Genomic DNA, 288,358 nt, shown 5'->3' on the forward strand with positions numbered 1-288,358 from the left:
TGCTGTATGCTGTGACGGAAGCATTGTCATAGAATGCAATGTGTTGTATGCTGTGATGGAAGCATTGCCATAGAATACAATGTGTTGTATGCTGTGATGGAAGCATTGTCATAGAATGCAATGTGCTTTACGCTGTAATGGAAGCATTGGCATAGAATACAATGTGTTGTATGCTGTGATGGAAGCATTGCCATAGAATACAATGTGCTGTATGATGTAATGGAAGCATTGTCATAGAATGCAATGTGTTGTATGCTGTGATGGAAGCATTGCCATTGAATACAATGTGCTGTATGCTGTGATGGAAGCATTGTCATAGAATGCAATGTGTTGTATGCTGTGATGGAAGCATTGCCATAGAATACAATGTGCTGTATGCTGTGATGGAAGCATTGTCATAGAATGCAATGTATTGTATGCTGTGATGGAAGCATTGCCATAGAATACAATGTGCTGTACGCTGTGATGGAAGCATTGCCATAGAATACAATATGGTGTATGCTGTGATGAAAGCATTGCCATAGAATACAATGTGCTGTATGCTGTGATGGAAGCATTGCCATAGAATACAATGTGCTGTACGCTGTGTTGGAAGCATTGCCATAGAATACAATGTGCTGTACGCTGTGATGGAAGCATTGCCATAGAATACAATGTGCTTTACGCTGTGATGGAAGCATTGCCATAGAATGCAATGTGTTGTATGCTGTGATGGAAGCATTGCCATAGAATGCAATGTGCTTTACGCTGTGATGGAAGCATTGCCATAGAATACAATGTGCTTTACGCTGTGATGGAAGCATTGCCATAGAATACAATGTGCTGTACGCTGTGATGGAAGCATTGCCATAGAATACAATGTGCTGTATGCTGTGATGGAAGCATTGCCATAGAATACAATGTGCTGTACACTGTGATGGAAGCATTGCCATAGAATACAATGTGCTGTACGCTGTGATGGAAGCATTGCCATAGAATACAATGTGCTTTACGCTGTGATGGAAGCATTGCCATAGAATACAATGTGCTTTACGCTGTGATGGAAGCATTGCCATAGAATACAATGTGCTTTACGCTGTGATGGAAGCATTGCCATAGAATACAATGTGTTGTATGCTGTGATGGAAGCATTGCCATAGAATACAATGTGCTGTAGGCTGTGATGGAAGCATTGCCATAGAATACAATGTGTTGTATGCTGTAATGGAAGCATTGCCATAGAATACAATGTGCTGTACGCTGTGATGGAAGCATTGCCATAGAATACAATGTGCTTTACGCTGTGATGGAAGCATTGCCATAGAATACAATGTGCTTTACGCTGTGATGGAAGCATTGCCATAGAATACAATGTGTTGTATGCTGTGATGGAAGCATTGCCATAGAATACAATGTGCTTTACGCTGTGATGGAAGCATTGCCATAGAATACAATGTGTTGTATGCTTTGATGGAAGCATTGCCATAGAATACAATGTGCTGTAGGCTGTGATGGAAGCATTGCCATAGAATACAATGTGTTGTATGCTGTGATGGAAGCATTGCCATAGAATACAATGTGCTTTACGCTGTGATGGAAGCATTGCCATAGAATACAATGTGCTTTACGCTGTGATGGAAGCATTGCCATAGAATACAATGTGTTGTATGCTGTGATGGAAGCATTGCCATAGAATACAATGTGCTGTATGCTGTGATGGAAGCATTGCCATAGAATACAATGTGCTGTATGCTGTAATGGAAGCATTGCCATTGAATACAATGTGTTGTATGCTGTGATGGAAGCATTGCCATAGAATACAATGTGTTGTATGCTGTGATGGAAGCATTGCCATAGAATATAATGTGCTGTATGGGGTAATGGAAGCATTGTCATGGAATGCAATGTGTTGTATGCTGTAATGGAAGCATTGTCATAGAATACAATGTGTTGTATGCTGTAATGGAAGCATTGCCATAGAATACAATGTGTTGTATGCTGTGATGGAAGCATTGCCATAGAATACAATGTGCTGTATGCTGTAATGGAAGCATTGTCATAGAATGCAATGTGTTGTATGCTGTGATGAAAGCATTGCCATAGAATACAATGTGCTGTATGCTGTGACGGAAGCATTGTCATAGAATGCAATGTGTTGTATGCTGTGATGGAAGCATTGCCATAGAATACAATGTGTTGTATGCTGTGATGGAAGCATTGTCATAGAATGCAATGTGCTTTACGCTGTAATGGAAGCATTGGCATAGAATACAATGTGTTGTATGCTGTGATGGAAGCATTGCCATAGAATACAATGTGCTGTATGCTGTAATGGAAGCATTGTCATAGAATGCAATGTGTTGTATGCTGTGATGGAAGCATTGCCATTGAATACAATGTGCTGTATGCTGTGATGGAAGCATTGTCATAGAATGCAATGTGTTGTATGCTGTGATGGAAGCATTGCCATAGAATACAATGTGCTGTATGCTGTGATGGAAGCATTGTCATAGAATGCAATGTATTGTATGCTGTGATGGAAGCATTGCCATAGAATACAATGTGCTGTACGCTGTGATGGAAGCATTGCCATAGAATACAATATGGTGTATGCTGTGATGAAAGCATTGCCATAGAATACAATGTGCTGTATGCTGTGATGGAAGCATTGCCATAGAATACAATGTGCTGTACGCTGTGTTGGAAGCATTGCCATAGAATACAATGTGCTGTACGCTGTGATGGAAGCATTGCCATAGAATACAATGTGCTTTACGCTGTGATGGAAGCATTGCCATAGAATGCAATGTGTTGTATGCTGTGATGGAAGCATTGCCATAGAATGCAATGTGCTTTACGCTGTGATGGAAGCATTGCCATAGAATACAATGTGCTTTACGCTGTGATGGAAGCATTGCCATAGAATACAATGTGCTGTACGCTGTGATGGAAGCATTGCCATAGAATACAATGTGCTGTATGCTGTGATGGAAGCATTGCCATAGAATACAATGTGCTGTACACTGTGATGGAAGCATTGCCATAGAATACAATGTGCTGTACGCTGTGATGGAAGCATTGCCATAGAATACAATGTGCTTTACGCTGTGATGGAAGCATTGCCATAGAATACAATGTGCTTTACGCTGTGATGGAAGCATTGCCATAGAATACAATGTGCTTTACGCTGTGATGGAAGCATTGCCATAGAATACAATGTGTTGTATGCTGTGATGGAAGCATTGCCATAGAATACAATGTGCTGTAGGCTGTGATGGAAGCATTGCCATAGAATACAATGTGTTGTATGCTGTAATGGAAGCATTGCCATAGAATACAATGTGCTGTACGCTGTGATGGAAGCATTGCCATAGAATACAATGTGCTTTACGCTGTGATGGAAGCATTGCCATAGAATACAATGTGCTTTACGCTGTGATGGAAGCATTGCCATAGAATACAATGTGTTGTATGCTGTGATGGAAGCATTGCCATAGAATACAATGTGCTTTACGCTGTGATGGAAGCATTGCCATAGAATACAATGTGTTGTATGCTGTGATGGAAGCATTGCCATAGAATACAATGTGCTGTAGGCTGTGATGGGAGCATTGCCATAGAATACAATGTGTTGTATGCTGTAATGGAAGCATTGCCATAGAATACAATGTGCTGTACGCTGTGATGGAAGCATTGCCATAGAATACAATGTGCTTTACGCTGTGATGGAAGCATTGCCATAGAATACAATGTGCTTTACGCTGTGATGGAAGCATTGCCATAGAATACAATGTGTTGTATGCTGTGATGGAAGCATTGCCATAGAATACAATGTGCTGTATGCTGTGATGGAAGCATTGCCATTGAATACAATGTGTTGTATGCTGTGATGGAAGCATTGCCATAGAATACAATGTGTTGTATGCTGTGATGGAAGCATTGCCATAGAATATAATGTGTTGTACGCTGTGATGGAAGCATTGCCATAGAATACAATGTGTTGTATGCTGTGATGGAAGCATTGCCATAGAATACAATGTGCTGTACGCTGTGATGGAAGCATTGCCATTGAATACAATGTGTTGTACGCTGTGATGGAAGCATTGCCATAGAATACAATGTGCTGTATGCTGCGATGGAAGCATTGTCATAGAATACAATGTGCTGTACGCTGTGATGGAAGCATTGCCATTGAATACAATCTCTTGTGATTTGTATTGCTAGTGTTGCCATAGCATACAATGTCTAGTACATGTGGTATATTTTGTGTCACATTGTGTACCTAATTAGATTCTGTTGCAGGTTAATTGAATATTCATAGTCTGCACATGAGTATTTGTATTACCCCACCCTGCTCATATTTGACCATATTTAATTGAATCATTATACAAAACCATGTATGGTGGGATGCGTGATATATGTGTCATGTAATCGGTCCATGCTCTGACTCAAACGCAGGCGCAGTTCTGAAACCAATATCTCAAATTTCTACAAAACCTTATTGACTTTCAGCTAACTGTTGAACTTTGTAACTAATTTTTCGACTTTCGATTCTACTTTTTGGATTTTACAATCCAGGCTATGTCTGAAAGATAGCATTGTCAATTTCAAACTCCCCAGAAATGAGGGCGCTCTATACCTATCTTTAACCAAAGTATTTTGACGAGTAATTTTCATATCACTGGGCACTTACAACTATCGCGTTTCAACGATAGACTTTGTAAAGAGGAATAAACAACTCAACAACAATAGAAATCAGGTTTGCTGTGCCACCTAGGTTTAATCCATGTAATATAGAATTGGATTACCTTGGATTTAAAGCGTGGTGAGTGGTCACCTGTGCATGCGTCAGATTGCCATAGCGTGTCATTGTTTACAAACAAGCGTCTATACATGGGCCTTTGCGTTTTTAGCGTGTGTTGTTATCGTCGCTTGAGACTCAATTCCCGCGCGTGCGCAGGTGACGACACTCCCGCTTTAAAGGGCGGTAGTCACCGCGCTGCGCATGTGTGTCATTTGTGTTGGTAAACATTGATTTTCCCATAATTCAATGCACTCTTCTAATGGAAATCACAAGTATGAGGTTTGACTTGCACAAATTACCGCCGGTGACTCCTTCGATAATTTCCAATCACCTAAAAGAATACATAATTAAAGCTTGGTAACGTCTCAGTTTGTACTCTGTCGCCATCTTTGTTAATATGAGACCATATATCTCGCGCTTATATGGCGCGACGACTATCGCCCTTTAACAAAAAGTCGTCATGTGAATGTGCTAGCACAGAGGCTGTGACAATAAGATCCAATTCTGACATAGGTTAAAAAACAATGGTGGTAAAATACTACTTATCTATCCAAACCCTTCATTACCAGTGTTATTGGCGTAATTATTGAGGGACAAAATAGATTTTTAGAGGGAAAACAAATAAAAAATGTGTGAATTTTGGTGAAACAGCAATTTATGACACGGGAAACGAAAGAATCACCAACCTTCGCATTTTATATGGTGTCTAGCAGTAATCTATGATCTATGTAAGTAACAGTGTTTTTATAATAAATAATGAACGTACAGTTCTTTTCAATACCAAAGACATTGGCATTTTTTGTTGATGTGAGTAACATTTTTAATATAACAGAAGATAAGTGTGTTTCTAAGATAATTGACAGTATATACTAAGGGAATATAAGCAACATTACATCAAATAAAATGCCTCGGTTTCTTATGCAGCGTTACTACAAACAAATGTTAATAATATGTCTATTTTAATTCACAAAGAAAATAATTGTTGTTTTTGTTTTTCGGGGTTGATTTGTAAACAAAGATAAATAAATAAAAAACAGAAATGCCAGTGAATCACCAAACTATGAAATGTTTTTGATACCGAAGTCAGTCGTCTCCCAACTCAGGAGAAAATCAGCGACCGTCTTACAATTAGATGACGATTTCTGTTCAATGAACCATGGAAAGTGTTCCTTGTGGAATTAGATGTTCATATGTAACGGATTTTTCCCACACTAAAACGACGTATTCGGCCGAATTTTTTTAGCGACTGGCTCAATGTTGCCCAAGCGGATCGCTTAGCTAGGAAAGTTTGGTGTTTTCCCTGATTTATAAGGAAACTGAAAACCCGTTTCTCAACTTGTCTCTTTATTTAATTTAAAGTCATATTCAAGATAGCTGCCCCAACATGGTAAATGTCGGCAGATTAATCCCAATTGCACAGTGTCCCGACTGTCAATGGGCGGGTGGGTGCTGCTAAGAAATGGATGACAAGTTTGCACATACATGCCTATTTATATAACCTTATCATTGTAACCACACAGTAAATAGGAAAGAAAACAAAATGAATATATTAACAAATGAACACATCTGATAGGACCAGAACTGTAGGGTCAACTACGCATGAGCAAATTCTTCGAGCCGCAAATTAAAAGTAAATGTGTACTTCGATTTTCAAATGACAACTCTGTGTGATGTAATTTGGATAGGTCGTTTACAAACTAGTCATTTTTGCTGTTTTAACAAACTCCTCAATTTCTGTCATTGTGTAGGGAAAGGTTCGGGTCGTGGAGTAGGGGAGACAAAGACGAGGTGTGCCTAGTTAGAACACAAAGTAGCAACTGATTTAATCGTTAAAACCATTGTTAGAGGGTCTATGTTAAAACTAAGCATCTATATACTGTTACATGTCAACATTTGTGCAAACAGAAATTGTAGGGTAACAGGATGTTGCATAATACTTAAGTCGTAGAGACGACATATGGTTAGGCATCTGTTCTCTTTACCTATGCCGCCAAAGACATAACCCATTTTCCGACACTCGGGGCCGGCCGGTTGAGCAGATAGATAATCGTAAGTAATAAGGTTATAAACAGAAATATAAAATGTATTGATACAATATCAATTAACGAAAAATGTGACGCGGCGCGAACACTCTAATTAAACGAATAGCACAACTTGAACGAATTACAATTTCACAGACGTGTGTAGAGTGTGGCCCTTTGCAGTAGGCGCACTTGAAGGATCTCGTGGGTTTAGCGACCGTAGATTTCGAAGATTTGTACCCAACATGAAAGGATGTTATAGAGGGTAGACACCTTTCACTGGAGAAATTATCATTGAAGTACTCTATGGGGGTACCTGCTTGTCTGGCTTGAATTTCCTCGTTGACCGCTTCCTTCAACTCGTGTAGTGACCACGCTGTGTTACCATGCTCGCGGGAAATCTGGGTTTGCCGGTAATTTATCAAAATGTAGTTTTCATTTCTCCATCGACATCGAGGGGATGGATTATATACATTATAATGAATCGGAAGGCCATACATTGGTGATTTAGTCCATAACAAATATTTCACACAAATTCAAAATTTCACATCATGTATTTTTCCATAGAAAGTACAAGTCAGAACGCACTTAATAAAAGTGGAATTTCAAAAACATCTTCATCCATAGTCGGCGTCTTCTCAGTGTATATATTTGTACATTTATTCCTTATGTCTTGTACCACTCCTAATTTAAAATGGAATAAAATCAAATTAAGTTTATACAAGAGGCTAAATTATCAAGTATTGTTCCATTTTGTTGGATCTGTACGTTCCTTGTAATGAACATGCCTTTGGTTACAGTGTATTATATTCATAACATAATTCGCGTAATGGGCGATGCATTATTCGTTATGCATCCAGTCACAAATATTATATCATCCACAAAAATTCACATTATGTCGACCATGACGTCATCGTCGAATTTCTTTTGCAATGTAAATACCAATCAAAATAGACCGGCATATAATCAGTTGAAACCAGGAGTTCAAACTGTGTTTTCTTGTACGTACCATTAAAGGGAATATCTTCATCAACACTACATTCTATATATTGTACATCGTCATTCTTAACAGGATCATCAGTGTTACATACCAATCCTGTATACCATTCCTGGCAATGAAACAGAACTGGAAACCGCATGCGCAGTTGGACTTACTTGGCAGGGGCCATGTTAAATTTTTGTCAGCGCAAGCGGGGCTTGGGCGTACTTTTTCGCGATCTGGGCGATAGTTGTGGTATCCATTGTATGGGGTTTGATCTAGTTAGCCACCATAGTGCACACTTACCTTTGTATCTGGAACAATGCTTTTAATGAATACTTACCTGGGTACTTACCCGAATAATTGATGCAGAAAACCGTGCTGTAAATATTAAAGTTTAAGTGTCAAGGTTAAAATATGATGTAAAGTGTACACAATACCACAAAAATCTTTCGTATAGTTATCCATCGTCCCAATCCAATACCAATTGTTATTGAATCCGCCGGCTAACCAGTCATCACAAGTCGGTTTTATCAATCCTGTCGAGTGAAGAGTAAGTCAAGTTACCAATGATATAACATATGATGAGAAAAACGTTTCGCTATCATAGTTGATGAAAGAGATACTTACCATCCAAGCATCCATACAGTTCCACGGCAAGGCATATGCTGTTCTCCCATTCCGTAGGATATATCTTGACAAATCTAGCCATTATAGGACTCAACAGTTCGTATTTATGAATATGCATCGGGTAGGCATTAGCATAAATCTCCTGCAAAGAGTTGTAAAATGTTATTCTGTACATGGAATAAGGTTATTGTCGAATGATGTATATTCCAATGAACACATAAATCGTGTGAGTATGCATTGTTTTTTATATACATGTAGCATACAGACGATGTTCTCGTTAAGGTCTCGTATTTAATTAAGTAGTTATACTAGTAGTTATAGTAGTTGTAAAAATGTATTGATGTACCTTTTCTTGTCCCATTTCCTTATAGTATTCATAAACTTCATCGTCTGTGCTGTAACCCAGCTTATATTTGATAACACGATCGACTATGCCTCCAAATGTTTCCACCTTACAAACAAACGTAGTGTATTATGTAAGTGTATAATACCATGCTAGTGTATATAAATGCAGTGTTCCAGTTACGTGTGAATGGTATGTGCATTTATCTGTAAAGTCTATGTGAATGGATGTGGATTTATGTGTAAAGTCTATGTGAATGGATGCTGATTTATGTGTAATGCCTATGTGAGTGGATGTGGATTTATGTGTAAAGTCTATGTGAATGGATGCTGATTTATGTGTAATGCCTATGTGAGTGGAAGTAGATTTATGTGTAATGCCTATGTGAGTGGAAGTAGATTTATGTGTAATGCCTATGTGAGTGGAAGTAGATTTATGTGTAAAGTCTATGTAAATGGATGCTGATTTATGTGTAATGCCTATGTGAGTGGATGTGGATTTATGTGTAAAGTCTATGTAAATGGATGCTGATTTATGTGTAATGCCTATGTGAGTGGAAGTAGATTTATGTGTAATGCCTATGTGAGTGGAAGTAGATTTATCTGTAAAGTCTATGTGAGTGGAAGTAGATTTATGTGTAACGCCTATGTGAGTGGAAGTAGATTTATGTGTAATGCCTATGTGAGTGGAAGTAGATTTATGTGTAACGCCTATGTGAGTGGAAGTAGATTTATGTGTAACGCCTATGTGAGTGGAAGTAGATTTATGTGTAACGCCTATGTGAGTGGAAGTAGATTTATGTGTAATGCCTATGTGAGTGGAAGTAGATTTATGTGTAACGCCTATGTGAGTGGAAGTAGATTTATGTGTAACGCCTATGTGAGTGGAAGTAGATTTATGTGTAACGCCTATGTGAGTGGAAGTAGATTTATGTGTAACGCCTATGTGAGTGGAAGTAGATTTATGTGTGACGTCTATGTGAGTGGAAGTAGATTTATGTGTAATGCCTATGTGAGTGGAAGTAGATTTATGTGTAACGCCTATGTGAGTGGAAGTAGATTTATGTGTAATGCCTATGTGAGTGGAAGTAGATTTATGTGTAACGCCTATGTGAGTGGAAGTAGATTTATGTGTAACGCCTATGTGAGTGGAAGTAGATTTATGTGTAATGCCTATGTGAGTGGAAGTAGATTTATGTGTAATGCCTATGTGAGTGGAAGTAGATTTATGTGTAACGCCTATGTGAGTGGAAGTAGATTTATGTGTAACGCCTATGTGAGTGGAAGTAGATTTATGTGTAATGCCTATGTGAGTGGAAGTAGATTTATGTGTAACGCCTATGTGAGTGGAAGTAGATTTATGTGTAACGCCTATGTGAGTGGAAGTAGATTTATGTGTAACGCCTATGTGAGTGGAAGTAGATTTATGTGTAACGCCTATGTGAGTGGAAGTAGATTTATGTGTAATGCCTATGTGAGTGGAAGTAGATTTATGTGTAATGCCTATGTGAGTGGAAGTAGATTTATGTGTAACGCCTATGTGAGTGGAAGTAGATTTATGTGTAACGCCTATGTGAGTGGAAGTAGATTTATGTGTAATGCCTATGTGAGTGGAAGTAGATTTATGTGTAACGCCTATGTGAGTGGAAGTAGATTTATGTGTAACGCCTATGTGAGTTGAAGTAGATTTATGTGTAACGCCTATGTGAGTGGAAGTAGATTTATGTGTAACGCCTATGTGAGTGGAAGTAGATTTATGTGTAATGCCTATGTGAGTGGAAGTAGATTTACGTGTAATGCCTATGTGAGTGGAAGTAGATTTATGTGTAATGCCTATGTGAGTGGAAGTAGATTTATGTGTAATGCCTATGTGAGTGGAAGTAGATTTATGTGTACGCCTATGTGAATGGTATATAGAAGATAATATTTGGTAATCGTACGATTACCAAATATTATCTTCTATATATCATATTTATCAGTCCGAGCAGCGTTTATTTATTTATAAACTACTATGTGAATGGTATGTGCATTTATGTGTGACGTCTATGTGAATGGATGTGGATTCATGTGTAATGCCTATGTGAATGGCATGTGGATTTATGTGTAAAGTCTATGTGAATGGATGTGGATTTATGTGTAACGTCTATGTGAATGGACATGGTTTTATGTGTAACGTCTATGTGAATGGATATGGATTTAGGTGTAACTGTTATCACGAAATGGCACTCTAATATGGTGAAAAATACGATGTGACGATGGAATTATGCGATTGTATATGTTCACCCAGAGAAAAGTGAAAAAACCCAGTGGTTACTCACATGTGTGACAAACGTCACAGCTGGTAATTCGATCTTTAACCATGGATCTGGGTCGCTTGTGGAGTTCATATTTGGTTTCCAGCATTCTATAAGAGTGAAAAGATGTAAGAGAAAATGCATGTACATTTAAACTGAGTAAAACTTGTGATGGGAGCCTGAGAGGTATGAATTCAATTACAAAAGCGTTTAAGTTCGTGATAACATTAACAATATGTCACCTGCAATGCAATTGTGATAAAAAATATACCATACATACTAGTTTATTTGTCTGAATATCTTACCATTTCCAGGCTGATCGAGACATAGTATGAAATCCATTACACCGGAACCAAAATTTCTATAGCCGAAATAAACAGGGTCGGATGGATTCAGTAGCGGATTGGAGTCCTCATACTGTAGAATAGCTGGTTCGCCACACCGTCCAGTCTCAATATAGAAAATATCATCTGTAACCCTGTAGTTTATCCAGAAAGTACTAAACTGGTCCTTTTTCAAAAAATCGGACTTTTCGGTTTGCTCATAAATTTCTCTCATCTCGTCTTTTTCGTTATAAAACTGTTTTTTATGTTTAATTCGTTCACCGGCTTGGTATCTAAGCATATACCACTCAGCATAATCAGTGTACCTTGAATATGTCATAAAAGCATTGTTGTCACCTTTGACACTCACATAGGCAACCGATGTTACTAAAGGATTCGGTAGAAACTGCACTAAAGATTCGTTTGTACCATTCAATTCTTTGCAATCTGAAAATCAAAAACTGTCTCTTAATAATAATAATGAGAGTAACAATGTACTGTATAACATCACTTAGCAACAGACCTTTAGTGCATGTGCATCGGGCCGGTTTCATGATGAATGTGTTTGGACAATTATGCATAAATGAGCATATACATGTATTCTGTTTAGAGTTCATGTTACAATTACCTACCAACAAGGTGTGTAACCTTTCTATAATAATATAAGTTTAAATGGCGATGATCGTTGCGCTACGCATGCGCCAGATATGGGTCTCGTATAAACAAAGATGGCGATTTTGACTGTTGTGCACACCAACGAGTACAAACTGAGAGGTTACCAATCTTTATTAATTAGTACTGGTGCCCAGGAAACAAATCGTACTTGAGATTTCATTAGAAAATTGCATTGGATTGTAGGCAAATCAATGTTTATCAACACAAATGTCGCACATGCGCAGCGCCACGACTACCGCTATTTAACATTTCAAGTGATGTTTCGCATATCATGTATTGAATGCATATGTTTAATATGTCAGTGAATTACTGGTTGGGTTTTACTAATATTCCACTCACAAATATAGGGATTAATTTTTCTTGTGCCAGTTTTAATGAAACAGTTTGGAATACAAGCATGTATTTTTTTTTTGTATAACAGAGTATTACATTCACAGCTTCGTAAAATAAGAGAACACATGAAAGATGGGACACGGGGTAAAACATGCAGAACTTGCTGATACATCCTCCTCCTATAATTCCAATTTTAGCTTCCATAGAAATACTTAATATGTCCGCCCAACCTGACACCGGGTTATAAGAATACACGTATGGGTTGTTAGATTGGTTTGTTTGTTATGTTGAGAGCGAATGGGTAGGTGGGTATGTAGCTAGCTAGCTAGGCAAAGAGACGTTGGTGTGAACTCTGCGGTGAACTATAATGCACATGTAATTTAGAGCTTCATTTTTGTTGGAATGAATATATACTTACATCCACGATTACGTGCCATGTCAGGAGAATGAGCTTCATCGTTATAACTTGAAGAACTCAGTGTTGTCACGTTTTGGTCATATACCCCTAACGACATCGTGGACGCTGTGAAAGAAAGTCTTTTACTATTCATTTAGCCAGAAACTCAACGAATACAAATGGCGAACAATATAGCGAGTATGGGACGTGTGTACGTTATATTAGGCAACTTACTACAACATAATTTGTATTCTGTCTCGCCCGATCCATCAATGCGATAGTAAACATTATCCCCGACGTACCAGTTAGGATCTTCTCTCCAATCCTTACACGAGTGTGCAGCTAATGAGAATTTACGTAATAAAAGAGTGATACGTACTTTCTATAAACGGAATATTACTATAATTATGGTCAACAGAAATGATATGATATTGCTATTTTCATGGAAACTAAAATATAAAGTTGCAACATAACAATGTGTAACAGTAACCCACAGCATGTTTAAGTGAATGTACATGTGTAGTTCTGGGGAAAAAAACTATTGTACGATCACACACATATGACATGGGATAATTTAAGACATTTTGAAGCACAAGCTCACCATGGACAAGAAGTATGTGTCTGAAAAATGATTGTTGCTCGATCGAATATCAAGTAGTCAGTTGTGAAGCCATAAACTCTTATAAATGTAGTAGTCAGAGGACAGGTCACTTTTATATTACAAATTCTGCATGATTTGTTTTCCTTATAAAATTATCACAACATCATACCATATTGTAAACACACTATGGCATCTCATATAGTAACATATTATCGAAAATAGGTAAATGTGTTGACAGGAAAAATAGACTTGTTGATACGTACATTTTCGACATCCATATAGCTTGATTTGCATACACGGTCTGTCCTCGTACTCATTAGATTCTAGTCGTAAAAATCTCGTGTAAATATGTAATGGAAGGTACCCAGATATCAAAGTACTGTGAAACACATTCCCAGGAAAGACCTACGAAAATTGAAACCATAATATTACCGACAGAGAGCCACGTATATGACGTAGTTTATAATGTAGTAAAACAAAGTACCCAGTACACCAGTAGGCCCGTCGCGTGCGTGGCGTTGAAATAAAATGAATGGAAGAAAGTATGATTGGTTACGTCGGACATTATTTATAATATAATAGTTTTTTTTTTCAAGTAAATGATGTATTGGACGACTGCAGAACACAACAATTACGACTACAATTACGGCCTTTCATATTTTCCTTTACCTATCACGGTCACAGAAGCGCTTCGTCAATAGAGTGGGACTTATTATGCGTTGCGGGTATTTTCTTGTACATGCACGTTGTTAGAGTAAACATGCGTGTAGGTATATTGTTGTAAAATTATCAGCTTGGTATAAAAGTATGACGGGATAGATTCTGTGTAACTAACCATGTCTTGACCTCGGTCGTCCAGCACCCGGGTGAAATTGACCCCGTCCATACTATGTGATACAAAGAACGAAGTTATTCTTCCTTCCGTCCCTTTAAATATTAAAACCTAAACAGATACATACAATTTGGCAGTGAAAAAATATATTCGAATATTGCATATGACAGATTTTATAAGATCAACAGACAAGGTATGATTAATTATGCTAACCTGACTAACGAATGTTGGAGCTTTGAAGTCCACCTGAATCCATGACGGGGAATCGATGTCACCACACCAACCTCCCTGACCTTTTTAATGATAAAACATTCTTGTATTAATAATACACAATTAATATGAACGCTCTTCTCCAGTCTCATGGCGTGGCAGATTATTGTTCACGAGGAATTTTACTTACCATAACGGACTTTCTGAATATCATCTGTATTTGTTGAAGCATCTAGTTGACTGTCTTCGATGTCTCCATTTTGCATTCCAAGATCGTCGTTACATGACCAAGCTTAAATTAAAAAGCCCTGTATATTATGTGTGTGCGTTTAATACGAGAGGATCTTTCTGGACAGAGTGAATATCGCGTCACAGGACGAAGTACATTAGTTAGCCTCAAGGTTTTCCTACTAAACTGTTAATAGGTTAAGAATTGAATTATTTTATTTCCCAGGTTTCGCCGTATAAGCATATTATATAATTATACTCAAGAATAGAAATGGAAATATTTTGACGACTATTGGCTTGACCACATTTTAACAACAACCCGTGTTGTTTCGTCACAATTGATACACCTGTGAATAGCGAATTGAGAGAGAACACTCAGTGGCAGTTGAATAATAATAAAAAAATTGCGGTGGAAATCATACGTATGTAACTTTTATACTTAACAATGCTTATACTTTAATAGTATACGAATGACGCAGAGGTTCTGAATATTCAAAATCTGTAGACACCATGAACATGTCGATCTACCCTCCTTCAAGAAAGAGTGTGTTACCTTTATTTTCAAGAGGAAGCAAATCAATTTCACATATGCTTATCTGGGACGAAATATCCCAAATAACTAGGTGCATATAGGTTGCAAGTCTTGGTTGATCGCAATGTACATACAAAGCCTCTGGGGAATCCAGCATCGATTCAGTGATCTGGGACATACATATGTCATCGTCAACTGGTGTCTCTGATTGTCCAAGGTATATTTTACTGTACGTGTATTTGAAACCTGTTGTGAAATTAGCAGAAAATCCATGAATGGAATATTATGTTTTCTTACAAAAGGGTAGAGCTGCAGTTATTGTATTTCCTTTTCAACTCAATTTGGGATATCGAATTTAAATCCCAGAAAGTAACGTCCGATCGAATTGCCAGTAGAACACGCAAGTACGAGTGGCTGAATCGAATACTTTAATCGTTGATTAAGCGTGGAATAAAGAATTGAGTTAGATATTTACACCACAGATAAATAAAACAAAAATACAAATTCTGACGTGACTAAAAATAAGTAAATATTTTATAAAATTTAATATCTTAATCAGTTTTGTTGTATGCGATTGGTTATCGACATAAATGTTATTGATTTGAACGAAACGGAACTGGAAATATGTGAAAAACGCGTGTATAAAAGTGGACTTGCTTACAGTCTCTTGTTGTGGGAATTGTTAAGAAGAATTGGTTCAAGTTCAAGAATGGCAGACTAAACCGCGTAAGGACTGCAATAGATGACTTTATTGAACGGAAGAACTATGAAGGAAGAACGAACAAAACGAACGAACTGAAGAAGGACTGAAGAAGAGACGTTTCGTCTCCTATTTATATGCTCAAAATAAATATTGTAATAATGGTTACAATGAATATGGCCTTGCACATGATTAGCGAAAAGATTGTTTGAAATTAAAATAATCTCATTGGGTGGCTAAATCTCAGTCAGAATCCTAAATTGTAATCAAGCTCAATTTTCCGACACTTGTTTTTGTTTTTTTCAATATAATAAAATAAGGTAGTGTATAAATGGCAAAATCCTGGTTAACGGGAAATAAATGTTTATAAGTATGGGTAGCAAAAGGAACAGCTTCCGGAAGTCAAAGTTAGAATACCATTTTGTTATTGGCTACTGACATACACCAGAGGTGGTGGCACGACATTTTGCATGGGGGGGGGATCTGCTCACCATCCTTCGCGCCCGATGTGCGACCTTAATAGAAAAAAAATTGAAATCTAGACCCTCTGAAACGCTATTTCCTGTATTTTGAGGGGCAAGACATTCCCCTTCAACTGTGTTGCATCGACACAAATACACTATACGTTTTATGGGCACACCGTTCCTGTACGCCATTCATTTTAGTAACAGAGTGCTCATGTGAATGGGTGTGAGGGAAGACAAACATCGCAGCGTAGGTCAGATTTTAGAGATGCGCTTCGTTGGTGGAGGGCACAACGAATAAAACTATGCATTCCTTGAATCAATAAAAAATGTTCTCATGTGGCATCAATTAGCGTACCAGTCTCTGTTGCTAGGATACTTACGACATGCTGTGGCCAAATCACATGCCTGCAAACAATCGTCATTGTATTGTGGGTAAATTATCATATCCTGAATTTCATGTGGTTCGAACTCTAAGGTAAGCCATGGGGACTCTTCTTTTTTCGTTATAGCGCATGTTGTGATCTGTCCGTCCACTGCATTCAGTGCCGTTGTAGTATCAGATAAGTCATCACTCTGAGTAGCCTCAACGAACGAACTTATTTTTGAATTTGATTTCCCTGAAATAAACAGAAACGTAGGTATGATTAAGCAGTTTCCCTGGAGAACTTCGCTTTGCAAGTGATTAAATACCATAACATTTGCTTAATAAGATATGATGTGACTGTCACTGGCTTACCCCTTTCAAAGATGCAGTAATAACTATCGATATCGAGTTTGTTGTCCGTGTATGACCAATACCATGCAGGTTGTGTGTAGCCACTCTCAAACCAAACTTGACATGACTCTTTAACTGAAATGAGTTAATTGCCGTAATTCGTGATTTTTTAAAACCCAAGTATTATATCGGTTAACAACTATGCAGTCAGATAATACTCTGGAATAGGTAGGACAACATAATATATATATATATATTTTATGTTTAATTAGAGGTGTTGGACATGTTCAATCAACACTTACCAACAGGGCATCCGTATATCTCTACCCGTAGAGCAGGGGCCAGGGTCCAGGTAAGAGGAACAAATCGTACAGCAGATGCCAGTATGTTGGGGTCCAGATTAATATACTGTGTGACGAATTTGTCCACATTTCCTGTAAATGTCTAACAATATTTCATGACATAAGTTACATCTCTTTCTCTCAATAATACCGTCGAACACACTCATTATTTAAAGCGGAGGGGTGGTCACCTACGCATGTGCGGGAATTGAGTCCCAAGCGACGATAACAACGCACGCTGAAAACACAAAGGCTCATGGGTAGACGCCTGTTTGTAAACATCGATCCGTTATGGTTGTTTGCCGCATGCGTAGGTGACGACACCCCCGCTTTAAACGGTTCACTTACCACCGGTTGTCCATCATTGTCATTGTAGTTAACATAGTCTATGCGAGCAACGCTGTACTGTAACTTGAATGTTAATATTCTCCAATCAGTCATAACGTTATCACCATCTACAACAGTATATCCCTGAACTGCAATCTGTTTGAACAATCATACATGTACTATGCGTATTATGAGGGAGAATACACGAGATAACTAGCGATAAGGTGATACTGTGACGTCAGAATTACGTACGCAGATGGAATCAATGTCGTTTAAATGCTAGCAGTGTTTGGTGGTGTTGTCGGTCATCGTTTAGAATTAGTATATCTCACAAAACCACTATTTGTTTTTGATGGATGACAATAAAATTATTGACCCATTAACGTCGCATTGTCGATAGAGGGTGTGATTTATAAAGAATGAAATACAACTGAGGAAATAAAACTTATTATTAGACCTCATGGCCCTATCAACAAATCAAATTCGCACATTTGGCGGTCGATATATTCGAGCATTGACTTCTCAGAGGTTAAAGAGGTAATATTCGGCTTTTTCGCGTGCGCAGACCTAACGATCGATCTAATAAATGCTGATTCGCCGTTGAGGTTAGTTCTGAATACAGTCATGTGTATAAACATAGCGGCTTCCGAAATGTAGCTAGTTGATACCTAGACATCTCTTAAACGTGACAGACATTTCGGAAGGGATTATGGAATATAAATAAATACGAACCATTGAAGTGTGATAAAACAGCTACTTATGAATGGAGAATATTCTGAATATACGATATACAGGTTTGTTGTTTCGCAGAGCGCATTGTTGACCGAGGCGAATGGACCTCGGCCCGGGTGAATATTTCTATAATATCATATGAATGTAAACAGGTCGAGTTCATCGACTGAGAAGGCGCTGAAATAGTTACATTATAAATAATGATGCGATGAACGATAATATTTACCCTTTTAATAGTGTTTAATCCATTCCAGAAAACTTCTAAGAACGGTTCCACATCATCATCAGATGGACTCCACGTAGCTACAAAAACAAAATACAAAGTGATTTGCCAACCGGACTATAATGGTGTTATAATGTAAGCATTTGCGGAGGACAGGAATATAACAAGAAACTAAACTATATATTCCTCACGCGTTGACACCCACATATAAAACCATATTTTATTTCAACTGCTGAGTGAACTGTTTTCTATAGCCAACACCATCAACCAGTTTTCCTTTATCCACCTCTGCTTCGAGGCAAATATGGTAAGGTTTGCTTATCGACGAATATACTAAATATGTCCCTAGGGCTGGAGATGTACAATCAAAGTCATAACACATCAAGAACAAGTTACCTGGTTTCCACAGTTCGACACACCATCATTCCGAATTGTGTATAATTATAGATTTGACTAAAACGTGGTAACATCCCGTTATTAAAAAATCCAGATTTATTTCTATTAATACTGTTTCCCGCTTTTAGCAAGCATGACAATGCGTCTGTATGAGTTAATACTGTGCGTAGAATAATTTAATCTACTTCATCAACCTCAGAATCTACATAATTCAATATTATTTATTTTTCCATTAAATTATAAACTTTGAATTATAAACCATATCACCAAGGGAAAAAGGATTATGAATATGTTTGTATATGTATGTTTAGAATTTTAATGATTTACAAACGATGATTACTTACTAGAATCAGATCATTTAAAAAAAAGAAGGAATACTTTACATAATAATAATAAACTTTATTTAACGAAGGTGACATAGTTTTCACTTATCTTGTCTATGGCCCTCGTCTATGTACATCTATAAGACGTTCGAATTCTAGGTTAATATAGTTGCAGTTACAGTCACACAATACAATATGCACTTTCTATTATAGAGCCATAATGTGAAAGTAAGCCAAGCCCAGTGTCTATCGAATGTGTGTGCTATAATTAAAGATATAGTCAGAAAGCTGGGTATGGCAGCTTATTCATGAAATGGGTTAAATTTGTAAATGATATTTCTTAAAAGCCATGAAAAATAAATTATCTAAGAATAAATTATACTTTTTTTTATCCGGTATAATTTGCTTACTTGGTTTATTGTTAAATTATATTTTCACAATGAGAAAAGGGTGTCGAGTCGAGTGTAAAGTTTTATATTGGCCGTCGTTTAGAAATAACAACGAATCAAAATATTTCAATAAATTCCATTTTCATTTATGTTCATTCATACTGTTCCAAATGTCCAGCCTAATTTGCATTCCTTGTTTAAATATATCATGTCAATTAATTACTCATGCTTATATGCAAATAAAGGCCTAAAAAGTATTTTCGTTATTTTAGTATATTTCACTTAAAAAGACAGGTTGTTGCAGTTGATGAAGTAGCGGGATTATGTCCTGTCAATCGGCAATCATCGAAAATAGTTGTAGAAAATCTATTTATGCCTACTAGAAATAGTTTAATATAAGTAACTATTGCATATAGATGATACCATGATATATAAATGTATCTCAGAGAACAAACGTCACTGGTTAGATCATTCTCATTATGATATACTAGGCTTTATATGTATGCAGAAATATATTCTGCGTGTTTTACGTCAGAGATTCGAAATACGCATGTCCTTCTAGTCACTGCATGTGCATGTCCATGTGCATTACAGGATCTTTGGAGCATTGTTTGCTTGCGTAGGATTGGGGGTTACTGTGGTTCAATGAGGTGCGTGTCTACGTAACGTTTAAAGGCGCTTTGAGTGACGTAACTGTGGCATATTTCGTAAACCGGCATTGTCTTGGCGACGTAACTGTGGCATATTTTGTAAACCGGCATTGTCTTGGCGACGTAACTGTGGCATATTTTGTAAACCGGCATTGTCTTGGCGACGTAACTGTGGCATATTTTGAAAACCGGCTTGTTTTGGCGACGTAACTGTGGCATATTTTGTAAACCGGCATTGTCTTGGCGACGTAACTGTGGCATATTTTGTAAACCGGCATTGTCTTGGCGACGTAACTGTGGCATATTTTGTAAACCGACATTGTCTTGGCGACGTAACTGTGGCATATTTTGTAAACCGGCATTGTCTTGGCGACGTAACTGTGGCATATTTTGTAAACCGGCATTGTCTTGGCGACGTAACTGTGGCATATTTTGTAAACCGGCATTGTCTTGGCGACGTAACTGTGGCATATTTTGAAAACCGGCATTGTCTTGGCGACGTAACTGTGGCATATTTTGTAAACCGGCATTGTCTTGGCGACGTAACTGTGGCATATTTTGTAAACCGACATTGTCTTGGCGACGTAACTGTGGCATATTTTGTAAACCGGCATTGTCTTGGCGACGTAACTGTGGCATAATTTGTAAACCGGCATTGTCTTGGCGACGAATAATTTACCGTGGTTCAATGAGGTGCGCGTCTGCTTAAAGAGTCAAGGCGCTTTGCCGTGGTCGTGACGCGTGTTTATATGTTCGTATATAATATTTTCTATCACACTTACCGCCAGGAAAATTCAGTGCACCTTGGTGGGGCAAGAAACCATCTTTGGCGCTGCTTGCAACAATAAACATAATTTTATCATCCAAACTCATGTGTTCCACCCCTAAAGAATCCATACAATCCTCTTCAAGAGCATGGGCCTCACTGTCGAAGTACTCTACAATGAATAATCAGGATAATAACAAGATTATTTTAATGGTATAAACTTTTGATGCGTAAATATATCTCAGTATATAGATATGGGCATTTACACCACTTTTGGTGATTGGCCCATTGTCGTGGCCGTAAGTTTATTTTAGTAAATCCACAAATTTCTTTAATTGTAAACCGACCACAATTGTATTCACATGCTAAGTGTAATTGCTACAATTAACCGGGCATATTTTGTAAACCTGCATTGTCTTGGCGACGTAACTGTGGCATATTTTGTAAACCTGCATTGTCTTGGCGACGTAACTGTGGCATATTTTGTAAACCTGCATTGTCTTGGCGACGTAACTGTGGCATATTTTGTAAACCTGCATTGTCTTGGCGACGTAACTGTGGCATATTTTGTAAACCTGCATTGTCTTGGCGACGCAACTGTGTCATATTTTGTAAACCTGCATTGTCTTGGCGACGCAACTGTGGCATATTTTGTAAACCTGCATTGTCTTGGCGACGCAACTGTGGCATATTTTGTAAACCTGCATTGTCTTAGCGACGTAACCGCGACATATTTTGTAAACCTGCATTGTCTTGGCGACGTAACTGTGGCATATTTTGTAAACCGGCATTGTCTTAGCTACGTAACTGTGGCATATTTTGTAAACGGACATTGTCTTGGCGACGTAACTGTGACATATTTTGTAAACCGGCATTGTCTTGGCGACGTAACAGTGGCATATTTTGTTAACCGGCATTGTCTTGGCGACGTAACTGTGGCATATTTTGTAAACCGGCATTGTCTTAGCTACGTAACTGTGGCATATTTTGTAAACCGGTATTGTCTTTGCGACGTAACTGTGGCATATTTCGTAAACCGGCATTGTCTTGGCGACGTAACTGTGGCATATCTTGTAAATGGGCATTGTCTTGGCGACGTAACTGTGTCATATTTTGTAAATGGGAATTGTTTTGGAGACGTAACTGAGGCATATTTTGTAAACCGGCATTGTCTTGGCGACGTAACTGTGGCATATTTTGTAAACCAGCATTGTCTTGGCGACGTAACTGTGGCATATTTTGTAAATCTGCATTGTCTTGGCGACGTAACTGTGGCATATTTTGTAAACCGGCATTGTCTTGAAGACGTAACTGTGACATATTTTGTAAACCGGTATTGTCTTGGCGACGTAACTGTGGCATATTTTGTAAACCAGCATTGTCTTGGCGACGTAACTGTGGCATATTTTGTAAATCTGCATTGTCTTGGCGACGTAACTGTGGCATATTTTGTAAACCGACATTGTCTTGGCGACGTAACTGTGACATATTTTGTAAACCGGCATTGTCTTGGCGACGTAACTGTGGCATATTTTGTAAACCGGCATTGTCTTGGCGACGTAACTGTGGCATATTTTGTAAACCGGCATTGTCTTGGCGACGTAACTGTGGCATATTTTGTAAAGGGGCATTGTCTTGGTGACGTAACTGTGGCATATTTTGTAAAGGGGCATTGTCTTGGTGACGTAACTGTGGAATATTTTGTAAACCGGCATTGTTTTGGCGACGTAACTGTGGTATATTTCGACAATAAACTTACTTTTCTGAATCCAAACCACGACACCAACCACATCCGTTAGAGCCTCTAACGATCGAGTTATTGAATTTGAGTTTGTGCCCTCGTACAATTTACAAGACTTTGACCAAAACAGTGGTTTTGTATCGCACGCTGTTACACTAAACCTGCGTCTATATACAAATCATGTTCATTCTTTGGTTGACTTCTTGGTAGTGTATTTGTTTATTAAATTTATTGTTATAGTTCACCAATATGTTTTGCTAATTTTCAAATGTCAGCGCTTGGAATTAGTATTGTAATTAGCTTGTAATTCATTAACTAAGTATATGGAACACTTCAAAGGTTTAATTTTTTCTGCTAAGACAGACAATATAATGCACACATCAATCTATATTGAAAAAGCGCTGTTTCTGAACTATAAAAATTAAAACGTGCATCACGAGAATGCCACACAGTATATACGAAGGCATATTGCGAGTGACGCCTCGTGAACATCGTTCAAGGGCGATCGTTTGCTTCCACAAAATATAGAAAAACTTCCTAACGCAGGAATTAGTGTAAATACGTTTTGAAATACTGACAGATGATTGTGCATTTTTGTTATTGATGGATCACCTTCCGAAAGTACGACATGCTACACGTTGAATTAGAATGACGTATAACTTTATGCATTATTGATTATAAAACGCTCAGTCAATAGAGGGCGCGAGAGTTGTAGGAGAACTGTATAATACATACCAAACGCATACATCTCACACAAACATAATCTATGCTTCTCGCGAGGGTCATTTATTGCAGTAGCTACTGTGCTTCCATTGATGTATTCGTTTCCATTATCCGAGCACATAAAATATCCTATTTCACCAGCATCCAAGGATTCAATCATATCCCCACAGTTTGTATTTTCAGCCCACTGTTTTTCCACCCCAACAGTGGCTTGTAGTTTAACACTTTCTTCCGCTGAATATTGAAAGAATAGAATTTAAACATTCATAGGTAGGACCTCAATTTGTGAATGAATGGAATTGTGCGTATATAATTCATTTGCTTCAGCGTTAGTTTCTCGTTCATGAAATCCAACATAGTAAATGTTAGAGGAACCAAATATGCTTGTTTGATACGAAACCACATGGAAAATTACACGACAAAATATTGATAAGAAATACGCACAGACATGTGGTAAAGAACAAAAGGTACAGAAACGTCATTCTGGAGAAATCTCTAGCATAAGACTGAACGACGAAATAAAACGATTTTCTGCCAAAAATTTTTTTGATGATCTGGAAAACCACATCACTATCATAAACGACTACGACACATGAGTGGTATTGTAATATACATGGCACTGAGAAGAGAAACACAGTTGGGGTATACTCACGGAAATCATCATTGTTGACAATACTAACACTCATGAAGTTTTTGACTTCTGGCATATCTACTCTGATATAACTTTTCACCTCTGGTGTTTTTGTGTCAGTACAGTTACCTGGGTAAGGATTTCCATCAATAATTTTGCGTTTAGGAACCGGTGAGCTAAGTTTATGCAAGGTATGAATGTATGAACCTTCAACAAATTCCAAGTAGTCTTCATTCAAGTCTGTGAAATAAAAATTATTGTCATTTGTGTGGACTTTATTTCTGTATTCCTTCCATCTATTCCTTCCCCACTACAACAGTATTTTCACCGTCTCCTAGACATACGATATTTTTTTTATTTAACTATACAACTGTAGTATATAAAAGAACTATAAAGTAACAAGACGTTCTTACATGGATGGTCTAGGTACTGTCCGTATAATTCCATTCGTAATGCAACAGTGTTTTCCCAACATAGTGGATATATTTTGATGTATCGTATCATACGCAAAGGATACAGCAACTCATTTCTAACAATAGTAAATTCATCTGTATTTGCCTGGAATTCCTAGAGTACAAAACCAGAAGAAACTTGAACTTTCAAAAGTCATTCACACACCCACACATAATGTAGAGTTTTTAACTTGCCAAAATATAGTGAACACAAGAGGGTATTAGGGATATTTCCGACACATGGCAATCATGGCGTCGTCCATCATAGCAACCACATAAGTTCATAACCAAGATAAGTCATGCAGTGCATTATCGAATCTTATGTTTCCTGTATAGTATCCAGCCCGAAACATTTGCTGGTCAATTAATATAGCTCAATTTGAACATACATTAACTATATTAATTGATTGTATGTTTAAGCTGTTCTTTATATGTTAATGTTGGCATATGAGCTGAAACGTAATGATTGCTAGCTATTGTCAAGAATGTGAAATATTTTCTAAAACTGATAAATCGACTGATTTTAAATATTTAATATTTCTTAGTGAGATATAAATTTGTAAAAGGCTAGTCGATACAAAAATCAATAAAAAATAATTGATATTCGATATAATAGTTTTTACGTCAAAAGTCACATTCGCGAACAGAATGGCATATCTTGATACTTGGTAATAGCAATAGTTTATGTGTATTTCAAAACCTCCGGCCCATACACAAAATATAACACTAAATATGCCTGAAATAAATATTTACAAAAATTAAATTGTTATTAAAACACGGGTACGGGTTAACGTTTTGAATGACGCGCCTTGTGTTTGCCATTGTTTTCCCTATTGTTTAATCGTATTCAATTCTTTCCTGTGTACATTCAACTCTCAACAACTCTCCAATTACGCACGTTTTCTAAGGAAACTCTACAGTCACTTGCTACTATAAGAAAACTGTGCATATCGTGACCCTATAAAGTATTTGCGATGTATTTAATAGTTTCTGTCCAAATTTACATGAAAGTTTACATTTTGCAATCCTATATGGTTTACATGACTGATATTTGAAAAACATGAAACTTGAAAGAAGAATAACAATGTGCTTCTCTTAAACCAATACACCAATCATGTATATAGGACACACTACTTGGGCATACACTGTGCACTCAGTATCTCTAGTGAGAATAATGTACCAATGTTTTTATGATAAGTGAATGCAACGGCATATGTGTATCAAAAGTGTATTAACTTAAAAAGCAAACAAACAAACAAACATACCTTTCTAAATCCATGTTCTTTATATTCATTCAACGGGGATTGATCAACTCCGTAACTGAAATAGAAGCTTTTCACCCACGCAGTTCCCTGTCCCTGTGTAGCGATCATTCGTAATATGGTTCGGTATATTAGATTTATGCCTATAAATGAGCTACTTTCTGTTTGAGGCATCCATGCAGGCGGCGGATCATAGCTGCTGTCGGCATAATTAAGTCGTGCAGCATCTGCAGTGTATTTCTCACTTGTAGAGCTACTCTCAGATAACTGTCCACTGCGTATATTGCCTGACATCATGCCTAACGGATACACCTCTCCGTCTGTGGAATTTATATAAAGATTACGATAATGACAAATGCACTATTAAAATAGTGATTTAACGTTGTTCGGCTACGTTTACTTTTATTATGTTTGGATATTTAAAACAAATAACATAGTACAAGAAAATAAAACTTACGGCATATCTTTCTCCTCGCTGGTTCAGTACCAAATCTGTCGACGTCCACCCAATAAGTGAGACCGCCTTTATAGCCTGCCCTCAACCATTCAACACAAGAGGTTTTATCTACGAGACACACACATATTGTCAATGAAAACATGTAACATATCAGTAATTTCAACATCAGTATATAGCATATTTGAATAACAGAATGAGTTCGAATATAACACAACTAAACTATTTCTGCATTATATATTTTTACAAGAAACATTGATGGTAATTCGTTCTTCCACTATTTTGAACGTTTCAGTCTAGAACTGGACTGTTTTAATGCGATAAAAAATGACCATTACAAAGGAATACAATTCGTCAGTTGAGAGGTCTTCCACTTCGCTTTAAACGATGTTAGATAGACAATGGGATCGGAAGTATGATGTGCATATTAAAGATCGGCCAAATTAATAACACAACTTGTTAGTTCGTTCCATATAGTTTTATTTTATATCAGAAATTGTTATAGTATTCCCGGCACACTGTATAAAATACTATAAATAATACTGTAATAATGTGGGCTCACTTTTCGTATAGCTAGCATGTAACCAAAAGCAACAAAGAAGCTACCACGCCACGTGATATTAATCAGCCAATCACCGGATCGCTGCGAAAAATTTCTTTATACAATTCCTTAGCAAATAGGCTAAAGCAGGTTGAACCAGTACGGGAGAAAATGAGATTAAAAATGTCCCATATCGTGCTACTGTGAAAGGTAGCGTTTAAATGACACTTATCGTTCTGTGCGTCCTGTGTCATGTTTTTAATACATAGTTACACACAAGTAACTGCTAATTCATCAACACCGAAAGACTTAATTAGTTATGTGAATTCATGCAATACCTGTTCTATAACCGTACAATTCCAAGCGAATACCAACGTTTCCATTTATCTTAAATGGTAAGATTGCAATGCTTCTTGCAAACAGGGCGACGTCAAAATGAATCACAGATACTTCCTCATTGTTATTGGCAGTTACAGTAAAATTCTGTAAGAAACATTATACATTGCATGGTTGTGAATTGTGTGCATGATATATTCAGCTAAAATTGATTCAAAATAAGTAAATGATACAGCCGCACAATGCGGAGTTGTTTGAGCCAATTCAACAAACAAACAAACTAACTTAATTATGTCACATTCACGATATGCGCGATGGTTGAATGACATATTAAGACACAATAATTTGACGTCATTACAGGCAGTTCGCTGTTCAATTAAACATATCAAGTTTGATGGACTTAATAAATGTTGAGTTATTGACGCTTACCTGGGTATTTCCGTTGTTGCCTGTATATTCAGTATCAGGAATGCCTGTCTCACCGTACATAATAATAAAGGCATCAGGAGATGAATCCGCTATATCACTGCAACCTTGAACCGCTATCTACAGAGTTGAGTGCAAATAAGTATATCCTGGTTATATTACAAATATTACACATATAATATAGAGTTATATAATTTGGTGACACCATGCGTTAAGATTTATCTACATAGTTGCAAAACAACTTCTCCATACATTTGCTGACATTACAACATTATTTAAACATAATAACTATTGTTGATTGGTCTGTTTGTAAATTGATGATAATCCGCGTAATCATTTCATGTAGAAATAATTGTCCAAATCAAACTGTTATTAAAACTGAAAACTTGTCTAAAACGGTCATCATTTTCCCTTCCCATGTTCATATGTTTTAGAGCATCAATATGTACCCAACAGTTTCGTTCGTGTAACTATGAGTTGCCCCAGTTTGTATGACTTGACCACACATACTTGTATATTATTCTTATATGTTAACTTACCGCACGAATTAGCGTCATTGCTAAAAGGTCAATAGTCAGTTTATCGCCATTGTGTTTCGGCATCCAACACCCAGATCCTTTAAAAGATATTGAGAAAATATCAATGTAATATTTTTTTTAAATAAATCATTCATACTCATACGTATATGTCATATAGTTTGTAATGCTTACCTAGAGTGTTTTTTAGTCGGGCATGCAGCGCACCGTACATTATTACGTCATCATTGTAAACAGAGTCAACCATTATGTTGTCATCACTTATGTCCTTGGTTTCCATTCCCAACGGTTCTGTGGATGACATCATCAAAATAAACCAATATGTGTTATAAAACACGAGAGTTTATAAAGTGTAATTAAAGTATCCGAGCCAGGGTGATGATTTTTTTAGATCTTATATACATTGCTTCTTACGTCAACGTTGATGATGTACTTTAAATACACCGTCCAAAACGAGGACTATTATTTAGTCCGTCTGTTCGGAGACATATCTCAGACACTCATTGACCTATCTCACTCAAACTTCACACAAAAACAGTACGTCTTACAGACGCGTTGTTTTATTTGAAGATCGGAACAAAAATGGCCGACTAGTGGTCATTTTGGACATATAATTTGCTATTTTTGATTCTCAAACGTGTCAGCAGCTGTTTCGTGGAAATGACTACGACGATTTGGATCAAAGGTGGTATGATGATCATACATTTTAGGTCACATTTTCGTGATTCGAACAAATTTCGCCGACTGGTGGCCATTTTGTTACATAATCCCCCTTTTTTCTCACATACATTTTTACAGATTTATTTAACTTAGTACATGGATAGTATGAATGAAGACACATAAGCACCATTTTTTTACGATTCAATTCAACGGTCAATGTTGATGAAAAAAATGCTAAATCATCATTGTTAGGTATCAGAAGCTGTTTTCATAGTTCAATGAAACTTGGTGCGTTTATTGTTTCGGAATTCATAAAAGCTGCGTCTTGTGCCAAATGCTTTTCTAAACAAAGTGCCACAATGGGCCATTATTACTAACTGGTTTCAACTACATATACATTTAACGCGCCCAGTCATTACACAATAACATTGTTATTACTCGATTTTAATTCAGAATGAACTATTCCAACAAAACAAGTGAAACATCCAGCATCAAAGTTTCTTGCATGTTGTACTGTAATCAAGATTACAAATAATTGGTAGTCGTGTTGGTTTTATTTTCATATGTCCCTTGAACATGCTTGAGCAGTATGGGTAACGAAGACGACATAATATGACTTAAGCTAACAGGGATATCAAAGGAAATTACCTTGATGCACTGTCTCTATATGCTAAAAGCCATTTTATAAATTTTATCCTCAGAAGATGGGTGCAGCTTATTTACAATGTAAGGTTCTGCAATAGTATACATGTACATTTTTTTTATTTTTATCTCTGACAAACTGCAATATTTAATTATGATCTACGTCTGTCGTTGTTTTTTAATTGACACAGTAATTAAAAATTGGACGGGGACTATTGACAATGACTTGAGTTGATATTTCTTAGTTACGATTTACTACAGATTTTATTACATGGCTAATGCTATGCTTGATTTCTCACAATTCAAAGCAAAGTGCTGTACAGTTTAGCCGTTGTCGCTACAATAAATAACAACAATTCAGCGCACCAAATATGTATACTAACAATATTGTACTTTCAATGTCTTGGTGATTAAAATTATTGCAAATTTATAATATACATTTTCTAAAATATTTCTTCCTGATAGTACATCAGTGAAGAAGTGCATGTTGAATAAAATGCTTATTCACCTACAGACTGATTTTTGTTTTCAAGGGAAGTAGTATATAGGTATACTAGCAGATGAGTTCCTTTGGAAGTACTTTGAACGAAATAACTCATAAAACAACCACATATTGCAGTTTAATCATCATACCTTTCTACAAAGTGTCGTTGAAACATGTCAAAACATGTCTGCGTAATTCATAACCAATAGTCAAAGTAGTATGTGTAGTACAAAGTCGGGACTTCCTTTTTGTTTTACAAACAAAAATATAAGTATGTCAGTGCGCATGCTCGCAACAGGTGTGCCACGTTAGCTCGTCGCTGCGAACTCTCTGTTCTACAATATTTTCAATGAACTAACTTTATAGCTTGTAACTTAGTGCTTTACCTAACAGTACGCAGAAATGGGGGACCGTCCGCGTCGTGATAAAAAGAAGGGCAAATCTGCTACAAACAACGAAACAACGTCATGCTATTTTCAAGATGTTCATGGCGACAATGACATTCTGCCCGATACACCTGGAACAGGGGATGAACATGAAACTGTGAGTAATCTTTCTCTTGCCAATATGAAGTCCCTAATGAAGTCATGTCTATGTGAATTGGAGAAAGAAGTTTCTGGTATTACTGCCACCACGTCATCTATTTTAAAGGAACAAAAAAAATTTCAGAACGAGTGGCCGTTGTTGAAAACAGGTGTACAGATTTTGAGAATTCATTACAGTTCACATGCCAGGACGTGGACAACGTAAAAAGTGCTGTCCAAAGTCTTCAGTCACAGGTATCTAGTTTACAGTCAGCTTTGGCGTCAACCACTAAGCGATTAGTAATTACGGAGACGGCATCTATCAATTTGGAGCGGTATACACGGGGATATAATCTTAGATTTGGTGGAATCGCAGAAAACGAAAAAGAAGACTGTGCAACTATTATAACTAACATTTTAACAGAGAAATTTGGAATGTCTAATGTATTAATTGACAACGCCCATCGCGTTCCAATACGTGACAATAGGAAGGAAAAAAGTGTACCACGACATATATTGGTTAAATTTCCCGTACGGCTTCAGCGTAGCGATATCCTTGCTAAGAAACGTTCCTGTTTAGGTGATACGGGAATATTTGTAACTGTAGATCTCTGTAAATCAGATTTGGATGCCAAACGTGCTTTGAAGGATGTTATGAACTCTGCTTATAAGAATGGTAAAAAAGTACGTTTCACAAATGGTAAACTATTTATCGATGGTCAGTTACATAATAGTCTTAGTAATATATAGTAATGTAGATTATTGTGTAATGTAACAATATAACATTTATCAGACCCATTACTGCATTTTATGTCGTCGTGCTACAAGGGAGTCCTTATATAAGTTCAAACTTATTTGTTTTGGTATTTAGAATGAATATACTATACGGCCAAAAGTTTCAACCTCCATTTTAAGTGGAAATAATTAAAATAACCAAAATGAGTCAATTGTATATGTTTGACCTCCTGCACTGTTTTCAAATAATGTGATACATGTCTACCAAGCTTTGTCGTTATGGTCATCTACATGTGGCTCAAATTATATAAAATAGTTGTTATCACTTTTGCTTCTTTTTTCTTGAGTCGGTGGATGGTAACGCTAGTCGAATTTAATTTTTTTTTATTGTTAATACTGGTATAATGCATTTAAAAATACACATTCTAGAATTCAAATTTGGTCAATTCCAAAAATTGATTGTATCTATTAGATTTGTCACTTTTATTCTCTTGAATACCAAACTATTTTTTTTTCTCTACTAAAAGGCCTATACCTACCTCTTAATAGCTATATATAACAATCAATTTAGAACAGAGAGCTTGCCATGCCGAGCATCTCTCGAGCTTTTTATTTTCTTCTGGCATTTTGCCCTTTTTTGGTATACAATGTCATGGCTTTTTGCCTCTTTGTTTTTTTGCCCTTGTGTGTTTTGGGGCACTTGTGTGTTTTTTGTGGACATAGTTATAGATGGCTGCTGTTTTTTTGTCGTTGTTTTTCTTGTATTTTGGAGACTGAAACCATTACCTGTAACTTACCCGATTGATACTAGATGCATTTATGTAGACACAATTTACTGTAATTCCTGTAATGTTGAGTCAATTTAATATAATTTCTTTAAATGTAAAGGGGTTTAGGGAACCAAAAGAAAAGAAAGTCTGTCTTTGACTGGCTAAAAAATAACAAATCTCAGATCATTTTTCTTCAGGAAACGCACACAGTCGAGAAAGACGAGCAGGTTTGGACAGATCAATTATCTGGTCACTGCATATTTTCTCACGGAAATTCATTAAGTAGAGGCACGGCCATCATCTTTCGTAATCTGCAGGATTATACAATACATTCAGTCACAACAGATTCCATGGGAAGAGTCATTATTATCGCAGTGGATATTATGGGTAAGCCCTACACTCTTCTTAATTCATATGCACCTAACAATGAAACCGATCATGTTCTCTTTTTGGAATCCATTATTTCGTTGCTTAATTCTATTACTATTCAACCAGACAGTGAATTTCTTTGGGGAGGGGACCATAATTTTACCCCAGATATTCTTCAAGATAGAATGGGAGGTAACCCGACACTTTGGCGTAAGTCACTTTCAAAATTTGAGGATATATGCTCCGAACTTGATTTGATCGACATCTGGCGGCTGCGTAATCCCAGCACTAAGCGTTTTACTTGGCGGCGCCTAAGACCTAGGCTTATACAGAGCAGTTTAGATTATTTTTTAGTTAGTAGCTCGATTCAATTAGCAGTGAGTGCCACAGACATTGTTCCCTGTGTGCTTTCGGACCATTCTGCTATAACTTTAACCATTGGTGATAACCGTTGTAGACTTGGAACATCATATTGGAAATTCAATAATAGCTTTTTAGAAGATACAAAATTTATTAATCTAATTCAGGATAAATTTTTAACGTGGGTTGACGAGTTTGGACAAAATAATAATATACTCTTGTGGGAATTTCTTAAATACAAAATCAAAAAATGTACAATGAAGTATAGCAAATCAAAAGCGGTTGCCAGGAAAGATAAAATACGTGATTTGGAAAATAAACTATCGGAATTGGATATATTGATGTCAACCCGTCCAACTATCGATATTCAAAATTAGCTCGAAAACGCACAAAAACAATTACAGGGGGAATATGCGTACATTACAAACGGAGCAATAATCCGTTCCCGTACAAGCTGGTACGAACAGGGTGAAAAAAATACAAAATTTTTCTTGGGTCTTGAGCGCCATAATGCAAAAAAATCACAAATTTCTATGCTGATTGACAGTAACAACAGATCTCTACATAATGCAAATGATGTTCAAGCAGAAATTAAACATTTTTATTTTAATTTATACCGCAGTAGACGGATAAATCAATTAAATATGGACAATATATTTACAACCCACTCCAAATTAAATTCTAAAGAAAGAGATTCGTGTGAAGGCCCTATCACAATGAACGAGGCGTTTGAAGCGCTAAAGTGTTTACCAAGCAATAAAGCCCCAGGTAATGATGGATTAAGTCCAGAATTTTACCGCACATTTTGGCCTCAAATTGGAGAAATTGTCGTAAATTCCCTAAATACTGCATATATGCACGGTAAACTTAGCAACAGTCAACAACAGGGGGTTATCACACTCATCGAAAAAAAGGGGAAAGATAAAAGATTTATCAAAAACTGGAGACCAATAACCTTCATACTGATTACAAAATTGCATCAAAATGCATTGCACGAAGACTTGATGAAATTCTTCCTAAAATTGTTAACGAAACTCAGTCAGCCTTTATTAAGGGTAGATCAATTGGAGACTGTGTACGCCTTATTTAATCAATTATGCATTACACCAAAGATACTAATCAACCAGGAATACTTATAGCCATTGATTTTCAAAAGGCGTTTGATAGCTTGGAATGGGATTTTATTTTCCACTCCCTTAACAGTTATAATTTTGGCCCTTCCCTTATTAACTGGATCAAATTATTTTACAATAACCCCCTCCAGCTGTGTGATGAACCGAGGTCTAAGCACTGGTTATTTTGATATAAGAAGGGGAGTTAGACAGGGTGACCCGGTTTCGCCCGCCCTCTTTATTTTGTCACTTGAATTAGCTTTGAATTCACTGCGATGTGATGACTCTATTCATGGAATTCATATCCAGGGCAAGGGGGTTAAGTATTCTGCATTTGCTGACGATCTAACCTGCTTTCTCTCGGACAAACTTTCCTGCATTAATTTGTTCTCCCTTCTTAACAAATTTCAGACATATTCAGGGTTACACGTAAATTATGACAAAACAGAGGCAATGTGGCTTGGGTGCTGGAGGTCTCGTACGGATAAACCATTTGGGGTTCTCTGGCCATCAACTCCAATCAAAATTGTTGGTATATATTTTTCTTACAGGTACGAGAGTGCCTATCTACTAAATATGGAAGCTCCAATTGACTCTCTTAATAAATGTTTGTATCTTTGGTCCTCGCGTAGTCTGAGTCTTATTGGCAAAATTCAAATTATTAAATCACTGGTTATTCCAAAATTTCTCTATATATTTAATTTATTTTTATAATAATTATAAAATTGAGCTATTACCTGTTACTCTACCCCCTTTCTATCACAGTCTATTGTGCAGTTGGTGGAAATTACAATGCCAGCAACCAGTTCAAACAGTTGCTAACAATATAATTTGGAATAACGCCAACATTCTCATTGATAACAAGAGTGTGTGTGTTATATAGATTTCATTTTAAAGGGCATTGTCTATATCTCGGACCTTTATATTTCAAATGGAAAAATAAAAAAATGGACACAACTACAAGAAATTGGGTTTACTCCTAGACAATATCTCCTTTGGCACGGCATAATTTCCGCTATACCACCAGAATGGAGAGGCTGTACTCCTTTTTTTGTTAGACCAGAATTGCCTATTGGTTTGTACATTAACAACATATTCTGTCCATTGAATATGGTAACATGTAAAGTAATACGGAATGCTCTTTCATCTCTTTATTTTATTCCACCAAAATGTAAAACTTATTTTCAGCAGTTGTTTCAATTAAATGAAATTAAGTGGGAAATTATTTTCAAGTTACCATTTAGAGTTACCATTGAAACAAAACTCCAAGAATTCCAGTGGAAACTAAATCATAATGTTTTATTTACGAATACTATGCTTCACCGTATGAGACCTCCTCTCGTCACCTCTAGCCTTTGTTCTTTTTGTCATAATAGCGATGAAACTCTAACACATTTATTCGTTACATGCAAGTATGTTACTGTCCTTTGGACATCAATATGTAATAGATGGGGTGAATTTTTAAATACCCCAGACACCTTCACAGATATTCAAATTTTACTGGGCGATGATCAGTTCTCAAGTTTATTGAACCATATCATTTTTATAACTAAACAAATTATTTATTCCTGTAAATTAAATGGCACTTCACTTTCATTTCGTCTGGTAGAAAAAAAAGTAATGGAAACAAAAGAAATGGAATATTGTATATGTAGTAAAAATAGCACTATCGAATTGTTTCAGGTGAAGTGGGGTAATTTTTGGTTTGTGCATCTTTCAATTTTCAATCCACAATTTTTTTCAATACAATTGGAGTTACATGGTAATCTGTCTTCATTATTTGTTGGTTTTGTTTTGTTTTCCTATTTGTTTTGTTTATTACTGTATTTACTGTATTTATTAAAGTCCTGTAATTTTTTTTGTTATGGGTAATAAAAAATATTTATCAAAAAAAAAAAAAAAAAAAATATATATATCTAATTCTCAATTTGGCCTTTTTAACGTGATCGCGAAAACTAACGTGACTGCAAAAGGATTTCTTTAGCGGTCTGTTAGTTTTCACGATCACGCTAAAATGACTAAAAGAACAATGAATTATTTCTTTTTGTAAAACAAAAAAGAAGTCCCGACTTCGCCAGTCTATATGTGTAGTAGTACTTTATTCACAAAATTATGCACACAAGAATGAATCTATTCCCATATATTCGCTGTATAAGTGTCAGGGTTTTGGTCATCACCAAGGTATCTATATCATATTTCACCGGGAATTACACGTTGTCTTGGCTTTTATAATTGATAAGAATTTGTACATCGAATTATTTCATTTTACTTTCCCTGTAGCATTGTGTGAACAATGACGTAAAATCTTACCAACTTTATTTGAACGAATGCAGGGGTAAAGGGTAAAGACAAATACAATTAATTTGAATATATACTTTGGTTAATTTTACAAAGCTCGTAGTTACAATATCTCAATCTGAAATATTAAAACTCAAGTTTGCTTGTTTTATGTATTACATACTTACCATTAACCAGTACCTCGACGCGCAAATTACATGCCCATTCACAAGTCACTGTAACAAACCGGATGTACTTGGCTTTGACCATGTTGTAGAATTGATTAATTATGGGAGTGTCTTTGTTCAGTTGGTTGTGACCATTGAAGATCTATGAAAAGAATATTTAAAAAATTACAATCTCTCATTGACAAAGTTCATCGACGTGATTATGAATAGTTGATAAACAAATTCAAACATTTAAATACAGTTGGTAAATAGAAATATCATTGATACTTGCTGAATTCAAAACACTACTATAGGTTAACTTAATCTGATTACGATGTAAGCCGAGGCTCCAGTCGATTTCGCCGGTGAACATCATGTCTAAATTCATTTGATCATCCACCTATGCAAATCGTATTCAGATCTCGCAAGAACTGCATCCAATCATAACCCAATCCAATCATAACCCGCTTTCTGGTAAGACGCGTTCTAATTGGTTGGCAAAACCCGTCAGGGGATAGTTGCTTGAACGCGATTTGCATATGTCAGATATAGTTGTAATTATGTTAGATGTAAACTTCTATCGCATTTCCATCAGATCGGAGTCACGTGACAACCATGTACCGGACACTACTATAAGTATGTATCTAACATCTATCGAGTCCAATATCAGTCAAAATTAAATTAAACTAATGATTCATTCATGCACACATGTTGTACTTGTACAAACATTCCATTTTTTCTTCGTTTTGCTAAATAAGTATTCCTACATAATAACTGATACGCTTTAGGCGTAAACGTACCGTGGTTTCATTCATAGAGATCGCGCTGTTCCATACGACTCCATCGACACTGTATATTACCATGAATGACGTCACCCATTTATTTTTTGTCGCATCACCCTGCGTCACCACCCCCGCAGCCAAATAAACACTATGCATGTTTATCTGCAACCAATTACCAGTTTGCCCACTGCCTGGAGACCACCCTGACGACCCTGCTTCCAGTATTCTGGCATATTTTGTCGTTTCTGGGCTCACATCAGATGTAATCCACGAATTCGCAATTTGAAATTTAGTTTCAACACCTCGGGGACCTCCCACCATTGCAGCATTTGGATAGGCAGATGGGACAACTAGCAAAACAATTGAAAAATGTATACAATATTCAAGTCAGATTAAATAAATATTACAAATTGTTCAAATTAAAAGATTGTTGTGAAGAGAGTCTTGTAAAGCATTTCGAAATTTAGCAATTTCATGAACATACACTGAACATACAAATATTCGGGCACAGGGTGTGTATAGGTATGCGAGACACAAGGCAAATATTTCTTCAAGTAATTCAAAACCTTACATATTAAAATCTTTGAAATGAAATTTGAGACTTTCGTAATCTATTTATATTTATTCGGGTACAACAAGAACACTGTCATTTATATAGGCGTCATTGTAAAGTAAAGTAGTGTCTAGATTAGTGCGTGAGATGTTAATAAGAATAATTAAACCATCACGTATTTGGGACAATTTTTTTGCATTTAGTTTTGTCAACGTATAATAATTTCTATAAATTTGCCAGTTTTCAGTTATAAATGGCCTGCACCCCTTCAGGACACTATAATGCGAAATTGACGTTCATAATTAAATCATTAAATTTTCTGGCAGACGTTCGATCCGAGTCTTTCAGGAATTACGCGAGATCTCGCGTTATTTTAGTATAAATAAACATATCAAAATTCATAATCTTGGGAGGAACGTATGACATACAAATTTGGCGAGGCTCCTTGGAAGATACAGCGCACTGACGTCTATTTAAAAGCCACGTCACCGCGTCGTTGATGTTTCTTAAATTATAAAGAATACAAACGAAATACAGGGAACGATTGTTAATGAATCTCTGTCTACCCTAATACTATTAATATTAATAATATAAAAGTACAAGTTAAGAGCTTTATAAACATATATAGATTGTATAGTTTCTTGTAAATTTTATTCCGATTATAGATGTTTACATTTGTCATGCCAATAAACTATCCTGCTACCTCAAGGCACCTCTTCAAGAAATAAATATGTAATTGTTAACGATTCCCCCAAAATGCAATTCTATTTTTCATTTTCAAAGCGTTTAACCTTCCAGTTTTAAAATATTCTATATTCTATATCTAATATCTGTAGACAAAAATGGATAACTCATGAATAAATACCTTTTTCGTAGACAGACATTCGATGAACTCCACCACAAGTTTGACTACTGTTCCCCGGACAGCCTGTGTCACACTCATCGTCAGATCTTGGACCATGCTTCATATAATTTATACCACAGAAACACCTATCTCCTTCTTCATTCGCCGCAAATATTTGACCTATTCCGTAACAGTAGTCTGCGCAGAACTCGTTTGTCATCAGATCGTCTGTTATTGGTGTACCCATGGCTGGATCACTGTCACTGTTTTTGTAACAGCCAAGATACCTATAAAAAACTAAGAAATACAATTGCCATCAGGTTTAATAGTCTATGATACAAATATGGAATCAATGTAATTGACAAATTGAGAAGTTAGTTTCAATAGCACTGTACTGAACGTGTGCGCAGGTATATGCACTGTGAAATCTTTTTCGAAACTTACAACTGATTTAGTTCAGGGATTTGATGGAGTATCCTCCATTTCTTCAATTGAATATCTGAATGTAAATGATCACGTCAAGTATTGAGAAGTACTTCTATATACCGATTATCGACACGTTCAAATATATGAGCATAATCATGAATATGAGTTTGGCAGTAGTTGCATTATTCAAGCAGAAACAACTTCACAGATTCGAACTTATGAGTGAAAACGTGATAATGAAAAGGCTTACCATTTTCAGTACAGCCTGTGGCAACAATGATGGCAAGTATGAAAACTGCCTTATACGACATCCTTTAAAAGAAAGAGAACATTTAACTTTTTAACAATAATCGTCAACTAATTTCATACAATCGTTAATCGTTATTTGACTCCAGAGAACCATTTCGTCGACGTTCTATCTACATAGCACTTCAATAAGTTGACGCAAACATTACTGATCTATTAACGTGCATATAATTATGTACACATTATAATACCCCACCACACAATTCCTAATTAAGATTGGCTAAGAAGTCATCAATACATTTTGTAGTCACGGATTAAAAACAAACCCAATGCGAAATTTGAAATATATATCTGGCATACCTATGTTTAGCGTTTGTATTTGGTTTGTATTAGATCGAATAACTGATCGAATAATAGTATGTGTGTATACCTCAATATATATATACACTGCCTAACTACTTTTCGCTACTCATTTTAAAATGAAAATCTCTGGAATCCTGTATAATTGTCACGCTGTATGCTGAATATCGACCTTCTGTTTGTGGAATTCTTATTATTAATAAACTACATGTATTTCACCTTTGCCATTTCCCTTTATGGTTTGGCCATATGTACCAACTAAATGTAGATAGAAAGACACCACGTATATATCAGATGTATATAACAGTGCTATCACATAGACCGGCAGTATTATTCTGCTTATTAACAAGTGAAGACGACAGCGGGGTGGTACCAAATACCTCGGTTCACAGCTTCGTTCAGTACATTATTTTAACGAATAACGCCATGCTTGTTGGTTGCAGAAATTACATTTTAAACACTGTAATTTACAGCGTTGATACATCTAGAATTCACTTGTTAACATCATATTTCACAAACATTTACGTTGACGATTAGTTAAATAAAAGTAGTTAGATGAAATTTATAAACGTTTAAAGTTGATTATTATAATGAACTAATAACATACTGCTAAAACTCTCACCTGTTTCCCCTCTCGTCGCATGTAGTATGCGCACATGAATTGTACTGCTAATCTGACAAAACGTCCCACGTATAGTGATAATATAGTAATACTAAATGACGTCAGTGCACGTGATAGTCTGTAATTGATATGTGCTATTTCCAGATGTAAAAAAATGATTAGTTGTCACAATCGATAGATGTAAGAAAGATCGATACCTTAATTGATTGATCTACTCTTAGCCATTGAGATGTGTGATCAATAACTGGAAACAAACTGACAAAGACGTTTTAAAAAAAAGTTTGGGAGAATTAATATCCACAATTCTCTCACTGCCTATCAACTTAAAATAAGCTTGTGTTCAAATATCCCTGCAATAAATTAATTTAATTTCTATATTAATAATTAGTACAAATTTTAATCATGACGGCATACTGTAGTCATCTTGTATTTTCGACGTGCAAATGTTAAACTTTTCTGACATTACTTTAAAGTGAAATATTGAGCCATGTCATTCGACCGTTTATACAATATTGACCAAATGGTCGTGTTAAATACACGAGCGATCGACTGACAAACACACACATTGTTGGCAAATTACAATTTATAACTAGAAACGAAGATATTGTCATTTGCCTATTAGTTGGTTGATTAGTTTTTCTTTTGCTGCATCTCCACTGGCAATCCGCAATGTATCTGTCTCATTATTCAGCTATTCAGTACAATTTGTCACAAACGAACAGAAGATATAAGTTAATTTTGAAGCTGCTTGAATGGAACAGTTCCCATGCACCCCAAAAATGCAAAATAGACTTCTTATCGAATACATGTTCGCCACTTATGTCTATGCTCTGATGTACGTGTTCAAATAAATATACACTCACAGAAAGGCATACGCTAGGATTGTGTGGGATTTCTAACATGTTCAAATCACACATTAATATTTTGAAAAATTATATATAAATAAGGTATTACACTACAGTAGTGTTGCACATACTTAAACAATGTAATCCATTTACTGGTGGTGTTTGCAAAGTTTGTTAAGTATTGGAAACACCACGAGACAGATGGGTGTTGTGAGGGTGTACCCCCCATGTCCATTGGTGCTAGCTACTTATACTCCGGCTACTTTATTTTTCAAGTCCATTTAGATTTTAATTTCCACCATCCCCTCAGAAGTCAGAGCAACGCCTGCTTTACGACATTATTACTTGCAATAACTCCACTCACTCAACAGTACACTAAAACTTTCAGGCCATCTGATTTGAAGTTTGCAGTGGAGAAATATAGCGAGTAACCTCTCTCTCATGAATTAACAACTTATCAGCTTCAACGCAGTCGTTGACTGGCTTTTCGCACTTTCAATCACTTGGCCGGTGTTTAAATGTTAAAAGCCGACCAAAAGTGATATAATAGCAATACTTTCTACCCAACGTTTTAAACCGAATTCACGACAACAAACAATTTCACATTATTGATTAAGCTCACAAGATAGAAAAGAAAATATGTACTCACTTAGCTGTATTGAGTAAAATAAAAATCAATATGTAACATAAATTTGTGTTATTGTAAGAATAATTATTTTCAAAATAACAGTGTTTCATCTATATCTCGTTTGTAGAACATAGAACGTGACATCAATCGATATCAAAATCAATAGGTTTATTGTGAAGCAAAGTCCTACACGGTGAACTGGTAAATCGATAAAATTAGAACATCTGTATTTCACAAGTGAACATTCACACACTTAAACTATTTTATTCACAACTAATTTAAGTTCACAATTCACAGTGGTTATGTCGACACTCAATTGTTTTCTAACTGCGAAAACTGTCAATCCTCAGCAGGGTGTGGTGCATAGCTCATTCAATTGCGTAACTGGTAATTATCGTACTGTATCGTACTTTATTTTTACTTGGAATTAATTTTCGCTATTTTCACTGAAGGAATGATTCAGTGAAAATAAAATCAAGTGAATATACCCCTTTTCCCAAATTTTACATTCAACTTGTCAGATATCAGTGAAAATAAATTCCATACAAAACACCCAATAAGTGTTTTCAGCGAAAATGAATTCCAGCTAAAATGAAGTATTTTACAGTATTACATAACGGCTACTTTGGGGGCGAGGTCTGGTTCGCCCTGGAGACTTATGACTGGCCGACGCTTGGAAAATAGTCATTACTTATAATGGAGCACGATAACGAGTGTTTTTGCATCCTCGTAACCTAACTCCTTTTGTATAGAAGACAATGTGCATTTTTAGCAGCAATGATCTTGACATAAACCAACAAATCTCAGATTGATGAGCTGTGTTATTGTATGCTCATTCTACGGAAATAACAAAGCACGTAATTCGTTATGAAATGCGACAAGTGGTAACAATCTTTTAATTGGTTAATATGTTTAACAACACCAACAACAACTTAAATCTGAGTCACTTATTCTAATTTCTAAAACTTGATTTTGTGAAAATTGGTCATATATTTCATGACAATGTTCATTGGTTTATTATGTTAAATCATGAAGCTATTGTCTCATGGCAACATAAATAACATTAGTGATGTATTTTGAGAAAATTGTAATATAAAATATTAAATTATATTTTAAATTTTGTTATAACAATTCCATAAACACAATTTGCTTTTTATGATTTTTTTTGGAAAAAAATAATCCAGGACAACAAAAGTGGCCCATCATCAACAATATATAATTGTTTTTAACCTATGTCACAAACCTACAATTTGAGATATGGCATAATATCTCTGCCACGGTAAAGACGTCATAATAAGTAAGTAAATAAGTAGACAGACAGTTTGCACAGAGGAAGATTTCAAGATATAATGATTTTTGATTTACGGATAAGTAAAACGAAATTACATTAACGGATGTGACTGATAACAGGCAGGCCAGTCACACTGGTTTTCACTACAAGACGTTGCGATCCCCTCCTGCCAAATGCTAAGGAAAACGGAAACATATATATACATATTTACATGAAATATTGTCCACCTATGCGGATCTGTTTGTGCAGGAATTTTACGACCGTATGCTTTTACTGACGTCAACCAAACTTGTTATGTGGGACGTTGGCACCCAAGGCTTACAGGTAATACACCTTGCCCAAGGGTGACCTGGGGGTAGTTGTGGCAAAGGGTAACCTCATTCTCCCAAGTCCAAAAACTCCACAACCGGATGTAGTTTAAAATTTTACCAAGGACAAATATATACATATTTAAATAAACGTAAACGTTGCCTTTATCAGGTAATACCTCACATGTGAGGTTGAGTTGGTGCAAGGTTTGTATGACCGTATGCCCTTAGTGACGTCAACCAAACTTATTATGTGGGAAGTTGGCACCCAAGGCTTACAGGTACTACACCTTGCGCAAAGGTGACCTGGAGGTAGTTGTGGCAAAGGGTAACCTCATTCTCCCAAGTACAAAAACTCCACAACCGGATGCAGTTTTAACGTCATGCCCAGGACTTTGACAAGTTGACAAACAGATGTGTGAAAACAACTTCTGAACCATAACAGTTTTCACAAATGGATTTGTAATTTTCCATTTTCCAAGGAACAAAGTGCGTCATTAGTGGTCCAAATGTATTGGAACTTGTCCTCCTATTTCACAAGTTTGAAGTACTGGTACTTATCTTTAATTCTGCTAGTGATGCGAGTTTTGCGAATTTCCAACGGATCCACAAAAGCACTTCCCTCAGTGATATGTATAAAAAGGAAAATACGTGAGTGGAGAGGTGGAAAAATAACAAACCGTTTTCTATGGGCAAATACAAAGTTTCCGCCTGCACCAAATGGCGGCCTTGCCATAAAAAGCTTACAAACGATCTTTGGAGTGAGGAGATAATATCAGGGGGAGGGGACAAACTATACAAGCGATAGAATAATTGCAATAAAAGCAAATGGTTGATAACAAGTGTACGCCCTCTGTACAGAGCAAAATGCGCCTAAAACTCCATTTTGTTTTCAACTTTTTGCATTATTTCAGTCCAGTTTTTGTCTATGAATGTCTTGGTGTTCCTCAAATACACACCAAACAGTTTTAAGCCCGTGCTGGTCCACTTCATACCGAAGGGCGAGCTGCTAGTATTTCACCAACTGCCAACCCACAGTCCCTCGGACTTTTGAAAGTTGATTTTGGAATTTGATGCGCTCTCATATGTTTCCAACCATTGTGCAAGTTTATTAAAGTCTTGTTGGCGTGTAATGAATATTTCTATGTTGTCAGCATATGCTGTCAGTTTGCTGTTTAGTCCGTTACTCTGGGGGATCTCAATACTTGTGATGTCTTTATCCTGCCTGAATTTATGGAGTAACGGTTCTATGGCAACGACATATAAAAGTTTGGACAGAGAGCATCTTTGACGAAGTAGGAAATGAGATTATCTGAGATTTCCAATATATTGAGAGATGTTATATATAACATAATAAACTACAGTTGTACATAGTTAAAAATGAATTAATTTTACTGGTGTTTTCATATGCCGTTTGTAAGTGATATAATAGTACATGTAATAGCTTTCCTACTCAACATTTTAAACTGAATTCGCTACATCACAAAATTCAAATTATTGATATAACACACAGAATTAAGTAACTACTGTTATTAGCTGTATTGAATGAAATAAAGATCAATATATGTCACCGGTAGCATTGAGTATAAAAGGTTTTTGTTAAGTATTTACTTCTTTATATCTTTTATGGTTATTGTTATCATTGTAAAAAAATATGTTTCACAATAATAGCTGTCTCAACTTATAACGTAAAACGAATCACTATAACAATCAACATACATATTGTGTTGCATAGTTCGTAATGATATACGAGTAAATCGATTTAAATAGAACATCTGTAGTCCATCCCACAAACAGTTTTGTACTCGCTGCATTCGCTTTGCTTACTGTGCAAATGTTGATACTTGATAATGTTCTAGCCAAATTGCGCCTAGTGCGCAAATGTGTCTCCATTCATTGAAACATGACATTTTGGGTTGGCGTCTGGTAAAAGTCGCGAACGACGAGAAATCTTTCCTGGCCGACGTTTGAACTTCTGTTAACTTATGACCTGAAGTACTATGACGAGTTGGAGAGTTTTTGAGTGTTTCTCGTAGTCCCGTGTTACGTAGACCTTTTGTATGGAAGAGCAATAAGTTAATGACCTGTCGATATGACGCCTGACACGTTTATAAATCATAGTAAACGATATGTTTCATATCATCACAGAACACTCACATAGCTCTTTCAATATAGTAGCCATGGATACGCACAGCTTGTTAATCTAGACATCTTACTCTCTAATTGGATCATATGGGAACAGCCTCGTTCTGAAAGTCGAGTCTGCTTATTTGTAAATATGAACATTTTCCATAACAAAAAGTATTCTCTGGCAAAGACACATGAATAAATCAAAAAATATCTGTATTCTCAACTCGAATACATTCTCACGCTTAACATTTATATTTGTCAGTATTACTTGTAATGTCGCCGAATAACTTAAAAGCAAACAAAAAAGTGCAAATATGGCTAATAATGAAAGTAATTTATACGAGTTATTGACAAAAACACAGATGACAAAAACACAGCCGCGCTACATTTAAATACTATAGTATACCGGCCGAACATTGGTTTATCATCATTACGTACATTGGCAATAATGGAACTAGTTTCAGTTAAATAAGTACGATGGCTTTGGTGATTACATTCGTGGCCTTGAGTGCATAGGGCGTTCAGTGTCGCGTAATAAAATGCGCGTCTGTCTATACTGGCTATGCTCTTCAACCGTAAAATCAACAACAAACTGCTTACAAAGTAGTGAAAAGCGATTGTAAAGTTGAATTCGGGATTGTTACCTGTGATATCATATTAACAAGTCCCATAGTTGAACATTCCAAAATGTGAATAAATATTTCGTAAATTGCTGTTAAATTACCGCAGTGTTACTCCAAGTATGTAGATGTCGTAGGTCAATCTAGAAGGTACTTGTGCAAGCGATATATATTTAAAATATCCACAAACATGAAATAGCCGCCAATTCGGTTTAATTTCAAATAATCCATGCAGCTGTGTGTTTAGGTGCCCGACAAATGTTTAAAGTAAAGCACAATAGGGCGTGGTTAGTACTTGCATGGGAGACTCCCTGAATAAAATACCTGTTGATTTTTTTTGTTTCATCACAGACATGGAAAAGAGATAGGACAGCGTTCCTGCATTTTTTCTCAATGTGATGTCAATCATTTATAGTGGAAAATCGTGGCATTTTTGTAACTTTTTTAATTAATGGAAAGTTTTCAAATTCCTTCTAATTTTCACGAACACGTTGTGGATGCTGTCGGCACGTAGTGGGTTTTACGCTGTTAACGCACCGTGCAAAGTTGTTCAAAGTGATTGCAAAGTTGTGCAAAGTTATTGCAAAGTGGATAGATGTATTTTTATATATGACCCAAGTTGTTGGCGTATATAAACGCGCAGTTGTAAAGTCGAGAAATTTAATAAAAGCCAGTTGAAAGCAGCCTATAGATGTTCACATGAGCTGACTGTAACATGTTAGAAAACAACGTGCAAAGTTGGAAAAAAAACGAAGGGAATGTTGGCGGAGTTGCTTGTATATTTAACCTAAGTCATTGTCATGACAACCCCGTAGTTAAATTTCGAAAACATTAAGTAATTGTATCGAGAATGCCTCACATATAAGCAGATTATCACAACAGCCAACAGAAAAAATCACAACAAACTGCTTACAAAGTTGTGAAAAGCGATTGCAAAGTAGGTAGTTTCATTCGGGATTGTTACCTGTGATATCATATTAACAAGCACCATAGTTAAAAGTTCGAAAATGTGAATAAAAAATTCTTAAATGGCCGTTAAATAACCGTAGTGTTACTCAGAGTATGTAGAGGTCATAGGTCATTTCAGCGGCGTCGATATGACAATGACTTAGGTCAAATATATATGCCAACCCACCCACTTTTCAATAGCTTTTTATATCTTTTCATTTTAGACTGTTTTTGCACATATTACGGTCAGCTCATATGACTGTCCGCTAATATAGGAGTTTTCACTTGCATTTTATTCATTTTTCTACTGTATAACGTCACGGTTCGATATGACAACTTACTTCAAATATATACACAAATCTACCAACTTTGCAATCGCTTTGCACAACTTTGCACGCTGTTTTAACAGCTCAGGCCATCGTGCGGCGACTGCAAATACTAGTTGTTCATTGAAAATTCATACAAGTTTTATTTTTTTATGATTTGTATTGTTGTATATGAGGCAGGCAGGGGACTTGTCTTTAAATAAAAGAAAAAAGGTGGTCAGTCTTTTATAATGGGAAGAAATCTCGTCTTGTCCGGGTTTCTCCAACACGTGTCATGGGGGAATTTCGTCTGTCTCTATATCTCGTTCTACTTGAGGTACTGGACCGGGAAAGTCACTTAAGCTTTACAGTCAAATGTCTATACGAAATACGTTTCAATAGCTAGTCTTTAGCCACATCGAGAACGCCTCGAGGCAAACTGCATGGTCAGAGACTCAGCCCAGGACTGACCAAGACTCTCTCGCCTCGTGGAGCTCTCTCTGGGACCAAGGACTTAGACCGTTTATTACGTATCAAAACTTAACCAATTACAAAGAAGTTTAAAGACATAGGGCGTAACCTTCACACATTCAAATTGCGCATAGCAAATCAAACTAAGTACTGGACACGTCATATCTGTAACTGAATTGGGACAATTTACCTTTTTTGTGTGCAAAATTTATTTATAAACAACATTATGAAAAAAAATCAAGTGAAAAATGTACATAAATTAAATAAACGATCAATAATAATGTTCTGGATAAGGAAACATCCACGTCCAATTTCTTGGCCGACTCAGAACGAGGCTTCAGCTAGAGAACCTAATTAGCATACAAGGGTGATTTGTGACGTCACGGGGGGAACTTGTCATCGTTTCACAATGGCCGCTATACGCATGCAGTGCTCAGAAAGCGACACGGAATCTATCTTTATCATCGTCTGACGAGAGTTGTGAGATCGAGGAATATGATGACAACGAGAGATGTCACGATTTTGTTTTAGAGTACCAGGGACAAAAAGTATGCGATGTGGGTGACCGTGTACCTCCCCAAAATGACCATGACGATTCAGGCACCCGGTTCAGGCACATGTTTGAACCACAGTCAGCTGGCGCACACGTGATAATAAAATAAATACGATATTTACTATATGGGGCCGCCATCTTGAATGACGCATAAAACTAAATAAGAGACAAGTTGTGAAACGCGTTTTTCAGATTCCTACAAATCAAGACAAAAATACCAATCTTTCACAAAAATATGGTCTGTTTGAGTTATATTAAGCGAACCGATAACAAAATTCGGCCGAATTCGTCATTTTTGTGTGGAAAAATCCCTTGCATACGAACACCTAATTACGCCAAGAACCTAGAACACTAAGCCGGGGTATTTGAAACCGAAATTGTCATCTAAGCGTTAGGCCGTCGCTGATTGGCTGCTGAGCTGGAATGCCAATTTTTAGTTTTAAATACCCCGGCTTTGGTTCAGTGATGTCGTAAATTCATATTATTTTGCATATATTTGGTATATATTTGTTCGTAAATATCTAGAAAAATCTCGTCTTTCGTTGATAATTTCATTTGTTTGAAAGGTCCACCGACTGTGTCCCAATAATTTGTTTGGAATATCGATTCCCGTTGGTTTCTCCAAACGGTCCCGACGTCCGTCATTCAACACAATCAGCATTTATTTATAGCAATTCACCGGGATCATGTCCCGTAATTTGCGGGCTGTAAAACCAAATAATGTACTATTTATTATATATTTGTTTTACCTCGCGAAACTACAACAGTGCGTAGAGTTATCGCGGTGGAACAGTCGCCTTGAAATCGATGGAATTTCAACTATCCATTTCTCACTTTGAAATAAAAAATAAATCGAAGAGCATCGGGGGATATATTATTTACCAGTCTTACCAATCGCTAGCTTTATTTTATTCGAATCTATAAAATTCACGAGTTTTTCAACATTTGTTGGCAACTTCCGCGCTAAAAAGGAATGAAAATGTGGGTGTGGTTCTCTCGCAAAGTTCTGGTTCTGCAACCCAGATCGTGCCCCGATCAGGTGACTCTCAGCCAATCAATGATGTTGTAACAAAGCATATTTGATGCAAATTGAAGGGTCGCCGTACCATCCGTCGATTAACTTAGTTTTTTGTGCTGTGACAGGCTTCACAATTATTCACTGAAAAAAATCGGCATATTTTGACCTCAGTTCAAAAAAAAAGAAAAAAAACAGGGCTGAGATACAAATCAGTTTTGCAAGTTGGTAAATAAGGTAAACCAGACTGAGGTCGACGATTTTCAGTATCGAAGGACTTCCGTGTGAATCATGATTTTCAAATTGTTCATCGGCTGGTCACCAAATATTTACGGCTACAACTAAATGGACACGTTTTTTTCTGAAGACCAATAAATTATTTCTGCATGTCAAGCGCTATTCGATTTTTTACAGGGCATGTGGTTTTTATTTGAAAATATTTTTTGTGAGAATACTTTTAAAGTACGTATAGATCGAGCTCAGGTCACTGATCGTGACTTAATTTTGAAAATTGGATGTCAAATTTTACCAGACCGACGCCATCACAACCATCCAATCATAGTTGGAAATGTACGCACTTGTTTTGGAACTTTGTATCAAGATGACTGGCGACAACGCCGACGCACCAGGCGGCGTACGTGTATTGTGCATGTATTAGTAGTCCGACCATGGGATCGGTTCTCTTACCAGAAAATAAAATGAGCGAAAAAAGGTAATTTTATAACAAGAACAGTTTCATTTCGTATATAGCAAATTTTGTTGTATCCGAACGACGATTTCATCGTGTGATTTAAATTTATCACAATTTTCCTTGCAACTCGTCACCTTGCCGATTGTTATGTACTCCACAAAGTTGTTGGTGCCTAATACTCGTAACACTAAAATAATTCAACAAGATATCTTTTTAGTAAAATGTCATTTTACTCATGTCACAATACTTTGAAGCTGATGCCATGAGACTGCGAATCTGAGGCCACGATGATGCCACAAAATACGCGAGGCGAGCACAGCTTCAATTTTCAGTGACGTGGAGCTGATGCCACAATCACAGTCAGCTGGCGCACACGTGATAATAAAATAAATACGATATTTTCTATATGGGGGCCGCCATCTTGAAAGACGCATAAAACTAAATAATTTAGTTTTATGCGTCATTCAAGATGGCGGCCCCCATATATTAAATATCGTATTTATTTTATTATCACGTGTGCGCCAGCTGACTGTGGCCACAATGATGCGATGCTGAGGCGACAATGAAGACGTGCGTAGGCGACAATGATGCCACAAAAGCCAAAGCTTTCGCGAGAACTGTACTGTATGCTGGTTTACTAAACGCTTGCGTATGGAAAATGGTAAACAATCTTGTCTGCTAGCAATATCCTGCTTTATGGTCCCGTTGGTGGCGCCATTTCGGCAACACTCGTAATGCCGAAAAAACTCGAAGGTGACGGGAAAGGGGGCGTGGCCCGGTTTTGGAATATCATTGACTGTTTACCCAATTTATATACCCTTTTCACTTGATTTTTTTTCATAATGTTGTTCATAAATAAATTTTGCACACAAAAAAGTCAATTGGCCCAATTCAGTTACACTTTAATCGTCCGCTATATTAATAACTGCAAGTACCAAACTGTGAGGAATAGTAGTCCGGATGGCGACGGTTATATCGTAATTACCGTAGTTCTAAATCACTGAGTCGAGTTTTGTCCAGGACTTCGCATGAGCCTAAACGATGACAGATATAACACAACCATTCACTAGTAACCAGCTAAATAAGTCGGTCAACAGATACGCGAAAACTAATTCGTGACACTTTCTTGACAGGCTGCATCGATCGTGTCAAGTATTTGCATAGGAACCAAATCAAACAAACCCTTTTGTGAAAATATTTTTTTCGTTAAAGTTTGTTACACACAAGGCACGGGTATTCGCAATTGTGATGTCGGTAATGTTTTACTAAAAGTCGTGAAAATGGTCTCCAATGTTGACAGAAACGTTTGGCTCCTCTGGTCATCTACAGGTGGCCGAAGTCAGTTAAAACTGCGTACAACGTTGTGAAAGGCGACTGAGAGGTTGGTAGATTCGCTTGGATATTTGATCTGAGTTAATTAAAAGTTAAAGCTCGTTATATAGTTACAGACTGTCATGTCGTGATACGACCACCAAGTGTTATGTTAAAAAAACAGCGTGCAAAGTAGTGAATAGCGACTGCCATATGAGAGTAAACATGTGGTTGACCGTTCTTAAAAGTTTGTAATTGCATTTAGACTTGCATTTGTTGACATTAGTGTGTCTGTTTGTACAGAAGGTGAAGATTTTCTGCTGTTCCCCTGAAATCTCAAGTGCCACCCAACATGCATATTTGTTCTACAATACTCAATGGAACTGATTCGTTTCGTTGTGAAATTCACACATATTAAATACATAATTTGCATAAATTACTCCATCTTGGTTGTTTCACAGATATATACCAGAACACATTTCGTTTAAACTTGGTACATATTTGCTTGGGGGATAGTCTACAGACTTTAATGCAAATTTATGATTTTTAACTATCTAGTTTGCTTAAATAGAATTAGCAAATTAGAATTAGATGTTCTGGGTTTAATTAGTTGGCTGAAGTACATAATTTGCATAATAATTAGTAAATTTATGATTTTCCTTTGGTATCTTAAGAATCAGTAAATCTTTCTGTTACTACATTAATTAATTTTCTACTTATTACAGCAAAACTATTTCGACAGATACAAAAATATCAAACAATTTTCTAGCTTTCCTTCCCATAGTCCCAATAATAGCCATGTGAACAAATAATATGCAACATTCTACTAAAATATAAGGGAATAACGATTTGCATTGCCCGATATTTTTAATGTTATGTGAATATCACAAAATATTATGCAAATTTTCCACTTGTACAATAATTTTCTGTCAATAGGCTTGGAACCCAATCACAGATGTGGCAGCTCATACATACACAAGAGAAACTACATCTTTCACTTTTACTTATAAGACCAGTACAGGAAACTTCCAAACCACATTCTCCCAAATATATGAATGCTGCAAGTGGGCATGATGTACAATTTTGCCACAGCCGAATGTGACAAAGCTGACAAAGGAAGTCAAACATTTGAACTCCCTTATGTTAGGTGGACATGCATACTTGCATACAGTGACAGGAACACTGGAATTTCATTGTAAAACCCATCTCAGATTTATGTTCCTATCAACAAGGCCAAGTAGGGTTGGGATTAACCATCTTTTCCTTCTTGTCGTCACAATTTACAATTTAGCAAGGTTAAAATTGTCAGATAATAGCATTTTCAGGTCAGAGTCTCTACATTGCATCAACACTGACCAATTTTAGTTATGAAAAAAGCAATGCCCCCCAAATCGTTTTTAAAATTAGACATTAGACGCATTTGATCAAGCAGCAGGATAACATCTGCAATAGACATGCAGCAGAACTATCTAGAAAAAACACACAACATGACCATTTCGAGATTAGCCATGCAGCAGGTATACTTTTACAACAGACATGAGGGAGGATTACCTTTAAAAACAGCCACACAGCAGGAGAAGCCTGAGAACAGCCATGCAACAGTCATTGAATGCCTTTGAAACAAGCCATGCATGGCACAGTCCCCATTAGTTATCAAATTTATTTAAGATATATATAGTTTTGTTTATAGTAATATAGTTTGAACATAAACATGTCAGAAGTATGGATCCAGAAGATGATGCTTGATTATGATGATTTTTTAAAATTAAAATGATTGACATCTTGTATCTGAGCATCAAATGAGTATTTATTGAGAAATATTGCTCTGGAACAGCATTAATTAAAACAAAATGGCCACCAGTTGGCTATTTTGAATACATCTATATATCTATAACATAATGTAGAACGAATATATATATAGTCAGTCAAAGCATATCAGAGATATGGCTCTAGAAGCGCATTGACTTAAACAAAATGGCCGTCAGTCATCCATTTTGAATGTGATCTGAAAAATAAAATGACCTGCATCAGGAACCCATGTCTAATGTATGTACCAAGTTTGAACAAAATCCATCCATAAACGCCAAGATCCAGTTCTGGAATGCCTGAAATGCTTGATTTGTTAGCACAAACATGGCTGCCATTTGAATCAGATAGTCAAACCAATATACCTATGTCATGATGTACAATGAATATATAAAATTTGAAGATTTTCAAAGCACGGCAGAGATATTGCACTAGAACTGCATTCATTAAAACAAAATGGCCGCCAGTCGGCCATTTTAAATGTGATGTGAAAAATAAAATGACGTGCATTAAGGTTCCATAATGTCCAACGTATATACAAGTTTAAACAAAATCCATCCATAAATGCTCGATTTTGATGATTTTTTAGCCCAAAAATGGCCACCATTCGGCCATCTTGAATCAGATCGTGAAACAAATGTGCATATGTATAATATCATGTATGATGCATGTGTGGAGTTTGATTGTGATTGGTCCAGGCATTTCTAAGATACAGGTCCGGACGCAGGGATGGACACACAAAGGTCAAAACACAAGTCCTGTTTTCAGACTGCGTCCGAACAGGGACTAATAATAGACAGATTCACTGAAAATATATGTTAAATGTTGGTTTATTTGTATTTATTTTCGCTACACTCTAAACATACTCTGAGAAAATAAACCAACAAAGCCTGTATTTGGGAAATAGCATTTTATTATTCATGAGTGAATATCCTCATGCAAATGACCAATCATCATGCATTTTAGATGGACATCACATACTGCCCTGCTTCAATAAGTAATGGAAGGGAGGTTTCACTGACTGGTGCATTTTCAAGATACTAAGACACATCTTACAATTATAGTTTTCTTGCAGTAACCATCTATTGCTGCAAAGAGGCAGGGTTTTACAACAATGGTTCAAGAACGCGCAAAATTTAAGTTGAATAATATCCACTACCTTCCAATATGGATTATGGTATAAATTTTTCTGACTGAATCACATCTATAAAAAAAAAAAATATATGCTATATTGGACATGCTTTCAGAAAAATGGTGAGGAGCTCTATTAGTTCAGGTCTTCCAATTTTCTATGCTGCACATTTACACAATATATACAATACATTAGTAAGGTATTAGTAATTCTAGTAATAATTCCAGACAAACAAAGGAAAGAAATTCATATGACAATAGTCTACGTGGAAAAATATAAATCGAAAAAAAAAATTTCATTAAAATATTGAGTTAGTCACACTTCTTGTATGTATGTACTGATGAGCATGAACCTATCAAGCATTGCTATTGGACTTCATGATAATACAGATTATCATTATATTATTATTACTGAAACCTTAAAATAACAAAGACGTCATGAATCTGGTGGTATTCTGGGAATTACTGGCAGTATTAAATTTCCAAATGATGAGTCTTGTGTGATGAAAAAAGCTGCAGAATTGGCGTGGGCATGCTGTCGGGAAAAAAAGAAAAATCACATTGAGATCTACAGAACATGCAAAGAATAGATTTATTATTTATAGCAATCTTAACCATTGAGCCCTAAAATCAGCTTCAGGCACCATTCACAAAATAGTTCCATTTATCGTCTGCTCTTTTCCACATCAAATCAAATTTTTTGGATTGAAAACTAGAAGCAATGTCACATTTTATTTCTTTGCTCCAAAATTAAATTATAATTCAGTGAAAATTACAAAAAAATGTGAACAAATTCACGCCAATTTGCGCAGGAAAACAATTTTGCACTCATAGGGTATATGTAATTGCACAAAATCTATTTCACTAATTTAGTTTAAATTTGGACCTAGTAATCAAAATTACATCACCATAGACATAAATCGTTCCCTGTTAGTTTTCAAATCTAAGTATTAGGAGATAATGCTGGGAACAGCATTAATTAGAACCGCAATCATTAAAACAAAATGGCTGCCAGTTGGTCATTTTGAATCTGATTTGAAAACAAAATGTTGTGCATCAGTGACATATACTGTCTTATGGATGTACCAAATCTGAACAAAATCCATCTGTAAACAGCCGTGAAATGCTTGATTTTGATGATTTTTCAGTACAAAAATGGCCATCGGTCAGCCAATTTGAATCGGATCATCAAACCAATACATTTGTATATCTATCTATGACATATAATGAATATATACAATTTGAACATCAGTAAAGCATGCCAAAGAAATGGCTCTTGAACCGCAATCATTAAAACAAAATGGCTGCCAGTTGGTCATTTTGAATCTGATTTTGAAAACAAAATGTTGTGCCTAAGTGACCTATACTGTCTTATGTATGTACCAAGTCTGAACAAAATCCATCTGTAAACAGCCGTGAAATGCTTGATTTTGATGATTTTTCAGTACATAAATAGTCGCCATTCAACCAGCTTGAATCAAATTGCTAAACAAATTAATGTGCATATGTATAATGCTATGCATGGTGTATGTGTGAAGTTTGAGTGTAATTGGTCTAGGTATGTCCAAGATATAGGTCTGGGCGCACAGACACACGAACATACACATGGAGGTCAATCCATAATAAGCAGATTTAAATTTAATGTTATGGCAGCAACACGCCCCTCCAGACCTATGAAGCGATGATGATGACATTAACATTAAATTTTCCAACTGTTGATACATCAGCAATGATTCAGTTTCTCGGATCCGTAATTGTAATGGCAGACCTCATTTAATAATAAATTTAGTTCTGATGTATTAAAACTACAAGTAAGTATAATGTGAAATGTTCAATATTAGCCACTGTAATTCATGACACAAAGATTTGCGTTATTATACCTCACCTGTAAGGCAGTTCTTTGGGACATCGCTAAATGATGTGCCTCAGTTGGATCTCTTAAAACCTATAGAATAATAACAATATACCATTATAATAAAATACAACCATCTTTTCTACTCAAATATTACAATATTTATTACTGGTTGTTTGTGTCTAAAAATATTGCCTGTATGGAGGAAGAGCAGCATTCTGAACAGAGCTGTCATATTAGAGACGAATTTTTTTTGCAACAAGCCTCTCAGCTGGAATGAATATAAAGCATTAACAAAATCTGGCAGACACCACAACTATGGCTGCTTAGCAATGGTCTAAAAAATCCAGTTGGACAACAGTATTCCCAGGATACTCCAGCTCTAAATTATGTATTTGGGCAACAGGAAAGTGATAAAGAAAGAAATTATAATCATTTATCATGATTGTATAGTCTACATTGTACATATGTCACTGCATACTGCTAAGAGTGGATAATTCAGTTCCCACATTAGTGTAATTACCACTATATGACAGTTGAGTTGAAGCATATATACAAGGCAGAATTTCATGCATCAAAAAAAACTTAACAAGCTGATCTCTGATTGGTCTGACTGTTAGGTATTATGGTTGGACAGCCAATCAGGCACAACCTTTAAAGTAGCTTTGGATTGACTTCTACACATGAACCATAGAAACATGTCCAGAGTCATTAGATCAGCATGGCATACTCTGAATATAGTTAATTTACTGTAAATATTTTTATTTTTACTGATATCATTTTTTACAATTTGAGATTTTATGAAAACCACAATGACTCGCCGTTTTACAGTCACTATGAGAATTATTAGTATAGACAGTTGGCAAGAAGGCTTGCAACTTTGCAGAACACTATGGTTTCTGTCCAATCTTGACGGCATGTCTCACTGACTTTGAATAACGCACACAGTTTTGATCAATTAATTTTTGCTAGCTGAATGTACGATTATAAAAATCATAGATACAGGAAATTTGTGAGCATTAGCCTCTCACAAAATGAATATGGTTCACAATCAGAGTTATAACAACAAAATATCTTTGGTCTAACTACTAGTATGTAATGTTGCAGCAAGTCTCGGAAGTATTGCAGCAGCACTGATATTACAGCAACATATTGTACATGTATGTGGCACACTATCGAACATCTGTTTAAACAGACACGCAGTGGTATGCAAAAGAATATGCTACATCACACAGAGGTGTGTTTCTAAGGTGGGGGGGGGGGTTATACCAATAGAAAATATTTCAAATAATAATGCAACTGAATTGTCTACATATTTGACATGAAGACCTCTGACAATTCCCAGTAGTCGCAGTACATACCGGTAAGACTGGTTCTTTTACTGGCACTGGTCTTTGTATTGTCTGATTGCCTGGAACAACACTACTGGTACTGGACATACTGGAGTATTGGACAAAATAAAATGTTAAACACAGATCATAAATAGCATCACAAAATACATATTTTACATATACACATACAAAACACAATTATTAACAAATTTATCCTGTCATTTGTGAAGCATAATTTGTCAAATGTCTGTTTGTTCATCCATCAATAAGGAATTTGGGACTAGACCTTCATGAGACTGAAAATGTTGAGATATGCATTGTATCAAGGATTTATAAGAAAAGGGTATGCAACGAAAAGTGAACTCTCATGAAATCTCATCCCGCCCAACGCATTCCTTACCAACAGTGTCACAGAATGCAGTGTATGCTTGGAAATGTTCAAGTGCATAAACAGTATTGAGTATTGCAGCATTTGAAAACACAATGACACACATATGAATCATACAATTCACAAATAAGCACCAACACTATCAAGAACAGTTTTGTGATGAATACAAATTAGTTACAACTCACATTTTAATTAAAATTTCTTGAAATGTAGGTATATCATGTGATCTTTATTGCACATCTCACACTTGCATACCCAGATCTAATAAATACTTGGTTGTATCTGTCATGATCATAATATGACAGTCATCTCTATTTTAAGTTTTGAGTTAATTTTCAACTTCTGCCTTAAAAGTTTAGCAATATGCACTCAACAGTGTTCTCGACATGTAGGGTTACCGCCTCCCAACAATTTGGAAACTACCTGCATCAGAATGAACCTTTTTTTTCATGAAGTCGTCAAATATTTATGTTCTCACTGTAGCTTAAAGGTAGTCGTGTGCGAGATATACGAGTCTCATATAAACAAAGATGGCGACTTTGACTGTTGTGCAGATCAACAAGTACGAACTGACACGTTTTCAAGCTTTAATTAGGAAATTTTCATGTGATTGGAAGATATCAAAGGAGTCAGCGGCGGTAATCAGTTCAAGTCGCGCTCAGGTCAAACCTCATACTTGTGATTTCCATTTGAAAAGCGCTTTGGATTGTGGGTAAATCAATGTTTATCAACACAAATGTCGAACATGCGCAGCGCGACGACTACCACGCTTTAAGCACGGTGAACAGGATGACTAGACCAATCAGCACACATGGAAATATTAAAGTTGTAAGTCATTACCTGTTTGTCTGCCCCTGTCCTTGCATCATACGCAGTCTCTTCTTTTCTTGTTGTAGATCTTCTAATATTTTACGGTTTTGCTTTTCTATGGAATGAGAAAAAAAACTTCAAAAACTTTGAAGACAAATAATTCAAATTTAGTTTGAAGACTAAATATTATGTCACGTAAGTATCATTTACATTAACCCTTTAAGCGCCATTGTCCACTATTGGTACTGCCTACAAAATGATTGTTTTACAGTCTGGTCTTTCCCACATGAAATATTTCCACTTAATTATGGGTGGGAAAAATAACTAGCACTCAATGAGTTAAAAGAATGCCGGTTGTCAAGGGCAGTGGTTTTTGCGATCACATGCATTCAAATATTGCAAAAATAAAACCACTCATATGATGCTGTGCTTCTTTCTGGCTAGTATAAAAAATATAGTTTTTATGCATAGATTTTTTACAAAATATAAATTTGTTATTTTAGATATTTATGTTGCCTTTAGGCTGGTTAATACCTATTATTATGTGGATTCTTCAGCTCTCTGAATAACAGCCTAGAAATGTTGCCTTGATTTTGCTAATTAACCATGTAAATTTCTTGAAAAATGGGGGCATTCATACTTTTGTCATTGTGGTAATTATAAGTGGATACAATCAGTGCTTAAGAATATCTACAACTGTCATCCATTGTCTGAAAAATTAGCATATCCAAATTTGCTGTATTAACTAGGCAGGCAATCACCATCTGAGTCATCTACTGACTGGGAAGCCAAAATCTGACAACATTTCAAGACTGTTATGAAGGACCTATGAAATAACAGAAGTTAACCATTCTGCAATGCCTCTAAATGTTTATAAATCATTTAAAAAATATAGGAATCTCATTTTTTATATTTATACACGGATGTGTATAGACAAGTGTGGTATACAACATTTGTATAAACATGATATCATTCTTCGACATTTGAGGGACAACTAAATATATCTAGCATGAAATTTTCTAATATATACGACTGTCACAATATCTACGCTGAAACATAACTGAGTAACAAGTAGCTTTACATTTTCACACTATAATGGAAACCTCTATTCGCAAGTAAACTTATTTCTATACTGAAAGCCCCCAAATTTAAATTCTGATCTGATGGTGGTGATTTATAATAATGGAACACCTATATTGTCATATTGGATTCAGAGAAGGGTCGAGATGTGATGCGTTTGGGTTTGCCTCAAACATTATCTTGCCATACACCAATCTCTTTATTTAATAATATGGTGCTCTTTATTATTGTTTACCTTTTCACCGTCAGACTTTTTCTCCAATATTTTTCTGCACTTTTTTTTTTCTTATATTTCTGGAGATGAACCCTAATTTTGAAGCTAACATCTGAATTTGAGTCAATTTCTAGTTTTTATTCAAAAAAATTGGTTATTTTTGCTCCAATTTTCTAAAGAAAAGTGCTGACTATAAACAGGACTATTTTTCAAACTTATGATGAAAAGAGGGAATTGGTTGTGAAAAGGTTAAATAATAATGTGATTCACGTGATGTAGAATGAAGTCAAATTGTCTGGCACAAGTAAGCAGTTTTTTTTTTTTTCTTTAACAATCTTTAACGAATTATTTCATCACAGAAGCCATGACGAAGGAGGTTCAATGAATGAATGTTTCTAGTTGTCTGCAAACTCTAACACTCCTAAAAACAGTTTGTTATGTGTAGCTTAGGAGGCGCTGGTGTAGAACAGGGTTGCAGAGTTTCATATATATCAGCATTTTGTGACTATTAGATAATTACTATTATTTTAACAGTATTTCAAATGACAAACCTAACTTACCACAACCCTAACCTCTCCTAAGAACTGAAATATTGCACTCGTCTGATGAAAGTATAATGTTGTTGCTACACATAACCTATTCCACATCGATGTTTCTTACTAATTACAGGGTTATTAGAATCATCTTGTGTTGTTCTGTACATGTATGGCATACTGATATGTCATCCAGAAAGAGGGAAAACATGCAATGTCCTGCAGATCCACAGGTAACATCAAATGTTATAAAACATCTAGGGTGCGGAGATTCACATAAACACAAGCGTATTACTATTATCACATCTATACAAATTAGTATCCATTTAACTATTGCATTAATGTGTTAGCTAACTATACTATACACTCAGTTAGTGATTAGTACGGTGAGTACATCGATCAAAATAAATCAATCTTGACTATTACGGGAAAATAAAAAAAAAATGTACAGAACACAATACCGAAAATACTAGACTTAAAACGTTTGCTTTCAAGCCAGAATGGATTACCTTGGCCAACATTAATTGCCGGGCTAGTGCCCGCAGCTGTAGTCATCCTGTAATTTTAATGTTTTGTCTCAAACACTCACAGTTCTTAAAATAATGTCCGAAAGTGAAATTCAAACAAAAAAGCCCAGAAACAAACTCTGTCCTATTTCATCACCCCATTACTGTTCGAGTTAAGAACGAACAGAACAGTAAAATAACAGAATTACTCAGAACAAAGATGTGATGACGACGTAGTTGTATTCTCCACGAGACATGGAATCTCCTTCACATCATCTTTGAAGTCTTGAGAATTAGATCAAATAAACGTCGATTTTTTGCCCTTTTTTTCTTCGTATGGACGCCCTCAGCGGCTGAACGAATAGATTGTTCTATTTTTTCAAAGAGGATATTTTATTATTATATTGTTGAAATCGTTTTTTCCGCCTGTAAATGGTTGTTATCATACATCAATTATACTATATAGTTGTAATAAAATGACTAGTAGATATGAGAGTACTACATGATGCAAGTTGCCGTAATGTTACCCACAGACTTACCCAAACACTACCCCGAAAGCGTAATGGAATTGTCTTGACTAGTGTTTGATATGCGCACAGAAGATGCGCATTGATTATATCGCCAACATGGCGGAAGTAGAAGAAGTGAGGACGCAGGTTGGAAAACGGAAGGGGGAGGCTCCTACGATTCTGCCTACCGACCCTATACAAGACCCGTTATCAAGTGCGCTTATGTCCAATGATGAGGAATTTGAGGTGAGAGTAGCAGCTCTACTAGTTTTGTAGTTTTAAAAAAAATCATTGTTTTTTAATAATAATTCAAAAAAAATTGTGAAAACAATAACTATACATGTATTTTGATTTGCAAATGTTGACATGATTTTATTTATGTGATATTGTATGAAGGCCAGTCGTGATTTTGTTTTGTTTTAACTCAATAACACACATGTAATAAATTGTCAGCAGAGCTACATTCAATAACGAATCTGTGAACCATGAATGAAAGTACCCACATCACAGTTAATGTCATAATAGAATAAGAAATTGCCATCATGAAGAAAATTTGTTTGTAACCAATAAACCTTAAAACACTACAAAATAATAGTATATTAGATGAGTTATTAACTTAAAGCGTGGTAGTTGTTGCGCTGCGCATGTGCGACATTTGTGTTGATAAATATTGATTTTCCCACAATCCAATGCACTCATCAAATGTAAATCACAAGTATGAGGTTTGACCTTGGCGCGACATGCACTGATTGCTGTCGGTGACTCCTTCGATTTCTTCCAATAACATAAAAATTACTTAATTAAAGCTTGGAAACGCCTGAGTTCGTACTCGTTGATCTGCGTAACGACTACCACGCTTTAAAATGAAATTCTTGTATTACCATGTGTAGAATTATCTCTGAATTCCGTATGGCACTGGAATGATGTATTATATTTGCATAACAATAGTAATAATTATTCAGAGTTCTGGACTGCAACTAATTTACATAAAGTTGCATTGTGTTAAAGCGCGGTGATCATCGCACCGTGCATGTACACCATTTGTGTTGATCTTTTAATAAAATCACAAGTATGAGTTTTGACCTTGGTGCGACTTGCACTACCGGGGTAATTACCGCCAGTAACTCCTTTGATACCTTTCAGTCACCTAAAAAATACCCAATTAAAGCTTGGTAACATTTCAGTTTGTACTTGTTGGCCTGCGCAACAGTCAAAACCGCCATCTTTGTTTATTATGAGAGCCATATCTTGCTGTGCGTGGCGCGACAACCATTGCCCTTCAATCAACTCTGTTATCCAAAATCACAGAGGTGGGGAAGGGGGATCTTCTCTTTATTGCTCTCAGGAGATCCCTGATAATAATTATTTTATTCAACATTTAGAAAATACCCCAGATAAAAACAATCAGATGAAAAAATACTGTTTGATTGAGTTTTTGGCAGTCAACAAATGTAAAGTTCACGTTATAGAATTTTGGCATGTGCCAAATTTTTTAATCCTATGTGTTTGCTGAAAGATTACAGCAGTTGCGTTCTCGTTAGTGTGGACCCACTTGGGTCCCTATCGGCTTGTGCCAAAATCACACCCTCATTCGTCAATCTGTTATTGAACCCAAACATGGAAAACAATATGCATATGATGATAATAATAATTGCTATATTGAAATTATATTCATTTGCTGCCATGGGATTTATTACGAATTGTCATGCATATGAACGGCAAATTAATTCACATCGATGTAGCATTGCAAGAAAAAAATCAGTTGAAGCAGCCCATAAATATGCATTGCTGACAACGGTTTGCATTCTTTTTATTCATTAATACAGCATCCATATTTGCACTTCAGTATACATGTATGTTCTCTTAAATTCACCATTGAGGGCTTCCATTCAGACAGCAAATCTTGGCATGTCTCTGGACTGAGATAAATTTTGTTTGGCATGTGTCGACTTGGTCCTGATCATTCACACAGGCATTTCAGAAAAATGTAACGTTTTAGAATCACACATCATTTCCACCTAGTTTGTAACATTCTTTCCTATTTTAGCAAGAAGAATTGATACGATCGCCTGGTGCGGAAAGCAATATGTCCAATGCCTCACAGACTGCCTTAGCTGGATCAATTAAACTTGAAGAACATGAAGAGGAAGAAGAAGATGAGGATCCTGATATCGAAACAAGAGATCTTTTTGTTACAGTTGATGATCCAGAAAAACATACAGGATCAATGGGATCATCCTATGTAACTTATCGTATTATAGTTAAGGTACTGAACTCTGCTGGAGGTAACTGCCTTATTAGAAGGTGGAATTCACTGAATATATTTCATTATTTTTATGTTACACAGCTGTATGTGTCCCTTGAAATTAATTAATCACTGTGTTTTAATTTTTGCTGATAAGTAAAATCCACTAAATTAATCCATGTAAATATGTAAAATAATAATAAGACTTATTGTTTCTTTGATCATGCTCAAAACATCAAAATAGTGAAATTAAACGTCAGTGAAAAATATATGGTTTTACAGTACACAACAAACAACTACCGGTAATTTCAGAAAATCTACCAATTGTAAATTTTATTTGAGGCAAAAAATACATTTTACCAATTTATATTTTATGATACAAGTGGCTATATAAGCTTGTTAGGTCCTTCATTGTACTCTGAAAGTCACCCTTATTCCCACATCTTGGGGGGGGGGAGACTAACAGTTTCAGTCCTGCCCTAAATCTAAGCATTTTGTCTTGAGAGTTTTTCGTGTTGGAAACTAAAAATTATTTGCATTCATATTTGGCCCAGTACATGTCTGAAATATCCAGACAGATTCCAAATCATTTTAAGTCCTTATTCATACAAACTGTAGATCGATGGGGGATGTCTGTTTTTCTTCAAATGTTTAGATAAACAGTTGAACTTACATTGTTTGTACAACAGCAATCGTGTGCTTGTAATTTCTCCAGACAACAAGAAGTTCATTTGATGATTCTGAATACCTGGTTCGTAGAAGATATCAAGATTTCTTATGGCTTAGAAATAGACTAGAAGACACTCAACCAACTCATCTTATACCAGTAAGTGGTCTGTCTTTCCATTTAACAATCACCTTATTAGTCTCCATCAGACAAAGTTGAAAGTGGGCTATTTTTTGGGTTCCATCCGTCTGTGTGTCTGTCCATCCATCCATTGTCATGTCTCAGAACATGTCATGGCCAATTTTGTTCATTGGTGGTACTAAGACAAGTTATGGTGCAAGACATATGCATATTCATCAGTTTTTTTATTTTGTTTACCTTTGACCAACTGGTGGCCATTTTTGTCCCAAAAATCAACATTTGAACATGTCACCAATTCTCATGCGTCTTGCACCAATTTTATTGTAACTTATTATTGACATATCTCATGGTGGGTTACTAATGCACGTCACTTTGTTTCAGGATTTGATTTTAAATGGCCAACTGGTGGCCATTTTGTTTACAAGTTTTCTGCTCCTTTTTCAGACAGATTTTACAGATTTGACTTAAATTTAGTACAAAGGCAAGAAACAATAGGTTGAATGTTATCTTTGCCATTTGAAGTAAAACATTGAATACTCTCCACTCATTTAATTATATCTACATCTTTCATTTATTTCATTTTCATTGTTTAATCTTTATCTTTCACAGTCACTAAAAACTGTCATTGACAATGAACTTTTTTACATACAGGAATATTGATTTTTTCCCTGACGTTGTTATTTATTGTGCAGTATGTTGTACAGTGTGTATTTATTGTGTGTACAAGTTTGTCTGTCTGTGAAAATCCAAAACAGTAAAGTTTCTTTTATGTTGCAATTAAATGTTTTGCATCTTTTTATCCCTTCAGACTTTTGTTTCTAAAACATTTTCCCACTGTTACCGAAGTGAATGTCCTAATTAAAGCCGCACCAAGACACGCATCTGAAGTCACCCATTAAAAAATTTAATTTTAATTAAAACCGCAGCCTAAATTACGATTTTTACGGTACAGTGATTTTTGGAAAGCATGATATAAATTACTTTTCTTATAACTGACTGTAAAATACTTTATTTTCGCTTGGAATTCATTTTCGCTATGTTCACTGAAGGGATGGATGTTTTACATTCAACTTATCAAACATAGTGTGAAAATGAATTACATACAAAGCACCTGAAAAGTCTTTTAAGTGAAAATTAATTCCAGTTAAAATATTTTACTTTTGATTTTGCTCGTATTGTCTTTGCCTTTTATGTGTCCTGTTCCTTGTTCAGCATCAAGTACACCACACGCTTGAAATTTAAGTCTAGACTTTATTACTGACCAGAAATTTTTTCTTTTCATTTCATTCGCAGCCGTTACCAGAAAAACACAGTCTAAGAAGATTTGATCATTTTAGTCCAGAATTCCTAAAAACCAGACAGAAAGCATTAAATAAATTCCTGACAAGGATCGCAGACCACCCCGTTCTTTCATTCAACAGTAATTTCCAAATATTCCTGACTGCAAAGGCATGGGTAATTCATCAGTTATTGCTTGCTAGATGGTTGTCATAGTAACCATAGTGGTGGTAGTGGTTGTCGAATAGTAATATGTAGAGTATTAATTAAATTCATGATTAAACCATTCCCTTATCATGCTTAACCTCATATACTCATACAAATGCCAATCCCAAACTAAAATGATTTGCAACAAGATAAATAAATGTGAAGCGCCCTCTAGTTCATGGTGCTGCTAACTTGTCCAAATGTAGACTTACTGTAACATTTCACAGGAGACAAATTTTTGCAATCCTGGAAAAATCACAAAATTTGATAGTAACCATGAGGATGTGAACTCAGTCAAGTTAGTATATCCTGTGCCTACTGATTCAGCCTTATAAAGCTCTTGTGTCTGTGATAAGAGATTCAATTCTTGCATGTGTTAGTGCCCTTTGCCACTAGACTTGGTCATACTGTAAATGTAGGTGCATATTTGTTAAATTAGCATGTGGACTTTTTAAAAGGGAAAAAGGACCAAATACAAGTCCACCAGTCCTCCAAATCAAGTTTAATTTAAGTCCACTAGTCTTTCAAATCTCTAATGTCATGCATAAAAGTAAACTATAATTCCACTATTATTCCCATGCATTAAATTGTAGTTTAGTTTAATAGCGTAAATACAGAGTAATGTAATGGGTTAGAGTATATATGGCTGATCGCTTGAGAAATATCTAAATAAGAACTGTTGAAACTTGCATTTTGTCTCTGAATGTTTATACTCGATAGTAGTTTAGAATTTGCCCAGCTAATTGATGTACAAATTAATTTTGTATAAATATAAAACCACATTTCCTTTACTTGATGCTCAACTACACTGAAGCACGCATTTGTCAAATAAATAATTTATTTTGACTGCATCAGTATTGTCAATGGTATGAATATTTGTAGTGAATTTGTCTGAATTCTGATTTTATACAGAAACTACTCCAAAAAGAAAACAAGAAATATCATGCAGCATAAATTCTATTCATAGGATTTCCAATTAAAATTCACCCCTTTCATTGAAATTGACAACTATGATTTGAAGGTCTTGGTTTGATGAAGAGCAATTGTTTACAACATAAATTTTTTTGAAAAAAATGTCAAGAATTTTGTTTGCTGAATTGAAATGCAGTACAGTCTGGGCATAACTTAACTTCCAAGTGTCAGCTGGCTTTGCCTAAAAACGTTTCATATTTGCCGTAAAGTGAGTATCATCTTTGTGGTGTTTACAAATGTTACTAATATGAGACATGTTTTGAGTAGATTACTCTGCACAATTCAGATATGTGGCAGTTCTGAAAGTATGCTAAGGTAGCTTTAAGCCAACCTTACTGTAATTTCTGAAATGAAGCTATGAGTAGGTTCACAAAGCTTCTATCCCATGTACCATTATACTTTCCATCCTCACTCATACATGTAAAGAATTGCCATCAATTTTGGTTTTATTCTAATTTAGGAGTTAACGGCTCGTAAAAAGCAAGGTCCTGGTATCTTGAGTCGGATGGGAGATTCTGTGAGGAATGTTGCAGCTACGTACATGCTGAAAAGCCGAAGTCCTGAGTACACAATGATGGGGGAGTATATACAGACGTTTGGTGAAAAAATGGGAACAATAAATAGGGTTGCGGAGAGGCTTGCCAAAGAAAAACAAGGTTGGGGCATATTCAATCTATATTGTCTCTGTGCTTTAACTTGGTTGACTATCTTTAAGTGCACATTAATTTACACTAGCTTTCAATCGGAATACGTTTTAACATGGAAATCATTAAATTAGCCAATTGCAGTCGTATATTATCGGGGCAGACATCTTGGCATTTTCACTGTATAGCAACAATCACAGTGTAAAGAAAGGCTAAAGACTCTCAGAAAACTATATTTTGGGATAGTTCTTGAGACTCTCCTGAACAGTGTAGCAAATAATATGTGCTGTTTCCTTTGACCGTCATTTCACTGCAGCTTGTGCAGAGTCCATAGAAATACATGGTACAGTGCAATATACACAGTTCTGTGATGTAGCTTCGCTCTCAAGAATACCGGTAGTATTTTTCAGGTGCATATGGTAGAATTCCATAATTAAATGGTCAATATATATGTATATATCAACATAGAAGTTAGTTTTACAGCAAAATGTATCTACACAGGAAAAACATAAATTTGCTTAGTGAGGGAATCTCATGGAAAAGGTGTAATATCATTGAATCATGTCTAATAATTTTCTTCTTCCTTAATCCTACAGATTACCATGCTGAATTAGGAGAATACAGTCCTGTGTTTAGTTTGTGGTCCAATTCAGAGACAGAATTAGCTGACACAATGACCAGCTTAGCTACGTGTATTGAAAAATGCCAAGATGCAACACAAGAACTGGTATGTTGTTGCATACCATAAACTAAGCATTCTCTTGTAAGCCAGGCTAAACTCGAATCAGATTAGAGGTCAATACACTTCTAGTGTGATTCATACGTACTAGTTGTCACTGTTGTGGTTATTTCCTAGGTTGGCTGTGAAATATACCATATTTACACTATCCGTTGTGCATAAAATGACAAGTGTGTCTATGGTCGAATTAATTATGTAATAAATGCAATATTATTGATGCACTGCTAATAGAGAAACTACAGTATTTAAAATTTACAAAAAAGTTACAAAATTTAGTTTTACTGAATCATTTTGATACATATAATGATTTTCATGCATTATGACTGCTTAGCAAACATTATGTTCTGTGTAATTATCAGGATAACAGAACTCGTTTTTATATTTTTTCCTTCTTCAGATTGATGAGCAAGAACAGCTTTTCCTTCCCACCATCAAAGAATATTTACTATATGCTGATTCAGTCAAGGTAGTGACTTTTTCACAGCTGTATTGGTCTTGAAATTGATGTCTGTTTGTCACAGTCATTTTAACACGTTGTGTTTGATCCCATGGGTCCCATGCTACATATACAACATGTGTAAACATTGTTTACATGCTGCATGAGGACCGTGGTACTTTAGCAGCTGTTTAGTATATAGCGGATAATTCAATTCAATGCAATACTGTCAATTACTTTTAAATGGAATTAATTTTCACTGAAATTTTTGGTCTATTTGCTGGATTTTATTTTCACTTTTAGAATATAATATACCTCACTCCACTAATGCCTAGAATATATGTGGTATTTCACTCCTACCTCACTCCACTAATGTCTAGAATATATGTGGTATTTCACTCCTACCTCACTCTACTAATGCCTAGAATATATGTGGTATTTCACTCCAACCTCACTCTACTAATGCCTAGAATATATGTGGTATTTCACTCCTATCTCACTCCACTAATGCCTAGAATACATGTGCTATTTCACTCCTACCTCACGCCACTAATGCCTAGAATACATGTGCTATTTCACTCCTATCTCACTCCACTAATGCCTAGAATACATGTGCTATTTCACTCCTACCTCACTCTACTAATGCCTAGAATATATGTGGTATTTCACTCCTACCTCACTCTACTAATGCCTAGAATATATGTGCTATTTCACTCCTATCTCACTCCACTAATGCCTAGAATACATGTGCTATTTCACTCCTATCTCACTCCACTAATGCCTAGAATACATGTGCTATTTCACTCCTACCTCACGCCACTAATGCCTAGAATACATGTGCTATTTCACTCCTACCTCACGCCACTAATGCCTAGAATACATGTGGTATTTCACTCCTACCTCACGCCACTAATGCCTAGAATATATGTGGTATTTCACTCCTACCTCACGCCACTAATGCCTAGAATACATGTGGTATTTCACTCCTACCTCACGCCACTAATGCCTAGAATACATGTGCTATTTCACTCCTACCTCACGCCACTAATGCCTAGAATATATGTGGTATTTCACTCCTACCTCACGCCACTAATGCCTAGAATATATGTGCTATTTCACTCCTACCTCACGCCACTAATGCCTAGAATATATGTGGTATTTCACTCCTACCTCACGCCACTAATGCCTAGAATACATGTGCTATTTCACTCCTACCTCACGCCACTAATGCCTAGAATATATGTGCTATTTCACTCCTATCTCACGCCACTAATGCCTAGAATACATGTGCTATTTCACTCCTACCTCACGCCACTAATGCCTAGAATATATGTGCTATTTCACTCCTACCTCACGCCACTAATGCCTAGAATATATGTGCTATTTCACTCCTACCTCACGCCACTAATGCCTAGAATATATGTGCTATTTCACTCCTACCTCACGCCACTAATGCCTAGAATATATGTGCTATTTCACTCCTACCTCACGCCACTAATGCCTAGAATACATGTGCTATTTCACTCCTACCTCACGCCACTAATGCCTAGAATACATGTGCTATTTCACTCCTACCTCACTCTACTAATGCCTAGAATATATGTGCTATTTCACTCCTACCTCACGCCACTAATGCCTAGAATATATGTGCTATTTCACTCCTATCTCACGCCACTAATGCCTAGAATATATGTGGTATTTCACTCCTACCTCACTCCACTAATGCCTAGAATATATGTGCTATTTCACTCCTACCTCACGCCACTAATGCCTAGAATATATGTGGTATTTCACTCCTACCTCACGCCACTAATGCCTAGAATATATGTGCTATTTCACTCCTACCTCACGCCACTAATGCCTAGATTATATGTGGTATTTCACTCCTACCTCACGCCACTAATGCCTAGAATATATGTGCTATTTCACTCCTACCTCACGCCACTAATGCCTAGAATATATGTGCTATTTCACTCCTACCTCACGCCACTAATGCCTAGAATATATGTGCTATTTCACTCCTACCTCACGCCACTAATGCCTAGAATACATGTGCTATTTCACTCCTACCTCACGCCACTAATGCCTAGAATACATGTGCTATTTCACTCCTACCTCACTCTACTAATGCCTAGAATATATGTGCTATTTCACTCCTACCTCACGCCACTAATGCCTAGAATATATGTGCTATTTCACTCCTACCTCACGCCACTAATGCCTAGAATACATGTGCTATTTCACTCCTACCTCACTCTACTAATGCCTAGAATATATGTGCTATTTCACTCCTACCTCACGCCACTAATGCCTAGAATATATGTGCTATTTCACTCCTATCTCACGCCACTAATGCCTAGAATATATGTGGTATTTCACTCCTACCTCACTCCACTAATGCCTAGAATACATGTGCTATTTCACTCCTACCTCACTCCACTAATGCCTAGAATATATGTGCTATTTCACTCCTACCTCACTCTACTAATGCCTAGAATATATGTGGTATTTCACTCCTATCTCACTCCACTAATGCCTAGAATATATGTGCTATTTCACTCCTACCTCACTCTACTAATGCCTAGAATATATGTGGTATTTCACTCCTACCTCACGCCACTAATGCCTAGAATATATGTGCTATTTCACTCCTACCTCACGCCACTAATGCCTAGATTATATGTGGTATTTCACTCCTACCTCACGCCACTAATGCCTAGAATATATGTGCTATTTCACTCCTACCTCACGCCACTAATGCCTAGAATATATGTGCTATTTCACTCCTACCTCACGCCACTAATGCCTAGAATACATGTGCTATTTCACTCCTACCTCACTCTACTAATGCCTAGAATATATGTGCTATTTCACTCCTACCTCACTCTACTAATGCCTAGAATATATGTGCTATTTCACTCCTACCTCACTCTACTAATGCCTAGAATATATGTGCTATTTCACTCCTACCTCACGCCACTAATGCCTAGAATATATGTGGTATTTCACTCCTACCTCACGCCACTAATGCCTAGAATATATGTGCTATTTCACTCCTACCTCACGCCACTAATGCCTAGAATATATGTGGTATTTCACTCCTACCTCACGCCACTAATGCCTAGAATACATGTGCTATTTCACTCCTATCTCACGCCACTAATGCCTAGAATACATGTGGTATTTCACTCCTACCTCACGCCACTAATGCCTAGAATACATGTGGTATTTCACTCCTACCTCACGCCACTAATGCCTAGAATACATGTGCTATTTCACTCCTACCTCACGCCACTAATGCCTAGAATATATGTGCTATTTCACTCCTACCTCACGCCACTAATGCCTAGAATATATGTGCTATTTCACTCCTACCTCACGCCACTAATGCCTAGAATATATGTGCTATTTCACTTTTAAGTGGTGCAGAGAATTTATAAAATTTCCACTGCATAATTGCCATATGCTCATGTCACATCCATGTACAAATGTACTGCCAAGAACATACCAAGACACATCAGGTTTAATAATAAATCCTTCATAACATTTCTCTCTGTTCTACTTTTATTATCAGTGGTAATAGTTACCCCATGTTATGATTTTAATCCTTTATTTTGTCGTTTTATAGTCGGTGCTGAAGAAGAGAGACAGTATACAAGTAGAATATGAACTAACACAAGAAGACTCTATAAAAAAGAAGAACGAGAGGGAACAGGTAGCCACTGTAACTGAATCTCATTAGCATATTCAGTATAATTTGAAGCAATGATTTAATAATCTAGTAATCATGTGTTCATCTCATTAGCATATTCAGACTGATTTGTGGCAATGATTTAATAATCTAGTAATTATATCTGCACATCTCATTAGCATATTCAGTATAATTTGAAGCAATGATTTAATAATCTAGTAATCATGTGTTCATCTCATAAGCATATTCAGACTGATTTGTGGCAATGATTTAATATTCTAGTAATCATGTGTTCATCTCATTAGCATATTCAGACTGATTTGTGGCAATGATTTAATAATCTAGTAATTATATATGCACATCTCATTAGCATATTCAGTATAATTTGAAGCAATGATTTAATAATCTATTAATCATGTGTTCATCTCATAAGCATATTCAGACTGATTTGTGGCAATGATTTAATATTCTAGTAATCATGTGTTCATCTTATTAGCATATTCAGACTAATTTGTGGCAATGATTTAATAATCTACTAATTATATCTGTACATCTCATTAGCATATTTAGTATAATTTGAATCACTGATTTAATATTCTAGTAATTATGTGTTCATCTTATTAGCATATTCAGACTGATTTGTGGCAATGATTTAATAATCTACTAATTATATCTGTGCATCTCATTAGCATATTTAGTATAATTTGAAGCACTGATTTAATAATCTAGTAATTATGTGTTCATCTCATTAGCATATTCAGACTGATTTGTGGCAATAATTTAATAATCTAGTAATTATATATGCACATCTCATTAGCATATTCAGTATAATTTGAAGCACTGATATAATCTAGTAATTATGTGTTCATCTCATTAGCATATTCAGACTGATTTATGACAATGATATTATAATCTGCTAATTATATCTGTACATCTCATTAGCATATTCAGAATAATTTGAAGCAATAATTGAATCTAGTAATTATATAATTACATCTCATTAGCTTATAAAATGTACATGAGCTTACTGATAGAGCAAATGTGGTACATGTCTATCATTACATTTCATTATCATATTTATGTTATACATGCAAAGTATTCCACTATGGGACTGTTAAAATGTTGTTGATCTGTTTATTGTTTGATGAATAGTATTTGTTGCTGCTTGCTTGATTATTCAAAGCTAATTACAAAATACTATTCTTGCATGTGTATTAACACCTTCCAATGCACCAAGTGACTGGCGATTCTTTTTTTTTTTGCCGCTAACAAACACATTTTCTTTATCTGTACATTGTGGGAGGAGGGGAGAGGGGTTCTTATTGTTAGCAGTGCTAAGAGAGCCCACTATAAAAAAAATTCATAATTTGCATCAATAATTACATATTTAAATTTTCATTCATTTTTGTATGATTTCTCATTTACATAATTCTGTGTCTCTGATAATTTACACAACCATCATTACTTGTTTATTAATTATTATCCATTATTAATCCCTGATTTCATTTCCCTAGTCTTACTTTAATTCATTGAGTCAAAAATTCTGTTTGAAATGTGAATCAGGAAAATGATGAAAATAACACAAACAAGCTGTTACAGTTGGTTACCTACATAGTGACACTATAATATAAATGATTAAATCTCATTAAAATGTGCCTAAGCTACTGGTAGAAATCCCTAATTGACCATCTACCTTATATGTGAGTAGTGTTCGGATCTCATACTAATAGCAGATCTTGTGTTACAGCCCAATTTCTAGTAAGGCAGTTAGAAGCAATGTACACAGGCAACCAGAATTAAAACTGACTAGAGCTACTACGTATCTCAAATTTTTTATCAGATTTAATTTACATAATCTGTAACTAAGTAGGTAAAGTTAAATTGACACACAGTAAAAATCATAGGTCATCTTTAACTCTATTACTATCGTTACCCTAGCAATGTTGTTACATGTGACTGCTATATTAGTGTACCGGTACTGATTCTAGCAACTCTAGCATAAAATGCAGCGATTCGATTGATTGATCGAATTATTAACGAGTTGTGGCTCAACCATATGTGCAGGCATTTGAAATTGGCTGTAAACAAAACCACACTCAACGATGATTGAATTTGAATGGTTTAAGAACATGGTAGCAGTGTTTGATCGAATTATTAACGAGTTGTGGGTCAACCATATGTGCAGGCATTTGAAATTGGCTGTAAACAAAACCACACTCAACGACGATTGAATTTGAATGGTTTAAGAACATGGTAGCAGTGTTAGGTTTTGTCTGCATATTTACTAAATATAGAAGTTGATATGATCATCTTGTAATTAAATGTATATAGTCTGAGACAGCTGGATGGAATTACCAAAAGAGAAACACAATATTAAAAAACATATTTCTTGCACAGTCAACAAATTTATTCAGTTGCTTAAACATGCAAATCAGTGGGGGTTTGTGATTGGCTGTCATTTGCAGTGTAAAAGTCATACAAATTCATATATGTTCGAGGGCAAAATAAATTCTTTTTTAGCAGATTGACTAGACTGGCCTAGCCATGGCAATTAAATAATTTTTTTTTCTTGAATCATAGCCAGATGTGAAATTACCACGACTGGTCGATTCTACAGCATATCCACTGTTATTACTTATTCATGATATGCAGTAACCTTATGAAACCCTGAGTGGAACACTTCCAAAAGAGGAAAGTAGGCGTGTACTTGCACTAAAGATTCTACGGGTCAGGCCACACATGCATTATAGTTGAGTAAATAGGTCAGACCAAAATCTGCCTTTGTTATTGGTTGGCAGTTTACATGTTGCGCAACTCGTCATATTTATCACCAGGAAAACGTGGTGACAACTATAGAGGGTGCGGCAGAACAGACCATTCGTGGTAATTTCACATCAACACAGAAGATTCTACAAACATGGTCTAAATGAATTATCAGATAAATTTTTATTGCCATGATTGGGCCAGTCTACAGAGTGACTAGTCACTATTATTAGCTAATATCTCACTTGTGATGAAAGTTCTGGTGTACGCATCTATATACATTCCATATAAATTGTTTATAACCAGGTCAAGATATCAGACCAAAGTTATTCCATCGGTTCCATGATGGGAAAGACTCCAGACGAGGTCAAAGAACAGAAGACTCTTAAACTTGAAAAAACAATTGATGAGGTAGTATAGTCTGATTACCCATACATCCCTCCCACTTCCTCTCAAGCTATTTCAACAATCCTATTTGCAGCTCTCCTGCCATCTTGAATTCCTCGATATCCCATGAGCCTTTGCTTGCACTGAAGAATATTGGTTTTGGAGTTTTTTGTTCAGGGATAGTTAATTAAGATCATAATCACATGTGTTAAATATCAGAAGCTGTTCATGTTAAACCTCATCAGCATCTATCAAGATATTCAAGATGGCAACCAAACTGTAGATAGGTATTTTATTCATGAGTGCTTACAAGAAAAAGCTCTTGCATTATTTTTTATCTGAAGACCACTTCATCTTCATTCTCAGCATGTCTGCCTGGTTTTTGAGAAACCAATATCTTGCCATTAATATGCAATCACTGTTTTAAAATGTCTTCTTTTTTGTACAGTTATGGCACACATGAGTCCACTTTGTATTTATTGATCATTGCATGTTACTAGATGTATTGATGTGATCTGCATGTCCTTCTTATAGGTCACTGCTTTAATCTGGTTTTTAGGAAAAGGGGCTTTATTTAAATTTTCAACAAATCATAGATACTTCTTGTGAAAGTATTCATCTATCACACCATTTGCATCTGTTTTCATAATTTGTGTATCACTAAAAATACCACTCATCCATGAAATGTTGTTTTGCTTTTGATGATGTATTGCTTGCTGTTATAGGATTTTTAAGGTTGTGGTGTGGGAGGTGGATGGAGTTGGGTAGTTATTGGTTGGAGAAATGGTTTTGGGTGGAGTGGGGTAGTTAGTGGTGAGTAGGTAGGTGGTTTGGGTTGTTGTGGGATAGTTAATGATAGTAGAAATAGTAGTAGTGGTGGTGGGTGGAGTGGGGTAGTTAGTGGTGGGAGAAATGGGTGTGGGTGGAGTTGGGGTAGTTAGTTGTGGGAGAAATGATTGTGGTGGGTGGAGTTAGGGTAGTTAGTGGTGGGAGAAATGGTTGTGGTTGTGGGTGGAGTTCGATAGTGGTTGCAGAAGTAGGAGTGGTGGGTGGAGTTAGGTTAGTTAGTTGTGGGAGAAATGATTGTGGTGGGTGGAGTTAGGGTAGTTAGTGGTGGGAGAAATGGTTTTGGGTGTGGGTGGAGTTTGGTAGTTAGTGGTGGGAGAAGTGGGTGTGGTGGGTGGAGTTGGGTAGTTAGTGGTGGGAGAAATGGGTGTGGGTGGAGTTGGGGTAGTTAGTGGTGGGAGAAATGGTTGTGGGTGTGGCTGGAGTTGGGGTAGTAGTGGTGGAAAAAATGGTTGTTGTGGTGGTGGGTGTAGTTAGGGTAGGTAGTGGTGGGAGAAATTGTTGTTGTGGTGGGTGGAGTTGGGTAGCTAGTGGTCAGAGAAATGGTGTGCTGTAGCAGGTGGAAGGTATAATTCTGGTATAATGCATGATACATGCATGGTCCAAAAAATAATGTACTATGTGTATAAAAAGATTGGAAGATACAACTATTTTTAATAGATTTGAGTTTCTCAAAATTGAATCTTAATTTTTCTTGGCAAGCATTTTTCTACAATATTTCGGTAATTTTTGACCAAATATTTTAGAGCAAATATGGTACTTATATTTTTTTCCTTCAGTACAATCGCCTAAACACTGGAGCTAACAAAACTGTGTAGTAAGTAACATGATTTTGGTTTGAGTGAAATTACCACATAGTCTTCCATTACAGCTAGATAAACAGGTCGAATTTCTACATGATAAGACAGAGTGTGCTAACGAAGACCTCAAGGCCGACTTGGACAGATGGCATAAAAACAAAAGAAAAGATTTTAAAGAACTCTTCATTGGTCTTGCAGACAGAGAAATACAATTTTATCATAATGTGAGTGAATATTTTTTCTACTGTAAAATCTGTATTAGAAGCCATGGTTTCTATTAAAATGGTACAATGCAACAGAGGGGATGCTGCTTCTATTAGAGCATCTACACATATGAGAAATGGTGACTTTTTGGTTCTCAATTGTTCATAAAGAATGTGTGCGGCTTCTATCAGGGATGCGGTTTCTAATACAGATTCTACTGTAATTGATGTTGCAACATTTTTCTGTGATGGTTGTTGTTAAATCACATAATTCAGCACTGCTTAAAGGACCTGACCTAAATTTAGTAAAACTCGTAAAAGAAATGTTTGGTGAAAACTGGCAAAAATATTGTATAAAAATGTCTCGCCGGTTTTGTCGTGTTCTACAACATTAGCTTTTCTTGTAGTTGAGAGTTGATCATTTAAAAATAGAGGGGGAGAATTTGAAAAAAAAATATCAGAATATCCTAAGGATAAATCTTTATTAATAAAACACAGATTTGATATAGAAGAACAAACAATGTTACAGTAATATCATGCAGAAAGAGAAAACATTGTCTACCTTTTTTCCCTGCAGTGCTTCTCATGGTACCTCTTAGAACTAGTAAAATCTTAACCAAGATTCATTTGAAAGTGTCTTCATGGTTACCAATTGATCTCTGACATTTGGCTAAAAAAAATTGTTTTGTTGCCCTCAGCGACCGACCGAAAAATATGAAATATTGGGTCACGTTTTTTTTTTGTTTTGTTTTTTAATAGGCCAAAATAATTAAAAACTTTAAGCAGTAAAAAAGTGTTTTCTCTAAAAATTAACGATCTCGTACTGTTGTTTGGTCCCCGGGGGATAAGTGGCGACGTTGAACCTTGGGTTGATCTGTATATCTCTGGAAAAAAAATCCGACCGACCAACCCAATTTTCCGACTTGAGCACAACATAAGTTTTTTTTTTGGCCTTACATAGACTTTACTTTGTGTGATGAAATATACTTTTATGACATAAGAGTAATATTCAAACTTAATAAAACTATCAAAGACCTGTCCATGCTTTTTCTCGTTTTCACTTTCTTCTAATAGTTCAAACTTAGATAACTCTCAATCAACTTAAAATATCAGCAAAACATGACCAATCGACTCATTAACACATTAATTGTTATTCTTTCATATTAACATACTTCATTATTAACTGATGTTCTTACAGTGAGACAATCGTTTTTTCTTCTCAGACACTCTCAGCATGGGAAGAGGTGATTCAATTCCTCCAGAAACAGAATTCCGAGGGTAGTCCACTGGAACCGCCATCTAATCCCATTGAAACCATCCAACCTGAGTTGAGAGCTGTGGAAGACAGCGAAGGTGAATAAATAATCTGTGCTTGGATAAGTTCACTATTCTTTGCTCTCTATCAACTGTATTTTAACTGGATGGAGAAAACAACCCTTCTCAAACTCTGAAATAGATACAATTAATACATGAATTCCAGTTTACGTCCTGCTTTTTAAACTTCTGTAGCATGGCATCAATATGGAGAATGTGGTTCAAAGTTGTGAATGGGTGAAACAGTTAGAAACTGCTGCATATCGAAATAAGTATTCACATTCCTGAACTTTTATTCATATTCCTTTTATAATTCACTCTCTGTATATTTATGTGTCTGTCCCACATCTTCCACCCAAAGCCACACATATTGAAGATTTCATCAGAATTTCATTTTTTGTTTTCATTCTTTTCTTGGCATGTGTTTTGTGTTATAGAGCTACCTGTGTTGTTGTATATTTTCATGGGATGACACAGTTTACATATCTACAATTAACATTATAATTATATTATTTACATATTCATATATGTATAGATTCCTTGCGTCCTTCTTAACACAAAAATTGTGAAAATGTACATAGATACTTCATTTCAAAGCTTAGGCGCATTAAAGTTGGTTGTATGGAAATCTATATCAGCACTTCCAATGTGTACAGGTTATAGGAGTTTCTTTTTAGTTTAGTTCACTTTTCTTTTAGTGTTCTCTTCTAGAATTTTTTATCAGCAAGTTTTAGTTTGTGTGATTATATAAATACCTTGCCAGTAATGTATATAATAAATTGAAAGTTTACCTTCAAGAGAGTTACTGGTGTATTTTAGTGATAGATCTATATCTTTGTTATCGAGATGTGTAGGTGAGATGTGACATCCGTCTTCTGCAATATAGATTCTGTTTTTACACTCTGTACTTATAACAAACATATTGTGATATCTGGGAAACTGAATTTACTCTAGGCTGTGGAAAGCTTAATAATGAAATGAAACAAATTATTCTTAAAAAAAATGAGCATATTTAAGTGGTTTATTAGCGTAGATTGATAGGTGCCAAATGTAATAAAAGTGAAATTAAAAAGTTATGGTTGATCTATTTGCAGAATTCTGACATACTGCAACATTGTTTAAAAATAGATTGAACGAGTTTAATGGTGCGCAAAATTTCTGCCATATAATTTACAAGTTGACATTGTGTAATCAGAATTATTTAATGATTGACTGTTAAATTGGAATATTACAGATGTGGCCAGGTAAAAACTAATTTTTGTCACACTAGCACTTTTATGGTTTTTAATCAAGTATTAGAATGTACATCTCTTGGAGAAATTATTGTTACAGATAAGAGATAGACATACATTTTTCAGAGGTTGTATACTGATACATGTCTGCGTTTCCACCATTGTAATTGTAATTTATTGTATCAGAACCTTAAAGATTAAATGAAGTATATGGAATAAAAAAAGCAATATTTGTATTGTATATTCTAGTCTCCGAATTGTTATTTCTGTATGCGAAGTATTTGTAGGTTTCACACCACATTTACAGTCTGTATCATTGTGCAGATCCGTATGAGTACCTACAAATGTTATTCTTTCTATTTTGGAAAAAAAAAAAAAAAAACTTTTTGCAAGAGATGGCATGCATGCATTTTAGTTTATTTTTACCGGAAAAACTAAGCCTTATATTTTTTAGTGAAATTTTAGCCAAAACTATTAAACTAGTTTTAAATGGTAAACTGTCAATTTTGATGTATTACGTTACTTAATTTTTTCCAATCTTGCCAGTACCAGTGTGACTGATTCAGATTCATTTTTGGGATTTACAACTTCTGTGAAGGTATGGTTCATTATTTGATTTGGAAACTATACAAATTATTCTTTAAATTGTGGACACCTAACTTGTCTGATCTGCATTGTAAAATACTTCTTTGAATAAAGTACTGTGAAATAAAGTAATTTACAGTAGCCATGCTTCTTGTGTTTATAAATTGTCATTTTTGGCAGTTTAATTTTTACTTTATTGTTCAATATGTCACTGATATCTGAAGTACTAAAATAAAAAGTTGATTTACTTGTAAAACTAGTTTAGAAGTGACAAAGATGAGGTGTTCACTGAACCATAACTGACTCCATACTCTATTTACCAGTGTATGTGGGCCTCTATCAGATTTATTCATTTCATGACAATATCCTCAGATCACTATTTTTGTCATTTATAGTAAAACATGTTGTGAACTTAAGATGACTTACACGTTGTGCATCTTATAAAGTAGAGATTTATGTTCTCTTCTGTTCAATTGAATATGGTACTATATTTAATTGTGTTATAAATATCTCCTACATCAAATCCATGCCTTCCAATTCTCTCTTCACACACAAATTATTTCATGTACTGTGGTACTGATTGCTTACGAAATGTGCATAACCAACTTCCGGCTGCTTGTTTGTTTTTTGCTAAAACATACAACACCACACAAATTTTGCAGTGGCCATTAAAATAAGTGAAACAAAAATTTGGTGTGCACTTATTTGATGGTACACAATAAATATATTTGAATTTTCTGACTAAGGAGTGGACCATTTGATATCCTGGGGGGCAGGAAGATTGCAATGAAGCCTACTTTTTTTCCCCCATCTGATATGGAATTTTTTTTTCAGCAGACCTTGTCTCTAATTTTTTTTTTTTTTTTTTTGCACTCAACAGTTGTTTTTATTTTTTTCAGTATTTTAAACAGTGGAGTCATCACCTGCACATGCGCCAGATAGCCATAGCGTGTCATTGTTTACAAACAAACGTCTACCCATGAGCCTTTGCGTTTTAGCATGTGTTGGGACTCAATTTCCGCCAATGCGCAGGTGACGACCCTCCCGCTTTAAGTAAAGCGATAATAGCCCTCTTTAACATCATGAAAGGGTTTTGCTATCAGTCCACCTCCTGAATGTATTATCTCTTTCAAACCACGATCGTCCAAACCAGGCTTCTAAACAGTACACTAAACTACTTGACATTTATTTACCGACCCACCTGAAAAAATTCCAGACCATTCTGGTAAAGGAGAAGAAAGCGTATCAAACGCCTGGCTGGAGAGGAACATCAAGCTCTGGCTGTTGAAAAACTAAGGCAATTCCTCAAACAATCGTGGAAAATGGTGCAGCCCCCCCCCCGCCCCGAATGGCAGGAAACGCAATTCTAGCCTCAAATAAGCCAGTGCTTTGGCACACAAACCAAACGGTCTTTTTCAGGGCCACCACATCCTCCCAAAAGAGTACTACTGTTATTACAGTAACTATGGACCATACAATCAATAACACAAAACGTAATAGACACTTCTCACGTAAGAAACACATTGCAAGATGCAAACGAATAAAGAAATGCAATGCAAAACTGGCTAGAAAATAAACAGTTGGCTGATCAAGTTCAGTTGATCTCAAATTTTATTCGGAATTTTTCGACAGAGAAAATATCAGAATTGATTGACCACTATTTAATTCCAATCGTTAAAAGGCAACATACATACATCAAATATACGACTGATTTTATTAACAAAATCGAAAAAATACAAGTATCTGAAAATAACGTCCTAGTAACCATGGATGTCGTATCGATGTTTACTAATACTGTTCACGAAGAAGCGATGCGAGCAGCCGCTAATGCAATGCAATGCAATCGAATTACTATCACAATGATAGTCCTTTGAAAACACTACCTTTGGAATATATAATTAAACTCCTTAAAATCATTCTGAAAAGAAATGCATTCGAGTTTAATAATGAATCAGGTGCAGCCAACGGCCAAATTTTCCAAAACCGTCATTATTAATAATTGTCCATCATGTACATACTTTTTATCGATATTTGACACGTTTTTAAATTTGGAGGGGAGGGGTTAAGCTGTTCGTAATTCCCCTCCCACTAACGTCAAAAAAAATGCCCTCCCACTGCATCTAGGTTCCCGCTGCCTTCTCCCCACCCATCACCCCCTCTCACTACCTCCCCTCCCACTAGTGCCTGCAAAAAAATGCCCTCCCACTGGGTAGTGGTCTTCAGAGCCCTCTCGCCACCTGTTCTTACACATCTTCGAAATTCATTGTACAAGAGCTCAACCTACTTAAATCCTACATGCAGTTAATTCTTCAACTTGATGTTTTATGTGTAGATTCAAACCATACTCGAGCATACCTCAGCCATGACTCAGCATATTTCATTAAACCTCAAGTAGTGTGCGGGCTTTGTTTTGTTTTTGCTAATTATTATTTTGAATTTAAATACTTTTTGTCAACATCTAATCATAATGTTGTCAAATTGGCGTGCTCACACCCACGTGTTTCCTATATAAGGGCAGACGTTGTTTTATCAACAAAAGAAACTAATATCAACAAACATAAAACTCGATTGATCACTGATGGACGAATGATATCCTGTCGGCTTCTTCGTCGCACTGAACTCTTCGCTGTTTGGTGGCGTTCATCATATCAAAGACACAACTGACCTCGCTTGACCCAATCTGGCAACCTGACGATTCATCTGTATTCTACGGGTATTATCTCTATATTCTCCCTCCCGATATTGTAACCACAAGTTCTTCTTTACCCACTGATAGTTATCATTTTCTGCCCACCATATGTTAACAATTCTGCCTTCCCACTTCCAAAAATGCATTACCCACACCCACTCCCCACAATATTAAGTCATATTATTCTCCCTCCCACTGATTAAATTAAATTTTGCCTGCCCACAGAAAAACGTTCGCGAACACCTTTTTGCACGAACAGCTTCGTTGACTGCACCTGATGAATATTATACCCAAACATGTGGAGTTAGCATGGGATCACCATCTTCACTTGATATTGCTGACATTACATTCCACCTACTGGAAAATAGAATTTTACTACGTGGTGCTCGATATATTAAAATTTGTTATCGTTTTCTTGATGACATCTGCATGGTATTCAAAGGTACCGTACCTGAATTACACAAATTTGTTCAGGAAGCTAATATGCTTCATAACAAATACCGGCTCACATTTGAATACTCCATGATATGAATATAGTAGACGTGAACACGCACACCAACTTGAAACGTAATGATATCGAAAAGATACTCTTCAATTTATATAATAATGAACATGACAATCGTATCTCACATTTACGTGAATCAATGCCTAATAATGAAGGGCAAACAATATTCACAACTACACTCAACCATTATACACAAGGGTCTATGCTCAAAAGAGCCCTTTTAAAAAAACTGGAATGATCAGTTACTCAGTAACATTTTTCCGAATCCTCTCCTTATTGCATTTCGTACTACTAACTTGAAAGATAAATTTACAAGTTCTATTCTACTCTTCTTTATTCTACGTACTAACAAAACGACGAAGAATTACTTTCCATTTTAACTAAATTGTGTAATGAAAGTACGTCGAATATTCTGAAAGCTAAATAAATCGAACGATTTGGTCAAGTATTATTCCGACTGATGAAGGGTTCAACATAGAACCCAAAACAGCACCATCACACTAATGAATAATCCAATTACGGATAAATTTGAGTGCTGCATCGACATAGGCTTTCTTCGTCTGTTGCGATTCCGATGAAAAATTCTTGAAAAATAAATATAAATTGCGTAAACGAGGGGTGAACGCGAAATGAGCAAGCAAGTCTAATCTGTTACGTATTTAGTTAGCTAATGCAATACTGCCCTCAGTCGGTGAGGTATTCGTCAATCCACCACCCCCATCGATAATAAATGCATTGTTAGAAACAGTTTATACAGAAATACAGCAGAAAGCCATTGTGAAAGATCTGTTAAACAACATAGTTGATGAAATTGTTGAGGGAAAGGATCAATAAAAATCATTCTTTAAACATTTTATTTTTTGTCCTGCCTTGTCTTGATTTTTTTCCAGGGGGTCTGAAAGTTTCAGATTTTTTTGTACATGCATATAGTGTAGGATTTTTTTTCAAGCATTGTCATAGAATTTTGTTTCCGCAAAATCTTCCTGGCCCCCAGGATATCAAATGGTCCGCCCCTAAGGCAAATGGTTGGTGCATGCCCAGGGTATTGGGTACATGCAACATTGGACAAATTCTGCCTGCATGTCAATGTTAATGATTTTCAACATTTGTACTACTAGTACTCAGGCGGAATATATTACTCCAGTCTTCAATTTTAATAGAAACCAATAAATTATAAACAATATAAATCCACCAAGTTCTCCATGTGTTTGAAAACAAATTGTAACCTCTGAACTTGCGCAGTACTGATTTGGCGCGTTTGCTTGTGCGCACAATATGGCGCCGTCCATGGCAGAGCAAGGTTTTTGACATTCGAACGATTCACACATTTTATTGAAGTTATTGTTTATATTGCTATTGGGATCGGCGACAAGTTCAATTCCAAGGTAAAGTAGGAGTATATTCGAACAGCTTCTTTGGTTTGAGTGTAATGTTGATGCTGTGTTATCATCCTGCGAACTTCCGGTTCAAGGGATCCACGAGAAGTTACAGCGAGCGCAATATAATTTACATACATCTAACTCCCGCACCCGGTAGGTAATTACCGAGGGACTTTGCAACATCAGTGACCGTTGTAAACGCAATAAAGTTACATACACGCCTACTTGATAGTTAATCAAAACAACGGGCAGGGTTTCAGATGGGTTCAACTATTACAACGTGTAAGCGTCCAGTCAAACATTCATCAAACAATCATGTTTTTCTCATTGTTGATATCGGACACTTTATTATTTCATGCATACATATGCGAATTCATTTAATAAATTCTATTTTGAATGTTTCGCGAAAATAATAAACCTAGTTGATACAAATATTTAAAAACGCCCCTAACATATAATGAAATTGTGAGAACAGTTTAGTTATGAATGCAGTTTCTGATTTTAAACAATTATTGCTATTATGTCAAAGCTTATTGTTAACTTATTGTTTTTGTTTAGAAATCGTTTTATCTACATGATAATAGCCGCTTATTTACACAAGAAAACACGAGTAGAACTGACAAAAATAAATTCTGTTTAATCATCGTCTATAAAATTGAATGCGCAAACCATAAATAAAAGAATTGTACATGTGCAATGACCTTTATCGGATCACAAAGGTCATTTCACACTTGTAGATGCCGGAAATGTGTACCAAGGTGTGTGCTTACTTCTTTTCTGATATTTTTCGTCGCAATAGTCGTCCAACTTTGGACATTGATTGAAAAAATCCCGCAAATTTCCGCAGTGAAATTTAAAGATACATGATAAGATTATAACAAGATGTTTTGACGAGTCATTTTTCATTGGTGTGCAGAACTGTGCAGATGTTGAAAATCGTGCCTTTTGTTGTAATAGATTTTGGGCGTTGAGTACACTCAGCGTACGTCTTTCGCTGCATTTTGTATTATTGTTATCTGTTTGGGCATGCGCAGTGCGTTGAGAATCTTCGTGAAGCTTCCGAATACAGCCGAAACACGTAAGCCGATTAACTGTGACATTGTACAGCGTGTTTGCAAACTAATTACAACGTGTACTGAGTTGGACTAGCGAGGGCAGAGGTTCAAGGGATTGTGTGGCATTTCTGTCGCATTGGTTGGATGGATTGGTTGCTGGCAATGTTTGGGGGATTTTGACCAGTTTGTGACGTAGACTTGGCTTAGAGAATTCAGGCAAACTAGCAATGGTACCAGCTATTATGCGAAAAATTGAACGGAACACTCAAGGCTCACAACGCTAATATTATTAATATAAATCCATTGACAACATCCCAACAAACTACCAATCAAGAATTTACATTTATCATTTCTTAATATTCATTCCCAGTTTTATGTTCATATTATATTTCTCCCAAGTGTTACACAGCAATGATTTTTGTACTTACAAAACAATAGAATATTCCAACTACCCCCTTGTTTCTTGTGGCCACACATCAAAGGCATACAGCGTCCTGTGTTTCGATTAACTGTCACGCAAGCGGGTATGTAACTTTATTGCGTCTACGACGATCATTGGAGTGTCTAGGAAAGTGTCTGGGGATGTTGCAAAGTCCCTCAGTAATTACCTACCGTGTACAGGAGTTAGGTGTATGTAAATATCTTGTGCCTGCTGTAATAAGACTGTGGTGTAAATGATAATTACTAGTATATAGTAAAACATACGAAACCCAAATTTACATAACCCAACACCCCTATCCCAACCAATGTCTCTGCGTTATTGACCCCGGTTAGGATACAGATACGATCTCTATGTTGTATCTTGTACGTAGAACAAAATATTTGACCAAAAATAATTAAAAAAATTATAACCAAAAAAACATTCACTGTTACAGACAACAATAATAAATAAAACAAGAAACATTTAACAAATAACTTAAATTACTAAGTTTTCAACAGTTCCTTAAACATGATCTGTTTAGACAAAATCTCAAATTCTTCATTTTACATTAAGATTGCTCTCATAAATTGAAATAAATTTGCAAAATTACTAGTAGTTGCTTCCTCATTGATATCAACAACATGTTTACAATGAAGAAACAGAAAAGATAAAAAAAAATATGCACATTTTATTACAATAATAATCATGTACCATCAAAGTTTATGATGTGGAAAAGTTATTAGGGTCTGTGGGCATTATCATTATCTTTGTTGTCGATTGTGTTTGATCTACCAAGGTAACTAGAACCATAATCATGTGCAAACTCTCATTTCAAAGACATTTCCGCCATGATGTTTTCTTGCACGACTTTAAAGTATGCTTTGCCTGCCCTGTAGGCGATCACATATCATCCTATCAGTGTGGCATTACCGTAAAAATCATATTTGAGGCCGCAGCTTTAATAGAAGCCACACCCCTAACTTGAGACATTGTTTCATGTTGAAATTGACAAGTTTTGATCCCAGGAATTTTCACAACAATTCAACAAATTTTTATTTTTTTACGTTATTGTAATCACTACTGAGTAATAATCAGCAATTGTAACACTTCGAAAACAAGCAAGTTATTCACTTGAGTGAAACGCAGCATGACCGTTACCGTGATCATTTGCTACTAAGAATGCATTCGTTTTTGTTTTTACTTCTTTTAGAATATACTTTTCGTTATCAAAAAAAAAATGAGAAAATAAATATATATTACATTAAATAATATACTGAGTATTTTTTTTGTTATCATGAGAACATTTTTTTTGATTGACTTTTTTTATTTTAATTTCCCCGATGTCTAAATTAAACATGGAATGTACAGTCACTCTGCCGGAAGTTGAACATGCCAGTAGTCGAACGCAATCGACTGTGTCAGACTGCTGTCTCTCAGTTGTGACCTATACCAGTGCTAACGAATTAGTCTCTATTCAAGAGATTGTAGTATACAGTACTGTAATCTGCAAATGCATACAAATCTATTTGTAGATATTATTTATTGTGCAGTATGTTATACAGTGCGAAATTTCGTTTGTGTACAACTTTGTCTGTGTGTAAAAATCCGAGAGTGCGCTTATAATTGCAACAAAGTTGCAATCGAGTGTCGTGCATCTCATTAGCATATCATTATCCCTTCTGGCCTTTGTTTTTTGAAAAAATTTCCCACTGTTACCGAAGTGAATGCTCTAATTAAAGCCGCACCAAGACTTTACGCATCTGAATTCGTCCACCGTAAAAATGAATTTTAATTAAAGCCGCGGCCTCAATTAGGAATTTTACGATAATTCTTGAATATGAGAGATGACTAAGAGCTGTGAACAGTTCCATTATTTTATTATCTGGTGTGAATGACTGTTTCTTTCTTAGCAGTTGCTGCATATGCACAAAACATGAACAAGTGCAGCAACCTATATAGGATTCACTTGTCCATGATGACATCACACTTGTTGGAATACCGGATGATTGTACATGTACATAATTGTCCCTTTAATCATCCAAAGCTATTTAACATTACACACAGTAATACCAACCCTCTAGCAATCAACAGTTAATTCACAATTATATGATTCTTGAATTTCTAGATGATGACGACTATGGCGAATACGCAGGAGGTATTAGAAAATGCCGCAAGGCAGGTTGATATTCACCTACAACAAGACAAGGCTTATCCAGAGTTCTCTGAACTACTCAAAGTTGTACATCATGGTAAGTAAACTTTTTTTGTCCTAAGCATTGAAAGTATTGTTTTACTGGAAATTGCAGATCTGTAGTTCTCTGTTCCTTTGTACCGAAGTGTTTGTTTGTAATTTTCTGTGAGGTAATTTTGTTTGGGGATGAAAGCATAGACCAGTTACCATACTGGGCCAAACTAAAAATGATTTTACCTGATGAATGTTGGTCAATCAGGTCAGCTACAATTAGTGTTTCAACGTTCCTTTTGACAAATGACAGGTTCCAAAACTAATTTGGACAGACATGTACATTATTTATTGGGAAGAATCGAAAACTGTGAAAAAATTTAATGACTAGATCACCAAAAGTGTTTAATGCTTCTTCAATACTGTTTTTTTTTTTAAATGCTATTTTTCGCCAAATAAATGCCAAAATTATGTATGCAAATGATTAATTAATAAATTTGACAAACCAAAGAATTGATTTTTTGCATGGTATTATAAACATGACTGATAATAATTAATGTTTGTAACACCTCAAATACAAGTTATTTGCCAGTAAAATAGTATGACTGAATTACCGAATTTGGTATTTGTTTGTCACATGCAACGTAATATTACCGTAATTGGTATAGTACAGGTGTGATGGTTCAAATACCAAAATGACAACAGTAACAGAAAGACTTCCCTGGCGGCAATGATAAAATACAAATACGGAGCCAACAGATGAGGTTTCAACTGGTACTGGTATTAGTATACTCTGCAAACATCAAGTACAATAACGCGGTAAAACTCCACTACTCCAATAACTTGATACTTAAACTCCAATACAATTCAACGAGATCTCCGATCTGATCTCAGTGCTGAACAACTCCCCTATATATACCCGCACTGTCTATAAATAGACCATTACATCAGCATACATAATGAGTCTTGAACTTACTACAAATTTCTAGAATGTTCCATTACCTTCCATTGCCTCCTACAGTGTTCTATTACCTATTCAACCAGTTTCTAAAAAAAATATAGAATATTCCACCCAGACACAGTACGGTTCTAGAACATTCTCAGTGACACAGAAGTGGTAAATAAGTCGTATGCGACATTGTTTTTCTTTGAAACTTGATCTATTTTTATAACCAACATAATTAGTCAATGCACATTACATTAAAATGAGTATTTTTTGTTATCACATTGGAATACAGACAATTTTGTTTTGTAAACTTTTCTTTTGTTCATTATGCGTATTTTAAATCAAATCAAGGCTTTTCACTCCCGTTTGCTGCCTAAATTTTAATACTTCCTGTAACTACAGTGAAATCCAGAGCTACTTGTACATTACTGCTTGCTGCAATTAGTTTTATTTCATAACTTTTTTTTCACTGCAGGGCATGCCTCGACCAGTGGTACCAGTGAGTTGGATTACCCAGCACTCACTTCACCAGCAATAGGTCTTGGGCAGCTGCCATTGATCAGTCAAGTTAAAAAAGTTCCATTGCCTAATGAACTTGTGGAACAGTTTGGTCGTATCCTTTCAGTGCTGGCTTTTAGACTGAATTTTTAAAGTAGAAAATTGATACACATGAGATAAGATTTAGTTAATTGCATACATTTGATGGTATACTAGTATGTAGTATTAGTTTATCATGGAATGAAGTACCAGTATTTGAAACTAAGACAAACCCTGGGTCCGCAGCTTAAAACTCACACTATAGCTGTTAAGTATAAGAGCGTGCTGGCCCTGCACCTTGGGTTTTTGATTACTGTAAGAATATTCATGGCTACAAATTTCTCTGTGGGGTCATTAAGACTACATATACCTCAGAGTGCATTTTTCCATTTTTATTTTGTGATCATATATTTTGCTTTTAAGCCAGTAATGCTCGAGCAGGTTCAACATCTTTTCAACTTGCAGACCATGTAAAGCCATCAATATTTTGACATTAGTGGCAAACACTGGTTGTTGTTGCTGTAGTTATTTTTACAGTATTCTCTCCTGGTATTGGCTTAGAAATTAAGTAACAGTACAATAACATACCAATAAATTTTTTTTTCTAAAAAAATCATTTTGATGGGGAAGTGTGATTAAAAGTGCAGGTGTAAGGAATTTGAACTGCTGTTACTTTGTAGAATCCATGAAATGTTTATTAAGTGATTTACCATATTTATGAACTTGGCATTTGTGATGCTGGTAACCAAGGAGATAGTGCAGCTGGTAACCAGGGAGATTGTGCAGCTTGTAACCAAGAAGATAGTACTCTTATTGTTCAAATACTCTAGGGATATTATGCTTTCAAATTTTCTGTAAACAAACAAACATTAAATATTTTCGCCAAACACATGTATACCATTAAAACTTATTATTAAATATACCAGGGGGATATCTTTATAATTCACGATGTTCAAAAAAAATGTTATCCTTTAAATTAATTAACACTCTAAGTTTTGTTCACAAAACATTGTCAATTCTTTTTTCATTTTCTCATCCTGACTCTCTTCTTGATAATGATGATGCAATCTCTGCCTGTGTTCATTGTTAGTGTACATGACATCATTTTAATGAAATAGTTTTAGTAGTTTTATTTCCTTCATAGACATTTACAGATATGCAGTGTAACTGTATGATGGGTATATTTTCTGATATCAGACGTGCATGGTTAACTATTGATAGTGATATATTTGTCTGGAGTTATGAGGATGGGTATGTTATCTTTTCATTGTATGTGTACATTACATCAAATTGTTTTTCAATTTTGGTGTGAACATTTTTATTGTTATTGTTTGAAACTAAAATTCCATTAACAGTTGATTTGAGTGGTTGTTCATTAGCCATTCTCAGTATATTGAATACAAACATATTTTTATGCTGATTTATGCATTGCTTCATGGGTAAAAAAGACAAACAAAACATTTGCATAAATCAAAAACTGCCAGCAGGTAATTTTGCATCATTTGTTTCGTAAATTATTAGCTGGAATCCAATGCAATGAATGTTTAAATATGAATATTGAGTATTTAACTCCTGATGTTTTGATCTTGGATTTTTCTGAAGTTATCACACTATCAAACTGAACAGACCCATTGTACTGCGATTTGTGAAAGTGTGTGATGCTGGTTGAGAAAACTAAATACACACTTACTCACAGAATATTATATCTTCTTTATTTTTACAGAAGCGACTTGGCCTACTTTGATGGATTAAACGAGACTGTCCTTAGCGTTGGCTTAGTCAAACCTAAACCTGGGATATTTCAAAGCCATATTAGATATTTATTATGTTTAACAACGCCAGTGGATATAGTTTTACTTGGTGTCAGTTTCAGCAAACCACAACATGGTGAGTTGTCCTCTTCCAAACATAAACACAAAAAATTGATTTACATTGTTTATCAAATTAAACCTTTCTGTTCACTTTCCCAGGAAAGGACATCTGTTAGCAAAAGAATTGTATTCAAGTAAAAGTTCCTGTGCTATGCCCACGGTTGACTGTTTTCAGCTATCCAACTGTTCTTGTAAATTTATTTTTTACAAATATGAATCATGCCTTTTTTAGTGAATATTTAGAGTATATTTAACCCTTTGAATTCCAAATTTTCTTTTGCTTAGATTCAGGTGTATTTGTTAGCTTTTGCTGGTATTTCTCTGAATTCAATTTTAATTTTAGACCAAACAGACAAAATGTAACACTGCTTTTAGTTTTTGATAGAAAAATTTGAAAATTTTGCAATTTTGAAATTGACTTTGGCGATCAAAAGGTTTTTCAAAGGCGTCAAAGGGTTAAGATTGATTCAATAAACAATAGTTTCTGTTATTTAAATAATGATTTTGTTTTGATCTGTGATACAAAATTATCAACCAAATCCAATTTAAGAATAAAATTGATAAACGGTAAATGAGTAGTGTTGTTTTTCTGAAAGATTATAATATAATTATAATACAATCATGTATCTAAACTTGCAATGTCAATAAACTATGTAATCTTACACACTAAATGTGACATCACTGTATTGTGTATTGGACGTTACTATAATGTCAGGTTTCACATGTGGCATACATTTCTTGGGGTATGACATGTCAATTTCCCTAGTTTACATGATACTGTTTTACAATGATAAAGTAAGTCAAACATAAGTAGAAGGTTGACATGCAACTGGTTAATCTATCAGTTCTTACTAAAAATCTATAAATTCCTACTTTGATACTGCTACTTAAATCCTGTTTTCTTTGATAGGTACAATGGATGAGTACAGTCTTGGTGAAATGCATCTATTACCAGAACCACTGTTTTCAATACCAACTGATAACGTCTTCATGTTGGAGGTTGTTGGTACTGAGAAAGGAAGAATATTTATGGCGGGCAAAGATGGCTGCCTTTATGAACTATTGTACCAGGTGAGGGAATGTATGCTTATTTGAACTCAGGTCCTGAAACACAACAAATAGTGAAATAGTAACAAACTTGGGAAAAATTATATGACAGTGGATGTTTCGCTGTTTTTACAAGTCAAAAAGTATATCTTATGAGGTGTTCCATAACTAAAAGATCTCAAAAAAGTTGTATTAAAATTGTCCTATTACTATATATAGAATGATTGTGTTATTGAATGTATCCCAGAATTCATCAGAGTTATAAAAAAAACAGGTACAGTGTACCATATTTTTTCTAATTGATGTGCACATTATTTTTGTCTTTTCTCTTCAGGCTGAAGATGGTTGGTTCAGCCGAAAATGTAGAAAAATAAATCATTCAACGAGTAAATTGTCATTTCTTGTGCCATCATTTCTCAATTTTACTTTTTCTGAAGACGGTAAGTTGTCTATATTTTGGTTTATATTTGACAATCAACACTAGTAAATATTATATGAATGCCAGCGCTCATGATTGCAAAAATAGGAGCTAGTCGACAGCAACATTAGGCAATAATCATTCGCTATATCCCTGTTCGTCTTCTTTGAGCGTATCTGTTTCTCAAGGAGAGTTTATTCTGCATAGACGTTATCTGACATGCAACATGCTATGTAAAGAAACAACAAACACCTCGGCACAACACCAAAATTGTTTGCAGCCATGTTGTTTTCATGCTAAGTAATTAAAGGTGCCGTTCCATTCTGAACTGGTTTGAACTCTGCCCAAACAGTACATTGGAAATAATCTCCTGGTAATTGGTGAGAGGAACTGTAGTTCGGCTTCGATAGAATGCTGTTGTGTAAACATAGAAGATATATACAAACATAATAATAAATTTAAAGATGTTCATTATTTCTGTAATTATTTTCAGATCCAGTAGTGCAGATATCTGTTGATAATACACGTAATATACTATACACTAGATCAGAGAAAGGAACAATACAAGTGTATGATTTAGGTACTGATGGTATGGGTATGGGTAGAGTAGCGGCAGTCACACAGAGTACAACTGTACATAATGCAGCACTTACTGCTAGGTATGTACGGTATACTTGTGTACGGCAGAACAGACAATTTTTCTGCACTTTTTTCTTATATTTTTCAATATTTCCGGAAATGAACATTAATTTTGGAACCAATAAACGAAATTCGGAGAGATGCTGAATTGTTGGAGTTATGGACATCAAGTTATGAAAACATTGAGTTACAAAAATGACCACGCTCATGTCTAAGAAACCATGCACACATTTGAGAAGCCACGCCCAAATTGAAACTCAATGTTCAATTAACAGTTAACAGAACTTCGGGCAATATACAATTTTTTTTTGGGCATGGTTTTTAAAATAGGGGTGTGACCATTATTGTAACTGGATGTTTTCGTACCTTGATGTTCATAACTCATTGTTCGTAACTCGAACAACTCAGCATCTCAATTTGAGGCAATTTTTAAAAAAAATTTGGCTATTTTTGTCCCAATCTTCTGAAGAAAAGTGCAGACCATGAATTGGATTATTTTGTGATGAAAAGAGGGAACAGGTGGTGAAAAGGATAAAAGGTGCGAAAACTGTTACCATATGCATATTTGTTCCAGGGGTTGTTCTAGAAAAAACTGCAAAAAGGAGCACTGCAATTCAGCGGCGCCACCAAGTGGGGGAGATAGGGTTCTCCCTACAAGGGTGTGGTAGTTAAAATGGAGCATTCTATGGCTTCCTTGGGGCCAAAATTACTATCAGACAGGTCACAGTTGAAGACTGTGGCCACATGTGATCCCTGGTCAATCAGAATTTTATGGTTGCCAGAGGATCTGCTTTCCAGGGTAAGGGGGCGCATGGCCATGGCATGAGGGCGTTGCACCCCTGTTCCCTTGTTTAAAAAAATCCCTGTGTTCTATTAGAAATGCATCTACAATAAAATCCAGTTGCTATGTACCACAGCCACACTAGTGTACATAAGTGTATATGCTACCCGTAGAGCACATACGGTATATGGCACTTGGAATTAATAAAAAAATTACTCATCTACCGGTAATAAGTTGTATATTTGAGTTTTGATACTGTATTTGCTCTGTCAGTTGTGTATCTGGTCAAAATAATAGAGCAAATACAGGATACATGTATTCACCATGTACCTTCATCATTAATCCTGACAGCTTAGAAATACTGTACATTTCTAGCGTTGAATCGTGTGGGCACAGTTTGGGAGGCTTATGGATTGAGTTCTGCTTGGCCCATCATTTTTCTTTTTGTCCATCACATTTTCTCATGTTCATGAATATATATATTTTTTTTTCTAAACTTTGTACTTATTTGATAAATGATGAATATATGCTTTCGATTTGTTTTCCTAATGAGATTTGAAATGTCCGGCTGGTGACCATATTTGACCACAGCATAGCCTCCTATAATTGTATGTGTTATCTCCAAGTTGCTTACCAATATATCTCGAATTCATAGTCTTTTGCATCCATACTTGATACACAGACAATTTTGTTTTAGTACATCATGTGGGTCATTGAAAGATGATCAGTCTTGCGATCCAATCCATGCTTTTATTGGTTTCCGTTCGAACGCAGTCTGAAACCGGAGACTTATGGATTGACCTCTGTGTGTCCAAGTGTCTATGTGTGTGTGTTCAGACCTATACCTTAGACATACCTAGGCTGATTACATTCAAACTACACACATACATCATATATATTATTAATACATATGCACATCAACTTGTTTGATTCAAGATGGCCGAATGGTGGCCAATTTTGTGCTGAAAAATCATCAAAAGTATTTATTGATAGATTTTGTCCAAACTTGTTGGTCATTATGGGACCTTGATGCATATCATTTTGTTTTTCAGATCAGATTTAAAATGGCCGACTGGCGGCGTTTTGTTTTAATGAATGGGCTTCGAGAGGCATATTTCATATTTCCATGCTTTGACTGATTATGTTCAAATTTTATATATTCCTTATAGATCATGTCATAGATATACAGATTCATTGGTTTGATGATCCTATTCAAAGTGGTGGAATGGTGGCCATTTTGTTTTAATGAATGGGCTTCTTGAGCCATATCTCTGCCATGCTTTGACTGATTATATTCAAATTGTTTATATTCATTATTGATCATGTCATAGATATAAAGATTTATTTGTTTGACTATCTGATGCAAAATGGCCAAGCGATGGCCATTTTTTTGCTAAAAAATCATCAAAAATCAAACATTTCTGGCATTCTGGTCGTTTATGGTTGGATTTTGTTCAAACTTGGTACATACATATAACATTATGGGTCCCTGATGCAAGTCATTTTTTTTTTCAAATCTGATTCAAAATGGCTGACTGGTGGCCATTTTGTTTTAATGAATGCGGTTCTAGAGCTATATCTCTGAGACGATTTGAACTATATTACAATAAACAAAACTATATATCTTAAGTTTTATAACTAACAGGGACTGTGCCATGCTTGGTTTGTTTACTATGTATCTTGCAGTCCAAAATATTGAGTTCACAGTGTAGAACTAAAAAGAAATATATAAATATTGACCATTCATTTGTTTTATAAATACTACGAAAGAAGAGATGGGACTGACACTCTTGTAATTGTTTTTTTTTAGAACAATAGAGAGATCTAATTTTAAACCTATTGTACATATATCAGCCATACCAACCACAGAGTCTTACAATGTACATCTTGTAGCAGTGACACAGTCTGGTAAGTTCCATCTATCATCATCCTAGTATCTGCAGGTTAAAAATAAAGAGCATTTTGCAAAGGAATTATTCAAAATAGAGTATGCCGTTACCAACCGTATATTGAATATTAGAACTTGTCAGTTTGACATGATGTTACTTTTTTTTTTTATATATATTCTTCCCCACAGTTCAAAAACTGAGACTTATTGATCAACCACTCTGAGTCTGTACGTATGTGCATGTGTGTTCGGATCTATGTCTTAGACATGCCTGACCGATTTATTCAAACTTTCAATTATTGTTGTTTCCTGGTTATTTCTTTTGATTTTCATGTAACAAATTCTATTCCTAAACTAAATTGTAACTAATTTCCCCTGAAATTCTAAATATATCCAGAGCCGAAATCGACAAAGGTCTAAAAGCTGCAGGAGTTCTGAATCAGCTTTTGTTCCAAGTCTTATTCTAAGATGACTTAGGGAAGAGTAGGAAATCAAACTCGCGGTTTACCGCGGTCATTACCGCGGTGGTGGTGGGTGCTCGCCGGTCGACCGCATTTTATGCAAATTTATGCAAAGATTCCATGACCCCGGTTTACCGCGGTCGTGTGCGGTAGGCTAGCATGGCAATTTACACCCTATTGTTAAGACTATGAATGGATACAATAGACTGGGAAACTAAAGGTTACTTGCCGCCAAGTTCAAATAATAAAATCGAGTGGTACCAGAAGATTGGAAAAATCGTCTCTATTAGTTCGCAGAAGAACACTTATTTTCACGAGTCTTGGTATAACATCGCAAAGCAATCCAGAATAATGTAGACCCCACATAATGTAAAATAATATCACATTATTTTGAATTTACATCATGTATACATGTAGTCTCAGGATTTATTTTAAAAGATTAATGTTTCGCGTATACCAATATAATCGGGCAAAGTATAAATTCCAAGTGTAAAACACTCGATGAGAGGCCGCAGTTTACGTTACCTCGAGACCATGCACTAAGTAGGAAAAGCAAGCCGAAGTCGAAGAGGCAGTGTCACACACTTGGTGCTACAATATATACTACAACAACTGGGTGACCAGCGAAAAAAATAGCGCACTTCTTGGCGAAACTGACTAATCTAATAAACCTTAACCCCAAGTCACGCGCTGAACAAGTGGGTTGTTACCTTGGTGACCATTCGCGCTCCGCGCGTTGACCTTTTTATTATACACATCCCATTACGCAAATTTTTACTGGCTCTGCGTTGCCTACGTACAAATTGTTACCATTCTGGTTGTGAATATTTCACCATTGCCGACGTGATAATGCGTTGCCTTCGTAATAATTACGCAAACTTATTTTCCATTGTTTACATACTGGCTGTGAATATTTCAACTTTGCCGACATGATAATGCGTTGGCTTCGTAATAGTTGCGCAAACTTGTTTTTCATTGTTTACGTACTGGCTGTGAATATTTCAACTTTGCCGACTTGATAATGCGTTGCCTTTGCAATAATTACGCAAACTTATTTTTTATACCCCTGTCGACACCTCGAGTCAGGCTGCTATCACCCTTTCTATTTCAGTAATTGACGGTCTGTAGGTGTTAAGTTGTCACCTCCAACTGATTGAGCGGGCAATTAAATATGCGATAATACCAGACTTAGTTTTTCTACTTTAAAACTGACGGCAAAACACAATACAATCGTCCGGAGCCATCGAACTACGCGACTTAGTCGAATCCGCGACTTACTGCCTCAGAGACGGGGCCACTGAATAACTGTTGTTGATAATGATATTGTAAACAAACGCGCACACACAAAACATTAAAGCCAGAAAAGTCAAGTCAAGAAACAACATTTCAAATAATAATAATTATGGTTTGACATCTATATCATTTTGAAATATACTAAATTTCATGTAAATAAAATCCATGCGTTACAATTTACTGTAATTTCAAAATCGGGGCAGCGTACTTTGAACGCAGAGTATTGCTTACATTTCCAGTGAAAAAAAAAACAAAACAACGTCAGGTGCTTTTGAACTACGTGTTGTTGCCACAGTAACGGGCAATGACCTCAGCAGTTCACATGCAATGAAATTCTAATTGAGCCAGCTAGTGTTATCGTACGGTATCATAAACTCAATAATTATTCATTCAAAATGCCTTTCACACTCACGAGTACCATGGAACATGAACATGTAACAGAAAAATAATGTCTTTTGTTTAAAAAATATTCTGTCAACCAAGAATACATGCGCAAGGCAAGATTTATGAAATGAAACAGAAAGTAATCATGTCATTGTCAGTGCAATGCAGACAGCCTGACCTGTTTTGATTAGTTCGCCCATTTCTCGTTTGCTGGCCATTTTTTCTGGAGTGTGACACAATACTGACAAATCAATCAAGAACCAGGATACGGCTTGGATACGCTGAAACTTTGTAAATCGTCCTCTTTTCAATTGTAAACTTTATTCCAGTGTAATAAAGGTATACCTATACATGTACCATGAAAAATTGTTTCGCATCACTTTGGAAATTTACGCTAAATACATGTACTAAATACTAAACAAGCGCACATATCGTATTCATTTACAGCATCGGATTTTAAAACAATGACTTGTGGAATCACAAAGAAACTGTTAAGTACGTATTTCACACATTACCGAGGACCGCGGTAGAGACCGGTACAGCGGTAGAGACCCCTTATTATAAGCAGTCCGCGGCTCTCCCCGGCGTTCTGCGGTACACCGCGGTAATGACCGCGGTGCACCGCCCGTTTGATTTCCTACTCTTCCCTTATTCTATTTTGACAGTTTGTTGCCTAGCCTAGCCTAGCCTAGGTTGTGGGTGGGTGAGAGTGAGTAATGATACAGTGTTTTAATGTTACACTTGGGGAAAACAACCTCAAAGGGAGCAATGTGATTTTTGTCGCTGTGTAATGTTCAAAATATATACTTAATGTAGAATACATGCATGTACAATTAATTTTACTTTTCTTGTTGTCGTTGCAGGTGTACGTTTATATTTTTCGACTGCTCCTTTTAATAACTTGCATGCTCGGCCGTCAATGCTGGCGTTAGTACATGTTAGACTTCCGCCTGGATTCACAGCAACAGCAGCACCACAAAGACCATCTAATGTACACAAAGCCTACTACAAGCAAGGTAATTCAACACTATGTACTGCTTTATGAGAAAGGCATACACATATGTAATCACAAGTTTATGTACTTTAAATTCCAACCAAACATAATCCTTTGGAGATGCACTTCTAATAAAGCAAATATGCGTTATATATTCTACACTTGATAATGCATACATACTGACTTAATACACATTATGTTAATGTATTGCTAGAAACAATCTCTACAATGTCCCAAATTATAAAATTACCTAATTGCATATCATTTTTATAATCATGGTAAAAATGTGTATGATTCTAATACAAGACAGTACAATCACTTGGCAGTTACCACCTAGCATTTCCTGCCAGGAGACCCAGGGAGGATTTTTCAATTTTTACAAATATAATTAACAAGACTTTTTGGTTTGAATTATTAAACAGTATTGACTTGTGGATACATGGCACCATGCAAGTTTCATTTGCCAGACACTGTTCTATTTTCCTAGGTACCCTATTACTGTGTTGTGGACAGAGTGAAGACATGGACTCAGTCTGGTGCATAAACCCAGATTCATTTCCATTTCAAAGACCTCTCATGGAAACACAGGTTTGTAGAGACATGTTTACCACATGTTTTACTCTTTGTTGGGTAGACTGTGAAACAGGGTTATACCCGGGAAATAGAAAGTTCCCTGTCTAATAACTTTATTAGTCCCCGTTCAGGCGCAGCCTGAAAAGGGGACTGTATAATTCAGGTTATGTCCATTTTTCCGTTTCCAACATTTTCTCAGAAATTCTACAGCAGATATCAGTGAAACTTGGCAGGTTGATGAACATGTCCCCTCCAAGTATGCACGTAATTTTTTTTCCAGATCTGAAAATCCCAAGTGGGTTTTTTTCACGATTTTTATCAAAAATTACCTCTCCCGGCAACATTGACAGAACGTCTGCGCATGCTCAGAATAAATTAATTACTGTAAAATACTTAATTTTTGCTTGCAACATTTTTTTGCTATTTTCGCTGAAGGAATGTTTCAGTTAAAATAAAATCCAGCGAATATACCCTTTTCTTATATTTTACAGTCAACTTGTCAAAAATCAATGAAAATAAATTCAATACAAAACACCCAGAAAAAGTCTTTTCAGCGAATGGTAATTCCAGCTGAAATAAAATATTTTACAGTAGATTAGATCTGTGAGTAACGCTGCTGTTTTTACGGCACGTGATTTCTCCATTGCGTGCAATTTATTATAGTACTGTTTATACATGTATTCTGTTCGGCTCAGTGGTCTCATTGACTAGTTGCTAGAAGAACTACAGTCAAACCTGTGTTAACGACCACCTGTGCAGAGCGGCCACCTGCTCATAGCGACCACCTTAGTACAGTCCCTTCGCAATTTACATGTTAAAGACACTGGATATAGTGACCACCTGTCCAACGCGACCAGCGACCACCCTATTGTAGACCTATTCATACTTTAACCTTTGTATAACGACCACCTACATTTCCGTCAGACGGTATCAGCAAAAAGACAATACCTACTTGCGAATCGCTAACAGGAAAGTGGCCATGTGTTAGGTTCAGATTACCGAGTACGCAATCTTTAGGGCTAAGAGACAGGGGTGACCATCGCAACTTGGTTTGTAAAGTTGCGAAAAAGTAAAAACAAAAAGTTGAATATCATCTGAATGTAACGTCTGGAGACTGGAAAATTTTAACAACAAATTAAAACAGTTTCATTTAAAGTTTGAAATGATAAACTAGCTTGTTTCCAATTGGTACTTTTCTATCGATCCCCAGCCGGCCAGTGGCACTTCTATGGACTGTCTCGCACATGAAGAGCAAATTCCTCCCGTCTCAAAAACAAAATAAACAAATGAACCAGTTTTATTAAATGAGAGATGTTTTATTTACCTTGTCGACATGAAATATCCAAACAAAATTATAAAACATTCGTTTATTTCGTTTTCATCGCGGATTGCAAAATCCAACCTATTTTGGCTGCCATGTTGTTTGTTGTTGATCGTTATAAATTATGCTAATGAAGCTAGTGCATGGGCAAAACGTATTGTTATTAAGGTAGAAGCCTAGTCATATTTTTTGACAAAATTGGTCATAAATCGCATGACAATGTTCATTAGTTTATTATGTACAATGATGAAGCTAATGTCCCATGGTATAATGAAATAGCATTATTTTGTGTGTTACAGTTATGCTTTTTGAGAAACGTGTCCCAATATTACTTAAAAATTGCTATTTTTAGAACAATTCCATAGAACATAATGTTAAAAGAAAATTGCATTTTTTGACACTTTTTAAAACCCAAATTTTTTTAATAATTCAGAACAACAAAAGGTACCCCATCATTAACAATATATGACCAGGCTAGATTGTGAGATATTGCATAATATCTCTGCCATAGGAACTTATGGTAAAAGTGTTATAATAGTGTCAAAATGGCGACTTTCCACTAAAATTACAACCACTCGTTTCTCGAAAAAGAGGCTGGTGACCGCCAACTTTTTTAAAATAAATTCTGGGTTTTTTAATTTATGAGTAGGCTTCTACCTTAAGGGGTCATCTCAGGGTTATTCTCAACGAAAGATGTTTTCTATTTTGATCCTCTTTTTTTTTTTTATAAAAGATAATATCAATAATTCACAATCGAGAAAATTCATTTCATTTGGGCAGTTTTGACACGTCGATGCTTGCAACAAATAACTGTAAAATTGCGTGTACGATCATCGTGTTTCATTTCCGGTTCGTTTGATTTTCTGATTCAACACCGACAGTTGGAGCAATCGTTATGAGTTTGGTAAATTTTGTTTATTACCAATGCTTCTTCATTTTTAATGCTTGTTTGTTTTTTCAAACATGGCAACTTTGCCTGTGCATTTTGTCACAGTGTACAATCGACAATACTAACGATGGGACTGATTACCGCCTGTGATGGAATATGTGTAAGAGACGAGGGAATAAGACTGCATGGCGAGGGTGTGAAAGACCGTGCTGAAACGCCAATGCGGCCGATCGTTGACAATCGTTCTTATGCATTAAATACACGAATGAATCCATGGGCAGAATCACTTGGTTCCAGTGAATTTACATGATATAATTTGTAGCTGTGTAATTATCCAGATGAAAATGAGTGACTTTTATTAAAAAAGACCTGTTCATTGTACAATGTGTAGGTTTGCTTTTGTGTTTTACTTATGATCTCCCTTAAAATTCCCGCCCTAATTAATATTCATGATTGAATGAATAAATTAGGCCACCTCTATATAAAGACCACCTGTCTATAAAGGACAGTTTGGCTCAGTCCACTGACTGTCCTTTATAGACAGGTTTGACTGTAGTAACTTTATTTGATTTCAAGAACTTCAAGAAGGCGGCATAAGAGACGTGTTTGCAAAGGTAAGTTCTCCAGTTTCAGCAAAATTGAATGTTTATTGGGGTACGATTGGTGTACATTCCGTGACGTACAGACGTCAATATTATGATGATTGCCAGCTTTATATTCTTGTGAAAAGCCAAAAAAGCAAACAATTGTCTCCAATCTACGAAACTAGTTCGTAAACTGTCAAATTATTGTACATGGGGACATAGCTTTCAACTAAATCGATATCGGGTCTTTTGCTTGTGTCGTGTTTTCCGAAATATCCACAACTCGGGGGGGGGGGGGGTCCCTGTATCGATCAATTTATTCATTATATAATAGTAGGTTGCCTATGATTATATTCGTATTTTTTATGTTGTGAGCATTGAACTGTTAGTTGTAATGAAGATTTTGGCGATCTTGTGCGATTCAACATGGCGGATGTACAGTGACAACACGTGTATGGACGGTCGGTTGAGTCTGCAACGGACCATGAAATCGCCCGGCGTTTTTTCGGCAGTTTTCTTTTTAATATTTTGTATATTTCATTCACTCCTGACGTCTAAAAAAGTCTAATTTATATTTTACCGTAGTCATCGACACCTATTCAAGAGTATGATGTTTATTGTGAATAGCCTGAATGCGTAAGCTTCGTTTCGACAATGAGCTGTGTTATTTCTGTGAACAATGTTTAATTATTCTTTGAATGCTCAGTTTTTTTTTAAATAACTAATTTTTGGATTAAAAAAAAATTATGACGTTTTCCCAGTCAAAATAGCATAAAGATCTTGCTACAACATCGGTGAATCTCTACAGTACCGCGTTGCGTTCACCACGAGGTCACTGAACCGTATTAACATATTTAAATGAGCCCACATGTAAATGGAAACATGGCGGATACTGAATCTTATCGAGCATTTACATTCGACCGAAATCGTTCGTTTACGATGAAATTAAGTTGAATATTACTTCAAATTCATAAAAATTCAACGAATTAATTTTTTGTGCATTATTATAATCATTACTGAATAATAATCAACAATTGCAATACTTCGAAAACAAGTATTAAGTTCAAGTAAGTTATTCACTTGCGAAACACAGAATGACCAGATTGTGCTACCGTAATCATTTGCTACCGGTACTAACCACTAAGCAATGTATTCGTGTTTGTATTATTCGAAACTTCTTTTAGAACATACTTTACTTTTCGTTATCAACAAAATTATAAAAAAATAATGCATATTACATTATGTGATTTGGGTGGATGGGGGGGGGGGGGGTTCAATTCCAACATTTCGCGGTGCCTATGAACCAAAGGTCTTTCACTCTTTGAGTGTGACACCTAAACCAGAGGTTTTATGGTGTATAAACTGGCACTAAATGAAAAGGCCGTTGAACCTTATTCAAATTTATAAATACGTGTTATTGTGTATTTCATTATGAAAACTGACTAAATTAAATGTGATCTTATTTTTAATTGTTTGAACAGAATGATTTATATTGGTAATGATGTTTTCATCCGATATTAATTGTGCAATTGTTAAAATGCCTACCTACACATTTATTGTTTTTGTTTCTGAAATAGACATTTGTAAAAAAAAAATTAAAAATCATGCTTGACTAAAATTCAAAAAAAAAAAAGATGTAGCCATGTAGCCCCTTTCTGTTATCTGTTTCCAACTTCTTCCAAAGTAAAACTGGTAAAGGCATGTAATTGCCATACAATCATCAACTGTGGGAAAACTTGTATGTTATTGAAAATCTTTATTTTGTTGTCTGTGATCAACATATTCTCAAACAATCTGTCTTCTGGTGGCACTACACTGCGCATTTATGCACAGTCAGTATTCCATTGCGCGATCTCAGCTTACTAAGTGATGATGGTGGTTGAAATGGAAAACTGAATACAAAAATCCAGGAACATCTCAAACGAATTTCCGTCTGCTGTGAATGCATGTTTCGTTGCATCAAATAAATAACTCAATTTTATGACAGAAGCTTGCGATCTTGTGCCATACAGGGTCAAGTGATTGAGCAATAAAAAATGTGGTTTTATGTATCAGGTTATTGAATGTATCCAAAAACATGGTACCAATGATCTGAAATTTCAGGAGTGCTCGCTGAAGGTTTATCAATCTTGCGTATTGTTTTGTTCTTTTTCAATCCTGCATTTCAGTTACTAGAATTTATACTAAAAAAAATAGTTTCTGTTTTTCTTCTAATAACTCGGCCACTTTCAAAAACAAATATTTTTCCATGGTCGAAATGCAAGAAGAATACAAAACTACTGTGATTGCATAGCGATACCTGTAGGGCCATTGTCAATTAGTTCGCCTGATCAACACAGCGTTATACATAGGGCTGATATTAAATCACGGAGAGTAAAATCTTGTGATACTAATCTCTAGAACCACTCAGATTGGTTTATATGTCTTATGAACCCACATGTGTATATCTTAGACAATACTCATTTTAAACTTTTTTTTTTTTTTTTTTACAGTGGTGCTGTGAACTGCTTCAATTTCTCAAGGCAATTTTTTCTGGGTTCCTACAACATGGAGTGTCAGGGACTTTATTGAAATGTTGTACACAAATTTCATAAAATCCTGAATATATCTAGAAGTGAAAATTAAATGGTTTACAGTATTTTATACCCATTAATGATTGAAATGCAATAATATCACTGCACTAAAAAGACTTCGAACAATTATTGTTACTTCTCCATTGAAGGTTATGAGCAGACCAACCTTTATCACTACTGGCTTTCTTAATTATTACATGTACTTGCTCTGAAAACATAGCTTTTACAATTGTTTAAATTAACAGATGTTGTTCTATGTACAATGAATACATTTTAAATAATAAACCTTACTGTGCTAACAAATTGTATTTGACAACATGAGAATGAATCTGATGCCCAGTGGTGATGTTGAAACAAACCCAGGGTCCTGGTAATATACTAAGACCTGATTAACAAACAAGTCATGTACATCAAGGTTCACTCAGATTTATGAATGCAGTTTCTTGAGCAAGTATACATGTATGACAAATACAGTGTAGTTTTGTTGCACTTGTGTACTCTGAGATTCTGAACATGGGTCAGTGGAAGTTTTTAGTTGTCAGTACAAAACTAGATTATGGGAAATCACTTGATGATGAGTTGTACCCACAAAGAGTACATATTTATTCACTTGTTTGCAGATGTTCCTTGTACTACCTGTATTTTATAATCAAATAACGGGGACTGTGACATTTCATGTCTTGTTGAAATTAAAAATAACAATTACTAGTAATTATTTATGATTAATTTGTAATTTACAGGGAATTTAGAGGGAGATAGAAATTTTGCCTGTCTAAAATGTGTAGTGCCTGTCTAAAATAACATGTAGACAGATGGCTGGCTAAAATAACAGGTAGACAGATGGCTGGCTTGTCGCCTTCTGTGAAATTATTTCCTTGGTTCAAATATTTTTGGTGTTAGCAGACTTGAAACTTGAATGTTTATTTAATGTCGTAACACAAATCTATAAATCTTTAAAACTATCCAGGTTCTTTTTTTTAGTCGATGTCTGTATAATAACATCATTTGTGAATCTGGTTGAAAGCAATGTAGAACTAGTGAAAATAATGAAAATGTTCTCTCAGTTAAAATAAAAAATAGTCACAACATTGACATTTTGAGAGATCACAAATCAGTTGTTGTGATTTAAACACTTTATCTGATCACATGTTTTATCTGTTGATAATTGCTAGGTAACCAGCACAGTAGATGGTCGAACTTGGGCATTGGATGAGGTGCCCTATTTCTTGCCACAAAACATTGTGAAGCAGCAAAGACTGCCAAATCAACCCTTACAGCCAGACCCACCTGCAGTTGTTCTACAACACATGTTGCCATTCAGGAAGTTTGTTTTACTGAGTTCACAGGTACTGGAAAACCATTTATTTTCACTAATATTTAATTTCACTATTTTGATTTTTTGAGCATATTCACAATCATGCTATGTTTCACAGGTCACAAGAGTGGTTCATATTGTATTCACATGTGTGATGTCATACACTGTAGTGATTGTGTTGTCTTTGTAATGAACGAAAATGTGAACAAAATAAGTAGGAATAATACAAAATGTCAAATAAAAAAAATATACAAGAAAAATATTAATTTTGTGTCATTACTGTCAAAAATACAGAATGGGAAGATCAGATGCATGTGAAAACAGATCCAAAGATTTTGTATTAAAACTATGGTTGCTACTAATTATTGCTACTAGATATGTTAATAAATAGTGTCATTGTGGTTGAAAAAAATTAGTACATATACCATGACTTGTTATATAAACTAAGTTTTCTTCTTTGCTTCTCCAGGGAAGTCATATATTTAGTGTTCTCAGTCCGGCTGAACAACTTCGTCAACTTTTGCTTCAGCATGGTGGTCCAGAAAATCCTGATGTAGAAGCGTTCTTCAGACTTCATAAGGTTTGTTTTGTTGGGTTAATAAAATATGATCTCTGCATTCCACATACTGTATTGAGAGAAAACTGACTTCCTATATTTGGGCATTTTTAGTCCCCGTTCGGACGAGGTTGAAACAAGGACTTATAATTTCGTCTCCGTGCTTACATGCGTCCGTCCGGAGTCGTATCTCAGAATCCCTTAGACCGATCCCGTTCATTCTTTGCATGTGCCTAGTACATTATGTGGGACATGTGCACATGTAGTGGTTTAGCGATTCAATTCAAAATGGCCGACTGGCAGCCATCTTGTTTTTTGAAAATGTTGTATTTTGGACATGCTTTGTCAGTTTTCATTCAAATTTAGTACATAGATCATACATGTTAAGATACATGTCCCCGACCGTCCGTGAGTTCCTGAGTCTGTCCGTGCGTCAGTCTGTCCAGAGTCATATTTCAGAATCCTGTGGACCGATTCTGTTCATTCTTTGCATGTGCCTGGTACCTTATGTGGGACAATTGCACATGCAGTGGTTTAGCGATTCGATTCAAAATGATTGACTGGCAGCCATCTTGTTTTTTGAAAATGTTGTATTTTGGACATACTTTTTCAGTTGTCATTCAAACTTGGTACATAAATTATACATGTTAGGATACATGTCCATGACGATTTATTTTGCAATTGGATCAAGGATGGTCAACTGGCAGGCATCTTGTTTTTTTTTTTATGCGGTATCTTGGACGTGCTCTGTCAGTTTTCATTCAAATTTGGCACATACTAGTATATGTTAGAATACATGTTAGAATGTATGTTCATGACAATTTGTTTCAAAATCTGGTCAAGGATGGCCGATTGACAGCCATCTGACTTTTTGGTCTTACTAGTATATTTCCACAATTTATGTACCATTTTCATTCGTATTTGGCACATACATCATACATATCAGTGTGTTTCATAATCAGATCAAAGATGGCCGAATAACGGCTGTTTTTGTTTTTGGCCATATTACTACGACACGGAACACATGTTTTGATGTAAATAAACAATCTGTTGTATACACCACTTGGAACTCAAGTTTCAAGGACACGCTCACGTCAACCCCTCCGCTTCAATATGACGAGCACAAAGAGAACTTTCAAAAATTTAACTGGGACTGTGTCATTTTCAATGACTTGTATATCAGGCTTTTTCAAACTCATTTACATACTATAGTACATATGTATCATTTCTCAAACCTAATGTCTGAATTTAAAAAGAACAGATGCAGATTATTGAGTGTCTGCCAATCAACAGATTTTGTTTTAAGAATATGATGCGATGCCAGATACCTAACAGAATCTCTTGGTTGTAGAAAACATATTAAGTGTATCTTGTTTTGCAGGAGGATCATGCCTGTGCAACCTGTCTTGTTTTGGTGTGCAGTAAGCCAACACGGGACCCACAAATTGTAGAGTGGGCCACAAGAGCATTTATTAGGTTTGGTGGTGAGCCACAACATGTGTCTGAAGTAACATCATTGAATGCGTCTGTAATGGCGTCCCCATTTGGTAAGTTTCGTACAGTATCTGACAGTTGTAAAGTGTTGTGTGATGTGTTACATCATAGAATAGTGTATTCACTGTTCACATATAATCTACTGTAAAGTACTTGTTATTTTCAGAGAAGGGAGGATTCAGTGAAAATAAAATACAGCGAATATACCTTTTTGTTTTTATTTCACATTCAACTCATCAAAAATCAGTGAAATACAATAGATTCCATACAAAACACCCATAAGTGAAAATTTTCAGTGAAAATTAATTCCAACTAAAATAAAGTATTTTACAGTACGCGTCTTAGTCTTAGTGTTATTTGTGGACATGCTTCATTTTTGTGGCCTCAGCACATGTGCTTTTACACGTACATTATTTATATGGACAACATGTGGAGGTCTTGGCATGCATTTTCAAGAAGGAAAATATATTCAACAATCGTAGCTGTGAAATCAAAACTTAAATTGTTTAAATTTAATCGTGTCTTGTATTTCAGCGCCACAGTCCCATATGGTGACCAGCCCAGGTGGTAATTTTGCTCCACCAGTGGCAGGTAAGATATCTATATCAATAATTGACTGGTCAGAGAGAATCTCAAAATTAGAACATTTAAAAATGAATGTAGTATGAAAAGTATTGCTAAAGCAGAAAATTTTATTTTAATCATACGAAATTGTCTCAGATCAAGTCGAAATATGTGACTTTGTAGAAATGACATCGCAACATGCAAATACATGACCTTCAGCAAAACACTTATGTGTTTAACAAGGCCTTACCAGAATGCTTCTGATTCACTTCAACATTTCTCTCATGAAATGTCTGTTTTGTTTCCACTCAGCCTCCACTCCTGCTGTAAATCCAGTACACTCCACATTTGATGTCTCCACACCACATCCACAACAACCCTTATTCGCACCAGGAGCAGAAGTGGATGTGATATATTCCGGTAGATACCGTGGATTATGTCTGTATCTTTCCAGGATACTCAGGTAGGACAGCCAATGTCATCTAATCTCTCTCGGAAGTTTTCAAAACACCTGAATCACTTATTACCATATTCCTTGATGTCTGGATAACTGTACTGTATTAATATGCAAATTACATTACACGCCATTGGATGTTGATGACATCATTTTGTTTTACAGACTCTTAATTGCAGATACATACATTTTTAATAGTGCTGTTCAGGCTATACATCTCTGACATACCTTGATCAATTTCCTTACACTTTGTGCACACATAGCACATCACTATCCACATGTACACATGTGTTCTATTGTGATGCAGTGTAAACTTTGGCTAAATATTTGTTCTGTATTTCAGACCTGTGTGGGATAATACACTAGTAAAATATGTACCTATTGCCACTTCATTAGGTCAACAGAATTTTGTAAGTAAACAAGTATTTCCCGATGCTTTCCCAAACAAAATGTAATACGTATTTGTTACTTACTGTAAAAACTAAATTATCAACCACTTAAGATAGCAGAATAGTCTTTTTTGTGTGTTTTTTTCTTCAAAAATTAGATAAAAGAATATTTTTTGCATTTGCTTTATGTAAAGTAATATATATTTTGTGGCAAAAAAAAATTTGTTTTTTTCCCTATGAAAAAAGCATGTTATCTCCTTTTTTGTTTACTCATGGTACACTGTGTAAGTACTGCTTTATTGTCATTCATGGATATCAGACACAAGTACAAGTTCAAGTAGATTTGATGGAAGATTAGCTTTGATATTTTTCAATCAAAAACACCATTAGATAAGATAGAAATAATGGAAGTTTGTCTTAATCTCACTGAACATTGCGTGAACCGATTAATACTAACATGTGATTTATTATTTCAGCTTGAGAGCAGATACCAAGGTGAGGATCTAGCATGGTTTTCATCTCTCTTGGAATCATTGAGAGATTTCATGGAACGAAACTCTCAGTTTACAGCCCTGGCTGAAAGGTGAGACATGCTATCTAGTCTAATTATCACCCCTGTTTCTTTTAAATTTTATTCTGCATGTCTCTTTTATATTTTCTTTTACTATTAAACTGAAGCAAACAACATCTAATATTTAGTTTCTTGATTGGATTAGCAGCCTGTCTGTTAATTATTAAAGGGGAACCGCTCAATCCCATGGATTGCACCAAAGAATCATGGGACACTATTGTTTATGTTGTTTACAATGTTAATCTATCTTTTGTTATCCATTGTTATTTTAATCCAGAATTTGTTGTAAAATTAATCTTAACTGGAAGGTGCCCCTTTAAGTTATGGCTCATGTTTTTGTTTCTTTCAGTCTTGCTACACACAGCTTTGGTATGATAAAACAGGAGCCCATTGTGCCAGGACGAATTAACAAACAAACACAACAGAAACACAGAGGTGAGTACAATAAGTACTATTTAAATAGTAGTCACTGTCAGATGAAGTTTCTCAGACCTACCTTGATCAAATTTTGTTTGAAGTTGGTACAAGGTCATAAAGTTTTATGTATGCATGTTTTTTTTTTTTCAGTTATCCTTTGCTGACTGACAGCAATTTTTGTTGCAAACTATTTCTCAGGCATGACTTGGCCAATGCTATTCTAACCTTGGTATAAACAACACATGTAATCAGGGTCTTACACAGAAAATGATAAGTGCCTGTCTAAAATCTATGTTGAAATGCAAAATAATAGTTGCTAGTCTGTACCCATGTAGATTTATAGTCTATTTTTGACTCCCATGTGCGAAGCACAAAATGGGAGTCTTTGCAGTTAGTGTGTCTGTATGTGTGTATGTGTGTATGTGTGTATGTGTGTGTGTATGTGTGTATGTGTGTCCGACTGTTCCACTGCTATCTCAAGAACCATACATCGGTTTTTGATGAAACTTGGTGCATAGATGCTCTGGGCCAATGCTCAGATTTGATTAGGTTTTGGTAAAAATCCATGCTCGTTAATTACCTAATTTGCATGATAATTAGCTAATTTTTAGCTGTTCTATGACTGTTCCACTGATATCTAAAGAACCACTCATTGGATTTTGATGAAACTTGGTACATAGATGCTCTGAACATATGCGCAGATTTGATTAATTTTTGGTAAAAATCCGTGCATATTAATTACCTAATTTGCATGATAATTAGCTATTTTTTAGTGGTTCCATGACTGTTCCACTGATATCTAAACAACCACTCATTGGATTTTGATGAAACTTGGTACATAGATGCTCTGAACTAATGCTAGGTTTTGATTAGTTTTTGGTAATAATCCGTGGATACTAATTACCTAATTTGCATAATGATTAGTCAATTTTCGGTTTTTCCACTGATATCTCAAGTACTAATCATCACATTTCAATGAAACTTGGTACATAGATGTCATACGACACTGCACAGACCTGATAGTTTTTATGGTAATATCAGTACATATTAATTACCTAATTTGCATAATTAATTAATTTTCAGCATTTGATATAAGTAGTTAGCATTACATTTCAATGAAACTTGGTACTAACATACTCAAGGACTATGCAGAGATTGATTGTTTTCGATAAATATTTGTGCATATTAATCACCTAATTTGCATAATTAGTTAATTTTCAGCTTTTCCATGGGTATCTCAAGTACTAATCATCGCATTTCAATGAAACTTGGTACATAGATCCTTTAGGACTATGCAGAGACCTGATTAGTTTTAGGGTAAATAATTGTGCATATTAATTACCTAATTTGCATAATTAATTTTCAGCTTTTCTACTGATATCTAAAGTACTAATCATATTTCAATGAATCTAGAATTATGCAGACCCAATTAGTTTCCGGTAAATATTTGTGCATATTAATCACCTAATTTGCATAATTAACCAACTTTCACACTGATATCTCAGGTACTATACATCACATATCAATGAATGTACATGGATGCTGTAGGACAATAGACAGACCTGAATAATTGTGGGTTAAAATCTGTACATATTAATTACCTAATTTGCATAATTAACCAATTTTAATCTTTCACACTGATATCTAAAGTACCGTAAAAACTCCAAAATTTCGACTGGTTTTAAATAATTTGTGTTAGAAATGTGACGTGTTTTTAGAGTCAAAATTAAGGTGCATTTTCGGACGGTCGAATTTTTCAAAATAGAAATCAGCAAAAAAAAATGGGGATGATAGACAGTGTGCTTCATTAGTTTTTAAAAAATGCAATGTCCGTCAATTGACGTAAACTTCCTCATGTTTCACGGTAAAAGCAAAGGTCGTGGCCGAGTTGTAACTCAAAATCTAAACAAAGTCATCAATCAGTGAGTATTATGACAAGCAAAACAAAACATCAAGACGCGGAGAAGAGGTCAGCACAAAACTAATAGGTCAAAAGACAAAGCTGTCTCGCACTACCTAGGAAAACTTGCGAATGTTCGAAGTACAGGTACCCATTGGACAAAAGATACATGGAAGTTTAGCAAACGATCTCCCCGACCCAGTGCAATGTATCCGGTTAGAATCAAAGCTCACGTGTCCCTTATTTGAGCACCGTACCGGTGATTTGAGGGACCAAATTCTGCCGTAAATTCGCCCTTGGATTAAAAAATATAATGGGATTTAAGAAAATAAAATGGGACTTTTAAGGTGTATTTTGGCGTCATTTTTCGGACATTTCAATCAATCCTGCCGGCTAAAATAGAGTCTAAGTTTTACCGTAGTCATTGACGTCTGTCTATTCAAGAGTACACGTGTATGATTTTTATCGTGACTAGCGTGAGCGGGTAAGCTTCCTTTCGAGAATGAGCTGTTATCACTGTGAACAATGTTAAATTATTCTTCAGATGACCAGTTTATTTTTTAAAAACAACTAATTTTTTTATTTAAAAAAAATCATGCCGTTTTCGCATCATCCAGCTTTTTGATTGGTTAATTAGCGATTTGACCTATTTGACCTAAGAGAACATGGCGGATATCCTACAGCATCAAACGTTTATACGAGACCGGAATCATTCGCTTACGATGAAACTAAGTTGACTTTTATTTGTATTTCATAACCATTCAACAAATTTATTTTGTGTACATTATTATAATCACTACTGAGTACAGTAATAATCAACAATTCAGAAACGCAGCATGCCGAGATTTTTGTGTTCGTTTTTATTTGAAACTTCGTTTATTTAGAATATATTTTCGTTACCAATAAAATAAAAATCTCTCAGTCAATCAGAAACCCGGATTCATGCCTTTGAGGAAGGTCCCGTTTGAACGCTCACATCGGTTTTTTTTTCGTTTGGGGGAAAACTAAAACTGGTCGCAATTTTCGAATAAGAATGAGTCGGCAATTTTTAGTGGAGTCGAAAATTTGGAGGTAAATAAAACACCGAAACCCGGCAAATAAATAGGCGTTCAAATTTTTAGAGGGGTCGAAATTTTGGAGTTTTCATGGTGCTAATTATTCCATTTCAATGAAACTTAGTACAAAGATGCTCTAGGACAATGTACAAACCTAATTAGTTTGGGGTAAAAATCTGTTCATATTAATTCCCTAATAAGCATAATAATTCATAATTTTTTGGTTCTAATCACATTTCAATTAAACTTGGAGACATAGATTTTCTGTTACATTGCGCAGACCTCATTAGTTTTACACTCAAATCTGGTCATATTAATTTTCTGATTTGCATAATTAGTTTTCAGCTAAGTAATTTCGAATTATATTTAATGTGTCTCCAATACTCTCAGCACATGGGAGTTCTTTCTAAGCTTTCTTTGATTTGTTGATTATTTACTTATAGCTATTTTGTAAAAACTGAAAATCAAAAATAAACAGGTTTGTAGAAATTTATTTTTGTGATTTGATTCAAAATGGCTACCTGGTGGCCATTTTGTTTTTATTTTGCTTCTATCCATTTGTAGGATATGCTTTGACTGATTTAATTCAATTTCGTTACAAAGCCAAGACACAATTTTGTGTTCTCCAATGTAAATTCAGCCAAATACAAACATGGACATTGTCATTGATAAGGACTCAAGTACTATTTAGCATTACTGCGTTGATGACATGTCCACCAATCTATATAGAATTCAAATTTGTTTGCTTAATAATCTCTTTCTATGTGATTATTTATCAAACTAATTGTACTACTACTCAATTCATTTATCCAATAACAAATTAATTCACTAATTAATCAATTATTTTCTAAATTGTTTGTTCTCTACATCTAGCTGAAGCTGAAGCAGCAGAGAAAGCAGCTTTGATAAATTTCCAATTTTTAGTTCAGTACGCCTGCCAAGTATTGGCTTTATGGAAAATAATATGTGATCATCAATTCCATGTTATAGCGATGCAGTTACACAAGGTAATTATACTATCCACCTCCACCATCTGTTGATCTGTATTAATATTCTAAAACCATGGCCCGGAAAATCTGGCTGGCAACTAAAGATAATTTTACTTGTAAATAACGTGTAATTCCTAGACAACATTATGTTCATGCACACTTCCAGACACAGTGTCATAAACTAGTCACTGAAATGCGCAAAAATAACCATATTTTTGTTGTCAAAACATTCTAGTTTTATAAGCATTCTAAATAAGGGAGCAAGATGATAGTCACACTTTTTACATATGTACATCACAATGTCGTAGATTTTCAACTCTCAAACAAAGTATTTGGCAGGTTTCTTGGTATACCGTAAAAACTCGATTAATTCGCGGTCTCTATTAGTTCGCGCACCCATTTTATTTTCGAACGCTAATTTTTAAATGTATCCTTTTAATTCGTGGCGTTCAAAAACATGTTTAAAATTGTATCCTATTAATTCGCGCGTCAGAATAAAGTGGATAACTCAGAATATATTGCATGAACATTAAAAATATACATATAATGTTATGTTATCAGTATTTGGTGTCGCCGCAATCGCAGATGATCTCCGTCATCACCGCCTTTCAGTTAGCAAGCAGTTTAAGTTCGGTAAAGATTTGACGTGAAAAAAATCATTCCCCCACGACACTACAGATGTTGGGCAAGATTATTACTTAGTCGATAAATATCCATCGGTCAGCACATCGATTACGAATTTCCGTGATGGAAAGCTTGGTACATGGCTTTTTCGTCGCTGGTCCACAGGGTTGCATCCCGGGGTTGCATCGACCATGTGTCCGCCATTATTCTATTACGTCATTTAAGTGAACCGCCCTATGGTGCGTAAATTGACATTTTTGATTGGTCGGGCGATTGACCTCGTATCACATTTCATTATACCGGATTTGGTAAAAAACACAGAGTTAAGCGGTCATGTACCTTCTATATATCTAACCTTGCACAAATAATCTTGTACTGACGTGTTTTTTGTCCAAGAAAGACGTTCCCTTTCATTTAACTCCCAGTTAACTCTTCGCGTCCATAGTATTTGTGAGAGTTGAAAGATTCTTTGAACAAATGAACTATATATTGATTTGTGTCAAGCTGGGTGGCCCGAATTTAAATATCAGTGCATGAACTCTGGATGTCATTGCCCAATGCTGCACATAATTCAAACACGTGGTTATTAGAGTTCAGTCGAAATGTACGTGAATAATGCGATCGAAGTCCACTACCCAGAGTTTATTATATTATAGTAAAATTTAATTTGACGTATGGTATGTTTATGTTTGCGTAATTATTACGAATGCAACGCATTATCAAGTCGGTGATATTGAAATATTCACAGACCTAATACCCCGGGTCAGTGCCCTAACAATAGTTAAAAAAAACTAATTCCTAATTTTCGAGTTGTTAATTTTCTATGGAATTCCGCTAGAGGGCGCATCCAAAATACCCGGATGACGAGCCTGAGTGGGGTTGTTTTTATTGAAGTTCTGTATTCTTACATGCGTAAATCAATAGATTGGAAAAGCAAAAAAGTCCCAGAACTCCACAAATTTCTTCAGGATCGTGGTATAACTTGCAGCAATGTTCGTAAAGCTAAACTGTTTGAACTTGTTGAGTTAGAAAACGAGTTAAATGTTCGCCAAGAGTCAAACAATCGTCGTCGTACTGTAAAACACGAGTCGACGATAACTCTGGTAGATCCGTGTAACGTAAAAACTTGGCAAAAAAACTTCATACTTTGCCTTTGTGTTAAATAGCTGATATGTTCGCATATTTGTTGCATCGAAGTGACTGGACAACAGCCAGACTGAAAGAATATCGACTTATTATTGGTTACTTACTTCATAATTTCCGTAAAGCTTCATCATGTGCAGAATACAGAATTTAATTTCATTATGGCAGAGTGTATTCGGCAATGATCCATGAAGGAAAATCCTTACAAGCCATGGTTTATTATTAAATCAAACTCTAAAATAGTTTCTGGTGTTTGTAACTGTGTAGTGTAAGTTTGATTTAATATTTTATTCACCAGGCGATCAGCAGATGCAGTTATCATAAATGGACACACGTTTTTTTCCTTCCGTAGTTATTTTAACTTCAACTTCGCAAAAAATGCCATCATAAGGATTCTGAACAAGAAGATCGATGTGGGAATCGGCAACGAGCGAATTTTTCATCATATCCGGCTCAATGTTTTCGTTTGCACTCGTCTCGGGAAGCTGACAGAGTCTTCGTTTTTCAATCGATGTATAACTGCGGTTGAAAGACGGCTGTCTCCAGTTATTGAACTAAAAAAATACTGGCGCAGGATGGAAAATGCCGTGAACAAACCCGGGAATATAGTTTGGCGTCCACTCAGATTCCCGACGACACATTCGAATCCACTGGCGTTGAAGTGTTGATTTCTTGGACGAAAGAAAAGTATGAAAAGTTACGCCTTTCATCTCAGGATAGTTCGCTGTTTTTTCTTTTTAATCGAACCCAAAGAATAGTCTGGGGCATTACAATGCCAGTTAACCATTTTGACCAATTCTTGCAAAACGTTTGTAAAAAATAAGACTTCGGCAACAGTAACTACTAGTATATTGCTTACAAGCAGACGCCGCTCAAATTTCAACCCCACCACGAACGTTGAACGGACTGTCATTCGGGTACTTTGAGAACGCCCTCTATCGAATTTCGTGAGAAAAATAGTAACTCGGAAATTAACTTGAGTTTGCGTAATTATCATGAAAGCAATACATTACGAAGTTGAAATATTCAGAGCTGGTACAATATTGTAAACAAATTTGCGTAATTAGAAAAGCAGTGCACTAAGTAAACGACGTTGATATATTCAAGCCAGTACAGAGTTGCATACAAGTTGCTTAATTACAGTACCTTCGGATATAATTAATAACAATTTTACTAGTTTGACGCGCGGGGCACGAAAGAAAAAGGTTGCTAAGGTAACGCGCCAGTTCAGTGCGTGACTTGGGGTCAAACTTCGGTCAACACACACTTGATGTCAGCATCGCCGCGCAACAAGTTTCGCTAAAGTACATGAAGTTCAATTGCGTCCCAAAATGATGTCGCTGATCACTCAGTTGTCGTAGCGTGTGTTGTGTCATGTCCATGATGCACCCCGTTTTGACTTTGGCCTGCTTTTCCTTCTTGTTCACGTAAAATGCGACCTCTCACCAATGTATTAAAACACTTTGAATTTATACTTTGCATGATTATATTTGGTCAACGCGAAACATTATTTTTTCTAAACATTTTCTGAGACCGATTTATTTTTGCAGACAAGATGGGCTTCGTAATATCTGCCATAACATCGCCCGGGCGATGCCTAGAAAAATAAAAAAAGGCAATGCAGCCAGACGGCTACTTTGTAGCCATGTGTTCATTGTTTGTTTGTGTACAGAGTGACCTTTGCCATTTTTCACTGTTTCATTTCAAGTGTAACATGGTGCGTGGTCCTTGACGCAGTGCGTGTTCTCTGTCCGACTATACGCCATGAATGTCGGTAGCCATGAGTCTCAGAGGCACTAAAAAAACGTCCCGTAATCGTGTTCATTGGAAAACAAAACAAATCACTAATAAATTTATGAAAACAGTTCCTTTTTGAATCGATCTAAAAGTACTCGTTTAATTCGCGCACCAAAAACCAATAATTTCCGTTTTGACGCTATTAATTCGTGCACTTGAATAAATAATTATTTTTACTACCGCGAATTAATCGAGTTTTTACGGTAAGCTGAAAAACAAATAGAATAGTGAAACCCCAAATTACTGTAGAATCTGTATTAGGAACCACAGCTTCAATAATAATGGTTGCACATCCATTTTTTCGCTGGTTTAACTAAAGGTGGATTATGTAACATCCTGCAGAATGAAAACAAGCAGCCTATCGGCTGAGATAGCTCCGCTGTTAGCAATGCACATTTCAATTAAAGAACTAAAGACATCATTAGAAAATGAACAATATGAATAGTATCAAAGCAATCGGACTTGCAGTTTTTAACAAGAAGTCGAAAATATCACTTTTTACCAAAAATTACAAAAATATTCACCAAAATAAATTAATTAGAGAATTGAAGATATCATCACAAAATGAACAAATCTGAGAGAGGTCCACATGTAGTACCTATATATGTAATATCAAAGCAATCGGACTTACAGTTTTCAACAAGAAGTCGAAAATATCACTTTTTACCAAAAATGACAAAAATATTCACCAAAATTAGAGAATTGAAGATATCATCACAAAATGAACAAATCTGAGAGAGGTCCACATGTAGTACCTACATATGTAATATCAAAGCAATCGGACTTGCGGTTTTTAACAAGAAGTCAAAAATATCACTTTTTACCAAAAATGACAAAAATATTCACCAAAATTAGAGAATTGAAGATATCATCACGAAATGAACAAATCTGAGAGAGGTCCACATGTAGTACCTATATATGTAGTATCAAAGCAATTGGACTTGCGGTTTTTAACAAGAAGTCGAAAATATCACTTTTCACCAAAAAATGACAAAAATATTCACCAAAATTAGAGAATTAAAGATATCATTACAAAATGAACAAATCTGAGAGAGGTCCACATGTAGTACCTATATATGTAATATCAAAGCATTTGCACTTGCGTTTTTTAACAAGAAGTCGAAAATATCAGTTTTTACCAAAAATGACAAAAATATTCACCAAAATTAGAGAATTAAAGATATCATTACAAAATGAACAAATCTGAGAGAGGTCCACATGTAGTACCTATATATGTAATATCAAAGCAATTGCACTTGCGGTTTTTAACAAGAAGTCGAAAATATCAGTTTTTACCAAAAATGACAAAAATATTCACCAAAATTAGAGAATTGAAGATATCATCACGAAATGAACAAATCTGAGAGAGGTCCACATGTAGTACCTATATATGTAGTATCAAAGCAATTGCACTTGCGGTTTTTAACAAGAAGTCGAAAATATCATTTTTTACCAAAAATGACAAAAATATTCACCAAAATTAGAGAATTAAAGATATCAACATGAAATGAACAAACCTAAGAGAGGTCTACCCAAGGTACATATACACCAAGTATCAAAGCATTTAGGCTTGTAGTTTTCAAGAAGAAGTCGAAAAAGTAAAACATTGACACGGACGACGACGGACGACGACGGACGACGACGGACAATCACTCATATGATAAGCTCCGCTCGACAAAGTCGACAGCGGAGCTAAAAAGAGAGCCTTTCAATTATGCTATATTATATCATGTTGAAGTATTTGTAATTTTCTTTATTACAGGATGTTCAAAACCAATTACGACAGATGAAGTTTTCTGATTTAGTTACATCAGGGAGGGAGGTATGTAATCATTTAATTTTGTCAGAATACAAATATTTAACTACTTAATTTCTCTGTTCTACACACATTTGAATAAACAGAGTTGACTACATGTTACCACAATGGTGGGTATATGTTAACATCAAATGTTGTTTTCAAGAAAAGTGTTTAGTGTTTAAGTGTTTTTTCTTCATTACCGGTAAATCATTAGTTTGATTTTAAAAATCTGGCATATCTGCACTTACATACATGTAGCTGATCATCTGTTGTTGTTTTTATACATGGAACCAACCAATACGAGAAAATCTGCAACAGATATTCTTTTTGTCAGTGTATCATTTTCAACTCACAAAAAAAAAATGGTTGCCATTTTCTCTGATGTTCTTAAACTCAATTTGTTGTCATTTATAGATTTGTGGTACCCTGATTACTGCCCTTATCAACTGTTACCTTGGCGACAATGCTTCCATTGATGCAATCAGTTCTCGCTTAAGAGAAATCTGCCCATTACTATATAGCACAGAGGACGCTATCATATCCAAGGCCAATGAACTTTTACAAACTGCCAAGCAAGCCAGTAATAAATTTGACAAGGAGAAGATGCTGCGGGAATCTCTTGAGGTATGGGTGAAAACTAGACTTGAAAATGAAGATTCCAGTTTCTAATGACTACAGTAGCATTGATTTTAATTATTCATATCATTATCACTTTATACATATGTATGAGGTCATTATCAATTTCTGAATATGCATAAATCGTTATCACTTCATGAATATGCATGAGGTCATTTGATTTGGGCAAACGAATCAGTAACACACACTGGAGACACATTTATTTAATGCAATGCAATGTTTCTGTAAACTTCCCTAGAATTTATAGCAAAGATGTCAGCCACAACTGTGTTACTTCATCCAAGCTTTTGACAGGTTTGTTGTAAATCTCAGAAAGAAGACCTTGAAAAACAATTTGAATAGCACATCAACTCTATGTTTTTGTTTTTTTATTTGTTTGTCTGAATTGAACAAGTTCATGAGTAATTAGTCAAATTTTGATGCAGAACGACCTCATGCTTGAATGTTTTAAAACAAAAAAGGCATGAACAACTGCAATGTAAAGAATATACTGCATGTGTTAAGTTTGATTCATTTATTGTTTTTTCTCAGAGATTCAGTGAAGTGAGCCATCAGTTGAATTTGACAGCCATTTTTTCTGAATATCAAGCAGGTAATCTTTCCTCGATTAAATTTGAAATGTCACAAAATTTCCCGCTTTAAAGAGCGATGGTCGTTGTACCACACTTGGAACATTTGTGTTGATGAACATTTATTTCCCCACAATCCAATGTGCTCTTCCAATGACAAGTACAAGATTTGACCTTTGCACGATATGCACTAATTAAATTAATTACATGTAGAAATTGCATACATGTAGTTAAAGCTTGGTAACATCTCAGTTTGTACTCATTGGTCTGTGTAACAGTCAAAGTTGCCATTTTTGTTTATATAAACCCATATATAGCGCATGCAGAGCGCAATGACCACTGCCCTCTAAAAACACCATTTATGTCTCTTATAAAAATTAATCAAAACCGTAAAAGAAATTAATCAAAACAGTAAAAGAACTTCATTCTATTTGGTTATCAGCTGGTTTTTATGATGGCATAGTTGAGTTAAGTTTAACAGCAGCACACAGGAGAGATCCACAAGGGTTGGCATTACATTATTATAAAAGTGGTAAGCCACCGGAAGATACACAAGGAATGCAGGCATTTGTAACAAGGTAACTACCCACTACTTATATTTAAAAATCACTTTACTAAGATTTGTCTCATTTTTCATAACAGCATCATTCATGCTATAAAACTACTTTTTTTCTCTCCTGTTTATCCAACATCATCTAGTAAATAGTTCACACAAAAAAATGTAGCTTTTTTAGCAAGTGATTTTCCATTTTCCTTGTCCAAACAACACCTTCAATAATATGAATCACAGTACATCAAACTACAGTTATGTATAGATTCTGTGTTTATTTTTGTAAATTAAGAAGAGACACTCAGTCCCTGTGTAGCATTTGGTCAAAAGTTGCAAGATTTAGGGGATTTTATTTTTCAAACCGTCAACAATAAAAGTTTGTTGTAAATGTGAAATCTCTGTTTAAAAATGCATTCTGCATTCCAATTTTTTCAAGAAATAGTTCAAATAATTGTAACCTAAAATAGACAGTTTTCTGTAAACAGAAAAACTTGAAACAAAGTTGTTCTAGTGTGAAGTTTGGTTAAGATGAAACAGTTAAAACCAGTCATTTGTATAATTTCATTCCTTGCAGATTGGAATGCTACGAATGTGTCCATGATACATTGGGTAACTTGGTTCACCTCAGTCAGTCCTACCCACAATCCCCTGGGATTCCAAAACGACCCGGCCCACCACCGACAACGAGTGAAGACAGCAGATTGAGTGCGCAGGAAGCAGCACACCATGTAAGTCTTGGGCATCTATTGTCAGACATACATGTACAGCAAACTTAATATTCTTAATGTTATCGTCCAACAAATGCACTTTACTTTTACTTTCATGAGTATGTTTTGTTGTCACAGTCCTGTGACGTCTCACACGTCTTCCTAACCAGAAATGATCAGCTTTAAATGATTGTAGATTTATGCAATTTTGGGCCGCTTCCATTTATAATATTTGGTAAAGAATCACTGAAACAAATTATTACATCCGTAAAAATATGACTGATGATTGACTTTGAAACATTCAAAGTTTCAAACAAACTCCAGGCACTCCATGCGCGATATCAGATCCATGTGGAGAGGACGCTGACCTGCAACGTCAGTGGGCATAAATCAGTACAGTGCATACAGTCTCAGACACCAAAATATGGCTGCTAAAACTGGGTGCACATTTATATTCTAATGCAAAAACGTCATTTGTAGTTGAATGAACTTTGTAATGAGCATGATGTAGATAAAAAACAGAATATCATGCCAGTTATAACAGCAGTTTATGTAACTAGATGTTTTGTTGTGATATTTGTGCATGTTTAATTACCTAATTTGCATAACAATTCTCTCACAAAGAACTGAGTGGTGGTTCAAAACTAACATTAAACAAAATTGATTCACTGAAATGACTTGTAGCTGTCTTTTATTTTGTGTTGAATAATGTTGTTGATTGCTATTGAGTGTAGCGACTTCTATTGACGACAGTACCGGTACTCATTTTCAGATGGATCAGATGATGAAAATTGGTTTGAAGTCAAATGATGAATTATACCATGTCTCACTATATGATTGGTTGGTTACCATGGGACTCACAGATAAACTACTAGAGGTTAGTACGTTGAGAATTTCCTGCTTATTGTTCATTAATATTGTCTGTTCCAAAATATTTCAGAGTAGTTATCATAAAATTGCTAGGAAAGTATGGAATTTCCAACAATCATTTTTTTGTTACTTGCTCAAGTTGCAGAAGATATACCACATACATTTCCAAACAGGAACAGATGGTAGTTTGGGATAAAATCCTTGTTGACGTATTGGTTATTTCATCAAGAAATTGAAAAAAAATTTCAACTCAAAATCTGATTACCAGTATCTCCATATGTATGATGAAGAGCTTACGTTTGTCTCTTTTACTTCAGATTACCTTACCATTTGTAGAGGCCTATCTGAAGCGAGCCGCTGCCTACCAACCTGACAACCTTACCATGCTGGATCTCTTGTGGAAGTACTATGAGAAAATACAGAATTTCTCAGCAGCAGCAAAAATATTATCCAAACTGGGTGATAGGCATGGGTATGTTGATAGCAACTTTTGTTTTAATGTTAATAATTATTTGAATCACAATTATAATTAAGAAAGCAATGATGCACTTTTATATTAGATGTACAAGGAGTGTTAATGTAAATAATTGCTATGCTTGACCTACCAATTGAGTAATGTGTGTAGAAATACACAGAGTCCTCAGTCTGCCACTGACCATCGTAATACACCTTTGTGCTGCCTAGCAATATGTCAAAATGATGTAGATTGGTGTAACAATGTTGCTCAAATAGACAAGTGTGTTTGGATGTTTTGTTGTTTATCTTTTAGAACACAAAACTGATGACCAGTGATGAAAATATAGGTTTTGACACTGAGTACCACCCATTGCTGAAATATTTGTCATGCCATTCTTTTTGTGAAATTTTTACCTTTTTTGGTATTTTCTGGCAAATTGACAAAATGATGGGTGTAAGTGGGCATATGACTAGATCACAGAAACACTAGAGGTTGTAATCCTGGCAAACTTGACATCATAATAAACTGTATTTTGGGATCTATTTTATTTTTGCAATGAACCACAATATGTTAGGTACAAGTCTGGTCAAGTCTGACATATGTCGAATAATGCTGATTTTTTCATCATGATGATCAAGGTTATTTTGATGGGAATCCATGACATGACTGCCTGTCTCAATTTTGAGCAAATCTTAGAAGTATTGGGGCAGCAAAATTGGCTTAAACTGCTTGGGTTTTGACTAAACAGTTGGTTTTTGAATCTCAACCTGTGGTTTTGTCCACTCTGGGCAAGTCAATATTGCAGTAAAGGACATAGAATGCTTTTGTGGCCTGGTATCTGTCTGAATAAGTGAATTCCTCATTTCAAAGGTGATTTGGTGTGATTAATGTAAATGTAGTTTACAATTACCAAATTAGTAAGCAAGTATGAGTAATTTACAAAAATATCTGCTCACCCAAGTCCTATCATATAATTGAACGTTCTGTCATAATCGTGGCTTTCCTAAGCCTTTCCCTGGTCAGAACCACAGTCAGCTAGCATACAAGTGATAATATGATAAATGCGATTAATTCACCATGTGTGTGCAGCCATCTTGAACAAGGCTTGAAACTAAGTAAAGAGGGAAGTTGAGAAACAGGTTTTCAGTTTCCAACAAATCAGGGAAAAATACTAAACTTTCATAGCCTAATGAGGGGTACTATTAACCTCCAATAAATGTTAACCACATTTGTCGTTTTTGTGTCGCTGATTAGCTCCTGAACGTCTGTCTACTATAATATAGATTTACCCAGAGTAGCGTGACAACAAGACTGCGTCAGCGAAATCCAAAAGCCAATTGTTTAGTCAAAACCCAAGCAGTTAGCCAATTCGCTAGTGAGTTTGCAAATTGGCTGCCCCAATACTTCTGAGATTTGCTATACAAGGCTTGGACCTGAATGTTGGCACATTGATTAATTGATTAATCAGTAAGCAGTATAAATAAGATGACTAAAAGTACAGTCTGCCATGCTCTCTAACTCCTGATATTAGGTTTGGGAGATTGGTTTGTACACATGCACTATGCATCAAATAGCATCAAAGTCAATGAGAAAATTTCAGGGGAAATAGCAGTGACTTCAGTGGCTAAAAATGTTGCCTGGCATAAATTATCGAAAAAAAACTTCAATCTTTTCACTACAAGACTTTCTCACCCAAATGTTTCTGTACTATTTTTTTATATTCTTCAATATTTCTGGATATGAACTCTAATTTTGAAGCCAACAGACAAAATTTGAGCCAATTTTCTGTTGTCCCAATTTTCTAAAGGAATTTGTGATGAAAAGAGGGAAGTGGAGAGGTTAAAGTATTGATACCAAGTTTATATTTTGTTTACAGTACTGATGTGAACCTGACTCAGCGAATTGAGTACATATCGCGTGCTATTATGAGTGCAAAGAGTAGTAACCTACGTACTAGTTCAGCCAGCGATGGAGAATTTTTACATCAATTAGAAGAAAAAATGGAGGTATGTATTCTATTGAACATGTAACATGTATATGTAGTGTTCTGTCCAAAGCTTTTCAAGTATAGTGGCCATGTTTGGATTTTATGGAAACATATGAATACATCAACAAAGACAAATGAATCAATTAACACCCTTGCATAAGTAAATTATTTTCTTTGAGAGATTGTACACTGGAAAAAGTGATGAAGAAATGCATAATGTCATCTGGAGTCAATTCTTGAAGTTGCATTTCCAAATTTGTGAGGTGACATCCCCTGACCATCAATTGTTGAGATTGTAGATGGGTAATGGTAAAATAACATAATATGTATTTCAGATGACCTCTTAAATCAAGCTGAATTTATAAAAATTGAGTTAGGAGACTTTGTTCTCAAAAGTCAGTTACATTGTAGAAATTTCTGTCTAAGGGTTAAAACCCTCCAGTCATCTCAAAATAGGAAGGAAAGTTAGGGCGGAATATCCACTTTTTCTTATTATTTGCAAAGTGGTAATGCCAGTTTAAAATAGCCCACTTTTATTATAGCATCAACAGATGGTTGCTTTTGCTAAAGGCAAACTGTTTCTGTGGTTTTGTTGGGGTCCTAAATATCCCAGCTATTATCACCACCAGAAACTAAAAACAACATTGTACTGAAAACCTGAATCACTGATTACCCCTGGTAGGTAATATTGCATGACAGATAAACTGTAGTCAAAATAAACAACATTTTAGTCTAAAAATATAATGTATGCACAAGCTGTCATGCAGTAATTGAATACACATCATACATGTACAACATCATACATGTCTCTCCTTCTCCTAGGTTGCTCGTATTCAACTCAAGGTATTTGAAGCTATCAGCAATTTTAACTCGTCTCTCCCCGAAGTACAGGAAGCCTTATCTCAGCTCAATGCTGAACTGTTAGATATTACCAGGGTAAGATTATACTGTGTTCTATTAGTAATAGTACATGTGCTTACATCAATGACAGAGATGTGTCTATTGTGAACAATGATCCAGCATACAATAAATGCAATTTTGGTGTTTGTATACTTCTAATAGAGCAAATATGTTATATGCAAATTACAATGTTGTTGACCCAAAGTATAGTTACGTGTATGTATAGAAGTGCTTGTCATGTATAATCACTTGGAAAATGTAAAATCTACCTATATGTATTCATGCAACATATGTACCAAAAAAGCCATATTGTTTACTGTGTAAGCTTCTTACTGAGAATATACGTTTTTTCTCAAAACGTTTATGTAACATTTCTATTCCATTCCCCATATTTGGACATATTGTTACGTCATTTCTGTACATTATCAGACGATAGAGTATTAAGTTTATTGCATCAGTCCTGAATCTGTATAACATTTCTATTCCATTCCCCATATTTGGACATATTGTTACGTCATTTCTATACATTATCAAACGATAGAGTATTAAGTTTGTTGCATCAGTCCTGAATCTGTATAACATTTCTATTCCATTCCCCATATTTGGACATATTGTTACGTCATTTCTATACATTATCAGACGATAGAGTATTAAGTTTATTTATCAGTCCTGAATCTGTATAACATTTCTATTCCATTCCCCATATTTGGACATATTGTTACGTCATTTCTATACATTATCAGACGATAGAGTATTAAGTTTATTTATCAGTCCTGAATCTGTATAACATTTTGATGCTGAAGTTGGTGCAAATAATTTGTTGTGAGGTTTGTGAAGTAGAAATGAAATATTAACGCAAATGAACCCAAACAAGACAGGAAGCTTTAAACATCAACTTCAAACGTTCTTTTGCCATCTGTATGTTTCAGTGTAGTGAAACATTCATGTTCTGGGGCCCCATGTTCTAAGTTACATACCAGTACAAAAGCACAAGTCAGGTTTGGGGCATAAAAGATGCGATATCACTGCTGATTAAACACCTTACATGCTAATGGTATTAATAATATTTATTATGTGTCACCATAACGTCATAAGTTACAGCATGCCGTACTTTTGCGGTATTTTACGGGGTATTTTCATCCTACAATATTAGGAAATGTGAATTCCAAATATGAAATGATTACACACATAAGCGTCCTCTAATAACAAAAACAAACATGGCTGCCACCAGGGTTTGACCAAACCCCACACAAAGAAGTTTGCTGATTCTGTTCTAAACATTTTGGATTTCGGCATTCCCATGATGTATCATTGGGAGGAAAAGATGTATGACAATAACTTAAAGGTTATTACAAGAATACTCAGACAGTATGCCATCGCATCAACCTCCGCTGCACATCGGTGCTTTGAGGTATCCTCGTAATAACCTCATATTATATAATGAATGAGCTACAGTGATGTGAAATATTGAATTACTGTAGATCAGAATAATAACAATGCTGTGAAAACCAATTCGTGTTGTGGAAGTGATTCATCACTATAGCATACTACATGTTTTTGAAAATGTATAATGAAAATATTGTTTTCATTTCAGCTGTATGAGGGTTTTGCTGAACCGTTCCAACTCTGGGAATGCCAACTTGCTATCATTCACTGTGCTGGACATTATGATCCGCTATTGGTGGAATCTTTCTGGACAAATATTATTAAAAAAGGTAAGGTTATTCAGTTAAAAATATTAATAGGAACTAATCTTTATAATAATATGGGCTTTGTACAGTATTGATCCTTGATTTGGTTCATTTTTTTAGTACAGTACCCTCAACATGGTCTCAAAATTCAAATTAGGTATGATTAGAGGTACATTACTTGGGATTTGCAATGCGCATAGTACTGTATGGTGACATCATGTCAAGATCCCATTCAAGTCTCTTCTCATAGATAGCGAGACTGAGGCTATGACCTTCTGACATGACATATATCAATGTTCAAGGTTTGTAAAAATAAAATAAAACATGTCTTGCTACTGTCATAGTGAAAAAATGTAATACATAGAAAATGTACAGAAAATATAGTTATTGTAATCCGTCATATCTTGGGCAGCTATTTTTATCCACCTGGACCACACAGTAATCTAGTTAGTTGTTCTGAGCAGGAAACGCTTATGCGAGAGAGAGATTGATCTCGACCTTGGTATCATGTCACCGTAGTTGCAAACCCCAAGTAATGTACCTCTGATATGATGTAGTTAAAATATGAATTCTAATGAGATATTGTGTTTTTTCAGAGTTAGATAATTCAGTTGGTAAATCAGTGCCTTCTAGAATGGCTTGTCTTAGTGATAAAGTAACAGCATTAGGAAGTATATACATGACATCTGACAGATATTTCCCTCTAGGTAAGTGCTCTCTTTGTTCACACTCGTCATGTGAATTGTTTCCCACTCAGACGTGCCAGAGCAGATTTGTTTTATGTAGTTGGTTGGTAACATGTTCACACCTCAATGTTTTCATGGTTTCAATAGCCAAGTTGATGATTACCCAGATAACACAGTGCTCATCATTATGTTCTCCTTCTGATGCTAATCTTCAAACATTAAATGTCCACTGCATGATGAAAATCGCACTCTTTACTCTTGGAAGTATGTCTTTCTTTCTATTGAAATCTTATTTGTATTTAAAGACGTGTTTCAGTTCAAAAATCAATATACATGTATTAAAAATTAACTCGGAATCTGCAGCGACTATATGAATGGGCAAAGTTGGTTTCTTACTTGTGCTACTTTAAATCCAGTTTCATTTGCCTATTATTGAGCCCATGCCTTCATATTAATGCTTGTATCATATCCAGCTATGTCTGGATATTGTCTTTGGTGAAACAGGTGTTAACATTGTAGGCTGAACTTGGAATGTTTCGGAAGTAGCCAATATTTTGTAAATTTTGCAGAAAAACATGTTGAAATCCACTTTTTAGTTGGTGATTTCGATAGAGATGCAATTGTCTATAGGTATTCACGCCTAGCTAGCTATAACAACTCATGTTTGGTATTGTCAATAGATCTCAAAATTCTGCTAACTAAGGTACTCAGTACTCAACACTGAATCAATTAATTTCCGTCTTCCAGTTGTTGTTATGGTTACCCTGCCTGTCTTTTATTTTACATTGCATTTTGGTTTCTCCTTTGTGTTTAGATTTTCTTGTGAAACATTTGGAGAAGGTGACATGTAAACTAGATTGGGATAAAACTTGTGTGTTCATAACATTTTTGAAGATCGGTATACCGTTTACAACGTTGCATCAAGTGTATGATTGTATATTCAAAGCCAAGGTAAGTTTAGCATTGCTTCCATCATCATGTGTATTCAGTTTAGATGAGCAACTTTTCTAGCAATGGATTTTTTATTTCAGTTGCAGCAACTTTCAATGAATACTCAAATTGCAAATATTTCTAGCAATGAAACAAAATTTTGCAAGGCCTTTAATGTTTCATCTTCTTGCTTTATGCTCTACAAATAATATCCAACAAAGCGTCTTCAGTTTCTATTTGTGTCTGTCTTACAGGATAGTCATTGGCAATCTGTTGGTAAACCATTACATATTTTAGATGCTATATATTTACTACTTACACTGTTTGCTGATAAACCTTCCCACGTACCCAGCTATGAAAAGTAGGTATTTACTCATTATCTAAATATCTGCATGTGTTCAATCAAGAATAAAATAGGTCACAATGTCCCATATTTGTGTTTCTAGTCTCCATCATAAGACTTATAATTTATCACAACTTTTTTGCTGTTTTGTCCTAAGTTTTGAAAAAATGAAAGAACAATGTACCATACTCGACCGCGTTAGTGCCCAGGGGCCTCAACTCAGAAAATCATGATTTTTTAGGGGTGGGCGCCCCTAAACCCCCCCCCCCCCCCCCCCCCCGGTAAAGAATGAAAATTGAGGGGGATATTACATGTTTGAGGGAAAATCAAATTACGAAATTAGTTGCGTCGTCATTCATTTTTACATTGAAGAAACAGAAATGATCACAAAAAATATGCACGTTTATTACAATATTAATTACGTACCACCGTAATTTACGAAATTAAAAATGTAAGAGTCAAAGTCAAAATTCTCATCATTATCTCCACTGACGAATGTGTAGGATCGTTTGCAAACTCCCGATGAAAATCTCCTTCCGCCATGATGCATTTGCATAATTTGACGTGCAAGCAACAGCGTCCTTTGACCTAATTGGTCACGTTTGTTATTAACCAATGCTGTGTCTACTTATTTCTTCGGAAATTCTCAAAGACTTTCTGGTAACGCAATGCGGAAGTGAATTATTGATGTCGAAGTACGATCTGTTGGAATTGATTTCAGCGAATAAACAACATGTTTTTTCAAAAAAAAATGGTAACTAGTCATTTATGGGGAGGTAAACTGAATATGGCATGAAATATTTACCGCATTTTGTCGAAGCTTAGTTTACGCATGGTTACCATGGTCTACGCATTCACAACATATTCACGGCAGCAATATCCACGTTGTATCATATAAAAATAATTACCACGATTTGTTAGGCAATTATCAAAGACCAAGTTTTAAATTAGTTGCATTTTGAAGGGGTGGGCGCTTAGCCGAATAATCCCGAATATAAAAATTGCGCAAAAGTGGGGGGTGGGCGCTTGACCGGGCATGGGCGCTCACGCGGTCGAGTACGGTAGTTTTCATGAAAAGTCATACCGGTAATTTTATAAACTAAACTAAAAAGCCGCTGGCACATGTTGATTTTAGAAAACAAATTGACCAGAATCAGGTTTCCTTCAATTGGCTGGTTGAACATGCATTCAACAGTTGAAATGAAATATCCTGATTCAGTTTTATTTTAATCAAATTAACAAAATACATGTTTATAGTATTCAGTACGACCCTTATTAACATGTTGTTTACAACGTAGTTGGGGTTCAGTGGTATCGGATTTTAGACCTTCCATGATTGTTCACCACCCTTTACTGCCGACATTGGTATACAGCATCAGAATGGTATTTAATTTGAAGTTTCAATTTCATATCATTTCAAAATTGTTAAAAAAAAGTATAAAAATGATAATAAAAATGTTTAAATTTGTCCTTCAGGAAAGCTTTCACCAGTCGATGTCTGGATGCCATTGCCAGTTACAACGTAGAGTTAGAAGCCATGGGACTACAACCACACGTACAGAACACTTTATCCAAGTTTAAAGAACTCCAGGCTAAGTTAGATAGACTTCACTACCAGACTGCTATGCACACATGATTGCCATCATTTCTTGATCCACAGAAAAATACACTATTGATAAATTGTATTTTTGACAATTGTACGTGTGGTCACTTAATTGAATTAAGATATGTGTGATATGTCTCAGAATAAATTATTTAGGTTCAATTAATGTAATGCCCAATAAAACATTTATGTTTTAAAACTCATTTGTCTTGTTTATTCAGTGAAAAATGTTGAAATGCTGCTTAAGGTATTTTTGTTCTTATACTTGTCTCACAGTACTATGGCTACCCACTGCTGTGCTTGACACTTAACCATTCAGATATTGTTTGATCATTTTTACCAAACTGTCTCTATTGGGGAGTAAATGTGACAAATATTGTTGTACCTAAATTTTAAGGGAGAAAAGAGATGAAGATAATAGTTGTCATGGTTATATATATGGTGTATCCCGCAATCATAATGAATTCTGATCATACATGTATAGTGTCAATATTTACTCTATACTGGTACTCTTAAATCTATGGTAGTGACTTTTGGTTGTGCACCCAATGTATTAGTTGGGACGGATTTTTCTAGAAATAATATTTCCATAAAAGACAAGCTCACACTGGTGATAAGAGGAATAAACTATTGTAGAAATGGATGACGGAAGGTGCATGAACAAATAATCTAGAACTATGATTACGGTAAATTAATTTGCATTTATTTCAGGATTTCATTTGTATCCATGTTTTGATGTACAGGACCAGGCGGTCTATACAACACTACTTTCATGCAGTGTGATGAGGTCATCATAAAATATAACTGATATATTGCACTGCTGTGCTCGATATAAACTAACAGAAAGTTTTTTCACAAGATTTATGTATTTTTTTTACTGTGCTCAAAAACATCTGTAATAAAATAAGCTCTTGTACTTTTCTTATTGTTTTTCTTTTGACACCAAACACCACTTGAGATTAATTCACACATACATGTAGCAATAGAATGCAGATGTCTAAAACTAATGACAGAATTTGTTGTACAAGTACTCTCATAGAGGGTGCTATGTGCAGTCATGCATGTGCATCACTAAATTACTAGTTTCTTATATGTACTGCTTATGGGAACAACTTGCATGCCGAGAGTAGTGCAATGTCAACCAAATTTACCCTGATACTGTGCAACAAATCTTTGTTCCTTCCAAGTGGTTTCAACTCGTCACAAAGCTGTTTACAAAACTTTAGTACCCAAGATATTTGTTCCCTTTGCCAAAAACTAATAGATATAGATCAGTTGTTTTTGTGGCGTGGTGGTTGAAAACAATGCAAAGGTTTGCTCAATGTCCTATTGGGTAAATTCAGTCCGTCCAGGATGTCTTTCCTGAAGCGAGTAGTCAATGGTCCTGGGCCCAGTTCTAATCTGCATTACGCTTGTGGTACCACACAGAGTATTTAATGGTAGGGGGTGTAGTTCTATTTGCTATTCAAGCTCAAAAATTAATCAAAAATTCATTTCAGCACTTATGCACCTGAACCTGTTTCAAGCTCTAGCAATAAGGACCCGAATTTGCCAGGAAACTTATCAGATTAATTTGCATTTATTTAAAATAAATAAAACAGAAAATCTTCTGTAACCATTCCTGATGTGTTGCTAAGACTGATTTTGTTTTTCTGTTGCAAGTAGCTGGCTACCCAAATCAATTTTGTCTTAAATTTCCTTCATAAACTTGAAATTGGAAAAAGAATTTAATATGCTGATATCTATGTATAATTAGGTTTCATGTTTTTTCTTGAGTGGGACACTCCCACCAGTGGATTGCACCATATTCTGACTCCAGTTTTTAAAAAAATTATAGACCTTTTGCAGGCAATGTATAGACCAGTTTAGAAATTTTATACAAACTACCAGGTGATTGAAAAACATCAGTTTGCCATGTAACAAGAGTATTTGCTGCATCAAGTGTACATGCCTGATACCATATAACTGTTAATAAGAAGTCACTAGTGTCAGATGATTGAAATGGGTAGGGTCAGTGGGACTAACAATATTGAAACAATGCTTATAGTGGTAGTTTTTATCAGACTGGAGCATACAACTGAAAGAAACTTGTATTATTAATTTATTAAACTAACCATTATGAGAGTAAGGGACGACGTCAAAAGATCGATGTCTGATAAAAAACTTATTTCCTTTAGTTTGGGGGTGGGGGGTTTTGACCTCAAAAAGTTTCCATCCTACAAAAACGATTTTATTTTTTAATGAAATCAACAAAATCTTGGAGTATTTGTAGTTCTATCCAATCATGGACAGAAATAACCGAAAAGAGAAAAAATAACAGAAAAATGGTTTGGTTCGAGTTTAAATCTGTGCGTCAAATGAGGTGCATTTGTAAACTCTCTTTACACCCACCCGACAACCAACTGCTATGCAATACTACTGTCCGATTATCAATTTGTATTTAATGGTGAATGTAGTCTGACGCCATGACCAATATTTATCAATTAAGTTTCAGTGGGGGTTTGGAAAAAAACTAGAGGAATTAAATTTTTTATCCGACATCGATCTTTTGACGTCGTCCCTAATTTAGCTTCTATTTCATGTCTGGTATTCTCTAAGTATTTTATTTTGGCATATCTGGTACACACTGTGTCGAGAAACTATTTGTTTTGCACATTATTCAATTACAATATCACTCACTGACCAAGACAAATTTTTGAAAGGCCACAATACAAATGTTTTATAAAATCAAGCGTTCATCTGTTTAATAATTTCATATAGTTGTTAGCAAAGTCTCGTCTTGCATTGCAGATTTTATTTTGGAACTTCACATTAAATGACTTTTTACTTAAGGTCATGGCAATATTCTGTTCTTCAGCTTTTGCTTGCAGGTATACTAGAAATAGAAGAGAGGATTGCAGAATCAATTTATTTGTAACATGCATCTTAATTCAAAGTCAATTTAGAATTTACAAAATAATGCATGAAAAAATAAAAGTGATATTTACTATGAATGCCATCCTATATATGCCAGTCTTTCATAGTGCATAAAACAAATTTATACAATTTCAATCATTTGGTCATATGAGCAATTATTCTGGCTGGATGTTTATTTCTGTAAATCTACATATTTTTTTTTGTTTTTATGCTAATTGTAAACTATTCATATGCAGAATGTAATTACAACTAACAGTTATATTATAAATACCATGAGAAAGTGTGGGTTTACAGACATAAAACACCCAAGTGTTGATGAGTCAAGTATATTGAACAAGGGAAATTACAAGATAAAAATTGTGGAATTATATAATGTAAAGGAAGTAATGTTACTGTACTCGTCCAACATAGCGCCCAGTGTACTTGGCTATAAAAGCATGTGCTTTGGGGGTGCTCAGTCAAGCATCTCGATAATTTTTCCCAGATTGAGGGGAATGTTTCATCTCTTTGAGGAAAATAGAACTGCGAAATTAGTTGCGTCGTTATTAATTCTCACAGCACTTTTACAATGAAGAAACAGAAATGGTCAAATATGCACATTTTATTACAATATTAAATACAGTATTGTAAACAACTAAAGTTGATCATATCTGCAATAGGCCTGTGCTATGTAGAAGCACATCTGACTAACAGCTCAGACATACGAATATGGATTCAGGTCTGCAGAGTAATGCTCTGTTAGGTCTGCTATATCAGACATGCAGCAACATGCCTGTCGATTTTTGATGTGTACCATCAGAATTTACGAAATTATAAATTATTAGAAGCTGTTGGAACAGTCAAAATCAAAATGTCCAATATTGTTGAATGATTGTGTGCAAACTCGATACAAAGCAATTTCCCACATGTTCTGTCGTTCAACAACATCCTTTGACATGATAGGTCAAGTTTTTCATTTTCAGGCTTAAGATCATGCATGAAAACACTACAGAGAATTGGAGAGACACCCTGATGTACACCATACATTACTGAGAAGAAATGTAATGTGGCATTGCACCATTTACATAATTTTGTCTACAATACCAGTTGTCTAGCAGATGAAGAATTGATAAAGGAGCACTAGGGTCCAGTGGTTGACTATCAAACACTTTGGATGTATCAAAAAAAAGAAATGCATGCACTGCTACCCAGTCCATTGAATAATTGAAGAATACAATTTATAGAGATGCATGGACTGATTCTTCTTGAACCCAAACTGATTGTCGTAGTAATGCTTTTTATATCTTTTAAGCATAAAATGCTCCAAAACCTTAGAGATAACAGATGTGTGTGCTATAGGTTTGTAGTTTACTTGTGATATGTCCATTAATGATATTCATAATAGGAACTAACATTACTTTAGTTCAGTTATGCAGGATATGAAATAAAACATTGATGACACACAAAGTAAAAATCACTGATGACATATACAATGTCAGGAAAAAAAACACTTTCATCTAAACACAATCACTTGCGATATTTCATGGCAAAAACAACAACAGATTACACCAGAGTTAGTGCCATAAAAAAACCTTATTGTTTATTGCATGTGTAGGTGAAATACATTTCAATTGTCAGAATCGTGAAAGCTCTTTCAATACACGTTCTACTTTTTAACAAAGTTTTGTATTTATCAAACTATGACTATGCTATGCCGTAGAACTTAGGAAATGTTAAATATTGTCTACATAATGTTTTGATTTGTCCTTTGTCTCAATGGTGATTGTTTTCATTAATAAGCCTAAATGTGAAAGAAAAATCTAAGATGAAAAGAATTTTGGTGAACTAAAGATTTCACAATTCTAAATTCACGAAAATCTGTTAAATAATATGTGGTTACATTTTTATTAAATGTAAGATGCTAAAATATATAATTTAAAATGTGTTTAAATTTTAGTGTTCATTTGTATGTTTTATTATAGTTTTATTTTGTTGAAAAAAGTACGTTTAGCATTGCCGATTTTATTTTGGAACTTCACATTAAATGACTTTTTACTTAAGGTCATGGCAATATTCTGTTCTTCAGCTTTTGCTTGCAGGTATACTAGAAATAGAAGAGAGGATTGCAGAATCAATTTATTTGTAACATGCATCTTAATTCAAAGTCAATCATTATTTATAATGACATTAATTAGGGGAAATGTTATTCATGCCAAAAATAAGTAATGTGAACCAAAAGAATAGTTAGTAATTGAGAGTGAATAATAGGATGGTCTAGTATCAACAGAAATTAAATGACTTGTAAAATGGAAACATATGGTCAGAAATTAAACAGGTTAAGCTATTCATGCATTTTTTATATCCAAACTGAATTTCATTTGTCCAGGCTTATGTACAGAAATATTATAGTAGTATGGTCAAAAAGCAAGATTGCAGGCAGTCAACCATCTTTGATCTGATTGTGAAACTACATTGTACAAGTAACTGTCATGGACATGTATCCTAACATGTATAATTTGAAGAGAAAAAAAAAAAAAAAAACGATACATTTTGAAAAAAAACATGATTGGTGCCAGTTGGTCATTTTGGATTTGAACACGAAACGAATCACAATAGACATGCATCTCAACATGATTAATGTTTGTATCAAATTTCAATGAAAACTGACAAATCCTATCCAAGATACTACATTTTTCAAGAAACAAGATGGATGGTAGTTGGCCATCTTTGATCTGAAAGTATGTGTGAGGCTCATAATCGGTACTCTGTGCCACCGGAATGCGTGGACACATTTCCCCAAAAAGCATTGTGCGCCATCATTCTGCACCATCGAGAAAATTCATACTGTGCCCTATGATAGGTACAAAATTAAGTTACAGCAATGATTTTCAAGTCTGTTTATCAACGCAATCCAGATGGTGTTATGTAAATACTGTTATAACATTTGTAGGGGCATCGAAAAGTACAAAACTATTGGAAACAAACAAACAAATCATTCTGCGCTCTTCATTCGAGTACGAAATATTGCTGTTTTCAATGACTCAATCTAGGTCAATTGTTACACAGTTTAAATAATGTTTGAATTCTTGATCTATTAATTTTACAGTCCTTTATTTATAGAAATTGTCCCCTAATTGGGCTGTCATTCTGCGCCAGTGAAAAGCAATGCAATGTTGTTTTATATGACGCAATCTAGATCTACCAATATGTAGTTGAAATGATGTTTTACTTTCTTGTACTCAATCCACCAGGGCCACTTCTTTTGTATTTCAACATTCAGCTTTTATTAAGTTCCGATACCAACAAAATCCCTTGCACTAGTACTTTACAAAAACAGATGTGCTTATAGCTTCACACATATGACTGCAATTTGCATGGCTTCATACTTCCTAATATTTTGTTTTTATTATCTCACAATATTGTAGCCGCGCAATGAGTGCAACCCAACAGAATGAACAAAATTACAATTTTCTAGATACAGTAAATGTAATTGAACAGCAATTGCTTTGTCAGTTACTGAGTTGGTTTGTTAGGGAAGCTACAACAAAATTGTAGCTCCTTGGTTTGCTACAATAAACCACAATGTGGAAGGACTGTGAATAAACATTGCTTTGAAAATTTCCTGATGCATTCTGACTTCAAGTCACCAAAGTGACTAACCACTTAATATGTTATTATTTGCGTTCAAAAAATTATTTCTTGAGTCAAAATAACAATGAATGCCATGTAAGTTGGTTAAAATGCAGCACAACCTCACTAGTATCTGCAAAAATAAACAGCCAAAGTTTAATCTGTGTGTGTAAAAGTTTCAAAGACAATGCAATGTTTATCATTCAACACCACAGGCAATGTTGATTTTTGCTTTCACAGAATAACTGAACAATTCAAATAATAAACAGGAAAGGTTGAGATAAGGTGTATGGATCACACTAGTTGTGTTCACGTTACACGAAGTACGGGCTAAGATTTAAAGGGGAGCAAAGTTGTGGCTTTTGACACTCTGTACATGAAATTTGAGATCTATGAATGAATTCTGTCGATAAAAACAACTTGTATGCGCTGCAAAATGCCCTAAATATTGGGTATAAAACGGGCTGTGAAGCAGACGACAAACTCCCGCTTTATTTCTCATTTAGTTTTAACTCGTACAATATTTATTCACTTACTGTTTACTATAGCCAGAACGCTGTACTGTCTTCACTTTCAGTTTAGTTCTTCTGCCGATTTCTCGCAACCAACAACGTGATTTTTTATTTGGGATTTCGAGAAACATAACATGAATCGTTACGGCATTCATAACACAACACCTCGCCATGTTTCAACTTTTAAGTAGTCAGTTAACAAGGTCTTTCATAGTAGCATTTCTATGGGATTGGCGTACTAGCATGAATGGGTTCAATTACCAGTGTTCACTGATGACGTCATTTGACTGGCCCTCTAGAGGCGAAATGACACCAGGAAAAGCGGAAGTTTGTTGTCTGCTTCACAGCCCGTTTTATACCCGATATTTAGGGCATTTCGCAGCACATATAAGATATTTTTATCAACAGAATCCATTCATAGATCTCAGATTTCATGTACAGAGTGTCAAAAGCCACACCTCTGCTCCCCTTTAAGCTGATTTAGGCTTATCTAGCATATTTGCATTTCGGCTAGACCCAATTGCGTCCACGCACAGGGAGGGCCAGTCGTTAGCACGGGCTAAGGGCTGCCATTAGTTGGTGACCTTTGGTAAGCCGCTATTTACGAACGAAAAATGGATGACACGCGCGTGGTTCTATTTCTGCTGCTGGCATGTTTCGTTCTAATTTTGAAGCGACGTGCACAGGAACGCGAGAGAAGACGGACCACTTATTTGGATGCACATAAACAGTATACAACGGGCGTAACAGAATACAGCTTTTTATTAATGCATGTCGTAGACAGCGAACCAAATTTATTTTGTCCACGATTGGAGCTGCTGTACGCTCTACTACAGTGACCCGATTAGTGTGGAAGTGAGAGCGGAGTAATGACTGGTGGAATAGTGTCGTTATACGAACATGGGACAATTTTCACACCCAAAGGTCGCCGCAGAGCGCGCTTAGCCCTGGGCTAAGCGTTCGCGCATACTTCGTTAGCCCGTGCTAAGGTCTAGACCGCGTCTTAAATTCGGATCAGATTTAACCCGTACTTAGCATTCCTTAGCCCGTGCTAAGCGTTCACGCACGTTTTCTTAGCACAGGCTAAGGAATTTGACCTCTTAGCCCGTGCTAAGGAGCTGTGCGTGAACGCAACTATTTTTTTCCATACTTGCTTTTCGGAAAATGACAACTAATGCATATGCAGAAATTATTCTTTTTTTTGTTACTAAAATCATGCTATTTTCAAAAACGTTAGCGTTTGTTCATTGTTCTCAATGCATTTGTGCATTGTTATTCATATACCTCTATTCATTCGTCACATTTCACATAGTATAATTATTGTTCTGCAAAAATTAAATAAAAATACGCATGTACGTTTTTTTTTTCAACAGTTCACATGTAATCGACTGAGCTTATCTGAAAGTGTTTGGTACAAAGCCCCATTTAGACCTTTCAAATACTTTGTTTTCAAACCGAACCAATTTTACTACAGGAACAGAGCAGCCCATCATCACCTCACCTCACCGTTGCATGAATCATGATTTTTGATTGAGCAAACGGCTTTAGGCAAGAAAAAAAAAATGTTCTGCAATCACGCATTTTTAGCACCACAAATCACACAACGCTCAAACTATTGTGAAAATGGAATTATATCAGGGTCACCAAATCGTAAATAAGATAAACTGTACCACGCAAGAATGATTGGGCGAATGTGCATTTTTTCCCATACCACAGCCAGGATGAACCGAGACATTGTTTACAAAACACAACAATAAATTCATGGTATCTTAGAATTAGAATTAGCCATTGATAGCCCATAATAGAGTGTAAACATGTACGATGTGTTATCGGGCGCCAATTCTCTCTCAATGAGTGTTTACAAACACTTAGTGGTTAGTCGCCACCCCTACTTGTTTCACAGATTATTTATTTGTGTATAAATGATACCTGGTAGCACTTTTGAGCAATCGTGGTATTTTCATCTGCTGATTGTACCTAATTACAATTAGGCAATTACTTTAATATATTTGTTTCCAATAGCTTTATACTTTTCAATGCCCCTACAAATGTTATATAACAGTATTTCAGGTGAAAACATTCTGATAGCCATAACTTTTTTCTAGGAGTCTATGCTGGAGCCCAGAATGGGGCACAGTATGAATTTTCTTAATGGCACAGAATGAGGGACTCAGAATATGGCGCAACTAGGGGGCACACAATGCTTATTTTGGGAAATATGCAGGTGCATTCCGGTAGTGCAAAGTACCACTTTCGATCCCCACACATACATTTGTACCTCGAATATTAAACAAGCTGACATAATGTATGTGCCAAATATGAATGAAAATGGCCCATAAGCCTTGGAGATATAGTAGTATGATAAAAACACAAAATGGTTGGCCATCTTTGATCTGATCATCATAGACATGTATCCTATGTATGTACCAAATTTGAACAAAAACTAACATAGCATGCATAAGATACCACATTTTAAATAAAACAAAATGACTGCCAGTCAGCCATCTTGAATTGAATCAGTAAAAACCACTGCATGTGCACATGTCACAGATAAAGAGCTAGGCACATGCAAAGAATGAAGAGATTTGGTCCACAGTGTTCTGAAATATAACTCCGGATGGATGGACGGACAGAGACAGAATTATAAGTCCCTGTTTCAAACTAAGTTTGAAGTTATCCAAGGGTAAAGTTTGAACCAACATATACCACAGCAGGTATTGTCTCTAATGACTGATTGTGATTTCTGATGGATGTTCTCAGGGAGGGAGGGAGGGAGGGGGTATGCATTAATATGGTCATTTTAACGTCAAGTAGTATTCATTAAAATATTAATTAGCAAATGACAAACATGCAATGTGCAATTTTCTCAACTTACACCAAATCTGGGGGTTTACTAATACATTGTATATCTGACAACCCACACTTTCTCATTGTGTTTCTAATATAACAGGCTGTTTTAAAAAAACAAATGAATTATTATTCCATTATCAATTATTATAGACATTAACAATACCACTAATATTTAATAAATAATTTCCTTGATAATAGGAATAATTATTCAATGTTTCACTGTTCTAATAAACTCCTCAACCACCATATAAGTTAAGTTTGAAAACCTGCAATAAACTAACCTCTTAAAGCATCTACACGGTGTTTATCTAAAGGTAACCTATCCTTGGTATCTTTGTTTTTCCTCAGTCCAAGTCCACCAGAGATCCTCAGTTCTTGCTTTGTGAACAAGATGTCAATCAGCTCATTCAGAAGTGTACCTGAGAAAGAAGAAAGAAGTTACCTGTACATGAGAAATCACACAGAAATATGAAGGATGTGCATCTCTGTGTATAGGTACATATACTGCTTTATTCTGAAAAATGTTCAGAATTTTGCAAGTCACTAAAAATATTTTTGGGCTTATACAACACAGAGTTTCAGTAACTTTTCTTAAATTTTGTTTTCAGGAATGCTATAAAATGTTCAGATCATGAAAATTTCTTGCAGCAAAAATTATTATTCACATTTTAGTTTCAGTTGATTACTTCTGGCCCCATCCAGTGATTAATAATGTGAAAATATTGCAGTTTGAAATTTCTTCAGTTTTTGCTCTATGAGAAGCACGTCTATAATGTAATCCAAGCAAAATGTAACTATCGCAACCTTGCCCATTGAGAATCTAGATATTAAATAACAAATACGAATTTAGAATGAATACAAACTAGACTGATTATCAGACTAAGAATTAAATACTAAATTAGATGCTGGAATGCATTTTCTATCTGTAATAATACATTTACTATGTTAATCTCAAGTAAAGTTTACAGGTTATTGGTATGAAAAATGACTTACACTACATGATTAAAACAAGATATCCAGTTACTGCACTAAGTAACATTACATATCTTGGAGAGTATATTACTGACATCTGGTTCACATTATCATTGCAGATATTATTTATTCTCTGTACGTCACTATGCCCTCTAAGTTGATATAACACGTCACTGACACACAGAAATTGGCTGTAAAGCACCTAGTTGTGCTAGTACTTCATGGACGCGACAGACAATCATACATTGATAAAGTGATCTTGAAAAACATCTTACTATAGTTATGGAATTTGTAATTTGGTTAAAAATTAAATTCACATTTTATAAACAAAATATAAACAGATGTAAAAAGAAAAGTAATGAGGACAACAACATCACTGTTTGTAAGTCCCCTGCACAGTCACAGTTTTTTTTCTTATTAAAAGCCGACCTTGCGAGCAGTCAGCAAACTGACTCAATTTGATATTTCAAGATTCCATTTTCACAAAAAAAATCAGTCTTGTTAGAGGGCACAATGCTGGGATTTTTTTCTATCTTTAACAAATGTTTTATTTTAGCCAAATGTTCATGTATGTATCTTGAAAATCTGACATGCTAGTAACACTAAAATTGAACTTGGTTGATATTTTATAGTTATTGAGAAGATATTCAAGTTTGAAAATAACATAATTGTTTTACTGTAACCACACAAGAAGACAATTTTAGACTACATTTCGAAAAAATATCTTTGAAATTAAAAAAGCGAACCACACCAAAATTTAATTTGATACTGATTAATATGATATTAAAGTTTAAAGATGATTGGATAAGAATTACTGTAGAATACTTTATTTTCGCTGAAGGGATGATTCCGCGAAAGTAAAATGGAGCGAATATACTTTTTTCCCTATATTTCACATTAAACTCATCAAAAATCAGTGAAAATACATTCCATACAAAACGCCCGAAAAACTTTTTCAGCGAAAATTAATTCCAGCGAAAATAAAGTATTCCACAGTAGTGAAATTACTGTACCATCAGAAACAGAGTTAGCGATGAGAACAAGACTTACATTTTCCCTTGCATACTTTTCCCTTAATTGACATTACAGGCTATCCAAAAATTACATTAATCAAAATATATAAGAAACTGTTAAAATTGAGGTTTACCAAAGTAATCTTTAGACTTTAAAGCTGCCATTTCTGCTTTGAACAATGCTAATGTAGGCACTTTGACATCAGCGAATTGGTCTGGGTTTTCTTTCACGGTAACAAGAACTCTTTTCTGAAATGAGGTAAAAAGAAATGTCACGAAAAAATTTGGTAAACATTTGACAACAGTTTTACTCACTAAATAAAACTTGGTAACTGAAAGGAACATAAGGATTTCAGGAAATGAAGGTTTTATTGTAAATGTCTTATTTCATATCAGTGCCACGTATCAAATAGAAGTTTTAACATGTTTTCCTTTAGATAGTTTGAACAGAATTAAAATCTCCCACTACTGAACAATGCATTATGGGAAAAAACTTCCCATTGTATAATGGAAAACAAGTATAACACTAGAAATTGACTAGATTGAATGGAATATTGTAAAATTGTTTTTAACAAAATTAAAATTAGTATCAATAATAATATTGTCATCTCATGTCACCAAGCAAAATTTAAAGATATGAAGAAATGACTTCACCATAGAAACCAGTGTAAAAATGCTAATTTTTGCCATTTTCCAATGACATACTGAACTCTTTTATTGCATACATGTACATGTATTCCTTTTATTATTTTAAGTATCCTGACAACATGAACCCATAATAATGAAAGTACAGTATAAGACCATCACGACATAATGTATCATATTCTCTCTATTGAAAGCACATTTCAAAGTGCATGTACTTCAACTTTATGGTATTTATTGTATACTGGTTCATTAAAATATAAATTTTTTTTTTAGACACACCTCTGTCATTTATGTAAAAGCATTCACTATCGGTACAGTAAATCATGAGGTAGTGAAAAAAAAGAAATCAGCCAATAAATACATCAGTATGCATTAGTATGAATAATATTAGACCAGACAAGCCCAATAAACAATTAATGACATGGTCAAATGTTGTTTTCTGACTACTAGCCAGTCAAAAAACACACAAATCAACGTGATTTGAAAAAGTGGATTGAAAAAAAAAGTTAAAGCAATTATTATTTTGCAATTACAGTACTTAGTTATGTAAAGAATAATCTAGCAATTTTCAGTAAAATTTGAGTGAAGTGAAGTTTGAATACACCACAACCTCTATTACACAATAGTATTGAAAACTATATCTGACTTTAATAATAACATGCAGAAACCTACACAGGTAAAAAAATAAAATTAATGTGTTTGACTTTATATAATAATCTTTGTTCTTAATAAGCCTTATTATTTGAGAAACAATCCTTTTAATTTTATGTATTTTGCATTCAAACACATAGATTCAAGGTGGTTCTTGAAACAAAAACACAATATTTCTCAGTGCCAATTTTTTAAAATTTGAAGGAGAACACTGATAACGGTCTGTTCATTCTAATAAATTAAATTTCAATAACATTAACGTGACATTTGCATAAGAGTAGCATATATTTTTTTTAGTAACCGTGATATATGTAAGTACATAATCTTAATATTTTATTAGACAGACTAGTTGAAAATAATCTAAATTACCTATATTGTATACATTTTCATTTTTAAAAATTTAGCATGTGATTTAATGAGATATTTCAAGGTTATACTGCGATTAGGGAGCATCATTAGGATGTTTCTAGAATAAATGTACAGTTCTAATGTAAGCTAGAAGAACATTGTTGATGCACCAACAATTGTTATATATTACATTAGTAACACACAAGCTTATGTAAATGATGCTAATATGTCTTAAGTCAAAGTTGTATTTTAATGGTGCAGCATACAATGAATGCAATTGTTAATTTGATTGAATATGTGCTTCTGATAGAGTAAATATGTATACATGTACCTATTATAATACTTACATAGGATTCAGACTGATCACTAACTGCTGCTTGCAGACTGAATCTATTATGACTGCAAGACGATACATGCAATGGTTGTGGTTCAGGCAATGTTCTGTTCGCACTATTTCCAGCAGACAATGACATTGGTTCAAGATTTGTTCGGCCCACATTTTTCCTGATAAATAATGGCGTTGGTTCAGGCAATGTTCTGTTTGCACTTTTCCTGACAGACAATGACATTGGTTCAGGCAATGTTTTGTTTGCACTATTTCCAGCAGACAATGACATTGGTTCAGGCATTGTTCTGACCACATTTTTTCTGATAAATAATGGCGTTGGTTCAGGCAATGTTCTGTTTGCACTATTCCTGACAGACAATGACATTGGTTCAGGCAATGTTCTGCCCACATTTTTTCTGATAGAATATGGCGTTGATTCAGGCAATGTTCTGCCAATATCATCTCCAACTGATAATGGCGTTGGTTCAGGCAATGTTCTGTTTGCACTATTCCCGACAGAAATGGACAATGGGTCACGCAATGTTCTGTTTGCACTATTCCCGACAGACAATAGGGTTGTTTCAGGCAATGTTCTGCCCACATTTTTTCTGATAGAATATGGCGTTGATTTAGGCAATGTTCTGCCAATGTCATCTCCAACTGATAATGGCGTTGGTTCAGGCAATGTTCTGTTTGAACTGTTCCCGACAGACAATGACATTGGTTCAGGTAATGTTCTGCCAGTGTTATCCCTAACTGACAATGACATTGGTTCAGGCAATGTTCTGCCAGTGTTATCCCTAACTGATAATGGCGTTGGTTCAGGCAATGTTCTGCCAGTGTTATCCCTAACTGATAATGACGTTGGGTCAGGCAATGTTCTGCCAGTGTTATCCCTAACTGATAATGACGTTGGGTCAGGCAATGTTCTGCCAGTGTTATCCCTAACTGATAATGACGTTGGTTCAGGCAATGGTCTGCCAGTGTTATCCCTAACTAATAATGGCGTTGGTTCAGGCAATGTTCTGCCAGTGTTATCCCTAAATGACAATGGTGTTGGTTCAGGCAATGTTCTGCCAGTGTTATCCCTAACTGATAATGGCGTTGGTTCAGGCAATGTTCTGCCAGTGTTATCCCTAACTGACAATGGCGTTGGTTCAGGCAATGTTCTGCCAGTGTTATCCCTAACTGATAATGACGTTGGGTCAGGCAATATCCTGTTTGCATTATTCCTGACAGACAATGGAATTGAATGTTGCACAGGGTTACATTCTCTCTCAGTAGATAGGTATCCAGAATCTTGATTGTAATTCCTAACAGGTGTTGACGGCAGTTCACCTTCAGAGTCTGGGCTGGGCTGTGTGTGCCATTCCAAGATTCCGGTCAACTCTCGGAGGGTATTGATGTGTTGCCAAGTGATCCCAGTTACACTACCTGTATACAAAGCAAAGCATTGAAATGCAGTAGTCGAAACAAACAATGTATTGTGTGTGTGTTTATATATAAATTCGTTATAAAACCCATATCTAACAAGATGCAGTATTGTATTGCAACAAGGACATAGTTTTGTGACATGACATAAAATGCTATACATGTACAGCGGCCATCCAAGGTAAAATGTACCTAAGAAAATAGTCTTTTATAGATAGGTTGTCTTTATGTGGTGGTTGATTATTATGTGCATAAACTAGTCTACCAACAATATTTTTAAGTTGAAGGGGTAATTTGTAAACCAATATTTGAAGAAAGGAAATAAATACATTTGCTAAAATATCAAAACTAGTGTAAAACACATCTTCAATCATTTGGCCTTTATTACAAAGGTTCATTTGGTCAAACTGGTATTAAGAAGGTGGTCAGCTGGCACATTAGTTAGGAACCCTGTTCTACACAAGTCACTTTACATGTGAATTGCCCAAAGGTGCTCACTATTGGCAGTTGGTCTTTATATAAATGTGGTCACTGTACAGGTTTGACTGTACTGTGTGTTTACATTTACATCCTATTTCACCATGAATCCTGGAGGAGGGGTTCTTACCTGTTTTTCTCAATGCATTTTCTCTAATCAAGGCAGCATTCTCATCTCTGAGACGTTGGTTCTCCTCTTGCAAAGATACAAGTATGTTAGATGCAGCGTCATTGAGGATAATGTTCATTGAGTCTCCAACACTTTCTGATGCGGAGGAGGTGCCAGCATTGTGCAAATCATTAGATGTAGCACTGCTTGCCTCAGACTCTGTTGGATTAAAAAGCCCCTGTTCCGTAAATGACAACTGATGTGAAGTTTCTATACAAGGCTGATAAACATCAAGGTCAGGTTGTCGTCCTTGGAGATCTTCCTCATTGAAACTTAGCATTGGTGGAGAGGTTAGACCTCTAATACTATCCGATTGACAAGGACTAGGGAGATATTCCTCTTGCTTAATGAAAATTGGCAGAGGGGTTAGACCTCTGATATTATCAGATTCACCAGGACTTAGAGGAGAATCAGGCCGAGTACTACTACTGAATACTGTATGTTCTTGTGGGAGGTCTTGTTCTTGTTTAATGAAACTTGGTGGAAGGTTTGTATCCCTAATACAGACAGACTGAACATGGTTTGGACTTGTGCATGGAGATAATATCTGCTGACATTTCAACTCTACAGTTTTGTTTTTTCTGACAAACCCTCTTAACATAGCCATGTACATTATTTCTTGATCACTCAATTCCTGGGTGGGTATTTGTTGACTATCTTCCAGTTTCTCTTTTTCTTTCACAGCCACCGTCCTTTCAAGACCTGTTTTAATTTGTTTAGAACTTTCCTCTAACATTGCCTCTTGTTTTCTTTTTAAACCCTTGGTTACAGTTTGGTTGTTTTCATTAATGTTCTCCTGTATTGACTTCTGAGGTGCCCCTCTTTTTGTACATTTGTCTGCATCTCTCATATCTTTCTCACCTTCAGCTACAAGAATTTGTAGTCTTCTCAGCTTTGGTGTAGCTGCAACTAGTTTTTCATACTTTTCTTGTATATCAATACAAGTCTTCTTTCCTAAAAGATCAGTAATATTGATTAGATACATAGTACCGGTACATGTACAGTCCAGGCTGGTTTATCGGCTAGCTTTACCTATTTATAGAAACCTGTAATCCTTAAAGCGAATATCATTGTTATCAATAATTACAACTTAGTTTTAGTAGTATTTACCCATGTTACTAATACTTGTATAAGACACATTTAGACAGACTAATCTGCATAACCTAGATACAAGTATAAGGCTAAACCACCTTAAAGCATGGTAGTCATTGCGCTGCGCATGTGCGAGATATATGGGTCTCATATAAACAAAGATGGCGACTTTGACTATTGCGCAGATCAACGAGTACGAACTGAGACGTTTCCAAGCTTTAATTAGGCAATTTTCATGCGATTGGAAGGCATCGAAGGAGTCACCGTCGATAATCAGTGCAAGTCGCGCCCAGGTCAAACCTCATACTTGTGATTTCCATTTGAAGAACGCATTGGATTGTGGGAAAATCAATGTTTATCAACACAAATGCACAGCGCGACGACCACCGCGCTTTAAGCCAGCTTAGAGCTAGTTAAATGTTGAGATACACATGGACTGTACTTTACTGTATTTGTACAATTGTGAATTGGGCTGTTTTTTGTTGTTGTCAGACATAAAAAAATAACAGTATGATTCATTTCAGGTGTTAGCAGCATACATGTACACACAGCTGCCTCATATTTTACAATAATTTGCTTTATATAATAACAATGTATAATAACAATGTAAAAAAGGATACAACAATATGATGCATAAAAATAAATTTCCATCATTGTAAATTAGGGCAAAACAAGTCAATGAAAATGACATAGTCCTTGTTGTTATTAGGGATCTCTTATGAGCTAAACACTAGACATGCCGAAGAAATATGGCCCTGAAATAGCATTCATTAAACCAAAAAGGTCAGGCATTTTGAATCTAATCTAATATGCACAGTTAGATTTGGTTCTGGAATGGCAGGAATGCATGCACTTTTAACTTCCAACCATCTTGATTTTGATCATTAAATGTGCATATATGTAACATGATGTACTAGTATGATGTATGTAATAAGTTTAAAAATACATGATATGGCATGTTAGAGATATACATGTAGCTCTAGAACAGCATGCATTAAACAAAATGGCTGTCAATAGGCCATTTCAATCTGATCTGGAACAAGATAGCAAAGATTCACTATGATGCGTAGACATACCAAGTTCAAATGAAATAGTTCACGACTGAAATCCGGTTTAGAAATGGCAGAAATGCTTGGTTTTGATAATATTTTTGTACAAAAATGGTGGCCAGTTTGCCATCTTAAATTTCTGTATGTAACAAAGTAAAATTAACCAAGATACAAAAATAAAATGCATACAAAAAAATCTCCATTTAATTGTACCAAAATTCACATGATGTGTCTTATTTATATACATTGTACGTATGATATTATTAGTATTTCAAAGCTACTATTAATCATACTTCGATAGAAACAAAGTCTTCCTGTGGTTTGTAGTTTCATGGTAGTACATATGCCAATAATACTACAATTTCAGATTGCCGAAACCCCTAAAAAATGGTGACCAATAACAATTTTGAATGTAAGACGCACCACTTTAGCATTCAGTTTTGAACACCAAAATATATCAACATTGCCAGCAATGTTGCTGATTGGTTTTCTAAGTGCATCTCCAGATCGTTACACGATTAGAACTGGTTAGTTCAAACCATTTCTACGACAGCGTGCCATTCGGCTAATTGCGCTCATTTACGAGATATGACATGAACCAAACACAACTGTGTCCTAACATTTCATACTGTGTCAGTACATACATTTTGTTTAGATAACTTTGCCATTTATCATATACAAATTTATATTATTGAATGAAATAAATTGAAAGGCAATTGCATCGCGTTCTTCTATTTATATTCAACATGTCCGAGTCTGACTGTTAGTTTGATGTCTACTTTTGAGGTTGGTTTGACAAAACTTGTTTTTAATCACGTAATGATCTCCAGGCACACATAGCAAATCTCTCAGTAACTTAGCTGGCAATATTACTGTTTTGGTGCTCGAAACAATATGGCGGTGACAGTAAACCATGGCGCGGGTGCCAAGAAGCAAAGATTTTAGTATGCATATTGACTTCATGGTGACACATTCAGCCAAAGTATTCTGGAAATCACTGTCTTTGATAATCAGAATGCATGAAGTAATGTATTGTTTCTCTTGTAAACAATCATGAATATTCATAGAATATGATTCAGATGTTAGGTTACTAGTTAAGAAAGGAAACGAGATTTGAAGGTCAGTTGCGATTACAGTAATACATTTTTAGAATTCCAGTGAAATATCATAAAATTGAATCATATATTCTCCACTTTGACCTTATCTTTCTTATTTTTTTGATGCATGTATCTGTTTTTATGTGCGCAAACCGAAATTTGTCAACAACACAAATACAAAAGAACATTACAATGCAAGTTCTCTTGCACAACTCACACATTCGTAGAACCTTCTAGTAAAATTAATAGATATAGGGTTAATGCCGATCATAAAATAACAAAGTACAACGTCGTATATAATTGACATGAATACATGGCTACTACTTACGAGCTGAATGGAAAACTACAAAGCCTTCACGTTCCTCTTGCGACTCGCTCTCACGACCACTGTCATTTAGTGCCTTCGTTTGGAAGACACACTTTATCTTCATTCCCAACGACACTTCATTTGGGCTGCATGGAAACTCGATTGTTCTTTTTATGAATAAAGTATCATCGATCGGAAAGAAAAGGAGTAAAAACGCGGCCATTCTGAACAGTGTACTGAGTTAAAATACGAAATACGCGGGATCCACCATCGACAAAATTTGCCCTCGACCTGTGTCAAGGGTCAAAATTTGTCGTAAAACATTTTAACAGGGTCATCTACAAACAGTCGTAGTATTTGATTTGTTGACTTTTTAATACATGCAAAATTAAATATGTTTCTGAGCTATTTACTTAGTAAGATTAATCTTATCTAGCCTACTTTATGAACATTATTTTATATTCTATTTTACGTCATATTTTCACTTATTGTCGGCAAACGTCGTTATTCACCCTTTAACGGCAGTGACTTACCCTGGGGATCCCGAGCCACAGGGGCCTGACGTCTATGCCTCGGGCATTATCCCTGGTAATGTAATGTAATGCAAGCATATATAGCTAAATTTAAAGGGCGGTGGTGTCGGTGTTCGATATGGGATATAATAGCGACGTAAACAGTGCGTGTAAATTTGTGCTTTTGTTGTAATTTCTTGTGTCAAACGGGTCATTCCAGTTTTTGTCCACCCCCCCCCCCCTACGGATGGGTTAAATCCGAGGGGTCATATTTCTACAAAAAGTATGGATGGTCCAATTCCGAGAGGTGTCATTTTTTGACTATTTTTTTTTCTATATCCACACCCCTACAGATGATTTAATTCCGAGGGGGGTCATATTTTTGATATTTTTTTTTCATATCATGCACACTCCCCATAGATGATGTGAATCCATGCGGTCGTAATTTTTAAGCTTCCAAGGCGTAGGTTTGTAAAAAAAAAATTGTCAGCCAAGAGACCTGGGAGGAGGGTGTACGCCCTTTTAAAATGCATGCAGTCATACGTGGCTGTACCCCTGCTTGCAAACTGTTTTAATCTAATATTAAAATCTATTATTCTACGACTGTGCCAATCAAGCCCACACAAACATATCAGTCACAACTTAGAATGAAGAATAAACCAATGTGTTGGGGCAAATAATTCATGTGTATACTTGATACATTCATTTAAAAGAGTCTGACTTACTTGTACATTTCAGTTGTTCTCAAATTTCATTGGCATCCATGAACTGGAATAGTTCACATTATAAATTAAAATAAACTCAACTCGACATGTGGCTATTACATCGAACATTACAACACTTGTATACATTTTATTTATAATATTTGAAATCTCTGCATTTTACTGGCTGGCATAATTAGAAAGCTTCGCATTCATTCCCTTTATTCTAACTCTAGGCTTGCACGGCAATTCACATTTATTGTCAAGTCCATGAATGACTGGGAAATTACAAGAATCACAAAAATTTCCAATGGAAAATTAAATAAATTTGCCTTAGTCAAAAGCTTGGAAACTAGTCTATAATAGTTGGCAGAAGAACATTTGTTTTATTTGCCTGAGCCTTGGAATGAAAGACGTACATAATATAAAATATGATTTTGTGAATATACATCATGCATGGTCTCAGATAATGTTTAGAAAGTTTAATGTTCCGCGTAGACCAAATATAATCACGCAAAGTATAAATTCAAAATGTTTTAATACATTGGTGAGAGGTCGCATGCACTTAGAAAAAAAGCCGAGGTCAAAATTTGGTACAACATACGCTGCAACAACTGAGTGATCAGCAACATCATTTTGGGGTGCAATTGAATTCAAGTACTTCTTTGCAAAACTTGCTGTGCTGCGATGCTGACATCAAGTGTATCTTGACCGAAGTTTGGCACGTTACCTTAGCAACCCCTTTTGTTCTTGCCTTGTGTGTCGTTCTAGTCAAATTGTTATGATATCCGCAACTTGTACACAACTCTGTACTGGCTTTTCTAATTACACAATTTTGTTTACAATATTGTACCGGCTCTGAATATTTCAACATTGTAATTGCTTTCATAATAATTATGCAAACTCAAGTTATTTTTACTATTGTTAGGGTACTGACCCAGGGGTATTGGGTCTGTGAGTATCTCAATATTACCAACTCTATAATGTTGCATTCGTAATAATTTCGCAAACTTACACATGTGCGCATTTAAATCATTGAAAAAGATAGTAGTCAGGTGTCTACCGAATGTCGGGAAAATATTTTAAATACTTCATCGATGTTCCTATTGTGAATTATTTTATTCGAAATGAAGTGAATATGCAATTTAAACCATACAATAACATACCATATCATGCGCAATGTTTAAATTTTACTATAATATAATAAACTCTTGGCAGCGCACTTTGATTACATTATTCATGTACATTTCAACTGATCACCACATGTTTGAATTACATGCGACGATGGGCAATGACCTCCAGAGTTCATGCACTGACATTTAAAGCAAGAGAGTTGTCATCTACGCATGCGTCCATAGTGTGTCTACCCATGCCTACCCTTAGCTGAAGTTGACAATACATAAATACATACATTATGTATTATTTGGTTAACTTGTGTCTTTTGTCACACCAAAATGTTTCAATATTTCAGGGCAAAAGTATTGAGGACTGTTCACAATTATAATTATCAAACTTTTGACATATCATATGAAGATTTAGGTTTTAAAGTTGTATTATGTTTTAATTTTTATTGAAAATTGATCATTTCCTCTTTTCAGAAATATGTTTTACTATACAGCATACATTATAAGGCCTGAAACCAGTTGGTTTGAGTTTTCAACAACTTAGGGAGTCTCAATTCAACATTGTAAATAAACTACTAGTATGAACTTTTGTACTGCTGGCAGGTTCTACTGTTATCACAATACTTTTTCGCTTAGTTTCACTGTGTTATAACATTTCTTTTCATTAGTTTACGCTTTTAATGTGCAGCCAGACTCCACAGGCCAATGTTGGTAAGTTACTCACTGTTGCATCATGGGATTTAAGTTGTTTTCCTATAAACTTAAATAACTTGGCCATTTTTCAGGCAAAACCCATAGATGTTGTCCTGGATTTTGTTTTTGGATTTAGTTAAGGGGGTCAAATTAACCTATTTACAAAGGGCTTTCAACTAAATATAAAACATAATATATACAACTTTAAATTAATGTTTTTGTGACATTAAATCCAAAGCAGTAAACCTGTGTATTCAAGTTTTACCAATAGTCATTAGACCTTGCTTGCTTTTATGTATAAAGCAAATTATGAGCAATAAAAAAATGTTATTATATAACACTCTACATGTATATATGTACTCTAGATGTATATTTTTGTATTTACACTCAGCGCCATATTGCTTCATACATATGATTTGTGAATCAGTCCGCAAATTACCTGGCCATTCAGTTGAACGTACTTCTACATTGCAATTACTAGAGACATATCACAATAAAAAAAAATCAACACCAATGACAAAAGTCATTCAACTAATTTTCGGACCGATTTACAAATCAGGTGCACAAAACAATGTGGGACACAAACATCCCTCTTGGTGACGTCATCATATTATGACATCACTCTAGTTGTGCAGACCCCCCCCCCCCAAAAAAAATCATTGACTCCTTCCAACTGCACTGCTCTTCGCAACATACCATCTCAATTTACCAATTTCTTTTTTATAATTAGAAGACCCAAGTAGGCCAGTCACACTGCAAGTCACACTGCTTTTTTCCCGAGGGGTTCTGTTTTTGTGTGTATCCGAGGGGTATAATTTTTTCACACACCCATCCGTATACGCCAAATCAGTAGTTTCCAGGGGGTGTGTTAACAAAAATCCGACACCTGAATGGTGGATTTGAATTCATAGGGTGTCATAACCTTAATATCCATCCGTAGGGGGGGGGGATGTGGATAAAAACTGGAATGACCCAACGCTTTTGATCCCTTATGTGACCGTGTGTGAGTGTATATTGAATATTAATTATATGCAAATCGTGATTTGCCCAGAATCTGACAAGGTATATACCACTTGAAATCGTGGGGAGGCTGAAAGATTTGTTGAAAAAATGTAAACCAGACATGGAGACAAATTGCATACAAAGTTTTGCAGGGAACAAATATTGGCACATTCAATGAAAATAATCAAAGGAAGTCCCTAAGGGATGACGTCAAAAGATCGATGTAAGATAAAAAAACTTAATTCCTTTAGTTTTTTCCCCTACCCCCACTGAAACTTAATTGATAAATATTGATCATGGCGTCAGACTTAGCCCAGAGACTCGGCTGTGATACTTTGCATAGCTGCCCGTTATCACCGCCCAGTGAAACAAGCTGGATCTAGCAACAGGGAGTTGGACAAACTATAGTATTTTAATAAATTATTAAATAATAAATTGTTATATAACTTTTCTTTTAGTCCCCCCTACTGGTATCGATTTCATGTAATCACTGATCCTTGTTTATACCACTCTTTCCTTTATCACAACTTTGTTACGCGCTAATGTTATATGCAAATTTTAACGCGCGATGTAGACACGCCCTATTATAGTCAAATATCCCAAGGGTTGAAACGCGCCAGGACTGGTGTTACATCATACTTCTTGGCTTGTTCACTGATGAAACACAGTAAATGTTGATAATGCTAGGTCTATTGGTGCTTAAATAATAAAAGTCTATGATTGGAAAAAGCGCAAGTGATTTTTCATTCACTAAAAAGGAACAGGCTAAAACATTAAGTGTGAAAACATTAAAGCTTGATGCAGATGAAGTACAAGTCGATCCCCAGTCATTATTTCAAAGACTTGTTTCCATTGCAAGGGGAATTGTATCAACAGACGAGTTGTCCAGTTTTTCACCTATGAGCTGTGTACTCATCCACCAGCATTGTTTGCCTCTGATGGGCTGATGCGGGAAGCAAACAAGCCAGCTTTAGCCAAAACAGTCTGGAAATGTGTTGGTCCCATTACTAGTGACATGTTCATTGAGGTTAAGTGTGTTATTGATGGAGGTTCACTTTTACAAACAAACAAGCAGTTTTAATGTCATGCTTTAGTGTTTGACCAAGATGATGCTTCAAAAGACGACATTGTGGAGTCAGGAGAAAAAGCGTTGGTCCTTTTATATGGTGTCGGATGAAACATTGGATTCACTCAGAATGGGAAAATTCTTTCAGAAAGTTGCTACAAGCGTTACGTGTGTAGGGTCTGAGAATATTCCACCAACATCTGCAGCTGTAGGTTACAATAGTCAACGGGTATACCACCAGGTTCTGATGTGGAAAGGGCAAACTCATGTTAATTCAGAAGAATGAGGCTGGAGAGTGAAGAAGGGAAAATTGCTTGCTATTCAAACTGACAAGCCTCCTGCATCTGATAAATTACTAAAAGTTATCAGATGTGAATGTATAGCAGACTGTCGAACGACACGTTTCACATGTAGAAAACATGGACAAGAATACTCCCCCCATGTGTGATGAATGTAGAGGTGTAAGCTGTAGAAATTCACCCAATCTGGATCTTGATGATGATCAACTATAATATTATAAACTTAGAATTATACTGACATGATTTGATGACTGGCTAACCAACCAACCTATTTTCATACCAAACAGAATGAAGGTATGACAAAATACAAGTCTGATCATGGTGAGTTTGTAACTGTCTCATTTTACCACAAACTTTGACATATTTATTGATATAATCAATACCTCACAAGTCTTGACAATCACTCTCTTGATATTACCACATCAAACCTTGATATGGGCCCCCTTCTTTATGTGATCATTGCCACATTCCACATACCTGTAACTGTGAAATGCTCTTCATATATATTACGATTGTATCTTTATATGATACAATCACATATACTTTGATAAACATGATTCATTTGTATGTTTTTATGCAGATGTATAATTTATGGGAGGTGCGAGTTATGGAGACCGACTGCAGCAAAGTATCATATTGATTTGGCGAATGATGGATCTAAATATGCCCCAAATATTTCTGAAATTTTGTTTTTTAATAATGAAAATATATATGAACAATAATCGCAGAGTTTTCTATATTGTGTAGAATTTATACTGATAAAATGCCAATGAAACAAGACTAATACAAGACCCTGTATAATTCTGAAAATATCACCACTTGGTGACGCTGTACATTCATATAGAGGACGCTATTTGCTTCACCATGCAAAAAAAATGTTTGGCTGACTAAATATGATAAGTGTGGTAAGTGTGATAAATATGTGGATATAGTGACCATTATTATCCAATATGCATTTGTATATGTACGTCTTACTGCATCAATAAAATGACTTAATATTTTCATTATATGGGCAATATCAATACCTGAAAAAATCAACTTTCCCTTTGTCCGATTTTGGTAGACTTTTGATATGTTGTTTATAGATGTCCATTGTTGCTAAGTCTGCAAAGAAACTTTCTGTTGCAATTTTGTCCAGGTTGACCTAAAAATCAAATTAGATTGACTGGACTACTAGTTTTTAAAAGACATCAGCTTCACAAGGTCGACTGACCTCTGACGTCAGCAATAACGTCATCATGTATATGACGTCATCATGCATGTTGCAGTGATCTGTTACAAATGCAGATTTATATTTCATGTATTGTTTTTTAAAAATATTGTAGCTATACAGTAATACATTTCAATGGTAATTAGAGGTTATTGCATGGTTGGATATCTGCGGTACTAAGGTAAAATCAGTGCTAAAAAAACAATAAATCTTCAACATGGTCTAACAAAATTTGCCCAACGGTTTAGGTCTTGGGTTTTTTTTGGTCATTTCCAATGACCTTAGCCAACGTTTGAAACAATATTCGCTAATGTATTATTTTATTCCGGGTCAAACCCTAAATCCACTGGACTATGTTCGTAATCGCTAGCTTGATTTTATTCAAAACCTCACAAATCTCGCATTTTCTGGTGATATCCGACGATTTCATGAGCGAAAATGGCTAGCAGCCAGAATCAAGGGGGATTCGCACAGAATTCTGGGTAAATCAAGTGCGCATACTCATTTCCAGCCAATCAGGCATGCCGTAACAGCGAGTATTTGTAAACAATATAATAAGCATCACCGACAGGATTTCAAGTATCGCGAGCAAAACGAAAGTGACGTGGCTGTTTGTCTAAATGATTGCAGGCCCGCAGTGCTTGTATGGTTTCATAGTGCAGTTTTAATCTGAATATATTTTTATATTTCAGTGTTATTATTCATACCAAATTCTGACAATGCCATACAAATCGGGAAACTTGTTGCAAGAAAAAAATATTACAGTAAATTGTATTGAATATCTTTCAAAATTAGAAAAGCAGAAGTTGGAAAAACAAGAAAATGTGATATGTGATGACAAACAGGTGAATATTATGATACTTGTTAATAGTTTAATTGTTCCTCAATTTATTTAATTTTAATTAACAATTGCAGTTATTTTTATTCCATGTTTGTCAGAACTTCCGTTTTTTACTTACATCAGGGTGTTAGTAAAGATTGCGGAAAAGATCGCCCACAGATGACAACTAACATGACTCAACATATGTGCAGTTTAATGGACACCAATGTTACCTCATTTGATTGTGATGTCATCAAACACAAAATAACAGAACTGGTTAACAACATATAGTGGAGGTTTGTTAATTTATGACAATTTGACTTGGGCTATCGTAATACATGGAAGGATGATGTCAAGGAAATTACCACAACTTATTGGTTACCCATCACACATAGAAAATCTTCTGTATTTGACTCGTGTTCCTGTCTTTGCAACATTGAAATCTGTGCTGGAAATTACGAGGAAGAGTACACATCTTTATTTGAATTCAAAGGTGATATAATTGGTGCGGGTAGTGCAGCAATGTCGTTCAGTAATGATCATGTGTCGGCATACCACGAACCGTACTATGGTGGGGCCAGTGAAAATGATGTCAAATACAGCAGTTCAGTAAGGAGTGCCAATTGCCAGTTTTTCACCATAACACAGAAGACAATGTGTGTAAATTGCACAAAACACAGGGATAGTTTGAGAAAGCTTGTGTCAATGAAGGAGAAGTCGCGAATTAAATTCAACTGACAGGACTACACACAACAGTAAAGTGAACTATCGATATTTGAACAGACCTCATTGAAAGAACCCAAAATATACAATCTGAAAATGAAAAATTGCGTGTTCAGTTACGTCGATATGAACGTGAAGAAGAAATAGAACGGATTGGAGTTCATTTGGACAAGTCAGCTACTAAGGACTTATGTGATTAAAAGCATATCTTTGATAAACATAAAGCAAAAATTGTTTTTTCATTACCTACAAAACCATTGAAATAAAACTTATTTTGACCATGTTTTATTGATTCTGTTCAATGGTATAGAGAAACAAGTGAAAATGCTTAAAATTGGCTAAATTATATGCAAATTAGGTAGTTAATATGTGCAGGTTTTAACCAAAAACTAATCATCCCAGAGCATTTATGTACCAATTTTGAAATTTTGCAGCATGCTATTACAACAACAATGTCTACTCGATACTTTCAAAATATTATAAGCATTTTCATCAACCATTTTCACACAATTGGTGTTAAAATTGATCACATTCTTCATTATTGCCAATAAATTATATATTGTCACAATGTGGCATAATCCAAGAACTACCATAGCATTGAGGCATAGCATATGGTTTATTTGGGATTTTGTTACATGTCTATTGTTATTATTCGATCGGATTTTCCAAAATGTGCATATCTACGATGCTATATTCACCATATATAAAAGATTGATAAACATATATATGAAAGTCCAGCATTGGATTCACTGCTCAGACTTAGGTGAACCAAGCAAACACCGATTTCTTTTTTGTACTTTTTTATTCTTTGAAAAATTAAATTGAATACACCTTATGAACAGAAAAATGTATTTCAGAGACAGCAAATTTTTGGTATTTTAAATGATTGTAATATTTCAAATGGTTATAATACAATTATTCAAATAAATGAAGGAAAAACAGTTTGTGACATAAACCATTGCGAAAATTAAGGAAAGGTCCATTGTCAACTGGTGATGCGATTTCAACTCGAGCCAAGTAGTTCCAGTTGCAGCTTCGCTCGTCACTGTCTGAAACGCTATATAAACGTGCTACACTGTGTTGCCGTCTGTCATAGACTATAAAATATAATAATATAACATCAGCAATTGATCTATAATATTCCATATTTGAAAATTGACATATAATACTGATACATATAATGCTGTGTTTACCAATGCCTCAAAACTGTTTTATTCAGTATTTGTCCTTTATATTTAGTAACTTTCAGCCGAGCCAATCTTGAATATTTACTTGTTTACATATTCATATTGTTTACTGCTGTATAATAAAACATTTGTATCTCACCTAGTTGACGCTGCTTATCTTTCGACATCCATGTGAGGAAACTTGTTTTTTGATATGATTCAGGGCAATATTAATCTCACTTGGTAAACCTATATCATATAAATAAAATATAATAATCATTCACTCTGATATCATTCATGCATACATGTATTTATTGTATTACATATTTTACATAATATTTCCATTTCCATGCCCACAAATTTCTGAATGATCTCATGGTGCAACTGTGTTATAACCATTTTCTATTTGCTGCCCCACATCTTTGAAAGAAAAATACAGTGAATATGTAACCTTAAGTTGGTAATGGGCATAGCCACTATTGTTGCTGGGAACCAGATAACTTGAAACGAACAAGAAGACGTAATTGTAATGTTTACATGTATGTGGCCTTTATCATCCACAACTAATAAATCATATATACATGTAAATGTTAATTTATCACTAATAATTTTCAGTCGATGGTTCACAGACAGTTTGCGAGAAGACATATCTGTACAGCTATCTGAACTCTTATGGTATGCTCCAGTGCAGAGACTTTGTAAACAAAGTCACCAAGGCAGCCAGCCTCTTCATATTGAAGACACCGAGAATAACAAAATACATGGACGAATTAATCAAATTAGGAAAAAGAGCATTTAAAACAAATGTACATTAGTATAGAGACTAAATGTATGATAGGAAAATTTATATATGGCTAATCTTGCATTTTGCAAAATGATCTGTTTCTGAGGTGCGTTTTTCAAACTTGTGACGCAACTGTATAATTCATTTCTTCGAGAGGTGGTATACTGAAAGTTTTATTAAGACATGAAGAAGGGACATAAATGTCACAGTCCCCGTCATTTGATTATAAAATACTCTGTGTTAAAGTGGGTACTCCTCATCATAAAAGTGATTTCCTGTAGACTCCAATTCCAATGTAGAGTAGGAAGTTGAGTTTTAGAGAGATACTGTAAACAGCGCCACCTTCTGGACAGCTATTTTAATTCTCCTGAGAGCGAGGTTATTTGTAGATATGTTGGCGACCGTCGCTACTTCTGTGGGAGTACTATGGTAGATCACATGATGGGAGTGGAAAGTCTTTTGATCAGTAAAATATTTTTGGAAAAGTGAAAACTAGAGTGACTGTGAAATGAAGGTTGGTTTTAAATATTAAATATCATGGAATCTGGATGAAATAATGAACGGAAATTGAACTGATATGAAAGGGCAGTAAATGTAGCCAGAATGCAAGGTCAAAGTCCGAGGGTCGACATACGCAGTACATTCTATCATGGTGGCTGCAAAGTGTCAACAACTATGTCTGCGGTAAAAGCCCTGATTTGCAGTGTGCATGAATGGCCGGGGTGAAAAATGCATGCACATTCCGTGCTTCAGTAACAATATTTACTGATTTTGTGTCAATGAAAATAAATACAAGAAATACTGCCAAAAGAAATTCCCTTCTAGTAAACAAAACAACCTTGGGACTTTTATCTCAAGAAATTGCGAAGCCGGAAAACCCTTGAGACAGTCATTGTTGTGAAACAATGGACATACTTCTCCAGGGTATGAAGTGTATTTTCGATTATTGGAAGAGAAGAACTGCTGCTTTATGGAAGAGCAAAATTTACTACGTTCAATTACCCACCATAGACTCCGGTCAGTCAAAATGACTATTTTGAACTGTAGGCATTAATCAGCAGAAATATAAAGCATCTATACGCGCTTTCAAACATGGGATTGAGACTAAAACAGAGAACCCTGAGGATAGACTGGACTTTTTGGAACAGTATACTGAAGGCGAGCCAAAAGAAATTGTAGCCAGTTGTATATATCTGGATCCAAGTGAAGGATATACAAAAGCTCGAAAGTTGCTGCAAGAAAAGTATGGGAATCCACATGTCATTAGTAAATCATACATAGTACAGGGCGAAATTGTCCAGATGTCACATCAGAAGAGAAAACTGCACTGAATGACTTTGCACTATTCCTGACCAAATGTGATAATGCAATGAGAGGTGAAATACATCTGAAAGAATTAGACCATCATCGAAACTTGCAAATACTGGTTGACAAATTACCATACAAAATGAAAGAACATCGGCGTAGAAAAACGCACGGTATACTCAAAGAACGGCCATTTGGTGGAATACGTCAACGAAGAAGCCAAGGTGATGTCAAATGTGGTATTTGGTGATTTATATGGTAGCAAAGGAAAGAAGTGCAAAGAGTAGCAAGAAGGCAGTGCCAAAATCCAAATATACAACATTTGCAGTCAGCACTGAAGTAGAGAATTGCAGTACTACCTGTGTTTTATGTGAAAAAACACCCATAGCATAGCAAGATGTATAAGTTTTGCTGCAAAAGCATACAAAGTTCATCAGATCAAAGGGACTGTATTATGGCTGTTTGAAGAAAACAGACCACTTGGTCAAAGACTGTACCAGAGAGAGAAAGTGCCAGTTATACTGGAAATAGACCAATAACTACCTTTTTGGGCGAGTTGATGTCAGGTGTAAATCTGCCAAGGCAAAAGAACCTGTCAGAATACCAGCAATCATGCCAGTATTGCTCAGATGTAAATCCACTGGTGTATCCCAGTGACGCGGGGTTTTGTACAGATAAAAATAAGACAGCAGTCAAAGAGTTGAAAGTTGCCGATATTGCTATTCCACTTCCAGTCACCTACACTCAGGATGAAATTCCAGTGTCGAAGAAAGACATTCTAACTCAGAAAGACATAGCAGGATGGGCACATTTACGTGATGTGAACATTGATGCTGACATTGGTCTACTTATTGACAATACATTTAAACCATGGGAAGTTCCCAACAGTAAAGATGACAGACCATATGCTATCCGAAGAGTATTGTCTTAAAAGGGCTGTAGATCTTGAACAAGACAACTTGACAACAGTGTCATTGAGCAGAATTCAAGTTGGTTCCCAGGCAGATGAACAACTAGCTGAATACTTCAATTACGATTTCAGTGGAAGGACAATGGATGATAAACCAGAAACATATATATATAGAAGATAAAAGGTTTATGGATATGATGGCTGACAAGACAACATGTGGATGGTCACTACTAGGTACCTTTACTATTTCGACAACATGACATAAAAATGCCCGATAACATGTCGGTAATAGAGCAACGGGTGAGACAATTAAAGAAAAGATTTGTCAAAGATCCGCATTACCATGAAGACTACAATATGTTTATGAAGGCTGTCATTACCAAAGGGTGTGCTGAAATGGTGCCAGACGAAGAACTGGTAGGTGAAGTGGGTAAAATATGGGAGATCATGCACATCACTTGTCTTACCATGTTATCTGTATCAATACATTCGATAACAACTGTCAATCTATTTGATTGACAAGGCGATCTTCATTGATATAAATATATGGTCACTGGTTCAAATTAAACAAACTTATGAAATGTGGGAACAAATTAAACTTTTCTAAATATTGACAGCAACATTACATCATTTAAGTGTACATTATATTTTGTGGTGTGTTTTCACTGCATATTTACCCGAATTGATACGAACTTTGTAATTGTACTTGACATTTTTACTACACTACAATAATTTATCATTGGGGAGTAATCCGGCTAGATTGGCATGCCAAGTAAATGTCACGTAGGTTAATCACCTTATTCGATTCTCAATGTGGCTGTTGATGTACTCTCGTGTCATGCGTCTGGAAACAGGCCAATAGCAAAGCAATTCGTCTCATATGGTATAATTGATATATAACCTGTATTGAGAATCAAATATAGAATGTACGTTTGTCTTCAATGTGTAATGAACAGTTGGGTTTAATGAAGTCAATGTCAGTTTGCCAGACAGGGATTCATATCAGATTATCAAACAATAACCAGAGATAACCAGAGATTTGTGACTGGCGTTATAATGATAAGTGATGTCAGTCAAACTAATTGACAGCAATATATATTGTTTAACAGATAGCCGGGTCAAAGGTCAAAGTCTGGGCAAGCTGCAGTTTGGACCAAGACACGAAACGCCTAGAAGCCTCTGTCGTGACTGGAATATAACTGTACTCTTCGAGGTTGCTTTTCAACAAGGTACTGAATTTTAATCATCTCTATAATTTAATTCGTGTACTTTTGGACGATCCGCATTAAAACTCTTTAGAAATTGGATCAATGATAAATGTATATCAAACATTTGATTGTGCATGCTGGTTATAGTCAGTCTCTGTTTGTTAATCTCCGCTTTGTTTGAATCATTTTGTAAAGTGTGCGTAGATAAACAGCAAAAGGGATTTTGATGTCGATTATATTATGTTGTTTGCTCATTGCAGTGAATAACATCTCTGTGTGGTCATTATTAATTACTAGATACTGTGCATTATTATATATGCCAACATGATGTTTATATTTATAAAGTATAATTTTAATAGAGACTCTTACATATACACAGAGATAGCAATTATTTTCATTCGATGTGATATATGCGAAATTACAATACCGCGAATAACGCACAGGCGGCGATGTTTATTTGATATTCCCGGATAGTAAAAGATATATTGACACAATTTATAAAACGCCATTAAATGTTGTTATATTGCGTTGCCGTGTAGTACAGTGCGCGATGTAAGTAATAACCAATCAGAAAACAGAAACATGTGTATGTGCAACATGTGAACAAAGATGGCGACTGTTGGGCAAGGCAATGAGTACACACTCAGACGTTCCCAAGTTTTAAGTATGTATGTAATTTCTTTGGTGATTGAAGGGTATCAAAGGAGTCACCAGCGGTTGTTAGTGCACGTCGCGCCATGGTCAAAACTCGTACTCTTGATATCCTTTAGAAGAGTGCATTGGATTGTGGGAAAATCAATCACAGCTGCAATCACAGCTACAATAAAACACGATTAATCCCTAACGTAAAGCTCGTAACTGTCAATCTAACTAATAAACTCATTGATAAAAAACTACTTTACATGATATATGTCAGCAATCACAATCACAATAACCATAAACTAGTTTGGCTCAATATTTCAACGTTTTGGAGTTACTAGATAATTAATTGTAGTTAGGATGTAGACCTAAAATTTTCTGGAATGCAATGGTTATTGCAAAAGGAAAATTGTTTCACGACCGTTTTGCTTGCTAAGCAATCAATATTAATATCGGGAATATTGTATTTTGTTTCTATAACCACGTGAATCTGTTCCAGCAATGCGACGTATAAGATATTTCCATCGCTGTGGCAACTATCTTCTCTTGCAGTAAAATGTATCCATTGACCAATGAGGTATTTCATGCAGGGGAATTTATCCTGACAACAGTTCATTGTCAACCCGCACTCAGCTTCGCAGTATATCGTCCGAGGTCAATGTCCGCCTGCTCGAAGTATGTTGTTAGAGCCTCAGGTCAATGTCAACATTGGCGTCGCTTCATCGGCTTCGCCAAGTTTGACAATACGATTTTCGGGTGGTTGTTTTGTATTGTATTATTATTATACCGACGTGTAAATTGACCGATGCAAGCATAGTCTTATCGTAATTTCAATAGGTTTAGCTTGACGAAGATCTACCCTAACAACATGTACATTTCATAAACGCCATTATTATATCTGACACCGTAACGCCATAAGTTACAGCGTGTCGTAATTTTGCGGAATTTCATGGGGTATTTTCATCCTACCATATTAGGAAATGCAAATTCCAAATATGGAATTATTACGCACATAAGCGTCGGTCGATGCTTCTGCTGTACTGTCTTCGTGCTTACTTTTCGGTATCCTCGTAATAACATCATACTATATACCATGCATTTCCGTTCGACATGTTCAATTGGTGCACTAAACTTTTGTTCGGCCTATATCAACACTTTTTTATTTATATTTATTGTCAAAAGAGACACAAGTATACCTGCAAGAAGTGATCAGCTCGAAGTCCTACATTGCTATGAATATAGCAGCGAGCGTATATATCTAGTATAAGGTATACTACTCAAGTACATTTTCTTATTGTTTTTAAAACATTTGTGAATAATTCCTTTGAAAAAAATCCATGGGTTACACAGAGTTACCGTGCACCCGTACATCGGAGCAAGTTTGGGAATTTTCCGGTTGTCTATGATATCCTCTATTGTCAGATGCCTTTTATATGCAGACGACATTAATCGGGTCTGAAAACTGTTTAGATCATCTCTCAGTGTACACAGAGCGATGAAAGCTAACGGTTAACACAGAAAAACATTTCTTCAACAAAACTAACCGACTGATAAGTGCTAGTGACTACACATTTTTCCATAAGGGTAAAGAAATAAAACCAGGAACTTTAATTATTTGGGAAATCAATGGTAAACTCAATGAAGCGATAAAACAAAGAAATAATATGACACCGAAAATATCACAGCAGGGAAAGTAAATGAGGAAGCCAGAAAGCAAATAAATTATTTCACACGTTTGACAGAAGTTAAGAAACTTAAAATGATAATGGGAAATAAAAACATTGCATAGTCGGAGTTTTATTGTAGATGTATTGTAATGTATTTTGGACGTCTAATTGACAGTGAATCTCGTAATTTGTAAATGTAATATTGTAATTTGTTTCAACGTTTTTATCTGGGTGTGACGTCGTGCACTAGTCAATTCTCCAATATCAATCACTAAATAAATCACTTAGTTAAGGCTCAGTAACGTACCCTCTTTGTTCATATGAGACCCATTTCGCGCACGGCTTGAAATAAAGAAACAAGTTGAGAAACAGGCTTTTAAGATTTCTGCAAATCTGGAAAAAATACCAAGCTTTCTCAGCCAAATGATCCGTTGGTGGTAACATTACGCCAACCGCTAACACAATTCGACCGAAAGCGTCGTTACTGCATGGAAATATTAATTGCTTATGAACACCGAAGCACCTTTCCAGGGTATTTTAAAACACTAGGAAATTACAAGTTTGTCAAGCTTACTGAATATTTGGCTATAGTAATAGAAAAAATATAGTGAACTTTGACCCGGGGTCGTTAATGCTTGTGGATGATACACTCATTATATTTCTCATTATTGGTTTGTATTGGCAAATGTTTTGTAATTAATTTGGTAATGTTGTTAGTTAAATGGAATTTCTGCTAAAAAAATGTTTTTTGTTTTTTTTTGTTTTTTTTTTACAGACCTATATTCCGATATACGCATTACTCAAACTATTATCAACATTGGATAGTCATTATGAAGGCAATCCGTCGTGCGTACTTGAGACGAATTGGATATGTGATACTGGGAGTTGTGATTTTTTTCTTGGGTGTTCAAACAGTGTTTCTCTACAGCAATACCACACACAAATTGCACGATAAAACGGATAACACCGACTCGTCACCATTGGGCCATAGAACGACTACACGCGCCGCAGCACCAACCATTCATCGTCCAATAAACCACATATCCGCTTCCCAGTCACCCGAAGATGAGCGTACCGTTGACATCGGGGGTATGTCCGAGAAACAACCCACGATTCCGGTAACCGAGTCAGACGAAACTGAGTACAATGACGAGGATTACCTGATTACGTATGACTTTCTAGAAAGCCTCAACGGAAGCTGTAAACGAGGTACTAGTAGTGTGTTAATATTTAATGCCAGCGCGACAAAGTTCCCGGTCAGCGGTGAATACAATAATAACAACTCAACGTTATTTAATACGGTATCTTCTCTGGCAGGCATCCCCAAATATCTAAATCATAGTTAGTTAGGGGCACATACTTCGACAGTGGCGGATCCAGAGGGGGGGGGGAGAGGGGGCCATGCCCCCCCCCCAAACGCATGACGATTCATATTATCTGGATTACGCATAGCTTTTCTGCGATTTTCGCTCCGTATATCTTAAGCGAAGCTTCCCCCCTCAATACATTTTGCTGGATCCGCCACTGTACTTCGACATTGTGAACCAGACTAATATAAACCTCAATCCGTAACTTATTTACTAAGTAATTAATACCCTTCCGCTTATTCATAATTTAAGTATACCCACAGTCCCAGTTGAAGGACTGTGGTCAATTCAGTATGATTGCACGAGTTGGAATGCGATTAATTGCCATAGTTGTTGTCAGCATTTTGTAAACGAGATGACCTTTCTAATACCCATTTTTTCAGAAGCTTGCATCGGAAATACAAATTGCTCGGTCCTTAGGCACTCTACCTGTCGGTCTGTTGTTGATGTTGTGTGTTCGAACCTTGGACAACTATTTCAATAATTGAATAATTTCAATATTTTTTTATAATCTCCTCGTCAACTACAGACAGACGCTGCGTTGCGATAAAGCTGCTCACTTGTAGCCAAGGTGCAAGGTCTGATTTACAATAGCGGTTTACAAAATGTGCCAAAGTTACGTAGCAATTACGCCGTGCAAATGTATACAAGTGTGACTGGCTTATAATTAGACCAAAGGACATGTATGAACTTACAAAAACGAATAAACATCCAGAACAATGGGTCACATGACTAAGAATGATAAAAATGAGGATATCGTACGAGCCTCGACGTTTTTCTTGAACTGCGCCCTCTAATGGCGGCTCATCTTTTGTTTATTTGTAGCCATCGACGAGGGCGCACAATTGAAGTGCACATTATTTGCTAGTACATTACTTGCTAGTTTATACTCGATTCACTAGTTTTATATTTTGAGCATATTTACTGGATTTTAAATTTGCGGATGACAGTGATAAAATGCGTTCTATTGTAATTTGTATTTGTTCAGGAGGAATTACTTGAGCGGATTCAAATCATAAGTGAAAAGAACGAAATTCAAATCCAGTAAAAAAATAAATGCGTTTACCTTAATTATCATAATGCATGGCAATTGTCATGTACAATTCTTTCCTAGAAAATGATTCCACATGTAGTAACAAAAATGCAAATTTGTTTTTGTTGTTGTATTTGTATCTAGCTGCCGGGTCTTTAACTTTTCTTGTGTCGTTCTTTTGTGTTTGCAAAAATGGTCTTTTAGTTATGATGTCTGTTACATTTGGTGTCCTTAAATTGTTGTTTTGACCCCCATTCAGTTCTTGAGGTTGAACGGGAACAAAATTTCTTGGCTAAATGACGTCACTATAGGTAGAACTTTCCTTGGCAAATGAAACAGATAACACGCCAGGAAATGGTCATCTGCTGCTACTATTAGACCTCTTGGTATTTACTGTTGTTGTCTATTTTTCACTACATCTTACATGCGAGGACAGACATTTATTTGTAAATTTCTTGCAAAAAACTCCGGACACTAGACCCATACATCTAAAGCAGACGGCATTACGGGAGTATCTATCGTGACGTCATGTTATCCTCGTTCGACCAGAAAAAAATGGCTACCACTGGAGTTACGTGTGGTTCGAGCACCGAATCCCGGGAGGAAGAAAATCATGCGCTTTGGTGAGAGTTTAATACACATATCATCGATCGGTGATAGTTTCAATGGTATGATAAAAGAAAATATTCAGCTTTTGGCGACTTTTATTTGCGATACCGTTTGGAGGAACAATAACTCTTCTGTGTGATTCAAATTCTAATATCTAATAACAAATATATCAGATATTACTAAAATCACATCTCAAAGACTAAAGACCAGCTACGGACCCACAGCTAGCTGTTGACTAACTTGTTCGTTTCGTTTTCGTTGTTTTTCACGAATCCCTCTCCAAACTATACCAACGGTGTCACAGTTTACGCCATTGACTTCATAGAATTGATTTTTTATAATTCAGATTTACTGATATTGGTGAAAAGGCAAGAAGAAAAGAGACGGGAACTTGAGCGAAAGTTCATGAGTGTGAGTTTACTGTAATTTCACCAGATATTTGAGAGGTCGTTATAGTACAGTATATGCGCCAATAATATGTGTCGAATCAACACTGAATTGCAATGTCAGAGTTATTCTTCACATGCAAACCTGTGTGTTGGCCATTACATCAATAATCACTATATTACTATATAACATATTTATTTATTTACAGATGTGCGGTTGGCATGACATGACAGACAAGAAGTGGTACAATATGATCGAAAGAGGACGTTTTATACCTGGTGACTTCTACAAACATGGCGACGATCCAAGAGCTGGTAGTGTCGCAGTAAAACTGAAATATAATCACCATTATAGAAATGGATGGTTTAAGGTCTGTAGCTATGGAAATAATTCACAGTCGGTTAATTTAATTTTATTAATATTTCGTATATTCTAACCGATAAAGAGGTAACGTCCGACGGGCCCGGTGGTGGAAAAGCACAATTTTATTTGTAACAGAGGGCGCTCGTCGGCAATGATCTGACCAACGTCTCTCTATGATATTCGTATTTCAGGTCGCGCCTTTGCACGAAAATCTTCGCGGTGAAAAACATGTGTCCCAAATAGCTGTGTTTATCTTAGATCGCCTACTCGGCCTTTACTACGCTGTACCGTCAAAAGGGTTAATTCTAAATATAACGCAGCTTGAAAGCCTCCCGCTGCCACCGAAGTTCAGAATCTTTATCGGAAGACTACGAGATTTGGTTGGGGAAGAGGGGCTATTGCAGGTACGTTATACTTTGCCAAGTTTAAAAGGTCATCGAGATCCAGTTCACGAGTATATTGCAAGGGCACGCATTTTACAAACAAAGTGTTAACTTTCTGGGACACAAACCCCAAGAGTTTTTTCCCTATTTTCTTATATATGTATATTTAATCCAAGCAATACTAAATCACAATTATTTACGCTATACCAAACTCATGTATAAAATATCAAAATATTACATGGCAACAGCTAAGAAATTAACTTTTAGTTGACAAGAAATGTTGTTTCCAGTTGTCTAAGTATATGCGTGGCATAAACATTCCAACATTTCACACGCATGCTGATTTTGACTCAGTATTACATACAATTTAAACGTCACAATCATCGCGTACGAATTTCGTGTTAACAAGCAATGTTTATAAACGAGTTACATGGGACTGTGTCGATCATGACACGGCGAGATGACTGTGACGCTCGTTTGAGCAATAAAAACGGAAAGGTGTTCTTGTTTTAAAAAAAAATACAGAAAAAAACCTTCCTGCATGTGGCCCCAGATGACAGCTTCATAAATCGTAAAACGTTGGCACGTCCATGTGACGTATATTAACACGGTTTTATTTGAAAGACTGACAGCGACTGTCTGTTATCACTATATGCATACCGATTACGTCATTTGCCTCTTGTGCAACCGACACTGAAATATTTAATTTGACATCTGTATGGATATGTACGTTCTACTTCATTTATTTCAGTACGCCTAATTTATTTATGCCGCTCAATTTATTGCAACCTCTGTGCTCTTTTCACGTGACTCCAGGGAACGGTTAATGCATGGGTAGATGAATCACTTGTCATTCCTGATTTCCGACTTCTTGAGTATCACCGCATTCCTGGCAGGTTGAAACGTCTTCACATAAAAGATCTATATGAGCTAGAGTTCCGTGTGCTACTGTGGATCACTGGCCTCGCTTTGCAGGATCACAACACAAGAGTTACAAACATTACAGGTAATATTTATTTATGAATCCGACATTATAAATATAAGTAGTTTTTATTAGTACTCGCTGTTTTAGCTTCTATATACATGTACAGGATTACGAGTTATCGTAAAGTACAAATCGTACGAGTAATGGGCGCTCGCAAAATAGTGTATGCGGAGTAATAGACATATTAATTAGTGGTACGCACTATTAAATAACAGTTCTCGTATATTTGCGTTGTATTTTATATTTGTTTCATAAGTCGCTTGGAACCCACATCGAGAATGACGCGGACCGACGACTTTAATTGTTTCACATTTTCCTCAGCTTGTTAGTGTCGGCGAATAGAATAAAAATGTTATGCTCCGTGTATATTCTGACGAGCATTGTAAGCGCTGTGCAAACACGCGGTGTTCCAAGATCTGTTAGTGTAACTGTAATTGCCCGCAGGCAAACCTATTTTTTTTCGTTGCTTTCGAAAGTGAAAAACAAAACTACTTCCAATTGCAGCAGGTAGCATCGTGTTATTGATGGTTTTGATAAAGTGATTTACATATCAATTTGCCCTAGGCTGTACGTTCCTTCGCTTACTATACGCTGAACGTTAAGGGTTGAATTTGAAATGACCGCAGTGACATACTTAAAGGGGGGGGGGGGGTAATGTACAATGCGTTGAAAACCAACTTCGTTGTACATTTCGGCACTTCTGATGCCTGTATATTAGCGTTGATTCGTGATAAGTCACGTTTCGTGATAAGTTCCGTACATTTAATGATTTACTACTAAATGGCAACAATGACATACATAACTAGGGTTACCGTGTTTTCACATCTACATGTATAAGACTATAGATTATATCTTCGAAAATTCACTTCGCAATCGTATATTAGTTTTTCTCCCAATTCTTCGGCATACAGGATAACTTTAACAGACATCCCATTAGCAGTCACGGTCTCGCATCCATAGAAACAACAAATGATGAATCCACCGATTCAATTTATTGCCAACAAATCCATTCAGTGATTCAGTAATTGTTTTACCTATTGTGGAAACTCATAATATTAGTGTATTATCAAATACCAATATCAAACTATGGCGTTCGAAGGGTTAAATATTGTTGAAAAGTTCACATACATGTTTAGGTTGTTTTCTCTTATTTTTTTATTTTGTTCGATAAAACATGATTTGGTTGCCATGGAAGTGCGCCCCCAGGAGGCAGGAACAATCTTGTCATACGACACTTTATTCGCCGAAGCAAACACATAACACTTACTAAAACACTATATATATATATATATATATATATATATATATATATATATATATATATATATATATATATATATATATATATATATATATATATATATATATATATATATATATATATATATATATATATATATATATATATATATATATATATATATATATATATATATATATATATATATATATATATATATATTCTTTCTTTCAGCACACCCAGTTCTTTTCGACAGCGACAGAGCGTTTCGTGATACCATTGATTTGGCATCACCATACCTCAGAAATTGTCGATTTCCACGTCACATGATCGAGTACCTGCGGTTGACCAATAAGCTGCCGCGAGAATGTAGCCTGGGTGCGCAGGTGAGACTGGATACAACGAAATGTTACACCAAGTGTTGAAAAAAACACGACAACTATATATTTATATTAAATATTTATTTAAATTTATATAGTGTAGATATAGATACAACCTAATAAGAGAGTCCAAAAGGAGTATAACTGAAATTTCGAGGTATATAAGTGGTATATATTGGTTACGCAATTAACCAAAACGGTAGAAATGTCATATATAATTATTAGAGGTGTGGTTTATTTAATATGTATTCCTCTTGTTATGTAAACTGTTATCTCGATTATATCACTTCTCGTCGGGAGATGGGTTACACCTATCCAACTTTTGCATACCACTGTATAATTCTTATTCCGTTTCATCACAGGTATCGTCTGCTCTCCAGTTGGACCGCCTGCGTCCCGTGAGTGAACAGTTCATTTCGCGATTTAGAGTGAATTCCACAAGACAGTCGTTTGAAATCATCGACATATGCGTTGGTGTGTTGTTATCTCTAGTTGATAGTTGTATACACAGGTTTGGAGAACACAGCGTATTATATGAAGGAGGTGAAAGAGCTGTTTGAAACGTACACGGAACCGTGACTAGCATATTTCGCTGTGTACACCCAAGGACAAAAAATTACGACTCTTCTATTTTTGCATTCTTGCCCGCTAGAGTATTTTCCGCTACACTTCAAACAAACGACGAAGACTATATTTTAGAGATATAATTTGCGTGTTCATGAGTCATCGTGAGAAAATAGCAAATCAGCGATTGGCTTAGACTAAGGGCACACAGTGTCTGCTTCTACGAGTAAATTGATTGGTTCCCTATATTAAAAGAAAGACATTCTGATTGATACATTCACAATCTTCTAAATACTGCAGTTTTACCACATCTTTTTTGTGGTAACACGTGTTTCATGACGACAAATTATCTGAATTTACAAGGCATTCTATTGGGATCATCGTGTGAAATACATTTTGATATTAATTGTATATAGACATTATAGCATGATATATGTACGATTGCGGCGACATTATTAATCTTCTCGAAGCAAGAAAATAATTTACAACATGTTTCTTGAATATCTATTTTGTACAAAGTCTAAAGGTTCTAAAGTGCGAGCAAGGACAACACTTAATAGACCATTTTCCGTTCACTGCGAGAATCACGCGTTATGCGTGAAATCGAACGTAAAAAACAGGACTAACGAAGGTCATAGCGTCGTAGTCGCGTCAAACATCGCGTGGGATTCGAAAAACGCGAAAGTATTTCGGGGACATTTCCATGCTCAATAATGTGCTGTCCACATTTGATGATAGGCAAATTTGATTAAGTAAGGGTATTCGGAAGCAATATTCCTCTGTCGAAGATCGGCCGGTCAATGTAAGCTACGAAATAAAGAAATTCTAGTTCAAAATCAAATCGTTCGATTTTTGCGGCAGACGTTCGACGCGCGTCTTTCATGCATCTCGCGAGATCTCGCAATTGTACGGAAAATCACCTATTTCAAAGAATCACCAGTACTATGTGTAACGGACTAATCAAATACTCTCAACTTTAAACGCCTTGCTGTAAGTACAACACGGAATCCAATTAATTGTCAAGTCGTAGTACTATCACTTTCTGTGGACAATAGATAAAGGGGTTTTGAATGTCAGCAGAATATTTGCCTTTAAGAAGTTCCAAATGATCGAAAGTTGAAACGCGTCGTAGATTCGCGACGCCGCGCGTATATCGAGACATGCATTGCAACAATAAACTGTCAATTTCATTTTTTTTCATTAGGCGCGCCTTCTATCGTTGACGAACTACTATGACGTAATAATGACGTGAAATAGATAGATGTAAGCAACGTCGTTTACAATAACAACTGTTTTCGGTCGTGTAGTAGACCGTCATTGGGAATATCTGTCAAACATTATTTCTTTATTGACAGACAACTATAAACAATATGGACGACATTACGTCATATGCGTGTTTCGTCACTAGAGGGCGCGACTGATAGAAGATGATTATTTCACTTAATTGTATGCGCATTTATCGTTGCATTATAAGAGCAACATACACAAAGATGACATATTCAATAAAGAACATACGAACAGTAACCCAATATTTACATATTTGCAATTGTTAACTCATATTTAGCTACGTTTTACAGCGCTGCAACATCACAATTATGAACACATGTCATATAAGAATACTTTCCAGATACATCGAATTAAATGTTAATGATTGCTACTATTTAAAATGTATTTTGTCAAATGAATATATTGATTTGTTTAGTATTGGGATTACGCTTATATTTTTGAGTAAATCTATTAAGTTTAGTACACAATAAATAAATTTAAATTTACGATGATGATTTCACTGACTACTATAATAACACACATATTACTACTATTTCGCATATAGATGATATGCAAATAAGACTATCCACACTATTTGGACTGATTGTGTATTTTGACTTTAGGAAGAAAGATAAGATACCGATGTATCAGTACGTATACGCATATCGTTGCATGCGTCAATCAAAACAATACATCATCAAAGATTCTAATTTCAAAGTGGTGTTTTTCTTGTTATGTCCACGTTTATGAGGTAAATACTGAACGTAAATACTGAAACAAGGGAAATGCGAGATAATTGTCACACATGGAAAGTTCTAAATCTAATTTGAATTCAACAACGTTACTTTATGTAAAAGTTTGGCAGTCAAATCAACATCTGGCTCCATTTAAAATACTGTACATTTAAGTTCATTGTTCATCAGGATGAATGGTATCATATGTAATCTCCGTCTATGAACTGAACATTTTTCCAACTATTTTAACTTAAAACAGTGATAAGTATACATACATCAATTTGGAGGAATTTACCACACATGTTTATAACAGCAGAAACAACAACAATACTACTACTACTTTTAATAATATTTTACCATATGTGGATATCACCTGACGAAACTGCTTTGCTGAATTACTCGTTGCTAATTATCACGTTGTGGAAATGTATTACCTCATATTATGTTTTATATAAAATGTATAAATAAATGAAATATAACTAAAACTAATATAGCATATTTGAAAACAAAACTAGAAAAAACACGCAATTCCTTGTATCGAGGTATAACATATGCCTGTAGTAAAAACTCATCAAGCAAGCGCTCGACGTTAGACGCGCCACCGTCGTCACACACTAGCGCCACCGTCGCCACACAGCGCAACCGCCGTCACACAGCGCCACCGTCGTCACACAGCGCCACCGCCGTCACACAGCGGCATCGCCGTCACATAGCGCCATCGTCGTCACGCAGCACCACCGTCATCACACATCACAATCGTCGTCACACAGCACCACCGTCGTCACACAGCGCCACCGCCGTCACACAGCGCCACCGCCGTCACACAGCACCACCGTCGTCACACAGCACCACCGCCGTCACACAGCGCCACCGCCGTCACACAGCGCCACCGTCGTCACACAGCACCACCGTCGTCACACAGCACCACCGTCGTCACACAGCACCACCGTCGTCACACAGCACCACCGTCGTCACACAGCACCACCGTCGTCACACAGCACCACCGTCGTCACACAGCGCCACCGTCGTCACACAGCGCCACCGCCGTCACACAGTGCCACCGCCGTCACACAGCGCCACCGTCGTCACACAGCACCACCGCCGTCACACAGCGGCACCGCTGTCACACAGCGCCACCGTCGTCACACAGCACCACCGCCGTCACACAGCGGCACCGCCGTCACACAGCACCACCGCCGTCACATAGCACCACCGTCGTCACACAGCGCCACCGCCGTCACACAGCACCACCGCCGTCACATAGCACCACCGTCGTCACACAGCGCCACCGCCGTCACACAGCACCACCGCCGTCACATAGCACCACCGTCGTCACACAGCGCCACCGCCGTCACACAGCACCACCGCCGTCACACAGCGCCACCGCCGTCACACAGCGCCACCGCCGTCACATTTTAAACACGTCGTACACGTCGCATGGGATCTATATCGAACAACGTCACGTGACGTGACGTGACGTGACGACTGCGGTGACGCTTTAATTTAAATTCGCTGCTGACTTTTGCCCAAAACACATAATTTGTACAATGAATCACGTGACTGAATTAATTGAAATAACATATTCAATAAAGAACCTACGAACAGTAACCCAATATATGCGCCGTAGAGTATTCATTATTGAGATAATAATTATACAATTACGCGGTGACATCTTTTATCAGACGGGATTTGGTGATAAATTCACAAATAAAACATTCATAGCATTAGATAAACACGCTATTTAGTCAGCATTGTTCATTATGTTTAAAGATAAGTATTAAATATATAGTTGTATAACTATATAACTAATAGAACCATATATGGTATTATTTAGAAAGCCCACTTTGTACTATGCAAATCATTATAGAAACAAAAAATATAATTCATTCTCGTATCACGTGACAACATATCGACAATTTGAGATCAATGGATCCTCTTTAGGCTATAATAAACAACCATCTCCCACATGTTTATATGTAAGTCATAATAGTAGTTTTCAAGACAAATGTCTAAAATCAATTAAACAACCAACGACCCCCAGCGTATAGAGACGTATCACCGGTAATTTGAATTCCAATTCGCTACTGATAAATTATTTATTAGTGGTCTAATATTATATTTAGTTCGTGGGGTCGTTATCATACCAACTTAAACCCATCTATGCGATTAGTAAACATCACGTATGACTATTAATTACTGAATATAAATCATTTGCTTACTACATCCAAACGTCAAATATTAATCCTGTGAACACTGTCGTCTGTATGTAAGTATGTACGCGACCCAGTACACACAACCACGTGCACACATCTATCAATACCCTGAAGGTCGTAATAACCAAGCACATCCAAATATACAGCCCGATGTTAATCAAATATACATAACTCATGCCTGCGTTTACACGTCTCAAATCGGTTTCTCCACCAGATATCGAGTAATTACCCCTATATAATCAATGACGTCACTTGTTCTTATTTGTCAAACATATACTAATCACGCAGCTGTAACTTCGTTTAAAACCAAATATGCATGTTACAATTAGCAATTTACTACATTATACATAGCGTCTTTTATGAATAATAATTGAGTTGTATTATATGTAACTGATAGTGTCATTTTACCATATCAGGTTTTCCCACTAACATATACATTTCATGTATGCGTGACATGTGTACAACTTAACTACTTACAACTACAACATAATGCTGGAGACGTTTCACCCAATTCCTATTCATGTTCATAAATTTACTAATTATACGTTCCATACTTTCTGCTGGGAATGAAATGTTCCAATGCAACGAGTCTGACGTAGACCACGAGCTTTTAATATGATTTATTTGATTATGTCGAATTATATATGCTGGGCAACGTGAATTAAGTGTTTCTCTTGATACGATGGCTCCCAAACATAAAACATAGATTAAGTTATGAAACTTCGTATCGCCAACGAATACCCCCCCCCCCCTCTGCCTCATTCTCACCGGCGATTTGAAGTCCTTCCCAAGTTGTTATGTGAAATACAACTATAAATAAATAGACCTTTCGCCCCAAACACCCCTGCCTCACATGTGTGCGTCTGTGATGGTAGAGTGGACACCAGGTGTCCACTGGTTTGAGCGGAATTGAAGATTATATGCCATGTTCATCATACATTTGTTAGTATTTGTTAGGGTCACACCATTAGGACACCGAAAATGAGTTACCACGACAGGTTTTTTGAAATACAACAGTCTAATTGTGACGGAAAAACGGTGTAAATTGGTATTTTTACACAGCTTTCTATGGTCGGAATATTTCGTAACATATAAATTGTGTTCGGTGTTACGCATTGAAAGAATCATACATTATTATTGACATGAGTTCGGATATTACGACAAACGTCAAATAATTTGCATATAATTCAGTCAGTTTCAGGGTGATAATACTTCAATATAAACGACGGGAGTTTCTTTCCCATAATGCAGTGCATATATGTGTAGTATCATGCTCTGCAATAAAACAATGAAGTTGGATACAACTAGCTTTACATACCACTCTAAATCTACTATTCTAAAACTTTCTTTTTATCGTGACCGCTTGTTACTCAACTCTTCTCCATTACGTGTGCTATGTGTGTCAGGAAAAATAATAACCAAGTTGCGCGGATTTTTTGTAAGTTTCTCACATCAACAAATTACAGGCGTTTTATTCTGCCAAGCCCGAGTCGGAAATTCTTTGTTTAGGAATAGAAAGACGGCTAAAAATTGTATACTTGGCATGTAATTTTTCTTTCAGAAATCTCGTATTGTTCTTGCCACTGACGAGCGTTACAGGCTTCCGATGTAGGCGTTGTTGTCTTACACAAGTCAGGTTTAAAACCATTTCATATATGCGCGTGTATACAGGGTGTGGTATCGATACTGGTGGTCCAGTGTCCAAGAATGCATGGCTCGTTTCTAGCTACACCCAGGATGAGAAAACTAACTGTTTAATACCTTCCCGCTTTTGTTTACGTTTTTCCCGCAAGTGCGTGCGCAGTTACTGGTTGGCAAAAAATGGTAGTACACACCTAAAAGAGAAATAATGACGTTTTGCGCAAAGTATGTTTAAATTTTAGTATCACTGTTAATAAAACCTCTTTCTGGCACCTTGTTACAACAGATTCGTGAGCTAGTTAGCTAGTGCGCGACTGTACTGGAAACCCGGTGAATCACGGAAAGATTAATAGCATCCAGTGCAAATAATATTGCACTGCAAATAATTATGCAAATAATAATGTTGTCAATTTTTAACAGGGAATAGTAAGAATGGTAAATATTGTTTTTATTGTTTTAAAAACCACATGTGCATATGACATTACAAAGAAATTTACATCGGCTGAGCATCCAGTGAGACACTAACTGAGAGTAACATCGTCCTCTACGCCATGTAAAAAAAAACTAGGCATAGTCTTTCTTCTAACACTAAGTTGAAGGACAACCATCCTAAATTTCACGTCTGTGACTATTGACTGTTCTAGTTCTAATACACTTTCGAAACAACAATACATTTTCATTTTGACATTACTACACAACTAGCTGTATCATCTTTGTCCTATGTAAAGCTATCTTTTTACCAGCTTTCGCAATTATATAATAATACACATTCTCAAATCGGCTTTTTCATGGGTGATGCAGACAGTCCAAGACCCGCATGAGAACAAAAAAAGACTTAATATCCGATGCTCCAAGTGTTCCCTTGGTAATGTATTTTATAAACTAATTTATATGCATATTTTGTCATTCTATCATTTGATGTCCGCATCAACCGTATCCAATATAGAATGCACATAGCAACGGGGTATACATATATCGATGAACTTCCACATTCTTCAAAAATGTCATGGCTGGTCCGACCATTAATACTCTCTTGCAATATTTCAGTGTACTCGTTCGATGGTCAGAACCACAAAATATCAGCTTCATACATCATCATAATTGACACAATCATATTATCGAAGAATTTAAAAAAAATACCTCAATATCCTTGCCATTCACAATAAATCTTTTATTTTTAAAATTACGTCATTTATTTCTTAAAACAATTTTCTTAATATAAAACAATTACAGTATCCAATTACAGTATCAGTAAATATCGGCATATAGGTTAATTAAATTCCTAGTTGGTTCGACTGTGATAACATCATCTGATATTCTTCTATGATAATTAGCTAAATAATAGCTGTTCTACGACTGTTCCATTGATGTCTAAAGAACCAAACATTGGATTTTTATGAAACTTGGTACATAGATGCTCCGGATTAAGGTAGCGGGACTATTATTTGCATACTTGTTTTCATCCTCTAATTGTGACTAAATGACTACAAATAGACCCAGGAAAGTATATATTTTTAGAATCGCCAGACTTCAAGCTTTTCACAAGTGTATTTTGCATGCCCGTATCTGCATTCTACGATGCGTTACTCATCCAAAGGTGAAAAATTACTTTTTCTGTAAAAAAAATAATTACGCATTTATGCTGGCGATAAGAAGTATTTTTTTCACTTTTCCTAGTTGTTCAATAGTCTGGTAAATTGAATGTGTCTAGTCAGTTTTATTCAAGCAACGCGTTTTAAAAAATAGTGTGCTGAATTTCAATTACTGTTTTAGTCGCATTGCCCCCAACTCAAACCACAACTCGTTGGTAAATAATCGATGAAATAGTTTGTCTGGACAGATTCAAGTTCCTCTCACTGTCACCTTAAAGCTGTGCAAATTTGTTGTTAATCCGACGAAAATAAGTATACGTTATTTTTTGTTAAAGACCTTGTATTTTGAAAAACATAAACTCCTAGAAAACGTCCATGAAGGAACAGCAAAGATTTTCAAGCTTGTTTATCGGCACAATCAATTTGTTTTCCCATCAAGGTCTGTTTTAACATGTGTAGGGACATCCAAATGTGTAAGGCTATTGGAAACCAAAAAAATAAAGGAATGGGATAGCTATAATTGGAAAAATTCGGCATATGAAAACACCAAAATCAATGATTTTTTTCAGTGGCTGTGGGACCTTGTGTCTGACACATTCATATGCAAATGACTAATCTGTGAAACAAATAGGGGCGGAGAAAAAACACTCAAATGTTTGGAAACACTCATTGTGTGTCAGATAGCTACTGATAACACATCCTAACATTGCTTTGTCTTGAGTTTATCTTTGAAACTTATAGGCACACAGATTAAACCTGTGTTGTTGATTTTGGAAAACACTACTGAGGCTGCCTTGCTTCCCTTCAGAAAATCTACATTTTAACCAACTTACATAACATTCTATGTTATGTTGACTTTATCACATGAAAGTTTATAGTGCATTTCATCAATTAATAAATAAATGTGAAAATCGTAATTTTCAACACAAATAATAGTCTCGCTACCTTAAGGCACTGATTTGAAGTTTTGGGTAAAAATCCCTGCATATTAACTACTCTATTTGCATAATAATTAAATCAGTTTTCAGCTTTCCATTAATATCCCAAGTACGTATCTCAATTCAATGAATCTTGGAACATATATAATTTGCATAATAATTTATTACCAAGCTTGTTGTTTGAAAGACTAATCTTAAATATTGAATTAATTTCAATGTGTCTCTAATACTCTCAGCACACGGGAGTGCTTTCTAAGCTTTCTTTGATTCCCGATATTCCTGACGTTTGTAGTATTCGGTAATCCACCGTATTAAAGGCTTTAACAAAATAAAGTAAAATACTTTTGTATCAGAGCATTAGATAAAACGATGTTATCTATTCGTGAAAGGCCTTTTGGGTCATACATGCGATATGGCAATTTATTCAACCTTGTATTTAATACAGCACGGACGATCTTATCAAATAAGTCTGCGAAAATAATGTCTCGGATAATATTTTGGCACATTCAACTGTCCAAAATTGATATTAATTACATCCTTTACGGTGCGTATTATTCTACCACACTTGAACAATCTGCAGGTATATCATTTTAGTCACTCTAGTGGCACTCAATAATATCATTTATAAACAACGGTGAATCTCACTGAATGTATTTTCGAAAATGGATAATACAGGGAAGTTGTTTTTATAGATATCCACCCACCCGCTCTTTCTAAAATAGGAATACATACTAATTAACACAAATCACCAAGCATATTAATTAGCATACTAATTAACACAAATCATCAAGCATATTAATTAGCATACTAATTAACACAAATCATCAAGCATATTCATTGGCATACTATTGTTATCTGAACTTGAAGATAACTAAAACATTAAAACATAACTTCATTAAAAATGTTATTGTGACGTCATATTGTCATAATATAGACCCACAAGTGACGTGCACCATTTTAACATGGTTTACACATGGCAACCATCGTTCATTGCTATAGCCTGAATGGCGTCAAACATTATAAAGTATCGTTGTGATAACAAGCTTGACTCCTGAACTTATACGTTCCATCTGAATTGCGCTCATTTATTTTCGGAACACGGTTTGATTAGCAGCCATAAATGATAATCACGTAAGAGTCACTACTTTATAATATCCTTATATGCAATTTCCTTGATTAGTTTGTTCGCTCCGAAGTGAATATCTCGTAGTTACGTCTCGTGAATATATATTCTCACTATATGCTGTGAAGTACGTATTCTACTTAGTTCCCTAGGCAATATAAGGTTTACATATGCAACGGAAGCAGACTACTTAACTTACTAAATATTATAAGGTTTACATGTAGTCTGCGTGAAACCAGTCTCCTCACACTATTCCCTATGGGGATCAGTACTACTCATCTCATTCCATTCAGACTTCATCAGTATCACCGACAGCAAAGACAAAACAAAATGAAAAGTGCGTTCAAGTACTGCCTTCTTCGCTACCACCATTACATACTTTGATGCAATATTCACATGAAGACGTAAGTACTACACACATTTGCTGATTAAATACAGCAGTGATAGGAGTTATTAAAAAATAGCATATTGCCCTCGCTATCGATTGAATAGAGATACACCGTGGCATTTTGCTTCTACCTACACGTTGAAGATATACGATACTATCTTCCTATAGTAGTATACATATTTACAACGCAGCTCCTAGCTCCCAGACAACATACACATTAGTGAACTTTCAGGTATTACAGATGCAAAGATATGCCTGACATTAATTCTGTTGAAGTCGAGTTTCCCTTATATTTCAATTTACCCACTACATACAACTTAGGTTTTCTGCTGTTTCTTCATGAAATGACAGGCCCGTAGCCAGCACTTTTGAATAGGGGGTTCGAAAACAACAATAAATGATATATTTGATGTGAAATTTTATAATATTCAAAAAAGTGTCTTTGAGCTCTGTTACATACATTTTTATATTCTCGGTTTTTAAATTCAATTGGTTTACTTTGTGTTACATTGGTAAGTTATTCCACATAAGATTTTTTAACTATTTTACCATTTTAGAGAAGGGGTCCTAGGCCATTCCCCACCCACAGACAAACACACCCACACCCTTGATCCATTACGACAAAATGTTGTACACAAAAAAGGCAAGACTGTACGTATCTTAGCATTATTGTCCAAGCATTTTAAGGTAGAATGCTACTCACGAACTTTTTCGCTCTTCACATGTTAGCGCATATAAAAGTGACACAATTTCATGTCGAAATCTGTCTACAATTATTCATTTTAGTATTAGTCAATTATGTAATTTTATTTCTGTACAGGGCCTCACCACATCGTACAAAATGTAATGGGTAGAAAAGTGCATATCACGTTTTAAAAACAATACAACACCCATGTAAACATATGGTACTAAGTTAAGCTGGATTCATATTCATCTCGTCGCTTGAAAACTTTTAAAAGTTACCGACGGAGCTAGTTGATATATGGCGTGGAAGTTTGTGTAGCGACGAAGTTAGCCCAGACTGTCAGTAGCATAATTGCATAAAATTTTTGACAAAAGATCAGCCCTTAGATCATTATAAAATGAACATATAAAAAAAAAGTGAATTTCATTTTCTACCATGCTAAATTCAAACGTATCACTGCAAAAACTAAACATTTATTGATCTAACTGTATTTTTGTGTGTCTGTCTAATTCAACATCATGTTTATGGCCAAAAAAGCAAAAACTCGTCAGTATAAATTTTAGTCTATAATTGCTTGCCAATAAATCTCCCAGGTTATAATACTACATTGATTTTTTCGAAAGTACACAGCCTGGATGATTGTGAAATTCAGACATGCCATTCTTGCTGACAATTTTTTTTATTCTTTGAGTAAATATCCCTAAGAAATTTGCAGTATCTGCAACTTGTTTTTCAAACCAGGCAATGCCGAAACAATATTTGAACAGGAGATTTTTATGTGGGTTTCTCAAGTAAGTCTGCCGGTCTTGTCTAATCGTTTAAGCATGATATAACATGTTTTGGGGTTCCAGCTATTTTTTACTTCAACTAATTTTAACCAATTTGAGATACAACACTTGAATTAACCACAGCATAATGGCAGCCTTCCACATTCGTCCAACATCGCTACATTGTTTGTACAACTATTAATGCTAAGTAGATATCTGCAAAATGTTGTCTGTACCCTCTCGATTTCCGAATTTTGGTACCCCCATATCGCTACCATAAGAAATAGCTGGCACAATGATTGCATCAAACAAATTAAATGCACTAACCAATGGCATACTACCATGTTTCTTGCAGTACGTAAATTTGTTGGTTTACTGTAAATCTGTTTTAGAGGGCGGTAAAATAATATGCATATAGTAGGAGTTTAGCAGCGGTCTCAATAAACTTCAATGACTACATCTCCTTTTTATGAACCCACTAAAAATATAGAAAATTTTCTAAGACATCAAAAAAAAAAACGTTTAAAAAAATATGTTTGAAAAATATGATTTATCGCATAGTTTCAGTGCTGAAGCAACACTGTAGGATAAATTTGTGGCTGCAAGAAGCTTTTCAACCAATACAACTCGTGATGATAAATCTTCGTCATTTTTTAATGATGTTTTCAATCCTCAGTTGTACACTATGTCCAATAACACAGGCTACACCATCGCGGAATCACCGAATAAAAGCTTTCCCATTTATAACAACCTGTTTTGATTGGCAGCGGTTGAACTGAGACAGCGTAACTTCACGATTGACATTTAAAGCTCAAATGCTAAATGCTAAATGCTCATTACTGTGCAATTTCGACCGAGTCTAATAGTTACCTCACTGAGTCAAGTGGTTTAAACGATGATAATTATTTTAATTAACACTGTTCGTTTTATTATGTTCTAATCTACGATCATAAATTCACTTCCAAAATTTAGGGGGTTCGACCGAACCCCCCGAACCCCTCAAAAAAACTACGGGCCTGAAATGGCGACGTTTAATTGAGATATGTGATTATATGTAATGTGAAGAACGCAATTAATCAGCGTTGGTAAAACAGTCATGTACAGTTTGCAGAAAATACAATCAAATATCTGATCCCGTATTTAAATATTAACAATGTGGATAATGTAGCACCAATAAACTGACAAGTTAAAAATGTTGCATTTCAAGAGATTAATGTAATTGACAGTCACATATACAGGGTGTATGGGGGATGTGATTATTGCATTGTGAAATGAAACTTTGAAGTTTTGTTATTATAACATAGTTCGTGTGACGAATTAACACAAACCAATAATGAGACTTTTTGACGGAGATTTTAAATGTTTATATCGTTTGCGCTCGTTTACTGTTCTTTATACTAGGCTAAGTGAAAGGAATTACATAAAATAATTTAGACACGCTTTAATTTTAATTGAGAAATCAATACCACTACACATTCGAGACCACACTCATAAAACAGATGCAAATTTATTTGTTATTTGTTACTGTGAAAGTGTTTTTTAATACAAAAAATAGTTTAAAATATGCTTGTTGTAGGGTGTAGGTCTTTCATTAAGTACACTTCAATGTGTTAACAACGAGACTAGAGGCGATAAATTCTGATTAAGGATATTGAATGTGCAGTATGAAGCATGAGCACTTTTAACCAGTGGCTATAGAGTTAATTCAAGCATCACTATTGTGTGTGCAGTGAACCACTTGGAACATATGTGTTGTTTAGCAATACATTTATTGTAAAATAAACAACGTTCAGATTGATCTTCCCGTGGCTAATCCCATTTATATATATTATATTCCAAACCATCAAGTGAATTTAAGGGTGAAATAGAGTGCTGCGACGTAGGATGTAAATATATATATATTACTCGTGTTTTATTGCAGTGGATTCGTATCGTTTAAAACACTTAACATTGTAGTGTTTTGTCATATACCTGTCGATTTATTACTCCATTATCACACAATATGCCTGTTTGTCGTATGGATTGGTTAGTTGTCTAAAAATAACCACTCGACATGTTCGACTCAAGTGACAAGGACATTATGTGAAAAACACATTCATCTAGTATGTTACTATTAACCCTTATACCTTCCATATTCCTTATTACACGACTTATAAAAGAACACTAGTTTATACACATTTACATCGTGATTGCCTATTACTATTATCACACGTATTTCACGACAACGTAATTCTTTATTCATTACCGTCACCTAATCCAGTGAAACATTCAAAAAATACTATCAGGCGACTATACGATTACAGCTTTCCTTCAAACTATCTTTGAGAGAAAATCGCATGGACACTGTGACTGGCCGTAGAGCGCATGTTTTTTCTATTTTTGACGATAAATCATTTATCACAAAAGACCGGGGAAGGCTAACTACTCTGGTATTAAATTTATCATATTGTAAAAACATATGATAAAACATGAAAATGTGTATCTAAGCTTGTCTTCTAAATTTCAATAGATTGCATTTGTCAATATGAATGCGAATATGCAACTGTGTGTGATGGTCACCAAACTCTTTAACAAAATAATCTTCATTTAAAATTAGCGATAGAGAGCATTTTATTTAGTTTAAAAATATATAGCCTTGTCTGATGTATTTTGCATGGTGAAATGAAAAGAAAAATTACACATTCAGTCTTGATTTATATTTTCAAAGAATCGGGTTTTAGAAATATGATTTATATGAAATAATATTATTGTTTTCACTCGCTATGCAATGGTTTATACGCGTAGAGGACATGTGCATCCTTCTGAGGTATGGTATTCTTTGATTGCATTCGTATAGTTGCTATCTTCCACAGAACAACACTCGATGCCAACCATTCCGCTATGTGATATATTGCAAAATGAAGACATCGTACTCTCATCACGAATTTCATAAAATACTGTATTACCACGTGTTTAATAAATGAAACGATAATACTTTGAAATAATGATAAATTTTAATTTGAATGAAATTACATTAAAACACTTTAATCTGCATCTCATGTGCATAAACTATCTCTCAGCAACACCCGCGGCGCCACACACACTGCTGCTGGTTGATTATGCGTAGTTTGCTTGGTTATAAAATGTCGCACGATGTATCAGTGCGAGAAAGATATATTTCCATCTCAATTATTCAGTGCCATAATACCGACATAATTATACTTTCATTATCTTTATTATACTCATTAGGAAGAATAAATCGATCAAAGTACAATACCGAGAAAAGGAGATTACTAATTCGTCCCCAAATCAATGCGAGGCGTGAGTACAATGAATTCAATGAATGAACTAGCTTGTCATATTAGTGGGACTCCATTCAATTTCCAATGATGTATCCAAGGACTCATCTTCTATACATCTTACACAAATGGATTTTTTTTAATTAACTGAGTATCGCCATTGTAGCTCTTACACCCCGAGCTATTTATGGAACATATGTTTGAAGGCTGTATATGATGAGGCTGGCTGTTGTGTAGGAACTCAGAATCCGTGAAACACACTCGAGTTTTAAAATGAATATATGGCAATATATTGGATGTTATATAAGAGTATGTTTTTTATTTCAGTGATACTAAAATCTTCAAACCATATTTGTGCGAATTCTGAATCTGGGTTAACCTAGATAAATAAGTATTTATAATGATGTGAAAAATCGGCTATGGATGTCTACAGAATCTTTGATTCGTGACTGTGTGATATATGTGTAGTAATTTTATTATGATTCAAGTTTTTGGTGTAGCTAACACGGCGTTGTTTGTCTAACTGTGTGCGTGCCTGGACCAATAACATTCCCAAACAAGGGTACTATTCATAATTAAAATAAATGCCAACTTTCCCACTAGGGGACGACACACCAAAGGCCGTAACTGTTCTCACATTATTCAATAGATAGTCTAATCACAAACTCCATGGACTATAAGGTCTAATTTAAAACGTTGCTGAAAAAGATAAGCTATTATCACTCCTGACGATTGATGTGATGATTACAATGTGCATGGCAGGAGGTATATTAAAATAAGTATCAGTTATTATGACAAACATGAGCTATCGGGCATCGTTATAGCAATATGTTATCATTGTCATGACAGAGAACTATATACACCATTCATAGCATCGTGTTGTTACCATAGGGACAGTTGGAAACGAACACAATTTGCATAATTATATGATTTCCAGCTTACGTGTCTATACGGGGTATAAATTAAACCTGATGGCAATACATCGAGTGGCATGCACCAGTTACACTCACGAACTTCTGTTCCACATTCAAGAACGGGCTCAACGTCACTGTTATAACTAAGCTTGTGCACACCGTCGAACAACTTCATCATGCAGTAGCATGATTAACATCGCACAATCTAGGTTACAGACAAATGTATGTTCAATACGAAGGTAATATTAGACAGCGATGTTAAACACGTGATAACAATAACGAAAATAAAATAAATTTAGAACACACATACAGATTGTTAAACCATGTATTTAAAATTAGACAAACTGTGATACATCTACATGACACACTGGTTTTCAATGAAAGATATCACATATAGTGAAAATGTATAAACTGTTATATATGCAGATTAGTTGAATAAAGAAGAAATAACCGTCTTAAAATCGGTTTTACCAACACAACTGGTGATTGAACCCTGTCAATTATAAACGAAAGTTTATTCTCAAATAAACAAAGATGGTGACTTTGACTGTTGCGCAGATCAACGAGTACAAACTGAGACGTTACCAAGCTATAATTAGGTATATTTTAGGCGATTGGAAGGTAACGAGAGTCGCCGGCGGTTATTAGTGCAAGTCGCGCCCAGGTCAAACCTCATACTTATGATTTCTATTAGAAGAGCGCATTGGATTGTGGAAAAATCAATGTTTATCAACACAAATGTCGCACATGCGCAGTGCAACGATCGACGCCCTTTAAAGTGATTCCACAACAGAGCAGTAGGCGAAGCAGAACAACCCACTGTCAAAATTATTATGGTTCTGCCAATATTTTTGTTTGAAGGAATGTGTTATCACGTGATCTCAATTGCGCGAACTTTTGTACCATGCGTGACAAAAAAGATGACTGCTGACATGGCACACGAGGCAGGTATGGATTAACACACACATTGCAAAACAGCGCACACCCAGCAAGTTATATTCAAAAAGGGAATAATACGAATCACGAAATGTGTATTTTACCAAACGTTCGTCGAGACAGCTATTGCTTCATTTAGTATTTAAATTATTACATTTTAAATGAACAGCATGTGCGCACTTCTTGTCAATGCAAACAGCAACTTTGATACAAGTCAATATGTTAATTCACTTAGTTATTATGCAAAATACCTAATTAACATGTGTTCAGTAGAAAATAAAGTATATGTCTACCAAGTTGCATCCACACCCACCAAGTGGTTCTTGAGATATTGGTAGAATACAATTTGACACAGGTGTCCATCCAACCAGTCAACCAGACAGAAATCGGTTTATCGTCACCTTCCGTTTGTAATTTGCTCATACAAGAACCAACACTTATCACAGAACATAAATGCAAATTTATCCAAATCAAATTCTTCAGTTGTATTTGTAAGTCTGTCCTTAACTAATGTTTTATTGTCCAGTGCTGTAAAGCAGTTAGCGACATTAAGAACTCTGGTCACTGCACATTAGCACAAATTATATATTTTGGTGATCGCAGAAATGGAAAGACGACAATTGGTCTGTTGCGGATTTATACATAGATAGTATTGTAGTTCATGTAGAATATGTAGGGGGGAGGTTTTAACAATATATTCGTCCCTCTTCTCCCAAAGATTTAACATGCGCACATGTACTTGCATTGCCATAAAGAGTATGCTATGCTATGAGCAATAAATCATTAAATGTCTTCATATCACAGGTTTCCTCAGAATAAGCATATTTTCACAATACAAATTTTAAATCAAGCGTGAGAAAATATAATCGGCCGCTATCACACTTCCGTGTGATACTAGATGCTATTATCCACGTAAATCATTGTCTGTCAACAATCGAATTTTGAATCCTAAAATAGCATTTGTTTACAGTGTAGAACTCGACATCTACCGAAATTGCAGTACATCTTACCTTAGAAATTTACAACGTTCTGAATATGGAGTTACATATATTTATCTTACTGAAGAGACTGAAAAACAACAAACTGAAATCAGAAAATACAAACGCATTTCACAATTCATAATTAAACAGATATGAAGTGTCAATGCTTGCTTACAATTATATAGCCTAAATTTGAAGGTTTTTGAAGGATTTTAATTTCAAGACATCAGTCTATTATCAAAGGTTTAAATTTGAAAGAAGTCTTTGGCCACTCAAAGCCGACGACAAATTTATATTCAAAGCCAGTGAATATTGTGTAATCGGTCGTTCTGTTTGTGAATTTCAGAATGGTTCCCATAACACAATATTACGTACTTAACTGTGTATCAAATAAAAAAAAATAAAGTGACATAGTTTTATCATGAGAATATTCCACGTGGTGGCTTATTGGTTATATTCTGAATTATTCAACCTGTATTACATGAAGGATAAACATCATGAACGACTTAACCTGGATACGAAAAAATACAAATATCATAGATGGCTAAATCTGGATACAAAAAAATACAAACACTATAGATGGCTAAATCTGGATACAAAAAAATATAAACACCATAGATGGCTAAACCTGGAAAAAAATACAAACACCATAGATAGCTAAACCTGGACACAAAAAATACAAACACCATAGATGGCTAAGTCTGGATTCCAAAGTACAAACACCATGAACGACTTAACCTGGATACAAAACATACAAAAACCATGAATGGCTAAACCTGCATGCAAAAAATATAAATAGCATAAATGAATAATGAATGTTTGTCAGTTATAATTTTTAAATTGATTGATATATCAGGGGTAAAATCTCTTTTCTCTCTGGGTCTCCACACTTGTCAGGGGGAATCTCGTCTCGTCTCTCTATCTCGTCCCCTTGAGGTACGGGATCGGGAAAGTCACTTTAACTTTACAGTCAAATAAGACACACACAACGAAATACGTTTCAGTTCTCGTCTTAGTCGATCTTTTGGAGCACTCTATAAGACACAGCGCCCTGGGGAAAAGTCCCCAAGACTATCCAAGGCTGAACCAAGACTCGCCCAAGACTGGACTGCGTCAAGGCTCGCCCCTGGACTCTCTCGGACTGACTGCGTCTGTCGTGGAGTATTCGCCAAGACCAACTCAAACTCTCTTTATTCATTTTCAAAACTCTGACCAATTACAATGCAGTAAAAAGACTCTAGGGCGTAACCTTCAATCATAAAGCCAATCACACTAAGTACTGAATACGTCATATCTTTTGATTAATCGTTCACTACATTAATAACTACGGATGTCAGAATAGCGACGGTATCTTGTAATTAGTTCCAAACCACTGAGCCAAGTTCCGTCCAAAACTTCAAATAGGCCTAAACGATGACAGACATAACACAGCAATTCGCTAATAATCAACTAATTAAGTCGGTTAACGGATACGCAAAAACAAATTCATGACAGATACATACAACCTGTCATGTGGTTTGTTGGCTTGAAGGTTCAAACAAGATATACATCACTGCGCGGGTAATTTCTAATACAGCTCACATCAGTGTGTGGGATGTTCTTTTTGAATAAATTATGAATGAACTCCAATGTTTTAGCTGTCCTAGTTTGAGCCTGTCAATTTTACAATCGAAACAACAGATTAACGTCCTAATCACTCTAGTGAACAACCTATCTTCATCAAACATCATGAACCCAACCAATCGGCTTCGTTGCTTTAACTTCTTGGTCGTATTCATGTATTCGGTGTTGTTATTAATTAATCTACTATCGGGGATATCGTGGTCGGGTTTAACTTAGCAGCCAAAAAAAAGTGCGCACGGCATTCACGGTTGAAAATATGCAGTTTAGTTGGAGGGCACGTAAAATTGTTGGTCCGGTGTTTTGTTTCTGTCTTCAACGCAATCACGAGTACAAGATCACCGCATAACTTCGTCGTTTCAAGTATGTAATTGGGATCGTGATAAAAATAAAGTATATTTTAAACATTGTACCGACTAATCATCTGCAATGTACTGTCCGATTTACAATTCCGTCAGAATTCCTTTCATCGGTGTATGTTTTATATTCCTTTCACCGCATCACGGGGAACACACACATGCACATGCTTCTCGCGAAGTCAGCTACATTACAATACACATCCGGTATATGAGACAGGTATATGAGACACGCGAAGACACGTTGGGATCGATTGAGAACAAAAATAATTTGAATCACATTTACACAGTGATGATGTTTTGTTTGCGTAGAATACCAAAAGAACACAAAACGATCGACGACCATGTTACTTAGAGTAAGTGCTGTTTCGTCATTCGGGATCGCCCTGACGATTTTAAATGACCGGTAACATTGGATTTTTTTTCCACCGTGAACTCTCCGATGACCGATTGCAAAGTATTATCGCCAAACATTTAAAACCATTCCCACAAATCTAATCTGAATTATTGCCGATTGTTTCCATTATATTGATATTTTCAAACCCATTACGATAGCTGGAATTCCTCGTTTATCATCACACATTCACCACACATTCATAATGGCCATTTAGATGAAAGTTATAATTAATTAAACATCTTCTAACATAACCATTAAACTCGTCAGTCATGGGGAATATTAACCAGTTTTGATTACCTGGTTCTTAATCTTAAGATATTTTAAAGCATAATTCTGACTCCTATAGTTGACGGTTTTATTACTGTATGATATTCTTGTTTTACATCGGGGTCATCGCAGAACAAAAATACCAAAAAAAGTGCTTTTTTCTCATTTCGTAGATTCATTAATGTTTAAAATGCTACGAGGTCAACTCCTGACGACTGATGCACAATACATGTTTCGATAACAAAAAAATTTGACAGGTTTAATATTCTCGGGAGGAATGTCTACACTGCTACAGCATGGAATTGTTTTGCAAATTCATGCGTGAAACATTTTCGTTATCCATGCGGAAAATCTGGGGACATTTGTCGTACAGTGCAATAATCCCTCTGCAACTCGTCGTTAATAACCGAAGTAAAATGTTACAAAGTGCAAATTATCCCAAGGAGTACTATTCAAATCCGCGAAACGAACACCGAAATAAAGTCGATATGTTGAAATTAAATACAAAGCCTTTTGGTTTGTTGCAATGAGCATCTGTCATCCTCCGCGGATCACGTGTTGTAGATGTGAACATGTTGCAGCGCATGCGTAGTTAGGCTATCGTACAGATATCAATCCGAGCGCAATTTTCTCAGCAATTTCTGGGTATTCACGGCTAGAACAATGTTGCACTGAATTAGTGCGAATTTGATGTCAGAGGGCGCGTTTCATATCATAAAAGAGACAATTTTGCAAAAGGCTATACAAATAATATAAAGACAAAAACATACATTTGACAGAGAGCAGGAAACACAGGAACAATGTTCAGAAAAAAATAAATTGAAAAATAATTTATATTGTCCGTACGGTCATGAATAGGTTAATTTCGACAATTTCCCTTTGTTTGTAGTTTACGACGATACGACTTCCTCTATATTAGCTTTATTATATCGTATGCAAACAGAGAGGAACCCAAATTCCCAGGCACTATTTATGCATGTGCCATTTTCAAAGTACTTTTGTGTACTTTGTAATGTGGTAAACATTTGATAATTTATTTGTCATGCTTTTTTGTGTTGCCAGTACAGAAATACTGTTCGGTTAATAAAATCCGCAGTACGTTAAATGTCCCACCCGTCTATGAAAGCTGCAAATTATGTAATCCATAACACGTCACAAACCCCTTACTCCTACTCACAGATGAACGGAGATCGATGTACATCTGGTATCCATGGTTACGGTTTTTAAAACAATCGTTACAAATCCCCGAGTAACCAAACAATAACTTGAATAACGACCACCATTAAGCAAATATCCCGCCTAATTACAGCGAATAACAACACAGATTAACCATTTAAATTCATTTTGTTTGACATATTTTCTCACAGTTGACACTTTATTATTTGAAATGAGAAAAAAAATCGATGATATTTGCGATTTCATTTGTATGTTGTTTACCCTTCGGCGTAACACAAATTAACGATCAATTTGTTCGGTAATACTACAACCCATGGATTCGATCAATAAAACGCCATTACTGAATTTGAACAGAAATACGATCGGTTCGTGTGTCAATATACTCTTGCGAAATAGAAGAAAGGGCGATGACTATATATTGTATCTGTAATTCTCCATTCAGTCAATGGTTGGTATTCTATGCAAAGAAGTTTCAACACTTTCTTTCCGATTACGAGTAAACACAATGACTAAGAATGTTTTCAGCAACTACACGTTTCTATAACGAGGGACATTTTATTTGGTATGTTCATAATTCAGACTTACGTGAATCACAAATAAACAACACTTCAACCAACTAAAATGTGTCTGAAACATTAACAAACAATTACGTAATGAATATATGAATACTCCGATTTGACGGGTAGGACATAAATAAATAAACCAACATTTGAATGTCAAATTCTGTTTACAAAAATGACCTTGTCCATACATAGATGGTCTAAGCACAGTATATTTTTTTAATTCTTAGAGAGTAGATAATCACTATCTAATTTACTGAATTCAACATTTATTAGAATTATTTGTGATCCTGAATGGACTTCAGCACTTAGTTATCAAGACAGCAGCAGTTTCCATGTATTTATAAATATAAAACAAATATTGGTATATTATGAACCAATTACCCAGTTGGCAGAACAACCACATATAAAAAAATATATATGAAATAAAATAATTCAAAAAAAAAATAAATAAAAAAATAAAGTTTCATCATTATCAGAATCATGTAAAGCTCACAACAAGGCAGTTACAAAGCAAATATGGAAATGAATTCGGAGTTGTAGTTTTGAAGAAAAAGCGTGAATGAGCTACGGCAGACAGTTATACCACGTGATCCACGTCTGCAGACATCAAATAAAACAAATGTGAACGATGAGGTGACCAGGAGGTGTTGGAACACGTGCTCATTCGAGGTATGAATAAATGAAAGCCGTTTAATTTAAAAATATACATGTTCAGTTATAATTTATTAAAGTAGCGTAAAACCTAGCCGGGTGACGCCGTCTTTATTATATTCCAACGACTAGTATAAATAAATCAAATGTATGACGTAAGTGGTTAGTATCATCACATTTCTAAAGTGCACACACAATCCGTAGCATTAAAACTACAAACCGTTACCTGACACAGAAATACATTCACGACGAATTCGACATAAATATGAAATAAATCTCTGCTAGCAATCATCGACCAATTTTTCGCTAATACGAATGTCTACCCTCATCTTTCGAGAATCACTGTATTCTCGAATAAATGCATTTTCTAATTTTAAAAATGATTTGGTGATTCTAATTAATATTGTAACGATTTCTTTCAAACTTATTTTGAACTTCACATTTGGGACGGGTCCACAATTTTATCATAATAAAATTGTTTTTTACATAATCCTTTGTGTTCATTGTTAAAAACGAAGAGGCAAAACAACATGATCTATTGCTACTGGTCCATAAACGCCGCCGGTATTTAATATATATTTTTTTTCATTTACCTAAGTATGTGACCCCAACCACCTATAAAAGGCTGATTTCAATTTGCCACTTTCAGTTGACAAATATATTTTGTTCAAACATGAATTCATCCGGCAGTTGCGCAATCGACATTGCACACACGTCTCATGATGTAATATTTCTTGACATTATTGTTTTGCAAGGTCACTATAGCAGCAACCGTTATTAAGGTGCAATTATACCGATGGATCAGAACCACTGTTGCTGGAACTATAAGGAGTGTTTCAAACATGATATGAATAACTAATATTCTATTCTCATTTTTTTTACACTCGAATAACTCGACATTTGAACTTTTATTTTTACTAACACTAAGAACATTTATTCCTGTACAATGTTTTGTTTCTTCTTTTCGACTGTACTAATATTAATATATCTTTGTTTAAAATTCATACACATGTATTATTAATGAATATATAGTGTTTGATCGAAGCTCAACTGTACAATATTAGCCGTTGGCAGAATTCGTACGCGCCATATTCTGTTCGATTCCGTCAGCAACTTGTAACCCCGCTAGCAGTTGGTCCAGGACACACAGGGTCACCGTCTTGAACATCGCAAACAAATGAGCCAAACTAATGTAACATTCTAACATTTCGTTGCGTATCAAATTTATCATTTAAATGCCATACAGTAGTGTCATAGACATATATTTGGAGGACGATTTTAGTAGTCACTACACGACTGTCTACGAACGAGGTTGCAGATTGTATGACGTACTCGTGACAAAAATATCACGTGATTCGCAAGTCGTCTATTACATCATAGTGTATCATTCCGCCGCACACAATAACAAAGCGAACAAACCACATAGAACGAATAACGGGTGAGGTGATATTGTAGTGTATTCGTATATCTGAAAACATCATCATGTAATTTTTTCTTAATATATGTGTCAGAAGCAAGGAACCATGGATTCCAGGCTATAATTAGAAAACCGATAGGTCGATAATTACCGTGGATAAGCTGTGGTAAATGCGTTTCGTATTTACATATGGTTTGCATGACTTTATCAAAATACGCACTATATCTTTGGACATGTCGGTTGTTACAAATATACGACTACAACTATAACTCAAAACATTTTATGAATGATTCAATCAAAGAGATTTCATTTCACAGGAATAAAACAAACCAAAAATAAGATCATAGTACTAGAGAACGCTGATGTGGCATAATATTTCACCAGCACGTCGTTAGTTCGGACTTTGTTTTGACTAATTGCTGCTACGTCAAAAATAGATGTACTGAATCAAATAAGAGGTCAATACCAGTTATAAGCCGACCAACAATAATCGTTACAATCTGATCGTCACTCAAAAATGATTGTATTTATTCACAGACATTTTGAAATAAGAATAAGACTCATTTTTGGGACATTTCACGATGGAAATTGCATTTGATATATGTTACATATTATATTAAATATTTGTTATTAGAAGTAAATGCTTTGTTGCTGAATATCCAAATTCAAATGTTGTTTTTCATTATATATTTTATCACTCAAAATATCTAACGGTTGTTGAATTTTTGTATCATATGGTCAACAGTGTATGAAAATAGGAAATTTATCCTTATTTGTGTTGAAAATTCGCAAATTATCACCTATATTTTATCACATGCGAAATTCACCATGACTTCATGATGTAGTGTGATCACCACCTACGATTAGGATTACCAGCTATGATGTCAAAAGTTCAATCTATTTGCATGATCCAATCAGATTACTGGGATATTTATAGTATAGAAGAATCGAGAATAATTACACTGCTTTATCACACAGAACTGACCTGATATATGGGATAGAGGTCTTCTTAGTGAGATCCTCAGATTCGACAGTATAACTCATTTTCTAGTGTTGCTATATTTTCTATTCCCAAGTGTGACATTCCCTGACTGCCTAATTTTATTCATCTATGTCGACTGTCATCATCACTCGTTTTTATCAAAACATCAACTATTTAGAGGATCTACTTCCATTTAAAGAAATAATCTCTCATGAGGTTTTAACATTTATTTCCTTGAATATTTCCCATTATATCTTGTTCAAATATTCCAACACATCAACAGTATGTTTGTTTCTTTAACCGGATAGCGTCCAATTTCTTTTTTAGTATGTTTATTTATTAATGTTTGAAATGCTTGAAATTGATTGCACTCACTGTAGCTAGCCTGTCGCGGCTAGCTTTTGAATTACTAAATGTATTTTCTTTATGAAATTACAGCCTGCTTGGTTCTTGAGTCAAATGTTGGTTATTCTAATTCAGTTGATTTACATTCCACCTTGATTGTTATGTGTTGCATAACCATATGCTCAAATATTTGTACATTTTTTGTGTTTTCAACATCTGCATCCAATATTTCATTATCATGTTATGAAAGCGACTTAACGTTCGCACATTCGGTTCACACGCCGTTGCACTGTTAATGTTTAGAATCAACAACTTGCATGTTTAGGGCAGAGATTTCATAAATAGATTGTTTACTAATTGTATTTAGTAGTGGAAACTTTGCAAGGCACATCCCTGGTAATCACGTGATCGTGCCAACGACTGGAGCGGTTGGCTGATCGTATGTTTACTTTACCACGCCTTAGAGACTTGACTTTTAAGATAGAGAGTTTGTAACCTTCTTATAAAAGAGATGTATCAAGCGAGGCGAAGTTCCCCGATCCCAAAACAGGAACAATCATAACCATTTTGCGTGAAATGAACTGAGGTTTAGTAATATCTGACACCTTATGGGACATATCGCTTCTCACATTGTTCCCCTGAGTACGGAGAAAACGACGGCATGACCATTATCTCTGTCGTAAATCTCAGGTAAACACAGTTTGTCCATTTCGTCTTGTTCTGACCAATTCCATACCTTGTCAGACTAAAAGAAAGATACCATATGTCATCATCAAATACGAACTTTATTGTTTTCTATTTTACTCCGTGAATCAAAACACTATAGAGATTATGCATTTGATTTACTGGTCAATAACATTAAAGCACCAATATATACACCAATTAGTCTAATCCATGTTCAATTGTTGTCAATTTCATTCCGTTGCGTTCAGCCAACTGGAGGCGGCCTCCAAATATGAACCAAGAATAATCGTTTATCCCGTTGAATTTGGAGGAAGAAGATATTGGAAAAAAAAAATTACCCATGGAAAATTATATTTGATAAAGGGAAAAATAATATAGTAAACAGCTCCAAACTGAAAGATAAATGATATACGCGTTTTTCTTTTTTACATTCTTGCCTTACAACCTTTTAATTATTAAAAAATAAATTTAAATAGTATCGGTCTTTCAACGTGACTAATATTTAACTACCAATTAAATAGGCGTGTCCCGATGGCGTTTAACCAGTATCCATAATATTTTGTTTCATCAAATACAAGGGCCCGCTTAAATAAACTATGCTCTTGACTGTCATTTTATCTCGATTTGATTACATATAATAATGTTCTATTTCATAATTATTATATGCCATGTCGAGTGTACCATCGCATCCATAAATTTGAAGTAAACGTTCAACCAAGAAAATGGAAATATGGAAAACAAACTTTCTCACTATTTATTAGTTATATGCCAGATGATATATCCAGATGAAATAAATGACATTAAAAAATATAATATACTACAATAATCCGCTTTTTCTGCCTTAATTATTCTTTGAATTTGACTTAAATTTGACATTTACTTTTCTCAACTAATTCGCTATTCTAGGGCATTTATAAATATACATATTTTTTAAACGAGACGCATTTGTTTGTACACACTGTTCAAACAAAGGATTTTCTAGAAAACAACCACACAAAACAATCTAAACGTTTTATAGCACATATACGAGTTTACGTTTAAATATGATAACACAGATCACGGAATATCACATCACTGGCACTTTTACTGAAACATATGGCATCACTTCGTGGACACCATGTGCTTCATACGAGTCATTCTCGTACTGCTTTGACTGTGTACTGAAATATATATCTATCAGTTGCTAATTTGTTTTGTCATTCATCATTCATTTGTGTTTTTACTTGTAAATAACTATGAATTAAATATCGTTTTGGAATATGTTGCTATTTCTGCTTTCCACAATAATATATTTATCTTTTCTTATCTTGTAAACATATCTATAACTCGTATTTATCCATATTTATTTACGAGTGAGTTCTAAAACCAATGTATGTAGTGAACCATTTAATATATAACGCACATGTGGAAATTAGTTTAATTGCTAATCCAATATCATACGCATGTTTAAACAATGTTATAATGTGTGATTATGTACATATGAACATTTTTAGAAATTAACATTAGTCACAAAAATGTGGTATATTTCAGAAAGTTTAGTAATGAGTACAACATATTGTAAATTGAATTATCTCTAAAATGTCGCTATAATAAGCAAATGCGATTACATTTGTTGGTTTTAAAATTTGGGACTATTACAGGAAGAATCATTCTATGTCCATTGGGACGTACAATATGCAAGCCTTTTTCATTAAACAATACAAAATAGAATTCAACAGAACTGAAATCAGATTGTAACCGGATTATGCATCATTGTAATATAATTTTATATGGTTTGCAGCAATATAAATAATAGCTTGTAAATTACCATCAATGTAACAACCACTCTGGAAAAATTATCGTTTTGTGATTAGTAAACTGATATATGAAAGGTATGGGAGTTAGGTTAAACCTTTAAGCAAACTCGAATATTAATCATATCAGTATTTCTTCCAAACTTAATAATATGATATTACTTGATTTTTTGAGTTGGAATCAAGATCACACAATTTTTTGTATTGACACTATGAAGGATATAATTGCACGAGATTGACCAATAGTTGAGAAAAAACATCGCGAAAAGTTAGTTATTAAAATAATATTTTGAATATTCAAAATTTTGTGCCGGTGTATCATCGTTCAGAACACTTTAATATTACTTGTGGATAGACGTATAAATATACACAGCCATTACACAAAGATTTGCTAGAGTAACAATGAAAACGGAGAAGCGATGCAGTAATATAATATAATAAAAAAAACAGACAAAGAAGCTTGATTCATTTAGGAATAATGATCTGGCAGGGTAACACCATTGTTCGTAGGAATAATGACCTGGCAGGTAACGCCATTGTTCGTGGGAATAATGACATGGCAGGTAACACCATTGTTCGTATGAATAATGACCTGGCAGGTAACGCCATTGTTCGTAGGAATAATGACCTGGCAGGTAACGCCATTGTTCGTAGGAATAATGACATAGCAGGTAACGCCATTGTTCGTAGGAATAATGACATTGCAGGTAACGCTATTGTTAGTAGGAATAATGACCTGGCAGGTAACACGATTGTTCGTAGGAATAATGACATGGCAGATAACGCCATTGTTCGTAGGAATAATGACATTGCAGGTAACGCTATTGTTAGTAGGAATAATGACCTGGCAGGTAACGCCATTGTTCGTAGGAATAATGACATGGCAGATAACGCCATTGTTCGTAGGAATAATGACATTGCAGGTAACGCTATTGTTAGTAGGAATAATGACCTGGCAGGTAACACGATTGTTCGTAGGAATAATGACATGGCAGATAACGCCATTGTTCGTAGGAATAATGACATGGCAGGTAACGCCATTGTTCGTAGGAATAATGACCTGGCAGGTAACGCCATTGTTCGTAGGAATAATGACCTGGAAGGTAACGCCATTGTTTGTGCGAATAATGACCTGGAAGGTAACGCAATGGTTCGTTGTGTATTTAAGGTTCAATAATTTCGATTTCACTTCAGATTCAGTGTTCAGTTCTATGAGTTGAATAGTTGTCTTCCATTCAGTATAAGTCAATAAGAACAACATATTGGGTCAGTAGTTATGTTGAAAGCATTCATGAATGGGATGGTTAAAAAAAGTCTTCTTCTCATGTTTTCATTAATCAGGGATTTATAATCGTGGTACACACGTCCTGAAATACAGCGTTTAATGCATCGTCGAACATGCTCATTTAAAATACGCTTGTAAATCATTGGACTTTTTGACATTTGACTGAACTCAAATTTGAATTTACAATTTATTGTTTTAATATTGATAATTATTTTGTAAATACACGTATAATATAATCAGCATCATGTAATTGAGGTAGAATGCATGTTTGTGGGCAATCCCATTCGCAATCGCAATCGCAAGTTATAACTATGTATATTGTGTATAATGAAACGGTTGTAATTTTACCGTTATCGAATTCCGGAATATTACCAATTTTATTTTACTGAAAATAATACTAAAAAAGATTATCAGAAAAATTTCAAAAATGCTTCTTTTGAACGCGCTGCATAATTAAGGCTATACATAAATAATACCGGAATCTCCATATAATTTACTATGAGAAGATGTTTATGCAAAATATACATCCGTTTATATTACAAAAATTAAGACAACGGCCAAATTAGGACAGAATTATGTTGACATCGTGTTTTTTATTTATATCAAGTTTAAACAATTATAGTACCACAAATGAATGCAGGTGCCATGTTTTTTTTATTTCGTCATTTTCACGCTAAACGATGCGCAAGTAATTATGGACTAAGTAACTGTATTTAAAGGTTATTGCAATATACGTGTAATCGCTTCGATACAGGTATTCCGATTGTCGCGAATTAAGCGTTGGATACCCCCCTCTACCACTTAATTATTTGCCGAATCTCGGAAGGTAAATCGAACAGATATTTGATTCTTTAGTGTTTAAGTTACCTTTCCCGCAAACGAAGAGAAGCAAATAGTGGATGTCCGACATACGATGACGTGCGTATCATGTTATATACAAACATTAATATGCAAACTCTGAGGGAAGCAAGAATGCGCAGAAATTCGATAATTGTACCTGCAGTGCATTAAATTGGCGCCATACAATGATAAAAGATAATGGGAAACGGTGTTCGTACATGCAGAAATCCCTCAGAACACAGACAACCTATATACAGGACATGCAATGTATATCAAATAGATTGTTATGGATGCTGTTCCGGAGATCGATTCAGCTCCGCGTTCCCAATGGTAATCTGAAAATATTAGGGTAATATTCACCGAAACCGCGAAAAGATTTTCCGCTAACTTTGTTTCGGTTGTATAATTGAATTAAATACTCTGCTTTGAATAATGTCATTTATAGGATTTAGACGTGTTAGACCACCATAGAAATTTCGCTACGATAAAAGACGAGTAAAATATAAGCAACCGTCCAACTCGTAACAAAGTCTCTCCCGAGACAACGAAAAAAAAGAGAAAAATTGTCAGTTTTCTGAATACCATGTACCCTCCCGTTAAACGGTAATAATGTCACCACAAGTGCTATGTACTCCCAGAATTGTAGTATTTCGCAATCGACACTATTCTATTCTGTTAAATATGCATATGTATATTGTGTTTAAGATGTAAACAATTGTGGCGATGATATTCGTTTATTCTAGACGAACCCACCCATGCGTATATGCCATCCATACTGTGCTAGAATGTGTCTCTGATATTCACTTTAGAAATCGCAATGATCTGTCACTGTTTATACTTTTATGGTTTAAAGTAAGCGGCGCCGGTTTATATTAGTTCTGGAACATGCATTTTCCCATTTAGCTAAGTACGTGAGTGATTTCGTTATTATCCATATTGCCCTATCGACCCCACCACTTATAAAAGACTTGTTTTAATTTGTTTTTTATATTTGAACAACGATAAAAGGCAAACAATTTTCTCCGCAAATTACATACGTTGCATGCAGTAATGTTTATAGGCGTAGTAAACTGAATCTTTATTTATTGATCATTTTTCAACCAAGTCGAAAGAACAGCATTTCCCTAAAAATGTGGTCCAAGACGTACACAGTTCACGGTATTGCGCATAAGCAAATTTGCACCAAGCGAAAAAGGTATTGATTATTACCCTGATAGACACATGTCAATAATGATACGACTTATATACTACAAGACTAAAACACTACCAGCTATGAAACTATACCACTACTAGCTGTGAGACTATACCACGACTAGCTATGAGACTATACCACTACTAGCTATGAAACTATACCATTACTAGCTGTGAGACTATAACACTACTAGCTAGGAAACTATACCACTACTAGCTGTGAGACTATACCACTACTAGCTATTAAAATATACCACTACTAACTATGAGACTATGCAACTACTAGCTATGAAACAATACCACTACTAGCATTGAGACTATAACACTACTAGCATTGAGACTATAACACTACTAGCATTGGGACTATAACACTACTAGCATTGAGACTATAACACTACTAGCATTGGGACTATAACACTACTAGCATTGAGACTATAACACTACTAGCATTGAGACTATAACACTACTAGTATTGAGACTATAACACTACTAGCATTGGGACTATAACACTACTAGCATTGAGACTATAACACTACTAGCTATGAGACTATAACACTACTAGCATTGAGACTATAACACTACTAGCATTGAGACTATAATACTACTAGCATTGAGACTATAACACTACTAGCATTGAGACTATAACACTACTAGCATTGAGACTATAACACTACTAGCATTGAGACTATAATACTACTAGCATTGAGACTATAACTAGCATTGAGACTATAACACTACTAGCATTGAGACTATAATACTACTAGCATTGAGACTATAACACTACTAGCATTGAGACTATAACACTACTAGCATTGGGACTATAACACTACTAGCATTGAGACTATAACACTACTAGCATTGAGACTATAACACTACTAGTATTGAGACTATAACACTACTAGCATTGGGACTATAACACTACTAGCATTGAGACTATAACACTACTAGCTATGAGACTATAACACTACTAGCATTGAGACTATAACACTACTAGCATTGAGACTATAATACTACTAGCATTGAGACTATAACACTACTAGCATTGAGACTATAACAATACTTGATATGAGACTATAACACTACTAGCATTGAGACTATAACACTACTAGCATTGAGACTATAACAATACTTGATATGAGACTATAACACTACTAGCATTGAGACTATAATACTACTAGCATTGAGACTATAATACTACTAGCATTGAGACTATAACACTACTAGCATTGAGACTATAACAATACTTGATATGAGATTATAACACTACTAGCATTGAGACTATAACACTAATAGCATTGAGACTATAACACTACTAGCATTGATACTATAACACTACTACCTATGAGACTATAACACTATTAGCTATAAGACTATAACACTACTAGCATTGAGACTATAACACTACTAGCATTGAGATATAACACTACTAGCATTGAGACTATAACACTACTAGCATTGAGACTATAACACTACTAGCATTGAGACTATAACACTACTAGCATTGAGACTATAACACTACTAGCATTGAGACTATAACACTACTAGCATTGAGACTATAACAATACTTGATATGAGACTATAACACTACTAGCATTGAGACTATAACACTACTAGCATTGAGACTATAACACTACTAGCATTGAGATATAACACTACTAGCATTGAGACTATAACACTACTAGCATTGAGACTACAACACTACTAGCTATGAGACTATAACACTATTAGCATTTAGACTATAACACTACTAGCTATGAGACTATAACACTACTAGCATTGAGATTATAACACTACTAGCATTGAGACTATAACACTACTAGCATTGAGACTATAACACTACTAGCATTGGGACTATAACACTACTAGCATTGAGACTATAACACTACTAGCTATGAGACTATAACACTACTAGCATTGAGACTATAACACTACTAGCATTGAGACTATAATACTACTAGCATTGAGACTATAACACTACTAGCATTGAGACTATAACAATACTTGATATGAGACTATAACACTACTAGCATTGAGACTATAATACTACTAGCATTGAGACTATAACACTACTAGCATTGAGACTATAACAATACTTGATATGAGACTATAACACTACTAGCATTGAGACTATAACACTAATAGCATTGAGACTATAACACTACTAGCATTGATACTATAACACTACTACCTATGAGACTATAACACTATTAGCTATAAGACTATTACACTACTAGCATTGGGACTATAACACTACTAGCATTGAGACTATAACACTACTAGCATTGAGACTATAACACTAATAGCATTGAGACTATAACACTACTAGCATTGATATTATAACACTACTAGCTATGAGACTATAACACTACTGGATATGAGACAATAACACTACGAGCTCTGGGACTATAACACTACTAGCTATGAAACTATACCACTACTAGCTGTGAGACTATACCACTACTAGCTATGAAACTATACCACTACTAGCTATGAGACTATACCACTACAAGCTATGATACTACAACACTACTAGCTATGAGACTATAACACTACTAGATCTGATACTATACCACTACTAGCATTGAGACTATAACACTACTAGCATTGAGACTATACCACTACTAGCATTGAGATTATAACACTACTAGCATTGAGACTATAACACTACTAGCTATGATACTATACCACTACTAGCATTGAGACTATAACACTACTTGATATGAGACTATAACACTACTAGCTTTGAGACTATAAAACTACTAGCATTGAGACTATAACACTACTAGCATTGAGACTATAACACTACTAGCATTGAGACTATAACACTACTAGCATTGAGACTATAGCACTACAAGCTGTGAGACTATAACACTGCTAGCATTGAGACTATAACACTACTAGCATTGAGACTATAACACTACTAGCATTGAGACTATAACACTACTAGCATTGAGACTATAACACTGCTAGCATTGAGACTATACGACTACTAGCTTTGAGACTATAACACTACTAGCATTGAGACTATAACACTACTAGCATTGAGACTATAACACTACTAGCATTGAGACTATAACACTACTAGCATTGAGACTATAACACTACTGGATATGAGACAATAACACTACGAGCTCTGGGACTATAACACTACTAGCTATGAAACGATACCACTACTAGCTGTGAGACTATACCACTACTAGCTATGAAACAATACCACTACTAGCTATGAGACTATACCACTACTAGCTACGATACTATAACACTACTAGATATGAGACTATAACACTACTAGCATTGAGACAATAACACTACGAGCTCTGGGACTATAACACTACTAGCTATGAAACTATACCACTACTAGCTGTGAGACTATAACACTACTGGATATGAGACAATAACACTACGAGCTCTGGGACTATAACACTACTAGCATTGAGACTATACCACTACTATATATCAGACTATAACACTACTAGCATTGAGGCTATAACACTACCAGCATTGAGACTATACCACTACTAGCATTGAGACTATAACACTACTAGCATTGAGACTATAACACTACTAGCATTGAGACTATAACACTACTATATATCAGACTATAACACTACTAGCATTGAGGCTATAACACTACCAGCATTGATACTATACCAGTACTAGCATTGAGACTATAACACCACTAGCATTGAGACTATAACACTACTAGCATTGAGACTATAACACTACTAGCATTGAGATATAACACTACTAGCATTGAGACTATAACACTACTAGCATTGAGACTACAACACTACTAGCTATGAGACTATAACACTATTAGCATTTAGACTATAACACTACTAGCTATGAGACTATAACACTACTAGCATTGAGATTATAACACTACTAGCATTGAGACTATAACACTACTAGCATTGAGACTATAACACTACTAGCATTGTGACTATAACACTACTAGCATTGAGACTATAACACTACTAGCTATGAGACTATAACACTACTAGCATTGAGACTATAACACTACTAGCATTGAGACTATAATACTACTAGCATTGAGACTATAACACTACTAGCATTGAGACTATAACAATACTTGATATGAGACTATAACACTACTAGCATTGAGACTATAATACTACTAGCATTGAGACTATAACACTACTAGCATTGAGACTATAACAATACTTGATATGAGACTATAACACTACTAGCATTGAGACTATAACACTAATAGCATTGAGACTATAACACTACTAGCATTGATACTATAACACTACTACCTATGAGACTATAACACTATTAGCTATAAGACTATAACACTACTAGCATTGGGACTATAACACTACTAGCATTGAGACTATAACACTACTAGCATTGAGACTATAACACTAATAGCATTGAGACTATAACACTACTAGCATTGATACTATAACACTACTAGCTATGAGACTATAACACTACTGGATATGAGACAATAACACTACGAGCTCTGGGACTATAACACTACTAGCTATGAAACTATACCACTACTAGCTGTGAGACTATACCACTACTAGCTATGAAACTATACCACTACTAGCTATGAGACTATACCACTACAAGCTATGATACTACAACACTACTAGCATTGAGACTATAACACTACTAGCATTGAGATTATAACACTACTAGCATTGAGACTATAACACTACTAGCTATGATACTATACCACTACTAGCATTGAGATTATAACACTACTTGATATGAGACTATAACACTACTAGCATTGAGACTATAACACTTCTAGCACTGAGACTATAACACTCCTAGCATTGAGACTATAGCATTACTAGCTTTGAGACTATAAAACTACTAGCATTGAGACTATAACACTACTAGCATTGAGACTATAACACTACTAGCATTGAGACTATAACACTACTAGCATTGAGACTATAGCACTACAAGCTGTGAGACTATAACACTGCTAGCATTGAGACTATAACACTACTAGCATTGAGACTATAACACTACTAGCATTGAGACTATAACACTACTAGCATTGAGACTATAACACTGCTAGCATTGAGACTATACGACTACTAGCTTTGAGACTATAACACTACTAGCATTGAGACTATAACACTACTAGCATTGAGACTATAACACTACTAGCATTGAGACTATAACACTACTAGCATTGAGACTATAACACTACTGGATATGAGACAATAACACTACGAGCTCTGGGACTATAACACTACTAGCTATGAAACGATACCACTACTAGCTGTGAGACATCACCACTACTAGCTATGAAACAATACCACTACTAGCTATGAGACTATACCACTACTAGCTATGATACTATAGCACTACTAGATATGAGACTATAACACTACTAGCATTGAGACAATAACACTACGAGCTCTGGGACTATAACACTACTAGCTATGAAACTATACCACTACTAGCTGTGAGACTATAACACTACTGGATATGAGACAATAACACTACGAGCTCTGGGACTATAACACTACTAGCATTGAGACTATACCACTACTATATATCAGACTATAACACTACTAGCATTGAGGCTATAACACTACCAGCATTGAGACTATACCACTACTAGCATTGAGACTATAACACTACTAGCATTGAGACTATAACACTACTAGCATTGAGACTATAACACTACTATATATCAGACTATAACACTACTAGCATTGAGGCTATAACACTACCAGCATTGATACTATACCAGTACTAGCATTGAGACTATAACACTACTAGCATTGAGACTATAACACTACTAGTATTGAGACTATAACACTACTAGCTATAATACTATACCAGTACTAGCATTGAGACTATAACACTACTAGCATTGAGACTATAACACTACTAGCATTGAGACTATAACACTACTAGCATTGAGACTATAACACTACTAGCTATGATACTATACCAGTACTAGCATTGAGACTATAACACTACTAGCATTGAGACTATAACACTACTAGCATTGAGACTATAACACTACTAGCATTGAGACTATAACACTACTAGAAATCATACTATAACACTACTAGCATTGAGGCTATAACACTACTGGCATTGAGACTATAACACTACAATATATGAGACTATAACACTACTAGCATTGAGACTATAACACTACTAGCTATGAGACTATACCACTACTAGCATTGAGACTATAACACTACTAACATTGAGACTATAACACTAATAGCTATGATACTATACCACTACTAGCATTGAGACTATAACACTACAATATATGAGACTATAACACTACTAGCATTGAGACTATAACACTACTAGCTATGAGACTATACCACTACTAGCATTGAGACTATAACACTACTAGCATTGAGACTATAACACTAATAGCATTGAGACTATAACACTACAATATATGAGACTATAACACTACTAGCATTGAGACTATAACACTACTAGCATTGAGACTATAACACTAATAGCTATGATACTATACCACTACTAGCATTGAGACTATAACACTACAATATATGAGACTATAACACTACTAGCATTGAGATTATAACACTACTAGCATTGAGACTATAACACTACTAGCATTGATACTATAACACTACTAGCTATGAGACTATAACACTATTAGCTATAAGACTATAACACTACTAGCATTGAGACTATAACACTACTAGCATTGAGACTATAACACTACTAGCATTGAGACTATAACACTATTAGCTGTGAGACTATTATAACACTATTAGCTATGAGACTATACCACTACTAGCATTGAGATTATAACACTACTAGCATTGAGACTATAACACTACTAGCTATGATACTATACCACTACTAGCATTGAGACTATAACACTACTTGATATGAGATATAACACTACTAGCATTGAGACTATAACACTAATAGCATTGAGACTATAACACTACTAGCATTGATACTATAACACTACTAGCTATGAGACTATAACACTACTGGATATGAGACAATAACACTACGAGCTCTGGGACTATAACACTACTAGCTATGAAACTATACCACTACTAGCTGTGAGACTATACCACTACTAGCTATGAAACTATACCACTACTAGCTATGAGACTATACCACTACAAGCTATGATACTACAACACTACTAGCTATGAGACTATAACACTACTTGATATGAGACTATAACACTACTAGCATTGAGATTTTACCACTACTAGCATTGAGATTATAACACTACTAGCATTGAGACTATAACACTACTAGCTATGATACTATAACACTACTAGCATTGAGACTATAGCATTACTAGCTTTGAGACTATAAAATTACTAGCATTGAGACTATAACACTACTAACATTGAGACTATAACACTACTTGATATGAGACTATAACACTACTAGCATTGAGACTATAACACTACTAGCATTGAGACTATAGCATTACTAGCTTTGAGACTATAAAATTACTAGCATTGAGACTATAACACAACTAGCATTGAGACTATAACACTACTAGCATTGAGACTATAACACTACAAGCTGTGAGACTATAACACTGCTAGCATTGAGACTATAACACTACAAGCTGTGAGACTATAACACTGCTAACATTGAGACTATAACACTACTAGCATTGAGACTATAACACTACTAGCATTGAGACTATAACACTACTAGCATTGAGACTATAACACTACTAGCATTGAGACTATAACACTAAAAGCTGTGAGACTATAACACTGCTAGCATTGAGACTATAACACTACTAGCATTGAGACTATAACACTACTAGCATTGAGACTATAACACTACTAGCATTGAGACTATAACACTACTAGCATTGAGACTATAACACTACTGGGTATGAGACAATAACACTACGAGCTCTGGGACTATAACACTACTAGCTATGAAACTATACCACTACTAGCTGTGAGACTATAACACTACTAGCTATGAAACTATACCACTACTAGCTATGAAACTATACCACTAATAGCTATGATACTATAACACTACTAGATATGAGACTATAACACTACTAGATATGAGACTATGACACTACTAGCATTGAAACAATAACCCTACTAGCATTGAGACAATAACACTACTAGATATGAGACTATAACACAACTAGCATTGAGACAATAACACTACTAGATATTAGACTATAACACTACTAGCATTGAGACTATAACACTACTAGCTGTGAGTCTATAACACTACTGGCATTGAGACAATAACACTACTAGATATGAGTCTATAACACTACTGGCATTGAGATAATAACACTACGAGATATGAGACTATAACACAACTAGCATTGAGACTATAACACTACTAGCTATGAGACTATACCACTACTAGCATTGAGACTATAACACTACTAGCATTGAGACTATAACACTACTAGCATTGAGACTATAACACTACAATATATGAGACTATAACACTACTAGCATTGAGACTATAACACTACTAGCATTGAGACTATAACACTAATAGCTATGATACTATACCACTACTAGCATTGAGACTATAACACTACAATATATGAGACTATAACACTACTAGCATTGAGATTATAACACTACTAGCATTGAGACTATAACACTACTAGCATTGATACTATAACACTACTAGCTATGAGACTATAACACTATTAGCTATAAGACTATAACACTACTAGCATTGAGACTATAACACTACTAGCATTGAGACTATAACACTACTAGCATTGGGACTATAACACTATTAGCTGTGAGACTATTATAACACTATTAGCTATAAGACTATAACACTACTAGCATTGATATTATAACACTACTAGCATTGAGACTATAACACTACTAGCTATGATACTATACCACTACTAGCATTGAGACTATAACACTACTTGATATGAGATATAACACTACTAGCATTGAGACTATAACACTAATAGCATTGAGACTATAACAATACTAGCATTGATACTATAACACTACTAGCTATGAGACTATAACACTACTGGATATGAGACAATAACACTACGAGCTCTGGGACTATAACACTACTAGCTATGAAACTATACCACTACTAGCTGTGAGACTATACCACTACTAGCTATGAAACTATACCACTACTAGCTATGAGACTATACCACTACAAGCTATGATACTACAACACTACTAGCTATGAGACTATAACACTACTTGATATGAGACTATAACACTACTAGCATTGAGATTTTACCACTACTAGCATTGAGATTATAACACTACTAGCATTGAGACTATAACACTAATAGCTATGATACTATACCACTACTAACATTGAGACTATAACACTACTTGATATGAGACTATAACACTACTAGCATTGAGACTATAACACTACTAGCATTGAGACTATAGCATTACTAGCTTTGAGACTATAAAATTACTAGCATTGAGACTATAACACAACTAGCATTGAGACTATAACACTACTAGCATTGAGACTATAACACTACAAGCTGTGAGACTATAACACTGCTAGCATTGAGACTATAACACTACAAGCTGTGAGACTATAACATTGCTAGCATTGAGACTATAACACTACTAGCATTGAGACTATAACACTACTAGCATTGAGACTATAACACTACTAGCATTGAGACTATAACACTACTAGCATTGAGACTATAACACTACAAGCTGTGAGACTATAACACTGCTAGCATTGAGACTATAACACTACTAGCATTGAGACTATAACACTACTAGCATTGAGACTATAACACTACTAGCATTGAGACTATACCACTACTAGCATTGAGACTATAACACTACTAGCATTGAGACTATAACACTAATAGCTATGATACTATACCACTACTAGCATTGAGACTATAACACTACAATATATGAGACTATAACACTACTAGCATTGAGACTATAACACTACTAGCTATGATACTATACCACTACTAGCATTGAGACTATAACACTACTAGATATCAGACTATACCACTACTAGCTTTGAGACTATAACACTACTAGCATTGATACTATAACACTACTAGCTATGAGACTATAACACTATTAGCTATAAGACTATAACACTACTAGCATTGAGACTATAACACTACTAGCATTGAGACTATAACACTACTAGCATTGAGACTATAACACTATTAGCTGTGAGACTATTATAACACTATTAGCTATGAGACTATACCACTACTAGCATTGAGATTATAACACTACTAGCATTGAGACTATAACACTACTAGCTATGATACTATACCACTACTAGCATTGAGACTATAACACTACTTGATATGAGATATAACACTACTAGCATTGAGACTATAACACTAATAGCATTGAGACTATAACACTACTAGCATTGATACTATAACACTACTAGCTATGAGACTATAACACTACTGGATATGAGACAATAACACTACGAGCTCTGGGACTATAACACTACTAGCTATGAAACTATACCACTACTAGCTGTGAGACTATACCACTACTAGCTATGAAACTATACCACTACTAGCTATGAGACTATACCACTACAAGCTATGATACTACAACACTACTAGCTATGAGACTATAACACTACTTGATATGAGACTATAACACTACTAGCATTGAGATTTTACCACTACTAGCATTGAGATTATAACACTACTAGCATTGAGACTATAACACTACTAGCTATGATACTATAACACTACTAGCATTGAGACTATAGCATTACTAGCTTTGAGACTATAAAATTACTAGCATTGAGACTATAACACTACTAACATTGAGACTATAACACTACTTGATATGAGACTATAACACTACTAGCATTGAGACTATAACACTACTAGCATTGAGACTATAGCATTACTAGCTTTGAGACTATAAAATTACTAGCATTGAGACTATAACACAACTAGCATTGAGACTATAACACTACTAGCATTGAGACTATAACACTACAAGCTGTGAGACTATAACACTGCTAGCATTGAGACTATAACACTACAAGCTGTGAGACTATAACACTGCTAACATTGAGACTATAACACTACTAGCATTGAGACTATAACACTACTAGCATTGAGACTATAACACTACTAGCATTGAGACTATAACACTACTAGCATTGAGACTATAACACTAAAAGCTGTGAGACTATAACACTGCTAGCATTGAGACTATAACACTACTAGCATTGAGACTATAACACTACTAGCATTGAGACTATAACACTACTAGCATTGAGACTATAACACTACTAGCATTGAGACTATAACACTACTGGGTATGAGACAATAACACTACGAGCTCTGGGACTATAACACTACTAGCTATGAAACTATACCACTACTAGCTGTGAGACTATAACACTACTAGCTATGAAACTATACCACTACTAGCTATGAAACTATACCACTAATAGCTATGATACTATAACACTACTAGATATGAGACTATAACACTACTAGATATGAGACTATGACACTACTAGCATTGAAACAATAACCCTACTAGCATTGAGACAATAACACTACTAGATATGAGACTATAACACAACTAGCATTGAGACAATAACACTACTAGATATTAGACTATAACACTACTAGCATTGAGACTATAACACTACTAGCTGTGAGTCTATAACACTACTAGCATTGATACTATAACACTACTAGCTATGAGACTATAACACTACTGGATATGAGACAATAACACTACGAGCTCTGGGACTATAACACTACTAGCTATGAAACTATACCACTACTAGCTGTGAGACTATACCACTACTAGCTATGAAACTATACCACTACTAGCTATGAGACTATACCACTACAAGCTATGATACTACAACACTACTAGCTATGAGACTATAACACTACTTGATATGAGACTATAACACTACTAGCATTGAGATTTTACCACTACTAGCATTGAGATTATAACACTACTAGCATTGAGACTATAACACTACTAGCTATGATACTATAACACTACTAGCATTGAGACTATAGCATTACTAGCTTTGAGACTATAAAATTACTAGCATTGAGACTATAACACTACTAACATTGAGACTATAACACTACTTGATATGAGACTATAACACTACTAGCATTGAGACTATAACACTACTAGCATTGAGACTATAGCATTACTAGCTTTGAGACTATAAAATTACTAGCATTGAGACTATAACACAACTAGCATTGAGACTATAACACTACTAGCATTGAGACTATAACACTACAAGCTGTGAGACTATAACACTGCTAGCATTGAGACTATAACACTACAAGCTGTGAGACTATAACACTGCTAACATTGAGACAATAACACTACTAGCATTGAGACTATAACACTACTAGCATTGAGACTATAACACTACTAGCATTGAGACTATAACACTACTAGCATTGAGACTATAACACTAAAAGCTGTGAGACTATAACACTGCTAGCATTGAGACTATAACACTACTAGCATTGAGACTATAACACTACTAGCATTGAGACTATAACACTACTAGCATTGAGACTATAACACTACTAGCATTGAGACTATAACACTACTGGGTATGAGACAATAACACTACGAGCTCTGGGACTATAACACTACTAGCTATGAAACTATACCACTACTAGCTGTGAGACTATAACACTACTAGCTATGAAACTATACCACTACTAGCTATGAAACTATACCACTAATAGCTATGATACTATAACACTACTAGATATGAGACTATAACACTACTAGATATGAGACTATGACACTACTAGCATTGAAACAATAACCCTACTAGCATTGAGACAATAACACTACTAGATATGAGACTATAACACAACTAGCATTGAGACAATAACACTACTAGATATTAGACTATAACACTACTAGCATTGAGACTATAACACTACTAGCTGTGAGTCTATAACACTACTGGCATTGAGACAATAACACTACTAGATATGAGTCTATAACACTACTGGCATTGAGATAATAACACTACGAGATATGAGACTATAACACAACTAGCATTGAGACTATAACACTACTAGCTATGAGACTATACCACTACTAGCATTGAGACTATAACACTACTAGCATTGAGACTATAACACTACTAGCATTGAGACTATAACACTACAATATATGAGACTATAACACTACTAGCATTGAGACTATAACACTACTAGCATTGAGACTATAACACTAATAGCTATGATACTATACCACTACTAGCATTGAGACTATAACACTACAATATATGAGACTATAACACTACTAGCATTGAGATTATAACACTACTAGCATTGAGACTATAACACTACTAGCATTGATACTATAACACTACTAGCTATGAGACTATAACACTATTAGCTATAAGACTATAACACTACTAGCATTGAGACTATAACACTACTAGCATTGAGACTATAACACTACTAGCATTGGGACTATAACACTATTAGCTGTGAGACTATTATAACACTATTAGCTATAAGACTATAACACTACTAGCATTGATATTATAACACTACTAGCATTGAGACTATAACACTACTAGCTATGATACTATACCACTACTAGCATTGAGACTATAACACTACTTGATATGAGATATAACACTACTAGCATTGAGACTATAACACTAATAGCATTGAGACTATAACACTACTAGCATTGATACTATAACACTACTAGCTATGAGACTATAACACTACTGGATATGAGACAATAACACTACGAGCTCTGGGACTATAACACTACTAGCTATGAAACTATACCACTACTAGCTGTGAGACTATACCACTACTAGCTATGAAACTATACCACTACTAGCTATGAGACTATACCACTACAAGCTATGATACTACAACACTACTAGCTATGAGACTATAACACTACTTGATATGAGACTATAACACTACTAGCATTGAGATTTTACCACTACTAGCATTGAGATTATAACACTACTAGCATTGAGACTATAACACTACTAGCTATGATACTATACCACTACTAACATTGAGACTATAACACTACTTGATATGAGACTATAACACTACTAGCATTGAGACTATAACACTACTAGCATTGAGACTATAGCATTACTAGCTTTGAGACTATAAAATTACTAGCATTGAGACTATAACACAACTAGCATTGAGACTATAACACTACTAGCATTGAGACTATAACACTACAAGCTGTGAGACTATAACACTGCTAGCATTGAGACTATAACACTACAAGCTGTGAGACTATAACATTGCTAGCATTGAGACTATAACACTACTAGCATTGAGACTATAACACTACTAGCATTGAGACTATAACACTACTAGCATTGAGACTATAACACTACTAGCATTGAGACTATAACACTACAAGCTGTGAGACTATAACACTGCTAGCATTGAGACTATAACACTACTAGCATTGAGACTATAACACTACTAGCATTGAGACTATAACACTACTAGCATTGAGACTATACCACTACTAGCATTGAGACTATAACACTACTAGCATTGAGACTATAACACTAATAGCTATGATACTATACCACTACTAGCATTGAGACTATAACACTACAATATATGAGACTATAACACTACTAGCATTGAGACTATAACACTACTAGCTATGATACTATACCACTACTAGCATTGAGACTATAACACTACTAGATATCAGACTATACCACTACTAGCTTTGAGACTATAAAACTACTAGCATTGAGACTATAACACTACTAGCATTGAGACTATACCACTACTAGCATTGAGACTATAACACTACTAGCATTGAGACTATAACACTACTAGCTATGATACTATACCACTACTAGCATTGAGACTATAACACTACTAGATATCAGACTATAACACTACTAGCATTGAGGCTATAACACTACCAGCATTGAGACTATAATACTACTAGCATTGAGACTATAACACTACTAGCATTGAGAATATAACACTACTAGCTATGATACTATACCACTACTAGCATTGAGACTATAACACTACTAGCTATGATACTATACCAGTACTAGCATTGAGACTATAACACTACTAGCATTGAGACTATAACACTACTAGTATTGAGACTATAACACTACTAGCTATGATACTATACCACTACTATCATTGAGACTATAACACTACCAGCATTGAGACTATACCACTACTAGCATTGAGACTATAACACTACTAGCATTGAGACTATACCACTACTAGCATTGAGACTATAACACTACTAGCATTGAGACTATAACACTACTAGCATTGAGACTATAACACTACTAGCATTGAGACTATACCACTACTAGCATTGAGACTATAACACTAATAGCTATGATACTATACCACTACTAGCATTGAGACTATAACACTACAATATATGAGACTATAACACTACTAGCATTGAGACTATAACACTACTAGCTATGATACTATACCACTACTAGCATTGAGACTATAACACTACTAGATATCAGACTATACCACTACTTGCTTTGAGACTATAAAACTACTAGCATTGAGACTATAACACTACTAGCATTGAGACTATACCACTACTAGCATTGAGACTATAACACTACTAGCATTGAGACTATAACACTACTGGCATTGAGACTATAACACTACTAGCATTGAGACTATAATACTACTAGCATTGAGACTATAACACTACTAGCTATGATACTATACCACTACTAGCATTGAGACTATAACACTACTAGATATCAGACTATAACACTACTAGCATTGAGGCTATAACACTACCAGCATTGAGACTATAATACTACTAGCATTGAGACTATAACACTACTAGCATTGAGACTATAACACTAGTAACTATGAGACTATACCACTACTAGCATTGAGACTATAACACTACTATATATGAGACTATAACACTACTAGCATTGAGACTATAACACTACTAGCTATGATACTATACCACTACTAGCATTGAGACTATAACACTACTATATATGAGACTATAACACTACTAGCATTGAGACTATAACACTACTAGATATGAGACTATAACACTACTAGAATTGAGGCTATAACACTACTAGCTATGAGACTATAACACTACATGCTATGATACTATACCACTACTAGCATTGAGACTATAACACAACTACCTATGAGACTATAACACTACTAGCATTGAGACCATAACACTACTAGTATTGAGACTATAACTCTACTAGCTATGAGACTATACCACTACTAGCATTGAGACTATAATACTACTAGCTATGAGACTATACCACTACTAGCATTGAGACTATAACACTACTAACATTGAGACTATAACACTAATAGCTATGATACTATACCACTACTAGCATTGAGACTATAACACTACAATATATGAGACTATAACACTACTAGCATTGAGACTATAACACTACTAGCTATGAGACTATACCACTACTAGCATTGAGACTATAACACTACTAGCATTGAGACTATAACACTACTAGCATTGAGACTATAACACTACAATATATGAGACTATAACACTACTAGCATTGAGACTATAACACTAATAGCTATGATACTATACCACTACTAGCATTGAGACTATAACACTACAATATATGAGACTATAACACTACTAGCATTGAGATTATAACACTACTAGCATTGAGACTATAACACTACTAGCATTGATACTATAACACTACTAGCTATGAGACTATAACACTATTAGCTATAAGACTATAACACTACTAGCTATGAAACTATACCACTACTAGTTATGAGACTATACCACTACTAGCTATGATACTATAACACTACTAGCTATGAGACTATAACACTACTAGATATGAGACTATAACACTACTAGCATTGAGACAATAACACTACTAGATATGAGACTATAACACTACTAGCATTGAGACTATAACACTACTAGCTGTGAGTCTATAACACTACTAGCATTGAGACAATAACACTACTAGATATGAGACTATAACACAACTAGCATTGAGACTTTAACACTACTAGCATTGAGACTATAATACTACTAGCATTGAGATATAACACTACTAGCATTGAGACTATAACACTACTAGCATTGAGACTATAAAACTACTGGATATGAGACAATAACACTACGAGCTCGGGGACTATAACACTACTAGCCATGAAACTATACCACTACTAGCTGTGAGACTATACCACTACTGGATATGAGACAATAACACTACAAGCTCTGGGACTATAACACTACTAGCCATGAAACTATACCACTACTAGCTGTGAGACTATACCTCTACTAGCTATGAAACTATACCACTACTAGCTGTGAGACTATACCACTACTAGCCATGAAACTATACCACTACTAGCTGTGAGACTATACCACTACTGGATATGAGACAATAACACTACGAGCTCTGGGACTATAACACTACTAGCCATGAAACTATACCACTACTAGCATTGAGACTATAACACTACTAGCTATGAAACTATAACACTACTAGCATTGAGACTATAACACTACTAGCATTGAGACTATAATACTACTAGCATTGAGATATAACACTACTAGCATTGAGACTATAACACTACTAGCATTGAGACTATAATACTACTGGATATGAGACAATAACACTACGAGCTCTGGGACTATAACACTACGAGCTCTGGGACTATAACACTACTAGCCATGAAACTATACCACTACTAGCATTGAGACTATAACATTACTGGATATGAGACAATAACACTACGTGCTCTGGGACTATAACACTACTAGCCATGAAACTATACCACTACTAGCTGTGAGACTATACCACTACTAGCTATGAATCTATACCACTACTAGCTATGAGACTATACCACTACAAGCTATGATACTATACCACTACTAGCATTGAGACTATAACACTACTATATATGAGACTATAACACTACTAGCATTGAGACTATAACACTACTAGATATGAGACTATAACACTACTAGAATTGAGGCTATAACACTACTAGCTATGAGACTATAACACTACTCGCTATGATACTATACCACTACTAGCATTGAGACTATAACACAACTACCTATGAGACTATAACACTACTAGCATTGAGACCATAACACTACTAGTATTGAGACTATAACACTACTAGCTATGAGACTATACCACTACTAGCATTGAGACTATAACACTACTAGCTATGAGACTATACCACTACTAGCATTGAGACTATAACACTACTAACATTGAGACTATAACACTAATAGCTATGATACTATACCACTACTAGCATTGAGACTATAACACTACAATATATGAGACTATAACACTACTAGCATTGAGACTATAACACTACTAGCTATGAGACTATACCACTACTAGCATTGAGACTATAACACTACTAGCATTGAGACTATAACACTACTAGCATTGAGACTATAACACTACTAGCTATGATACTATACCACTACTAGCATTGAGACTATAACACTACTAGCATTGAGACTATAACACTACTAGCTTTGAGACTATAAAACTACTAGCATTGAGACTATAACACTACCAGATATCAGACTATAACACTACTATCATTGAGGCTATAACACTACCAGCATTGAGACTATACCACTACTAGCATTGAGACTATAACACTACTAGCATTGAGACTATAACACTACTAGCATTGAGACTATAACACTAGTAACTATGAGACTATACCACTACTAGCATTGAGACTATAACACTACTATATATGAGACTATAACACTACTAGCATTGAGACTATAACACTACTAGCTATGATACTATACCACTACTAGCATTGAGACTATAACACTACTATATATGAGACTATAACACTACTAGCATTGAGACTATAACACTACTAGATATGAGACTATAACACTACTAGAATTGAGGCTATAACACTACTAGCTATGAGACTATAACACTACTCGCTATGATACTATACCACTACTAGCATTGAGACTATAACACAACTACCTATGAGACTATAACACTACTAGCATTGAGACTATAACACTACTAGCTATGAGACTATACCACTACTAGCATTGAGACTATAACACTACTAACATTGAGACTATAACACTAATAGCTATGATACTATACCACTACTAGCATTGAGACTATAACACTAATAGCTATGATACTATACCACTACTAGCATTGAGACTATAACACTACTAGCTATGAGACTATACCACTACTAGCATTGAGACTATAACACTACTAGCATTGAGACTATAACACTACTAGCATTGAGACTATAACACTACAATATATGAGACTATAACACTACTAGCATTGAGACTATAACACTACTAGCATTGAGACTATAACACTAATAGCTATGATACTATACCACTACTAGCATTGAGACTATAACACTACAATATATGAGACTATAACACTACTAGCATTGAGATTATAACACTACTAGCATTGAGACTATAACACTACTAGCATTGATACTATAACACTACTAGCTATGAGACTATAACACTATTAGCTATAAGACTATAACACTACTAGCTATGAAACTATACCACTACTAGTTATGAGACTATACCACTACTAGCTATGATACTATAACACTACTAGCTATGAGACTATAACACTACTAGATATGAGACTATAACACTACTAGCATTGAGACAATAACACTACTAGATATGAGACTATAACACTACTAGCATTGAGACTATAACACTACTAGCTGTGAGTCTATAACACTACTAGCATTGAGACAATAACACTACTAGATATGAGACTATAACACAACTAGCATTGAGACTTTAACACTACTAGCATTGAGACTATAATACTACTAGCATTGAGATATAACACTACTAGCATTGAGACTATAACACTACTAGCATTGAGACTATAAAACTACTGGATATGAGACAATAACACTACGAGCTCGGGGACTATAACACTACTAGCCATGAAACTATACCACTACTAGCTGTGAGACTATACCACTACTGGATATGAGACAATAACACTACAAGCTCTGGGACTATAACACTACTAGCCATGAAACTATACCACTACTAGCTGTGAGACTATACCTCTACTAGCTATGAAACTATACCACTACTAGCTGTGAGACTATACCACTACTAGCCATGAAACTATACCACTACTAGCTGTGAGACTATACCACTACTGGATATGAGACAATAACACTACGAGCTCTGGGACTATAACACTACTAGCCATGAAACTATACCACTACTAGCATTGAGACTATAACACTACTAGCTATGAAACTATAACACTACTAGCATTGAGACTATAACACTACTAGCATTGAGACTATAATACTACTAGCATTGAGATATAACACTACTAGCATTGAGACTATAACACTACTAGCATTGAGACTATAATACTACTGGATATGAGACAATAACACTACGAGCTCTGGGACTATAACACTACGAGCTCTGGGACTATAACACTACTAGCCATGAAACTATACCACTACTAGCATTGAGACTATAACATTACTGGATATGAGACAATAACACTACGTGCTCTGGGACTATAACACTACTAGCCATGAAACTATACCACTACTAGCTGTGAGACTATACCACTACTAGCTATGAATCTGTACCACTACTAGCTATGAGACTATACCACTACAAGCTATGATACTATACCACTACTAGCATTGAGACTATAACACTACTAGATATGAGACTATAACACTACTAGAATTGAGACTATAACACTACTCGCTATGATACTATACCACTACTAGCATTGAGACTATAACACAACTACCTATGAGACTATAACACTACTAGCATTGAGACCATAACACTACTAGTATTGAGACTATAACACTACTAGCTATGAGACTATACCACTACTAGCATTGAGACTATAACACTACTAGCTATGAGACTATACCACTACTAGCATTGAGACTATAACACTACTAACATTGAGACTATAACACTAATAGCTATGATACTATACCACTACTAGCATTGAGACTATAACACTACAATATATGAGACTATAACACTACTAGCATTGAGACTATAACACTACTAGCTATGAGACTATACCACTACTAGCATTGAGACTATAACACTACTAGCATTGAGACTATAACACTACTAGCATTGAGACTATAACACTACAATATATGAGACTATAACACTACTAGCATTGAGACTATAACACTACTAGCATTGAGACTATAACACTAATAGCTATGATACTATACCACTACTAGCATTGAGACTATAACACTACAATATATGAGACTATAACACTACTAGCATTGAGATTATAACACTACTAGCATTGAGACTATAACACTACTAGCATTGATACTATAACACTACTAGCTATGAGACTATAACACTATTAGCTATAAGACTATAACACTACTAACTATGATACTATACCACTACTAGCATTGAGACTATAACACTACTAGCATTGAGACTATAACACTACTAGCTATGAGACTATAACACTATTAGCTATAAGACTATAACACTACTAGCTATGAAACTATACCACTACTAGTTATGAGACTATACCACTACTAGCTATGATACTATAACACTACTAGCTATGAGACTATAACACTACTAGATATGAGACTATAACACTACTAGCATTGAGACTATAACACTACTAGCTGTGAGTCTATAACACTACTAGCATTGAGACAATAACACTACTAGATATGAGACTATAACACAACTAGCATTGAGACTTTAACACTACTAGCATTGAGACTATAATACTACTAGCATTGAGATATAACACTACTAGCATTGAGACTATAACACTACTAGCATTGAGACTATAAAACTACTGGATATGAGACAATAACACTACGAGCTCGGGGACTATAACACTACTAGCCATGAAACTATACCACTACTAGCTGTGAGACTATACCACTACTGGATATGAGACAATAACACTACAAGCTCTGGGACTATAACACTACTAGCCATGAAACTATACCACTACTAGCTGTGAGACTATACCTCTACTAGCTATGAAACTATACCACTACTAGCTGTGAGACTATACCACTACTAGCCATGAAACTATACCACTACTAGCTGTGAGACTATACCACTACTGGATATGAGACAATAACACTACGAGCTCTGGGACTATAACACTACTAGCCATGAAACTATACCACTACTAGCATTTAGACTATAACACTACTAGCTATGAGACTATAACACTATTAGCTATAAGACTATAACACTACTAACTATGATACTATACCACTACTAGCATTGAGACTATAACACTACTAGCATTGAGACTATAACACTACTAGCTATGAGACTATAACACTACTAGATATGAGACTATAACACTACTAGCATTGAGACAATAACACTACTAGATATGAGACTATAACACTACTAGCATTGAGACTATAACACTACTAGCTGTGAGTCTATAACACTACTAGCATTGAGACAATAACACTACTAGATATGAGACTATAACACAACTAGCATTGAGACTTTAACACTACTAGCATTGAGACTATAATACTACTAGCATTGAGATATAACACTACTAGCATTGAGACTATAACACTACTAGCATTGAGACTATAAAACTACTGGATATGAGACAATAACACTACGAGCTCGGGGACTATAACACTACTAGCCATGAAACTATACCACTACTAGCTGTGAGACTATACCACTACTGGATATGAGACAATAACACTACAAGCTCTGGGACTATAACACTACTAGCCATGAAACTATACCACTACTAGCTGTGAGACTATACCTCTACTAGCTATGAAACTATACCACTACTAGCTGTGAGACTATACCACTACTAGCCATGAAACTATACCACTACTAGCTGTGAGACTATACCACTACTGGATATGAGACAATAACACTACGAGCTCTGGGACTATAACACTACTAGCCATGAAACTATACCACTACTAGCATTGAGACTATAACACTACTAGCTATGAAACTATAACACTACTAGCATTGAGACTATAACACTACTAGCATTGAGACTATAATACTACTAGCATTGAGATATAACACTACTAGCATTGAGACTATAACACTACTAGCATTGAGACTATAATACTACTGGATATGAGACAATAACACTACGAGCTCTGGGACTATAACACTACGAGCTCTGGGACTATAACACTACTAGCCATGAAACTATACCACTACTAGCATTGAGACTAAAACATTACTGGATATGAGACAATAACACTACGTGCTCTGGGACTATAACACTACTAGCCATGAAACTATACCACTACTAGCTGTGAGACTATACCACTACTAGCTATGAATCTGTACCACTACTAGCTATGAGACTATACCACTACAAGCTATGATACTATACCACTACTAGCATTGAGACTATAACACTACTAGATATGAGACTATAACACTACTAGAATTGAGACTATAACACTACTCGCTATGATACTATACCACTACTAGCATTGAGACTATAACACAACTACCTATGAGACTATAACACTACTAGCATTGAGACCATAACACTACTAGTATTGAGACTATAACACTACTAGCTATGAGACTATACCACTACTAGCATTGAGACTATAACACTACTAGCTATGAGACTATACCACTACTAGCATTGAGACTATAACACTACTAACATTGAGACTATAACACTAATAGCTATGATACTATACCACTACTAGCATTGAGACTATAACACTACAATATATGAGACTATAACACTACTAGCATTGAGACTATAACACTACTAGCTATGAGACTATACCACTACTAGCATTGAGACTATAACACTACTAGCATTGAGACTATAACACTACTAGCATTGAGACTATAACACTACAATATATGAGACTATAACACTACTAGCATTGAGACTATAACACTACTAGCATTGAGACTATAACACTAATAGCTATGATACTATACCACTACTAGCATTGAGACTATAACACTACAATATATGAGACTATAACACTACTAGCATTGAGATTATAACACTACTAGCATTGAGACTATAACACTACTAGCATTGATACTATAACACTACTAGCTATGAGACTATAACACTATTAGCTATAAGACTATAACACTACTAACTATGATACTATACCACTACTAGCATTGAGACTATAACACTACTAGCATTGAGACTATAACACTACTAGCTATGAGACTATAACACTATTAGCTATAAGACTATAACACTACTAGCTATGAAACTATACCACTACTAGTTATGAGACTATACCACTACTAGCTATGATACTATAACACTACTAGCTATGAGACTATAACACTACTAGATATGAGACTATAACACTACTAGCATTGAGACTATAACACTACTAGCTGTGAGTCTATAACACTACTAGCATTGAGACAATAACACTACTAGATATGAGACTATAACACAACTAGCATTGAGACTTTAACACTACTAGCATTGAGACTATAATACTACTAGCATTGAGATATAACACTACTAGCATTGAGACTATAACACTACTAGCATTGAGACTATAAAACTACTGGATATGAGACAATAACACTACGAGCTCGGGGACTATAACACTACTAGCCATGAAACTATACCACTACTAGCTGTGAGACTATACCACTACTGGATATGAGACAATAACACTACAAGCTCTGGGACTATAACACTACTAGCCATGAAACTATACCACTACTAGCTGTGAGACTATACCACTACTGGATATGAGACAATAACACTACGAGCTCTGGGACTATAACACTACTAGCCATGAAACTATACCACTACTAGCATTTAGACTATAACACTACTAGCTATGAGACTATAACACTATTAGCTATAAGACTATAACACTACTAACTATGATACTATACCACTACTAGCATTGAGACTATAACACTACTAGCATTGAGACTATAACACTACTAGCTATGAGACTATAACACTATTAGCTATAAGACTATAACACTACTAGCTATGAAACTATACCACTACTAGTTATGAGACTATACCACTACTAGCTATGATACTATAACACTACTAGCTATGAGACTATAACACTACTAGATATGAGACTATAACACTACTAGCATTGAGACTATAACACTACTAGCTGTGAGTCTATAACACTACTAGCATTGAGACAATAACACTACTAGATATGAGACTATAACACAACTAGCATTGAGACTTTAACACTACTAGCATTGAGACTATAATACTACTAGCATTGAGATATAACACTACTAGCATTGAGACTATAACACTACTAGCATTGAGACTATAAAACTACTGGATATGAGACAATAACACTACGAGCTCGGGGACTATAACACTACTAGCCATGAAACTATACCACTACTAGCTGTGAGACTATACCACTACTGGATATGAGACAATAACACTACAAGCTCTGGGACTATAACACTACTAGCCATGAAACTATACCACTACTAGCTGTGAGACTATACCTCTACTAGCTATGAAACTATACCACTACTAGCTGTGAGACTATACCACTACTAGCCATGAAACTATACCACTACTAGCCGTGAGACTATACCACTACTGGATATGAGACAATAACACTACGAGCTCTGGGACTATAACACTACTAGCCATGAAACTATACCACTACTAGCATTTAGACTATAACACTACTAGCTATGAAACTATAACACTACTAGCATTGAGACTATAACACTACTAGCATTGAGACTATAATACTACTAGCATTGAGATATAACACTACTAGCATTGAGACTATAACACTACTAGCATTGAGACTATAATACTACTGGATATGAGACAATAACACTACGAGCTCTGGGACTATAACACTAGGAGCTCTGGGACTATAACACTACTAGCCATGAAACTATACCACTACTAGCATTGAGACTATAACATTACTGGATATGAGACAATAACACTACGTGCTCTGGGACTATAACACTACTAGCCATGAAACTATACCACTACTAGCTGTGAGACTATACCACTACTAGCTATGAATCTATACCACTACTAGCTATGAGACTATACCACTACAAGCTATGATACTATAACACTACTAGCTATGAGACTATAACACAACTAGATATGAGACTATTACACTACTAGCATTGAGACTATAACGCTCCTAGCTATGAGACTATAACACTACTAGCATTGAGACTATAACACTACTAGCATTGAGACTATAACTCTACTAGCATTGAGACTATAACACTACTAGCATTGAGACTATAATACTACTAGCATTGAGATATAACACTACTAGCATTGAGACTATAACACTACTAGCAATGAGACTATAACACTATTAGCATTGAGACTATAACACTACTGGATATGAGACTATAACACTACTAGCATTGAGACTATAACACTACTAGCATTGAGACTATAACACTACTAGCATTGAGACTATAACACTACTAGCTATGAGACTATAACACAACGAGCTCTAGGACCATAACACTACTAGCTATGAAACTATACCACTACTAGCTGTGAGACTATGCCACTACTAGCTATGAAACTATACCACTACTAGTTATGAGACTATACCACTACTAGCTATGATACTATAACACTACTAGCTATGAGACTATAACACTACTAGCTATGAGACTATAACACTACTAGATATGAGACTATAACACTACCAGCATTGAGACAATAACACTACTAGCATTGAGACAATAACACTACTAGATATGAGACTATAACACAACTAGCATTGAGACAATAACACTACTAGCATTGAGACTATAACACTACTGGCATTGAGACTATAATACTACTAGCATTGAGATATAACACTACTAGCATTGAGACTATAAAACTACTAGCATTGAGACTATAACACTACTGGATATGAGACAATAACACTACTAGCATTGAGACTATAACACTACTAGCATTGAGACTATAATACTACTAGCATTGAGATATAACACTACTAGCATTGAGACTATAACACTACTAGCATTGAGACTATAATACTACTGGATATGAGACAATAACACTACGAGCTCTGGGACTATAACACTACGAGCTCTGGGACTATAACACTACTAGCCATGAAACTATACCACTACTAGCATTGAGACTATAACATTACTGGATATGAGACAATAACACTACGTGCTCTGGGACTATAACACTACTAGCCATGAAACTATACCACTACTAGCTGTGAGACTATACCACTACTAGCTATGAATCTATACCACTACTAGCTATGAGACTATACCACTACAAGCTATGATACTATACCACTACTAGCATTGAGACTATAACACTACTATATATGAGACTATAACACTACTAGCATTGAGACTATAACACTACTAGATATGAGACTATAACACTACTAGAATTGAGGCTATAACACTACTAGCTATGAGACTATAACACTACTCGCTATGATACTATACCACTACTAGCATTGAGACTATAACACAACTACCTATGAGACTATAACACTACTAGCATTGAGACCATAACACTACTAGTATTGAGACTATAACACTACTAGCTATGAGACTATACCACTACTAGCATTGAGACTATAACACTACTAGCTATGAGACTATACCACTACTAGCATTGAGACTATAACACTACTAACATTGAGACTATAACACTAATAGCTATGATACTATACCACTACTAGCATTGAGACTATAACACTACAATATATGAGACTATAACACTACTAGCATTGAGACTATAACACTACTAGCTATGAGACTATACCACTACTAGCATTGAGACTATAACACTACTAGCATTGAGACTATAACACTACTAGCATTGAGACTATAACACTACTAGCTATGATACTATACCACTACTAGCATTGAGACTATAACACTACTAGCATTGAGACTATAACACTACTAGCTTTGAGACTATAAAACTACTAGCATTGAGACTATAACACTACCAGATATCAGACTATAACACTACTATCATTGAGGCTATAACACTACCAGCATTGAGACTATACCACTACTAGCATTGAGACTATAACACTACTAGCATTGAGACTATAACACTACTAGCATTGAGACTATAACACTAGTAACTATGAGACTATACAACTACTAGCATTGAGACTATAACACTACTATATATGAGACTATAACACTACTAGCATTGAGACTATAACACTACTAGCTATGATACTATACCACTACTAGCATTGAGACTATAACACTACTATATATGAGACTATAACACTACTAGCATTGAGACTATAACACTACTAGATATGAGACTATAACACTACTAGAATTGAGGCTATAACACTACTAGCTATGAGACTATAACACTACTCGCTATGATACTATACCACTACTAGCATTGAGACTATAACACAACTACCTATGAGACTATAACACTACTAGCATTGAGACTATAACACTACTAGCTATGAGACTATACCACTACTAGCATTGAGACTATAACACTACTAACATTGAGACTATAACACTAATAGCTATGATACTATACCACTACTAGCATTGAGACTATAATACTACAATATATGAGACTATAACACTACTAGCATTGAGACTATAACACTACTAGCTATGAGACTATACCACTACTAGCATTGAGACTATAACACTACTAGCATTGAGACTATAACACTACTAGCATTGAGACTATAACACTACAATATATGAGACTATAACACTACTAGCATTGAGACTATAACACTACTAGCATTGAGACTATAACACTAATAGCTATGATACTATACCACTACTAGCATTGAGACTATAACACTACAATATATGAGACTATAACACTACTAGCATTGAGATTATAACACTACTAGCATTGAGACTATAACACTACTAGCATTGATACTATAACACTACTAGCTATGAGACTATAACACTATTAGCTATAAGACTATAACACTACTAGCTATGAAACTATACCACTACTAGTTATGAGACTATACCACTACTAGCTATGATACTATAACACTACTAGCTATGAGACTATAACACTACTAGATATGAGACTATAACACTACTAGCATTGAGACAATAACACTACTAGATATGAGACTATAACACTACTAGCATTGAGACTATAACACTACTAGCTGTGAGTCTATAACACTACTAGCATTGAGACAATAACACTACTAGATATGAGACTATAACACAACTAGCATTGAGACTTTAACACTACTAGCATTGAGACTATAATACTACTAGCATTGAGATATAACACTACTAGCATTGAGACTATAACACTACTAGCATTGAGACTATAAAACTACTGGATATGAGACAATAACACTACGAGCTCGGGGACTATAACACTACTAGCCATGAAACTATACCACTACTAGCTGTGAGACTATACCACTACTGGATATGAGACAATAACACTACAAGCTCTGGGACTATAACACTACTAGCCATGAAACTATACCACTACTAGCTGTGAGACTATACCTCTACTAGCTATGAAACTATACCACTACTAGCTGTGAGACTATACCACTACTAGCCATGAAACTATACCACTACTAGCTGTGAGACTATACCACTACTGGATATGAGACAATAACACTACGAGCTCTGGGACTATAACACTACTAGCCATGAAACTATACCACTACTAGCATTGAGACTATAACACTACTAGCTATGAAACTATAACACTACTAGCATTGAGACTATAACACTACTAGCATTGAGACTATAATACTACTAGCATTGAGATATAACACTACTAGCATTGAGACTATAACACTACTAGCATTGAGACTATAATACTACTGGATATGAGACAATAACACTACGAGCTCTGGGACTATAACACTACGAGCTCTGGGACTATAACACTACTAGCCATGAAACTATACCACTACTAGCATTGAGACTATAACATTACTGGATATGAGACAATAACACTACGTGCTCTGGGACTATAACACTACTAGCCATGAAACTATACCACTACTAGCTGTGAGACTATACCACTACTAGCTATGAATCTGTACCACTACTAGCTATGAGACTATACAACTACAAGCTATGATACTATACCACTACTAGCATTGAGACTATAACACTACTAGATATGAGACTATAACACTACTAGAATTGAGACTATAACACTACTCGCTATGATACTATACCACTACTAGCATTGAGACTATAACACAACTACCTATGAGACTATAACACTACTAGCATTGAGACCATAACACTACTAGTATTGAGACTATAACACTACTAGCTATGAAACTATACCACTACTAGCATTGAGACTATAACACTACTAGCTATGAGACTATACCACTACTAGCATTGAGACTATAACACTACTAGCATTGAGACTATAACACTACTAGCATTGAGACTATAACACTACAATATATGAGACTATAACACTACTAGCATTGAGACTATAACACTACTAGCATTGAGACTATAACACTAATAGCTATGATACTATACCACTACTAGCATTGAGACTATAACACTACAATATATGAGACTATAACACTACTAGCATTGAGATTATAACACTACTAGCATTGAGACTATAACACTACTAGCATTGATACTATAACACTACTAGCTATGAGACTATAACACTATTAGCTATAAGACTATAACACTACTAACTATGATACTATACCACTACTAGCATTGAGACTATAACACTACTAGCATTGAGACTATAACACTACTAGCTATGAGACTATAACACTATTAGCTATAAGACTATAACACTACTAGCTATGAAACTATACCACTACTAGTTATGAGACTATACCACTACTAGCTATGATACTATAACACTACTAGCTATGAGACTATAACACTACTAGATATGAGACTATAACACTACTAGCATTGAGACTATAACACTACTAGCTGTGAGTCTATAACACTACTAGCATTGAGACAATAACACTACTAGATATGAGACTATAACACAACTAGCATTGAGACTTTAACACTACTAGCATTGAGACTATAATACTACTAGCATTGAGATATAACACTACTAGCATTGAGACTATAACACTACTAGCATTGAGACTATAAAACTACTGGATATGAGACAATAACACTACGAGCTCGGGGACTATAACACTACTAGCCATGAAACTATACCACTACTAGCTGTGAGACTATACCACTACTGGATATGAGACAATAACACTACAAGCTCTGGGACTATAACACTACTAGCCATGAAACTATACCACTACTAGCTGTGAGACTATACCTCTACTAGCTATGAAACTATACCACTACTAGCTGTGAGACTATACCACTACTAGCCATGAAACTATACCACTACTAGCTGTGAGACTATACCACTACTGGATATGAGACAATAACACTACGAGCTCTGGGTCTATAACACTACTAGCCATGAAACTATACCACTACTAGCATTTAGACTATAACACTACTAGCTATGAAACTATAACACTACTAGCATTGAGACTATAACACTACTAGCATTGAGACTATAATACTACTAGCATTGAGATATAACACTACTAGCATTGAGACTATAACACTACTAGCATTGAGACTATAATACTACTGGATATGAGACAATAACACTACGAGCTCTGGGACTATAACACTAGGAGCTCTGGGACTATAACACTACTAGCCATGAAACTATACCACTACTAGCATTGAGACTATAACATTACTGGATATGAGACAATAACACTACGTGCTCTGGGACTATAACACTACTAGCCATGAAACTATACCACTACTAGCTGTGAGACTATACCACTACTAGCTATGAATCTATACCACTACTAGCTATGAGACTATACCACTACAAGCTATGATACTATAACACTACTAGCTATGAGACTATAACACAACTAGATATGAGACTATTACACTACTAGCATTGAGACTATAACGCTCCTAGCTATGAGACTATAACACTACTAGCATTGAGACTATAACACTACTAGCATTGAGACTATAACTCTACTAGCATTGAGACTATAACACTACTAGCATTGAGACTATAATACTACTAGCATTGAGATATAACACTACTAGCATTGAGACTATAACACTACTAGCAATGAGACTATAACACTATTAGCATTGAGACTATAACACTACTGGATATGAGACTATAACACTACTAGCATTGAGACTATAACACTACTAGCATTGAGACTATAACACTACTAGCATTGAGACTATAACACTACTAGCTATGAGACTATAACACAACGAGCTCTAGGACCATAACACTACTAGCTATGAAACTATACCACTACTAGCTGTGAGACTATAACACTACTAGCTATGAAACTATACCACTACTAGTTATGAGACTATACCACTACTAGCTATGATACTATAACACTACTAGCTATGAGACTATAACACTACTAGCTATGAGACTATAACACTACTAGATATGAGACTATAACACTACCAGCATTGAGACAATAACACTACTAGCATTGAGACAATAACACTACTAGATATGAGACTATAACACAACTAGCATTGAGACAACAACACTACTAGCATTGAGACTATAACACTACTGGCATTGAGACTATAATACTACTAGCATTGAGATATAACACTACTAGCATTGAGACTATAAAACTACTAGCATTGAGACTATAACACTACTGGATATGAGACAATAACACTACGAGCTCTGGGACTATAACACTACTAGCTATGAAACTATACCACTACTAGCTATGAGACTATACCACTTCAAGCTATGATACTATAACACTACTAGATATGAGACAATAACACTACTAGCATTGAGACTATAACACTACTAGCATTGAGTCTATAACACTACTAGAATTGAGACTATAACACTACTAGCTATGATACTGTACCACTACTAGCATTGAGACTATAACACTACTATATATGAGACTATAACACTACTAGCATTGAGACTATAACACTACTAGATATGAGACTATAACACTACTAGAATTGAGGCTATAACACTACTAGCTATGAGACTATAACACTACTCGCTATGATACTATACCACTACTAGCATTGAGACTATAACACAACTACCTATGAGACTATAACACTACTAGCATTGAGACCATAACACTACTAGTATTGAGACTATGACACTACTAGCTATGAGACTATACCACTACTAGCATTGAGACTATAACACTACTAGCTATGAGACTATACCACTACTAGCATTGAGACTATAACACTACTAACATTGAGACTATAACACTAATAGCTATGATACTATACCACTACTAGCATTGAGACTATAACACTACTAGCTATGAGACTATACCACTACTAGCATTGAGACTATAACACTACTAGCATTGAGACTATAACACTACTAGCATTGAGACTATAACACTACAATATATGAGACTATAACACTACTAGCATTGAGACTATAACACTACTAGCATTGAGACTATAACACTAATAGCTATGATACTATACCACTACTAGCATTGAGACTATAACACTACAATATATGAGACTATAACACTACTAGCATTGAGATTATAACACTACTAGCATTGAGACTATAACACTACTAGCATTGATACTATAACACTACTAGCTATGAGACTATAACACTATTAGCTATAAGACTATAACACTACTAGCTATGAAACTATACCACTACTAGTTATGAGACTATACCACTACTAGCTATGATACTATAACACTACTAGCTATGAGACTATAACACTACTAGATATGAGACTATAACACTACTAGCATTGAGACAATAACACTACTAGATATGAGACTATAACACTACTAGCATTGAGACTATAACACTACTAGCTGTGAGTCTATAACACTACTAGCATTGAGACAATAACACTACTAGATATGAGACTATAACACAACTAGCATTGAGACTTTAACACTACTAGCATTGAGACTATAATACTACTAGCATTGAGATATAACACTACTAGCATTGAGACTATAACACTACTAGCATTGAGACTATAAAACTACTGGATATGAGACAATAACACTACGAGCTCGGGGACTATAACACTACTAGCCATGAAACTATACCACTACTAGCTGTGAGACTATACCACTACTGGATATGAGACAATAACACTACAAGCTCTGGGACTATAACACTACTAGCCATGAAACTATACCACTACTAGCTGTGAGACTATACCTCTACTAGCTATGAAACTATACCACTACTAGCTGTGAGACTATACCACTACTAGCCATGAAACTATACCACTACTAGCTGTGAGACTATACCACTACTGGATATGAGACAATAACACTACGAGCTCTGGGACTATAACACTACTAGCCATGAAACTATACCACTACTAGCATTGAGACTATAACACTACTAGCTATGAAACTATAACACTACTAGCATTGAGACTATAACACTACTAGCATTGAGACTATAATACTACTAGCATTGAGATATAACACTACTAGCATTGAGACTATAACACTACTAGCATTGAGACTATAATACTACTGGATATGAGACAATAACACTACGAGCTCTGGGACTATAACACTACGAGCTCTGGGACTATAACACTACTAGCCATGAAACTATACCACTACTAGCATTGAGACTATAACATTACTGGATATGAGACAATAACACTACGTGCTCTGGGACTATAACACTACTAGCCATGAAACTATACCACTACTAGCTGTGAGACTATACCACTACTAGCTATGAATCTATACCACTACTAGCTATGAGACTATACCACTACAAGCTATGATACTATACCACTACTAGCATTGAGACTATAACACTACTATATATGAGACTATAACACTACTAGCATTGAGACTATAACACTACTAGATATGAGACTATAACACTACTAGAATTGAGGCTATAACACTACTAGCTATGAGACTATAACACTACTCGCTATGATACTATACCACTACTAGCATTGAGACTATAACACAACTACCTATGAGACTATAACACTACTAGCATTGAGACCATAACACTACTAGTATTGAGACTATAACACTACTAGCTATGAGACTATACCACTACTAGCATTGAGACTATAACACTACTAGCTATGAGACTATACCACTACTAGCATTGAGACTATAACACTACTAACATTGAGACTATAACACTAATAGCTATGATACTATACCACTACTAGCATTGAGACTATAACACTACAATATATGAGACTATAACATTACTAGCATTGAGACTATAACACTACTAGCTATGAGACTATACCACTACTAGCATTGAGACTATAACACTACTAGCATTGAGACTATAACACTACTAGCATTGAGACTATAACACTACAATATATGAGACTATAACACTACTAGCATTGAGACTATAACACTACTAGCATTGAGACTATAACACTAATAGCTATGATACTATACCACTACTAGCATTGAGACTATAACACTACAATATATGAGACTATAACACTACTAGCATTGAGATTATAACACTACTAGCATTGAGACTATAACACTACTAGCATTGATACTATAACACTACTAGCTATGAGACTATAACACTATTAGCTATAAGACTATAACACTACTAGCTATGATACTATACCACTACTAGCATTGAGACTATAACACTACTAGCATTGAGACTATAACACTACTAGCTATGATACTATAACACTATTAGCTATAAGACTATAACACTACTAGCTATGAAACTATACCACTACTAGTTATGAGACTATACCACTACTAGCTATGATACTATAACACTACTAGCTATGAGACTATAACACTACTAGATATGAGACTATAACACTACTAGCATTGAGACAATAACACTACTAGATATGAGACTATAACACTACTAGCATTGAGACTATAACACTACTAGCTGTGAGTCTATAACACTACTAGCATTGAGACAATAACACTACTAGATATGAGACTATAACACAACTAGCATTGAGACTTTAACACTACTAGCATTGAGACTATAATACTACTAGCATTGAGATATAACACTACTAGCATTGAGACTATAACACTACTAGCATTGAGACTATAAAACTACTGGATATGAGACAATAACACTACGAGCTCGGGGACTATAACACTACTAGCCATGAAACTATACCACTACTAGCTGTGAGACTATACCACTACTGGATATGAGACAATAACACTACAAGCTCTGGGACTATAACACTACTAGCTATGAGACTATAACACTACTAGATATGAGACTATAACACTACTAGCATTGAGACAATAACACTACTAGATATGAGACTATAACACTACTAGCATTGAGACTATAACACTACTAGCTGTGAGTCTATAACACTACTAGCATTGAGACAATAACACTACTAGATATGAGACTATAACACAACTAGCATTGAGACTTTAACACTACTAGCATTGAGACTATAATACTACTAGCATTGAGATATAACACTACTAGCATTGAGACTATAACACTACTAGCATTGAGACTATAAAACTACTGGATATGAGACAATAACACTACGAGCTCGGGGACTATAACACTACTAGCCATGAAACTATACCACTACTAGCTGTGAGACTATACCACTACTGGATATGAGACAATAACACTACACGCTCTGGGACTATAACACTACTAGCCATGAAACTATACCACTACTAGCTGTGAGACTATACCTCTACTAGCTATGAAACTATACCACTACTAGCTGTGAGACTATACCACTACTAGCCATGAAACTATACCACTACTAGCTGTGAGACTATACCACTACTGGATATGAGACAATAACACTACGAGCTCTGGGACTATAACACTACTAGCCATGAAACTATACCACTACTAGCATTTAGACTATAACACTACTAGCTATGAAACTATAACACTACTAGCATTGAGACTATAACACTACTAGCATTGAGACTATAATACTACTAGCATTGAGATATAACACTACTAGCATTGAGACTATAACACTACTAGCATTGAGACTATAATACTACTGGATATGAGACAATAACACTACGAGCTCTGGGACTATAACACTACGAGCTCTGGGACTATAACACTACTAGCCATGAAACTATACCACTACTAGCATTGAGACTATAACATTACTGGATATGAGACAATAACACTACGTGCTCTGGGACTATAACACTACTAGCCATGAAACTATACCACTACTAGCTGTGAGACTATACCACTACTAGCTATGAATCTATACCACTACTAGCTATGAGACTATACCACTACAAGCTATGATACTATAACACTACTAGCTATGAGACTATAACACAACTAGATATGAGACTATTACACTACTAGCATTGAGACTATAACGCTCCTAGCTATGAGACTATAACACTACTAGCATTGAGACTATAACACTACTAGCATTGAGACTATAACTCTACTAGCATTGAGACTATAACACTACTAGCATTGAGACTATAATACTACTAGCATTGAGATATAACACTACTAGCATTGAGACTATAACACTACTAGCAATGAGACTATAACACTATTAGCATTGAGACTATAACACTACTGGATATGAGACTATAACACTACTAGCATTGAGACTATAACACTACTAGCATTGAGACTATAACACTACTAGCATTGAGACTATAACACTACTAGCTATGAGACTATAACACAACGAGCTCTAGGACCATAACACTACTAGCTATGAAACTATACCACTACTAGCTGTGAGACTATGCCACTACTAGCTATGAAACTATACCACTACTAGTTATGAGACTATACCACTACTAGCTATGATACTATAACACTACTAGCTATGAGACTATAACACTACTAGCTATGAGACTATAACACTACTAGATATGAGACTATAACACTACCAGCATTGAGACAATAACACTACTAGCATTGAGACAATAACACTACTAGATATGAGACTATAACACAACTAGCATTGAGACAATAACACTACTAGCATTGAGACTATAACACTACTGGCATTGAGACTATAATACTACTAGCATTGAGATATAACACTACTAGCATTGAGACTATAAAACTACTAGCATTGAGACTATAACACTACTGGATATGAGACAATAACACTACTAGCTGTGAGACTATACCACTACTAGCTATGAAACTATACCACTACGAGCTCTGGGACTATAACACTACTAGCTATGAAACTATAACACTACTAGCTATGAGACTATAACACTACTAGATATGAGACTATAACACTACTAGCATTGAGACAATAACACTACTAGATATGAGACTATAACACAACTAGCATTGAGACAATAACACTACTAGATATGAGACTATAACACTACTAGCATTGAGACTATAACACTACTAGCTGTGAGTCTATAACACTACTGGCATTGAGACAATAACACTACTAGATATGAGACTATAACACAACTAGCATTGAGACAATAACACTACTAGATATGAGACTATAACACTACTAGCATTGAGACTATAACACTACTAGCATTGAGACTATAACACTACTAGCATTGAGACTATAACACTACTAGCATTGAGACTATACGAATACTAGCTTTGAGACTATTACACTTCTAGCTATGAGACTATAACACTACTAGCATTGAGACTATAACACTACTAGCATTGAGACTATAACACTACTAGCATTGAGACTATAACACTAGTAACTATGAGACTATACCACTACTAGCATTGAGACTATACGAATACTAGCTTTGAGACTATAACACTTCTAGCTATGAGACTATAACACTACTAGCATTGAGACTATAACACAACTAGCATTGGGACTATAATACTACTAGCATTGAGACTATAACACTACTAGCATTGAGACTATAACACTACTAGCATTGAGACTATAACACAACTAGCATTGGGACTATAATACTACTAGCATTGAGACTATAACACTACTAGCATTGAGACTATAACACAACTAGCATTGGGACTATAATACTACTAGCATAGAGACTATAACACTACTAGTATTGAGACTATAACACTATTAGCTATGATACTATACGACTACTAGCATTGAGACTATACCACTACTAGCTGTGAGACTATACCAATACTAGCTATTAAACCATATCACTACTAGCTATGAGACTATGCAACTACTAGCTATGACACAATACCACTACTAGCTATGAGACTATAACACTACTAGCATTGAGACTATAAAACTACAAGATATGAGACTGTAACACTAGTAGCTGTGAGACTGTAAAACTACTAGCATTGAGACTATAACACTACTAGCTATGATACTATACCAGTACTAGCATTGATACTATAACGCTACTAGCAATGAGACCATAACACTACTACTATTGAGACGATAAAACTACTAGCATTGAGACTATAACACTACTAGCATTGAGACTATAACACTTCTAGCACTGAGACTATAACACTCCTAGCATTGAGACTATAGCATTACTAGCTTTGAGACTATAACACTACTAGATATCATACTATAACACTACTAGCATTGAGGCTATAACACTACCAGCATTGAGACTATAATACTACTAGCATTGAGACTATAACACTACTAGCATTGAGACTATAATACTACTAGCATTGAGACTATAACACTACTAGCATTGAGACTATAACACTTCTAGCACTGAGACTATAACACTCCTAGCATTGAGACTATATAGCGTTACTAGCTTTGAGACTATAACACTACTAGCATTGAGACTATAACACTACTAGTATTGAGACTATAACACTACTAGCATTGAGACTATAACACTACTAGATGTGAGACTATAACACTGCTAGCATTGAGACTATAACACTACTAACTTTGAGACTATAACACTACTAGCTATGAGACTATAACACTACTAGCATTGAGACTATAACACTACTAGTATTGAGATATAACACTACTAGCATTGAGACTATAACACTACTAGATGTGAGACTATAACACTGCTAGCATTGAGACTATAACACTACTAGCATTGAGACTATACCACTACTAACTTTGAGACTATAACACTACTAGCTATGAGACTATAACACTACTAGCATTGAGACTATAACACTACTAGCATTGAGACTATAACACTACTAGCATTGAGACTATAACACTAATAGCATTGAGACTATAACACTACTAGATATGAGACTATAACACTGCTAGCATTGAGACTATAACACTACTAGCATTGAGACTATACCACTACTAACTTTGAGACTATAACACTACTAGCTATGAGACTATAACACTACTAGCATTGAGACTATACCACTACTAGCATTGAGACTATAACACTACTAGCATTGACACTATAACACTACTAGCTATAATACTATACCACTACTTGCTTTGAAACTGTAACACTACTAGCTATGAGACTATAACACTACTAGCTTTGAGACTATAACACTACTAGCATTGAGACTATAACACTACTAGCATTGAGACTATAATACTACTAGTATTGAGATATAACAGCACTAGCATTGAGACTATAACACTACTAGCATTGAGACTATAACACTACTAGCATTGAGACTATAACACTACTGGATATGAGACAATAACACTATGAGCTCTGGGACTATAACACTACTAGCTATGAAACTATACCACTACTAGTTGTGAGACTATACCACTACTAGCTATGAAACTATACCACTACTATCTATGAGACTATACCACTACTAGTTATGATACTATAACAGTACTAGCTATGAGACTATAACACAACTAGATATGAGACTATAACACTACTAGCATTGAGACTATAACGCTCCTAGCTATGAGACTATAACACTACTAGCAATGAGACAATAACACTACTAGCATTGAGTCTATAACACAACTAGATATGAGACTATAACACTACTAGCATTGAGACTATAACACTACTAGCATTGAGACTATAACACTACTAGCATTGAGACTATAAAACTACTAGCATTGAGACTATAATACTACTAGCATTGAGACTATAACACTACTAGCATTGAGACTATAACACTACTAGCTATGATACTATAACACTACTAGCTATGAGACTATAACACTACTAGATATGAGACTATAACACTACTAGCATTGAGACTATAACACTACTAGCATTGAGACTATAAAACTACTAGCATTGAGACTATAACACTACTAGCTATGATACTATAACACTACTAGCTATGAGACTATAACACAACTAGATATGAGACTATAACACTACTAGCTATGAGACTATAACACAACTAGATATGAGACTATAACACTACTAGCATTGAGACTATAATACTACTAGCATTGAGACTATAACACTACTAGCATTGAGACTATAACACTACTAGCTATGAGACTATAACACTACTAGCATTGAGACTATAACACTACTAGCATTGAGACTATAACACTACTATCATTGAGACTATAACACTACTAGCATTGAGACCATAAAACTACTGGATATGAGACAATTACACTACGAGCTCGGGGACTATAACACTACTAGCCATGAAACTATACCACTACTAGCTGTGAGACTATACCACTACTGGATATGAGACAATAACACTACGAGCTCTGGGACTATAACACTACTAGCCATGAAACTATACCACTACTAGCTGTGAGACTATACCACTACTAGCTATGAAACTATACCACTACTAGCTGTGAGACTATACCACTACTAGCCATGAAACTATACCACTACTAGCTGTGAGACTATACCACTACTGGATATGTATTCGGCCATGTTGAATGTACACAGCTAATTGAGCTCCTCAGTAACGGTGATTTTTTTGGCCAAAGTGGTGTTATTATCCTTTGAAGAAAAGGTAATCTTATATCTTAATATCTTGTGAATAACTGGGAGAAGTTTCAAGATGTCTTGTATTGACGGTGAAGAGAAAAGAGTGTCAAAACCCTTTGTGGATCCAGCCTTTGTTTATGATATGGACACAATGGACAAAGTCACAACAACAAAGGACAAAAAAGTCACTAAGAAGATAGGAAATACTCAAATGAAGAATATACCTGCTAATGAAGAGATCTACACTGACTACAAGTCTGAAAGAGGCGAGCAAGTGCCATGCAACATTAAGTTTAAAACTAAACGCATATCGAGTTGGGTAGATGCCATGAAACAGATGTATAACTCAGCATATGAGAAGAACAATGGAGTGTTAGTTAGTTGGGAGGAAGGATCTGAAAATGAAGTGGGTAGATTATCTATATCTGATGCCAATTCAACAGACTTGATAGATAGTCAAATCCTCAACATTGCTCTCTATAAAAGTGGTGGTGTTTTGGTTCAATCCAAAAGTTTTATGAAGTGGAAAAACACAGACTATAGTGAACTCAAGTCTGCAGTTGATTCCTTGTGTAAACAAACAGATACACAAACCACAGCTAGCCACATGCAGCATGACCTTCAAGTCTGCCCTAATAAACAAACAGCAAACAACTCTCCACCAACACAAGTTACAGTACCAGTACAGGAATATGACTCTTTGATGTCTGCAGTGGAAAACTCACCCTCATTAAAGAAAGCCCCTTCTATTACTACAATTATGGCAGAACATTACAAATTCTCAGAGGAAACTTTGTTATGTGTGAAGACAAAAGTTACAGCATTGGAAAATTCAATTCATGATTTAGATGATAAATACTCTCAGCTTGTGGAAGATGTTGACACACTTAAAGGTACCAATGATGATGTGAGTAAGCTGAACAGTAAGCTGGACAGTTCTATCAACAAATTTGACTGTGCAATTAATCGGTTAATTTCCACTAATGATGAGAAAATTGGTTTATTAAATTCAAAAATTAATCTGATGCTTCAACAACAAGACGAAAAGGAGAGGACTTTCAAAGACCAACTTTCTGAGATGTCATGTGTCATAAATAAATTACAACATGAAAACAAAAATCTTCAAATAAATTATGACACAATAGAAGCTGAACTCATTGTGGTGAAAGAAGAAATACAACAACTTCATGATAGAAATAAAGATCTGCAAGCAAAGTATGATATGTTAACTGCTGAAATGTTAGTATGTAAAGAGGACCTTAAAGTCGGCAGTCCTGATGATTTTAAAGTTGCAACACACACTTTCAGGAAACCCAAGTCTATTAATACCATTCCGTCAGTACTCCTAGAAAATAAGTATGATCTGCTGAATGATGTGATGATTGACGAGGATAAGAAATGTGATGATGCGAAGATTGTGGATGGTAGAAACGTGGACGAAACAAAAAATAAACAGTCTACACAAAACAACGAATCAGCAGATGTTGTACTAATTGGTAATTCACTAATTAGAGACATCATACCAGAAAGGTTGCACCCAAATAGGAAAGTCACCAAACATCGTGCAACCTATGTCAGTGATGCATCCAGAGTTATTGACAAGACAAAATCGAACAATACTTCTTATGTAATCATACATGAAGGTAGCAATGATGTCGTTAATAATGATGTAGATGATGTGGTTAAAGACATGAAGTCCTTAATCACAAAAGCTAAACAGGCACATCCAAAAGCAAGTCTTATCATTTCATCTATTCTACCACGAGGTAATGATCACTCCATCAACGAGAGAATTCATACGATAAACTCACAAATTGAGTCACATTGTGATAATGAAGACAAGGTTGAATTTTTTTACCACCATAAGTTATCAAATGCCCGTAATTTGTATTGTAGAGATGGTATTCACTTAAATGAAGGTGGAGCAAGTGTCTTAGCAGCAAACTACATCGGTAAGATGAAAAAAGGCCCAACTGTTATTAATAATGGGCAAAGAAAAACCAACTACAAATATCACAGCAACCCTAACTCCAATGATGACTACCAACGTAATAAACATCATTCCAATTTCAAGAAAACCTTTCAAAAACACAAGAAACAAAGGCAAGCTAATGCCAATGGGTCTTATTAAGAATACAATGTCAACTTCAGAAATAACGCCACCCTTCCTGACTATCAATATACACCAAACCAAGGAATGTGGCAAGGTAACAATTACAACAAAAGATCCTGGAATGATGCAAACTACTGGCAGCAGACACAACCACAACAAATGCAGTATAATCAGCAGTATTATAATGACCAGTCACCACCTTGGCAAGGACATCACCATTACAAGAACACATGGCGACAATTTTGACACTTTAAATGCAGAGAAGACTGAAAGTCGCATCCTGGAACATTCATGGTATTGGGGGTAAACAACAAGATAGTTTACTTTTAAATTTTATCAAAAACCATGATTGTGTAGGATTTGTAGAATCTTGGTTAGATAGTGAGTGTAGATTAGATTTTCCTGGTTTTAATTTTTTTCGTAGTGATAGAGTTAGACGTAGAATTAGAGGTAGAAATTCAGGGGGGATTATGGTTATTTTTAAAACTGCAATCCAAAAGGGTCTCAGTAAAATCAATAGCAATCATAAAGATCTTTTGTGGATTAAAATGAGCAAGAAATTTTTTGGTTTTAAAAACGATTTATACACATGTTTTTGCTACTTGTCTCCAGAGGGGTCAAGCTTTTATAATTCATCATTGTACTCAGGTTTAGACACTTTTGATCATTTAGAAAATGATATTGCCAAATTTAATGAATTGGGAGATGTCCTAATCATGGGTGACATGAATGCTAGAAGTGCTCAACTGTCAGACTTCATTATTAATGATGACAATGACCACTTACCATTACCAGATTATTTTAATATTGATGAACATTATTACAGAAACAATATGGATTCATTTGTCAACAAATATGGTAAAGCTTTGGTTAAACTTTGTTGTGCTAGTAACTGTAGGATTTTGAATGGTAGAGTTCCAGGTGACTCCTTGGGAAAATTTACGAGTCACCAATATGGGGGTAGCAGTTTGGTAGATTATGGTATTGTTAGTTCAGAACTTTTTTGTGCTGTTCAATATTTCAAAGTTTGGCCTTTGAATCACTTATCTGATCATTGTCCTATATCGGTGTCTCTGTCTGCATGTGTTAAACATAATACGGTAGATGATCATAGCCTGCTTTCCCCTTTACCCGGCAAATTTATCTGGGATGGCGACAGCCAGGAAAATTATATTAAAGCAATTTCTAGTAAGACTATAGGGGAAAAACTTCAACATTATCAGAGTTCTAATTTTGTAGATGTTGATGAAGCAGTGGCTAACTTCAATTCAATTATTATTAAAGCAGCAAAGTGTTCTCTTAAAGTTATCAATCCCAAAATTAAAAAAAATCTAATAAACCAAAACATAAAAAGTGGTTTGACAATGATGTCAGTGAGGTAAGAAGAAACTTAATTAAATATTCACATTTATTAGACAAGTTTCCTAAGGACAATAGTATTAGACAAGAACGATATAAAATTAATAAAAAATACAAGCATCTAATTAAGAATAAAAAAAGGAATATAAAGCTAATTTATGTAATAGAATCATTATGCTTAAGGAGTCTAATCCTAAGTGTTTCTGGAAGTTACTTGAGGAACTTGGTGATTTAGATAAAAACCCACAAAAGCATGACAACATCAGTGTAGAGTCATGGTTAAATCACTTTAAATGTTTAAATAATAAAGTTAACGTGGAAGATAAAAGCTTCTCACAGACTATTGTAAATGATATTAGTAGTATGGAAAGTTTAGATGATTACAAACACATTATTAATCAAGATTTCACTAATAAGGAAGTATTGCAGCATATTAAACTTTTAAAGTCAGGCAAAGCTTCAGGCACTGATATGATTTCAAATGAAATGTTGAAGCATGGGGCTCCTTTTATTATTAATTCTCTTACTAAAATGTTCACACAAGTTTTAAATTCAGGCATTATGCCATTACATTGGAACAGTAGTCTCATTATTCCTATTTTTAAGTCAGGTAACCCAAAGGACACTAATAACTATAGAGGCATTGCCATTTCTAGTTGTGTATCTAAATTATATACTATGATACTAAATACTAGATTAACTAAGTACTTACAAGAAACTAATCAAATAGTGGATAATCAGTTTGGCTTCAAGAAAAACCATCGTACAACAGATAATATTTATATTCTTAAATCCTTAATTAATAAATATGTCAATTGCAAACTGAAAAAATCAGGGAATTATTTGTTTTCATGTTTTATTGATTTCTCCAAAGCATTTGATTCAGTCTGGCGAGAAGGGCTGTTATATAAACTTCTTCGGTTAGGTGTGGGAGGAAATTTTTATAAGGCTATTAAAGCTATCTATAAAAACACTAAATATAGCATTAAATTGAGTGCAGGGATTACTCCATATTTCAATTCATGCAGAGGGGTAAAACAAGGGTGTAACCTTAGTCCTCAACTATTTAATATTTTTGTTAATGGAATCTGTGATGATGTTAAAAATTTTGACCCTGTTGATTTAAATGGCTTGAAGCTCAATTGTTTGTTATATGCTGATGACTTGCTATTGTTTTCTACAACCCAAGAGGGGTTACAAAAGTGCATTGATGCAGTCCAAAATTACTGTGACAATTGGCATTTAAAAGTAAATATTAACAAAAGCAAAATCATTATTTTTAATAGACTAGGTAAAAACTTAGAAAACAAATTTCAGTTTTATTTGGACGCCACTAAATTACAGTGTGTTAATTATTATAATTACCTTGGCATTGTTTTTCAAACAAATGGTAAGTTTCATAATGCTATGTCTAGGCTACAAGACAAAGCACAGAAAGCACTGTTCAAGATGTACAAAATGCTTTGGATCAGTGAGGAATGTTATTCTGTTAGTCTGGCTAAAAAACTATTTAACTCTATTATCAAACCCACAGCTTTATATGGGGCTGACGTGTGGGGAGGGGTTATGCTGAACATCTACAAGGGGTCTGGTAAAAATAAATGTACAGTTGACAATTGCAATTTTGAAACAAAACTTTTCTCAGATAAATTAATTCCAGAAAAACTTCATATTAAATTCTGTAAAAGAGTTCTGGGTGTGCACAGGAAGGCATCTAATGACCCATGTAGAGGTGAATTAGGTCAATATCCACTTATATTGGATATCTGTGTTTCAGTTATGAAATATTATCAAAGACTAGTATGTAAAAAAACAAACAATTCTATCATTGATGCAGCCTATGAAGAATCCAAAACTCTTGTGCATGACCCATGGCTTAACTTTATACAAAAATTACTAGTCATAACAGATCTAACTAATTCAGACCCACATCAGAACAATTTTTGTGATATTTTTAAAGAGAAGCTCAAATGTTTGTACCGTATGAAGTGGAAAAACAATTTGTTGAACAATTGTAAGCTTGACTTTTACAGGTGTGCTAAAGAAAATTTTGAATTTGAACATTATTTGGAAAAAATTAAAAATAAAAATCATAGAATAGCTTATACTAAATTTAGAACTTCTGCACATTTTCTTCCCATTGAATCCGGTAGACATAAAGGCATTTTGAAGGAAAACAGGCTATGTAATCTCCATGAATGCAATGAAGTAGGGGATGAGAAACATTACATTTTATATTGTAATAATTGTCAAATCAAAGAACAAAGATCTAGATTCCTTGCAGCTTTATACATCTATGCCCCAAAGCTGGAAGATTTTAGCATGGATGAATTATTTCCTATTATTGTTTCAAGTAATGATTTTTTCATTCTTAGCATTTTTGCAAAATTTATTTTCTATATTCTTGATATGTATTAATACTGAAAGTTTTTGTTGTTCTGAATGTTTTGTTTTGTTATTGTTATTTTTGGACTTTACTCAAGTTTTCATTGGTACGTTCCAAATAAAAAATTCTATCTATCTATCTATCACTACGAGCTCTGGGATTATAACACTACTAGCCATGAAACTATACCACTACTAGCTGGGAGACTATAACACTACTAGCATTGAGACTATAACACTACTAGCATTGAGACTATAACACTACTAGCATTGAGACTATAATACTACTAGCATTGAGACTATAACACTACTAGCTTTGAGACTATAACACTACTAGCTATGAAACTATACCACTACTAGCTGGGAGACTATAACACTACTAGCATTGAGACTATAACACTACTAGCTATGAGACTATACCACTACTAGCATTGAGATTATAACACTACCAGCATTGAGATTATAACACTACTAGCTTTGAGACTATAACACTACTAGCTATGAAACTATACCACTACTAGCTGGGAGACTATAACACTACTAGCATTGAGACTATAATACTACTAGCATTGAGACTATAACACTACTAGCATTGAGACTATAACACTACCAGCATTGAGACTATAACACTACTAGCATTGAGACAATAACACTACTAGCATTGAGATTATAACACTACCAGCATTGAGATTATAACACTACTAGCTTTGAGACTATAACACTACTAGCTATGAAACTATACCACTACTAGCTGGGAGACTATAACACTACTAGCATTGAGACTATAACACTACTAGCTATGAGACTATACCACTACTAGCATTGAGATTATAACACTACCAGCATTGAGATTATAACACTACTAGCTTTGAGACTATAACACTACTAGCTATGAAACTATACCACTACTAGCTGGGAGACTATAACACTACTAGCATTGAGACTATAACACTACTAGCTTTGAGACTATAACACTACTAGCTATGAGACTATACCACTACTAGCATTGAGACTATAACACTACTAGCATTGAGACTATAACACTACTGGCATTGAGACTATAACACTACTAGCATTGGGACTATAAAACTACTGGATATGAGACAATAACACTACGAGCTCGGGGACTATAACACTACTAGCTATGAGACTATAACACTACTAGCATTGAGACTATAAAACTACTGGATATGAGACAATAACACTACGAGCTCGGGGACTATAACACTACTAGCCATGAAACTATACCACTACTAGCTGTGAGACTATAACACTACTAGCATTGAGACTATAACACTACTAGCTGTGAGACTATACCACTACTGGATATGAGACAATAACACTACGAGCTCTGGGACTATAACACTACTAGCCATGAAACTATACCACTACTAGCATTGAGACTATAACACTACTAGCATTGAGACTATAACACTACTAGCTATGATACTATAACACTACTAGCTATGAGACTATAACACTACTAGATATGAGACTATAACACTACTAGCATTGAGACAATGACACTACTAGCATTGAGACAATAACACTACTAGATATGAGACTATAACACAACTAGCATTGAGACTATAACACTACTAGCATTGAGACTATAATACTACTAGCATTGAGATATAACACAACTAGCATTGAGACTATAACACCACTAGCATTGAGACTATAACACTACTGGATATGAGACAATAACACTACGAGCTCGGGGACTATACCTCTACTAGCTATGAAACTATACCACTACTAGCTGTGAGACTATACCACTACTAGCCATGAAACTATACCACTACTAGCTGTGAGACTATACCACTACTGGATATGAGACAATAACACTACGAGCTCTGGGACTATAACACTACTAGCCATGAAACTATACCACTACTAGCATTGAGACTATAACACTACTAGCTATGAAACTATAACACTACTAGCATTGAGACTATAACACTACTAGCATTGAGACTATAATACTACTAGCATTGAGATATAACACTACTAGCATTGAGACTATAACACTACTAGCATTGAGACTATAATACTACTGGATATGAGACAATAACACTACGAGCTCTGGGACTATAACACTACGAGCTCTGGGACTATAACACTACTAGCCATGAAACTATACCACTACTAGCATTGAGACTATAACATTACTGGATATGAGACAATAACACTACGTGCTCTGGGACTATAACACTACTAGCCATGAAACTATACCACTACTAGCTGTGAGACTATACCACTACTAGCTATGAATCTATACCACTACTAGCTATGAGACTATACCACTACAAGCTATGATACTATACCACTACTAGCATTGAGACTATAACACTACTATATATGAGACTATAACACTACTAGCATTGAGACTATAACACTACTAGATATGAGACTATAACACTACTAGAATTGAGGCTATAACACTACTAGCTATGAGACTATAACACTACTCGCTATGATACTATACCACTACTAGCATTGAGACTATAACACAACTACCTATGAGACTATAACACTACTAGCATTGAGACCATAACACTACTAGTATTGAGACTATAACACTACTAGCTATGAGACTATACCACTACTAGCATTGAGACTATAACACTACTAGCTATGAGACTATACCACTACTAGCATTGAGACTATAACACTACTAACATTGAGACTATAACACTAATAGCTATGATACTATACCACTACTAGCATTGAGACTATAACACTACAATATATGAGACTATAACACTACTAGCATTGAGACTATAACACTACTAGCTATGAGACTATACCACTACTAGCATTGAGACTATAACACTACTAGCATTGAGACTATAACACTACAATATATGAGACTATAACACTACTAGCATTGAGACTATAACACTACTAGCATTGAGACTATAACACTAATAGCTATGATACTATACCACTACTAGCATTGAGACTATAACACTACAATATATGAGACTATAACACTACTAGCATTGAGATTATAACACTACTAGCATTGAGACTATAACACTACTAGCATTGATACTATAACACTACTAGCTATGAGACTATAACACTATTAGCTATAAGACTATAACACTACTAGCTATGATACTATACCACTACTAGCATTGAGACTATAACACTACTAGCATTGAGACTATAACACTACTAGCTATGATACTATAACACTATTAGCTATAAGACTATAACACTACTAGCTATGAAACTATACCACTACTAGTTATGAGACTATACCACTACTAGCTATGATACTATAACACTACTAGCTATGAGACTATAACACTACTAGATATGAGACTATAACACTACTAGCATTGAGACAATAACACTACTAGATATGAGACTATAACACTACTAGCATTGAGACTATAACACTACTAGCTGTGAGTCTATAACACTACTAGCATTGAGACAATAACACTACTAGATATGAGACTATAACACAACTAGCATTGAGACTTTAACACTACTAGCATTGAGACTATAATACTACTAGCATTGAGATATAACACTACTAGCATTGAGACTATAACACTACTAGCATTGAGACTATAAAACTACTGGATATGAGACAATAACACTACGAGCTCGGGGACTATAACACTACTAGCCATGAAACTATACCACTACTAGCTGTGAGACTATACCACTACTGGATATGAGACAATAACACTACACGCTCTGGGACTATAACACTACTAGCCATGAAACTATACCACTACTAGCTGTGAGACTATACCTCTACTAGCTATGAAACTATACCACTACTAGCTGTGAGACTATACCACTACTAGCCATGAAACTATACCACTACTAGCTGTGAGACTATACCACTACTGGATATGAGACAATAACACTACGAGCTCTGGGACTATAACACTACTAGCCATGAAACTATACCACTACTAGCATTTAGACTATAACACTACTAGCTATGAAACTATAACACTACTAGCATTGAGACTATAACACTACTAGCATTGAGACTATAATACTACTAGCATTGAGATATAACACTACTAGCATTGAGACTATAACACTACTAGCATTGAGACTATAATACTACTGGATATGAGACAATAACACTACGAGCTCTGGGACTATAACACTACGAGCTCTGGGACTATAACACTACTAGCCATGAAACTATACCACTACTAGCATTGAGACTATAACATTACTGGATATGAGACAATAACACTACGTGCTCTGGGACTATAACACTACTAGCCATGAAACTATACCACTACTAGCTGTGAGACTATACCACTACTAGCTATGAATCTATACCACTACTAGCTATGAGACTATACCACTACAAGCTATGATACTATAACACTACTAACTATGAGACTATAACACAACTAGATATGAGACTATTACACTACTAGCATTGAGACTATAACGCTCCTAGCTATGAGACTATAACACTACTAGCATTGAGACTATAACACTACTAGCATTGAGACTATAACTCTACTAGCATTGAGACTATAACACTACTAGCATTGAGACTATAATACTACTAGCATTGAGATATAACACTACTAGCATTGAGACTATAACACTACTAGCAATGAGACTATAACACTATTAGCATTGAGACTATAACACTACTGGATATGAGACTATAACACTACTAGCATTGAGACTATAACACTACTAGCATTGAGACTATAACACTACTAGCATTGAGACTATAACACTACTAGCTATGAGACTATAACACAACGAGCTCTAGGACCATAACACTACTAGCTATGAAACTATACCACTACTAGCTGTGAGACTATGCCACTACTAGCTATGAAACTATACCACTACTAGTTATGAGACTATACCACTACTAGCTATGATACTATAACACTACTAGCTATGAGACTATAACACTACTAGCTATGAGACTATAACACTACTAGATATGAGACTATAACACTACCAGCATTGAGACAATAACACTACTAGCATTGAGACAATAACACTACTAGATATGAGACTATAACACAACTAGCATTGAGACAATAACACTACTAGCATTGAGACTATAACACTACTGGCATTGAGACTATAATACTACTAGCATTGAGATATAACACTACTAGCATTGAGACTATAAAACTACTAGCATTGAGACTATAACACTACTGGATATGAGACAATAACACTACTAGCTGTGAGACTATACCACTACTAGCTATGAAACTATACCACTACGAGCTCTGGGACTATAACACTACTAGCTATGAAACTATAACACTACTAGCTATGAGACTATAACACTACTAGATATGAGACTATAACACTACTAGCATTGAGACAATAACACTACTAGATATGAGACTATAACACAACTAGCATTGAGACAATAACACTACTAGATATGAGACTATAACACTACTAGCATTGAGACTATAACACTACTAGCTGTGAGTCTATAACACTACTGGCATTGAGACAATAACACTACTAGATATGAGACTATAACACAACTAGCATTGAGACAATAACACTACTAGATATGAGACTATAACACTACTAGCATTGAGACTATAACACTACTAGCATTGAGACTATAACACTACTAGCATTGAGACTATAACACTACTAGCATTGAGACTATAACACTACTAGCATTGAGACTATACGAATACTAGCTTTGAGACTATTACACTTCTAGCTATGAGACTATAACACTACTAGCATTGAGACTATAACACTACTAGCATTGAGACTATAACACTACTAGCATTGAGACTATAACACTAGTAACTATGAGACTATACCACTACTAGCATTGAGACTATACGAATACTAGCTTTGAGACTATAACACTTCTAGCTATGAGACTATAACACTACTAGCATTGAGACTATAACACAACTAGCATTGGGACTATAATACTACTAGCATTGAGACTATAACACTACTAGCATTGAGACTATAAAACTACTAGCATTGAGACTATAACACAACTAGCATTGGGACTATAATACTACTAGCATTGAGACTATAACACTACTAGCATTGAGACTATAACACAACTAGCATTGGGACTATAATACTACTAGCATAGAGACTATAACACTACTAGTATTGAGACTATAACACTATTAGCTATGATACTATACGACTACTAGCATTGAGACTATACCACTACTAGCTGTGAGACTATACCAATACTAGCTATTAAACCATATCACTACTAGCTATGAGACTATGCAACTACTAGCTATGACACAATACCACTACTAGCTATGAGACTATAACACTACTAGCATTGAGACTATAAAACTACAAGATATGAGACTGTAACACTAGTAGCTGTGAGACTGTAAAACTACTAGCATTGAGACTATAACACTACTAGCTATGATACTATACCAGTACTAGCATTGATACTATAACGCTACTAGCAATGAGACCATAACACTACTACTATTGAGACGATAAAACTACTAGCATTGAGACTATAACACTACTAGCATTGAGACTATAACACTTCTAGCACTGAGACTATAACACTCCTAGCATTGAGACTATAGCATTACTAGCTTTGAGACTATAACACTACTAGATATCATACTATAACACTACTAGCATTGAGGCTATAACACTACCAGCATTGAGACTATAATACTACTAGCATTGAGACTATAACACTACTAGCATTGAGACTATAATACTACTAGCATTGAGACTATAACACTACTAGCATTGAGACTATAACACTTCTAGCACTGAGACTATAACACTCCTAGCATTGAGACTATATAGCGTTACTAGCTTTGAGACTATAACACTACTAGCATTGAGACTATAACACTACTAGTATTGAGACTATAACACTACTAGCATTGAGACTATAACACTACTAGATGTGAGACTATAACACTGCTAGCATTGAGACTATAACACTACTAACTTTGAGACTATAACACTACTAGCTATGAGACTATAACACTACTAGCATTGAGACTATAACACTACTAGTATTGAGATATAACACTACTAGCATTGAGACTATAACACTACTAGATGTGAGACTATAACACTGCTAGCATTGAGACTATAACACTACTAGCATTGAGACTATACCACTACTAACTTTGAGACTATAACACTACTAGCTATGAGACTATAACACTACTAGCATTGAGACTATAACACTACTAGCATTGAGACTATAACACTACTAGCATTGAGACTATAACACTAATAGCATTGAGACTATAACACTACTAGATATGAGACTATAACACTGCTAGCATTGAGACTATAACACTACTAGCATTGAGACTATACCACTACTAACTTTGAGACTATAACACTACTAGCTATGAGACTATAACACTACTAGCATTGAGACTATACCACTACTAGCATTGAGACGATAACACTACTAGCATTGACACTATAACACTACTAGCTATAATACTATACCACTACTTGCTTTGAAACTGTAACACTACTAGCTATGAGACTATAACACTACTAGCTTTGAGACTATAACACTACTAGCATTGAGACTATAACACTACTAGCATTGAGACTATAATACTACTAGTATTGAGATATAACAGCACTAGCATTGAGACTATAACACTACTAGCATTGAGACTATAACACTACTAGCATTGAGACTATAACACTACTGGATATGAGACAATAACACTATGAGCTCTGGGACTATAACACTACTAGCTATGAAACTATACCACTACTAGTTGTGAGACTATACCACTACTAGCTATGAAACTATACCACTACTATCTATGAGACTATACCACTACTAGTTATGATACTATAACAGTACTAGCTATGAGACTATAACACAACTAGATATGAGACTATAACACTACTAGCATTGAGACTATAACGCTCCTAGCTATGAGACTATAACACTACTAGCAATGAGACAATAACACTACTAGCATTGAGTCTATAACACAACTAGATATGAGACTATAACACTACTAGCATTGAGACTATAACACTACTAGCATTGAGACTATAACACTACTAGCATTGAGACTATAAAACTACTAGCATTGAGACTATAATACTACTAGCATTGAGACTATAACACTACTAGCATTGAGACTATAACACTACTAGCTATGATACTATAACACTACTAGCTATGAGACTATAACACTACTAGATATGAGACTATAACACTACTAGCATTGAGACTATAACACTACTAGCATTGAGACTATAAAACTACTAGCATTGAGACTATAACACTACTAGCTATGATACTATAACACTACTAGCTATGAGACTATAACACAACTAGATATGAGACTATAACACTACTAGCTATGAGACTATAACACAACTAGATATGAGACTATAACACTACTAGCATTGAGACTATAATACTACTAGCATTGAGACTATAACACTACTAGCATTGAGACTATAACACTACTAGCTATGAGACTATAACACTACTAGCATTGAGACTATAACACTACTAGCATTGAGACTATAACACTACTATCATTGAGACTATAACACTACTAGCATTGAGACCATAAAACTACTGGATATGAGACAATTACACTACGAGCTCGGGGACTATAACACTACTAGCCATGAAACTATACCACTACTAGCTGTGAGACTATACCACTACTGGATATGAGACAATAACACTACGAGCTCTGGGACTATAACACTACTAGCCATGAAACTATACCACTACTAGCTGTGAGACTATACCACTACTAGCTATGAAACTATACCACTACTAGCTGTGAGACTATACCACTACTAGCCATGAAACTATACCACTACTAGCTGTGAGACTATACCACTACTGGATATGTATTCGGCCATGTTGAATGTACACAGCTAATTGAGCTCCTCAGTAACGGTGATTTTTTTGGCCAAAGTGGTGTTATTATCCTTTGAAGAAAAGGTAATCTTATATCTTAATATCTTGTGAATAACTGGGAGAAGTTTCAAGATGTCTTGTATTGACGGTGAAGAGAAAAGAGTGTCAAAACCCTTTGTGGATCCAGCCTTTGTTTATGATATGGACACAATGGACAAAGTCACAACAACAAAGGACAAAAAAGTCACTAAGAAGATAGGAAATACTCAAATGAAGAATATACCTGCTAATGAAGAGATCTACACTGACTACAAGTCTGAAAGAGGCGAGCAAGTGCCATGCAACATTAAGTTTAAAACTAAACGCATATCGAGTTGGGTAGATGCCATGAAACAGATGTATAACTCAGCATATGAGAAGAACAATGGAGTGTTAGTTAGTTGGGAGGAAGGATCTGAAAATGAAGTGGGTAGATTATCTATATCTGATGCCAATTCAACAGACTTGATAGATAGTCAAATCCTCAACATTGCTCTCTATAAAAGTGGTGGTGTTTTGGTTCAATCCAAAAGTTTTATGAAGTGGAAAAACACAGACTATAGTGAACTCAAGTCTGCAGTTGATTCCTTGTGTAAACAAACAGATACACAAACCACAGCTAGCCACATGCAGCATGACCTTCAAGTCTGCCCTAATAAACAAACAGCAAACAACTCTCCACCAACACAAGTTACAGTACCAGTACAGGAATATGACTCTTTGATGTCTGCAGTGGAAAACTCACCCTCATTAAAGAAAGCCCCTTCTATTACTACAATTATGGCAGAACATTACAAATTCTCAGAGGAAACTTTGTTATGTGTGAAGACAAAAGTTACAGCATTGGAAAATTCAATTCATGATTTAGATGATAAATACTCTCAGCTTGTGGAAGATGTTGACACACTTAAAGGTACCAATGATGATGTGAGTAAGCTGAACAGTAAGCTGGACAGTTCTATCAACAAATTTGACTGTGCAATTAATCGGTTAATTTCCACTAATGATGAGAAAATTGGTTTATTAAATTCAAAAATTAATCTGATGCTTCAACAACAAGACGAAAAGGAGAGGACTTTCAAAGACCAACTTTCTGAGATGTCATGTGTCATAAATAAATTACAACATGAAAACAAAAATCTTCAAATAAATTATGACACAATAGAAGCTGAACTCATTGTGGTGAAAGAAGAAATACAACAACTTCATGATAGAAATAAAGATCTGCAAGCAAAGTATGATATGTTAACTGCTGAAATGTTAGTATGTAAAGAGGACCTTAAAGTCGGCAGTCCTGATGATTTTAAAGTTGCAACACACACTTTCAGGAAACCCAAGTCTATTAATACCATTCCGTCAGTACTCCTAGAAAATAAGTATGATCTGCTGAATGATGTGATGATTGACGAGGATAAGAAATGTGATGATGCGAAGATTGTGGATGGTAGAAACGTGGACGAAACAAAAAATAAACAGTCTACACAAAACAACGAATCAGCAGATGTTGTACTAATTGGTAATTCACTAATTAGAGACATCATACCAGAAAGGTTGCACCCAAATAGGAAAGTCACCAAACATCGTGCAACCTATGTCAGTGATGCATCCAGAGTTATTGACAAGACAAAATCGAACAATACTTCTTATGTAATCATACATGAAGGTAGCAATGATGTCGTTAATAATGATGTAGATGATGTGGTTAAAGACATGAAGTCCTTAATCACAAAAGCTAAACAGGCACATCCAAAAGCAAGTCTTATCATTTCATCTATTCTACCACGAGGTAATGATCACTCCATCAACGAGAGAATTCATACGATAAACTCACAAATTGAGTCACATTGTGATAATGAAGACAAGGTTGAATTTTTTTACCACCATAAGTTATCAAATGCCCGTAATTTGTATTGTAGAGATGGTATTCACTTAAATGAAGGTGGAGCAAGTGTCTTAGCAGCAAACTACATCGGTAAGATGAAAAAAGGCCCAACTGTTATTAATAATGGGCAAAGAAAAACCAACTACAAATATCACAGCAACCCTAACTCCAATGATGACTACCAACGTAATAAACATCATTCCAATTTCAAGAAAACCTTTCAAAAACACAAGAAACAAAGGCAAGCTAATGCCAATGGGTCTTATTAAGAATACAATGTCAACTTCAGAAATAACGCCACCCTTCCTGACTATCAATATACACCAAACCAAGGAATGTGGCAAGGTAACAATTACAACAAAAGATCCTGGAATGATGCAAACTACTGGCAGCAGACACAACCACAACAAATGCAGTATAATCAGCAGTATTATAATGACCAGTCACCACCTTGGCAAGGACATCACCATTACAAGAACACATGGCGACAATTTTGACACTTTAAATGCAGAGAAGACTGAAAGTCGCATCCTGGAACATTCATGGTATTGGGGGTAAACAACAAGATAGTTTACTTTTAAATTTTATCAAAAACCATGATTGTGTAGGATTTGTAGAATCTTGGTTAGATAGTGAGTGTAGATTAGATTTTCCTGGTTTTAATTTTTTTCGTAGTGATAGAGTTAGACGTAGAATTAGAGGTAGAAATTCAGGGGGGATTATGGTTATTTTTAAAACTGCAATCCAAAAGGGTCTCAGTAAAATCAATAGCAATCATAAAGATCTTTTGTGGATTAAAATGAGCAAGGAATTTTTTGGTTTTAAAAACGATTTATACACATGTTTTTGCTACTTGTCTCCAGAGGGGTCAAGCTTTTATAATTCATCATTGTACTCAGGTTTAGACACTTTTGATCATTTAGAAAATGATATTGCCAAATTTAATGAATTGGGAGATGTCCTAATCATGGGTGACATGAATGCTAGAAGTGCTCAACTGTCAGACTTCATTATTAATGATGACAATGACCACTTACCATTACCAGATTATTTTAATATTGATGAACATTATTACAGAAACAATATGGATTCATTTGTCAACAAATATGGTAAAGCTTTGGTTAAACTTTGTTGTGCTAGTAACTGTAGGATTTTGAATGGTAGAGTTCCAGGTGACTCCTTGGGAAAATTTACGAGTCACCAATATGGGGGTAGCAGTTTGGTAGATTATGGTATTGTTAGTTCAGAACTTTTTTGTGCTGTTCAATATTTCAAAGTTTGGCCTTTGAATCACTTATCTGATCATTGTCCTATATCGGTGTCTCTGTCTGCATGTGTTAAACATAATACGGTAGATGATCATAGCCTGCTTTCCCCTTTACCCGGCAAATTTATCTGGGATGGCGACAGCCAGGAAAATTATATTAAAGCAATTTCTAGTAAGACTATAGGGGAAAAACTTCAACATTATCAGAGTTCTAATTTTGTAGATGTTGATGAAGCAGTGGCTAACTTCAATTCAATTATTATTAAAGCAGCAAAGTGTTCTCTTAAAGTTATCAATCCCAAAATTAAAAAAAATCTAATAAACCAAAACATAAAAAGTGGTTTGACAATGATGTCAGTGAGGTAAGAAGAAACTTAATTAAATATTCACATTTATTAGACAAGTTTCCTAAGGACAATAGTATTAGACAAGAACGATATAAAATTAATAAAAAATACAAGCATCTAATTAAGAATAAAAAAAAGGAATATAAAGCTAATTTATGTAATAGAATCATTATGCTTAAGGAGTCTAATCCTAAGTGTTTCTGGAAGTTACTTGAGGAACTTGGTGATTTAGATAAAAACCCACAAAAGCATGACAACATCAGTGTAGAGTCATGGTTAAATCACTTTAAATGTTTAAATAATAAAGTTAACGTGGAAGATAAAAGCTTCTCACAGACTATTGTAAATGATATTAGTAGTATGGAAAGTTTAGATGATTACAAACACATTATTAATCAAGATTTCACTAATAAGGAAGTATTGCAGCATATTAAACTTTTAAAGTCAGGCAAAGCTTCAGGCACTGATATGATTTCAAATGAAATGTTGAAGCATGGGGCTCCTTTTATTATTAATTCTCTTACTAAAATGTTCACACAAGTTTTAAATTCAGGCATTATGCCATTACATTGGAACAGTAGTCTCATTATTCCTATTTTTAAGTCAGGTAACCCAAAGGACACTAATAACTATAGAGGCATTGCCATTTCTAGTTGTGTATCTAAATTATATACTATGATACTAAATACTAGATTAACTAAGTACTTACAAGAAACTAATCAAATAGTGGATAATCAGTTTGGCTTCAAGAAAAACCATCGTACAACAGATAATATTTATATTCTTAAATCCTTAATTAATAAATATGTCAATTGCAAACTGAAAAAATCAGGGAATTATTTGTTTTCATGTTTTATTGATTTCTCCAAAGCATTTGATTCAGTCTGGCGAGAAGGGCTGTTATATAAACTTCTTCGGTTAGGTGTGGGAGGAAATTTTTATAAGGCTATTAAAGCTATCTATAAAAACACTAAATATAGCATTAAATTGAGTGCAGGGATTACTCCATATTTCAATTCATGCAGAGGGGTAAAACAAGGGTGTAACCTTAGTCCTCAACTATTTAATATTTTTGTTAATGGAATCTGTGATGATGTTAAAAATTTTGACCCTGTTGATTTAAATGGCTTGAAGCTCAATTGTTTGTTATATGCTGATGACTTGCTATTGTTTTCTACAACCCAAGAGGGGTTACAAAAGTGCATTGATGCAGTCCAAAATTACTGTGACAATTGGCATTTAAAAGTAAATATTAACAAAAGCAAAATCATTATTTTTAATAGACTAGGTAAAAACTTAGAAAACAAATTTCAGTTTTATTTGGACGCCACTAAATTACAGTGTGTTAATTATTATAATTACCTTGGCATTGTTTTTCAAACAAATGGTAAGTTTCATAATGCTATGTCTAGGCTACAAGACAAAGCACAGAAAGCACTGTTCAAGATGTACAAAATGCTTTGGATCAGTGAGGAATGTTATTCTGTTAGTCTGGCTAAAAAACTATTTAACTCTATTATCAAACCCACAGCTTTATATGGGGCTGACGTGTGGGGAGGGGTTATGCTGAACATCTACAAGGGGTCTGGTAAAAATAAATGTACAGTTGACAATTGCAATTTTGAAACAAAACTTTTCTCAGATAAATTAATTCCAGAAAAACTTCATATTAAATTCTGTAAAAGAGTTCTGGGTGTGCACAGGAAGGCATCTAATGACCCATGTAGAGGTGAATTAGGTCAATATCCACTTATATTGGATATCTGTGTTTCAGTTATGAAATATTATCAAAGACTAGTATGTAAAAAAACAAACAATTCTATCATTGATGCAGCCTATGAAGAATCCAAAACTCTTGTGCATGACCCATGGCTTAACTTTATACAAAAATTACTAGTCATAACAGATCTAACTAATTCAGACCCACATCAGAACAATTTTTGTGATATTTTTAAAGAGAAGCTCAAATGTTTGTACCGTATGAAGTGGAAAAACAATTTGTTGAACAATTGTAAGCTTGACTTTTACAGGTGTGCTAAAGAAAATTTTGAATTTGAACATTATTTGGAAAAAATTAAAAATAAAAATCATAGAATAGCTTATACTAAATTTAGAACTTCTGCACATTTTCTTCCCATTGAATCCGGTAGACATAAAGGCATTTTGAAGGAAAACAGGCTATGTAATCTCCATGAATGCAATGAAGTAGGGGATAAGAAACATTACATTTTATATTGTAATAATTGTCAAATCAAAGAACAAAGATCTAGATTCCTTGCAGCTTTATACATCTATGCCCCAAAGCTGGAAGATTTTAGCATGGATGAATTATTTCCTATTATTGTTTCAAGTAATGATTTTTTCATTCTTAGCATTTTTGCAAAATTTATTTTCTATATTCTTGATATGTATTAATACTGAAAGTTTTTGTTGTTCTGAATGTTTTGTTTTGTTATTGTTATTTTTGGACTTTACTCAAGTTTTCATTGGTACGTTCCAAATAAAAAATTCTATCTATCTATCTATCACTACGAGCTCTGGGATTATAACACTACTAGCCATGAAACTATACCACTACTAGCTGGGAGACTATAACACTACTAGCATTGAGACTATAACACTACTAGCATTGAGACTATAACACTACTAGCATTGAGACTATAATACTACTAGCATTGAGACTATAACACTACTAGCTTTGAGACTATAACACTACTAGCTATGAAACTATACCACTACTAGCTGGGAGACTATAACACTACTAGCATTGAGACTATAACACTACTAGCTATGAGACTATACCACTACTAGCATTGAGATTATAACACTACCAGCATTGAGATTATAACACTACTAGCTTTGAGACTATAACACTACTAGCTATGAAACTATACCACTACTAGCTGGGAGACTATAACACTACTAGCATTGAGACTATAATACTACTAGCATTGAGACTATAACACTACTAGCATTGAGACTATAACACTACCAGCATTGAGACTATAACACTACTAGCATTGAGACAATAACACTACTAGCATTGAGATTATAACACTACCAGCATTGAGATTATAACACTACTAGCTTTGAGACTATAACACTACTAGCTATGAAACTATACCACTACTAGCTGGGAGACTATAACACTACTAGCATTGAGACTATAACACTACTAGCTATGAGACTATACCACTACTAGCATTGAGATTATAACACTACCAGCATTGAGATTATAACACTACTAGCTTTGAGACTATAACACTACTAGCTATGAAACTATACCACTACTAGCTGGGAGACTATAACACTACTAGCATTGAGACTATAACACTACTAGCTTTGAGACTATAACACTACTAGCTATGAGACTATACCACTACTAGCATTGAGACTATAACACTACTAGCATTGAGACTATAACACTACTGGCATTGAGACTATAACACTACTAGCATTGGGACTATAAAACTACTGGATATGAGACAATAACACTACGAGCTCGGGGACTATAACACTACTAGCTATGAGACTATAACACTACTAGCATTGAGACTATAAAACTACTGGATATGAGACAATAACACTACGAGCTCGGGGACTATAACACTACTAGCCATGAAACTATACCACTACTAGCTGTGAGACTATAACACTACTAGCATTGAGACTATAACACTACTAGCTGTGAGACTATACCACTACTGGATATGAGACAATAACACTACGAGCTCTGGGACTATAACACTACTAGCCATGAAACTATACCACTACTAGCATTGAGACTATAACACTACTAGCATTGAGACTATAACACTACTAGCTATGATACTATAACACTACTAGCTATGAGACTATAACACTACTAGATATGAGACTATAACACTACTAGCATTGAGACAATGACACTACTAGCATTGAGACAATAACACTACTAGATAAGAGACTATAACACAACTAGCATTGAGACTATAACACTACTAGCATTGAGACTATAATACTACTAGCATTGAGATATAACACTACTAGCATTGAGACTATAACACCACTAGCATTGAGACTATAACACTACTGGATATGAGACAATAACACTACGAGCTCGGGGACTATAACACTACTAGCATTGAGACTATAACACTACTGGCATTGAGACTATAACACTACTAGCATTGAGACTATAACACTCCTGGCATTGAGACTATAACACTACTAGCATTGAGACTATAACACTACTAGCATTGGGACTATAATACTACTAGCATAGAGACTATAATACTACTAGCATTGAGACTATAAAACTACTGGATATGAGACAATAACACTACGAGCTCGGGGACTATAACACTACTAGCCATGAAACTATACCACTACTAGCTGTGAGACTATACCACTACTGGATATGAGACAATAACACTACGAGCTCTGGGACTATAACACTACTAGCCATGAAACTATACCACTACTAGCTGTGAGACTATACCACTACTAGCTATGAAACTATACCACTACTAGCATTGAGACTATAACACTACTAGCTATGAGACTATAACACTACTAGATATGAGACTATAACACTACTAGCATTGAGACAATAACACTACTAGCATTGAGACTATAACACTACTAGCATTGAGACTATAACACTACTAGCATTGAGACAATAACACTACTAGCATTGAGACAATAACACTACTAGATATGAGACTATAACACAACTAGCATTGAGACTATAACACTACTAGCATTAAGACTATAATACTACTAGCATTGAGATATAACACTACTAGCATTGAGACTATAACACTACTAGCATTGAGACTATAAAACTACTGGATATGAGACAATAACACTACGAGCTCGGGGACTATAACACTACTAGCCATGAAACTATACCACTACTAGCTGTGAGACTATACCACTACTGGATATGAGACAATAACACTACGAGCTCTGGGACTATAACACTACTAGCCATGAAACTATACCACTACTAGCTGTGAGACTATACCACTACTAGCTATGGAACTATACCACTACTAGCTGTGAGACTATACCACTACTAGCCATGAAACTATACCACTACTAGCTGTGAGACTATACCACTACTGGATATGAGACAATAACACTACGAGCTCTGGGACTATAACACTACTAGCCATGAAACTATACCACTACTAGCATTGAGACTATAACACTACTAGCTATGAAACTATAACACTACTAGCTATGAGACTATAACACTACTAGCATTGAGACTATAACACTACTAGCATTGAGACTATAATACTACTAGCATTGAGACTATAATACTACTAGCTATGATACTATACCACTATTAGCATTGAGACTATAACACTACTAGATATGAGACTATAACACTACTAGCATTGAGACAATAACACTACTAGATATGAGACTATAACACTACTAGCATTGAGACTATAACACTACTAGCATTGAGACTATAACACTACTAGCATTGAGACTATAACACTACTAGCATTGAGACTATAATACTACTAGCATTGAGACTATAACACTACTAGCTATGAGACTATAACACTATTAGCTATAAGACTATAACACTACTAGCTATGAAACTATACCACTACTAGTTATGAGGCTATACCACTACTAGCTATGATACTATAACACTACTAGCTATGAGACTATAACACTACTAGATATGAGACTATAACACTACTAGCATTGAGACAATAACACTACTAGATATGAGACTATAACACTACTAGCATTGAGACTATAACACTACTAGCATTGAGACTATAACACTACTAACATTGAGACTATAATACTACTAGCATTGAGAGTATAACACTACTGGATATGAGACAATAACACTACGAGCTCGGGGACTATAACACTACTAGCCATGAAACTATACCACTACTAGCTGTGAGACTATACCACTACTGGATATGAAACAATAACACTACGAGCTCTGGGACTATAACACTACTAGCCATGAAACTATACCACTACTAGCTGTGAGACTATACCTCTACTAGCTATGAAACTATACCACTACTAGCTGTGAGACTATACCACTACTAGCCATGAAACTATACCACTACTAGCTGTGAGACTATACCACTACTGGATATGAGACAATAACACTACGAGCTCAGGGACTATAACACTACTAGCCATGAAACTATACCACTACTAGCATTGAGACTATAACACTACTAGCTATGAAACTATAACACTACTAACTATGTGACTATAACACTACTAGCTATGAGACTATACCACTACTAGCTATGATACTATAACACTACTAGCTATGAGACTATAACACTACTAGATATGGGACTATAACACTACTAGCATTGAGACAATAACACTACTAGATATGAGACTATAACACTACTAGCATTGAGACTATAACACTACTAGCTGTGAGTCTATAACACTACTGGCATTGAGACAATAACACTACTAGATATGAGACTATAACACTACTAGCATTGAGACTATAACACTACTAGCATTGAGACTATAATACTACTAGCATTGAGATATAACACTACTAGCATTGAGACTATAACACTACTAGCATTGAGACTATAAAACTACTGGATATGAGACAATAACACTACGAGCTCGGGGACTATAACACTACTAGCCATGAATCTATACCACTACTAGCTGTGAGACTATACCACTACTGGATATGAGACAATAACACTACGATCTCTGGGACTATAACACTACTAGCCATGAAACTATACCACTACTAGCTGTGAGACTATACCACTACTAGCTATGAAACTGTACCACTACTAGCTGTGAGACTATACCACTACTAGCCATGAAACTATACCACTACTAGCTGTGAGACTATACCACTACTGGATATGAGACAATAACACTACGAGCTCTGGCACTATAACACTACTAGCCATGAAACTATACCACTAAGAGCTGTGAGACTATACCACTACTAGCTATGAATCTATACCACTACTAGCTATGAGACTATACCACTAGAAGCTATGATACTATAACACTACTAGCTATGAGACTATAACACAACTATATATGAGACTATTACACTACTAGCATTGAGACTATAACGCTCCTAGCTATGAGACTATAACACTACTAGCATTGATACTATAACACTACTAGTATTGGGACTATAACTCTACTAGCATTGAGACTATAACACTACTAGCATTGAGACTATAATACTACTAGCATTGAGATATAACACTACTAGCATTGAGACTATAACACTACTAGCATTGAGACTATAACACTACTAGCATTGAGACTATAAAACTACTAGCATTGAGACTATAACACTACTGGATATGAGACAATAACACTACGAGCTCTGGGACCATAACACTACTAGCTATGAAACTATCCCACTACTAGCTGTGAGACTATACCACTACTAGCTATGATACTATAACACTATTAGCTATAAGACTATAACACTACTAGCTATGAAACTATACCACTACTAGTTATGAGGCTATACCACTACTAGCTATGATACTATAACACTACTAGCTATGAGACTATAACACTACTAGATATGAGACTATAACACTACTAGCATTGAGACAATAACACTACTAGATATGAGACTATAACACTACTAGCATTGAGACTATAACACTACTAGCATTGAGACTATAACACTACTAACATTGAGACTATAATACTACTAGCATTGAGAGTATAACACTACTGGATATGAGACAATAACACTACGAGCTCGGGGACTATAACACTACTAGCCATGAAACTATACCACTACTAGCTGTGAGACTATACCACTACTGGATATGAAACAATAACACTACGAGCTCTGGGACTATAACACTACTAGCCATGAAACTATACCACTACTAGCTGTGAGACTATACCTCTACTAGCTATGAAACTATACCACTACTAGCTGTGAGACTATACCACTACTAGCCATGAAACTATACCACTACTAGCTGTGAGACTATACCACTACTGGATATGAGACAATAACACTACGAGCTCAGGGACTATAACACTACTAGCCATGAAACTATGCCACTACTAGCATTGAGACTATAACACTACTAGCTATGAAACTATAACACTACTAGATATGAGACTATAACACTACTAGCATTGAGACAATAACACTACTAGATATGAGACTATAACACTACTAGCATTGAGACTATAACACTACTAGCTGTGAGTCTATAACACTACTGGCATTGAGACAATAACACTACTAGATATGAGACTATAACACTACTAGCATTGAGACTATAACACTACTAGCATTGAGACTATAATACTACTAGCATTGAGATATAACACTACTAGCATTGAGACTATAACACTACTAGCATTGAGACTATAAAACTACTGGATATGAGACAATAACACTACGAGCTCGGGGACTATAACACTACTAGCCATGAATCTATACCACTACTAGCTGTGAGACTATACCACTACTGGATATGAGACAATAACACTACGAGCTCTGGGACTATAACACTACTAGCCATGAAACTATACCACTACTAGCTGTGAGACTATACCACTACTAGCTATGAAACTGTACCACTACTAGCTGTGAGACAATACCACTACTAGCCATGAAACTATACCACTACTAGCTGTGAGACTATACCACTACTGGATATGAGACAATAACACTACGAGCTCTGGCACTATAACACTACTAGCCATGAAACTATACCACTAATAGCTGTGAGACTATACCACTACTAGCTATGAATCTATACCACTACTAGCTATGAGACTATACCACTAGAAGCTATGATACTATAACACTACTAGCTATGAGACTATAACACAACTATATATGAGACTATTACACTACTAGCATTGAGACTATAACGCTCCTAGCTATGAGACTATAACACTACTAGCATTGATACTATAACACTACTAGTATTGAGACTATAACTCTACTAGCATTGAGACTATAACACTACTAGCATTGAGACTATAATACTACTAGCATTGAGATATAACACTACTAGCATTGAGACTATAACACTACTAGCATTGAGACTATAACACTACTAGCATTGAGACTATAAAACTACTAGCATTGAGACTATAACACTACAGGATATGAGACAATAACACTACGAGCTCTGGGACCATAACACTACTAGCTATGAAACTATCCCACTACTAGCTGTGAGACTATACCACTACTAGCTATGATACTATAACACTATTAGCTATAAGACTATAACACTACTAGCTATGAAACTATACCACTACTAGTTATGAGGCTATACCACTACTAGCTATGATACTATAACACTACTAGCTATGAGACTATAACACTACTAGATATGAGACTATAACACTACTAGCATTGAGACAATAACACTACTAGATATGAGACTATAACACTACTAGCATTGAGACTATAACACTACTAGCATTGAGACTATAACACTACTAACATTGAGACTATAATACTACTAGCATTGAGACTATAACACTACTGGATATGAGACAATAACACTACGAGCTCGGGGACTATAACACTACTAGCCATGAAACTATACCACTACTAGCTGTGAGACTATACCACTACTGGATATGAAACAATAACACTACGAGCTCTGGGACTATAACACTACTAGCCATGAAACTATACCACTACTAGCTGTGAGACTATACCTCTACTAGCTATGAAACTATACCACTACTAGCTGTGAGACTATACCACTACTAGCCATGAAACTATACCACTACTAGCTGTGAGACTATACCACTACTGGATATGAGACAATAACACTACGAGCTCAGGGACTATAACACTACTAGCCATGAAACTATACCACTACTAGCATTGAGACTATAACACTACTAGCTATGAAACTATAACACTACTAACTATGTGACTATAACACTACTAGCTATGAGACTATACCACTACTAGCTATGATACTATAACACTACTAGCTATGAGACTATAACACTACTAGATATGAGACTATAACACTACTACCATTGAGACAATAACACTACTAGATATGAGACTATAACACTACTAGCATTGACACTATAACACTACTAGCTGTGAGTCTATAACACTACTGGCATTGAGACAATAACACTACTAGATATGAGACTATAACACTACTAGCATTGAGACTATAACACTACTAGCATTGAGACTATAATACTACTAGCATTGAGATATAACACTACTAGCATTGAGACTATAACACTACTAGCATTGAGATATAACACTACTAGCATTGAGACTATAACACTACTAGCATTGAGACTATAACACTACTAGCATTGAGACTATAAAACTACTAGCATTGAGACTATAACACTACTGGATATGAGACAATAACACTACGAGCTCTGGGACCATAACACTACTAGCTATGAAACTATCCCACTACTAGCTGTGAGACTATACCACTACTAGCTATGAAACTATACCACTACTAGTTTTGAGACTATACCACTACTAGCTATGATACTATAACACTACTAGCTATGAGACTATAACACTACTAGATATGAGACTATAACACTACTAGCATTGAGACAATAACACTACTAGCATTGAGACAATAACACTACTAGATATGAGACTATAACACAACTAGCATTGAGACAATAACACTACTAGCATTGAGACTATAACACTACCGGCATTGAGACTATAATACTACTAGCATTGAGATATAACACTACTAGCATTGAGACTATATAACTACTAGCATTGAGACTATAACACTACTGGATATGAGACAATAACACTACGAGCTCTGGGACTATAACACTACTAGCTATGAAACTATACCACTACTAGCTATGAGACTATACCACTTCAAGCTATGATACTATAACACTACTAGCTATGAGACTATAACACTACTAGATATGAGACTATAACACTACTAGCACTGAGACAATAACACTACTAGATATGAGACTATTACACTGCTAGCATTGAGACTATAACACTACTAGCATTGAGTATATAACACTAATGGATATGAGACATTAACACTACGAGCTCTGGGACTATAACACTACTAGCTATGAAACTATACCACTACTAGCTATGAGACTATACCACTTCAAGCTATGATACTATAACACTACTAGCTATGAGACTATAACGCTCCTAGCTATGAGACTATAACACTACTAGCATTGAGACTATAACACTACTAGCATTGAGTATATAACACTAATGGATATGAGACAATAACACTACGAGCTCTGGGACTATAACACTACTAGCCATGAAACTATACCACTACTAGCATTGAGACTATAACACTACTGGATATGAGACAATAACACTACGTGCTCTGGGACTATAACACTACTAGCCATGAAACTATACCACTACTAGCTGTGAGACTATACCACTACTAGCTATGAGACTATATCACTAGAAGCTATGATACTATAATACTACTAGCATTGAGACTATAACACAACTAGATATGAGACTATTACACTACTAGCATTGAGACTATAACTCTACTAGCATTGAGACTATAACACTACTAGCATTGAGACTATAATACTACTAGCATTGAGATATAACACTACTAGCATTGAGACTATAACACTACTAGCATTGAGACTATAAAACTACTAGCATTGAGACTATAACACTACTGGATATGAGACAATAACACTACGAGCTCTGGGACCATAACACTACTAGCTATGAAACTATCCCACTACTAGCTGTGAGACTATACCACTACTAGCTATGAAACTATACCACTACTAGTTATGAGACTATACCACTACTAGCTATGATACTATAACACTACCAGCTATGAGACTATAACACTACTAGATATGAGACTATAACACTACTAGCATTGAGACAATAACACTACTAGCATTGAGACTATAACACTACTAGATATGATACTATAACACTACTAGCATTGAGACAATAACACTACTAGATATGAGACCATAACACAACTAGCATTGAGACAATAACACGACTAGCATTGAGACTATAACACTACTGGCATTGAGACTATAATACTACTAGCATTGAGATATAACACTACTAGCATTGAGACTATAAAACTACTAGCATTGAGACTATAACACTACTGGATATGAGACAATAACACTACGAGCTCTGGGACTATAACACTACTAGCTATGAAACTATACCACTACTAGCTATGAGACTATACCACTTCAAGCTATGATACTATAACACTACTAGCTATGAGACTATAACACTACTAGATATGAGACTATAACACTACTAGCACTGAGACAATAACACTACTAGATATGAGACTATTACACTGCTAGCATTGAGACTATATCGCTCCTAGCTATGAGACTATAACACTACTAGCATTGAGACTATAACACTACTAGCATTGAGTATATAACACTACTAGCATTGAGACTATAACACTACTAGCATTGAGACAATAACACTACTAGCATTGAGACTATAACACTACTAGATATGATACTATAACACTACTAGCATTGAGACAATAACACTACTAGATATGAGACCATAACACAACTAGCATTGAGACAATAACACGACTAGCATTGAGACTATAACACTACTGGCATTGAGACTATAATACTACTAGCATTGAGATATAACACTACTAGCATTGAGACTATAACACTACTAGCATTGAGACTATAAAACTACTAGCATTGAGACTATAACACTACTGGATATGAGACAATAACACTACGAGCTCTGGCACTATAACACTACTAGCTATGAAACTATACCACTACTAGCTATGAGACTATACCACTTCAAGCTATGATACTATAACACTACTAGCTATGAGACTATAACACTACTAGATATGAGACTATAACACTACTAGCATTGAGACTATAACGCTTCTAGCTATGAGACTATAACACTACTAGCATTGAGTCTATAACACTAATGGATATGAGACAATAACACTACGAGCTCTGGGACTATAACACTACTAGCTATGAAACTATACCACTACTAGCTGTGAGACTATACCACTACTAGCTATGAAACTATACCACTACTAGCTATGAGACTATACCACTACTAGCTATGATACTATAACACTACTATCTATGAGACTATAACACTACTAGATATGGGACTATAACACTACTAGCATTGAAACAATAACACCACTAGCATTGAGACAATAACACTACTAGATATGAGACTATAACACAACTAGCACTGAGACAATAACACTACTAGATATGAGACTATAACACTACTAGCATTGAGACTATAACACTACTAGCATTGAGACAATAACACAACTAGATATGAGACTATAACACAACTAGCATTGAGACAATAACACTACTAGATATGAGACTATAACACTACTAGCATTGAGACTATAACACTACTAGCTATGAAACTATCCCACTACTAGCTGTGAGACTATACCACTACTAGCTATGAAACTATACCACTACTAGTTATGAGACTATACCACTACTAGCTATGATACTATAACACTACTAGCTATGAGACTATAACACTACTAGATATGAGACTATAACACTACTAGCATTGAGACAATAACACTACTAGCATTGAGACTATAACACTACTAGATATGATACTATAACACTACTAGCATTGAGACAATAACACTACTAGATATGAGACCATAACACAACTAGCATTGAGACAATAACACGACTAGCATTGAGACTATAACACTACTAGCATTGAGACTATAACACTACTAGCATTGAGACTATAACACTACTAGCATTGAGACTATAAAACTACTAGCATTGAGACTATAACACTACTAGATATGATACTATAACACTACTAGCATTGAGACAATAACACTACTAGATATGAGACCATAACACAACTAGCATTGAGACAATAACACGACTAGCATTGAGACTATAACACTACTGGCATTGAGACTATAATACTACTAGCATTGAGATATAACACTACTAGCATTGAGACTATAACACTACTAGCATTGAGACTATAAAACTACTAGCATTGAGACTATAACACTACTGGATATGAGACAATAACACTACGAGCTCTGGGACTATAACACTACTAGCTATGAGACTATACCACTAGAAGCTATGATACTATAACACTACTAGCTATGAGACTATAACACAACTAGATATGAGACTATTACACTACTAGCATTGAGACTATAACGCTCCTAGCTATGAGACTATAACACTCCTAGCATTTAGACTATAACACTACTATCATTGAGACTATAACTCTACTAGCATTGAGACTATAACACTACTAGCATTGAGACTATAATACTACTAGCATTGAGATATAACACTACTAGCATTGAGACTATAACACTACTAGCTATGAAACTATACCACTACTAGTTATGAGACTATACCACTACTAGCTATGATACTATAACACTACTAGCTATGAGACTATAACACTACTAGATATGAGACTATAACACTACTAGCATTGAGACAATAACACTACTAGCATTGAGACTATAACACTACTAGATATGATACTATAACACTACTAGCATTGAGACAATAACACTACTAGATATGAGACCATAACACAAATAGCATTGAGACAATAACACGACTAGCATTGAGACTATAACACTACTAGCATTGAGACTATAACACTACTAGCATTGAGACTATAACACTACTAGCATTGAGACTATAAAACTACTAGCATTGAGACTATAACACTACTGGATATGAGACAATAACACTACGAGCTCTGGGACCATAACACTACTAGCTATGAAACTATACCACTACTAGCTATGAGACTATACCACTACTAGCTATGATACTATAACACTACTAGCTATGAGACTATAACACTACTAGATATGAGACTATAACACTACTAGCACTGAGACAATAACACTACTAGATATGAGACTATTACACTGCTAGCATTGAGACTATAACACTACTAGCATTGAGTATATAACACTAATGGATATGAGACAATAACACTACGAGCTCTGGGACTATAACACTACTAGCTATGAAACTATACCACTACTAGCTATGAGACTATACCACTTCAAGCTATGATACTATAACACTACTAGCTATGAGACTATAACGCTCCTAGCTATGAGACTATAACACTACTAGCATTGAGACTATAACACTACTAGCATTGAGTATATAACACTAATGGATATGAGACAATAACACTACGAGCTCTGGGACTATAACACTACTAGCCATGAAACTATACCACTACTAGCATTGAGACTATAACACTACTGGATATGAGACAATAACACTACGTGCTCTGGGACTATAACACTACTAGCCATGAAACTATACCACTAATAGCTGTGAGACTATACCACTACTAGCTATGAATCTATACCACTACTAGCTATGAGACTATATCACTAGAAGCTATGATACTATAACACTACTAGCTATGAGACTATAACACAACTAGATATGAGACTATTACACTACTAGCATTGAGACTATAACACTCCTAGCTATGAGACTATAACACTCCTAGCATTTAGACTATAACACTACTATCATTGAGACTATAACTCTACTAGCATTGAGACTATAACACTACTAGCATTGAGACTATAATACTACTAGCATTGAGATATAACACTACTAGCATTGAGACTATAACACTACTAGCATTGAGACTATAAAACTACTAGCATTGAGACTATAACACTACTGGATATGAGACAATAACACTACGAGCTCTGGGACCATAACACTACTAGCTATGAAACTATCCCACTACTAGCTGTGAGACTATACCACTACTAGCTATGAAACTATACCACTACTAGTTATGAGACTCTACCACTACTAGCTATGATACTATAACACTACTAGCTATGAGACTATAACACTACTAGATATGAGACTATAACACTACTAGCATTGAGACAATAACACTACTAGCATTGAGACTATAACACTACTAGATATGATACTATAACACTACTAGCATTGAGACAATAACACTACTAGATATGAGACCATAACACAACTAGCATTGAGACAATAACACGACTAGCATTGAGACTATAACACTACTGGCATTGAGACTATAATACTACTAGCATTGAGATATAACACTACTAGCATTGAGACTATAAAACTACTAGCATTGAGACTATAACACTACTGGATATGAGACAATAACACTACGAGCTCTGGGACTATAACACTACTAGCTATGAAACTATACCACTACTAGCTATGAGACTATACCACTTCAAGCTATGATACTATAACACTACTAGCTATGAGACTATAACACTACTAGATATGAGACTATAACACTACTAGCACTGAGACAATAACACTACTAGATATGAGACTATTACACTGCTAGCATTGAGACTATATCGCTCCTAGCTATGAGACTATAACACTACTAGCATTGAGACTATAACACTACTAGCATTGAGTATATAACACTAATGGATATGAGACAATAACACTACGAGCTCTGGGACTATAACACTACTAGCCATGAAACTATACCACTACTAGCATTGAGACTATAACACTACTGGATATGAGACAATAACACTACGTGCTCTGGGACTATAACACTACTAGCCATGAAACTATACCACTAATAGCTGTGAGACTATACCACTACTAGCTATGAATCTATACCACTACTAGCTATGAGACTATACCACTAGAAGCTATGATACTATAACACTACTAGCTATGAGACTATAACACAACTAGATATGAGACTATTACACTACTAGCATTGAGACTATAACGCTCCTAGCTATGAGACTATAACACTCCTAGCATTTAGACTATAACACTACTATCATTGAGACTATAACTCTACTAGCATTGAGACTATAACACTACTAGCATTGAGACTATAATACTACTAGCATTGAGATATAACACTACTAGCATTGAGACTATAACACTACTAGCATTGAGACTATAAAACTACTAGCATTGAGACTATAACACTACTGGATATGAGACAATAACACTACGAGCTCTGGGACCATAACACTACTAGCTATGAAACTATCCCACTACTAGCTGTGAGACTATACCACTACTAGCTATGAAACTATACCACTACTAGTTATGAGACTATACCACTACTAGCTATGATACTATAACACTACTAGCTATGAGACTATAACACTACTAGATATGAGACTATAACACTACTAGCATTGAGACAATAACACTACTAGCATTGAGACTATAACACTACTAGATATGATACTATAACACTACTAGCATTGAGACAATAACACTACTAGATATGAGACCATAACACAACTAGCATTGAGACAATAACACGACTAGCATTGAGACTATAACACTACTAGCATTGAGACTATAACACTACTAGCATTGAGACTATAATACTACTAGCATTGAGATATAACACTACTAGCATTGAGACTATAACACTACTAGCATTGAGACTATAAAACTACTAGCATTGAGACTATAACACTACTGGATATGAGACAACAACACTACGAGCTCTGGGACTATAACACTACTAGCTATGAAACTATACCACTACTAGCTATGAGACTATACCACTTCAAGCTATGATACTATAACACTACTAGCTATGAGACTATAACACTACTAGATATGATACTATAACACTACTATCTATGAGACTATAACACTACTAGATATGGGACTATAACACTACTAGCATTGAAACAATAACACTACTAGCATTGAGACAATAACACTACTAGATATGAGACTATACCACAACTAGCACTGAGACAATAACACTACTAGATATGAGACTATAACACTACTAGCATTGAGACTATAACACTACTAGCATTGAGACAATAACACAACTAGATATGAGACTATAACACAACTAGCATTGAGACAATAACACTACTAGATATGAGACTATAACACTACTAGCATTGAGACTATAACACTAGTAGCTATGAAACTATCCCACTACTAGCTGTGAGACTATACCACTACTAGCTATGAAACTATACCACTACTAGTTATGAGACTATACCACTACTAGCTATGATACTATAACACTACTAGCTATGAGACTATAACACTACTAGATATGAGACTATAACACTACTAGCATTGAGACAATAACACTACTAGCATTGAGACTATAACACTACTAGATATGATACTATAACACTACTAGCATTGAGACAATAACACTACTAGATATGAGAACATAACACAACTAGCATTGAGACAATAACACGACTAGCATTGAGACTATAACACTACTAGCATTGAGACTATAACACTACTAGCATTGAGACTATAACACTACTAGCATTGAGACTATAAAACTACTAGCATTGAGACTATAACACTACTGGATATGAGACAATAACACTACGAGCTCTGGGACCATAACACTACTAGCTATGAAACTATACCACTACTAGCTATGAGACTATACCACTACTAGCTATGATACTATAACACTACTAGCTATGAGACTATAACACTACTAGATATGAGACTATAACACTACTAGCACTGAGACAATAACACTACTAGATATGAGACTATTACACTGCTAGCATTGAGACTATAACACTACTAGCATTGAGTATATAACACTAATGGATATGAGACAATAACACTACGAGCTCTGGGACTATAACACTATTAGCTATGAAACTATACCACTACTAGCTATGAGACTATACCACTTCAAGCTATGATACTATAACACTACTAGCTATGAGACTATAACGCTCCTAGCTATGAGACTATAACACTACTAGCATTGAGACTATAACACTACTAGCATTGAGTATATAACACTAATGGATATGAGACAATAACACTACGAGCTCTGGGACTATAACACTACTAGCCATGAAACTATACCACTACTAGCATTGAGACTATAACACTACTGGATATGAGACAATAACACTACGTGCTCTGGGACTATAACACTACTAGCCATGAAACTATACCACTAATAGCTGTGAGACTATACCACTACTAGCTATGAATCTATACCACTACTAGCTATGAGACTATATCACTAGAAGCTATGATACTATAACACTACTAGCTATGAGACTATAACACAACTAGATATGAGACTATTACACTACTAGCATTGAGACTATAACACTCCTAGCTATGAGACTATAACACTCCTAGCATTTAGACTATAACACTACTATCATTGAGACTATAACTCTACTAGCATTGAGACTATAACACTACTAGCATTGAGACTATAATACTACTAGCATTGAGATATAACACTACTAGCATTGAGACTATAACACTACTAGCATTGAGACTATAAAACTACTAGCATTGAGACTATAACACTACTGGATATGAGACAATAACACTACGAGCTCTGGGACCATAACACTACTAGCTATGAAACTATCCCACTACTAGCTGTGAGACTATACCACTACTAGCTATGAAACTATACCACTACTAGTTATGAGACTCTACCACTACTAGCTATGATACTATAACACTACTAGCTATGAGACTATAACACTACTAGATATGAGACTATAACACTACTAGCATTGAGACAATAACACTACTAGCATTGAGACTATAACACTACTAGATATGATACTATAACACTACTAGCATTGAGACTATAACACTACTGGATATGAGACAATAACACTACGAGCTATGAAACTATACCACTACTAGCTATGAGACTATACCACTTCAAGCTATGATACTATAACACTACTAGCTATGAGACTATAACACTACTAGATATGAGACTATAACACTACTAGCACTGAGACAATAACACTACTAGATATGAGACTATTACACTGCTAGCATTGAGACTATATCGCTCCTAGCTATGAGACTATAACACTACTAGCATTGAGACTATAACACTACTAGCATTGAGTATATAACACTAATGGATATGAGACAATAACACTACGAGCTCTGGGACTATAACACTACTAGCCATGAAACTATACCACTACTAGCATTGAGACTATAACACTACTGGATATGAGACAATAACACTACGTGCTCTGGGACTATAACACTACTAGCCATGAAACTATACCACTAATAGCTGTGAGACTATACCACTACTAGCTATGAATCTATACCACTACTAGCTATGAGACTATACCACTAGAAGCTATGATACTATAACACTACTAGCTATGAGACTATAACACAACTAGATATGAGACTATTACACTACTAGCATTGAGACTATAACGCTCCTAGCTATGAGACTATAACACTCCTAGCATTTAGACTATAACACTACTATCATTGAGACTATAACTCTACTAGCATTGAGACTATAACACTACTAGCATTGAGACTATAATACTACTAGCATTGAGATATAACACTACTAGCATTGAGACTATAACACTACTAGCATTGAGACTATAAAACTACTAGCATTGAGACTATAACACTACTGGATATGAGACAATAACACTACGAGCTCTGGGACCATAACACTACTAGCTATGAAACTATCCCACTACTAGCTGTGAGACTATACCACTACTAGCTATGAAACTATACCACTACTAGATATGAGACTATACCACTACTAGCTATGATACTATAACACTACTAGCTATGAGACTATAACACTACTAGATATGAGACTATAACACTACTAGCATTGAGACAATAACACTACTAGCATTGAGACTATAACACTACTAGATATGATACTATAACACTACTAGCATTGAGACAATAACACTACTAGATATGAGACCATAACACAACTAGCATTGAGACAATAACACGACTAGCATTGAGACTATAACACTACTGGCATTGAGACTATAATACTACTAGCATTGAGATATAACACTACTAGCATTGAGACTATAACACTACTAGCATTGAGACTATAAAACTACTAGCATTGAGACTATAACACTACTGGATATGAGACAATAACACTACGAGCTCTGGGACTATAACACTACTAGCTATGAAACTATACCACTACTAGCTATGAGACTATACCACTTCAAGCTATGATACTATAACACTACTAGCTATGAGACTATAACACTACTAGATATGAGACTATAACACTACTAGCATTGAGACTATAACGCTCCTAGCTATGAGACTATAACACTACTAGCATTGAGTCTATAACACTAATGGATATGAGACAATAACACTACGAGCTCTGGGACTATAACACTACTAGCTATGAAACTATACCACTACTAGCTGTGAGACTATACCACTACTAGCTATGAAACTATACCACTACTAGCTATGAGACTATACCACTACTAGCTATGATACTATAACACTACTATCTATGAGACTATAACACTACTAGATATG

The 288,358-nt window shown here is 35.4% G+C and overlaps 6 protein-coding genes across 9 annotated transcripts; 3 read left to right on the forward strand and 3 right to left on the reverse strand.

Annotated features, from left to right (window-relative positions):
- Nucleotides 1-7,339: 7,339 nt before the first annotated feature.
- LOC102803089 (uncharacterized) lies at nt 7,340-40,313 on the reverse strand. Its single transcript, XM_085503086.1, has 33 exons — nt 40,245-40,313; nt 39,267-39,328; nt 38,612-38,887; nt 37,212-37,543; nt 36,433-36,574; nt 28,486-28,602; nt 28,315-28,391; nt 27,779-27,895; nt 27,352-27,496; nt 26,476-26,583; nt 26,022-26,338; nt 24,718-24,871; nt 24,326-24,544; nt 23,686-23,907; nt 21,226-21,381; nt 18,689-18,765; nt 17,752-17,886; nt 17,365-17,506; nt 17,084-17,197; nt 16,728-16,964; nt 15,202-15,426; nt 14,611-14,712; nt 14,424-14,503; nt 14,214-14,321; nt 13,642-13,783; nt 13,012-13,119; nt 12,799-12,903; nt 11,355-11,819; nt 11,074-11,159; nt 8,760-8,864; nt 8,414-8,555; nt 7,814-8,322; nt 7,340-7,488 (listed from the first exon to the last, which is right to left on the reverse strand). The coding sequence occupies exons 2-32, from the start codon at nt 39,325-39,327 to the stop codon at nt 8,174-8,176; spliced, it is 4,965 nt and encodes a 1,654-aa protein (XP_085359212.1). The 5' UTR covers nt 39,328; nt 40,245-40,313; the 3' UTR covers nt 7,340-7,488; nt 7,814-8,173.
- A 21-nt stretch (nt 40,314-40,334) lies between these two features.
- Nucleotides 40,335-61,333, reverse strand: LOC100376200 (SOSS complex subunit C-like). 2 transcript variants are annotated; one of them, XM_085503087.1, is made up of 5 exons: nt 61,015-61,333; nt 58,709-58,793; nt 57,511-57,589; nt 56,183-56,242; nt 40,335-40,378 (listed from the first exon to the last, which is right to left on the reverse strand). In XM_085503087.1, exons 1-5 carry the CDS (start codon nt 61,058-61,060, stop codon nt 40,346-40,348), a joined length of 303 nt encoding a protein of 100 aa, XP_085359213.1. In that variant the 5' UTR covers nt 61,061-61,333; the 3' UTR covers nt 40,335-40,345. The 2 variants fall into 2 exon arrangements, with proteins under 2 accessions (XP_085359213.1, XP_002732024.1); XM_002731978.4 differs by lacking the exon at nt 40,335-40,378 and adding an exon at nt 54,494-54,832.
- A 263-nt stretch (nt 61,334-61,596) lies between these two features.
- On the forward strand, nt 61,597-80,326 carry LOC100376049 (sorting nexin-30-like). 3 transcript variants are annotated; one of them, XM_078006872.2, is made up of 12 exons: nt 61,597-61,766; nt 63,568-63,786; nt 64,481-64,591; nt 65,867-66,028; nt 67,491-67,686; nt 68,271-68,401; nt 68,811-68,879; nt 72,478-72,564; nt 75,610-75,714; nt 77,408-77,560; nt 78,763-78,892; nt 79,049-80,326. In XM_078006872.2, exons 1-12 carry the CDS (start codon nt 61,614-61,616, stop codon nt 79,084-79,086), a joined length of 1,554 nt encoding a protein of 517 aa, XP_077862998.1. In that variant the 5' UTR covers nt 61,597-61,613; the 3' UTR covers nt 79,087-80,326. The 3 variants fall into 3 exon arrangements, with proteins under 3 accessions (XP_077862998.1, XP_085359214.1, XP_085359215.1); XM_085503088.1 differs by having other exon boundaries at nt 65,867-66,022; XM_085503089.1 differs by lacking the exon at nt 75,610-75,714.
- A 4,797-nt stretch (nt 80,327-85,123) lies between these two features.
- Nucleotides 85,124-134,016, forward strand: LOC100373760 (nuclear pore complex protein Nup155). The gene is made up of 34 exons (XM_085503090.1): nt 85,124-85,249; nt 88,845-88,968; nt 90,323-90,460; nt 91,539-91,635; nt 92,108-92,271; nt 93,166-93,326; nt 93,637-93,742; nt 94,214-94,379; nt 96,951-97,048; nt 100,030-100,182; nt 100,648-100,748; nt 107,273-107,446; nt 107,885-107,995; nt 109,353-109,518; nt 110,000-110,056; nt 110,342-110,492; nt 110,827-110,893; nt 111,349-111,455; nt 111,793-111,878; nt 115,689-115,822; nt 121,131-121,190; nt 121,581-121,790; nt 122,334-122,394; nt 122,814-122,949; nt 123,496-123,649; nt 124,401-124,505; nt 124,816-124,970; nt 126,832-126,961; nt 127,765-127,878; nt 129,437-129,557; nt 130,130-130,240; nt 131,034-131,170; nt 131,404-131,510; nt 132,969-134,016. Exons 2-34 carry the CDS (start codon nt 88,845-88,847, stop codon nt 133,126-133,128), a joined length of 4,122 nt encoding a protein of 1,373 aa, XP_085359216.1. The 5' UTR covers nt 85,124-85,249; the 3' UTR covers nt 133,129-134,016.
- Nucleotides 134,017-136,597: 2,581 nt separating this feature from the next.
- LOC102807301 (uncharacterized) lies at nt 136,598-152,860 on the reverse strand. Its single transcript, XM_078006943.2, has 6 exons — nt 152,583-152,860; nt 148,978-149,970; nt 146,959-148,373; nt 145,102-145,216; nt 143,264-143,401; nt 136,598-138,094 (listed from the first exon to the last, which is right to left on the reverse strand). The coding sequence occupies exons 1-6, from the start codon at nt 152,782-152,784 to the stop codon at nt 137,967-137,969; spliced, it is 2,991 nt and encodes a 996-aa protein (XP_077863069.1). The 5' UTR covers nt 152,785-152,860; the 3' UTR covers nt 136,598-137,966.
- A 16,289-nt stretch (nt 152,861-169,149) lies between these two features.
- LOC144345873 (uncharacterized) lies at nt 169,150-176,193 on the forward strand. Its single transcript, XM_085503572.1, has 7 exons — nt 169,150-169,599; nt 171,746-171,810; nt 171,995-172,156; nt 172,341-172,553; nt 173,349-173,538; nt 174,992-175,143; nt 175,500-176,193. Exons 1-7 carry the CDS (start codon nt 169,221-169,223, stop codon nt 175,695-175,697), a joined length of 1,359 nt encoding a protein of 452 aa, XP_085359698.1. The 5' UTR covers nt 169,150-169,220; the 3' UTR covers nt 175,698-176,193.
- The last annotated feature ends 112,165 nt before the right edge of the window (nt 176,194-288,358 follow it).

Source organism: Saccoglossus kowalevskii, chromosome 9 (genome assembly GCF_978046115.1).
Source record: "Saccoglossus kowalevskii chromosome 9, keSacKowa6.1, whole genome shotgun sequence".
NCBI classification, from domain to species: Eukaryota; Metazoa; Hemichordata; class Enteropneusta; family Harrimaniidae; genus Saccoglossus; species Saccoglossus kowalevskii.

Coding starts and splice junctions, on each gene's coding strand:
- LOC100376200 (XM_002731978.4), bottom strand. CDS start 61,060: ATGACTACAGCTGCGGGCACTAGCCCGGCAATTAATGTTGGCCAAG. Junction 56,243..57,510: donor TAAAAGAACCAGTCTTACCG/GTATGTACTGCG, acceptor ATTATTCTATAG/GTTTTAAGAGATCCAACTGA. Junction 54,833..56,182: donor CCCAAAGAACTGCCTTACAG/GTGAGGTATAAT, acceptor TTTTCCCGACAG/CATGCCCACGCCAATTCTGC.
- LOC102807301 (XM_078006943.2), bottom strand. CDS start 152,784: ATGGCCGCGTTTTTACTCCTTTTCTTTCCGATCGATGATACTTTATTC. Junction 149,971..152,582: donor TGTAGTTTTCCATTCAGCTC/GTAAGTAGTAGC, acceptor CTGATCTTTTAG/GAAAGAAGACTTGTATTGAT. Junction 138,095..143,263: donor CCGTGTAGATGCTTTAAGAG/GTTAGTTTATTG, acceptor TTCTATTTCTAG/TATACCTGCAAGCAAAAGCT.
- LOC100373760 (XM_085503090.1), top strand. CDS start 88,845: ATGATGACGACTATGGCGAATACGCAGGAGGTATTAGAAAATGCCGCA. Junction 115,823..121,130: donor TAGCGATGCAGTTACACAAG/GTAATTATACTA, acceptor TCTTTATTACAG/GATGTTCAAAACCAATTACG. Junction 130,241..131,033: donor TGACAGATATTTCCCTCTAG/GTAAGTGCTCTC, acceptor CTTTGTGTTTAG/ATTTTCTTGTGAAACATTTG.
- LOC102803089 (XM_085503086.1), bottom strand. CDS start 39,327: ATGTCGTATAAGGCAGTTTTCATACTTGCCATCATTGTTGCCACAGGC. Junction 28,392..28,485: donor CCGACTAAAAAACACTCTAG/GTAAGCATTACA, acceptor TATCTTTTAAAG/GATCTGGGTGTTGGATGCCG. Junction 14,504..14,610: donor TATTCAGAAAGTCCGTTATG/GTAAGTAAAATT, acceptor ATCATTAAAAAG/GTCAGGGAGGTTGGTGTGGT.
- LOC100376049 (XM_078006872.2), top strand. CDS start 61,614: ATGCGCATTGATTATATCGCCAACATGGCGGAAGTAGAAGAAGTGAGG. Junction 77,561..78,762: donor AAATACAATTTTATCATAAT/GTGAGTGAATAT, acceptor TTTTCTTCTCAG/ACACTCTCAGCATGGGAAGA. Junction 78,893..79,048: donor AGCTGTGGAAGACAGCGAAG/GTGAATAAATAA, acceptor AAACTTCTGTAG/CATGGCATCAATATGGAGAA.
- LOC144345873 (XM_085503572.1), top strand. CDS start 169,221: ATGAAGGCAATCCGTCGTGCGTACTTGAGACGAATTGGATATGTGATA. Junction 172,157..172,340: donor ATAGAAATGGATGGTTTAAG/GTCTGTAGCTAT, acceptor TTCGTATTTCAG/GTCGCGCCTTTGCACGAAAA. Junction 172,554..173,348: donor GGGAAGAGGGGCTATTGCAG/GTACGTTATACT, acceptor ACGTGACTCCAG/GGAACGGTTAATGCATGGGT.